Below are 239,816 nucleotides of genomic sequence, written 5' to 3'. Positions count from 1 at the left end.
CTATTTTTTATGACTTTTACCTCAGAACTGGATGTACCGATTTAAATGCTTCCCATGTGGTTCCATTGCTATTTGGTCCAGGTCCTGACAATAGCATCCATGAGAAAACTAAAAAAGTCTTAAAATTTGCTATAAGTATGTGCACTATGACATGGTGGGGATGATATACTAATTCGTGGCGTGTCGTGCGAAGTGAGAATTTTGCGGTAGGAATCAGGTGAAACAGCTTTTCGGAACACTCCCGTGATAAATGCGGTAGAAAACATACAATGAAGCGACGTCTCTACGCAACGCCAAGTGATCTAGCCGTTCACACAGCACTCGGTCCCCGAAACGATTTGACCGAATACTGGGGTGCGCCTGACCAGAGATGACAGCAATACTCCAAATGTGGCCGGACCTGCGCTTTGTAGAGCGCTAGTATGTGTTCCGACATGAAGTATTACCGAGCTCAATTTATGACGCCCAGCTTCATCGAAGCCAATTTGCCTTTGCCTTCCAGATGACCGCGGAATCGGCCTCGAGATTTCGAGACTCTGTATTATATCGCGTCAGTGATTCTTTTATTCATAATCTGCTCAATCTATTCAACTCATCCCGCAAAAAATGTTAAGAATAACCTAACAGAACTAATTCTTGAAATGGAAGTAAAAAACTATGACTTACATGTTGAATACGCTGTCTGTACATCTGAACGATTAGGGCGAGGCATTAATGAGACGAATTGGCCAGATAAATCTTGATACGTTACGTTTTATCGAACTGTGCAATGAATTGAATGGTGTGGAATTGTGGTAATACTAGCGGCTTCACCCGACTTGGAACTGGATCAAAAGCTAAAAATTTATCACAATTATTACAGGGGAGTGTTCCGAAGAGCTGTTTCATCTGATTCCGGCCGCCAAATTCCATCTTCGCACGACACGCCACAAATTAGAATATCATCCCCACCATCTGGATGTGTGGCGGTCCTCAACAGTGCGGTTTTCAAGGAGCTTTCTTCCATGTACTACAAAGCTGTGGAATGAGCTTCCTTGGCGGTGTTTCCGGGACGATACGACATGGGTACTTTCAAAAAAAGCGCGTACACCTCCCTTAAAGGCCGGCAACGCTTCTGTGATTGGTGTTGCAAGAGAACGTGGGTGGCGGTGATCAATTAACACCAGTTGACCTGTATGCTCGTTTGTCAACTTTTTCTATAAAAAAAAAACAAGAAAAAAAAAAATAAACAACGTGAGAAATCAGCCCTCAAATATAGCAAAATTTTGACATAGTTTCTTCAATTCACAATTTTATTAATAAATCACATGTTCCGCGCCCCGCGTTCCCTCCTAACTGTCACCAGTATAATTCCTACACTGATACACTATCGTAAATAAGTATTGCATCCATAATTTTAAGCAGGATTTGTAAAAAGTTTAATGTGTAACAATTATACAAAATTAATTTGTACCAAAATTCATGGACGATGCGGGATTCAAACACGCGTCTCTCGGGTTCCCTCTTGCTGAGCCAAATGTTCGAGTGACGCATCAACTGAAATTTTGGTATGTGTTGTTCAACTCTCAGGTTGTGGCTCCATCTACAGGATATACAGTTACAGTTAATAACCTGCTGAACCCCAATTATTGCATACTAGCTGACCCGGTAAACGTTGTTTTGCCATATAAAGTATAATTCACGCGATAGTTTTATAAGTAATAAAATATTGCCTATATTATAGCCTGTACATCATTTTGTTCTATTGTCAATAGTTTTTGTAGCGCACGCAAAAATAGGTTTTCGATTTTACACCTTGTGTTACAAAATAGCAATTTTATTACGGATCCCTAATTTTGAAAAAAAAACATATAGCCTTCCTCAATAAATGGACTACCCAACACTGAAAGAATCATTCAAATCGGACCAGTAGTACCAGAGATTAGCGCGTTCAAACAAACAAACAAACACTGCAGCTTTATATATTAGTATAGATTAGCAAATTAACTTGAGATGTCGCTCTTTCAAATCTAAACAATGTTGGTACATTCTAAACAAAAAACAAAATTATTTTTAGTACAAAAAAGCAGACGACACTTGTTGTACATAGTTTGACCTTTTTTGTTAGTTTTGTTAACTGCTTGAATTACTATATTTACATATATAGCTTATATATATCCTTTGAGACGTAAGTAGAAATTCGGTTGCGTCACTTTTCAAAATATAATGCTGTACCTAATTATGTTGATTAATAGGGTCTTGTTTGACGTGAATAAATGAAATTTTATTAAATTGCGATCAAGTTGATTGATCTTTATTTTAGGGCTAACAAATTAAATAACTTCTGTTCAAAAAATGTTATTATTTATATTTTTCTGGGAACTGGGAACAAAGCAAACGAATTTTAATACAAATAAAGGATGACAAAGGATTTATTTACATTCTCTTTAAATTTGACGGTAATAAAGCTTAACAAGGACAAAGAAAAAACAAACGAATTAAGTCAATTTAATTTAATTTTGTGATAAAAATCAGGCAACTTGTAGAAAACGGTCCTAATTGGTCACTGCTCGCATACTCATGCAATGTAACTCCGCACGGTTTGGAAGTAATATATTGAGGTCTACTTATGTGTTGCAACTGTCTATTGTTAGCTAATTCTGTAAGAATAAACAACAATAAAAAACTTAAAATTTGTAATAAAGATTAATAAAAGTACGGCGCCTTTTTCTACCGTTAAGCAGTAAATTGTAAGCATTATAGTGTTTCGTGTGAGACTTAACATATTATGTCTCAAGGCGAAGAGTGCAATTGTACCGCTCAGAATTTTTGGGGTTTTTCAAGAATCCTGAGCGGCACTGCATTGTAATGGGCAGGGCGTATCAATTACCATCAGCTGAAAGTCCTGCTCGTCTCGCCCCTTATTTTCATAAAAAAATATTTAATACTGCTACTAATAATAAAGGTAATAGATTAGATTTTTTTTTTATTAAATTGTCATTTAAATAATTAATTATTTTGTAATGTGTAATGTATTTGTATAATTTGCACATCATAAATAAAGCAAACATGTACTTCATAAAATATATGTAACATAAATCTTACATGTTTATGCAAATTAAAACTTTGACTTTGAATAAAATGTCTGTTTTAGACAGACTACAATCCTATCCAACCACTGACCTGTATAAATACCACTGGACAGGCTGTTCCTTATGTTTGACAGCAAATTTTTTGTGCCTATTTGAAGCGCCACTTGCGAGCGTCCAGAGAACTAATTTTGACGTATAATACAAATAACTACGAAGATTAAGAAAAATATATTTCACTACCGAAGCTACTTGTAATGAAGTCTCATTATAATAAATGTTTCTAAATATCAAACATACTGAGGTTAACATATCCAATTCCTCGACACGAGAATAATGAAAGATTTTTGAGTAAACATGCTTTCGAGGATTAATGAGTTAAGGGCGGGTTGCAAAAAATAATTTTCTTTTTTCAGATTTTGCTATGAGGCAGCTCTTTTGAAGACTAAAAAGGTAACAGCGAGCGATTACACTATAATTTATCTCTTGCGTTTGTTATGATAGGGTTGTCACAAACAGTTTAGATAAATTAAACAAAACTTTTTTTATTAGCTATTTTACCGGGTTTGATCATCGATATTAAACAACCTTAGATACAAGATATCATACAAAAGTAATAGTTAAAAGTGTCCGCAATAACAATAAAAAAACACCCATTGATAAAAATGATATCTTACCGTCTTATCCGGTTTACTTTTAATATATTAAATTACTATTAATTAAATAATTACTTTTTCAATTGAAAAAGCACACTCAAAATCAAAATTAGCAAAATTAATAGAAGTCTCGTTCTAGCTTATGTCGAGTCAACAGCTCCTGAAGATGCCTCGTGTAGAGGCGAAACAAGTATCGAAGTGATTTTTTTTGTGAATATTGGTAACGAAATCATTATTTAATAAACTAACACACTATGTTTCTCTTCCTAGATCATTAACAAATAAATTACGCATGACACGACTAAGATAGGAATTAAGAGCATAAATTATATATGTATATAAATTATATTTCAAGTAAAATGTAAATATAAAATATGTATACTGTTTCAGATCCGTAAGATCTAGATAAATAAATCAAATCAAATCAAAATCAGTTTATTCACGTAGGTCACGGAAATGACACTTATGAATGTCAAAAAAAAAAAACTTATTTAATCTACCGCTACTTCGTAAAGGGTTGAGCTAATGAGAAGAAGTAGCAAGAAACTCATTGCCACTCTTTTATATCAAGATTTACATTTACATCGATTTACAGATCATTTCAATTACAATATAATATGTAAAATGATGCAAACAAACACACTCAAACATCAAATAGTCAATGTCTTGCACGAGTAAGTCAAAAAAGTAAATGTAAATTAATACAAAAGTTATTGAGTACAGGAGCTGCATTATCCACATACACCATAAATAAATAAATAAAGGTATTCTGTGAGCATTCTATAAGCGATTATAAATAAATAAATATGTATATATCCATACATATATATATAATTAATAATTACCCCCTTATTAATAATGGTCCGCTAACTTAAAACAGCTGCTAAAGAGTGTTATTTCTCATTTTGACTTAGGTCCATAGAAGAAGACAGAGTGAGAATTAGCAATGCTTTAAGCTAGCAGACTATTATGAATAAGGGGGTTAAATTCGTAGAGTCCTGGGGGGTAACTTAGGCCAATAATTGAAACGGTAAAATATTTATTTATTTATTTTTATTTATTTTTTTTGGAATTCCAGGACAAACAAGCGTACGGGTCACCTGTTGTTAGGTGATCACCGCCGCCCACAATCTCTTGCAACACCAGAGGAATCAGAGGAGCGTTGCCGGCCTTTAAGGAAGGTGTACGCGCTTTTTTTGAAGGTCGTATCGTCCCGAAAACACCTCACAAGGAAGCTCATTCCCCAGCTTTATAGTACGTAGAAGAAAGCTCCTTGAAAACCGGACTGTGGAGGACCGCCACACATCCAGATGGTGGGGATGATATCCTAACTTGTGGCGTGTCGTGCGAAGTTGGAATTCGGCGGCAGGAATCAGGTTAAACAGCTTTTCGGAACACTCCCCGTGATAAATTCGTATTTACTGCCCCGACTGCAACCAACACATATTAAGTATACAGTTGTCTATTCTAACTAATTCTTTACTTTTTTAATTGTTTAATTATTATGCTAACACGGCTTTCATGAATACGGCTCCAATAAACACAAAAAATAAGGACAAACCGATTACTTAATGATGGAATCTCACCATCGCTTTAAGACCAAACTGCTTGCATTATTTGTAAAGTAGCTTCTGGCAAAGAAAGGCGGTTAGATTTTAAACTAATCATTACAAACAAACATAGTCTGATCAAAGATGATCTTACTAATAGGTATTATAAACGCTATAGTTTGTAAGAATAGATAGGTACGGCTGTATATGATGATTGATGGTACTGCAAAAGTTATAGTATCATCATTATCATCAGCCGAAAGACGTCCACTGCTGGACAAGCGCCTCCCCCAAAGATCTCCACTAAAATCGGCCCTGCGCTGCCCTCATTCAACGTATTCAGACGATCCTGATCAGATCGTCGGTCCATCTTGTGGGGGCTACCAACACTGCGTCTTCCGGTTCGTGGTCGCCATTCGAGGACTTTACTGCCCCAACGGCCATCTGTCCGTTGATCTATATGCCCTGCCCAATGCCACTTCAATTTCGCAATCATATGGGCTGTGTCGGTGACTTTGGTTCTCCTACGGATCTTCTCATTTCTGATTCGATCTCGCAGAGAAACTCCAAGCTTAGCCCTTTCCACTGCCCTCTGAGCTACCACGAGCTTTCTCATTAGGCCCATAGTTAGCGACAACACATACTGGTTGAAAACCTTCGCCTTCAGATATTATAAATTTATTAAACAAACATAATATTTGCATTTAATTTCACTGTATATAATTTGGTTGGTAATTCGTAAATCAATCAACCACAGATAAGCAAACGAATCAATTTCATACCCACAATGAGATGAAATTATTAATTTAACATGCATTGAATTAATTAACACGCCCCGTGTGTTATAACTGCTCGGCAGCACAGCTCTTATTGCTTCTTCAATGTCCGACTTTCATGTATAATTGCAGTAAATATTTAAAATATATCACAGCTTTTATTTGACTTAAAAACAAATGGATGGTTTTCGGAAAGAAAACATTTTAAATAATTTACATAGCAGCTGTTTATTTTTTGGAAGGGGAGGACAAACGAGTAACACCAGAGGAATTACAGGAGCTTTGCGGCCTTTTTGTGCTCTTGACACCTGTTGTTACGGATGTTCATGGGCGGTTGCCTAACCATTTCCCATCCCCATGAGCCTCTTGCCCGTTTGCTCTTATATAAAAAAAGTGTACGTGATTTTTTTAAGGTACTTAGTGATGTATACAATATGACAGCAATACTCCATTTGTAGCCACACCTGCGCTTTGTAGAACGCTAGAATGTGAGCCGGCTTGAAGTATTGCCGTGCTCTATTTATGACGGCCAGCTTCTTCGAAGCCAATTTGGCATTTCCCTCCAGATGAACGCGGAATTGGCAATCGCTTGAGATTTCAAGTCCCAGTATTCTGATACTAGGCGAGCCTTTAAGGGGAGGTGTTGTCGAAGAGCGGTGATACGACAAAATATGTTTTTTTCGTGGTAAACGCGTATACATATATTCAAATTCTTCGCTGGTTAAAGTTATTGTTAATTTTAAACATAATCCATCTTTTTTTTTTAAAGTTAAAAAAACAACACCAAGAATGTATTTAAACAAAAATATCAATTTAAATGTAATTTTTTATTCTGATTTATAAAAACGTTACTACTTTGGTTATTTATCGATATTAAAATAATTTTTCTAATTTTAATTTTTTTTGAGATTTTTTGCACTGAAATGCATTAAAAACAAAAAAAAATAGTGTGTATGTACTTATGTACGCACGCAAAAAATGATTCTTCTGTGGCGTAATAAAACAAAAATTTTTAAAAGTATATTCCTTGTGCTATTTCACGTTTGTAGATAAAACAATATTGTAAAATAACCATTGCAAACTGTTTTTACCGCTTGAAACTTCTCTACCGTATAAGAAACTACATCAACACTCAATTACGTTTAAGACTTTGTGAAACACTAGTGCTTAGTAAATTTCGGTTATACCTAGCTACTCTTCTCTTTGGATTTGTGACGACCAAGACTCCAATATATCTATTTAATAAGCTGACTTGGATAGACAATTCATCATGTTAAGACTTCCAAAGCACTACACGGCGGTTTTTAGAGGTAGTTTTAAATACAATGCGACTAAGTGTTGGAACAATATGTGGTATATTGGGAACAATATACCTATTTTAATTAATTATGGGTTTCCACCTATAACAAACTCGAAAACAAGAACCGAGTACAAGAACCAACCTAAGTCGCATATACACTGTACAAAGGAAGTTGAAGGAAGTTTTATATATATATAAAACAGAATGTATATATATATATTCTGTTCTACCACATTCATTACATTTATAGTTTTGTATGTATATAATATGTTTATAAAAATATTTTTATATTAAAGTTCGCAGACTGATTTTCTTTTTTAAATTTTATTGTTAACTGGCACTCCGCCAGTTAACCAGGTAGTGCTGAAAATCAGCGCTGCAGCCAATATTGGCTTTCAGCATAAGCTGAGCATCGGCCTTTTCTTTTGCCACACAGCATATTTAGTTAAGTTAGGACTAGGACTATATATTTAGTATTAAGATTGTATTTTTATGTGTGTGGCAAGGAATAAATTTTTCTTTCTTACTATAATATCGAAATTTATTTAATTCTCCTCCATTGGTTGTGGTTCAGTAGAAATATTATGACTAAGAGTTACAAGAGGCTAGAGCTACTAAAGCTGAAGCATTATACAAATGGTCTGAAATGAGTTGACCAGCTAACGCCAGGGTGTCGAATTTGCGTGCCGCTTAAAAAACAGTTGTGAAACTTAGCTGGATTTGGTATTGTTATATAGAACACACAATATTCAAAGTACAGTTTTTATATTTTTACGAATATATCAATAGAATAATACTAGCTTTTACCCGTGACTTCGTCCGCGTCGAATAGTTACTTTGGACAATTTTTTTACGATACTCTTCAAATAATACACTTACAAACTGCTCTTTCCGCTACTGGCAGCGCTCCTCTACGATACAGCGAATATCCCTTGTCATTGTGGACAGTATCTTTTATAGTATTTCCCTGTGAACTTTAATCTCTTATTTCATCCCCATGTAGGTCAAAGTTTCAAAAATGTTCGAACAAATGTTTATAAATTATTTGTTATCAAATGCCTAAATACAAAGCTTCATGGTTTTATTTTCGAAAATGACGAATTTCCATACAAACTGCCATCCCCTATTTCTACTACTCCATGTATTTTTTTTGCAATAAAAGGTAGCCTTATGAACTTTTTGAAGCTCTAGTCTATCTCTGTACTAAATTTCATCAAAATCGATTCGGTGCTTTAGGCGTGAAAGCGTCATAAGCAAACTTACATTCACATTTATAATATTAAGTAGGATGTATAGCTGATATCAAGCTGTCAAACTTTCTTATTTCAACCATATATTTCAACAGTCTGTTAATAGTACAAAGAAGGTTCTATATAGAAGTATACCTATTAAATAGATCACATTCTTACAGTGTAGGTATATTGTAGGACTCGACGAAGTGTTGCTTCCCTGACGTGCACTTGTGTAGAGGAAATTAAACGGCTACGATGTCTTTTATACCTCACGACAAAATTTTATTTTAATTTTTTGATACGAATAATTTAGATTATGATTATGTTATAGCAATAGCAATGACATTACAATATTGTATATTTCATTAAAAGGAGCGCAAAAAAAATGCTGGGAGAGTTTATGGAGGCGCTTCTTCTCTCTCAGAGCGCTAATTATTTCCAAAGTGGAAGTGGTATCTAATATATTATAAATGACATCAAAAAGAATTCAATTTTGAGAAATTAAATACCCTTTATAAAATTTTATGAGGTGTAAACCAAGCGTTGCTGAAAAGTGGCGTGTGAGTAACTTATCAGTTTGAGATTATGACCTATGTGTATACGATTTAAAGTCCAAAATGGTCAACACGCTGAAATAACATTGAAACAATATGGATACCTTTTTACAGATAAGGCGCGAGTTGAATGCAGAGTTAAGGAATGCGAAAATGGCGACCACGTACCGGAAGACGTAGTGCGATCTAGTCAAGATCGCCGGTATACGTTGGATGAGGGCAGCGCAAGACCAATGCTCATGGCGATCTTTGGGGGAGGCCTTTGTCCAGCAGCGGACGGCTTCCGGCTGAAATGATGATGATGAATTATGAGTGTGTTGATAAATTTAAACAATGCTTCAAGTTTATCATTTTACACTAGGTAAAAATGATGAATAAATTATTATATCATTCTAACCTAATAATCAAATCTCAAATATTTATTCTTGAATCTTCAACAAGCATGTCTAAAATATTTTTAACCATCTCTTGTGCTTGGCGATAAATAACTCCCGCCCGGCTTCGCTGAAAAAGTCTTTAAGGCTATCAACACAGAGGAGGTTTTTAGTGGGTAGGAGGTATTTACACCCGAGCCCGACATATGGGCCCCGTTTCGGGATCTTCAATACGTAAATGTATTTTCATCCTCGCAAAAAAAAGGCGATGAATAAACACTCGTTTCTTTTGGAACGGAACCTGATGGACTCGGATCAGTCATTATTAAAAAAAAAAATTGCACGAGATTGCAACTTCAGTATTACCGCGATAACACGGTAAGAGTACGATAACTAACAAGAACAGCACAACTGCAGACGTGCGAGGCGAGGCGTGCGGACAGCGGGGGGAGATGCTCCCGATCTTTACCTCAGGCCCAGACTACATTCAACTTGTGCGATATCTGTAGTGAGGATTTTTTTTCAAAATCAAAGATTTTCTAGATGGTACAGAACGGATTTGGAATAATTATTAAAATCCTAAATGATCAACGTGCAAAATGTATATAAAAATGAATTGCTGTTCGTTAGTCTCGCTAAAACTCGAGAACGACTGGACTGATTTGGCTAATTTTGGTCTTGAATTATTTGTAGAGAGTGTAAGTAGAGGTGTAAAAGGTGAATAAATATGGAAATGCTTGGAATTAAATAAAAACAACAATGTTTTTCCTTTGCTATGTCCCCCGTCGTTCAGAAATCAAATTGAAAGAATAGTTTAAAATGAATTACTAATTAGAATCTTTATTCTTTCTAACTTTCTTAGGAGGTATAAAGTAAACTTAATTTTAGCTAACCATAGTTGATAGGTTAAATACAGCTGTTAACTATCAATCAGATTATTTTTATGTATATTGATAAGTCTTTGGTTTTGTCACAAATTAAATTTCTGCGCAACCATAATATTTGACATTAGATAACCAACTTATAAGTTTTGTCACAAATTTAATTCCGAACCGAACATTTTGTATCATTCTGTTGCATCCACAGAATTAGGTTTGCAAAATGGCAATCGAAAATAATAATTATTGTAGTACGATACATTTATGTATGATTTAATATTTAGTAACGAATCGGTCGTCATCTTTTTTTTATGCCCCGAAAATTTTAATTATTGATTCTTTTCTTATTACTTTATATGGCAATACAACGTTTGCTGGGTCAGCTAGTTATAATAATATAATTACCTTTCCTAATAGCCAACAACTGTTTGTAAGAAGTTAACTCTCGCAAAAAGTAGTCAGCTTTGACGTTTTTATTATAATCGTATCGTATGAATCGTATGAACGACTGTTACCAATATTTTTCGTAAAGTTAACATTGTTTTTGTGCCTTACATATTTCATTATATTGCTACATTCATTGTGTGCAACTTTTAGATATATTATATATGTTTTCTCATGAACAGTGAGCTCTTAAAATAATAATAAGAACAACAATTTGAAATATAAACAATCAATTCATAATATACATTAAGTTAATTTACTCAACTACACCAAAATAAGTATCCGTTTAATCGTATCATATGTCGTACGGTGTAAAGAATCCTCGCCAGATCTCATCTATTCGGTCGACTATCAGTAATCAACACGGAATGACGTCACAGACACACGGTCAGGGCGTGGAAACGAAATAATAAAATAAATTTTCCACAACTAGCGACACCATTTTTGTATTGAACAGTTAAGTTACGATAATAATGCGAGTTGTACCACAATGTAGGGTAATCAACCATCAGGTACGGTAGCTATTCTATAATAAAAAATGTGATTTAGATCAATATAATACAATAAATCTTATTATTCAATAGCCTTCGAGCAGTCGATCCATTCCCAATCTATGTTAGCATTAAGAAAGTCATTCATGTTAATAATATTAGATATTTATATATCTAGATAAAGCCTCTTACTGCAAGACAACAGATGAAAACAGTACAGGTTATTATTTAGTGTGCGTGATAAGCTACGTCTTACACTCGCTATTTATATGTGTGATACACTTTGTGTTAGTGTGCGTTGCTCAAAATAGAGATCTGTCAACCTCAATTTTTTTTCACAGCTGTAACAGTGACCACGCATACGTTTTTTATTATATCAATATTTTTATCGGAATTTCCACTAAATGGCGTAACAATAAGAATGTTTTCGAAAGCCTTAAAATAAACAATGCTTCATTATGCGCAAGGGTTGAATAAATATGAATCCATTGTTGCTTCAATTAATTATAAATAAACAGATTATGTATGTTTGAACGAGAAGATGAAGTTTATTTAAGCTTCCGAAGGCTTTATTTGGGAAAATATTTGATTTGGTTGAGGAGGGAGGTAAGTTCTTGTCAAGCGAAATTTATTTCTATTGATGGCGTTTCTTATAACGTTTTCAAAATGAGATAGGAAACAATGTTAGCTACACTTAATGTATTTCTTGTTTTATTAGAAAAATAACGAAAAAGAAGAGGAATAATCATTTATACATTTTGGTCAAACTGACATTTATGAATGTCAAAGATTTTACTACCACTTCGGATAAGTTGAGATTTAATTGGAAGAAGTGGCAAGAAACTTATTGTTACTCTTTTTAATCAATATTTCTGTAATAAACTGTGGCAAACTCGCAACTTAGTGGCCTGTACCATATTGGGAATATAGACCGGGTCTAACAATGACGATGGTAGCACTTTGAAATAGGCAATAATAATACAATGCACATCCATTGCCACTCCTGCCATTGCCCTCGTGGATACGCTCTCTCACCAACAACCAATTAAATACCAATTCCCCAGTCCCACGGTTATGTTAAAATTGAATTTCTTATAGCGTAGCTGATATTGACATATTTGCTGATTCCTTAGTTAAATTCCCCAAAACCATTTGCACCAACATTGGTAATGTTTAATAATGTTATGATTGAAAAATTAATGTAACTGTATATATAACTATGTAACGTTCTAATTAATTAATTTAAAAAAAAAACTTTTAATTCTTAACTTATTCTATATAATACTTAAAATTAATTATTTATGTGCATGCTGTGTTTATTTGTAAGTAATCACTACATTTAGTTCCTAGTTTTTAGTTCCACTTTTTATATTTGGGTGCATTATTGTTAGTGATTGTAAAAAAAATAAAAAAAAAACAACATGACACCCGATAATAATAATATTGACATACTTATTACACAAATTACCTTGCCCCAAGTTAAGCATATATAACCTGTGTTATGGGTTACAAGACAATGATATATTTAATACAATATACTTACTTAAACATACATAAATTTATATAAACAAACATAAATAAATTTAAACATCCATGACTCGAAAACAAACATCCATATTCATCATATAAATGCTTGCACCTACCAGGATTAGAACCCGGGACGTCTAACTTAGTAGGTAGGATCGCTAACCACTCGGCTATACAGGTCATCAAAATGGATGAATGTCTCAAGCTGTAGACAGTCAAAAGAAGCGATACCTGCACTATCGCCCAGACTGAAACGTAGACTTATCAGTCTTAACAGACATGATTATACGTATAATGATGGGCACCCTAACAAGTCACACATCACTAAACAAGCACCTTTTCACATCCAGCGTAACGGACAGTCCTAAGTGCAGAGGCTGTCTAGCGGAGGACGAAACGGTCACTCACGTAATCCTGGAATGTGCGGGGGTGGCCAACCAACGGACAAAAAACTTGATTAATACGAGGTCGCTTCAAAAAATCTGTGAACATTCCCGGAGTGTTATTAACTTCTGAAAGGAGCTGGGCTGGTTGGAGTGACTGGCCAGTGGCCAACACTACACGCAAAATGGACCCAACCTAGTGGTTTTTTCAAATTCAAATATTTTTATTCAAAATAGGATTTAAAATCACTTATTGAACGTCAAAAACTACCACCCATTCAAAAGAGACTGCCTCAGACCTGAGAAGAATGGGCGCAAGAAATTCGGGGGCGCTTTTTTTTTAAATAAAATATAGATTACGATGTGATATCGTACAATAAACATAAATAATTAAAGAGCCTGAGGGTGTTCGCTTTATTCCCAGTCCGTGGTGTCATTAAGAAAATCGATTATGCTATAATAACCTTTCCCACACAAACGTTTTTTAACAATTCTTTTAAATTTCGTAACACATTTGTTTTGTACATTTTCGGGGATCATATTGTAGAAGCATATACATCGCCCAACAAAATACTTACTAACTCGACCCAACCGAGTAGTAGGCATAACAAGTTTATGTTTGTTCCTCGTGTTAACATTATGAATGTCACAGTTTCTAGAGAATTCCTCAATGTGCTTATGAAAATACAAAACATTATCAAAAATGTATTGAGAATCAACAGTCAAAATGTTTATTACTTTAAATTTTTCTCTTAATGATTCTTTAGGACCTAGGTTATAAATTGCGCGAATAGCCCTCTTCTGCAGCACAAAGATGGTATTAATATCGGCCGCACTGCCCCATAACAATATACCATAGGACATAATACTATGAAAATAACTAAAGTATACTAATCTGGCCGTATCTATGTCAGTTAACCGTCTAATTTTCTTAACCGCATATGCTGCAGAACTAAGCCTATTCGCCAATCCTTCAATATGGGGGCCCCACTGCAATTTAGAATCAAGAGTAATGCCAAGAAATACAGCAGATTCCACTGGTTTTACCACCTCTCCATTTAATAAAATATTCGCATCTACATTTTTGACATTTGGCGCGGTGTATTTAATATATTTGGTTTTATGACTATTTAACACTAAGTTATTGGCGCTAAACCAGTACACGATGTCAGATAGAGCATTGTTTACTTCGTCATATAAAACTTGGCTTCGTTTCTGATGAGTTCAACTCCTGCATCCGTAGTCGAGCGTCCCCTAGTAAAGCCAAATTGTTAAATATGAAGTAACTTATAAGTGCTATAGTGAGTAAGCATTTGGCTTAAAATATTTTTTTCAAAAATTTTACTTAGGGTCGGCAATACTGAAACACATGATAGTTATGCGGGTCAGAAGTGAGTCCCGATTTAAATATTGGTGTAATTTTACTGTACTTCAGACGGTCAGGAAACACGCCATGTTCCATACAGCTATTAAAAACTAGTGCTAGATATGGTGCTATGACGTCAATAACAGAACTTATTATTTTTACAGATATGCCCCATATATCAGCAGTTTTTTTCATTTCTAAGGATCTGAAAGTTTTAATTATTTCTGCTGGGCTTGAAACTGAATTTGAAATTTTGTTTACATTCCTTAACATTTTCCAAAAGAAGTGACTCGGCAACACTGGTGGAGGAGACTAAACGTTATACCACTTTGGAAGTGTCTCTCGCACAACCTGTTCAGTTTAGAAAAAATAATATTAAAACCTTCGTATCATTTTTGAAGACCTATCCATTGATATATATACGCATACTTATAGTTTATTACGTATAGTACGATATTCAACAGTAAAGTTCTTATAGTTTTGAGAAAAAAGTAGCTGTGACGTACGGACGGACAGACAGAAAGACATGACAAATCTATAAGGGTTCCGTTTCTAGCCATTTGGCTACGGTACCCTAAAGACGAGAAGTACCCAAATTTTTTATATTAAACATTCCCATACATTTCGATTTATAAGATTCGAGTCCCGCGTCGTTCATAAATATTGGTACAAATTAATTTTGTATAATTTCTTTACGGTTTCGAAAGGTGTTCACAGAAAAACCATATTTACTGACGAAAAATTTTAAGAAGGAAGACCGAGTTTATTCTTAAAGCCCTATGACATCTGAATTATGATATAATATATATATACATATGATTTAATTGTGAAATAGTCAGCAAAGAGGATGTAAATACTACGTAATAACAGACTGGACTGCCTAAGTTTAAATTTAAATTTAGTTTAGTATAAAACGTGCAGTCATTTGACATAAGTTTAAGTTTTAATAGTAGTAATTACAGTATCGCGATTGACCACGAAGTATAATCCGGCTCAGTTGGAAAGCGAACAGTTGTTCAAAACGTAGTGGATCTCCTTTGTTTACAAGATTAAAGCCGTCATCTGTCAATCTGTCAATGACTGCACGTTTCATAAAATCGAGTGAATCGCTTTTTTCTTAGAGAGTTTCACTAGGCTGATAGTCAGCAGAGAATAACACGGGTATTATCCAATATCAATGATGGTTTGGTGGGCAATAGGGGTGAAACAACTTCTTATTTTTAAATAAAATATCGATCAATTTAATATTAAATAGTCTGAGGGTCGCTCCCTTCCCAATCTTCGATATCATTTATAAAGTCATTTATGTTATAAGTAACCTTTACCACATAAACATTATTAACAATTCTTTTGAATTTTGTACATATAACATTTCTCTTATACATTTTGTGGGATCATGCAAAAGCATAAAATATGTCCCCCAAAATTTCGCCAGGGGTTAGAATTTCGCGTATTGACGTAATTTCCTATGTTGGAGTTTTTTTTTAATTAATTTTTTTTCATAGGGTGGCTAACAGCCGTCAATATAAATACATATATCAACATGTTTACATATGGGCCAGTTAAAAGCCTCCACAAATTGGTATTAAATAGTTTTTAACGTTTTTACAAATGCTTAAACTACTAAAAGGCATTACTATGTTAGGTTGCTGATATTATCAATCAAAATGATAATTTCAAATCATTATTATTGTGTATATTAATTTTATACGTAAGCCCCAGATTAGTGGTTAATTTAGTGGTATTGAAGTACAATTCGTGTAAATCCGAGCCTAAGATAATATAAAGGAAAACAAAAACTCTTTCCAAATAAAATTATTTATAACCCTGTCACGTAAACCCGTCTATCATTGCTTGTTGTTTTATTGCAAATTGCCGCATTTATTGTCAAAATTCCCCATTTTGTAAATTTCCCCATTTCCCGTCCGCTTACGTAGCATCAAATAACCCCGGGCTTCTATTTGTTACTTCTGGAAGTGACAACTTTATTATAACCTATTTCCGGCGTCAGTTGACATGATCTAATGACGCTGCATGTTGTTTCTGTGTTAAAACAAAGTGATTTGTTTCAATATTTGAAATAAATAAGTGTTTGTAAATTAAAACCTATTTAATCAAACAAAAATCAAATTTAAAAATGAGGTAAACATGACTTGGTTAAAACTGTACTCCGATAAAATACCGTTCTACCACAAATCTTAATTATGAACAAGTAACCTTAAAACTATACAATTTTCATTAAAGATGAAAGCAAATAAAAAAAAAGATCTTTCAGAATCAGATTTTTTTTTTATAGATTCAGGTGATAAATACAGCAAAAGACTGATTGAATTATTTGTAAATAATAACTCAAGTATTAGTATAAATAAATTAATATTCGTTGAAGTAGTGGAACTGATGAAGAAAACTTCAATCACGCTTTTTGGAATTATGCTGAAATTCAAACTATCTATTTCCGTTTTTTATTTTAATAGTAGGTCATATTTGAGTGGTTGTCATATTATACTTGATTTTCATAAATCAATTATTGTCCTATCAATAGCCATACTATCTTTGAAATTAATGTATTGTCATCGGTCGTCGATAAATCTACCAAGTTTAAACGAAATCTGGGCGTTTAAAGTGGGTCAAAATCGCCCACAAATGAGTCCCTTACAAACAAACATACATACAGGTGAAGCCAATAAAAAGCGTGTAAAAAATAAAAAAGACCGCTTTACTCTATAATATTTTGAAGTGAGAAATAATTATCAGCTTCAATAACCCCATTATACATTATATTATATAATAAGTATCGAATGACCAAGTCCATTAAAAAATATTCGACACCCTTACTATTTATAATTGGGTCAGCTAGAAATATTCTGTGTCCCAAATTTCTTGCCTTGTACAGCCACTTTGTGGAATTGATTACCGGCTGCTGTTTTCCCGAACCGATAAGACCTTCAAGAAAAGAGCTCGCAATGCACTTATTGACTCCTGGTATTGCAGATATCCATGTGCGGCTGCCTGACCACTCTTCATCACGTGGTACACTTGCTAATTTGCCCATTCTTATAAACAAAAAATGATGCAACACTGAGCGTATAGACAGACAGAGCACGCAATAGAGAAGAACATTTGTAAAAGAGATACAGCAATAGAGATGAGTAAAGCAAATCTGTAGTTACTGTAACAGATTTTCATTGACAAGTCATAAGCAGTCAGCTACATGTGGAATAAGCTCTTTAGTGTTTTCAATACTTAACGAAAGATCAAGAAAAGCAGCGAGAAAAAAGCAGGAAATAAGAGAAACACCACGAGGCTTAGCGAAGAGAAACAAAATTATAGCAAAATTAAATAAAGTGACTACGATAACAAAGAGAACTCTAATGAAAATTAGAAAGGAAAACGATATACAGCCTTTATTTGTTGTCTACGAGAAAATATATAGTACGATATAACTCAGATTGCGCCACAGATAAACATCTTGCGGTGTCCGTCAAGGATCAATCCTTGGTCCTTTACTATTTTTAATATAACTAAAAAGTAGATGCCGATAGCGTGCAAAAAATCTTTTCTGATAATAACTGATGAGCAAGAAGTTGAGAGAAAGTATCCTAAATTAATCCAGAGACAGGGTATCAAGACAGCGTTAGATCATAAAAATCCTTAGCCGCTCAGCAAAATTAGGTAATTTTGGCTGGGAGGTACTAAAGAATCCGCCAATATGGCCTGACCTTGCACATTTAGCTTTCCAACTGTTTCGGCTTCGAATTCTTTATGCAGTGTCTTGGTGCATAATATGTTAGTCACCGGAACAAAGAATATCAAAACTTTGTTAGTTTCAAATGGGGACAAACTAAAGTTGATTCAAAACTATTAGATTTTGAAGTACTCACGTGTGAAATACTCACAACACTTTTGCTAATTCAAATGTCACTAAAAGTTAATGTTCCAGAAAACATATATATATCTTCAGGCAGGTTAATTTTTCACGAGTGACGATACGGTTTCGCACGAGGCCATTTAGAGAGTTCTTTCTTTGCCACATAGATGGCGCACATAATGTTTGAGGAAACACACATGCACATGGGGGAAAGTTTTAAAATAAATCTTTTAGGACAATCACAAAGGATTGTTCTGAAGTTGCAACAGTTGTATTATCAGGGTAATACCAAGAAAGGCCTATCAAAGATACTCGTCGAGCTTGATCAGATATCCCAAACATGAATACGTCACTACTTATAACATGGTAAAAAACCATCGGGAAAAATAGCATATAAAATAAATTTTGTAAAATAATAAATAAATAAATAATAAAGCAACTGTTAATAAATGTAAATAATCTTTGTAAAAAAAATTGATAGTCTGTCAAGTCAAAACATCACTAAAATGACAATTCTTTATCGAAACATCTCACTCTTTATATAAGTCATAATAATTTTTTAGTCAAAATTGTAAATTATAACAGTGTCACTCAATGTCAAACGTTAAAAAAGTTATTAGTGCAAATGTGTGACGTAATTTATGGATAGCCTCCTAAAACAGCCCCTAATATCACGTCAAAAAAAGGAGTCTTGAGTTTTCACATAAATGGGAAAAAACTTTTCCCCAACTTATTACTTGGCCATACAAAAGAAGCAATACAAAATACCTTCACAGAGTTTCTTGATTACAGGTCCCAAGAGGTGACCTTCACGTGATCTGGCGGAAATGTGTAGATAATGAAGGTAAATACTTCGATGAAATAATCAAGTTTTATCTTACTACAAATACTTGTACAAATTAAATTTGTAACCAAAGTTTATGAACGATGCGGGACAAATTGTTTTTTAAAGTGTCGCTTTTTCAGATCTAAGAAAAATATTATTTTTACAGACCAAGAATAGATTTGAAACAGCGACATCTCAAGTCAATTTCCTATTATGTTATAAGTGTAGAGTAGGTCCTGTAGATGGAGCCACAACGTAAGCGTTGAACCAAAATTTAATAATAATAATATTTAAAAGGTTTATTTGGTTTAAAATTTTACAGAAATCTTATAACTAACAACAATATGAACATTAAAGAACCAAAATGGTGTCTAGTCAGCATTATGTTGGGAATTTTACTTCTCAACTAGTACTAGTAGGTATTCTCTATACACCATAGAAGTCAGACTTCGAGAATTATTTTTTTTAAATTTAAATAGATACACAACTCCCCAAGCCTACTGCTACCATAAATATTGGCAATAAAAATAATAATAATATATTTAAAAAAAATAAACCTGTTAGTAATACACTTATCTATTTAATGAACATAATATCATACAAATAAAATAACAATAGGTTTGAATAAATAATAGGTAAGTCATTTCCCTAACTTTGATCCTTAAAAAAAAAAAATATATTTATATGACATCAATAAATCAACCATAAAATCAAATAACAACAAATTCCGAAAGTGCTTATCAATAACAACTTATAGATATTTAAAGTAGGTAAATAAAATCTTATCTGAACTTCTAGCAAGTGCCTGTGTAAAGCAGTGATAGGTGACTGTTAGATCACTGTTAGCTCAGTTGGAAATAGTGCTCTGACGGAACCCCAGAGGCGCGGTTTCGAGTCCCGCGTCGTCCATAAGTTTTAGTACAAAGTAGTGTAGTTTTTTTACGGTTACCAAAATATGGTCACAGGAAAATCATATTTAGTGACGAGAAATTTGATCTAGGAAGACCGAGTTTATGCTCAAAGACCTATGACATCTGTTAAATTAGTTAGCAAAGTATATATACCTATAATCAAAATACTACGTAATAAGAGGTGGGAGTTGAGTAAAATTTTAAATTTAGTTAAGTATAAAACGTGCAGTCATTTGACATAAGTTTGAAATAGTAGCGATAGGCCACGAAGTATAATCCGACTAAGTTTAAAGCGAACAGTCTCTTAAAACGTAGTGGATTTCAGATCTCCTTTATTTGCAAGGTTATAGCCGTCATCTGTCAATGACTGCACGTTTCATACAATGATGAATCGCTTTTTTCTTAGAGAGTTTAGTTTAGAAGTTTTTTCTAAGATTTAAAAAAATTAAGATTTATATAACAAATCGTTTGAAGTTACTTGTATTTTTCAAGGCAGAATGGCTGTTTCAGACTTTTACCCCTAAAACTAGGCCAACTAAATACAATAGTGTAGATATACTCGTAATGGCCTGTCACTTTAGGCGGGAAACGTTAAGATTAGTGTTCCGTTTACCGTTAGAACCGTTTTATGTTTCCTTAATATTATCGGGTTAAATGTGTTTATAAATTGTTGTTATAACGAGTAAGTTGTTGCCATTATCTGATCTAGAAGTTCATACTGTTTGCCCTTTGCATAAAAAAATAGGGAAGTACCAGGCCCATGGGTGTCGTAAGAGGCGACAAGGGCATTTACCAGTGGTAGACTCCATAGCACAGGATGCCGGCTAAATCGTGGGTAATACAACGGCGCCTTTTTCTGCCGTGAAGCAGTAATGTGTAATCATTATTGTGTTTCGGTCTGAAGGGCGCCGTAGCAAGTGAAATTTACTGGGCAAATGAGACATTTTATGTCTCAAGGTAACGGGTACAATTGTTGCGCTACTCAAAATTTTGGGTTTTTTAAGAATCCTGACCGGCACTGTAGTGTAATGGGCAGGGCGTATCAATTACCATCAGCTGAACGTCCAGCTCGTTTCGTCACAAAAAAAAGACTTTCTGACCCAATTTAACCAACATTACATTAAAGGCTTATAGTTAGGTACTTAATCTAGAGTATGATCTAGGATCCAAGGATATCTTTGCAAGTTAGCTGGGGCAATCCAAGAATCCACATTTTTAAATAAATTCAAGATACTCCATATACTACATACAAAAATGTGAAAGAAATTGTTACTCTTTCTTTATTATATATTATGTTATCCTTCGTTACAGACTTGACTTTTTAATCCACAAATTATCAAAGAGGTTCAACGCACTCATTCATGTGGCTTTGTCTCAAAAATGTATTTACACTACCACACATCAAGCCAAAATAGTTCTTATACTACCGAGTTAAGTTACAGTATAGATTGTAAATGGAAAACTGAAAAAATTCCCCAGACCAGGCATGCTATGCACAACCTGAACTCAATTCAGTCTGTTTTCATCCGCCGGGGACACCGCGCGTTTCGTGCCGCGAAATTTACGTTTAAACAGTTAATTTAGTGTAGTGATGTGAATTTGTGATTTTATATTGGTTTTATAAGGTGAGCTAATTACTTGAGGTTAGTTTTAGTATATATTATATCTTATCAAAATATTATAGGAGTACTAAAGTTGCTTCTACAAAATCTTACTTCAATTTTCAGGGCCTTAATAGTTGATTTTTGGGTAAATAAATCACATCTTTATATGCCTTAAAATTATGCGTAGGGCTATCCCTTGAATATATTTTTTTTATGGATAACGACAAGTCCATAGTATTTTCTTAGATTAACGCGAGTATTACACATTTAAATTAAAAACTTTTCAAAGAATTCAAACTCCTTTAATTGTCACCCTGAAAATGTGCTCTGAAAAGGTCAAGAAACATTGGGTTGGGTAAAATAATAATAAAAATATAACTTTTTCGCAAAATTTAATGTAAAAACACAGTTACAATTACACGCGTTTTTATCCTTTCAAAAGTGTTATATTTAAAATAAAAGTCCGTCCGTTTATTAAATAACTAGCTGACCCAGCAAACGTTGTATTGCCGATATTAAAATCGCGATAGAAAAGTAACTGTTGATCGTACATGAGTGAGAATTTGAAGCTGTATGTATTTTTTAATGCCGACTCATAATCAAACTTAAAAAAAAATGACAAAAAAATAAAAAATAAAATTTGCCGTGGTGGTCCACTTAACATTTAGGGGGATGAAAAATAGATGTTGTCCGATTCTCAGACCTACCCAATATGCACTCAAAATTTATCTATGAGTCGTAAATAATAATAATAATAATATTGATACACTTTTTATAAAAATTATCTTGCCTCAAGTTAAGCATATATAGCCTGTGTTATGGGTTACAAGACAATGATATATTTAATACAATATACTTACTTAAACATAGATAAATTCATATAAACATACATATAATCATACATAAATACATTTAAACATCCATGACTCGGAATCAAAAACATCCATATTCATCATATAAATGCGGGACCTCTAGCTTAGTAGGTAGGATCGCTAACCACTCTGCTATACAGGTCGGCAAATGAAGTCTTTATTCGATAGATAAGTATCACCTATTCGCAACTTTACTTGTACAGGTGAAACAGGGCCTAGTGGCTAGTATCTTATATCTCAATGTGTATGTTATAATAGGTATGGCGTTTCACAGACGTGAAGGTATTGCTCTCTTGTCACTTTTCCTCGCCCTTTATTTGATTTTCTTATTTCCTTTTGCATGATAGGCTTGCAAGTATTTGAAATCACATTACAATCAGAAAATTTATAGGTTTATATTTTGGTTCAAATAAATTTTCCACCTTTCCCTTACTCTACTTATATGTAGGATTTTATTTACAGTGATTTTGTTACTTAAACTAAAATTGGCATCTTAGTCAAAAACATAATTTGTAAAAAAATAACGGGTGCCGGCAGAAGTGAAAACTTGAACATTAACGTTGTGCATTTATTAATATTTTGGAATGGTTAAGGAATAGTTTCGTACGAATTGCTTTATTTATCAGTATATAAGTGCTAGCATTTATGTCGTTCAAAACAATATTCATTTATACTCTATCGTACACAAAAATGAAAATTTATATTGCATAAAAAATTAACCACTACAAAACTACTACAAATATTACATTAAAAAGTTTAATCTCTGAGAAAAATTAACCTTCATTCATAATTACAGCGACTGTCTAACGAATTTTCGATCAGGCTACGTGTCCTGACGCGAGTTTATCTAATTATACTGATCCCAAGAAAAGATTTCCCACATACATATTTCTGTACTGTGAAATTTATAAAGATTCGTACAGTTCATAATTATCTTCGTGTACTTTTCCACGTGTGTCAGTTGTGACATTACAAAATTAAATTATTTTATTAAATTTGTGTATTAAAAACCTTAATAAATTAGTAAAACTAGGCAAATAATTGGGAATACTTGTTAGGAAATGTGATCAATTATTATTTTATTACGATGTCGTAAAAACGCGTTATATAGCATATCTCTATAACACTTTCTCCTATAACGCGAAAGTTCCTCGATAGGCCGGCAACGCTCTTGTGATTCCTCTGGTGTTGCAAGAGAATGTGGGCGGCAGTGATCACTTAACACCAGGTGACCCGTACGCTCGTTTGTCCTCCTATTCCATAAAAAAAAGTACTCTACTGCGGTATAGGGATATATCCTGTATACATCCTTTTGAATTATTTTTAGTGATATTTTTTAAATTATGTTTTATTATTTGTTCCAACCTCTCTAACCTTTTTTACTTGTATTATGCAATGTGATTTGTTTTTGTTATTAATAACGTTTTCAGTAATTCATTCAAACCATCTTCCTCATAATATCATACTTCAAATTCCTATTCACTCGATTGTGTAGTTCAACTATCTTTTCCTTTCAGGAAGAGAGAGGGATAAAACTATTTCCTCGTACAATGCTTATTAGAATATAGTCCATGCGGTAATTTGCAATGATTGCAAATGTTTTATTCAATGCGAAAAAGGAAAACAATAACATTAGGTGAACGCAACGTAACAATTTTTTTAATGAAAATTGTAATTGTAATGACAATGCAGTGCCGCTCAGGATTCTTGAAATATCCAAAAATTCTTAGCGGCACTACAACTACAGAATACAATAATGCTTAAACATTACTGCTTCACGGTAGAAAAAGACGCCGTTGTACCTTCTCCCACTGGTAAATGTCCTTAGTCGCCTCTTATGACACCCTCGGGCAGGCCCTTCCCCATGGTGTCCCAGGGGACACCTTGGGGAAGCACAGGGCAAAGTAGGTTTTCGCTACATTTTTCCATCAAATGCTAATTCGTATTTGCGGAGAATTTGATTCGGCCTTCATCTTAAAATCTATGTCTTTTCCAATTTTCGGTAACAGAAGACATTCATAATGGGCTCAGAACAACATGAACATGTTTAGAGTTAAAATTGATTTAACGATCATATTTTATATATCTAGATAGAGCCTCTAGCTGCTAGACAACCGATAAAAACAGGCCAGGTTTATTACCTTAGTGTGCTTATTTATTTATTTTTTATTTATTAAGGACAATCAACGGGTTACAATTAATCATTATTAAACTAAACAAAATGAGGTACTTACATATTATTGTTAAATTGTAGACCCACTTAGAGATTGCCACAGCTTGCAAAAGAGATACTAGTTAGAAGCAGAAGAAACGAAATAGAAGAGGGACAAGATATTATAAGATCCAACAAGCTGTAACAGTCAACTAGCTGGTTCTAGTACAATGAACAAATAACACACAATTAGAGCTTACTAAGAAATAAAATTAAAAAAACACCTAATAATAAAATTTTCAAAATCTAGTACAATGAACAGATAATAAACAATTAGAGCTAACTTAAAAATAAAATAAAAAAAAACCTAATAATAATATTTTCAAAAACGTAAATACGAATAAAATGAAATAATATGAAATACTCAAAGTGTCTAACAAGCTACAACTTACATTCACGACTTGTATGTCATTTTGTTTTTTGCTTGAATTTCGTGGAACAACTTTTCAGACCATAGAACTACAATATATTAGCGTATAGACGAATAAAGCATGCGAGAGAATATCTCTAACGGAATTACATAAAGATAATAATATAATAATAATATTGACACACTTTTTACACAAATTATCTTGCCCCAAGTTAAGCATATATAGCCTGTGTTATGGGTTACAAGACAATGATATATTTAATACAATATACTTACTTTAACATACATAAATTCATATAAACATACACAAATACATTTAAACATCCATGACTCGGAAACAAACATCCATATTCATCATATAAATGCTTGCACCTACCGGGATTCGAACCCGGGACCTCTAGCTTAGTAGGTAGGATCGCTAACCACTCGGCTATACAGGTCGTCAAGATAGAAAAGGATAACGAATCCATAATTACTGTAACCGATTTACAATTCGTAAGCAGCCACGCTAGGCATTAGCTACATAGTATTTTTAACAATAAATCCTTGTAATATAATATTCAAAGACTTTACTTTTATAAAAAAAAATAACAAAAAAAAACAACCGACTTCAAGGACACTATTCCAAAACAACATATAAAAAATGGTGACGGAAATGACAATTAAGAATGTCAAAAAAAAAATAATGCTAATGCCGCTAGTGAAGGAATAATAAAGGAATGATTTTCCTATGGAACGTTATTAAACGCTGTGTTAAATACAGTAGAAAATCTATTGTTCCCGGATTCTTAAACTCTAGTTCCAATCGTGCCGCTTTTCTCTAGGGACTGTGTATTTCCACATTGTATGAGCTTCCATGAAAATGTTTAAAAGTAAAGGCGTGAAGCATAATATATTTCAAACAAAACGACTTGAATTACGTTAGAAGAATATTTAACTAAGGACACCTGTTCTTCCTTTACCACTTTTATATCTTTAATACACATGAATCCATTATGAAATGACTACATTTTAAGTTTGAATATTAACAATTTGTTATGTTTTTTAAAGTGATAACCCTCACTTCTAGGATTAATACACAAATATTTTTTTTTATGAACCATGTTCCCGCATAATTTTCAAGATTCAAGGGGACTTGAACCCACGAACTCTCGCGTTCCGTGCGAGTGCTCTTTCCAACAACCTGAGAGTTGAACAGAGCATACAAGATTTTATGAGGATACGTCACTCGAACAGTTAGCTCAGTTGGTTAGAGCACTGGCACGGAACGCGAGAGGTCGTGGCTTCAAGTCCCACATCGTTCATTAAATTTTGTTTTGAAATTTTATTTGTGTGAGAATATCTAGTAGGCCGTCTCTGATTGGTTTGTTTCTTGTATTTATTGTATAGTCATTATATTTGAGTTATATATTTGTGTATACAATTAATTTTTATCTAAGTGAATTGGCCTTTGTGCACTAATAAGCCCCAAAAACAAAGTAGGACTGTCAACTGTCAGCAACACACGAGCCGAGTGTAGCGTGCCGCGGCAGCGGCCGGCGAGTACCAATACCGAATCGGCCCTTGTTCACTACTATTTCAACAATAATTTCAGATGGAAAATGTCATACACACTCCAATGTTTATTATTATTGTTATGCAAATTGAGTATGAAGAAAAATTGGCCAATCAGAACGCTCAATGTCTCACACTGCTAACTTCATTCGTGATATACCTAGATTTATGGGAACGAAGTTCCTTACGGCTTGGAGGGGATAGGGATTTTGCTTCGCGACCGAACTGAAAAAAATGTGATAGTAAAACCGTAAGAAAAAATCCGTGGAAAAAAGTGCGTGGAATAAAACCGTTAAATGAGACGTCCGCAGGCGCAACAGTCGCATACACAAGCGAGTAGTGTATAATACCTCTCTCTTTCTCCCTCTTTTTGTCGATTCTACATTAGCCGAAGGAACTTCGTTCCTACCTGGTGTCCCACGACACCACAACATTTTTTATAATATCACTTATTATATTACAATGTCACTAACGGCCGTTCCCAATATATAGTCTATCTCTTACTTGAGATAAAAATCGTAACTATCGTTGTCTTTTCTGTCCCAATTAAACTTATCGACGGTAACTCACCTTATCCGTACACACTGTTTGTCAATGGGACGACGTATAGCTTACCAGCGATAGAAGTTTGTATGGAAATTGCAATTCACGCATCCCAATATAAGGCGATAAGAATGACTTATCGGGTGTATTGGGACAGCTTCAGATTATTGACAGCTGATTACTGACTGTAGAAGGTAGTAATTTATGTCTATCTGAAGATAGTATATTGGGAACGCAGGCCGTTAAATTGTAAGAAATGAAGTTGATTGACAAACTACTGGGTAATTATAATATCACTAATGAAATTGTAATATCACGGCTTTCACAATATAACTACGACATATATTTCTCTGATTCAACTCTTCAAGTTTGAAACTTTTCCATATACGTTCCAAAACTTTAGAACTCTCACAGACACGTACAATCTCATGGGAATAAGATGTTAAAGTTTTCCTAAAAGCTCCGTCTGTGAGGAACCGGCTCCATTAGCACTGCTTAGATATGCAAATACATCTTGTGTGCTAGAAATGATAATTCCTTGGAAGCTAAGATCGGAGGTTCTCAATTCTTCGTTATGTTTTTTTATGTTTGTTACCTCAGAACTTTCGACTGGGTGAACTGATTTTGATTATTCTTTATTTATTTGAAATCTGGTGCTTCCCGTGTGGTCACTTGGCTATTTGGTCCAAATCTGACGATGGCATCCATGAGAAAACCATAAGTATTAATTTTTCTACAAGTAGGTGCACAAATAGACGAATAACTCAATATCGCACCAACCGATTTCGATGTTTCTTTTTGAGGTAATTAAAATCATAAATCGTGCCACGGATGCTTAAATAAATAAAAATATTTTTATTCAAAATAGGATGTGACATCACTTATTGAAAGTCAAAAAATACCACCCATTCCAAAATGAATGCCTCAGACCTGAGAAGAATGGGCGCAACAAACTGAGCGGGTTTTTTTTTCATCGAAACAATATGTTTACAAAAGAATATTGTACAATTAAACTTATTATTTAATAGCCTGAGGGCGGTCACTGTAATCTTGTGCTTTCGTGTATCACGTTTAATCTAAATATTCCAAGATCAATTTATGATTTTTCAATTACAATATGAGATTTGATAAAAAAAAGTACAACACCCATCCGACGCATTATATCATACATTACTAAAGGTGTAGTATTAATATTGTATGAGTAGAGAATTGTGATCAATATCAGGACAATAAAGTTCCCTCGCTGCAAACCGCACCGCCCATAGAGACTGCTTTTAATGACTACAACACATGTTACTGTCGTCATAATTTGTTGCGGTGTGGTTACTACTGTGGCCAGGAGTGTATAAAATAAAAGGTGTACGATTTCATATTATTATTTAGATTTTAGTTTACTTAGTTTGGTTACTAAAACAGAAAATAAATCCTTTTCAAATTCTAATCAAATACATTTATTTGTGTTAAGAAAACAATACTCACTGTAATAACATCATCGTCATCATGACGTCCACTGCTGGACAAAGGTCTCCAGGACGATCAGTCCTGCGCTGCCCTCATCCAATGTACTCCAGCGATCCTGAACAGATCGTCAGTCCATCTTGTGGCCTACCAACACTTCGTTTTCCGGTATGTGGTCCATTCAAGGACTTTACTACCCCACCGGCCATCTGTCCGTCGAATATCTATGTGCCCTGCCAACTGCCACTTCAGTTTCGCAATCATTTGGGCTATGTCGGTAACTTTGCTTCTCCTACGGATCTCCTCATTTCTGATTCGTTTTCACGGGGAAACTCCAAGCATAGCCCTCTCCATTGCCCTCTGAGTGACCATGAGCTTTCTTATAAGGATAAGGTACCAAGAATACTGACAGCATTTCTGATTTGGATATCATGGCTGATCCATTGACCGAAATAGCTGCCGGTGCTTGGATTTCTAGTAGCCCTACAGTACCAGTACATTTTTCACGCCTCTGGGCTCCACGGGCCAAGTGTCTCGACACCAAACGGCACAAAGATGTAAGACTCACTGAGACCCACATATTTGCAATGTTTGCTGTCTGCGGTAGTCGAAGCAGCAGCCCCAGCACCAACCGTAGTAACTTGGACATGAGAAGAAGTATCGACGCAAGTTGCGTTCCACACAAGTTATTAGTAGTTTCTTAACTCATTTGTTTTTAAAGTCCTCCAAATACTTTCTTGCGGCTTACAATATCCGATCACTAAGTTAAGTGATTTTAGAATCTACATTTTTATCATCTTTCTTTCTATCCTGTAACTTCATTCAAATTCATTCTTTTCTACCCTTCTATTCTATTCTATTATTTTATTTTTGTATTCTATTTATATATATTTCTATTCTTCCTACTCTTGCTACTGTAGAACAATACACCATAATACGGCCAATGTCGAGTTTAAGTAGCATAGAGTAACTATGTGTTTTCTCATTTTAATGGTCGGTGCTAAGACTTCTTTTAATACCTGAAAGAAATGTACATACTTTTAGACTATAAATCGAATACACAGATAAAATTACTTAAATAATAAAATATATTATGTATTTGGTGATATTAACATCGTAATCTTTAATTTTCTTAAACATAGTTACACAAACTAGGAAGAGGAGACATTTAAAGCAAGTTGGACGGGGAATTTCAGGAGATATCTAAATCTTCATTTAAAGAAGCTTTTCTGACACATTCATCCAAAAATCAATCTATAAATATCAATACGTTATCAGATAGATGGTTTGAAAAAGAGTTCAATTAAACTTAACAAAGATCGGTTTTTGAATTGCCAAAAGCCAGTTAACCAGGTAGATGCTGAAAACCAGCGCTGCAGCCAGTATTGGTTTACAGCACAAGCTGAGCGTCGGCCTTTTATTTTGCCACACAGCATATTTAGTTAAGTTAGGATTAGCATATTAAGCATTTAGATTGTATTTTTATGTGTGTGGCATGGAATACATTTTTCTCTCTTTCTTCAAAAGCAGGATTGATTGAATTTAAATATAACGTGAACGGCTGGATCACTTGGCGTTGCGTAGAGATTCCTGCGGCCGAATTCCACCTTCGCACAACACGCCACAAATTAGGATATCATCCCCGCCATCTGGATGTGTGGCGGTCCTCCACAGTGCGGTTTTCAAGGACCTTTCTTCTTCGTACTACAAAGCTGTGGAATGAGCTTCCTTGTGCGGTGTTTCCGGGACGATACGACATGGGTACCTTCAAAAAAAGCGCGTACACCTTCCTTAAAAGCCGACAACGCTCTTGTGATTCCTCTGGTGTTGCAAAAGAATGTGGGCGGCGGTGATCACTTAACAGCAGGTGACCCGTACGCTCGTTTGTCCTCCTATTCCATAAAAAAAATCTAAATATAAATTCTGGAATATAAGAATGCGATTTAATAAAGTATTCAGCAAAAAATGGGCATAATTCATTGGCTCTGTCGATCAAAATGAAAACATGACGCCTGCCTGATCATTAAAAAAAGGATGTGTTTACTTACGTACGCACGCAAGATGGTATTCTTCTTTGGCGTAATAAATGGCGGTTTTTGTAAAACCTTAAAAATTTAATTTATTGCTATTTTACGTTTGTAGAAAAAAACAATATTGAAATAAAGAAGGTATTAAATACAACCAATCAAAATATTATTATACCGCATAATTTAGTTATATAACGTGTAATCAAATATCGTTAAATTTTTAATTTATTTTAAAACTGTATACAAATTTATTTATTTTATCAAAATACGCACTATCATTACAGAATATTCCAATGCGATAGAGGTACATACATTTTTTCATTTCACATTTCTATATTTAAATGTTATAACATATTATAAATAATGCTACTTTCGTGAATTCACCCTGAGTGCAACAAAATAGATCTGTCTGTGAGGCTATTTCGTTAACTGTACGAAGAGCACGCGTCACCGCTGCCTGGCTTAACAAGTTGGTGCGCGCGGACGGCACCATCAGCAACGGCGGCCGACGTCGGCGCCATACGTACCTATCCGGAACAGCAAAATGCAGTCTGCCCAATATATCCGCATTATGCACCTTCCCATTGACATTATATATTGAAATTTATTTAATTCTCGTCCATTGGTTGTGGTTCAGTAGACATAATATGAATTACAAGAGGTTTGATCCTCTAACCGGGAAGTTTGCGACATGTTTTTTTTTCATTTCTTTTATTTTCTTAATTATTTTTAATTAAAGTTATTATATATGTTTTATATATAATAGCTTATAAATATGCTCGTATAATGCCTTTATTTTATTTGCGGTATGTGTGGATTGATGCACCTACTGCATTATACTATATGTATGTACTTACTCAATAACTATAACTATGTTTTTACTTATTAATTTACGTATTTTTGACTTACTCGTGTAAGGCAAGGTGTACGTTTGAGTATTTTTGTTGCATCACTTTGCATATATTGTAATTGAAATGATTTGTAAATTGATTGAAAATAAGAACTTGTAATACCATTCTGCTTTGAAAAGAGCAACCATAGAGCTTCTTGCTCGTTCTTCTCTAAGGAAATCTGCCTTACGAATGAGCTGTATGAAAAAATTACATATTTCAAGTGTAATGCAGTTTACTAACAAAATAAAACATTATTGATTTGATTTAAATTGATTTTCAGTATCACACAAACGGTCTAGTTGTCCAGCTAACGTCAGGTTGTAGAATTTGCGCCCGTATCGTAAAAATTCACTCTAATAATTTTGCCTTGACGCGCCAAAATAAATATAACTTCAAAAAAACAATCTGACAATCTTTTAGAGGTTTTTTACAAGCCGAAAATTTAAGACAGCTCTGCTCCTAATGACTGAAACATAGATCATTAAAACGTCAAGATAGACTATGACTGCTGTCAAAAAGTTAATAATATTTAGGTGCACAGTTCACCTCTATTTTGACCAATGCATGCACACTAACACAAAGTGGCAAACAAATCGCGAGTGTAAGATGTAGCTTGTCATGCACACTAAAGTTATAAACCTGGTCTGTTTACATCGGTTGTCTAACGGCAAGAGGCTCTATCTAGACGTATAAATTATCTAAGGACTGAAAAATATAATTACTGCTATAATTTTAAATCAAAATTAGAAAGCAAGATGTGCCAAATGAATGTGCTCGTTTTCAGAGTGCTTGCGGTATCCGAGGAGTTTCAAGGAAACTTTTAATCTTCATACTTTTAGGGGATTTGAAGTTTCAAAAACTTTTAAATACTTGCTTCTTTATGTCTCGTATTTCATATCACTGGAAGTTTAGCGGTCGTTTATACGGGCTATTTTCGAAGTGAACGCTTCGTTAGCATTGTTGTGATTTGAGTCGATGAAACGAAAAAGAGACAGTAAAAAGAGAATGACACATACATTCATAAGATAATTTAACGTGTGAAACAGTGAGATAGGAACAATTATACCGGGGTGTGGTACCAGGCGATCATAGTTGAAGAAGAGCTTGTCTTATGTATGACGCGAGGATACTTTAATATATTCTAACGTCATACACTCGACGTATTACTACATAGACACCAGGAGAACATAAATATGGTAGCGGTGATAGTAATGTCTTTCATAGCGGTTGAAATCATGTGTCGTCCTAGCAACAAGTACCAGGACTTCATATTCAGTTTAGAGGTTTACACAATGCAGGTTTCACTTGAAATTTTGAACCTACTTTGAACACATGCAATATTTTTTTATAGTGTGTGTGTAGTATCATCTTATTTTCGAAAAAACTTTCAACTTTAATTTCTAGCTTTTACAGAGTCGAATTTTTGTGATAAAAGCAGGTCATAATATGCCATGAAGAGTAAAAACACTATTGGGCAAGATATAACACTACGTACTATTCTAATTCATTAAAACATTACAATTCTCTCATTATCATCTCAACAACCATTTTTGAAAACTGATACCATAGACTTATTGTGGTAACTAAAACAGGAAATAAATTATTTTGTTTTATTTTTCAAATTCTAATCAAATGCATAACGGCAAATATATTCTTAGTGAATTAAACAATACTCACAGTAATGGCCGAATTTATTCAACTCTTAACAAAACCAATACATACTTTATAAAATATATATTATAAAGATAAGATAAGATACTATTTAAATAATTTCAAGAGAACCTTTCAGTTCAAGTGCTTGATAAAAACTGCCTAAAAACTGCACCTGTGCCTATATAATGTCGAAACTTCAACGGATTTGGCCGGAAATTACCGAATTTCAAATCTTCCCTCACGTTCCGTATTCATGCAAGTCAAATGAGATACTCTTATTTTAATTGAATGAAAATACATTCAGTTAATCAATGTCATTAAATATTAACGTTTATTATTTTAAGTCTAATATACGATACTATTTAAGATTTAATTTTGCATTAAAAAAATTATGTTCCCCACTCTATGTCATATTATTTATATTTAAGTCTCTTTTGTGTAATTAGTGCTTTTCCCCCAAACCAAAAGCACAATACAAGTATAGAACAGTAGCGTAACTCAGTGGTCTTCTTATAATTTATACCTACGTCTGGGCGGTGTGCTACATACAAAAGATTGACGACGCGGACGGCACGGCGCTGCTAATTTAACTCGGATGATTTTAGCTTGGATGGATTTGTCTTCCAAAAATTGCTTATCGGCCGAGTAAATCATGTATATGTGTGCGTGCGTCAATTCGGGCGCTCTAGTTAGAAGTTAAAGCACTGTTCTATTACTCTATTATGCCAAAAGTACGCAATTTGCACATAGAAGCTGTTATTAGAGGTGGCCGCTTCGCATCTTGTTTCTGTATGTCCTTAATATTTCACACTCAATTTCATCACGTAACACCCACATTGGGAAAGTTCTCTAGAAATCAATCATAACTAAGCCACGCTATAACAAGAGTTAGATTAAGTTCACGGTTAAGTTCTGACAAGATTGTCGCCGAGTAAAGTTTTGCAACAGTGAAATTGGCGAGCGATAGAGTATAGATACGAGTACACAATATACTTGGTCTTGTCATAAATATTATCTCAAGAATAGTATATTACGTACCTAGGGAGAAAAGAAGGTCATTCTCACCCGCGGAATATATATATAGTGACAGTCGCGGGTGATAATGTCCTACTTATCTCACGTGGTGCGTATACGATTTTTTTTCCCACCTAGATGAAAAAGCTCGCTTGTAGTTCCTGGGACAGAAGTCATCTTGCCAGGAGGGAATCGGCCACTTTTCTCTCTCGTACCAGGGACTAAAAGCGAGATTTTAGTCGAGGTGGGAAAGAAAGATGTTCTTTTCAGTTAAATACATTTGAGGACAGTTTCTGCATTGGAAAATTCTTCACCATGTATCCTATGGATAAGAGTTATTCAGTCTTTTGTGTAGCGATGTATATGCTTTTACAACATGATCCCTGGAAATTTAAAAAACTATGTATTACGAAATTCAAAAGAATTGTTTAAGGACGTTTATGTCGTAAAGGTTAAATTCCACCTTTGATATGCCAAAATTTAGCATATCATCCCAACCATCTGGATGTGTGGCGGTCCTCCACAGTGCGGTTTTCAAGGAGCTTTCTACCACGTATTACAAAGCTGTGGAATGAGCTTCCTTGTGTTTCCGGGTCGATACGACATGGATGCCTTCAAAAAAAGGCCTCCTTAAAGGCCGGCAAATCTTCCTGTGATTCCTCTGGTGTTGCCCACATTGGGCGGCGGTGATCACTTAACACCAGGTGACCCGTACGCTCGTTGGTCCTCCTTTTCCATAAAAAAAGGTTGCTATAACTCAAATTACCACACCACACCGTGATACCACATTTAGGAATGGAGTGACCGCTGTTAGGCTCTCTAAATTATAATTTTAATTGTATTGAAAAAACGGAAGCCCGCTGAGTTTCTTTCGCCTTTTTTCCTCAGGTCTGAGGTATTAATTTCCGAACGGTTGATAATTTTGGACTTTCAACAAGTTTTTTCATAGCCTATTTTAAATTAAAATTCGTGAATTTGATTTTTGACGGGACTCTATTTTATGACAGCATTTAGAGCATGCATTACAAGTATACCTATAATTATATTTTTTTAGATTGAAAAAGTGGCCGTTGAGTTTCTTGTATGTTCTTCTCACGAGCTCTACTTTCTCCGAACATATTATGGTAGATTCAGTAATTTAAAAGGAATATTTAAAATGACGATTCAAAAGTGCTTAGTTTAAGCCTTTAATAAGTTTTATTTGACTTTGACTTTTTTACTTGTGTTTATTGTCACAAGCTTGGCAATGGCTGACTATTTACGACTTGTCAATCAAAATTGGTTTCAGTAAAAATGTTGTTGTAAGTCTAAGTCGACAACATGTAAATAAAGTAGCATTTATAAAATCATAACGTCGTTTAATAGATCTATAGAGTTAAATAAATTTAATAAACTTAAACACATTTTTTACATTATTTATAAATTCCGAACAGCAGTCTTATATGTAATATTATAGCATATATGAGAGCATTAGATGTTTGCCATAATTAGCGAGAACAGACAGACAAACATAAAAGAGCAGTTAACATTGTCTTTAGGGTAACCTGAAAGTTCGTATTTTTGTATTCAATTTTGTAAAGTAAGATAAAACTTTCATGAACAACAAAGTAATACAAAAGAACGTGCAAGCATAAGGTGAATAATTCAACGGTTTAGGAGTATTATTGTAACGGCCCCTTTACATTATACTGTTTATCTTTATAATATAATAATAATAATAATAATAATATTGACACATACAAATGATTTAAGTTTTCTTTAGTGTTAATTCCGCCAACATTTATTCTCATTTGGCATCCTCAGGGACAACACGTCCTGAGGATGCCTGCTCGTGCCAGATTTTGGCAGGACAACACGTTTTGAGGATGCCTCGAGTAGAGGCGAAACACGTGTCGAATTGTTTTAAAAACAAATATTGGCGGAATTAACACGAAAGAAAACTTAAATCATTTGTATAATTATGGATTTCCGCAAAGTAACGCCTAATTCAATAAATATTGACACATTTTTTACACAAATTATCTTGCCCCAAGTTAAGCATCTATAGCCTGTGTTATGGGTTACAAGATAATGATATATTTAATACAATATACTTACTTAAACATAGATAAATTCATATAAACATACATAAATACATTTAAACATCCATGACTCGGAAACAAACATCCATATTCATCATATAAATGCTTGCACCTACCGGGATTCGAACCGTAGGCACCTCTAGCTTAGTAGGTAGGATCGCTAACCACTCGGCTATACAGGACGTCTTATATAGCTGGTGATCGGTGCGCTTTGCTTCAACTAAACAAATGCATTTATGCAACACATCAAAATTAAAAAATAATAATAACTACGCTAAAACTTAAATCTTTACAATAATTATTTCGTTTTTTCTGTTCTTAAAATTACATAATGTCACAGCAGAACTGTCAAACTGTGCGTCAAAAATTTATCTCAAAGATTTATTCATACACAAATAAAATTTGAATTTCCGTTTCTTTCTTCACTCATTCGCTCCACGTGTCCAAACCATTTAAGCATTCCTTTTTCAGTCCTTGTCACAACATCCTCTTTCAAACCACAGCGCGCTCGTATTACCGCATTCGGAATTCTATTCGGTAGTTGTTTTATAATTAGAGTATTCGCACCATAATTAACCTTTTGCTCTTCTTCTATACCCATTCGTTTCTTGTCTTATACCTCTTCCTATAAAACAATCTCTATCACTCTAGTCAGGGGTGGGACAGACGCCTTATAGTGACGTTTCCAGAAGACTGTAGTGCCATCTGTTAGTTGGCCCGAAAATGAAAGCTTTGTCAGCTGTCACTCGCTTTGAAACCTTTCAACTTTTCTTTATTTGTGTCACTGCCCACTGGTCATAAAATGGCGGCTACTTCTAGCGTTTGCGCATGTATGAAGCTTTCCTGTTCCATTTTGCATATTTACACTACTAAATCTATCCTTTATGTTCTATGTTGTGACAAAATTAAATAACTAACTCTACGCGCAATTTCAACATGGTAAAAAATTGCAATGCCTACATTAAAAATTAGAGTTAGTTATTTAATTGCGTCACAACATGATCACTATGAATTTTATAATTTCAAGGTTATATATAGTTATTTTCGGGGCCAATCTCCAGATGGCGCTAGTTTTCAAATAGACAGCTCATAATGCGCAGAGAGGGCGCTCTTTTACCTATATATTATTATACTCTTTGACTCTAGTGGAGGCCTGTACAGAGCACCACCCCAGTAAGACCACTTCCGCCATCTCATCATTAAGTAACTTTAATTGCCCCACCTAAAGTATTCATACGTTTCTTGTCAACTCAAGCACCGGATTTTTATGAGCATTTTTTAAGGTAAAGTTAATTTCAGTAAGAGTACTGGTAACCAATAACGATCCTTACAAACCACCGTAGTGTGAAAGCCCTCTTATATTTCATGCCTTATAAATAATAATGAATTAGGAAAAAAACCCTCAGAAGTTTTGACTCACGTTAGCATATAATTATATTTTCTTTGTCTTTGTGAAATCCGGCTAAGCTAGTGATGGGTAAATTTTCGCGGTTGCATGGTTTTACGATAACAATAAGGAAATAGTTTAATATTTATTTATATAGATTTTCAAGAGAGAACGAGATTCAAATTCAAATATTTTTATTCAAAATAGGATGTAAAATCACTTATTGGAAGTCAAAAAACTACCACCCATTCCAAAATGAATGCCTCAGGCCTGAGAAGAATGGGCGCAACAAACTCAGCGGGCTTTTTTTTCATCAAAAATATGTTTTACAATTAAAGTAACATTAACAAAGTAACATTGTACAATTAAACTTATTATTTAATAGCCTGAGTGCGGTCGCTCCATTCCCAATCTGTGTCATTGTCAAAAAGTCATTTATGTTATAGTAACCGTTTTTTAACAATTCTTTTGAATAACTTAATACTTTTGTTTTACATTTTCTGGGATCTTGTTGTAAAAGCATATACATCGCCCCACAAAGGACTTACTAACTCGACTTAGCCGAGTAGTAGGCATCATCAGTTTATGTCTGTTCCTGGTGTTAACATTATGGTTATGACAGTTTCTGGCAAATTCACTTATGTGCCTATGAACATACGTTATATTATCAAGAATATATTGAGAAGCAACAGTCAAGATGTTAATTTCTTTGAATTTTGCTCTCAATGATTCTCTAGGACCTAGGTTATAAATGTATATGAATTAGATATTACCTTGTGTAGATAAATAACTATTAGGGTACAACACTTAATACGCTAAGATAAGTTTCGTATAATCAATTTGAATTTAATTTCGTACATTTCAATCAATATTAAATCATAAAATGAAGCCCAAGAGAAATAATGACTTTTAACTCAAACAGGTCGAGTTCGTTCGTATTCCAGTGAATGGTTTATTTACACGAACATGACTGTCGACTGAAATGCGTGTTGAACATAATAATAATAATAATATGTCGATCGTACACGACGTGTGTACTGACGTGATTTTAATATCTGGAAAAGCGAACTATGCGGTAGCTATTGATTTCCCGGTAGCGATCGTTGATGGAAATAGATATTAATATATTTATGCCTTGTGTAATGTCTACAGTTGCTTGCCAGGTTCTTTTTATGTCTTTCAACAATGACTGAATATGACTGTATTTTGGTGTTGTGTTGAGGCTTTCCCAGCACTCCTTGCCCATGAATATTGCTGCTAGGCCCTGAATACTATGGCGCTTCAGCCTAGATAAATTCTCTAGGCTCCTAGGACCCTAAAGTTGAGTAGCAAGTTCGTTTCTGTGACTATTAAGTCTGGTAGCTTCTACTGAATTGTTCTATTTCTTGCTTAATTGTTCCCAATTTTATACCTGCCTACATCAGTTTGTTGCTTACATGCCAAGCAATACTTCGTATGTAGTTGTTTCTGATTGTTTTGCTTTGGAACCTCTCCAGTATCTATATGTTACTTGTGTTTGCTGGTCCCCAGATTTGAATCCCATATGTCCAAATAGATTTAAGAATGGCTTTGTAAACAGCCATTCTTCCTTCATATGTGAGTTTGGATTTTCGACCTTACTGCCAGTATAGATTGCAGACTTTCGTATCTAGCTGCGTTTGGTCCAGATATGTTTCTGCCACGTAAGTCGTCTATCCAGGTTCATCCCTAGATATTTAGCATCATCCGCTTGAGGCACTGGCTCAAGTCTACTCGCCTGGTATATTTCTATATTTTTTACAAATACAATAGGTTATATGCTATGTTACTACTATGTACTACTACTATGTGTTATTTTTTCTAATCTTTATTAATATTTATTTTATCTTAAATAGGTTTTTTTAAAAAAATTATGCCGAGTAATAAATATTAAATATACAAAAGTGCAATAAATACGCGCGAAATATAAAACATCGAAACGCAATGCTATTGGTTGAAGCGCAGTGTGACGTCAGAATCTATCCCAAGAATCTATATTGTACTAATAAATGTATGGCCGGTTTTTTCCTTCGGTTATACTGCAAAACCTACTAAGCCGATCAGAATAACTCTTGTACCATTAGATGCAACGTGTTTTGGAGAAGATTTTAGTATATAATATGTTGGTGATTACTTATTTAGAACCGATTTTTTACCTAGAAATAGAGATTTTCCGGTTTGTGAGATAGAGTTATAAAAATGGTCGGGTATAATGCCACTCCCAAAGTATATCGAGATAAATTTGAAATATAAATATAATATTGTTCCGAGCTCGGCGTATGTAAAGGATTATTTGGATGGCTGCTAAATAAAAAAGATTGAACCAAAACAGAGAACTAGCTGAAGCTTCAAGTATAAAATAGAAAATTATTTAATCCAAAAATCTTTTTGATTTGAATTAAATAAATAGGTTAGCTGGGGTTAAGGGATCCTTCATAGGTCTTGGTATTCATTTTACAATAAAATACCAGGCAGAATACTAGGATTGAAAACAAATTTAAGAAAGATTGTAAAGCTTCTCTAACAAACAAGGTTTAATATATAGAGGACAATGATGCATGGATCTTGACTGGTTCTGCGCAGGCCACCTAATATTTTAGCTAAGTAATTGTGTTAATATGATAAAAAAGATAGCCTAGGAGTTTCTTATCTGTTCTTCTGCCTATGTCGAAGCCCCTTTACGATCGCTTATATATTAATGACGAATACCAAGAGGTGTTGCAAGATGTTATGTTATTGTGACTCCCTTTGTTAAATAAATACATTTCTTTTACGTGGGTAACACTGAAAATGTTTAGAACTGGCCGGTTAGAAACATTTCTAATGAAAAAATTTTTTGAATTTTAATTTTAGAACTCTTTGGTAACCTGATGTAGTATATTGCATTCATTTGTCATTTGTTTTTGTGAATGGGCGGTAAATCTAAAACTCTTGTTACACGTGAAAATGACACTAACGCGAGAAAATTTTCCGTCAATGATTTATTATGACTTTCGTTGTGGGCTTACTCAACAACGAAGATATGATAGGCTGCGATTAGCATTTCTTAATGAAGCCCCATCTCGTGCCACTATTTACCATTGGTTTAACGAGTTTAAGCACGGACGTAGCAATCTCAATGATGATCCGTGTGAGGGACGTACTTTAACAGCGACTACTGAAGATAACATCAGTGCTGTGCGACGCATGATAGAGGAAGATTAGAGAGTGTCCTATCAGCAGATACGGGTAAGCCTAGGCATTGGTATGAGTCAAGTTCAAAAAATATATCACGTACATTTAGGCGTCAGAAAACCTTGTTCCAGATGGATTCCCCATACTTTAACTGACGACCAGAAATACCTTAGCATGGACTGGTGTCGCCAAATTTTAGATAAGTTCAACAGTGACTCAAATACTGTATTTGACATCGTCACAGGTGATGAAAAATGGATATATTGCTACGAACCCGAAACCAAAAGACAATCAGCTCAGTGGGTGTTTCCTTTCGAGGATTGGCCAACTAAGGTAAAGAAAGGAAGAAGTCAAGGAAAAAAGATGATTGCCTCAATCTTGGGTCGAAAAGGTCATTTCGCGACAATTGTGCGAGCTGTTTGCCTGATGTCTTGGAAAAAATTCGACAGCAGTGCCCTCGAAGCAGGATCCTCCTTCATCACGACAATGCTTCAGCGCCCTCCGCAAAACGGACTGTTGAATATTTAACTAAGGCAGGTGTCGAGATAATGAGTCATCCGTCATACAGTCTTGACCTAGCGCCCTGCGACTCTTATTTATTCCCAAGAACTAAAGATAAAATTCGAGGTATTCGCTTTACGAGCCCTGAAGATGCGGTGAAAGCATACGAAAATGCCATAGGACCCCTAAGGAAGAATGGGCCCACTGCTTTTCTCAGTGGTTCCATCGAATGCGCCGATGTGTAGTGTGAACGGAAAATACTTCTAAAAACAATAAAATTATTGGGAACTTTCTATATTAAGCCGTTTTTCATTGTCTAAGCATTTTCAATGTTACTTCAGTATATTTACCTGATGTATTGTTTAGATTTAATCCAATCCGCGGCGCATCGGTTCAAAATATATTTGCCACGACTGTTCCAATTTACTATTAACAATGGACACTGTGAAACCCGACACGTGACAGACAGATGCCCTGATTTTCCGACGGCGACTCGGTAAAAAACATTTACCAATTTATACGGGGTTTCCCGGAAGCGCTCCGGTACGGAAATTACAACTAAATATAAGCCTTTGTACGTCAAACATCCCTTATTTGTTTTGGCTATGTGAAATTTAGATTTTGACTGCTTTTATCTCTGATCATTGTGGCGAATACACTTTTTTTTATGAAAATAAGGGATGAGTTGAGCAGGACGTGCAGCTGTTGGTAATTGATTGAAACCCTAAAATTCAGAGCGGTACTACAACTGCGCTCGTCACCTTGAGGCATATAAGTTGTCAAGTCTTATTTGCCCAGTAATTTCACTAGCTTCGGCGCCCTTCAGACCGAAACACAGTAATGCTTACACATTACTGCTTCACGGCAGAAATAGAATACCCATAATCTAGCCGGCATCCGGTGCAAAGGAGCCTCCCACACTTATTAGATGTGTAGAATCTTAAGATTAATAAGAGTGAAGATTTAATGTTTTTACTCAGTCGATCTTGCATGGAATTGCATGATGGAATTTCACCTTCGCACGTCATAAATTAGAATCCCCACCACTTGGATGCTTGGCGTTACTTCAAAAGTACTGTTATCAAGGAACTTTCTTCCATGTACAACCAAGATGTAGAATCAGTTTCTTAGTGCGATGTTTTGGGGTCGAAAAGCAAAGCAGTTCAATAAGACACCTTACTTAAAGGCCGGCATCGTTCCTGTAATACTCTGGTGTTGCAAGAGAATGTGGGAGATCGTATCACTTAACACCACTTTTCCATAGAAGAAAACTCAAAGTCAAACAGGGGTTCGACCTCTACACTCTGCGTTGTACTTCTAAATTCAAATTCAAATATTTTTATTCAAAATAGTATGTGACAGCGCTTATTGAAAATCAAAAACTACCACCCAATCCTCCAAAAAAAAATGCCTCAGACCTGAGAAGAATGGGCGCAACAAACTCAGCGGACTTTTTCATAAAAAAATATATTTATACAAGTAATATTGTACAATTTGTTATGTTTTTAAAGTGATAACCCTCACTTTTAGGATTAATACGCACGAACAAAGCATACAAGATTTTATGACGATACGTCACTGGAACGGTTAGCTCAGTTGGCAGAGCACTGGCACGGAACGCCAGAGATCGTAGGTTTGATTCCCGCATCGTTCATAAAATTTTGTTTTTAAATTTTATTTATTTATTAATCCTAGAAGCGAGGGTTATCACTTTAAAAACATAACAAATTGTTTAGATTTACAAGAGCGACATCTCAAGCCAATTTACTAATTGATAAATATTGGGGTTGAGCAGGTTATCAACTGTAAATTAGATCCTGTAGATAAAGCCACATCCTGAGAGTTGAACAAAGTATACAAGATTTTATGACGATACTTCACTTGAACGGTTAGCTCAGTTAGCAGAGCACTGGCACGGAACGACCCCTGGGGTCGTGGGCTCGAGTCCCGCATCGTTCATAAAATTTTGTTTTGAAATTTTATTTGTTATATTGTACAACTGAACTTGTTATTTAATAACCTGAGGGCGGTTGCTCCATTCCCAATCTGTGGAATCATTAAGAAAGTCATTTATGTTATAGAAAACCTTTACCTCACAAACGTTTTTTAACAATTCTTTTGAGTATCGTAATACTTTTAATACTTTTGTTTTGAACATATTCTGGAATCTTGTTGTAAAAGCTATATGCTTTCGCCCTTTTCATTGCCCCACAAAAGACTTACTAACTCGACTTAGCTGAGTAGTAGGCGTAACAAGTTTATGTTTGTCATGTTAACATTATGATTGTCACAGTTTCTAGCAAATTCCTAAATGTGCTTATAAATATGAATATAATATAGAACATTATCAACAATATATTGAGAAGCAGCAGTCAAAATTTTTATTTCTTAAAATTTTTCTCTTAAATAAACATCTTAAGACCTAGGTTATAAATACCGCGAATAGCGCTCTTCTGCAGCACAAAGATGGTATTAATATCGGCTTCACTGCCCCATAACAAAATCTCTAAAGCTAAGGCGGCAGATTCAACCCTTCTGTAGCTTAGGCGTTATGGCGACCACTAAGAGTAAAGCCTGATACACAGAAACCCATTAATATTAAATCAAGTCAAAATTACTTTATTCATGTAGATCACGGAAGCTTATGATTGTTTTACATATATTTAGTATCACTTATTGATATTGCGTTAGTTTATAAATAAAATGAAAGCGAAATCTCGCCTTAACTGTTCAACCGACCATCATGAAATTTTTCACAAACGGGATCAGGAATATCGTAGGAATTAGGATATGGAAAGAATCTCCCAAATGTATAACATATTAACCAACGCGTACAAAGTCGAGGTCAAAAGCTGGTAACACGATAAATAAACAAATGTTAAAGATGTCATAACCTCTAGCAATAAACACAAATCGACCTTCATAGTTGTACGTGACCTTTAATTTAAAAATATAATTTATTTACATTTCCAGCAGTGAAAAACGCCAGACGCAGAATTTGGCGTCGTAAAATTATTAAACGATTCTATTTTCGACTTTCGTAGTCAGAGATGAGAGTTAAGGAAAAAATACTCGTCTGAGGTTGAAGAAATAACTGCGGATAGATAGATATTTATTTACGACTATCTAATAAATGAACTTTGACATTTTTCGACAAGGACTCGACGAACGAGAGTCAGGTCCGCGTGATGATAGAAATTCACTTAATATCGACTTCTTCTTCTTCGCGTGCCTCTCCGACTAGCGAAGGTTGGCGGTCAGCTTGGTAGTTTTAATTGTTTGTCCTTCGCGAGGCGAAATAGTTCTGCCGAACTTGCAATGCCAGTCCACTTTCGGATGTTGCGCAGCCAAGACTTTTTTCTGCGACCTACGCCTCTTCTTCCGGCAACTTTTCCCATCAAGATGAGTAGTAGGAGTTTGTACCTCGCGTGCCTAAGCACGTGCCCCAAATATGCGACTTTCCTCATCTTAATAGTTTGCATGAGTTCGCGTTTTTGACTGACGCGGCGCAGAACTTCCACATTTGTGACCTTGTGGGTCCAACTTATGGCCAACATACGTCTATATGCCCACATTTCAAAAGCTTCTATACGTTTTCTGAGGTCTTCTTTTATAGTCCACGCCTCACATCCGTATAGAAGAATGGGCCAGATGTAACAGTGCAGTAAACCAGTGCGCAAGGAAATGTTAAGACCACGGTTGCACAGTACTTTTTTCATTTTACTAAAGGTGCTTCGAGCCACTTCAATTAATATCGGCTAAACACACAAAATTTTACAATTTTATTGAATTCTCTTATTGAATGTTAAACCCAGGGACAAACATTAACTGTGTTATTATAAAAAGAAAGTGTTGAACACTTGTTGAAAATAAGTTATATTGTGTGTTTTGTAATAGAAAAAGATTAACTTAGACGTCGTTATTGTTAGGTCTCTGACGTTGTTATAGATAGGTGACTATCTAAGAAAACGCGTATCTAAGTCATGTTTAAATTATTTTTTCCTATTATTGTGCGCAAAGTTCGATTTTACGCATGCATTTGCGTTCGCAAAGTACCACTTTCCCACACGTTGACAAGAGCGTACGGGAATGTGTTGAGTCGAACTTTGCGCAACTTAATAGGAAAATAGTATACGATACTCGTGCGCACGTAGGTCATCCTAAACTCGCTTCGCTTGTGCGGGAACGACCTTCTTTGCGCACTTGTATCTTAATGTACTATTTTGTCATAACCCCGTAATTTTCTATGCATAAGTAAGTAAGTATTTTGTGGGGTGATGTATATATATATGCTTTTACAACAAGATCTCAGAAAATTTTCAAAATAAATGCATTACGAAATTCAAAAGAATTGGTAAAAACATTTATATACTAAAGGTTACTATACAGTAAAAGATCTTTATTCGCGGGGTATATGTTCCGTATATATGACGCAAATACAAAAACCGTGAATACGAATTGGTAATTTATATGGGGTTATAGGGGATATGTTCCTAGGTGACAAAATAAAAAACAATCATATAAAAAAAACAATTTAATTGAAGCTTTTGACCATACTTATTAATTATTATCTTCAGGCTTAGGCAACGGTTTAAAGAATTTTGTAATTTTTTCTTGCTTGGCAATTTTTAGAAGGTCCTTCAGTTCAAACTGATATTCAGCACTGGCATTAGCAATTTGCCTCTTAAAAATAGGACTTCGTTCCATAGACGGATCAATTTTCGTAAAGAAATCATAAAGCTCATTTGCCATTTTTAAGCCTTCACTAGGACTTTCACAATTAAATGTCACATTTCCAGTGCTTGTTGAAGCCTCTTCTTCAATGGGCTGTGAATTTCACATTTCCTTCAAGTCGATTTCAGTCAAATCTTCATCTTGCATTTCAAGCAACTCTTGAATGTCACTTGATTCTATCTGTTCGTACCCATCTGTTCCTATTCCATTCGCAATTTCGGCTATGTTGGAATTCTTTTTATTAATATGCATGTACTATATACCAATTACATCCGCGAATATATGAATTGGGTCACAATTTCTTAATACGCCAATAGTGAAAACGCGAATGAAGGAAGCGCGAATAAGGAGCTTTTACTGTAACATAAATTACTTTCTTAATGACACCACAGATTGGGAATATAGCGACTGCCCTCAGGCTATTAAATAATAAATTTTATTGTTCGATATGACACTGTAACCATATTTTTTAACCGACTTCAAAAAAGGAGGAGGTTCTCAATTCGTCGGTTTTTTTTTTAATGTTTGTCAACTCAACACTTTCGACTGGGTGAACCGATTTTGATAATTCTTTTTTTATTTGAAAGCTGGTGCTTCCCGTGTGGTCTCATTGTCCATTGTCAATTTGGTCCAGATCTGACAATGGCATCCATGAGAAAAATCTATCAAAATAAAATAGCAAATTGGATGATAAATTTACGAATAACTCAATATCGCGCTAATCGATTTCAATAATTCTTTTTTTATTGGAAAGGATATACTTCAAACATAGTTTGTTGCGAGTTTGGTTAGGTTCTGATTACGGAATCCATGGCAAAGTATCGGAACTCTTCAATTAAGCGCTAACGTTCATTGCTGCATTGAAAATTTTTGTATATCTGCACATATCTAGACAAATTGTTAGTTGGAGTCGGTGTCATCCAAGATAGGCTTGTAACTACATTCATAGGTATAGGTTGAGTCGTGAGGAGGTGAGAGGCGGCCACTTGATATGCTATAGCCACTTGTGTTTACATTAGCCGAGGTATCATGATGCGGTTTATGTAACGGGTAACTAGATAAACAAGCTTGGTTATTGTAAACAAAAATTGTTATTTGTGATAGATTCATGCTGTGATATCGCCCCTCTTTCAGAGATGTACGAGAAATTGTGACAATTGCACTAAACGCGTCAAAAAAAATATTGCAATTAAATTATTTGTATTATATTTACTATAGTGGACACGTTATAATATGATCTTATGATTTCTTTCAAAACTATATTATTTTTCTAAAAAAAAAATACAAAATACTGTTGCTATGAAACTTCTGTTACTATTAAGCTTAATTCTGTGGTATCAAAATTTGTCTATAAAAGGCATTAATTAGGCGTGTGCTGTTAAACAACTTAATGCTTTTTTTCTCTTTTTTTTTCGAGAGGAGGAAAATACATTTATGTATTGAATAATGTCGGGCTCGGGTGTAAACACCCCCTACCGACTAAAAACCTGCTCTGTGCTGATAGCCCTAAAGGCTTTTACAGCGAATCCGGGCGGGGGCCTTGGAGGCCGAAAATGTAGCTCACAGGCGCGGGGCTTCTCGGAAGGAGGCTTGAACCACGGACCGCGTGCTAAATAGGCTGGATGGAGAGAAGATCACTAACGATCTTATATATCTGTTAGTCCAATGGACTCTAGGTTTGAAGAGACTTCGCACTCGCCGGCGAGTGCAGTGATATATGTACAACTTAAAGCACTGAACTTAATATCGCTGTACGAATTCTGCAAATTTAAAAATGATTTTCTACTTATTACAGCGTGTTTTTTTTAGTTTTCGTTTATTACCATATACCAGTGGGAGACTTCTTTACACAGGATGCCGGCTAGAGTATGGGTATTACAATGGTATATTTCTGCCGTGAAGCAGCAATGTGTGAGAATCAATTACCTTCTATACATAACGTCTTTGGTGAGAATTATTGTGTTTCGGTCTGAAGGGCGCGTAGCTAGTGAAATTACTGGGCAAATGAGACTTAATATCTTATATCTCAAGGTGGCGTGCGTAATATCTTATGTCTCATGTGCGTAATATCGTATGGAATATTTTGGTTGCTCAAGAATACTGAGCGGTATTGCGTATCAATTACCATTAGCTCAACGTCCTGCTCGTCTCGTCCCTTACTGTCATATTTTTTTTTCAGATTTAGGAATAACAGCAAAAGTACTTAAACTCTATTTGAATTATAATCATAGTAATATTGATACACTATTATACAAATTATTTACCCCAAACCAGGCATAGCCTGTACTGTGGATGCAAGACAACTATATATATAATACGAATAAAATACATACATAAAAACTTATAGACATCCATTACTTGAAAACAAATATCTATATCATAAATGTTTGCAGCCACCGGCATTCGAACCCGGGACCTCTGGTACAGTAGGCAGGATCACTAACCACTAAACTATATGTTGTCGTGCTCGGTCCCGATGCGTATGCAAATTCAAGTAAATCGGATGTCTTCAGGAGGGTGGAATTTTGACGTTTAATAATCTTGTTGACCCTGCTTGGAATACAAAGCTAAGGTAATGAAAATAATTTATTTTCATCGTTCCTTCATTCGTGAAAGAATTTTCAAATAAACCGGACGTCTTAAACAATAAAAATCATCTTAAATAATCTTATTTTCAGTGTAATTTATTCATCTTCTGCACTCATTACTCTTTTGAGTTTTATCGTAAGATTAAACACGTCTTTTTCTTTTTTTAATAAGGTATACTTTATTTATCCGGCCGCGGCCGTTTGCTGACATATGAAAGAAAGAAACAATATTACATATTTTATGAATGCTTTTACCATTTTACCACGCTTTGGGAAAGATGATCTTTAATGAGAAGAAGTAACAAGACACTCATTGCCACTCTTTTGAATGTATATTTACAGTTTCATCATTTTACATAAAGTAAGTCAAAACGTTTGAATAATTTTGGTGCGTCACTTTACATACAATGTATAAGATATAATAATTAAAATTTTGTATTTTTTTATTTGTAAATATTGTGTGTAGTTTTTTTTTTAAATATAATTTAATAAAATTTCTTAAAACTGGCAACAATCCTGTGATTCCTCTGGTATTGCAAGAGAATGTGGGCGGCGGTGATCACTTTACACCAGACCCGTACGCTCTTTTGTCCTCCTTTTCCATAGTAAATAAAAAAATCTGATAAATGAGACAAACTTTATAAATTATTGAATTGTCATTTGAGCTTGATATCAAAGTGATTTTCAACCATTTCTATTACACGTTTTAAAATGGGTCAAAATCACGTTTTAACATCCCCTTATATTAATGTTTACCAAGCTAATAAAATAATATTAAACGTGATTTATTTTAAGACTTAATTTGATAACTGAAGCGAAACGTAGGTGGGTCATTATTATCTATAAAATATATGAAGATCTCAATCGCTTCACGTTTGACCCTTTTGCGTATTTAACCGAAATAATTTAATTGGTGTATTCACCAGGGTTTAATTCGGATTAGTGAAATTCGCTCAATAACAATTTCAAGATTTTGTGCACTTATCTGATATGAAATGTTGAATATGAAATATTGTGTAAATAGAAATGTTTTAAGCCTTACGTATATTGTTAAGCACCAAATTAAAGTAATTACTGAAGGTGACTAGTATGTTAGGGCTGTCACATGATTGATGTTACGGTATAATTAATACGTAGATATACCGTGACTGTTGTGACCAGGTCGAAAAAATAGAGGTGAACAGATAGTCTATATTATCAGCTACGCACGCACATCGCACACAAAAGTAAAGTGACTGACGGATCGCGATTTCAGGACGTAGCTATCATGCATCATCATCATAAGCCGGAAGACGTCCACTGCTGGACAAAGGCCTCCCCAAAGACTTCCATGACGATCGGTCCTGCGCTGCCCTCATCTAACGTATTCCGGCGATCTTGATCAGATCTTCAGTCCATCTTTTGGGGGGCTTACCAACACTGCGCAACGGTCACCTGTCCGTCGAACTATGTGCCCTGCCCACCGCCACTTCAACGTTTCGCAATCATTTGGACTATGTCATTAACTTTGGTTCTCCTACGCATTTCCTCATTTCTGGTTAGATCTCGCAGGGAAACTCTGAGCATAGCCTTCTTCATTTCCTTCTGTGCGACCATGGGCTTTCTCATAAGGCCCATAGTTAGCGACCACGTCTTCGTGCCATTAGTCATCACTGGCAACACACACTGCTTGAAAATCTTCGTCTTCAGACACTGGGGTATTTGGATGAGAATATTTTACGGAGCTTCCCGAACGCATGTTTGTCACGCAAGCTGTCATGCATACTGAAGTAATAAAAACTAAAAGTACTTAATAAACTTGGCCTGTTTTCCTGCGTTGCTTAACAGCACAGCTTCACACGGAGTCTAAAAATTATACAGCGAGATTTTGACAGGTAACAGCACTGTAGACAGCTTTATAATCATTTATCTTTTATTTTTAAACGTTTACCCACATTTTGCGTGATTCTGTGTTATGCAGTAATCATTAAAAAAATAAGGACAACGTTTTATGTTGCAGATATTGATTTGAGTTTCAGTTGCTTTTCGTGCTCTTATACATATATTGCAAAAATAAATTACATGCCTTAATCTTGAAAATTTAATATTTGCAGCTTCACCCACATAGGACATTATTGATTACAATGTGCCCAATTAACATACCCTAAAAAAATTGTGTTAATTGTTATACTAACGGAAAAAAAAATCCGGCTTGAAGGACCAAAAAGAAGTACGGTTTTGTTAGTGAATGAATGAATTAATGAAATGATTATATATATATATATATTTTATTTATAATCGCCTATAAAATGCTCACAGAATACCCTTATTTATTTACGGTGTGTGTAGATGATGCAGCTACTGTACTCAATAACTTTTGTATTAATTTACATTTACTTTCTTGGCTTACTCTTTGACGCGTTGACTATTTGACGTTTGAGTATGTTTGTTGCATCACTTTACATAGTATATTATATTGTAATTGAAATGATTTGTAAATCGATGTAAATGTAAATCTTGATATAAAAGAGTGGCAATGAGTTTCTTGCTACTTCTTCTCAATAGCTCAACCCTTTACGAATGTAGTGGTAGATTGAATAAGAAAAAATATTTTTTTGTCATTCATAAGTGTAATTTCCGTGACCTACATGAATAAAGTGATTTTGATTTGATTGATTGGTCGATACGCAGCGCAACACTGTGCGATAGATCACGCAGTATTGCACACACAGAATGAATTATTGTAGAACACATTTGATTAGCATAAAAAAGGTTATAGTGAATCAACTTTGAAAGATAGACGACATAATACGCTTTTACGGTCTTTTTTTAGAACTTTGAAGGGGAACAATTCTGTCATACATGATTTTTGCGAAACTTTAACCGTTTTCGCAGCGCACGCAGCGCAAAACAAAAAACAAACCCCGACTTTGAAATATACTTCATTGGTTTGGTTGGCACCGCTCCTATGTCTTAGCGTGATGAAATAGCCTATAGCTTGGCTCGATAATTGGGCTAACTAACACTGAAATATTTTTTTTAAATAGGACCAGTAGTTCCTGAGAATAGCGCGTTCATTTTTTTTTATGGAATAACAAACGAGCGTACGGGTCACCTGCTGTTAAGTGATCACCGCCGCCCACATTCTCTTGCAACACCAGAGAAATCACAAGAGCGTTGCCGACCTTTAAGGAAAGTGTACGCGCTTTTTTGAAGGTACCCATGTCGTATAGTCCCGGAAACACCGCACAAGGAAACTCATTCCACAGCTTCGTAGTACGAGGAAGAAAGCTCCTTGAAAACCGCACTGTGGAGGACCGCCACACATCCAGATGGTGGGGATGATATCCTAACTTGTGGAGTGTCGTGCGAAAGTGGTTCATACAAACAAACTCTTCAGATTTATATATTAATATAGATATATTGTGTTTAGTTTAAAACTTAAGCTATCGGTTTGTACGGGTTTACTCGTATAGACATGTTGCGTTTTTTCTTATAAAATTCCGAGATGGATTGAGGTCCACGCTGATGAAGTAGGGGGCACTGCTAGAATATATTATATACAGATTGTATGTAATAATAACTAGCTGGTGCTAATTGAAAGTCAAAGTCAAATAAACTTTATGTAATAACGCTTTAATAAAACGCTTTTGAATCGTCAATATAAATATTTTTTTATTTGCCATATGTTCGGAAAAAGTAGAGTTCGTTAGAAAATCAAACAAGAAACTCAATGGCAATTTTCAATAAAATAGAGTATTTTACAGTGACTGTAATATATATAATAAATTAGTTTGTAAAGTGTTGAATCCAATATATGAATCGTGCTTAAATAATATAATTTATTTAATTAAAAGTAATAAATAATAAACTGTATGCGTATAAATTATCGGATATTGGATACATCAACCTGTAGAGCTTGAACATTGTTTGTGTAAGGATGTTTCGTGAACATGATGATCGTTATTACTGTCACTACAATGATTTACCAAAGGGAGGCTCCTTTGCACAGGATGCCGGCTAGATTAAGGGAACCACAATGGCACCTATTTCTGCCGTGAAGCAGTAATGTGTAGGCATTATTGGGTTTCGGTCTGAAGGGCGCCGTAGCCAGTAAAATTACGCATACGATCAACGTTCTGCTCGTCTCGTCCCTTATTTTCATAAAAAAAATATTAACTATAACGCAGTACCCGTTTACAAGTTGACTCATGGACCAGCCAGCGTTCCCTTCGCATATATTTGAGAAATGTCTAACATTTTTAAGACTCCGCTAACATAAGTCGTAGCTGGGACACTACTATAATAAAACCAGATAATTTTCATGAAACAATTACGCTACGAAATACGAAATAAATAATTCATTATCCCAAACCATTCTATTCTCATGAATTTTAATCTATTTCGAGTATATATAAAACACAACGGTTTATGATAATCAAGGATGGAATCGAAGAATGCTTTAAATACGATTTTGAAGTGGAACGGGCTGGGAATGAAATCAGGCCTATGATAATTGAACGGCCTGTGAGGAAAAAACAAGTGACGTCAATTAGGGATGTACCCTGTGAAAGCTGAAGCGTTTTATTTATTCAAGGGTAACGATATTGTGTCAAAATGAAAAAATATATGAAAAAGGTATTTGGTGTCATGGTTAGAATGAATAGAAGTTGATAAGAAATATTTGTATGAACAAAGTATTTGAAAATATCCAGGTTTTCGCAGTTTCCTGAAAAAAAAAACAGCTTTTACACACAATATTTCTGAAACCTAAATATAAGGTTGAACTGTGAACTTGTTTAATTACACCAGATTTATTGTAAATATTAACTAATCTTTTTGTAATTTAGGAAATTAAAAAAACGAGCCAAGCAGGACGTTTAGCTGATGGTAATTCATACGGTCGCTCAGGATTGTTGAAAAACCCAAAAATTCTAAGCGGCACTACAACTGCACTCGTCTATAAGATGTTAAGTCTTATTTGCCCAGTAATTTCACTAGCTACGGCGCCCATCAGACGGAAATACAATAATGCTTACACATTACTGCTTCACGGCTGAAAATGGCGCGGTTGTGATACCCATAATCTAGCCGGCATAGGCAAAGGAGCCTCCCACTGGTATAGTGCGGACGTTCCAAATTTTTGGTATTCATTTCATTGTCCAGCACTATACGTAATGATTACTGAAAAAAATGTGTGCATCTATCTTTAACACCACCAACCTTCTTATAGTACCGACACGGTATCTGAACAATGAAAAAGAATTTTAAGTGAGGAATGTTTTTTATTCGTTCACTTTTTTTTATGGAATAGGAGGACAAACGAGCGTACGGGTCACCTGTTGTTAAGTGATCACCGCCACCAGCAATCTCTTGCAACACCAGAGGAATCACAGGAGCGTTGCCGGCCTTTAAGGAAGGTGTACACGCTTTTTTTGAAGGTACCCATATCGTATCGTCCCGGAAACACCACACAAGGAAGCTCATTCCACAGCTTTGTAGTACGTTGAAGAAAGCTCCTTGAAAACCGCACTGTGGAGGACCGCCACACATCCAGATGGTGAGGATGATATCCTAACTGTGAATAGCAGCCGAAAACTGACGAGGAATAGTTTTGAGCGATTTTAATTTTATTACTTGGGCATTTAAAATTATGACTTAATTTTAAATAGCATAATTTAATGACATTAAAATAGTCACTATAATGCAATAGATAAAAAATAATATCACCGACTCTTAAACTTTGTTTTAAAACGCTTATTGCTCCGCTGTACGCTACGCTCATCGCAGCGTTAGCCTTATTGAGATTAAGCCAATAAAAACTGGAATTGACAGGCGTCAAACTCCTGATTTTCGTAATCTTCCCTGTTGATTAAATTACTTTATTTTTGAGATAATATTAAAGCGAACGGAACATTTTACAAGACTTTTTATAGAGTTGAGTTAATGTTGCAATATTTTTGCTAACGTTGTAAATTCTGTGTTATATTTTGATGAGATTTTTACGAGTGACTCCGTCATTGTTGTATATTTTTACATTTTTGCTTTGAACTGCGAATCTATAAAAATACTGAGTGCTTTTCTTAGTCTAAACCATTGTTTTTTTTTTAATTGAGAAACCCGTTGGTCGAATAGTATGGCAGAGGTTTTATCTCGGCTGCCATTTATTTCTTAATATTTTTGGAATGATACTTTTTATGGGAGGGTTTTGAAATTCTGACCCGAAACATTTTTATGCGATGCTCGTTTGAATAAAGTTGGCTCATCTTAGGCAACATTTTCCCAAATTATTTATACACACCTATAATTATACAAATAATATGAAAAGCATTTGTTGCTGTCCAAGTTTTCAAATGTTTTAAATATCAAAATAAAAAGTGCCTTTTATAGTGACCAATTCAAAGGCCGGCTACGCACATGTGATTCCTCTGGTGTGGCAGAAGTATTTGGGCGGCAGTGATCATTTAACAGATGATGCTCGTTTTTCATCCTTAAAATGTTGATAATTCTCATTTTTGCTATTGAAACATATTATTTTATGCTCCCTTTTTGACCAAAGGCTGAAAATATTTAGCTAGGTGTACTAGATTGGAACTCCTATCGACGCGAACGCGCACGATTAACGCCGTTCCCTATATACTATCTACAGATAGAGATAAATTACTACCTTCTACTGTTAGTAGTTAGCTGACAATAATCTGAAGCTGTCCCAATATACCCGATAAGTCATTCTTATCGCCTTATATTGGGACACGTGATTTGCAATTTCCATACAAACTTATATCGCTGGTAAGCCGTCGTCCAATTGACGGGCAGCGTGTACGGATAAGGTGAGTTACCGTTGATAAGCTTATTGGGACAGAAAAGTCAACGATGGTTACGAGTTTTAACTCAAGTAAGAGATAGACTGAATATTGGGAACGGCCGTAAGTTGGCGTTGGCTGAACCGCTCAATATAATTACTAAGTAGTAATCTAACGGCCGTTCCCAATATAATATCTACAGATAGAGATAAATTAGTACCTTCTTCTGTCAGTAATTAGCTGTCAATAATCTGAAGCTGTCCCAATATACCCGATAGGTCATTCTTATCGCCTTATATTTTATTTGTGTATTAATCCTAGAAGTGAGGGTTATCACTTTAAAAAACATACCAAATTGTTTAGTAATCTAAGTGTTGTGTTACGACTATTTTATACCCCGGGGTTTGGTGTGCGAACTAGTGAAACATTTTGGAGCACTACGAGCAGAGTAAGTCCCCTAGTGGTATGGTCACGTTTTATAGGCATAAAGAGAAGACGCCCCCGCCTTCATATCTTTTAAATTTTTATTCAAAATAAGTACCAGAAAGGCAGTTTAATACGAGCCACTGCTTATTCATTAGGGATCCTCGGCATACCATTTTCATTAGCAAACCTGTATAATAATCTAATATATAAAATTCAACAAAAAACCCGTACGTCATTGTTTGACATTTCGAATTTCTTAATATAGTTCATTTACGTTGTGAACGATTTGAATATGACAGCTGTCGGTTCGGAATTTTAACCTCAAATTGGCGAAACAAAAAATTTATAATGTTATTACATTATAATTACATTATAATTATAATAAGAGAAAACAGTTTTCAAATGTAATAAACTTCATTTTAGTAACAATAACAATGTTTGCGTGACGTGCTACTTACTACACTACTACACATATATTTTCTTTCAAATCAAATCAAATCAAATAAAAATCACTTTGTTCATGTAGGTCACGGAAATGACACTTATGAATGTCAAAAAAATATTTTTCTTATTGAATCTACCGCTACTTCGTAAAGGGTTGAGCTAATGAGAAGAAGTAGCAAGAAACTCATTGCCACTCTTTTATATCATCATTTACATTTCCATCGACTTACAAATCATTTCAATTACAATATAATATGTAAAATGATGCAACAAACATACTTTTGCATCAGTTGGACTGTTTGACAGCAACTGATGTTCTGTCATGTCCATTTAAATCTAATGGAACATGAACACAAAATCTCCATGCTTGTCCATCTAATAAAATAAATCCGTTAATAATGATATATCGTGGACGGAATTCCGAACCAATGAGTCCATTCTTCGGGAGCTCGGCATCAAACAGAGACTGTCTACCACTGTATAAGCTCGCATTCTCACTTTCTTCGAGCATGTATCGCGACGTGGAAGCGACTCCATAGAACGCTTAATAGTGCAGGGTAAAGTCGAGGGTACTAGACCAAGAGGCAGGTCCCCGGTGAGGTGGACGGACCAAGTGAGGCAAGCTGTCGGCGGTACTCTGCATGAATGCACGAAAAGAGCGGCAGTTCGCGACGAGTGGCGTCGCCATTGTGAAACAGGCCACTAACCTCCACGTGACGACCACGACCACTCTGACAAGAGTGTAACGCCGAAGGAGAAGAAGAATAATGATTGAGAATAAACAAACAGAAATATTGTAAAATACGCGGGATTTATTTATATCCTAGCATTCCCGCCGTTTAAATATTTTAATTATTTATAAAGGAGATTTGCCAACCCTATTCATGAATTAAGCTTTACAGGTTAATAGGATTCATTACCTGTATCCCCACGTTTTGTTGTTCAATTAAAAGTTACTGCTAAATAGAATTATTCTGGAGACTATTCAGACGTCGCCGGTAGGATTTGAAAGTATCTCCATAGGGCCCCAGTGGGGCTTTTCTGCCTGTCGAATAATTGAAATTTTTATTGTTGATTAGTTTTTCTACTTCTCAGTATATCATATTATGTTATTCAAGTATTTTATGGATTGTAGGAAAGCTCAATAAAAACTCATAATTACAAAATATATAGAACTTTCTCTATGTAGATGTCTACTAATAAGATTCATTTGAAACCCTACTCGTTTTCTGCGTTATTTGTATATTAAATAAAATGTACTATCTACTCGTGCTTACTTACTTATTGGGTAACTTACTTTAGTTTCTAATTGAGTTACTTACTTAAATGAATTGGCCTACGGCACCTATTTCTGCCGTGAAGCAGTAATGTGTAAACATTAGGGCGCCGTAGCATGGAAATTACTGGGCAAATGAGACTTAACATGTTATGTCTCAGGGTGACGAGCGCAGTTATAATGCTGCTCTGAATTTTTGGGGTTTTTCAAGAATCCTGAGTGGCACTGCAGTGTAATGGACAGGGTGTATCAATTACCATCAGCTGAACGTCCTGCCCGTCTCGTCCCTTTTTTTCATAAAAAAAAGTTAATCATTAAAAATATTATATCACTTGGTCAAAATAGCTATATAAAAGTTTTGTAGTATAAATTTTATATTAAATATAAAATTTATTTCAAATAAAAATAAAATTTTTATAGATAATAATATAGTAAGTAGATAGTAAATTAAAATAAATATAGTAAGTATTGTTTCAACTTACATCAAAAAGACCAAAGGAAATTAATTTTGAGATAATATATATATATATATAATATATATATATAATATAATACCTTTTATGCCTGTCATAAAATTTCAATATTAATCTTCTTATGGACGCAGAAACGTGAATTAATGTGCATTTTATGGCGTGGAATTCCTTATTATATTTTATCATCGCTCGTTTATATCAGTAATTTCAATTTCTTGCTGAACATGGTGAAGAATCTTCTGTGCGTCCATCCGTCATATATCCGTAGTGTATAGATGAACAAAACAGAGAACAAAAAGAGATACAGCAAGATAAAAAGTAAAACGATCTACAGTAAAAAGCTCTATAGTTAATATAACCGATTTTGATGGATAAGTCGTAAACAGTCAGCCACCCTTTGAATTAGCTACTCAGTATCTTGAGTCAACATTGACAAATTAAAATTAGTCAGGTATTATTGGACTGTCAGTTCGTCTATACGATAATACATTCTAAGTATATGCGACCTACTGTCTATACGTCAGCGGATTATATTGACAGTGTATCTTACTGGCTATTGCCGTAATAAACATAAAACGCGAAAAAACACAGCAAATTCTAATATTCTGAGTTCGTTGTTTCGTTTCCTGTATACTTTCTATTAAATATTTGACTATATTTTTATATATAAAACATATAAATTTAGTTAGGTATAATGATAAGTTGTATTTCCTCAATAGAATAAAAATCCAATGTTATGTCTAATAAAAAAAAACTACGTTTAAAAAAACCGACTTCAAAAACTCAAAACTATAAAATAATTTATACACCTCTTATGCAAATCTTAAACCTTTAATATTAATAAAATATTATTACTTGTATGTGTTACCGATTGATAGAGTTTAAGTTGGTGCTTGCCCGCTTGGGTTGTTTGGTTCTAGAGCAAGCTATCCCGCTCAAAGTCACGCGTGGCGAGTGTAGGTACCTGCTATTATATTAGGCTTGGTTTTTCTCAGTAGGACAAACGCTGAATCATGTAAATCGGATCATAAATCTCGGTGTAAACGGTGTACATACATAAAAAATTACAATCGAATTGAAAACCTCCTTTTCTAAGTCGGTTAAAAACAAAATAAACCCTTAGTACGTCGTAAGTACCTACTTAACGAATGGTCATAATTAACTGTATGTTTTAATAGAAACAATTTTTTTTTGTTACAGAATTTTGGGGCCTCTATCAAGTCGAGTCCGGCCCTGTATCACAAGGTAATTATTCTAATTTAATTTACGCTTGCAAATATTTGTATTATAATTGTCTTGTTTACTCAGACAATGATCATTATAAGTATTTCATTAAATTGAAACGAGAAAAGCGTTACTTGGGATTCAAGTTCAAGTTCAACTTATGTTATCGTTAATTAAACGCTCGATGCTTTGATCAAGTCAGTCAACTCAGATTGCGTGTGTTTTAGGTTCCGCACCTCAGTACAGAAACGGAAACCATATAGAATCACTTTGGTGTCTGTCCATCTATCTGTGTGTCTGTCAAGACCCTTTATTTCGGGAACACGTGGAGGTATCGAGTTGAAATTAATACGATATACTAATGACTACTGTCTCTTGGAGGTGTGAAAAAATACAAACTTTTATGTTTACGTAAAAAAAGATACGACCGCTTATGCCGCAATAAGCGTAAATTTCGACACTCTAACGGCCATTCCCAATATACTATGTACAGATAGAGATAAATTGCTACCTTCTACTGTCAGTAATTAGTTGTCAATAATCTGAAGCTGTCCCAATATACCCGATAAGTCATTCTTATCGCGTGAATTGCAATTTCCATACAAACTTCTATCGCTGGTAAGCTATACGTTGTCCCAATGACAGATAGCGTGTACGTGTAATATATAATATAATAATATAAATATGTATAAGGTCCATTGACAGCCAGCGTGTACGGATAAGGTGAGTTACCGTCGATAAGTTTATTGAGACAGAAAAGTCAACGATAGTTGATAGTAGATCAAGTAACAGATAGACTGAATATTGGGAACGGCCGTAAGGGAATCAAAATTTTTAAGGTATTTTCGGTTGACTTAGAACTATGAAATTTGGCAAGTAGGAACGTCTTATACTGAATATATAGCATAAAATCTGAAAACTATACATTTGGTGATTAAATCATAAAAAACAGGGTCTTTACGGTAGGAACGGCGCGGACAGTCCAAATTTTGAATTCGGACTGCGCGGGACACGAACCCGCGCCTAACTGATTCCGTCCGAGCGCTCTTACCAACTGAGCTAATCGTCCGAGTGACGAATCTATCATAAATCTTATTATGTCTCGTTCAACACTCATTCATATTTATTTTCATATATAGTTTCAGTGCATTTAACTCTGCTGTAAGACAGTACAGCTAGCCATATTTTTACTTCGTTTTTAAGGAATTTACTCTACAAGTATACCCTTATTTGTATCACCGTTTATATCGTTTTTTTCTTAATGAAAATAAGAGACGAGCAGGACGTTCAGCTGATGGTAATTGATACGCCCTGCCCATTATAATGCAGTGCCGATCAGGATTCTTGAAAAACCCAAAAATACTGCGCTCGTCACCTTGAGACATGAGATGACAAATTTGCCCAGTAATTTCACTAGCTACGGCGCCTTTCAGACTGAAACACAGTAATGTTTACACATTACTGCTTCACGGCAGAAATAGATGCCGTTGTGGTACCCATAATCTAGCCGACATCCTGTGCTAGTAAAATTAAAATTACAACAGCAATAATATTACATATTTCGTCTTTATACATGAAACTCATGATTATTATTAACAATTTCATCGACATCATAGTTTCTCAACCTTTTTTTGCTCACCGCCCACTTTGAGAATATGTTTTTTTCTAGAGTATGTTCGTGTATTTTTTTTCCTTTTTAGACTATATTTTCTTGTCTACCCACGCCCCATCTGCACCATCTCAATGCCCCCTAATTTTCTCTGGGTCTTCTACTGCCCCACCCGAAAGTCTCAAACGCCCACAAGGGGTCGTTATCGCCCACGTTGAGCACCTATTATTTACATCATAATCATCAGCGGAAGACGTCTAATACTAAACATACGCCTACTCCAAAACTGATATGTTACAGTCTGCATCTAATAGTTCCTCGCTACCCTTTTCAGGTCATCAATCTATCTTGAGAACGCCGTCCCCTACTTTCTTTTCCTACCCTTGTCCTCTCGAGAAGCTTCTATACCCTACGATTATAAGTTGCTAAAATAATATAATATTGAATAGGTAATTTGAAACAAAATCTCATTGGCTTGTACTATTTATATCTGGCTGCTTTTGATATTAAAAAGACAACATTTCAAATAATTCAGTAAAATTTTGTCTGCCGCACTTTTTTCTCATTTGTTTTTATTTCTGTCAAAATGGGTGAATCAAGTGGAAAATTTAATACATTTAATTTAAAATAGGACGAATGCAACGCAAGCCACGATAATTGTGACAATCGTCACAGAATTGGCTTAAGCGTTTTCAATTCGGGAATTTTGATATCAAATGATGCACCTGTTATGGAGCAAAAGGATACCATTTTTGAGAAAGTGGAGCAAGAATCGGCATATATAGAACTTCCGAAAAAGATTGTGATCAAAGGTCGGTCTGCACAGCAGTCTGTGCTGAACGGCAAAACCCGGAAAAGCTCGCAATAAGAGGACGCTGTATATATGGTGGGATAGGAAGGACATTGCCTATTATGAGATTTTATTCCTAGGCAAAAGATCGTTTCAGTTACTTACTGTCAACAATAGATCAATAGAAAGAGTGTGGTCTCTCATCACGATAAGGCTACACCACACACATGCTAAGCTACTTAGACCATTTATACGTTGAGCTTGACAGTTAATCTCTATTTTGAGCAATGCACGCACACTAACACAATTTGACATACCATCGCAAGTGTACAGCGTAGCTTGTCACGCACACTAAAGTAATAAAGCTGGCCACTACAATGCAGTGCGACGCATGATTCTTGAGAAACCCAAAAATTCTGAGCGGCACTTCAATTACGCTCGTCACCTTGAGACATAAGATGTTAAGTCTCATTTGCCCAGTAATTTCACTGGCTACGGCGCCCTTCAGACCGAAATGCAGTAATGCTTACATATTACTGCTTCATGGCAGAAAAAGGCGCTGTTCTGGTACCCATAATCTAGCCGGCATCCTGTGCAAAGAAGCTTCCCACTGGTAATTGCCCTTAGTTACCTCTTACAACACCCTTGGACCGGGGACTTCCCTATTCTTTTTATGCCCGGGGAAGCACAGGTCATTGTCGCTCTAATCTCTTCAAATGTTTTATAATTAATTTTTTTAGATTTGAGGATGCGTAAAAAATTTAAGAGCACGGTTTCGCAAGCAGAATACAGTATTCATATATCCATGAGGCAGTCAAAAGATCTAACTACACATAAATTTACATCAGGATCCTGCGGCCATTCAGACAGATATTAAAATTTAAAACATTTAAGAATTGGTGTCAATAAAACATAATATATTTACCAGAAACACAAATAAATGTAACTACAGACTTCTGTCTGTAGACTAGATATTTTCTAGTTTAGATCTATCTAAATAATTGAACCTTAATATAAATGGTGATAAAAACGCAGAATATTGTAAAATTGTTTTCAGTATCGCATCTGTTTTGTATCAAACAGAAAACAATAAACAAGAAATTGTTGGGAGCGTCTGAAGATAAGTTTATTGGACGTTAATTTGAGATACGACAGAAAACAGCGCAACTGAAATTAGTTAACAATTTGTGAGGCAACATGAGACAGTGTAATATAATATTGATAGTGTTAACTATTCATTCACCCCGAACTTGCTCAAGTTTAAATTGATATAGAGGAAAATGAGGTAAGTTTGAGCAAAAATGTTTCTTTAACGTTACATTTTTTATGAAGTCATAGTGTACCCTTACCCAACTATATATTAACGGCCGGTTTTAATAGCCTATCTATCCTTAGTTTAACTTACTAGACGTTGATAAATCTATCCTTGTACGCATACTTACATTTCAATAACCCATTGACAGATAGCATTGGACTAAAACTATATTGGACATAAATATGGATAGATATGATCTTGTCATTAAACGGTGACAGCAATGTCCGTAAGTTTAACTAAGGATAGATAGGTTATTGAAAACGGCCATAAGTCGATTGACAATCTACCGTTTTATTATAACTTAATTAATAATTCGTGACATTACTATGTTACTAAAACCAGGCTGTTAGATTGTAAGAAATGAAGTCGATTGACAATCTAGAGTTTTTTATTAAAATATCAGTAGTTAAATTGTAATATCACAGCTTTCACAATATGCCGTTTTTAAATGATAATAAGGGATGAGACGAGCAGGACGTTCAGCTGATAGTAATTGATACGTCCTGTCCATTACAATGCAGTGCCGTTCAGGATTCTTGAAAAACCCAAAAAACTCTGACACCTTGCGGCGCCTCTCACATTAGATGCCAAGTCTCATTTGCCCAGTAATTTCACTAGCTGCCTTCAGACCGAAACACAGTAATGTTTACACATTACTGTTGTACCCATAATCTAATCGGCTTCCTGAGCAAAGGAGCCTCCCACTGATGAATAAGTATATACTATTATTATTATTATTCAGAACTCTATTTCCATATAATCACACCTGCTTTTGTCTGCAAATTAAAAGCTTCATTCTCTCTAAATACTGCAAATATTAAAAATATTCGCTGTTATTTATTAAAATTGTGTGTAAATTGATGCATCTTCTGCTCTGAATGACTGACTATCTGCGGTTTTTTCTGATTTACTCACATATTTGTTTTTTATCAAAATAAGGGACGAGAGAAGCAGGGCGTTCAGCTGATGGTAATTGATACGCCCTGCCTATAACAATGCAGTGTTGCTCAGGATTCTTGAAAAACCCAAATATTCTGAGCGGCACTGAGATGTTACGTCTCATTTGCCCAGTAATTTCGAAACACAGTAATGTTTGCACATTACTGCTTCACGGCGGAAATAGGTGCCGTTGTGGTACCCATAATCTAGGATTCCTTCTTAAGAGGAAATACAACCGTGCCTCCAGATTTTTTAAGCGGCAAATCGCCCGTGCAAAGTCAAAACACGTCGTCAAAATCGGCGAGCAGCTTTCCAGTTACCCGACCGGAACACGCAAGTTCTGGTCGTTGTCGAAAGCTGCTCTTGGTAACTTCAGTCAGCCGTCCATGCCGCCGTTGCACATGAGGAATGACACCCTGGCCCATACGGCAAAAGAGAAAGCCGATCTCTTGTGCACTCTTTTCGCCTCCAACTCGACTCTTGACGACAACGGAAAAACACCGCCGACCATCCCGCGGTGTCAGAGATCTATGCCTGAAGTACAGTTCAGACAGAAAACTGTTAGGCGAGCTCTGTTTTCGTTGGACGTCGGGAAGTCGAGCGGGCCGGATGGCATTTCTCCAATCGTGCTTAGAACGTGTGCCCCTGAGTTGACGCCGGTGCTAACGCGTTTATTCCGGCACTCTTATTCTAAAGACGTAGTCCCTGACTCATGGAAGTCAGCCCTTGTCCATCCAATCCAAAAAAAAGGAGACAGTTCGGATCCGGCAAACTACAGGCCTATTGCTATTACCTCCCTGCTCTCCAAAATCATGGAGAGCATAATTAGCCGTCAGCTCTTAGTATATCTAGAGGGTCACCAGTTGATCAACGATCGACAATACGGGTTTCGCCATGGTCGGTCGACTGGCGATCTTCTGGTATACCTAACACATAGATGGGCAGCGGCTATTGAAAGCAAGGGGGAAGGCCTGGCAGTTAGCCTGGATATAGCGAAGGCCTTTGATCGTGTATGGCACAAGGCGCTCCTCTCCAAACTTCGATCATTTGGGCTTCCCGAGAGCTTGTGCAAGTGGACCTCCAGCTTCCTCACTGGGCGCAGCATACAGGTCGTTGTCGACGGATATTGCTCGAACCCGAAGCCCGTGAATGCTGGAGTGCCCCAAGGCTGTGTGCTGTCTCCCACGCTGTTTCTTCTGCATATCAATGATATATTGGACACCTCCAACATTCATTGCTATGCAGACGACAGCACTGGTGATGCCATATACACGGGCCATGCAGGTCTCTCTCGGGAAATCGTTGACCAGTGCCGGGAGAAACTTGTGTCTTCTATCGAGTCCTCTCTTGAGAAGGTCGCGGAATGGGGTAAATTGAACCTTGTCCAATTTAACCCCCTGAAGACTCAAGTTTGCGCGTTTACCACTAAAAACCCCCATTTGTCGTATCACCGCTCTTCGACAACACTTCCCTCAAAGCCTCGCCTAGTATCGGAATACTGGGTCTCGAAATCTCGAGCGATTGCAAATTTCGTGGTCATCTGGAAGGCAAAGCCAAATTGGCTTCAAAGAAACTGGGCGTCATTAATAGAGCACGGCAATACTTCAAGCCGGCCCACATACTAGCGCTCTACAAAACGCAGGTCCGGCCACACATGGAGTATTGCTGTCATCTCTGGTCTGGCGCACCCCAGTATCAGCTCGATCCATTTGACCGCGTGCAACGCAGAGCAGCTCGAATTATCGGGGACACAGAAAAAAAAATCCTGAGCAAAGGAGCCTCCCACTGGTAATATATTTTTAAATCCCACATATATTTTTTAAACAGTCATGCGAATCTTGAATGCATTAATAACTTGTAAATATGATTGAGGTGGGTTTCGGGTCACGGATTATGCGTTCAATTTATAAAGGTTGCATATTTCTTTTTATATTTTGCTTGACGTTGAGGAATATTATATTCATTTTATAATTAAATTAGAGTGCATCCAATAATTTTCGATGTGATAATTGCTGTAGGCAAGCTGAGTATTGAATAAAATTACCTGTGACGCGTAACTATGTAATGTTAATCAGAGTAAGATTTACCAGATGAGAAATACACTATTATAGTTATAAACGAAATAAATGTTAGTACTTACTTTGTGACTTGAGCACAATAAAAATAGCTGTATTTTGAAATATCAATCTCGCCTTAATGAAATTTTCACTCCTGTAGTGTGTCGGTTTATTTTTCAGTGTCAAAGAACAATGATGTTTAGTTGATAACCTCTGCTAACTATATAATTAACTACTTAAAACGGAGCACTCTTCAGGGGCATTGTCCTTCAGAATTGATGTAAAAATTGCTATTATAAACTTTCAACCCCTAATTCGCGTGTAACCGCCGATTCCAATAATAAATCGAGTCAATAATTCGTAAGTTTTTTGTGGGGCGTTTCATATGCTTTTACAGCATGATCTCAGATTTTTTTCGAAACGTGTATTAGGAAATTCAAAATAATTATTAAAAGACCTTTATGTGGTAAATAAACGATTACTATAACATTAACGACATTCATAATGATACCACTGATTAGGAATGGAGAGATTTGTTTGAAGAAGCAAAGTTGAATTTTAAATTAAATAGCAATTCTAAATTAGCCATCCGAGATTAATAATAAAATGCATTTCCTGCTTTTGGCATTCCAATAATCGATCAATTGAAGGTTTTGTAATTTTTTAAAATACATCTTAATCAAATTAAAACAAAATCACTTTATTCATGTAGGTCACGGGAATGATACTTATATATTTTTTTTTCTCTTTGAATCTACCGCTACTTCATAAAGGGTTGAGCTAACGAGAAGAAGTAGCAAGAAACTCATTGCCTCTCTTTTAAATCAAAATTACCACTCTTTTAAAAGAGCCCGTATTGTTATTTTTAACCTACTTCAAAAAAGAAGGAAGTTCTCAATTCGTCGATTTTTTTTTTATGGAATAGGAGGTCAAACTAGCGTACGGGTCACCTGTTGTTAAGTGAACAACGCCGCCCACAATCTCTTGCAAGACCAGAGGAATCACAGGAGCGTTGCCGGCCCTTAAGGAAGGTGTACGCGCTTTTTTTGAAGGTACCTATGTCGTATCGTCCCGGAAACACCGCACAAGGAAGTTCATTCCACAGCTTTGTAGTATGTGGAAGAAAGCACCTTGAAAACCGCACTGTGGAGGACCGCCACACATCCAGATGGTGAGGATGATAACCTAACTTGTGGCGTGTCGTGCGAAGGTGGAATTCGGCGGCAGGAAACCATTCTTTAATCTAAGTGACAACCCTTATTCGCTAATGATGACGTCATAATAAGTCGACATTTACGAAATTTATTGACATACCCACAACTATTATCGTAAGAATGCTATAAATAGTTTTTATGATGCACAGGATCGGTGAAGCAGGAAAAAATAAATACAACCTCTCTGCAAACTTTGGAACTATGATTGGTATTCCGTTCCGAATTAGGTATTCTATCCACGAAGAATCCGGAGAGACTTTGAAGTCCAAATTACCATTTGAAATTTCGTATCATTTGGACGATTGTGGTGAAAACGTCTCCCTTACCTATAGTCTAAGATCCTACCGCTCGATTCTGTAGGTACGTGTTTCTTTCATGAATGTATTAGTGATAGGTTGCCTATAAATATTGGCCGCTATTGCATGTAATTTATGTTTTTTAATAAATTGTACGTCACATTAAAGTGAATTATGTCAAAAATTTAACATAATATGGTTGCCAGCTCTCAGTCTGTCGCAACATTAAGGTTGCCAGATGTAAACAGCTACATTTTTGTTGATAATTTGTAGTCATCTGTTTTTTAACTGACTTCAAAAAAGGAGGAGGTTCTCAATTCGTCGGTACGTTATTTTTTTATATTTGTTACCTCAAAACTGGGTGAACTGATTTAGATAATTCTTTTTTTTACTTGAAAGCTGGTGCTTCCCGTGTGGAGTCGGTGTCATCCATGATGATAGGTGAGATGTGCTTGAGTAGTGAGAAGGCGAGAGGCGAGAGCGGGTCGCGTCGAAAGGACACCGATTCAAAAAATAACAATAATCGTTACTAGAATTACGTTATTTAACTTGATGGTATAAAAATACGCAATTTTTTTTATACTTTTTTAGTGCATATTATATATTTTGTTTTGGATTAGTGTTTTTGAAGTCGGCTATTTTTTGTTATTTTTTTTTATAATTTTAATACAAAATTGAAGTTTTATATTTATTATTTACGATAAACCATGATTACCAGTAAAAAAATGGCCACAAGCAGAGTTTGCTGCAGAATCGAGCGGTGGGATCTTTTACCTACAAGAAAATTTATTAGTTCTGCTACTGACACACCTCAACTACTTCTTTGGAAGTTGTATATAGAAATCTTAATAAGAATGTAGTAGATTTATTATAAGTGCTCATACCTTGCGAGACGACGATCTGTACATACATAAATTACATTGCCCCATACGCTTGCAACGCTTCGGATATAGAGGGACTTGTGCAGCATTCTATGGTAAGAATACTGAACAAAAAGAAAACAGACATATTAAAAAAGGTAATAATAAACTTATTAATAAAGGTTAGACAGCTCAGATGTACGGGAGACATACAATAAGTGGTAAAGAGAATTATAGAATAGAATTCTATTCTATTCTAAAGAGAATTAATAAAATCATGAATTGGTATCCCTCTTATAGAACTAGAAAAATAAGTAGGCAATATAAAGGACGGGACGAAGAAATTAAAAATATTAGAAGAAATGGATTAGACTCGTAAATAAAATAAATTAATGGAGATGATTTTAGGAGGCTTTTGACAAACTCGGGCAAAGAGATGAGGATGTCGATGTCGTCTGACTCCAAAACGATTCTGCAAAAATGAATAATTTTTATATTAAAATAATATATATATTATAAATAAATCCAACTAATTTTGTCCTAACTGAAATCTTAGGTCTTGTTGCTCGAGTTGACTTTACACCAATTACAGCATTACATAAATAAATATAAGTCATCGTTAAAAAGTACTTTTTACAAAATCCTTCATTAATATAATTGTATCTGCGGTAAGCTAAGTAGACAACTAATTTGTAATTACTAACATTTAGTTGATAATTATTTTTGTTTTGCATTTTATTGATTTCTATACTACTTTGTTTAAAATTGTAAGTTAACATCTTGTAATAACTGTATTATAATACCCACAAAATAAGTTTTCAGTTCAAAAATAAGAGACTAATTGTTCGTCTAATATAAAATATATGTATTTGTATCATTCGTGGCTGAAAATCTCAGAATGTTGTAACAGATAGCGTTAGAAAAAATAAACATTCAACACTAAAGTAGCATTTAACTCGAAGTTATACAAATTATTAACTCTGGAACGTGCAGACGGCACTTAGCAAATTAGTCTTTAATAGACTGTCAGCAGGGCGCACTATTAAGATGTAATTATTGGGTGGGTAAGCTATCTTATGATCGTATTCCAGAAGAAAATATTGAGATAAAGTTATCTTCGTAATTCGTGTTTCTTGTAACAGTATTTACTTTACACATAACTGCGTATCATACTTAAGGTTGCATTTAGTGCTCGACCGACGGTCAGCGCTGACGTCGGTCAAGCGTAGCTATGACTATGAAAACATAATATGATCGCGTTCAATCCAGCACTGATGAATTGAACTACGTCGCACTGACGAGAATCGTTGGTCGAGCTCGTCAGTCCGACGTACGTCGGTTAACTGACGCGCTATAGCGATAAATTAGTGTGTTCAATGCGATGATGACCGAGCGACCGACCGTACGCGTTCGTAATCATCTTCACCAAAATAGTAAACAAAAATTCGTATTCTAGCATCGAATATATTGTTTGAATTTCTTCTTCTATTTGAGGCTCTATAATAATTGGTTAAACATGATAATATCTTCTCCGTCTTTTACTCCGTAATTTTTTGCGTAAGCAGTACGCACATATTAAAAAGATTAAGAATAGAATCATTTTTCTTCTTAATTGTACACGCACAATAAAGTTTGCTGTCTTTAGCTGTATTTAGTGCTTGACCGACGTTAGCGCTGACCGTCGGTCGAGTACTAAATGCAGCCATCTAGCCTAATATAGACAATATATCTACTACTTGAGTATCGATTACATTGGGTCCCAAACATAAATATTACCGTCAACTTTCAGTAAGCAACATTACCTACACCAAATGTTCCAACACTAGGTTGAGTGCTAATCACTTATATTTTATATGAACATTCAAATTATTCAAACTGCAAAATGCAAACACAACGCCATAGGAAATTCCGATGATGTGAAAATAATCTTCTTCTTCTTCTTAGTCGGACACTCTTGTCAGAGTGGTCGTGGTTGCGCTGACGAGGTACATGGTGGAGTGTTCGGTGGGTCAACATTCTTTCTGAGGGTAGATCTCCTGGCGATGTGCTTCCATTTCTGACGGTTAGAGGCGTTGCGAGTACACTGGACTATGGTGGACTCTGTAGCCTTTGTGATGGCGTCTATCCAGCGGGTTGGCGATCGACCGCGTGCTCTCTTGCCTTCCACCTGGCCCTGAACTACCAGTCTCTCCATCGAGTTCTCATTTCTAGAGACGTGACCAAAGAACTTCAGTATTCTTAGTTGCACAATTGACGATAGTCTGGCTTTAATACGAAAAAAAGTGAAAATAATAGAAATTCACTAATCTGGCCGAAATAAAATTAATGTACTTTCTAATTTTTCTATATCTTTTATTCAATAGCTTTAGAGTAATTGCGTTTTCTTCTCGTAATGAAAAAATAACGACGTAAAAACGTGGCACATTAAATTTTGAAGAGAAAACTTCGTTAGACGCTTTTGCAGTTTCGGGATTTTGCATAATTTTATCAATTAGTCCTAAGCTCTTTGGTCACATCGCTCGGAGGAAACCAGAAAATTTGGAGAAACATGTAATAGAGGGAAAGATTGAGGACAAACGACTTTAGCCGCTGGTCTGAGTAATGTGAACTATGATGAGATTGAATATCCCGTAGTCCACCTGACCAGCAGAGGATCAAGTGAAGTGAATGTAGTTTGTTGCAAAGTCAGCAAAGGCCTTTCCGAACAAGCATTAATGAAGTGACTGAGAAGGAAGGCAGAAAGCTGTTGCATAGTTTATAATCATCAGCCAAAGATTTCCACTATGATCGGTCCTGCGCTGCGTATTCCGGCGATCTTGACCAGATCGTCGGCCCATCTTGTTGCTACCAACACTGCTAGTTTTAATTAAAGGAATGAATACATTCAAAATAAAGATATACTTACTATCAATAATCTCTTGCTCTTTTGCCCTCTCTTATATAAAAAAAATCATAGGACGGAATTCTCTGGCTTATTAAATATTCAGGCTACTCACAATGTTGTTGTAAGAAGTGATAAATGAAAACCGTAAAATTCATATTCGTAAACTGCATTTGACACATAATTTTTCAAAGCTAAAGTAAAGAGCTCCTCGAACAAAACAACGATTTACCAGCATTCAAGGGACACAATATTGCCAGCCATAAAACATACAGTAAACAGTTTTATTGTTTATCCCGGGCTCAATTCGCGAAGTATTATAACCTGCAATTCCTTAGTACCGGTGTACACTTGCGTGTAAACTGGCCAATTTTTCTGGATTTACCTGAAATAGTTGGAGAGAAAAATAGTTATTTGTTCTACATGACAGCAAAGTTAAAGCGAGAGCCGAGATTGAATCCCGAGCTAGCGAATAATTCTGTAATCGAATCAAGAGGTTAGTGAGTGATTCTAAATTATAATCCTGAGCATAGTGAAGGATTCAAAGGCACAAATAATTTGCTCTCGTGTGAGAGATACAACTTTTCACCATGCTACCAAATACTTACAAGATGTAAGATTTATATTTATTTATATATAAATTATACCTTATTTTTTTTTTAAATTAAACGTTATATTTTTATTCGGCTTTGTTATTGTTGTGTCCGTTACAGTTTGTGAATTACTTATCTTTTCTTTTCTTGAGGATTTTGGCGGAGACGATGTAGATGTAGGTGATAAAATTAATTTTCTTTGCTTAAATTGTTAAATGTGTACTTAATAAGGAATTAACAAATGTACCTGTACAGAAATAATAAAATAATTAAATACATTACGCACCTAGTGGTAAGTATACGCAAAGTATCCGAATATTTCATAAAATAATTACATTCAGAAATGCTTACTCCCCCAGCCTTCTAAATTCAAAATAATCGATATGTAATCTACCCGAACTATCAAATTATTACTGCTTACGTTTTCTGTTTTGATTTTGGGATTCCAGAAACTGGGATTATCTCCTTCGTACCTCCTACAAACAACTCTATTGGCAATGTGCATAGAGCTAGTTTAGTACTGCGAAAGGCAAAAGGGTGAAAATTTTTTTTCTCATTAAGTTTCTTCTTAGCTGAGTCGCGATGATGAAGATATAGTAAATTTAACATTAAAGCCTGATCATTCAAAGTAATAACATTAATCCAATTGAGTAAATAAATTTAGAATTTGAACAGAATTTGAAATATATTTATTTACCATAGGAATTGATAGTAACATAACATATTGAAACTACACTTGGTAAATGTCATGAAGCTACATCAGTTCGTAAAGGGGTTTTGGCATGAGGAGAAGAGGAAGAAGATGTATAAGATATACAATGAGCAGATGGACATAAGCGTTGTCTGTATAACAGAAAAGCTTTAAAAGAAGTTGAAAGACAAAAACAGCTGTACTCACCAAGCGAGTCTCGCTTAGTAGAATTGTGTCAATTTTGCCGGAATGAGCGTTATATTACATAACAGACCGAGACTACTGCCTTAGGCATTAATTGCAAGGATACAAGATATAAACAATGTGTTATGTTTTAAAAGTCATAACCCTCACTTCTAGGATTAATACACAAATAAAATTTGAAAAACAAAATTTTATGAACGATGCGGGACCGAATCCACGACCTCCGGCGTTCTGTGTTGGGCTCTAACCAACTGAACTAAATCTAAAAAAAATATTGTTTAGATTCACAGGAGTGACATCTCAAGTCAATTTCCTAATATGCAAATATTAGGGTTGAGCAGGTTATCAACTGTAAAGTGTATCCATTAGATGAAGCCACAACCTGAGAGTTGAACAAAGCAAACAAGATTTTATAACGATACGTTACCCGAACTGTTGGCTCAGTTGGTTAGAGCACCAGCACGGAACGCCGGAGGTCGTGGGTTCGAGTCCCGTATCGTTCATAAAATTTTGTTTTTTCAAATTTTATTTGTGATACAAGATATCACAATAGAAGTATTAGAACAGTAGCGTAACTCAGTGGGGACGGTAACTAAAGGGGACGCCGCGGTGTAAATTTATACCTATGTCTGGGTGGAGCGCTAGGGTTGGTACATACAAAAAGATTCACAACGCGGGCAACGCGGCGCAGTTAATTTAACTCGGAATTCGACTAGTCTCTGCGGCGTACGGCGTGGCACTCAATAGTTTTATCCCCTCAAGATTGCTTAGCGGCCATGTAAATCACGTGTATGTGTGCGTGCGTCGATTCGGGCGCTCTAATATGAAGTTTAAGTACTGTTATATTACTGTATTGTGACAGGGACTGATTTAGAATACTGTTTGATAACATTACCGTACCTATGTGAATCAACAAGTACTATACCTAACGAACGATCAAGTATTCCCGCTACCCATAATACTGCGAGTGTACAAATTTGTTAAGAATTTGCTTCCCTTCCATTCCACGGTAATATAAATAGAGTTTTATAATTGACAAGGGCCCACCAACTTCACCAGAGTTGACTTCATTTACCTACACGGATTACATAATTGAAATATTCGTAGGGATTTTTGATGTTTAAAACTTTGTAAAAGGTGAGGTTCGTACCTGTAAAGTCGGCTTGAATCGACTTAGTCAGCGTTATTAGTATATAATAATTATAAGTAACGAAAGTGTTGTTATTACTTTACGAATATCGAACAAAAAAAAATAGTCACATTTCGTATTTGTAACCTCGTCCTGATGAAATACACACTATTTATTTAGAAATTGGATCTTTTCTCAAAATATTTTTTTGATATTCATTTGCTTTTTTTTTAATTCTAATTTTACAAAATTATTATTAAAGACAAAAAAATAAAACGATTTATAATCTAATAAAAAAAAGCCTAATCTTAAATTGTAACTATAATTAATGTAGGCAGGTAAAGAGTCCATTAAGTTGGCAACGTAACCTCTCTGTATAGGTTAACTTATCCTGTGACAGAGGTACGTGCTAAACACAAGGTTATTTGTCAAATCTGTAAGGCATCTGAACAAGACTTTTATGAGTTTTTGTGCTGATGAAACCCATGGAGCTATCGTCTCCACCCTACGGAAATTTATTTGTATGTATAACCCAATAATGTATGTTTCCGCTTCTATTGCGGCACGTTAAGTTTTAGACAAGTTTTGAATATGAGAGGGCGCACGGTGTTTGTACACTTCGCGCACCACACCGTGGCCTCATACCACTGCAAGGAATCAACGTCATGCCATCACGTCTCTTGCCATCGTCACGAGAAATACAAATTTTTGAAGTGAAACCTTCTGTAGCCGTGTTGCACACATTTTGATAGGGGAAAATCTTATCGGTTTGCGTCACAGCCATACTCATGACTGGCGTGAAATGTCGTGAGTTCACGTCACCGAAATGCTTACAGCAGTATATCTGTAGCTATACAGCTGACGTATTGTGCAACATTAGTGCTATGTATATCGTTTAAGTGAAATTTAATGGATTTAGTGAATAATTCTTATTATATTATACTGTGCATTTTTAAAAAAGTGTTTTTGCTTGATTAATATATTATTTAAAATAAGTTTTAAAATAATTGAAATTGATAATTTAACTGTTCTTAAACATTCTGAAATATCAAATTTTAATAAAAGTTCTAAGTTTTTACTTCTATCTGAAGTCTCCTGCTATTTTTTTGTCTTCTAAATAATTTATAACAATATTTATAACCATAACATTGTTTTGAATGGTTAAAAATACTGTTATTCATATTAAGGCATATAAATTGTAAGATTATACAGAAAATTCTTGGTGGGAGCATTATTTCGAGTAAATTCTAAAGTGATTTAAATGGACTGAAAACATTATTTTAAATAAGCATCGCGGGTGTAGACTCGGATTTAGAGTAAATGTTCAGATAGGCTTCACGCGGTTATATGGGTCCCGGAAAGGTTAAAGGGTTGGGATTAGTTTTGGCTGAGTTTGGAATGTATTCAGATCCCTTGGATTTTCTTCATATGATGTAACTGGATAGCGGAGGAAGTTGTTACCTGAAACATTTGAATTGAAATTCCGTGATTTTATTTATTCAAAATAGTGTTTTGGAGAGGAACTTTCTTCGATAAGATCATGGCTTTGATGAAATTCTTTTTTATATTAGTTGGGCAAACGAGTAATACGCTCACGTGATAGAAAATAAAAAAAAAACCACGCACAAATAGAAATTATTATGTCAACTACTCAGTTAAATCAAGATAGTAGGTCTTTTGTGGAGTGATGTATATGCTTTCAAAACATGATCCCAGAAAATGTTTAGAACAAATGTATTACGAAATTCAAAAGAATTGTTAAACTACATTTATGTCGTAAATGTTACTATTTAACGTAAATTACTTTCTTAATGATATTACAGATTAAGAAGGAAGCGACCGCCTTCAGCCTATTTTTATTTAAAACATAAATTTGATTGTTAAGAAAGTTTATTGCGATCGTTCTTCTCAGCTCTGAGACATAAAATTTCGAATGGGTGGGAGTTTATGATGTTCAATAAGTGATTTCATATCCTATTTTCAATATAAATATCTGAATTTGAATTGACTGCTTTTGTGGTATACGTTTGTTCTTGAATTGAAGGGGACTTTAGGTGAAAACATAGCAGCCTTGCTTGCTTGCAAAGTGGCTGTGCGAAGGAAATTTTTTCTAGTAAAGTGCGCAGTTGACGGATTGCAGACAAAAGCCTGATTCAAGAGAAATGTTTATTTGACGTAATGTTCGGCGGTAAGAATCAGCTGTTGTTCTTATCGGGTGATTCTTACCGTCGAACAGTAATACAATACTTTAACAACTGTTTTTTTATGGAAGAGGAGGACAAACGAGCGTACGGGTCACCTGGTGATCACGGCCGCCCACATTCTCTTGCAACACCAGAGGAATCTCAGGAGCGGTGCCGGTTTAAGGAAGGTGTACGCGCTTTTTTTAAGGTACCCATGTCGTATCGTCCCGGAAACACCGCACAAGGAATTGTATTACGTTGAATTTGTAGTACTAGGAAGAAAACTCCTTGAAAACCGCACTGTGGAGGAACGCCAGATATCCTAATTTATGGAACTTAATATAGTATCCTATCTTTTAAGCACTCCCTTAATATATGGGTAACAAAATGTAGAGAGATAGAGATAGAATCCAGCCGAATGGAGTTGATCTGAGCCTCTAATAATGCGGTTAAATGGATGGAGTTAAAACTGCGGAGGTACGAACAGTACACCATGAGTGGCCAAAAATGCAGATGGTGGCTTGAGTTATTATAGGGCAACTCAAACCACCACTCAGATATATTTTGATTATTAGTGAAATTAGCACTTAAATCTGTACATATATTGTGCCCCCTACCTGTGTTCGGACGCACGCCCTAGCGATGACTATGCTCATTGTGATGATGTAGTTGGGCAACGTTTACAAATTTTTCCCTTACATAACCGGGGTTCTTAGTTGCATGTAAATCACATCCTTCAGGCTTATGACCTTAAAAAGGCGCAGTATCCTCAGTGGACACAAGTGGGGAATGTCCCCTGCCTTCATATTGAGGGATGTGTGGATCTTCGTAGGCCTCTTGGCAAAATACATATAGCCCGGATTCAATGAGGTCTAAGGAGGTGATATTTTTGCCAAGTGATCTTTGAATTTGCAGTGCCCAGTGAGGAAGACTGTGAGGGTTCGTAACTCACTCCTGAATAAGTTAATGCAAAGCTTTGCCCGCTTCCGATTCATTATAAACGATCAGATACATATATACGTTAAACATATTAAGCCTCTGTGTGCAAAGGGGATTAAAATTTAGCATTTTAGGCTGAAAGAATTTTTGAAATAAGAATCATCACTAATAGTTGAGGTTCTATGGAGCGAAGTGCGAAACAGATGAATAGCGGCTCGAATCATCAACGATCAAGTCCGATCTCTTTGTATCTTCTACCGCATTTATGACGGTGACTCCTAAGAAGAATTGTTTGAGTTCATTCCAGCAGTCGAATTCTATCACCGAACATGGCGTCGAAATGCAAAATTCCACTTGCATCATATTGACGTCTGGCATTCTACAAGCGCGCGATAAATTTCTATCCCCGCACAGCCACTTTGTCGAATCAAATACCGGCTCAAGTTTTGCCGAACCGATATGAGTTACGGCCGTTCCCAATATTCAGTCTATCTCCGGTTGTGGCCTACTTGAGATAAAAATCGTAACTATCGTTGACTTTTCTGTCCTAATAAACTTATCGACGGTAACTCACCTTATCCGTACACGCTGTCTGTCAATGGGAGGACGTATAGCTTACCAGCGATAGAAGATGTATAAAAATTGCAATTGACGCGTCCCAATATAAGGCGATAAGAATGACTTATCCGGTATATTGGGACAGCTTCAGATTATTGACAGCTAATTCTTCATCTGTAGATAGAATATTGGAACGGCCGTTATGGGACTTTCAAGCTTAGAGCATGCTCCCAACTTAAAAGTAACGGATGTCTTTACCCCTAGTGTTGCGGATGTACATGGGCGGTTGCCCCCTCCTGTATAAAAGTAGATATCAAAGAAGAAAGGACAAAACAGTCAACTCATTTTATCACTTAAGTAAGCCTTTAAAATGATTTTACGCTAAAACAAAAGTGCCAGCCATAACAGTATTAAGTATTAACTCGCTTACAAATTGTATCCCTTAAATGTTGCGACATCCACCAACATCTTCTGAATAGCTATGACGCAGTTATTTCAACGAATTTGATAATATTTTAGCTAAAACACTCTTATCATAAAACTGATAACGGTCTATTTGAGCTAAATGGGGATAAGCCATGTACAGTCGTCTACAGCTGCTTGTGAAATTCTTTATTTTTGTATATGTTTTTGGAACGAACTTTCTTATGGCACCTTATTATTATTTATTATTATCAGTAATTGTCTCTCTCTTAAAGGGAGAGACCCTTTGCTGAAAGAGAAAGAGAGAGAAAGTAATACGTTTAATCGCACAGCGCACTTTATTATTGGTACCAGGAGAAGATTAGCAAAGTAGAGATAGTTTAATCTATTTGTAGACACACTTTCATTAAATAAAGACATATAGCTAAAAGTATGTCAACAAAAACGTCACAGTATTCAAGATGTTATCACGTAAAATAGTGTTAACTTCAAAAATTTTAATAATAAAGGAATTTTGTATCTACCGGTTGTCTCATGACACTACACGAACTTTTTAACATGAAAATCGTATGCTGTTTAAACGACAAGACGTTCTCATAGGATGTCACCACCCACTTCCATTCTCAGGGGCATAATAAGTTTGCCGATAGTTTTTCAAAAAGCCAAGCTTGTGTTTGTTCCATGATCAGACTGGTATATACTGACATGGTTCTAAGACTCTTGTCTTGAAGTAGTGGACAAGGCAGCAAATAGGCTAGAAAGCTAGGAATTATTTTTTGATGATAAAAATAAAATTTAACAAAAAAAAACAACTGACTTCAAAATAAATATATTTCGCGTTAAAAAGTAAAAAAAAATATTGCGTATTTTTATACAATCTCATTCTAATTACAATAATTGTTATTTTTGAAATCGGTGTCCTCCCGCTGCAGCCCTACCCTCGCCTCACGCCTTATCACGTTGCGCGTACGACGCAAGCGCATCTCACCTTCCTACAACTCTGTATATACTTACTGTGTTTGAGAAAAATCGTTCACCCAGTGGAAAGTTCTGAGGTAACGTGAGGTATGTTTGTATTTGTTGTTTGTGTTTTTTTTTTGTATATAATAATGAGAACCTCCTCCTTTTTTGAAGTCGGTTAAAAAGAAAATAATATGCATGCATACATATAATCACACCTGTCTCCCAGATGGGTAGGCAGAGATTACAAAATTCTATTTACCTCTGTAACGACCACGTTCTACAGAATCTTACAAGATGTAGTGTTGCTAGGCGCCAAATCAGATGGACCGATGAACTGGTCAAGATCGCCCGAATTAGTTGGATGTGGTCAACGCAGAGTGGATTGTCGTGGAGATCTTTGACTTGTGGCTGAAGTGATGATTGATGATTTGCCTCTGTCATGATAATATTATACTGTCTTAATTCTTTCACAAAAATCAAATTATTCTTCCAAGCTCATTTATTTCGGTAATTTTGACCTGGCACCTTTTAAATACATCTAGGTCGACCTTTTTCATCATTAACATCTACATTATTTATAAAATATATTTCGTTTTTCGACCTTTGTCGGAAGCCAAAAATCAACGGTGAGATCTTGGTTGCTGGCAAGAACACTCATTAGAACAATAATGCATCATTAATTAATATCGTTGAAATAATGTGCTGCGAAAAGTATTGATTTTAGAATAGAATAATGTACTTCGACTTTACAGAACACATCATTATTAACAAAAAATGTTGCGACAGAATATGTTATAAGTGTTCTTTTATTTAAAAAAATAATTAATTAAAATGTCATGTAACTACGTTTTTCTTTTTTTTTTCGAGAGGAGTAAAATACATTTACGTTTTGAAGACCCCGAAACGGGGCCCATATGTCGGGCTCGGGTGTAAACACCCCCTACCGACTAAAAACCTCCTGTGTGCTGATAGCCCTGAAGGCTTTTACAGCGAAGCCGGGCGGGGGCCTTGGAGGAAAATGAAAATGTAGCTGACAAGCGCGGGGCGTCTCGGAAGGAGACTCGAACCTCGGACCGCCTGCTCGCTAGGCTGGAGTGTAACTACGTATTCAGTCCTTTGTGTACGCAGACGACGTCGCGGAGTATCAGCTAGTCAAAAATAAAGGGCTTATTAAAAGCGCTTTTTATTAAATTACACAGGTTTTACACGACATTTTCATATTCATAAAGTTTACACAATTCAATTTACATGTTAATTATTTCGTCGCGATTGTACCCGGCTTATCTTGATGATGAAATACAGGACTTTTACTTCCCTACCGAATATTGTTAGTGCCTTGTTACAGCTGATGTGTTATTAAATACTAGTAATATTTTCTGGTTTTGCTTTTCATTTCATTAAAATCATGTGAATCGTGTTTTTTTTTTTAAATTTGCACCACCAGAGCCAGGTTATAATATTGACACGAGAGTGGGTCAGGGATTGGAATAATACTCTGATTATAGGAACGAATCTTTATTTGGGTTCACTTTTCAGAACTGTCTGCCGCCGTTCCTCTTGTGGGCGGCGGCACCTTCAACGCGTCACACCGCACCGAAAACTATGTCTCTTCTATCTTCTTCACCTGGATCACTTTTCACTACTTCTTCTTTTCTTCCTCTTCTACCTTTACACTTTCGAGTCAGAATTAGAACTGCCGTAGGCCACGCTTAGTACGGCTTATATACCCCCGGATCTGTTCGATTTTCAAATGATTCTCCCATTCCATCTTTAAATTTAAATTGTACTAGAAATTTCTTTTAACTATTGGTATCCTGCTTACACGTTTTCTATCCTCTTTACTCTGTTCGATTTGATCTTAACTTTACAAAACCCAAAAAATTCTAAGAAAGACAGTAATAGAACAGTATTTTCTTTCAATAAAGGAGTAATTATTGTACTACTAAAAATTGTGTGTCGCAAGCAAGTGTGCTTCATGTCTACTTGTCTTCCCAGGTCTCTCTTTATTTTTATGACAGTAAGGGTCGAAACGAACAGGACGTTCAGCTGTTGGCAATTGATGCGCCCTACCCATTACAATGCAGTGCCGCTCAGGATTCTTGAAATACCCAAAAATTCTGAGCAGCACTACAACTACGCTCTTCATCTTGAGACATTAGATGTTAAGTCTCATTTGCCCAGTAATTTCACTAGCTATCGCGCCCTTCAGACCAAAAACAGTAATGTTTTTACATTACTGCTTCACACCTGAGCCCACTGGTCAACGGGAAGAGACATTTCAAGGATTTTCAAGTCTGCCATATCCACAACCCTAAATGAGCTATAATCCATACATTATGTATAAATTTCTATCATCACATAGAAAGGTCTTCATGGGTGGGAATGTGTAATTATATAAGTAAGGCGATGGTGTAATTCCTCAGACCCAAGAGATGATCCATCAAGTGCTGATGTTGCTGCGTTTGACCTGGAGTCAGTTATTGCGATGCTCGCTTGCTATTATCGTATAGAATCCGTTATTCATCATACGTCACTATTCGTCCCAAAATACCTCCATTTCTGTGTTGAAAATAACATTACACGTACTGTTGTCTGTGGGTCTGTCCCATCATCGGGTACCCATTTTTCTAAAATATTGAAATTTTTTGATGCATATGGGTCAATATTGTGGGTATGATAACACCAGACCACCCCTAACTCTTTGGTCATTTGATGCTAATAGGCTTCTACGATCACATTAGATTCATATAAGAGTATTTAAATCGTAAACACTTGTACAATAGCCACGACCCAAAATGCGCTATAATTTAAACATTTTCAACCCATTTACGTGAGAACGTCGTTATCAAGATTATTTTAATATGAAAAAGCTGTCAAATAATAAAGCTGCCGACTCGACGTGACCCAATTTAAGTTGAAGTCCATTTGAATAATCAACGTTCACGTTGTTAAAAATGCAGCGAAGCCTATTTAACTCACCGATACTCTAGTTTTAAGTCGCGAAATCAATATTCGTTGGGCACGCTTATTTCAATTTACACGTAAAAGTTGCAAATCTTTACTAATATGATAGGGATTTACGGCGCCTATTTCTGCCGTGAAGCAGTATTGTGTAAGCATTACTGTGTTTCGGTTTGAAGGGCGCCGTAGTTAGTGGGAATTACTGGGCAAATGAGACTTAACATCTTAAGTCTCATGGTGATGAGCCGATTGAATTTTTGGGTTTTTCAAGAATCCTGAGCGGCACTGCATTGTAATGGGCAGGGCGTATCAGGTACCATCAGCTGAACTTTCTGCTCGTCTCGTCCCTTATTTTTATAAAAAAAGGGATGAAGATTGTGTCATTGCTTGTGTGTATGTTAGTTTTGAACGAGAAGGCTAAGCATTGCACTCATTAAAGCACGCCGATACTTCAAGCAGGCCCACACTCTAGCGCTTTACATAGCACAGGTCCGGCCACATTTGGAATATTGGTGTCATCTCTGGTCTGGCGCACCCCAGTATCAGCTCGAACTATTGAACCCCGTGAGACGCAGAGCAAGCTAAGGCAAAACAACGCCTTTCGGTGTTTGTACGGAATGCAAACGCGCCGAACAAATCATAACTTTGGACAGGAGACAACTGAGAGCCCTCACGGGGTGCCTCTCAGGCCACTGCAATCTGAATGGGCCTCAGTGAATCGAATCTGTGCAAATTCTGCTAAGAAGCCGCTGAAGACCTACACATCCTACTAGAATGCGAAGGCATTGCAAGAATCAGGGTGTTTTTAGACAACCCAGTATAAAAACAACTTTACTCAAAGCAGAGGACGTGTCGTGCCTGAATAGTGTGTAGTTTAATTATTTAATTTACCTATTTTTATGAAATATCGCTTAAAATCCAGCTAATTGATTGTAGCAGTAATGCACTTTTCACAAAAACTATGTTCTTAATAAACAAAAAAAAATCTATTGAACTTAAAAGTTATAAATAAATAAAGAATATTTAAGTTTGATTTAATTACTAGTGTCTTAACATGAAATTCACTAAACACTTCTTTGGTTGTATTATTGCACATATTTAAGTATTATTCAAATCATGGAGTATTTAACCAACTGCGGACGGGATGATATTGACAGCGAAAAGGTTTCGTTGTATATGTAAATAGTCTAGTTTGAATTTTCACTCATTGAGCTTATTTTGTTGTGATTAAGTATTTGCGTGAATTACCTCATGTCAAAATTGAGAGTATGTTGTCACATACCGCGTCAGTAAGTGTAAGTTTGCACATAAATTGGGCGATTTGACGAGGTATTATTATGTTCATAGTAGGTATATAATATATTAATACTATTAAGATTCAATATCATAGAAGAATAAATCTAGATTTATTATGCTGTTAGCATGTATGCTGCTAACGCATTGAAAAACCCATTGTTCACAAATTATCGGCCTGTCAGGTCTTCTTGATGCTTTCAGCTATAAAACTGTTCTGCCAAAATGGAAATGACAATTGAGTTAGTTCTTAAAAGTATGTTATTATGAATAAGACGGTAATAATATTACTCTGAGCCTTGACCTCAAATCTCACCCCTCAAAAGTCCTTTAAAATCGCATCAATACTCCGTATACCAGTCTAAGGGAGCAATTATCTATAATTGCCTCCCCGGGTATCAATTTAGAGTTACCGCAAATTGAGGCAGTTCTATTCATTCCTATTCATCCATTCATCGGATCTAATTTAGCAACATTCGGTTCTCAATGAGCTCTATCATTCAAGTAATAACTATTTGGTATTTGAAGCGAGACAATTTGATGGATACACGAAATTTTGTGTATATTTTAGAAGTAAAGTTGCAGATGGACATGCTTATGTCTAGCACGAAGGATGTCACTATAATTGAGCAATTGCTATGTATACATGGGTGTTGAAACATTGCTAATAATGAGCAAGCTTATTTCGAATTCGCTCGAAAATCGAGGGTCATGCGATTATTATGCATGTTACTTGCGCAGCAGTGGAAGGGCTTTTGGCGCGTGCGAACAAGATTGCTCATTGACTTTTTGCTTTTGGATTCCCTTGAGAGTGGTAAAATATGCGTTTTGCCGTTTGTTTTTTTTACGTTAACGGAACACCAATAATTTTAAGTAAAATCAATTGTTATAATTCTACATAATCTAGTAAATCTATTAATTAAATGCGGTTACAGCATTTCACAATAGATATTTTCAATGGGCAAAGAGTAGTACTTAGAAATTAAAAACTAGTAAATTATATGAAACATTTATAAATACGATTGAAATTTCCAATTTTTACACGAATATTCAGCAATATTGCAATATGTATATAAAACAGTTTTAGTAAATGGTTACCAAAGATCCTGGGTTCATAAACATTTGATTGATCTCTGCGGATGATCATTGCGGATATTTAGGATCGTTGTTTTTGACTGCGCTAATGAGTTCCTTAATGCGTTGAGAAATAGCTCTTTTTGTTTGTCAAGGGAGCTTCCGCACCTGGTTAAAGATAAAACTATTGAAACCATTTGTTATTTTAAAGTGATATCCTTCACTTCAGAGATTTCAACTTTACAACAGGATACAAACTAATTTTGTAACCAAAATTTATGAACAATGGGACTCGAACCCGCGACCTTTCGGGTTCCGTACGAGCGCTCTTGCCAACTGAGTCAATCGTTCAAGTGACGCAAGGATCGTAAATTTTCGTATGTGTTTTTCAACTCTCAGGTTGTGGCTCCATCTACAGGATCTACTTTATAGTTGATAACCTGCTCAACCCTAATAATTGCATATTAGGAAATTGACATGAGATGTCGCTCTTTCAAATCTAAACAATTTGTTATTTAAAAAGTGATATCCTTTACTTCTGGGATTAATAATACAAATCAAATTTGTAACCAAAATTTATGACCGATGTGGGACTCTAACCATACTAGGACTATATCTTGTTTGAGTCGCATGTTGTGGCTCGTTAAAATAGATAAAACTAAGATAAAAAAATCTATACTATTAGTTATTCTATCACATTTTATAAAAACAACGCCCTTGTAAATTTACGAAGGTTTAATCCCGAAATATAGACATACTGCTAGATCTAAGCTCGTCTACATTTAATTAATGGTAACATAACCATCAAATGGCTAATGTCACAAGAATTCGGAGCTTCAACGACAGTTGACAATAATTGGCGTCTCTTATTACACACACTCGCTTCGATACGCTGCCAAATATTCAAATTAACTGGGATGTACGTTTCAATAAATCACCGAGGATTTGGTTTTCAGCTCAGTTACTACAGGTCATACTTGTTAATGTTTAACTATTTGGCCTTTAATAATATATTTATTATTAGGTTAGTACGTCATAAAAAATTATGTCTCTGTTATACGCTATTAATATTTTTACATGTTTGTATAGGATATTTGGATTATATCGATTCTAATAAATCAGCTTTCGAGGAACCTTTGTGTTTTAAGTTTTAACTAGGGATCCAGACGAGTTTGGGGACCGTAAAATATTAAATATTTGATAAAAAAAAACTTTATAAAATCCGGCAATATACCAACCAATAGTCACACTAAGAGTGCGAGAAAGAAGAATCTCTTACAGAGATACAGTAAGATAGGAAAAGTAAGCGAATTGATTATTAGGTATTTTATTACTGTAGTCTGTGATTTTGATTGCCAAGCCTAAAACAGTCAACTACTGACCTTAACACCTTAGTAATTTAAAAAATAAGAGAAGCTAACGCGCACTTGTCACATTGACATATTATAAATGTTGGTCTAGCATTCTTCAAACTAATTAAAAATATGGATTTAAAACGTTCAAATTCACTCTCCATTTGCAAATGGTGTCAGCAGTACTGATTCAGATATTATATCTAATTAATTAAAAATAGCAATTGCTAAATGAAAGCTTATAGGCAATTTCAACAAATTTTGAATAAGCAATTGGATTCAGAAGGGACATCAAAATTTAAACTATAAAGTGTTAAACTGTGTCGTGGTCAACATAAAATCTTAATTAGGGACGGTATTCCACACGTATAACCTCAACACAATCACTAGGAAATGTTGCCTCGCATTCACTTTTCGGTATCGTCTGCCGACTGCTGTTTTATTTTTATTTTTTTAATGAAAATAAGGGACAAGACGAGCAGGACGTCCACCTGATGGTAATTGATACACTCTGCCCATTACAATGCAGTGCCGCTCAGGATTATTGAAAAACCCAAAATTACCTACAATTGCGCTCGTCACCTTGAGACATAAGATGTCAAGTCTCATTTGCCCAGTCATTTCACTAGCTACGGCGCCCTTCAGAAAACACAGTTATGTTTACAAATTACTGCTTCACGGCAAAAATAGGCGCCGTTGTGGTACCCATAATCTAGCCGGCATCCTGTGCAAGGAAGCCTCCCGATGGTAGAGCCTCCCACTGGTACGACCTCTCGACACGATACGACTAGAATTGAAGGTCTCTTCAATTCTTAACCATCTCTAAGTCTACCAGCACATCTCTTGTCCATGAACGGCTTGCCCGTTTACCCCCTCTTTATAAAATAGAAGTACACACGCACATACATACGTGTCGCCGTGATGGGATGTGTTCGCGCAATAGATTCAGAACAATCTATATAATCGATGCAACAAAAATACTCAAACGTAATTACTAATGGCTAAATTTCACTGGGACACTACGTTGGCGCAAGCAGTCGCCGCTACCACCAAAGTATAACATATCATGACTGTTGTGTCTGTATGGTGTCTAGTTTGGTAGCTTACGGACACCACCGCGATGCCGCGACTGTTTGTTCCACCGTCGTTTCCCAGTGAAAGCCCTTGCAGTAAAATAAGATATTAATAAAATTTAATTTAGAAAAACCACGAGTAATCATGTACCGAAAACGCTTGTTTTAAACCATTAAGCAGAGTTTCTACCTTTTAAAGAAGGGAACGACCTGTCCCACGTTGCCGCCACAAGTAGTGACATTTAAGCGAGCATTCTATTCTAGAACATTCATTATTCTGGAATATTCTGGAGCTTAATTTTCTAGAACAATTCCTTTAAAATTACATAAGCCGCTCGCACAGCTATTTCAAACTATATCTCGGTTCCCGCGCACTCAATAATAATTGAACAATTATTTTTATTTGTATAGATCTTAACGGCGAATTGCGTTCCTGACATTTGATAACAGCTAACCTGCTGTTGACAGCTCAATACTGCGGAATTTCTGTGGAATTTACTATTAAGTATTTGCAGTTCTCAACTACAAACTACTTTATATTGATAATTGAATTTGTTGCATTATTTTACATATTATATTGTAATTGAAATGATTTGTAAATCGATGGAAATGTAAATCGTGATATAAAAGAGTGGCAATGAGTTTCTTGCTACTTCTTCTCATTAGCTCAACCCTTTACGAAGTAGCGGTAGATTCCATAAGAAAAATTTTTTTTTTGACATTCATAAGTGTCACTTCCGTGACCTACACGAATAAAGTGATAATGATTTGATTTGATTTGAATTTGTTGACCAATGAATGATATCTTTGTATCTCGAGATACAGATGTGCTTCGTTTTCTTGAATAAGTGGAAGATATATCCAAACAGGCTTTCGCAATTGGTGAACCCTTATTTTTTTATAGAAGAGGAGGACTAAGGAGCGTACGGGTCACAGGAGGCTTTTTTTTATCCGAGAATGTTTCCGAAAAAGTAGTTTCTTTGGTATATTTTAAATGTCAATTATTAATCCAATTATGACTTGATGTGTCTTGATGAAGTGAAAACTGAGCACTTTAATTTGTGAGTATTAAATGCATCACTTTTTTTTAGTCGTTCCCTTTCTGCTGAGGGTCGTGACTCATATTCATTTGGTCTTCGAGCTGTCTCCATCTGTCTCGCTCCGTCGCCTGGTGGAGTGTGGACCTTATAGGGATCATCTTCAGATTTTCGGCGATTCGATTCCGATATTTCCGACCACCGCTTAGGGCTACGGCCTCTAGGTCATTTTCCCTCTATTGTTCCTATAACCATAAAACGCTCAAGGATGTTGGCTTCTCTGCGTGCAACATGGACAAAGTATCACATTATGCGCTATAAGCAGACCGTGAACAGACGCTGGCATCCTCTATCTTGAGCTTTTAATATTTTTTTTCTTTTATTTGGGAAACAATGTCTTAAACAAATATGACAGTAAATATATGAAAACAAATAAAGCTAGAGTTCCACATTTTGTAACAGAAATTATAAATTGTGTAGTGCTCAAAACAGCTAGCAACTAAAATACTTATACTAGACCGATTTACATAAACCGAAAAATGAGCATATCAAGTTTACATAATTTGCCGATACAATCGATTAACTTGTGAAGGGTATTATTACACGAATGGATATAAATTGTTTTATGTACAAAAAAGATAGCAATAGATCATATTTTTATATAAAATTTACATTGCGGCAGCTTAATACAAAGAATACTGAAAACAAAGATTACAATCATTTGCCGTAATGAATTAGTTATCTATATAGGATTTACAAATATGCTATAATATAAAATACAATACAAAATGATTAATGTTAGAAAATGGTAGCAACAAAAATACTTACACCTTTTGATACATATAAAAAACGAAACATAATATAAAAGAAAGATTATTTATTTTAATGCTTAGAGCTTCACCAATACTTAATACATTTATAGATAAATGAAATGTATCAACATCACAAAATAAAGAGTTATAAATGTCTAAGGCACGTCGACAGAAACTGTTTTTAGTATAATTTGTTAATGACAAATTAGAGGTAAAACTGCGTTGAGATCGAAGAGCAATACGCGAGGGTACTCGGATGTTAATTTTAGAAAGGAGACAAGAAGAGTCGATGTGTCCATTTATTACTTTGTAAAGATATATCATATCAAAATAAACCCTTCTCTCTTTAAGTGGGGCAATACTGAAGCGAAATATTGTTTATTTTGTGTTCTATTTCTTCTATTTTAGCTTTTACAACATGTACAAGCGTAAAAAACTTTTCTATAGAAAAAAAAAATCACTTGTTAATAAACTTGTAACATTTTTTACTTTTGTCGAACACACAATTGTGACATTTGTCGAACGTATGTCACTTACAGCGTGGTGAAATATGGGCTCAAACTCAATTCACGAGTCTTTTATTAAACGATTTATGTAACTTCACGATACAAGCCCAAACTCTTATTAGCGTTGTAAATTTTGCAGTAAATATTTGGATTTCATTGACCATGTGTCAGTTATATTAATATTAGGCTGAGCGTGGATGTGTTGATTAAACATTGAATAATTTAAATCAATTATTACTTAATACATACTCGAAGTGATACTCTCGCCTGATTGAATTCATGATTACATATAAATTGTTTATACACGAGACGTAGAACGGATGCAGTCCTTATAATACCTAAATATAAGACATCTTTTGCACAAAGATGTCATGGTTTTTAATATAATTAATTAAAATATTTAATAACAAACCATGCAAAACTGACAAAAAAGAAAATTTACTGAAAATATTATTTGAATTAATAAATAAATGTTTGTCTGTATGCTCCTTATAGAATCGTAAACTATTCATTTGATCATGTGATGATATTCAGCAAGTGTTGCGCATGAGCCCATGAAGGTTTCTGAGTTGCAAAGATTTTTTTTTCACATTTTTTTCGAAATGAATAAAATCAATAAAATGGCTCAAAATAAATTGAATATTTGTGTAATGTCTTCTCCTTTATGTTCATCGTAGTTACCTGCGTAGCAACGCTCGCAGGGTACATCAAGTTTTAAATAAAACTCTAGTAAATTTTGGTGTGATTCAAACTTACTTTCAGCGCAGAGAAGTTTTCCCTTCGAAACTTTCAGCCTTATAATATTTACGAACAATAATTGTTTTTAAAATTTTTTTTAAATAAAAATACAGTGAAACTTGGTTAAGTGGGACCTGGATAAGTGAGAAACCTCCATAACTGGAACTCATGCTGAGGTCCCAACACTTTGGCACTGAATTACCTCTGTTAGTGGGACGAGGTAAACCTCTATATCTGGGATTTGTTCTTTCAATTTATCATCATAGATAACATTGTTTGTTTACTCATTCTTATTCTACCCACAAATTCCACACGTAATTCCAAGTACGTAAGTACAAATTTTGAGCTTCAATTACCTTCAGTTTTAGTTTCGCTTTACTATCATACAGATGTTTATTTGAAAAATGTCAAAACGAAAGCTACAATCGTTATCATTACGTGAAAAACTGAAGTTAATATCCGTTTATGAAAGTGGGAAGACACGCGAAGAAGTTTGTGCCGAATTTAATGTGCCAAAATCTACTCTTTGTAGAATAATTCATACATACATACATACATCATCATACATAACACGTTATTTTATTTAATGATCGCACCTGTATAACTGAAATAACCTGTATTCTCACCTCTATTAATGGAACACTCTGTAAATGAGACAGATATTTATTTATACCTGTATATCTGAGACACTGGGTAAGTGGAATACCTCTATAAGTGAAACGACATTGCAGGTCCCTTGATGTCTCACTTAACCAGGTTTCACTGTATTTGAATTTAGTTTCAAATGCCACATGTGAACATGGCCTACGTATACTGCCTACTTATTTGAGTGACACTCGTTCCAATATCGTGTTAATTGAAAATGTCTACTTGTTACAGATCACCGTGAAGCTAATTAACAGGTATGAAAATATACTTTTATTATACATATTTATATATGAATAAGCGGATGCCCGCGACTTTACGTGCGTAGACTTCAATCCCTTTTTGTTGTTGAACTGGAATGGAGCAAATATTAAACAGGGAATTTGCCACAACTCATCAGTTGGAATCGCATTAAACACAGTTAAGATAAATAATAATGTTTACACGAGGAACAAACATACACTTGTTATGCCTACTACTCGGTTAAGTTGAGTTAGTAAGTCTTTTATTGGGTGATATGCTATATGCTTTTAATACATGATCCCAGAAAATGTACAATACAAATGATGTACCAAATTTAAAAGAATTGTAAAAAATGTTTGTGTGGTAAAGGTTATTATAACATAAATGATTTTCTCAGTGATATCACAGACTGGGAATAGAGCGAACGCCCTCAGGCTATTTAATTATAAATTTTATTGTACGAAAGAAAATCCCGCTGAGTTTCTTGCACACGCAGATTTCTTAGGTCTGAGGCATACCATTTCGAATGGGTGGTAGTTTTTGACGTTCCTTAAGTGATATTAAATTCTATTTTGAATAATTTTTTTTTAATATCAGTTATAGTGCACATAAACAAACAACATGTATAACATTGAAGATGCGGCGTCTACAGAGAGGCTATCCACGAGCGATCAGTAACGTACGCGCGAGCTATGTTCGTCACCGAATTCGGTCCGACCGATCATTTAAATATGGAGAAACATAAAAAAAGAAAGGCATACTATAAGTCATTGCAATTCAGAATAATTTTTTAAGCTTCATAAATACGCTGAAATAATCGTATTTATAATGATTATTACCTATAATAATAAAACTAGCTGACCCGGCAAACGTTGTTTTGCCATATAAAGTATAATTCACGCGATAGTTTTATAAGTAATAAAATATTGCCTATATTATAGCCTGTACATCATTTTGTTCTATTGTCAATAGTTTTTGCAGCGCACGCAAAAATAGGTTTTCGATTTTACACCTTGTGTTACAAAATAGCAATTTTATTACGGATCCCTAATTTTGAAAAAAAAACATAGCTTATAGCCTTCCTCGATAAATGGACTACCCAACACTGAAAGAATCATTCAAATCGGACCAGTAGTACCAGAGATCAGCGCGTTCAAACAAACAAACAAACAAACAAACACTGCAGCTTTATAATATTAGTATAGATTACCGTTCATGATAGCTACCTATTTATTTCATATATAAAGTAGGTTTGACAACGAAAGAATATTGATTTAAAATTACGATTTCATACCTATTTATATGGATAATAACACAGCTATTTAAATAAGTTGACCTTATACTAGGTAGGTACAGCTTTATTTTAAGAAGACAACCCTAATGTCATTAGAAGAGGTAAGAATCAGGCGATAGAAAGAGAGGTAACTTCTAGATGAATAAATTAATGTAGATTAATAGCGCTGTGCTATCTGAATTACATCTTATTGTATGGCAGCAAGAGTGACTATTTCTTTAATTTATTTTGTGAAGGGAGACTTTTGTACTTGAACAATTATTTCCCTTCGGATGATCCTAGTGCCTGAGCCGTTGCAGTAGCCGATGTGATACTACAGGGCATGGATATTTTTATACCAAGCTCTGTAGTACCGATCGGTGGCAGATCACAGCCCTGGTTCGATGCGTCAGTTAAAGCAGCATCTGACTGCAAAAAACAGGCGTATCGAGCTTGGGTTGCGGCGCTGGGTACAACACTCTCCGAATTCCACCTTCGCACGACACGCCACAAGTTAGAATATCATCCTCACCATCTGGATGTGTGGCGGTCCATCACAGTGCGGATTTCAAGGAGCTTTCTTCCACGTACCACTTCCATACCAGCTGTGGAATGAACTTCCTTGTGCGGTGTTTCCGGGACGTTACGACATTGGTACCTTAAAAAAAAGCGCGTACACCTTCCTTAAAGGCCGGCAACGCTCCTGTGATTCCTCTGGTGTTGCAAGAGATTGTGGGCGGCGGTGATCACCTAACAACAGGTGACCCGTACGCTCATTTGTCCTCCTATTCCATAAAAAAAATATTACATATTCTTTGCAAATAGGCAATTCTCTTGTGATTCCCCTGAAGCTGAAAGTGTGGGTGGAGGTGATCACTTGGCATCAGATGGCCCCTACGTTTGTTTGTCCTCGTCATAATATAAAAATATTTAAAAAAAAAATTTTTTTCAAAAATTATTTGCAAGCAAGGTGTACTTATAAATTTAATAGTAGAATATGTACCGCCGATTACTTGCTTTTGGAAGATTATTAATACGTTTATATCACAGGTATATTGTTAAAGCCGTGCGTGATATTACAATTTCACAAGTGATATTATAATTTACCGGTAGATTGTGAATCGACTTCATGCCTGGTTATAGTGAAATTGCAATTTTTTTATTTATTTTTTATTTAGGGAGCTTACAGCAACATTTACAATATAAACAATAGTAAACATAATTCTAAAAGCCAATTACAAGCTTCCACATATAGAAAGAAATTTGCTTAGTCTAACTATAACTATAGATTTAGAATAGTAACACTTATACATACACAGATATAAAAATACACTTATGATACATTTTTTGACATCGTAGAATCATTTGCGAACGCACTTTTTATGCTTTTTATACTACCACTAAAAGATCAAATCGGCTATCACAATTATACATATTGAACAGTTTGGTGACGCGTGGTATGTAACTGTTTATTCTATATTGAGAATGACTGGTAGGTACGTAAAGTAAATCATGCTTTCTTAATGTTCGATTTGGAGTTCGTAAAGCAATCATGCTGAGGAGTTCAGGACAATCCACCACACTTTGGGCTATTTTTACAAGAAACCTAATATCAGTCGAGTCTCTACTAAGCTGGAGTGGTAACAGATGAAATTTCTGACAGCGCTGAGGGTATTCAACTCTAGGTACTCTAAATTTATAGCAGAGAAAACGAGTGAATTTCTTCTGAATCTTTTCTATATTCTTAATATATGTGGCATAACAAGGGTTCCATATTACAGACGCGTATTCTAAGTGGGTAACATTAGCACAGTAAAGAACTTTCAACGTTTTCATCTGCTTGAAGTCTTGAGATGACCGGGCAACAAATCCTAATGCTTTGAATGCTTTCTCAGCTATATCATTAATATGTTCACTAAATGATAACTTGGTGTCAAAGTTCAAAAAACCTCAATCTCTGATCATATTTACACGAGATACATTTTGGGTTTTAATCTCATAGTGAAACTGAATGGGTTCCTGTTTGCGAGTAAAAGTTAATAAAAAGCATTTCACAACATTAAGGTCCAATCTATTGAGAGCACAATGTCACGGATTTGACAATAACCTACCTACGGCATATACATTACGAGAATTAAGTAACAAGACAGTTTTGAGTAACTTAAAAAATACAGTTACCCACTATAATACGTTACTCAGTGTCTAAATGAATTAGAACCATCAAACGTAAAAGTTAACAAGTGTCACGAAATATTATGTGAAACAAATTCGTGTGTAACCGAATAAGTGTTGCCCGTGACCTCCGTCACGACTATCATAATATATTATTATCACCTTAAGCAGTTGGAATGTCGTCTCGTCACGTCGTCACTACGTCATTTTTGGTTTTATAACCGACTTCGAAAAAGGAGGAGGTTCTCAATTCGTCTGTATTCTTTTTATGATTGTTACCTCAGAACTTTCGACTGGGTGAACCAATTTTGATGTTTTTTTTATTAGCTAGTGTTTCCCGTGTCCCATTTCAATTTCTGATTGGTCCAGTTCTGTCAATGGTATCCATGAGAAAATAATGGTGTAAATAAAAAAATGGACGAATTACTCAATATCACAATTTTTTTTATTTCTTAAAGTGATAACCCTTCTGGTATTAATTAACAAATTAAATTTAAAAACAAAATTCTCTCTCGCGTTCCGTGCAATTGTTTAGATTTAAAAGAGCGACATCCCAAGTCAATTTTCTAATATTATATTGATATATATCAGGTTATCAAAGTTAAAGTAGATCCTGTAGCTCAAGCCACAGCCTGAGAGTTGAACAAAGCAATATCAAGATTTATGAACATTACGTCACTCGAACGGTTGGCTCAGTTGATAGAGCACTCGCACGGCACGCGAGAAGTAGCGTTCGATGGTTCGAGTCCCACATCGTTCATGAATTTTGTATATCACGCCTAATGATTTCGATGATTCTTTTGTTATTTGAAAGGATATACATCAAGTGTAGTTTTATCAGAGTTTGGTTAGGTTCTGATTATGGGATACAAGACAAAGTAACGGAACTCTTCAATTCTTTGGAACAAATTAACGAAACGCGGCCGAATTTTTATATGCTATCCGGATGTTTAAGTCATCTAGAGTAACGCCGTTATAGTCAAGTAGTTCATACTCGAATATGATGATCAATAGAACTTCTTAACGGCTTACAGTAAGGGTGCAATCTGTGCCAGAATTTTTAACTGTATGTAATCAAATTGCAATGCGCTTAAGTTCGTTGCTGCATTCCAACATGACGCATGGCGCATCTATTTTTGTGATCTTCGTAAGACTCTTTTGAAATTGTCCTCGAGGTAGATTTCCTCTGTGGAAATAGGCGTTCCTCCCTTACTTCGTTTTTTAATTTAATAAGGGTTTTGTTTCAGTTACTTATTTGAAATTGCTAGAACCACTATAGGATAACTTCCTTGCCAGTTTGGTCTGTCTGCCGAAAATTTATTTTTATTTTCGTTACCCAGAGTAACTAATTCAATTATTAGACCTAACTAGCGTACAAGTCTACAAGTGTCTCGCAATATTATGTGGAACAAATTCGTGAGTAACCGAATAAGTCTCGACGGTGACCTCCGTCACGACTTATATATCACCTTCACCAGTTGGAATATCTTCAGCCACGTCATTTTTGGTTTTCATTATATAAGATTGACTGACTAATACGGGTTTTGTTTTAGAATCCTAGAACCATTATATGATAATTTCATGTCTGTTTGACATAAATAAATAATATAAGCCCTGCTTGTTTTGCCTGCGTGACATTGCCGGTTGCTAACGGTACTTTTCATTGGTTATTTTTGGTTGGTCGCTTTGACGGCATGAAAATGGTGGCCTATCCCTATATTGTCGCGCGCGGATTATTTTGATGTTGCTGATGAAATAGTTTATACTTTTGTAATCGTTATATTTTGAATCTTGACCAATTAATTAGATTCACTGATCGTACAAGTTAACAAATGTCACGAAATATTTTCTGGAACGAAATCGTGAGTAACCGAAAAAGTGTCGCCCTTGGTCTCTCTCACGACTTATTTATTATCACCTTATGCAGTTTGAATATCGTCATGCCACGTTGCCACTACGTCATTACTGGGTTTTATTATATATGACTGACATATAAGGGTTTTCTTTTCATTAATCGTTTTAGACCAATATAGGTCCTTTATAGGTGATTTATTTACCTGCTTACTGACTGTTTCAAAGCACTTTAAAAAAATTTAGATTAAATGACTTGTCGCTATCGCTACGTCTGCTTGACCTTAACAGTTGTCAGCTTTTGTTTGTTGCTTGGTCGCTATGACGTAACGAAAATGGCGTTTTGTCCCTATATCATCGCGCAGGGATAATTTTGATGCTTTCGATCAAACAGTTTGTAAATTTGTAATAATCTTATTTTGAATCTGCTGTCATGAGACATTTTAAAACTAATTGTTCTTGTTTTATAACTTTATTGCTATATAGAAAATCAGAAATATAAAATGCATAATTTGGCTAGGTGATGAAACAACAGTCAAAAGGAGAAGGTTCATCTACACTTAATGTGGGATCATGAGTTCATGTTTCCATGCAACGCTGTTTTTCAGCCATCCCCTCCTCATGTCGAGTAATACATCTTTCTTATTTAATGTAATAATAAAAAATAAAAATTGCTTACTACCTGCTTATTGTGTCTGAGTGTATACATTGACAATTGAGATTAAAAATTCCTTATCAACGATATTATTAACTGCTTAGCAGTGGAAATTATTTTATCAAAGAGCGCAAAATATCTACAATCGCCGCTAGCAGTTCTTTTTCCGTTTCGGATATCAAGCGATAGCCTTTGAAAAGTAAGTAAATTATGTTTCTATCTACATTTAACCTCAGAACTAAGGGGTATCACTTAAGAGCAGTAAATTGTTAACATCCTATATTTTCTCTATTAAATTATTTCACGCTAATATTAAGTTATGTATGTGATTTTTGTTTTGAGATTTCAGCGAATTCTGCCTTAACAGCCTTTTCAATTAAATAATTTATCTATGGCTTCTTATATATCGTTCGTGCTATATATCAGCTTGGTTATAGACAGTCTCTCAGAGAAAAATTTAAAGAAATAAATATTATGACTGTTCATTGTCAGTACATTTATGAAAATTTAATGTAAGTTCACAAAAATCGTCACCTTTTTGCTCTTAATAATGATTTTCATTATTATGACACTAGAAATAAGGGATTGATTTTAACTAATTCTAGTAGGCTTCATAAAATACATAATAGCTTTAAGGATATGTACATGTATACACTTTTATAATAAAGTCCCAGCTACTGTTCAGGCATTATCTATTATATTAGTATTATAAATAAATTTAAATGTTTTATAAAAAAATGCCTCTGTCGTAAATCCCATTACTCAACAGCTGAATATCTAAATGATCAGACAGCCTGGGACTAGATTGTGATTATTTTATAGCGATAGAAATTACTGTACAATATTGTATATTTTTATTGAAAAGAGCGCAAAAAAAGAATGCTGGGAGAGTTTCTTGCGCCGCTTCTTCTCTCTCAGAGCGCCATTTGTTTTCGAAGCGGGAGTAGAATTTAGTATATTAGAAATGATATCAAAAAGAATTCTAAAGGAATCAATTTTGAGAAAATAAATGCCTTTTATGCCTTTTAACATTACCTTCTTATTTAGGTTTCTATGCTAGGAACACACAACGTACTACAGCTGAATATCTAAGTGATCCGACAGCCTGGGACTAGATTATGATTATTTTACAGCAATAGCAATAACATTACAAAATTGTAAAGAACGCAAAAAAAGAATGCTGGGATAGGTTCTTGCACCGCATCTTCTCTCTCTGAGCGCCATTTGTCTCCGAAAGAAGAATTCTAAAGGAATCAATTGTGAGAAAATAAATGCCTTTTATGCCTTTATGAATGCTTTGAACAATAACCGTAAATATAAATAAATGACATTTTCATTCGTGTTCGACAGGAACCATAATATTGTCGACACCGACCCTGTTGTAATGGAGGCTATCCCGAGCTCCGCTAATAAATTGTTGTGACACACAACACAGACTAATGACTGAACACAATCGATAAATTCATATAAATGTCACTGACAGTGACATTTGGCGAGCTATTTATTCATGATTCAGTTTTGTATCTCGTTAACTCGGTTTTCATATCTACCGTCAATTTTTGACGTAACTTTAAAGGAGAATGACTAGTATTGTATGGAGCTCGGGCCACTCACAAATATTTTTTGTGTTATTTAAATGAAGCGTTTTATTTCTATTTTGATTCAATTTTTTTTTAATAACAGAAAGGGACGAGACGAGCAGGAGGTTAAGCTGATGGTGATTTTTACGCCCTGCCCATTACAATGCAGTACCGCTCAAGATTCGTGAGAAACCCAAAAATTCTGGGTGGCACTACAATTGTGCACGTCACCTTGACACATACGATGTTAAGTCTCATTTGCGCAGTAATTTCACTAGCTACGGCGCCCTTCTGACCGAAACACAATAACGCTTACACATGCTTCACGGCAGAATAAGGCGCCGTTGTGGTACCCATAGTCGACATCTTGGCAAAGGAGCCTCCTACTGGTTCATTTTTCTGGTTGTATTCCAGATTCGGATTAAAACAATTTAAAATAATGCTAGGTAGGTTAGGTTGGCAGGAAGGTAGCGCTGGTTTACATCAACCTTACTGACTATGGTCGGTACCTGTCTACAGACTTATTCTGAACCATTAACCAATCATGATTAAAAAAATGGTGTAAAAGGCACGTTTACCTTTTGATAGGTAAATAATCGTAAAAAAAAGTAAGTACAATATTTCGTATTACATAGATAATTCATAATAAATGACACACACTATAATAGATGTATCATATACGGATAGTATTTCAACTCGACATAAAAACGAACACAAAAAAACGGCATGGGATTGAAATTAAAGTCAAATATTCTTTGCTGTTTCGAATTAGGTGTAAGTATTAAGTGGGTAAAAATTACACTGATTGAAACCACAGAACCACCACATGTCAAGTTGTTTCGATTCGATTTTAATTGGATATAACGAGATATTTTCTATAAAAATCGATCTTATTAAATGCACTATGAAGATGCCAAACATAATCGATTATGATTCGATTACCAGCGACCAATTTTACTATATATCAATAATAAAAAGTACCTTAAAATAAATACTCGGGGTAGGAATCCCAGAGTGAGGGTTATCACTTTAAAATATAACAAATTGCTTAGATTTGAAGGAGCGACATTTCAAGTTTTACCTTATATGTAAATATTGGGGTTGAGCAGGCTATCAACTGTAAAGTAGATCCTGTAGATGGAGCCACAATGTAAGAGTTGAACAAGACATACAAGATTTATCAACCATACGTCACTCGAACGGTAGGCGCAGTTGGAAGAGCGCTTGCACGGAACGCGAGAGGTCGCACTTTGGAGTCCCGCAATGTTCATAAATTTTGTTTTCATATTTAATTTTTATAAATATGTATTTTTAATGAACGCTATATTAATTTTATATGTCATGCTAAAAAAGCTATTTTCCACAAATTTATGTTTATAGATACCCATATTTCAATGGTGCCTTAGCGCGGAAATGTTGGTATTGCATTTTATGTTTTTTTTAATTTAATAATAATATTGACACACTTTTCACACAAATGATCTTGCCCCAAGTTAAGCATATAATATAGCCTGTGTTATGGGTTACAAGACAATGATATTTTTAATACTATCGTATTATATATGTATATCTACTTACTTAAACATACATAAATTCATATAAGCATACATAAATACATATAAACATCCATGACTCGGAAACAAACATCCATATTCATCATATAATTGCTTGCACCTACCGGGATTCGAACCCGGGACCACTAGCTTAGTAGGTAGGATCGCTAACCACTCGGCTATACAGGTCGTCAGAATGATGAATTGAAAGGGTTGGTCATTAATTTTCTTTAACTTACCATTACTTCATAATTTACTTAACGTAACTCGTAACAGTTGAGTAAATTTGTTGCATCACTTTGAATATTTAAAAGAGAGGAGTTTCCTGCCACTTGTAGCTCAACTTTTCCTAACTAATGATAAAAGTTTGACATTCATTTGTGTCTTTATTCACCTTTAATGAATAAATGAGTGTATAATATATTTTTTTTATTTAAGTTTCTGACTTCACATTATGTTTCATTGTAATAGACCATTTGTCTCTATCTTTGGCAACTGTCTTCCAGTTTGAGCCAGTTAATTTTATTATATCCCTGTCCCAACGAGTTACTGGTCTACCTTTCTTTCTAACACCAGCAGGGCCCTGCCATAACGTCAGTCTAGAAGTCCATCGGTCATCGTCCATCACAAAATCTTAGTAAAGTGTTCATACAATATTATAAATCAACTCAGTGATTCGATTGTTTTTCTGGCAATCATTTTTAAGCTAAGATACTGCAAAATCGTACACATTGTCCGTAAGATTTTGCTTTTAAAGGATTTCTGGAACCACACCCTAAACCTAATCGGATTATCTTCGACTACAGTATATTTTCGGCAGTTTCCCGAACTGATATTTGGATTTCATCAAGGAACTATAGGCTGGATCCAAAAATCAGGGGCCCCAGAAATACGAGCAAATTGTTTTCGTGTTTGTTACCGAAAAATAATGATCCATCTTACATATTATAACGACTTATATATGTATGTGCACCTCCACAGTGGCGGTTTTCAAGGAGCTTTCTTCCACGTGCTACAAAGCTGTGGAATGAGCTTCCTTGTGCGGTGTTTCCTGGACGATACAACATGGGTACCTTGAAAAAAAAGCACATACACCTTCCTTAAAGGCCGGCAACGCTCCTATGATTCCTCTGGTGTTGCAAGAGAATGTGGGCGGCGGTGATCACTTAACACCAGGTGACCCGTACGCTCATTTGTCCTCCTGTTCCATAATAAATAATGTATATGAATTGTTATCTTATATTTCTTCTTAACAAATATCCAATCTCTTGAGCCTTCGGATTTTTTTATGGAAGAAGTAAACGAAGGAGTGTACAGATCACTTCAAGAGTATCATATTCATTCAAATTGAACCAGAAAGCGACGTTTTGTTGTTATTGTTTAATTTTGTTCCTTAAAATTTTATGTGAGCATCATAGAATTTCAGAACATATTACGTACTTTCACAAATATTTCATCTTCATTTCTCGTTTTATGTTTGTTACTATTATTGAAGCAATATTCCAGCAAGACTACGGCATTCAATATCGGTATAAATTGCTTGAGGGACAGGCCCCTATATTAGTTTATAATAAGTGATTTAAATCTGATCTTAACGTATGCAAAACTGTTGGTTGTATTTTACTTACTTGGTTTGTGTATTTGTTATTCACACATTTCAATCTTGGCACTGTTCTGTTTTGTGATATCTCGAAAAGAAAGATAATTCAATAATTTCACCACTCAATCAATGTAATATAGATACATGTGATTAAAATACCAATAAACGTAATGTAAATTAAAATGACCGCCAATAATCTTAATAAGTCTTATATTACAAATTTACTTTTTTTAAATTTTGGGGCCCCGTGCCGAGTACGTCCCTGTAGATTATAAGAACATATTGTACAAATATTGGAGGTAGAAGATTATGGCACACGTCAGGTTGATCTGTTTGATATCTACTCTGGTGTATATCGAATAAGTTTGTGGATATAGGATTGACGGTTCACTTGGCACGAATATGTTCTCATATTGAGAGGAATTTCGTTTGCTTTCAATTTTTACGTGTTTCGGAACACCTGTTTGGTTTCGCAGAGTAAATATTAGTTAGAGGCCTCAGGGTTAAGTAGTTTGTAAGATTCAATCAACATGTCTGATTTGGACTTTCTGATTGTTTTCTGTTCTCCGTCTGGTTCAAATCCAAATTTAAAATCAAATGTTACACATTTTGTACTACAGCGTCGAAAATCATAACTTTTAAATTCATTCTTTGGTACAAGCTTTATGTTAAAGCCTTTTAATTTAGAGAACACCTGGAAGTATTACGTGCTTTTTGGCAGGACTTGAAGGTGAATAACAGTATCCAGTTCTATCATAAAGAACTACTTGTATTGGATGTTAATTATCATTACTTTTCTATAACGACAAGAAATAAACAGTAGCTACCAATAGACCAAGTAACATAAATGAAAACTACATCAAAGCATTATAAATAGTATGAAATAAAACTATTTTCTTTATTCTATGTTCTATACATAGGATAGCCATAAATTAGGATATCATCCCCATCATCTGGATGTGTGGCTTCCAACCACAGTGCAATTTTCAAGAAACTTTCTTCCACGTACTACAAATTGTACTGTGGAATGAGCTTCCTTGTGCGGTGTTGCCGGGACGATACGACATGGGTACCTTCAAAAAAAGCGCGTAAACCTTCCTTAAAGGCCCTCAACGCTCCTGTGGTTCCTCTGGTCTTGCAGGAGCATGTGGGTGGTGGTGATCACTTAACACCAGGTGACCCGTACGCTCGATTGTCCTCCTTTGCCACAAAAAAAAAATTGATTTCGAAACGTGCAAACCGTTCTTCACGTGCTATTAATAATATTCAAATTCATTTCGGAACTTACACGATGATAACGAGTACTTAATTACATTTTAACGGATGATTAGATATTCTATTGTACCAGGTCTTTGCTAAACTCTGTCGCCTACAACTTCGTAAACTTGTAGCAAGAGTTACAAACTTATAGAATATTTGGATGATTCTCGGGACTAGGAATGACTTGCTTTAATACGCAAATTTGCTATGATGGTAATATTACGCTTACAAGCAGTTCGCACCAACTTTTTCTGTTTAGTCTCGTGTTGCGCGATCTGTGTCTGAATGCCGACTGAACACACAACAAAGTTGATTTGTTAATAGTGGTCAATTGACCGCTGCGGGGTTCAAGGGGAACGCTTAGTGGCTTAGTTATTGCTTATTCTCTTTAAATGCCTTTGACCCACAATTACACCTCTCAGCGCATTTTAGCGAAGTGGTTAAATGAGTCTTCAGCTAACAAAGTTCTTCATGCAGATAAATCAAATCAAATCAAAATCACTTTATTCATGTAGGTCACGGAAATGTCACTTATGAATGTCAAAAAAATATTTTTTCTTATTGAATCTACCGCTACTTCGTAAAGGGTTGAGCTAATCAGAAGATGTAGCAAGAAACTCATTGCCACTCTTTTATATCATCACAAGTGGACCCAACAGACGTTGTCCTGTACACACGTCTTAAATTTGAAAAATCGGTCCAGCCGTTAGGAGTAGTTCACTAACATACACATGAGCAGGAGAATTATATTATATGGACGGAATTGAGAGTCTAAACCAATCTCAAATTCACTGAAAAAAACAAAAAAATCATAAAAATCAGTCCAGCCGTTTAGGAGGTAGTTTAATTGTGAATCTAAACCATTCTCAAATCTACCTGAAGACACACACCAATCTCAAATTCACTGGAACACACAAAAATATCATCAAAATCGGTCCAGCCGTTTAGGAGGTAGTTCAATTGTGAATCTAAACCATCCTCGAATCCCCTTGAACTTACACAATAAATTTCATCAAAATCGGTTCAGCCGTCTAGGAGGAGTTTAGTGACATACACACGCACACAAGAAATATATATATAAAGATTTACATTTTATTCGATATACAAATCATTTCAATTACAATATAATATGTAAAGTGATGCAACAAACATACTCAAATAGTCAATGCCTTTCTAGTGTAAGTCACTCGCGGACTCTAAAATATCCATTTGGGCTGACACACCCCAGTACCAGCTCGATCCATTTGACCGCGTGCAACGGCAGAGCTGCGTGAATTATCGAGGATCCCGGATTCAGTGCTCTGTGAATGCCTCGATCACCTAGCGTTACGTACAGACGTCGGTTCATTGTGTGACTTCTACCGCATGTATCACAGTTGACTTGATTCCTACCACCGCATTCTACCTTCGCACGACACGTCATAAATTAGGATATCATCCCCACCATCTGGATGTGTGGCGTTCCTCCACAGTGCGGTATGCAAGGAACTTTGTGCTGTGGAATGAGCTTCCATGTGCGATGTTTCCGAGACACGAGTAACTTCAAATAAAGCGCGTACACCTTCGTTATAGGCCGGCAACGCTCCTGACATTCCTCTGGTGTTGCAAGAGAATGAAACACTTAACAACAGAGGACCCGTACACTGATTTGTCCTCCTCTTCCATACAAAAAATGTTAATTTCATGAGTAGAAAATATTAAGCGTTATAATAATTTAATATTGAAGCAAGCACAGCCATGGAAATTACTATCATATATTACAAGGCAGGTGACAAATTACATGATTTATCACTGTCTGTACAACGTGTAGGTAATGTTTATTTAGTTCGCATATGATAGATTAATTCTAGCTCTTAACCTAATGCCGTTGTATACGACGAGCTGTCATATAATAATAATAATAATATTGACACACTTTTCACACAAATTATCTTGCCCCAAGTTAAGCATATATAACCTGTGTTATGGGTTACAAGACGTGATATATTAAAACAATATACTTACTTAAACATACATAAATTCATATGAACATACATAAATACATTTAAACTTCCATGACTCGGAAACAAACATCCATATTCATCATATAAATGCTTGCACCTACCGGGATTCGAACCCGGGACCTCTAGCTTAGTAGGTAGGATCGCTAACCACTCGGCTGTACAGGTCGTCAAATAAATATATAAATACTCATTACAAAAAAAGTGTGTGTGAGCATATGTTTGTACAAAAAACAATATTGTAATAAAGAAGGTATTAAACACAACCAATGAAAATGTAATACTTCCCATAATTAAGTTGAGTAACGTGTAATTAACAACCATTAAAATATTTTTATACAATTAGAGAGAAATTATTTATTTAATTTTAAAACTTGTATTTAAAATGAAATTTATTTAAATCTCGTCCATTGCTTGTGGTTCAGCAGACATATGAGTTAAAAGAGGCTTGGTAGCTGAAGGTATGATACTAATGGTATATATAGTTGACCAGCTAATGTAAGGGTGTCAAAATGATTTGATAATTTTTCCTCAAGAGCGCGTTGAAGAAAAATAGCTTCAAAAATTAAATAATAAGAGTTATTGAGTCAAGTAGATGCATCAATAAATGCATACTGCACATATTATAATATAAGTTGTTATTGCATATAAAGTGGTTTTGCTTATTTACCGAATTCAAAAAGGGAGGAGGTTCTTAGTTCAGATACATAATAGCTTTAATGGTGAATGTATACACTTTTAATAAAGTCCCAGCCATGTTCAGGCATTATCTATAAATAAATTTAAATGTTTTATAAAAAAAATGGCTCTGTCGTAAATCCTACTACTGCACAGCTGAATATCTAAGTGATCGGACAGCCTGGGACTAGATTATGATTATTTTATAGCAAAAGCAATGACAGTGCATTATTGTATGTTTTATTATAAAGAGCGCAAAAAAAGAATGCTGGGAGAGGAAGGAAAAAGGATTATTATAAATGACATCAAAAAGAATTCTAAAGGAATACATTTTGAGAAAATAAATGCCTTTTATGCCTTTTAACCGACTTCAAAAAGAGAGGAGGTTCTCAATTCGTCGGTATGTTATTTTTTACTTAAATTTTTAGCAAAGCTTAGCAAAACGGTTTGTGTGATGTGTAAGTTTGTGACTAAAATACAGCTGACCAACAACTTACAATTATGTTAATTGAGTAACCTGATAACGCCTGCAGAAATATAAACTATAGTTTTATAATAAGTTCAAGCGTAAGCGAAAATTAGTATAATTAATCTAAAAATAACTGGTTTTTTACTATCATTAACAGTAAGGGTTACTTTACATACTTAGTATTCAATTTTGTGTTATCTTCTAAAATTTAAAATTGTTCCGATGAATCAACAGTACTATTAAAAAAAGGGTGGGTTGCACACAAACATATTATTAAAGTACATTATTTTGACAATATTTGTTGACGTCATAACTTTAACTGTTGACGCTATTCTTGTTGTTAAATAGCTAAATAGAGACCTGTTCAATGTTTCAAATAAATATTCGATATTGACTTAATATTTCACTTTTTAACTTTAACTATGCCAAGAAAAACGATGGTGTACACATTCCGTAGTCTATGTTAGTCAAACGTGCGCACGGGTCACCTGTTGTTAGGTGATCACCGCCGCCCACATTCTCTAGCAACACCAGAGGAATCACAGAATCGTTGCCGGCCTTTAAGGAAGGTGTACGAGCTTTTTTTGAAGGTACCCATCTCGTATCGTCCCGAAAATATCAAGGAAGCTCATTCCACAGCTTTGAAGTACTTGGAAGAAAGTTCCTTGAAAACCGCACTGTGAAGGACATCATGGACCACACATCTATACGGTGCGGATGATGTCCTAACTTGTGGCGTGTTGTGCGATGGTGGAATTCGGCGGCAGGAATCAGGTGAAACAGCTCTTCAGAACACTCACCGTGATAAATGCAGTAGAAGACACACAACGAAGCGACGTCTCTACGCAACGCCAAGTGATTCAGCTGTTCATATTTTTCAAATTCAAATTCAAATATTTTTATTCAAAATAGGATGTGAAATCACTTATTGAAAGTCAAAAAAACTACCACCCATTCCAAAGTGAATGCCTCAGGCCTGAGAAGAATGGGCGCAACAAACTCAGCGGGCTTTTTTTTTTCATCAAAAATATGTTTTAAAATTAAAGTAACATTTACAAAGTAACATTGTACAATTAAACTTATTATTTAATAGCCTGAGGGCGGTCGCTCCATTCCCAATCTGTGGTATCATTAAGAAAGTCATTTATGTTATAGTAGCCTTTACCACAAAAACGTTTTTTAACAATTCTTTTGAATAACGTAACACCTTTGTTTTGAACATTTTCTGGGATCTTGTTGTAAAAGCATATACATCGCCCCACAAAAGACTTACTAACTCGACTTAGCCGAGTAGTAGGCATCATCAGTTTATTTCTGGTCCTGGTGTTAATATTATGGTTATGACAGTTTCTGGCAAATTCGCTTATGAACATACATTACATTATCAAGAATATATTGAGAAGCAACAGTCAAGATGTTAATTTCTTTGAATTTTGCTCTCAATGATTCTCTAGGATCTAGGTTATAAATAGCGCGAATAGCCCTCATCTGCAGCACAAATATTGTATTAATATCGGCAGCGTTGCCCCATAGCAATATACCATAGGACATAATACTATGGAAATAACTTAAGTATACTAGTCACGCCGTATCTATGTCAGTTAATTGTCTAATTTTTTTAACCGCGTATGCTGCAGACCTAAGTCTGTTCGCCAATCCTTCAATACTTCAGTATTCATAACTTCTGTAACTTTAAATTTGACTAAAACCTTAGCTTAACAGAAGCAGTAGTATGGTCAATATATTATTTGTTAACCTAGATTTAAAATATGTATCTATTGTTTTCTCAATAAATAATTTGTTTTCGTATTTAACAACATGAAAGAAGAGTTTTCTATGACACAAGCATCAATCCACCTTGTATTTTAGAGAAGGGAACGACCCGCCCCGAGACACAGCCACAAGCAATGACATTTAAGCATGACAAATAAGCTACAAGCTACAAGAATTCATTTCATTGTGAATGTACTTGTATTTCCAATGTTCAAAGATTATACTCTACCACATTTTATTCGCAAGATTGTGGTCAAAATTTACATAACATATTTTGTTCTTTCAATGTATTTCAATGAATTTTCAGAAATAAGCTTTGAATTTGCGAAATCCTTACGGAGTATTGATTTATTTGTCGGACAAATTTCTCTCTTTATTCGTGTTATATATTTATTTTTTAATGTAAATATATTTGTGCGGACCTAGGAGGTAATATTAAACTCCAATAACTTCTTTCTCGGCGGTGTAACAGGTGGGGTACTAGGTAAAATGTTTGTTAATTAATACAATATAAACAAATATTAGAAAGAGGAAACATTTTTGTATTGGTATGTATGTTTGTAATGTTTTCACACAAAAACTGCTGGACCGATTTCAAAAATTCTTTCATCATAAAGTCGTAAAAAAATTAGTCATAAAAAATCTTTCATCGCGTACGCTGCGGTTACCGCAGATTATTGATGATAGAACAAAAACTATTCTACAGTAAGAACTTATCAATATCTACAAAAAAATCCGCGTATGAACCACTATAACTACTTTTTTATATTTTTAAAGTTGATAAAAGTGCCGACAGTAATTAAACCATATTATTTACATTATATTATTACATTAATAGCCCTTTATTAATCCTTATCCTATTAAATGTAAATTACTTTTGAAATTATTAAAATCGGACATTCGATTCAAAAGATATAAGGAATTTGAAAATTTCAATCTAAATAAAACAATGGGTATAAACACCAGTGGGAGGCTCCTTTGCACAGGATGCCGGCTAGATTATGGGTACCACAACGGCGCCTATTTCCGTCGTGAAGCAGTAATGTGCAAGCATTATTGTGTTTCGGTCTGAAAGGCGCCGTAGCTAGTGAACTTATTGGGCAAATGAGACAAAACATCTTATGTCTCGAGGTGACGAGCGCAATTGTATTGCCGCTCAGAATTTTTGTTTTATTTATTTATTTATATATTTGGGCAATTAACAAATTACACTCTTTACATGCTTAACCTTAAAATATAATAATAATATGGATAAGAGTTAATTCACTTATAAGCTACCACAGCATTCATAATTTTTACTACGCTTATAGGACAGTAATTTTAATAATTTATAAACTAAAATCTAAAAATATTGTAATATGTAATTTAAAATTAAAATGAAAATATGAAAACAAGGTTTCTAAGTCACGTGTGTAAATTAAGTATTATCTTTTTATATTGAGCAAGCGGAATGAATAAATCAATGTTCTGCGATTTGGCCAGTGAGTTATATGACCTACAGAGCTTTTTGACCCAGATTAGTCGTAGATTGTGGTACTACAAACAACGAATAGGCCATTTTTTCTTATTAATTTTGGAGGAACGTGTTTTTTGAATTTGGATAGCAAGTATGGAGAATCTATTTTACCGCTAAAAATATTGTGTAAAAACAAAAGATCTAACAATATCCTTCTATCCGCCAGTGGGATCACACCGTAATTTTTCTAGAATCCTGAGCGGCACTGCATTGTAATGGGCAGGGCGTATCAAATACCACCAACTGAACGTCCTGCTTGTCTCGTCCCTTAATTTCATAAAATAAATGGTATCCTACCCTAGTGCATTTAGCCGTCCATCTAGAAAATGTTCAGATGGTCTATTTTACATCAGGAACTGCTCAATAAGTAGCCGAAAACGCACATAAAACGAATTTGCTGGCGTTTTTTGTTCTGTATATTCAAGATGAATTCGCCAAAACCATGCTTTACCACGAAGTCCTGCAATCTTGGGTTACTAAAAAATTCACAAGAAGGATGCGTTGTGAAATCGTAGTTGGTAACCCGGTGATAAAAAGAGAAGGTCAATATTATATTATTATTATTTATTTATTTCATATAATTCATTGAAAATTATTTTATTTAGTTTCTTTTGTTCTATGTTTGTCATCTGAACAGAAAGCGTTGACTCGGAAAAACCCCTCGCAAAGCCTCTATAAAGAGCGCGTAAACCTTTCAAGAGACCCGAGCATTTTACTTGCAGATTTCATTCCTTATTATTCTTGTCACCTTCAGTCACTATGAATTGATACTCTCAAGTGTCGGGATGAAATGTTACTTAATTGTATTGCCGACTAAGTTCTGAGTAGCTTTTGTGATAACTTCAGTAATCTTATTATGCCAGCTTTTGGGTATGTTTTTTATAGAGACGTTGGCAACTCATAATAAGTTTGACTTATATACTGGCTCTACTTACGACTTATATACTCCACTTCTCGGCCACCTTGTATATAGTCAGTGGTATCTACTTCGTGAACATTGTATAGCTAGTCAGGTCATCAAGTCTTATGGTAGTAGCCTGAATATGTTGGGTAGAGTACGCCTCCAGCACGGTATGTTTAAGGTTTGATCTTATCACTATTGCGGTGCCCGCATGAGCTTTGCCTATGTCAGGATGAGGCGTAAAGTAGATGTTGAAATCCTTCATTCGGTAGAGACTATTTTTTGGGGAATATGACTCGGAGATAAGAACTATGTCAAGATTATTATTTTTAACTACTTCTTCAAGTTCAAGTATGCTCGATGACAGCCCATTGATGTTCCACGTTGCAACTTATAAATATGGAAATTAATTTATTCTCGACGTATTATATCGATCTATAATAGTTTTTTGAGAACTGCAAGCTAAATTTACTAAGAGAAAAACGGTTACAACAAAAGTAAATGTTCGGTATTCAAAGTCCATTGAGGCCTATTATATCCTAAGTCTTAACATCCTAGGTCACGAGCGCAATATATGCAGGAACGCCACACGGGTGTGTGGTGTTCTGTATATATATGGTGGCCATGATACCCTAATTGTGGCGTGTCGTGTGAAGGTGGAATTCAGCGGAAGAAATTAAGTCAAACAGATCTTCGGAACACTTCCCGTGATAAATGGGGTAAAAAATACACAATGAAGCGACGTCCCTATGCAACGCCAAGTTGTCGTTCACAGAGCACTGGGTCCCCGACAATTCGAGCAGCTCTCCGTTGCACGCGGTCAAAAAGTTACTGTTTAAAACACTTTGCTTAGATATTTAAGTCTTTTGGAACTAGAAATATCCTTTCTCTAGTGCACTAACTACTATAACTTACTGTAATTAAATTTAATGCGTTTCACCATAATGATTACAAATTTGATTATACACGATAAGTGTTCATTGTATGCATTATCATATTATGTATTGAAATCTCATGGACTGAATTAGTTGTATTGCAAGTTTATAAGTATTTCTAAGTCAAAAAAATAAACTTTCCGGCTAAGTAATCACCAAAATATCTTAAACTTAAACCTTCTCTGAAACACTCTGCATCTTATGGTACAAGTATTATTCCGATCGGTTCAGTAGTTTTCGCAGTATAACCGAAAGAGAAAACCGGTCATACATTTATTAGTACACTGAAATTGTTGATATAGACTCTTATGTCACAGAATCCCCGCGCAAAATGGCGCATTCGAATAACGAATAATAAAATTGGTATAACAGTCGTGTTTAGACAATTTTGTAACATATTTTACATGTCAATTGACGAAACATATTGGATTATCAATAATATTATGTTAGCATCTAAAGTACAATGTTTCTTGCAAATAAATTTCATTTCATTTCATTTAACCGAAATATATTTCCCAAAACAACAACAACATTAAGTCAAGAAGCAGCCACAACCTAGTTGAACAAGACATATTCAAGATTTATTAAGGATACGTCACTCGATAGGTTGGCTCAGTGGACAGGTCGCGGGTTCGAGTTCCGCATCGTTTATAAATTTTGTTTGTAAATTTAATTTGAATAATTAATCCCAGATATGAGTGTAATCACCTTGAAAAATAGCTAATTGTTTAGATTTTCAAGAGCGACATCTCAAGTCAATTTCCTAACATGCGAATATTGGGGTTGAGCAGGTCATCAACTGTAAATTAGATCCTGTAGATGAAGCCACAACCTCAGAGATGATTAAGACATATACAAGATTTATCAACGATACGTCAATCCAACGATTAGCTCAGTGAAAGATCACGCAACGTGAGAGGTCGCTGATTCGAGTTCCGCATCGTTCATAATTTTATAAATTTTGTTTGTATGATGAAAAGAAAAGGTGGCAATGAACTAACCGTTAGGTGAAATAATAAAAAAAAACGCAATCTTCTAAACGTTTCTGAAGATCACATACGGAATCTTCTCCGTCTTTGATTTTAACAAAATAAAATGCAAATTTTTATCTCAAGAAATATATTTTGTACAAATGTAGTTGTACTTGCTTTGCATTTAAATCGAAACTTAACTTAAGCTCATTTGTAAGCATTATCAAGTTTGTTCTGTTTCATTGGCTTTGTTCTTAATTATGTTAATTTCAGTTCAACTTAAATTGACGAGTAAAAACATAAAACACAGTGATATAAAGACAGCATAATTTTTTGAGCGAAAAAGTTATCTTTTATTAAAGGTACTTGCAATTCAGCCAGAAGACTCCACGTCCACTGCTGGACAAAGACCTCCCCCAAAGATCACCATGACGATCGGTCCTGCGCTGCCCTCATCCAACCGACTCCGGCTATCTTGACCAGATCGTCGGTCCATCTTGTGGGGGGCCTACCAACACTACGTCTTCCGGTATGTGAACGCCATTTGAGGACTTTACTGCCCCAACGGCCATCTTTTCGTCGAGCTATGTGCCCTGCCCACTGCCACTTCAGTTTCGCAACTAGTTGAGCTATGTCGTTTGGTTCTCCTACGGATCTCCTCATTTCTGAATCGATTTCGCACGGAAACTTCGAGCTTAGCCCGTTGCTCTCTGAGCGACAGTGAGCTATCTTTCAGGCCCTTACAAATGTACAAAGGCAACTTTGTATGAAATCTATACCCACGGTCTACAGAAAAACATTGAATGGGATGTTTAGATAAATATTTCTAGTTCTAGTTCATGAATATATATGTCGCATTCATGTGGATAGTGGGATTCTAAAAACTAATAAAGAAACATTTTATATTACGAAATATTGACGGCATTACAAATAAAATTATAACTAAGGCATAAAGTTATAACTAAGCATAATCAAGAATATGTAAAATGTTTACAAATAATCATTTTCCTTACGAATGATTTGTTCAGACGTATACCGTTTTCTGACTGAGCGCACGAGGGGAACCTCGCGCGAAATAAAATTTTTAGTGAAATAATCTATTACAATTTAGAACAAATTACCTATTTTCGTAGAATCAACTATTCAAAGGGCACTCCTGTTCAATTATTGCAAGCCTCATAAACGAAGCGTTAAGCATTCGTTGATATGTCAAAAAAGCAGTTTTCTCGAAACTGAAATAGGTTTTATTATTTATATCGCACTTATAGGTCAATATGGGTGTACTTATATCAAGTCATATAATCTGTGAGGTAAATAATAGTTCATTACGATACAAGTTCGCAAAGTAGGTCGTTCCCGCACGAGCTAAGCGAGTGCAGGATGACCTATGTGCGTACGAGTATCGTATACTATTTTTCCTATTAATTTGCGCAAAGTTCGACCACTATAATTATTTTCAAACATTCCCGCACCACACTCTGCAGGCTCACCACATTCCTGCACGCTCAGCTACATTCCCGCACGCTCTTGCCAACGTGTGGGAAAGTAGTACTTTGCGAACGAAAATGCATGCGCAAAATTGAACTTTGCGCACGATAATAGGATAAATATATTTTAATAACAATTATTCTGTTTAACATAGAAAATAATAACATTAAATTCATACCAGAATAATTTGTTTATAATATCTTAAGTAACACACTGCGTACTTTCTCAATTAATATAAGCGTTCAATTCACTATCGTTTAATTATTATTTATATAAAACTAAGATACTACTGGCCATCTATTACACTCGATACAATATTGTTCTAATACAAACTTCACAATCATTACAGTCATTTAAGATGATGGACTTTGCAATTTAAGATTTGGTTTTTTTGTCAAAATACAGTACTGGTAAGTTGGATCTCCTTAACTCTATTCAAATTTTCAATCTAAAATACCACCCACTTCGATGGTTGTGACACTTTCTAAGGCCTTCAGGAAATACGAGAGATTTGGCACATGAGAACGAATGAAAATGTCAAGATATCAAAAAAATAATTATATTTTTGCTTAGTTTGGGAGTTCGTGAGTATTTACGTCGTACTAAGGGTTTATATAATTACATAGGACTTTGTAAGTTTTTTTTTTATTTATTTATTTATTAAGGACAATCAATGGGTTACAACTAATTATTATTTAACTAAACAAAATGAGGTACTTACATATTATTGTTAAGTTGTAGACCCACTTAGAGATTGCCGCAGCTTGCAAAAGAGATACTAGTTAGAAGCAGAATAAAAAGAAGAGTGACAAGATATTATAAGATCCAACAAGCTGTAACGGTCAACTAGCTGGTTCTAGTACAATGAACAAATAACACACAATAAGAGCTAATTTAAAAAATAAAATCAAAAAAACCTAATAATAAAATTTTCAAAAACCCAAATACGAATAAATTGAAATAATATTAATACACAAAAGATACTAAACTATTTCGTCACTATATTGTGATAGAAAGTGCTCCGTAAGCTTCTTTTTAAATTTAGGAAAATTATTACCTACTATATCAATGTCGAGAACTTTATTTATACTATTATATAAAGTTAACATTCTATTTATAGGTGCTGAGAGCCCTAGGTTTGTTTTTGAGACGCCAGCTTGGAAAGGCATATTTTTTTACACGACTACACGGCCTTGGAATTCTTACAGATATTTTATAAAGTAAGTCAGACGCATCTAAGGCTTCATTGAAAAGTTTATGTAAAAAACATAGGTCTAATTGTTTTCTACGATCCGACAGAGTTAATAAGTTATAGAGTCTGGAATAGTAACTAGAATTTATAATACATAACTTATCGCCAAAACTTACATGGTGCAGGAAGCACTTTTGGATTCGTTCAATTCTCATAGAATGTGCATTATAGTGAGGATTCCAGGCAACTGAAGCATACTCAATGAATAAGAATACTCCTGGTAAGAGCGTTAAATAACAATAATTTTGTGTTCGAATTCCGAAAGCGATGATGCTTTCTTACATATATTATCAATATGAGCAATAAAGCTTAGTTTATGATCTATAACGATACCTCGGTTTCTAATATAATTTACATTTTGAACATCATGGCCATACTATACCATACACAAATTGACTCTGATGAACTTTTCTATGATACGAAATACAATAGCATTTATTATGATTCATTACCATTTTATTAGCAATACACCAGTGACTTAAACAATTTAGATCATCCTGCAACAAGTAGGAGTCCTTTAAAGAGTTGATCATACTAAACGCTTTCAGGTCATCGGCGTAAAGCAAAACTTCTGAATCGACAAAACAATTTACTATGTCATTGATAAATATGTTAAAAAGCACCGGACCAAGAAAGGATCCCTGGGGCACCCCAGAGCGCGCTGTATAAGAAATAGAAGATTTGAAACCACACAAAACTACTGTCATATGTCTGTCTCTTAAGTAAGAGGCAAATCACTTAACAATATTTCCGATGAAACCGTAATACTTTAGCTTGTCAATAAGAATGTTGTGGTCGAAAAGTTTGATTATTGTAAACCATAGATGCAGGAAATTCACACTTATTATTACGTCGTTGCTTCAGGTAGGTCCAGAAATATTTAGTGTTTGACTTTATACTAGCTTCTACTCTGTCGATATTACTTTTATAGTAAGAATTTATAAGTATTTCACACTTAAATCTCAGCAACTTGAACTCGATTTCATCAAGCTGATTACCAAATTTCTTAAATCGAATTCTACAATTCTCCTTTTCCTTGACTCGTTTGATTAGGTTTCTAGTGTACCATTGTGGAAATTGATTACTTTTGATAGGTTTTTATGGTAGACGTGTTTTAATAATATCCTTAATATAAATAATAATAATAATAACCTTAATCCTCGGACATGCAATCTATGAGACATGTACCTATAGAAGAGTTATAGTTCTCAGGCAATAGATTGCCCTGGAATGGTTGCCAGTTTAGCGCAGGTATATTAAAATCACCAAGAATTAAAGTATGCTCTTGTTCTAGCATTGCAGCAGATGCTTGATCAGTGAATCTCTCTAGTACATCAAATTGGAGACGGCAAATACACGGTACACAGTGATAAGGTTTGAGTTACAGATCCAGATTTATGTACTATATTAATTCAAAGACATTCAGAAGTACCTTCGCACTCAATTCTATAACATTTATATTTTTTCCGCACAGCAATCATTACACCGCCTCCGTCATGTTTATAGTTCGACTCAGTGGTTTCTCGAACCCGACGGAATAGGTGATACCTTTTGTCAATAGTTTCACTATCATATATTTTTTTAGTTTCACTATATATATAGAATTTAACCAGGTCTCTGTAAAAGGTATTACATCATAATCTGAGTTTAAAATTGATAATTAAACATTATCGTGTTGGTAATAAATTCTTAACGACGACATTTTAAAAGTTAAATACCTATGTAAACAAGCAATAAAAAAACTATATTACCGAATATGACTAAACTATACTAATTTACGGAACCTGTCTGATTTTTTTATATATACAAGATAACTTAATATATTTTTCTTCGTGAAGATATATCTATTCCGCGACCATACAAATTGCCACTGTTTTTCCTTTTTAAACTTTCTGGCCTGAGCATGCAGAGCTTTTGCCTCAAGGCTTAGATGTTCTATGATAAAAACTCCCTGCTTTTCGCCTGCAGGTCAAAGCTGCGATGTATTAAGTCTATCATTCTTAGTTTTATTTTTGTTAAACTTTATTATGCTAGCGTAAAACTGGTCTCTAATGATTGGACTGAAAAATTTCACCAAAACAGTTCTAGGACGAGGAGAATCTTCATTGTGCCTTGCTATCCGCGTACATTTCAAAATAAGACCTACTTTAATTGGTTTCCCTGCTGTTTTGCCGATCTGTTCGACCATATTTAACAAGTTTTGACTCCTATGTTCAGGTACACAGTTTATCTCCAGATTGCACGCTCTAGACTCTCTTTCGAAAAGGTACAGCCTACCTTTAAGATTCCTCACATCAGTACGCAGTTCATCGTTTACCTTTTTCAGAAGATGCACGTCGTTCTTAGCTTCATCCAATTAAAGTTTTATCTAGTCGTATTTTAATGAGAAAAAGTCGAGTGAATCCTGTGTCGAGTGAGTAAGTTTTTTCTAACGCAGAAACTATGACTAATTATGTTTCCAAATTGTATGATCTATAGAGTAAATCTTTAAATATCTTTTATGTAAATTACCTAAGCAAAGCCTTTATAATAACTTTACTGTAAGGGAACCAACGAAAACATTTATTTCACAATTGCGTATTACTGCCTCGACATAGGCTTAACTCAATTTATGCGGCACCTATTTTTCAAGCCTTCTCACTGATATTCTAATCAGTTTCAGGTGTGGTTAAAGTATCTGACATAGATGGTGGGGATTCTATTAAATTTTTAATTTTTCCTGCCGCTGTCGTTTCTATTACTAACTAATTATTTACTTGACGGGGCAACGCCCATGACGCTCATATAGTCAGGAACTTCGTGGTCGTCCATTTTTAAAAGGCATAAAAGGCATTTATTTTCTCAAAATTGATTCCTTTAGAATTCTTTTTGATATCATTTCTAATAACTATTAGATACTACTACCGCTTCGGAAACAAATGGCGCTCTGAGAGAGAAGAAGCGGCGCAAGAAACTCTCCCAGCATTCTTTTTTTGCGCTCTTTTCAATAAAAATATACAATATTGTATATTTTTTAACATTTCTATTGCTATAAAATAATCACAATCTAGTCCCAGGCTGTCAGATCATTTAGATACTCAGCAGTGGAGTAATAGGATTTACGACAGAGCCATTTTTTTATAAAACATTTAAATAATAATTTACATAATAATTCCTGAACAGTAGCTGGGACTTTATTATAGAAGTGTATACATTTACCCTTAAAGCTATTATGTATTTTAATTATTTTAAGTTTTGTGGGCGTTGATCACGACAGCAAGTAAAATACAGTCTTACAAACACACGGTATAATTATTAGCAACAAACGTTACAATTGTAATGGTAGACACAGTCCACAAAGCCTAATGATTATGTTAATACAACGTGGTGTTCCCGGCATGCGCGTACGACACAACTGCCTCACTCAATAGTTCTTCCCCGACTGCCTGCTCGGCGCTCGCTCTCGTCCGCACTCGCACCGCACGCTGCTCACACCCGAGCTAAGACGAATAACGAATCATTTTCGTACTCGTTTTTAGCTCGACGTTCTAGATATTGACAAACTTATATTTTATAAACCATCTCACTGCTGGGCAAAGGCCTCTCTTTCTTTTGTTCTTATTATTTGCTGTGCTCCATAGCACTCTTTCGTCATTAACAAGGTTGTCACTTCATCTCGTTCCAGGTCTTCGTTTTCTTTTGGCATCTAAAGGGTACCAGTTTGTATTTTTACTGATCCATCTTTCGTTACTCGTCCTTGATATGTGGCCTCCCCAATTCCTTTTAACTGTTTTTGATTAGGTTATTTTGTCTTTTAACCTAATACTTTTAATAATAATTTTCCATATTAATGTGTAATTAATTTTACGTTTCTTAATTACCGTTGATACTAGTTTTTGACGTTAAAGAAGTGATATTAAATCCTATCTTAAATAAAATTATTTGAATTTAAAATCCTAATTTCGAAACGGTATTTAATGGTATTTTACCATTGATTTGCGAAAGACATACCCTTATGAGAACAACGACGGAACTTAATGACTATATTAGCAAATTTATTGAAGTAGGCGTTACTTTGCGGAAATCCATAATTATACAAATGATTTGAGTTTTCTTTACTGTTTATTCCGCCAATATTTGTCTTTAAACAATTCAACACGTGTTTCGCCTTTACACGAGGCATCCTCAGGACGTGTTGTCTCGCCAAAATCTGGCACGAGACTGAATCTCTCTCTCTCACTCGTCCCATGAAATGACGCGCTGTGATTGGTCGGCTTTTGTGACGTTTACCCCCGAAAGAGATACGTAACAAAGGTGATGGGACTAAATTTTTTTGTTCATTCAGCAATGTAAACATGTTATTTTTGTGTTTTTAAACACAGAATGGCGGAATTTACACTAAAGAAAACTCAAATCATTTGTATGACTATATTAGCGCTAACGAAAGATTGATAGAAAGTTGAAGATGAAAAGGCACAGGGTGGACTTACTAATTTTCACTGTCATTTTTCATGGAGAAGTATTCGGGTGCAAAGTACCGATAACATACAGTCACAGACATAAGGAATATTCAAGTATTTTTGTCTCAATTGGGCGTCCTCAGAGTAACGATGTCTACACTACACTGCAATGTTGCTAAAGAATCATAATATCTGTTACAACTATATTTCCTTATAATTATGTAGTTAAGTATTGTAACAATTTACGAAGCTGAGAATTAGTCTCATGATAATTTGTGTAAAATGTAAAATAATGAATGTTTTTATTTAAAGATTTCATTAATATTTTGTATCAATGATTGTGATTTTATTTTTCCTGAAACTTTTTTTATGTATTTCTAGGAACATAAGCACACTCACGCTAAAAAGTATACATAATTACTTCAAAGTCAAATAAAATTTATTTAATTATACTTAAACTAAGCCCGATTTAATCAGTATTTTTTTTTGAATTACCGACTCTACCATATGTTCGGAAAAAGTAGAGCTCGTGTGAAGAACATACAGGAAACTCAACGACCCCTCTTCTAAATCAAAAAGAGCGTTTTACAATGGCTGTAATATACATAAAAAAATAGTTTCTAAGGTGTTGAATCCAATATATGAATCGAGTTCAAATTCGAAAGCATTTTCAATATAAATTATGAAAAGTAAAATCCAAACCAGGTTTGTATTAAACTGAGCGCCATCTACAAAATCGGAATTGTTCACAGCACCTCTACTATTTACCACTGGGCTGGCGGCTATCAAACTGCTTTTGTGCCTCTTTGATATTCGCCATTTTGGCGCTGTTAGCCATGTAGTGCGATTCTGCAGTACTAAACTTTGTGATGAAAACCTCAGCTAAAGAAACATTGATAGGAAAACTAACTTACGTTGATTCCTGAAGTATAAATAACACGGAAAACGACCGAAATTAATTCAAAATGCAATAATACTTCAGAGTATGTTTCTCTCGCAGCCATTTCTATAATACGTCAAAATTAGTTCCCTGGACGCTCGCGAGTGGCGTTTCCAATAGGCACAAAAATTTGGCTGCCAAACATATGGAACGTGTATGAATACCTGTCCAGTGGTATTTATACAGGTCAGTGATAGCAACACGATCTAAGCATACACCCTTATGAGGGATTGATAGATTTTATACTAGCTGATCCGACAGTGGCTGTTCTGTCAGTCATAAAAAAATGATATAAGTATTCGGGAATAATGTCATCGGAAATGTGTAATCAACGGAGTTATAAATTAAACAAAAACTCATTTTTGAATGATTTTATAATATGTACTAAACCTTAGAAATTTTGACCATGCGTCATGATGAGTACCAGCTCTGGAAATCACCCTACAGAAAAGATCAAAAGACAACGGATACTGGGAAGCGGTTAGCATGGACAATAAACCTGAGAGAATAGGTTGGCTTTCGTACTGGATCCTAGTTTTTTTATGGTAAAGAAGGACAAAGGAGCGTACCGGTCACCTCGTGTTAATTGATTACCGTTCGCCCACATAATCTTGCAAAACCAGAGGAAACAGGAGCGTTGCAGGCCTTTAAGGAAGGTGTACGCGCCTTATTTGAAGGTGTCCATGTCGTATCGTCACGGAAACACCACACAAGGAAGCCCATTCCACAGCTTTGTAGTACGTCGAAGAAAGCTCATTGGAAACTGCACTGTGGAGAACCGCAACACATGGTGGGATAATTATGTGTTGCTGCGTCCAAAGTCAAAATAGGAATAGTTTAGCGATCAAACCTGCTCGCAAAATGTGTACTGCAATATTATAAACGTAAACTTCGTGAGTAAAATCAGAAAAAAATCTCTTTGACATCAAAATCGAGACATTTAAAAAATGTTGAATTCATAGTCCGGCAAAAGTGTCATTTCTTAGAAAATTGGGGGCAACTGTGTTATTATATTTATGTCATCAAAGACAATATCTTAACATATTATGTTATGTGAGGTTATGGTGACACATTTCAAATGGACGAAAATAAGCAACATTTACCACAATTACTCAAAAAATGGATATAAAATGGAGAAAAAAAGCTTTTTTTGTTTAATTCCCAAAATTTGTAAAACACATAGTATTGATTTTATTTCTGATTTTTCTTATGATGTTTACCATCTATTCTCTCGTCCCATTATGGCTTGACGTTGAATTTTATTACACCTTGTTTGTATATAATAGATATATTTGATTCCATCAGGTATTTCCAATATCGTTTCGATTATTTTCAAACCAAAGTAATAAATTACAAGGGTTTCGATATTCGACAGTAAAAACCACATCCTCTTTATCCTCCTGGACCTCCACAAAATATATTAAATTCTAAATGGCTATTTTTCTATTTGAATGCTACGTTTATTGGATTCTATGTATTACTCGCAATGAAGGTCCTACTGATATTACATATATTTCACTTTTATCTTTTCGCTTGGTACCGCATTCATAACTAAATTACCTGGCCACGTTTCGGTCCACTTATATATGTCTGCTAACAATATTCGAAAACTTTCTCGGCTAGACTACTCAATGTTCTATGTTGACACGTAAGTCTATAATGTTCAGTCTTCCATCTCTTTCCAGACATCATTCCATCCTTGTCGCACAATTCTAGAACGTTCGCTTTAGCTTCCAGCAGGTTCTTATTCTTCTTCTCTCTCACAGTTTGCACATCATGACGTCCTCGTCGCACAGTTCTAGAACGTTGACTGGAGCTTCTAGAAGATTCTTATCTTTCTTCTCTCTCGCAGTTTGCAAATCATTCCGTCCTTGTCGCACAATTATTCTAGAACGTTCGCTGGAGCTTCTAGAAGATTTTTATCTTTCTTCTCTCTCGCAGTTCGCACATCATACCGTCCTTATCACACAATTATTATAGAACGTTCGCTGGAGCTTCTAGAAGATTCTTATCTTTCTTCTCTCGCAGTTTGCACATCATTCCGTCCTTGTCGCACAATTATTATAGAACGTTCGCTGGAGGTTCTAGAAGGTTCTTATCTTTCTTCTCTCGCAGTTTGCACATCATTCCGTCCTTGTCGCACAATTCTAGAACGTTCACTGGAGCATTAAGAAGGTTCTTATCTCTCTTTTCTCTCGCAGTTTGGACATTATTCCGTCCTTGTCGCACAATTCTTGAACGTTCGCTGGAGCTTCTAGAAGGTTCTTATCTTTCTTCTCTCTCGCAATTTGCACATCATTCTATCCTTGTCGCAAAGTTATTGTAGAACGTTCTTCGTTGGACCTTCCACGGATTTAACTACTTCAACTGCACACATATAATGTTATAAATATCAGTACATACTCGATTAGAAATAGATCTAACAATTGCACATGAAACATATCCCTTCTACGTTTCAAATAATAATTCAAGATAGAAATTGCCATGTTTAACCATGCAGCAATTATCTGCAAATGGAATATTAATCCCGCATGAAACACTTATTTGACTTTGATATTGCAATATACCTAACATTTATAATGTTAATCAATTTTCAATGATGTAGGTCAATTTGTACGTGCTTTTACCAGCCTAGGCAGATTTAATTGTGAAAATTGTTATCGTTTTAACCAATATCCACAAATAAATGGTTTACTTTGCGAGGTTAACGCGATATAATATCTATGCTTATTATATAAAAAGCAAAGTTTTGTTAGTAATGAATAAACAGTTGTCATAGAATGGTATATTATCAATGATTAGGAGTGGTCTATTTTTTATTATTAGCGAGTAAATTGCAACAATATTATACACAATGGTAAAATATGAGTTTGGAACACTTTGTTGGCAAAATGAGCAAGCCGTTATATTTTTACTTCTAATACTTTCAAATTCAGCCAGAAAAGAGTGACGACTAGAAAGACAGAGCTGCACGACGTACCACAAATAATGTTATCATCCCCACCATCTGCATGTGTAGAGTTCCTATATAGTGGGGTTTTCAAGGAAATTTCTTCCATGTATAACCAAGGTGTGGAAAATGAGGAATGTGCTGTGTTTCCAGGGCGATTCGAAAAAGCACGTACACTTCAAAGGACTTAAAGAATTTACCTAATATAAATCTTCTCTGTTTTTGCAGGTAAACGTATTGCTGATTTCTTTGAAATATAACACTAGGTAAGTAAATCAATATGGATAGCAATCTTAATTTAACTATTTTGTTCATCAAAAGCTAAATTGAAATCTTAATAGGAACAATTCGTAAACGATTTGTGTATTGCCCCTTTAAGGATTAAATACAGAAATTTGGTAGAAATGTTGGGAAAGGTTGATGACATGAACAAGAGAGCTTATATTAGAAGACAGATATTATTAGAAGACATACGTCAAGATTGTTGCAAATTTAATTCAATTCAAATTTCAATTCAATATATATACATATTAAATAGAGGTTTTTGGAGAGAAAATTTCTTAGCGGCGCTGAGCACTTTTCTTGGGATGGGTATAAAATGTTAAACTTGCGTCAGGACGCGTAGCCTGATCGAAAATTCATAAGACAGTCGTTGAAATTATAATAATAATAATAAATTCTTTATTTCGACCAACAAAGGATCATAATGTGTTAGTAACAAAATACCTTAAAACCTAGTGTTAGTACAAGATATCTTAAAATCTAAACCTTCCTAATCTAGGACAGGACCGACTTGTCAGCACATGTATCATACAGCAGTGGTTCAGGTACTGACAATCGAACCTGTGAGAAAATGCCCTCAGAATACCATTGGGGCTAGCCCGGATCCTACTCAACAGGGACGTACACCGCTTACGCATAGTCGCGTAAAAACAATCTACGCGTGCCTCAGCAAACATCCCCGACGCGCTGCAGTATAGTGGCAGCCCCAATAACAGTCTGAACACATTATTATACTGAAAACGCAGGGCATTGTACTGCTTCTGCGCATAGTCGACCCACAGACTGCTCGTGTAAAATGAGGTGCAGTATGCTTTGAAGAGTGTAATTTTTACTGGCACGGTACAGCGAGCAAATCTGCGGATTATCATATTCGCCCTAACAGACAACGCCCTGCGCTCTCTCTCGATATCTGCATCATCCTTTAAGTCGAAGGTATCCACATGCCCTAGGTATTTAAATTGATCCACTCTCTTCAGTGGTGTCCCATACAATTTGATTGAATTTGTCGGAATAAGGGATGGGAGTGGTTTCCCCTTCGCCTGAAAGACCATGCACTCGCTCTTTTTTACATCATTATAGATCAGACCATGACTGCGGGCTTAGTTTTCACATATCCCCAAGAGTTTCCTCAAGCCACAGACAGACGCACTCAACAGCACCATGTCATCTGCGTAACTAATATTATTTAAACAGACTCCGTCAATATGACAACCGACACGTGTGCTGCTGAGATCGCCTATCAGTCCATTGATGTAAAGGTTGAAGAGTTTAGGCGAGGTTAGACCGCCCTGCCTCACCCCACACTCCAACCTATACGGTCTAGAAAAGCCTTCCGACCATCGCACGACATTGATCTGGTTCCGATACCAAAACGTGAAGGTTTTTATGAGCTCGTCAGGCATACCCGTGTTCCTTAGTTTTTGCCACATGATATCATAATTAACCAGTTCAAATGCCTTGGACAAATCGAGAAAGCAAGCATATACCGGCGTTTGTCGCTCTGAGTAATACCTGACAGTTTGCTTCAAACACAAAATGGCAGACTCCGTGGACAGGCCGGGTCTAAAACCAAACTGATTGTCGTGTAAGTTGAGGTATCTGTCAAGTTGCGCACAAAGCAAACCGTCAAGTACTTTAGCAATAATGGTAGCAAGAGAAATCGGCCTGTAGTTGGATTTATCGCTAATATCCCCGGTTGTGTTTTTAACAATTGGTACCACCACAGTTTTCATGAGTGCCGCAGGTAGGTATAAATGTCTGACACATATGTTAAATAAATTTGCAAGCACGCTAGGGAGATGGGGACCCGCATATTTCAAATGTTCAATGCTTAGTCCATCTTGGCCAGGAGAATTTCCCCGCGACATAGAACAGATTACCTTAGTAACGTCACTCGCTTTAAATCGGATACCACCACCCTGACCACACATTTCCCCATCTCCCCTCGAATATGATGGCCCCAATGGCGATTTCACTGTAAAGTGATCTTTGAAAACATCAGCTATGAGGCTGTGATCACTAACTCCTTCAACGCTTACCGGAAGGCCCGGCCTACTATTAGACTTATTTGTAGCCTTCCAGAATTCTCTAAAATCATGGTGTGAGTGATGTGAAGCCAGAATGTCCATTCTGATCTGCTCGCTATTATTTTGGCACCACTTTAAGCGCGACTTAAAGACACTCCGGCTTCTCTGCATGTCTTCATACATATGACCCGCTGTTGGTTTACCAGACCATATCCACATCAAAAAAGCAGACCTGGCCTCCCGATGAGCGTCTTGAACATACCTATTCCATCCTACCACAGGCCGCTTCCTCCTACACCTAACAATGTTACTGGGTTGAGAGGCAGACTCCGTTAAAGTAGTAACAATAGTATCATACACTTGGTCGATAATATTTAAATTATGCATAATTTTACAACCGCTATCACAGAGATTTTCATTTACTGGTTGTAATGTACTCAATTTCTCTTCACATAATTCACTATATAATCCCGTCTATTCCGGGTTTCTATTTCCCCACAGTACGTTATTAAATTTAATGTTGCACGATATTTTCGGTTTTATATAATCTAAATTAGTTTCTATAATTAATGGATAGTGGTCTGACCATAACACATCATATGGTACATAAACATTAACAATAGTCTTTAAAGCAGATTTGGTAGTAATACAGTGGTCTAGCCAGCGTCTCGACCCTTGAGCCTCGCTAACAAAGCTGTACGTGTCCGACGCTATACCCAAAAGCTGAACGTCCGCACAGGTCCATTCTAACTCATTACAAAAGGATGTTAAATCATTATAAAACGGTTCGTTCGGATGCGCGTTAAAGTCCCTGAGTATATAAACCGACTCAATGTTTTCGTTATTAATGATAGCACTCACCGAGCTAAGGCAACCCGTAAATTCCGGGAGGTTTATACGCACTGTATCCGTTGGCATATAAACACTAAACACTAGCACTGACTTTTGGACCTTACATGATTTTTATAGCACATACACGCGGGCTATCACACTGCACTACGGACACATTTTGAAAGACACTTTTCCTCCAAAGCAAAGCAACGCCACCGTAGGGCCGGCCACGCAGCAATCCCGCCGCCGTATCCACAGCGGTTGTACCGGTACAACAAAACTCCCGATTAATATTGTTGAGGGACGGTATATCGTGAGGAAGAATCCACGTTTCTTGCAATGCCAAAATGTCCGAGGTCATACACAACTGTGTGTCACTTTCTAATGAGCGCTTTAGCCCCTTACAATTAAAACTGGCTCATTTTATGTTATGAAATGATGAAAGTTGATTTTTCTGAGAGATTAACTTTTTAATGTAAATTAATAATTGTAATAGTTCTGAAGTGTTTATTTTTTTATGTAGTATATATGTATTTATCCACATAAATGCTAGTACTTCTATGCTAAAGCAATTTGTGCGAAATTATTCCCTAACCATTCCAAAATATTCAAAAATGCACAACGTTAATGTTCAAGTTTTACTTCTGGCGGCATTACTGGAGTGCAACCCGTTATTTTGTTTAAGTGGTAAACGCGCAGTTAATAGTTAAGTTGCTGTTGTAGCATGACTTTAACAATTATTTAATTTTAATCATTAAAATTCGAGCAAACTAAACATGTATTCAGGTCAGTCTAATAACCTTATATCCACTAAAACAAGAGGTAAAATTACTTTGAAAACAATTACTAGAATTAAGGGGACACTAACTAATGAGGGTAGATGAAAATTTAAGTGTTGGGACGGAATAATAGATAATTATAAAGTAGAAGGTTGGCTTGGAGCACAGATGTCACATTGTGACTTGGTTTGCGGAAAGTTTGCGATGTAATTTACAGAGTTTGACTCGGTAATGTTTTAGGAAGTTTTGTTTACGATTTTTGGTCGAGAGATATTTCTGCTTGATGACCTACGAATTTATGGGTTATATTAAAATTAAATAAAATTGTTTATTACTTTAACAAAAAGTACTTAAAAACTAGGGACAGGTGTCTCCGCGTGTTGAGAGGCACCGCTCTTTTACATTTATTTTGGACAGGCAAAATAACAAAAATGATGTAGGTGTAAGGGTAATTAATAAAAGTGTACTGACAAAAAAACGTTATGATAAATTTATCGCTGTTACTTATATACAATCTACGATATCAGATGAATCATAATAGCGTTACCTATCTTTTTCAGAAGTACTTTGAAAGGCCCTTAAGGGATTACATTCCAAATAGATTGATACGGTATGAGTGTGTTAGAGTGGCTTCGAGAAATAAGAGCATAAGGGTATGGAAATAACAAGTAAAGCGAATATGAAATCTAATAAACTTTATATTCAAATAAACTACTTTATTCTTTGAAATATATTTATTACTTTATAAAGTTACATCGGTTCGTAAAGGAGCTTTGAGACGGGGTGAAGAACCGACAAGAAACTCCCAGCTGATCTTTTAAATATTACAAAATATACAGTATAATCTTTGTACAATATACATCAACCAAGTTAATACTAAAATAGCACTTACTAGCCTCATTTAATATTCATAAGGGGTGACGCTATAAGATTATTAATAGGAATTACAATGGTAATATTATCAGAACAGAAAATATAATAATATAATGAATAATAATAAGTACTTAACTCTGAAGTGTCCGTTCGGTGCGGCAGCTACGAGCCAACTGTGTCTAAGCACCACTGCGCCGAACCAACGAAACCTTAGTAGACTTAGGTTGGCAGTTCTAGCTGCTTGATCGCTGATTGGCTGCTCAACAGCCTATCAGGAACAAGCTCTTATTGGCTGTGTTGATTTTTAAATACAATTGAGCTACTTTTTAGTTTTAAGATGTCTAAACATATTATATATATATATTTATTCAGAGTTATTTACGTCTTTATTATTATTAAATAATTACGTAAAAGCTTAATAATCTATCAAGTGCATGCCTCACACATATCGTACAGAAAAAACTAAAATCTGAAAATCGTAATTATCAGTTATACGTATAAAACTGTATACGTGATAGTTAATGAATCTTCTCAAAAATAATAAATAAATGAATAAAAATATTTAAAATCCTATTCTAAATAATCTTATTACAGTTTTGAATAAATAAATGGTTATAATTCCAAAAACGAAGAGGCATACAATTCACTATAATATTATGCTATTATATTATTTTAAATTTGTACTACAGCTGAACAACCGCTTGATATAATATTTTGGGACAGCCTGTATAATTCCCGGAAATGCGAATGAAATTACAGTGCGATTGAAGGATGCTTGAACAAAGGGGCAATAAGCTTTGATCCCGATCTGTGCAGACCACTCCACATACAAGTAGGCCTTTGTACAGCGAAATCGTATCCGAAATCATGAACGAAAGCGTATAACACAATAATCTTCTATTGCATTCTAAAGGTAAAGTATACCTTATGGGATAAAATTATACAAAAGTGACGATATCGATCCGGACCACGGAAACACGGACGTCTTTTCGATGAAGATCAAGATATTAAATTTACTATGCTAAAATATGCTGTAATATTGAAATTAAAAAACAGGGTGTGTAAAAACTGCGTCATTAGAATGGGGAGTTGCGATCGCACCATGATATGGAATATAATAATAATAAAACAATAATTTGAACCAGATCACCTCTATGTTAATAATGTTTTACTTAAAAACTAATATTGGTGTAAAGCCACATCCACGCGCTGGACATATATCGGTAGAGGCAGATCATTCGCTCCAGGTGCAGCAGATGATGACGCTCAGACATGAGGGACCGACCTCAGATAGATGATGTTGGCGACATTCTTTGATTCCTCTGGTGTTACAAGATATATAATATTGAATAAGAATATATTGGCACTGAAAATTATTGAAATGTGTTTTCGGATACGTATTCACTACATGCTTTATAAGGTTGGCCTCCAACAACACATCTCGAATGCATTAATCCTTTTTTTCTATTTCACCTTGGATCAAGATTGTTTTCGATTTCATATTATTATAAAAGGAGGACAAACGAGCGTACCGGTCACCTGGTGTTAAGTGATCACCGCTGCCCACAATCTCTTACAACACCAGAGGAAGCACGGGAGCGTTGCCGGCCTTTGAGGAAGATTTACGCGCTTTTTTTGAAGGTACCCATGTCGTATCGTCCCGGAAACACCGCATAAGGAAGCTTATTCCACATCTTTGTAGTACGAGGAAGAAAACTCCTTGAAAACGGCACTGGTGACTTGAAAACCCCACAGATGGTGGGGATGATATCTTAATTTGTGGCGTGTAGTGCGAAGGTGGAATTCGGCGGCAGGAATCAAGTGAAACAGCTCTTCGGAACTCATCCCGTGAAATTGTCATACAAGTCACATAATCAAGCGACGTCTCTAACGATTCCGATACTAGGCGAGGCTTTAAGGGAAGTGTTTTTTTATCATGTTCGTTTATGCGACTCTTTATAAGGTCTTCAACGATCGTAAGATTCCTCTGGTGCTCGAATTCGCGGTGACCACATACCATCAAGTGACCAAAAAAAAAAATTATGACTTTTTGTATAAAAAATCAACCAGAACGAAATAAGGGCAAGCGACTGATGTACTGTAGTTCCACAATAATTAACGCCATCCGCTGGCTTCGATATTACAAAAATAATTAAGTTTCCGTCGCACTGCGCAGCCTTTGTGAATCCTTCATAAACATTTTCATTTAATTAAAACAGTGAGTAATAAGGGAAGATGTTGTGATTAACAAAAATACTGATTTGAAAGTATAAACCGGACATCCTGTATACTTTGGTAGAAAAGAAAACCTTTAAATTTTTGCGTGTGGATCAGTTAATCCTGATGCAGCAAAATAGGACAGACTTCGTACGCGGAGATGAAATGAATTCATCTGACGATGATGTACCTTTTTTTGAACTTTTATCGAACAGTGCATACAGAGAGGTTTATCAGTTCAAAAATAAGGACAAGATGGGTACGATCGTAAGAAATAAGAAATCCATTATACTGCTGTCAGGAATAAGGCTGTCATGAATTTAAGCAACTTCATGGATTGGAAACGGAACTGGTTTGCGTCACGTTTTTTTCACAAATCCAATAAATACATTATTAATAATACGTTGGCAAAGTAGCCCCTGTGTGGCATTAATGTTTTGATCATCCATCAACTGAATAAATGTGGTCGTAATAGCCTACTTGACTTGCTATTTGAACTGGCCAAACCACTCATTATGTGAAGATTGACATTAAATAACCTTTCTCGAAAGTTGAAAAGTAAAACAAAAACCCTTTTAGTGATTACTAGATGTAATAAATCTAAGCTGGGAAGAGCTGGCAAATGTATCATGTGCTCTCGCGTCTGACATCACTCCAGATTTTTACTATATCAATATCGGATAAAGGTATAGGTAGTGAATAGCACCACGCAGAGAACACCAAACAGTTACCATTACCTTTTTATTGGTAAACTTTGCTTTAGGACACTGTTGCAGCATTAGACCTGCCGTCAGCCATTGCATTTTTCGCTTGAGGTTATCGTAAAGAATCCACTTTTCATCGCATGTCATAATTTGATCCAATATTCCTTTATTTCTCTATCGATTCAACAAGGTAACACAAGTTTTTCATCACGTGTTTCTTTCTGCAGATCAATCACATCGTGAGGCTATTTTTATATTTTATTGATTTGACGAGTGAGTGATGTGAAATGAGTCAATATTGTTGGTAGGGTAACGTTAGATCATGCCGGATATTCCTGGGTAGTTTGGCTCGGATCGCACCATCTCAGCTTGATGCGCCTGTTCTTCTCAGGCCTGAGGCATTCATTTTGGAATGGATTTGACTTTCAATAAGTGATGTCAAATCCTATTTTGAATAAGAATATTTGAATTTGAATTCTTTCAATTCATTGCTATTCACCAGTGTGGGCGGTCCTCCAAGTGGTTCGTTCTTCACATAAAAGTTTCCATCACGAAAGCGTTTAAACCAAAATCGCACGGTGCATTCATTAGCAGTCCGCACTCCAAACGCAACATTGATATTGCGAGCAGTTTCTGCCGCGTTAGTTTTACGTCGGAACTCGTATTCAAAAATCACTCGAATTTTCGAAGTACCCTTTACGAGGTAGTGGTAGATTCAATAAGAAAAAATACTTTTTTTTAACATTCATTTCCGTGACCTACATGAATAAAGTGATATGATTTTGATTTTTCCACCTTTCTTGTCTAAGCTGAGTAAAACAAAAACTGAAAGTCGATAATCTAATGTTGAAAATTTTTTAAGAGAAAAACTACATAGGGTACCTATGAAAAAGTTTCACTCAAAATTCTCAAACCATGAAGGTTCTATATCAAATCGAAGTACCTATTACAATAAAACGGCAATTTCATACTTTAACCCCTATTATTATTAGTCATATTATTGCATCGAGTGTTTCATTTGATTTACTTTTACCTTTATCATTCAAAGTTATAATCAGGTAGACTTAAATGAAGGTTATATTGTTATATTTCACTTTATTTCACCTCAATTTATAACACGGTCGTTTGATTGTAGGGTGCAATTTCCATGAACTGCGTCCTGTCAAGCGTAGTTTTAAATCACGGTTGCTCGATCAAAAGTTCAGGTTTTACACAAAACCTACGTCATGCAGCAAAATGTTAAAAGTGAAAATGAATGTAGCACCGGTTTATTCCTTTAGTTATAACACAGAGTTGTATACTTATCTATTAAGTTATATTCTACTGAATCTCAAACCTCAACAACACTTCTCTTAAAGCCTCGCCTAGTATCCGAATACTGGGTCTTGAAATCTCCAGCGATTGCCAATTTCGTGGACATCTGGATATAAAGTAGAAATGGGTACCTTCAAAAAAAGCGCGCACACCTTCCTTAAGGACGCGTTTACAAATCCGACAAAAATAAGATATTTTTCGGTAGAGTTTGTGATGAAATGATACTAAATCTAACAAAACTAAAAATTGCCACAAATAGATTTCTTTTTTATCTCCAATTAGCGGGAAATAGTTGCTTTAAAATTTTGATATTTTATGTCGTAAAAACGATTATCCGTTGCCTCTTCACACGAAATTGACGAAATGGGGCTTCATTCAGGATCAGTTTTCTGCTACTACTTACATAATTTTGTCTCTTAAAAATTACGTAAGAAAAGCAGATATAATATTTTCAAAAAGACGGGAAATAAATTAATGAATATCTTATAAATAATCTCAGAAAAAAATAAAAATGAATCGTCTAAAATTCACATATTTTTCTGATAAGCATGAGCTTTAAAGTGTGGTGAGCTTTTAAGGGTTATTTTATTTTGTCCCTCCGTACGCATTGCACAGAGAGATCTATCGAAACAACGTCAGTCCGCGCACGGCAACGCTCCTGATGTTGCAAGAGAATTCGGGCGGTGATGATTACTTAACACTAGGTGACTCTTACGCTCGTTTGTCCTCCTTTTCCATAAAAAAAACTACTGAACTGATTGAAATAATATTTAAATCATAAGATGCAGCGTGTTTCGGAGGTGGTTCTAGTATATGGTGATTACTTATCCGAAATCTAAATTTTATTATCTCAGAAACACTTGTTTATTTACAGTACAAATAATTGAGCAATGCAAATACCAAGACATAATAAAACAATTCATATAATACTTGTGAAATATATTTGCATGAAATTAAATTACTTTTTTGTTCATTTTTCGTACATGTGTTTTAAGCTTCGAATTCATAAGATAATTGTCTGAATATGTTTAACTGTGAAATAATAAAAGAGACATTTTTATTAAATTGACAAGTAATATAAGAATTATCTTTGTTATAAATGTAATTTATTAAAATATTCCTCGAAGTTAGTATTTATATTTTAAATAGAAATATAAGTATTTAGCCTTTTACTTAATTTTTAATTACATATTTGCCTGCGTTTAGATAAAAAAATGGTTGCACTCCGGAAGTGCCGGCAGAAGTGATAAACTTAAACATTACCGTTGTGCATTTTTGAATATTTTGGAATGGTAAATGAATAATTTTGCTCGAACTGCTTTATTTATCAGTAAAAACGTACTTGTATTTATGTGGTTAAATACAATATTCGTTTATTACGCTATCATACCCCAAAATGACAATTTATCTATATCTATATATATAAAAATAAATTGCTGTTCGTTAGTCTCGCTAAAACTCGAGAACGGCTGGACTGCTTTGGAAAATTTAGGTCTTGAATTATTTGTGGAAGTCCAGAGAAGGTTTAAAAGGTGAATAATAAGGATAATGCTCGGAATTAAATAAAAACAACAAATTTGTTTTTCCTTTTATGTGTCCATACATAATTTCTATGAGAGAATTTATTGACGCACGGTTTGACAGTTCTGCTGTGAAACAATTTCAATACGACAGCAGGGTGCATATTTTACGAAGTAATTCTTGATGTTATGATATATTATTGAAAAATTCATAAAAAACATTATTTTATTTATTATATACAGAACAACGTCTGTCGGGTCAGCTAGTATTACATGAAAAAGTTTATTTCTCAGAAAAATCAACTTTCATCTATAATTTCAACGACTGTCTTACGAATTTTCGATCAGGTCACGAGGCCTGACGCGAGTTTAATATTTTATACCTATCAGAAGAAAAGTGCTCAACGCCGCTAATGAAGTTTTCTCTTCAATAATTTAACCGTAAAAATATTTCACGGCTAAGATTCGATCACTCGACTTCGCAGTCACAATGATTCAACCACTGACCGTATGATCATTAAGTTGAAATAGACGAACTATAAGTAATTACAAGTTTAAACCATTAATTCATAATTTCAACGACTATCTTACGAATTTTCGATCAGGTCACGTGTCCTGACGCGTGTTTAACATTTAAGACCCATCCCAAGAAAAGTGCACAACGTCGCTAAAGAAGTATTCACTTGAATAAACAAAATTGAAAATAAATACAGGTTCATAAATAAATGACATAAATCTACCATTAATGTAAACCTTACAAAGAGAACACATAATTATGTGTTCTCTCGACTTTCATTTTAAGACAGTTCTCTTCGTTATTTAAAACTGTGCTGTTGTATTTATTTTTCAAACTTGGAATAACAGTATACCTTCTCGTAGTTATCTGTCTTGTTATAATAATGGACTAGAATTGTAGTTCTTGTTCTATTGTAATATGGCTTTGAATAGCTTGCTATTTATTCCCGTCATGGCTTTACCTACGTTCCACAAACTTTCATTGCATTATCAACTGTTAATACGCTTTTCGTGCAACCTGGAGAATAACAAAATGAGCTTAATACTTATGAAAGATACTTAGTTGTTTACTTGTGGCTAAATTACTTATAATGAAAAGGTTCTTATTTTGTTTTTAAAACAACAATATAATAATAAATATTTAACTAAGAAGGTATTTTTTACATTAAATTAAAACGAACGACATACAACTTAAATGCAAGATAGCAATTTGTAAAACGATATAACTATAAGTGTTGATTGAAAAGAGTGACAAATAATTTCTTGCCGCTGTTTCTGAAAATGAAAAAATCAAGAAATCACCGTTCACGTAGCATTCGATCGTAACGCTCTCGTCATTGCTCGCATTCACCAGCTTACTCGCCAAGTCAACCGTGCGTAAATAAGTTTTAATTCAATAATTAAGATATCACCGTTCATGTAACGCAAGCAAACTCTCAAGTGAACCACTCTCACAATCACTCTTTTCGTAACGCTCTCGTCACACTTTCACCAACTTACTCCCAAGTCAAGCGTGCGTAAAGATGTTTTACATCAATAATCAAGAAATCACCGTTCGCGTAACGCTCGCAAACTCTCAAACAAACTACTAGTCCGATCACTCTTTTCGTAAAGCTCTCGTCACACATTCACCAGCTTAATTTTCAAATCAAGCGGGCGTAAAGAAGTTTTACATCAATAATTAAGAAATCACCGTTCACGTTACTCAACACCGTTCAAGCAAACTCGCAAGCGACCCACTCGCCCAATTACATTTTTCGTAACGCTCCCGTCACGCATTCACCACTTCACTCTCCAAGTCAAGAAGTTTTACTTCCAAAACTACTTTTGACATTCAAATGTAATTTCCTTGACCCAAATAAAGTGATTTTAATTTGATTTGACTCTTTCCATTGCAGGTATTGAGTGTGGATACATTTGTTGCTCTACATACAGCTAAATATTATTTATCTAATATCTTACGTTTGTTGGAACATCATGTATTGACATACTTGTTAAACATATTATCTAGTCCTACAATCAAATATTTTTATTCAAAATAAGAAATAAATCTCATACCAGCTGTTTGCAAGTCTCGTTACTTCTTTACATAAAAAACCCCAGTCAAATGATATTTTATCATACTCCCAGATTGATCGCTAATAAAATAAGAGACCATATTTTAAGTAGGTATTTATAATTTACTGCAAACCTACAGATACGGAACAAGTTATTACTGTTTATTATCAATATGTTCCCATAGAACCCTTTTCTAACCCTTAAGTTTATAATGAGAAAATAAGTATCTTTATACCTAAGTCAAACCTTTAAAACTTATTTAACACCGTTAAACACACTAGTACATACACGAACCCACGACCTCCGACGTTCCGTGCCGGTGCTCTAACCGACTGAGCTAACCGTTGGAGTACCGCCTCGTTATAAAATTCTGTTTGCTTTGTTCAACTCTCAGGTTGTGGCTTCATCTACAGGATCTACTTTACAGTTGATAACCTGCTCAATCCCAATATTTGCATATTAGGAAATTGACTTATAAATCTAAACAGTCGGTTAGAGCACCGGCACGGAACGCCGGAGGTCGTGGGTTCGAATCCGGCATCGTTCATAAAATTTTGTTTTTCAAATTTTATTTGTGTATTAATCCTAGAAGTGAGGGTTATCACTTTGAAAACATAACATATTACACTAGGTACATTACAAAATTGCACTATCTAAAACTTTTATACTACTTAAATAATAATGCGCATTTTTTTAAATTAATCAAAATGTACTATCAAAATATTAGCACTACATTGCACCAGTTTTATATTTTAAAGTTTACTTAACATATTAGTTTAAGCGTTGGCTTTGTAATAACTAATTTAACATCCCTAATGACTTTCGTTTGATTTACAACTCGGCTTAAGTTTTCATTAGAGAGCCATTTCTTTTTAACTTCACCGCAAGGGGTCCTTAATTAGACTAAAGCTGTGTTCACATGCTACTTATTTTTGACGATATTGCAGAAAAGTCGTAAGCTTGTTTGCGCGAAAATTAAGATTATGTTATATAAGGGGCCATCCATAAATTACGTCACACAAATTTTATGGCTTTTCCTTCCCTCTACCTGTGCTTGTCGCAGATGGTAGATTTGTGAAATCCGTACCCTGCTGTAAAGTTAGATAGCACTTTTCTTGGGATGGGCATAAATGGTAAAAGTCGAAGCGTGTGTTAAAAAAATTGAAAGATGCCATTGAGTGTCAAGATGCAACGCACATAAGTATCTAATAGTTGCCGTAATGAAAAAGCTTGTTGTTCTTAGGTAGTGCGGTATCTAGTTGGAGCACAGCGGAGACCAATCCTTAATCTAAGAGAAGGTACTATAAATAGAACAGAAGCGTTTTAAATGCCAATTAATTCAATTAATACTTGAGCAGTGCCTTAGCATTCATGACAATAATTTATTACTAAATAACGCGTAAATGTATTTAATAATAATTATAATTGTTACTAAGGCAACTCTTCCACAACCTCTAACCTATACCAGCGGTTATACCAATCAATAAATGACATTTCATCTGTATGTCTTTTACTAAACTGCCGTTTTTTTTAAATATATGGCGATCATTTTCACTATAATATTCTTAATTTATTCATATTGCCGTCATTTTGCATACAGTTGCTGAACATGACACTAAATATCCGGAGCGTTGCAAGCGTACGAAGCAATTCCGAAATCGGCGAGTGTATAAATTTACCCTTAAAGCTATTATGTATCTTATGTATGTATTATATATAAATGACTATTATGTATTATTTTTATTTGACAGTCATACCGCATCAATTGAGCACATATAAAATTTCTATTACCTCCTTAAGATTTCTATCATTAATTACTGTCTTGCTATCGCTGTAGCAATATGGACGCAGCCTTACTTTACGTATATTTGGCATCATAATATTTATTCTGTCTGGCTCAAGATCCCGGCTTCATTGGCGTAATGAAACGGAATGGTAATTAATATTTCACGTTACACTTAGAATTTTTGTAGTCTATGGTCTTATCCATAATGACTCATGACATCGTTAATGCACGATTGTTAAAAAAAAAGGTATTGCTAATTGTATATTAGTGATAAAACACTCTAATGATAATTCTCTCCGATAAAGTGATGTGAATTGGACGTAATTCCAGAAAAACGTTCCAACCCACAATCATGTCGAAATTGAGTTAAGAACACAAAACTGGTCACGTGATTCATATTAACGGTCTCACAAAAAATGGCAGCCCTACTGTCACTCTATTAATGACATCATGACTTACACACTAATATTTATTAAATTTTAAACACGAATTCCTTAAAATGTAATGTTTGTGGCTTGGAACGTTTTACAGGAACTACATCCAATTGTTAGCTCTAGAAGGACCCTTCTATAGACCTATTTATAAAACTCGATAGCAAAAATTGGCCGAAGTTCTGATTCCTGTCGCCGAATTCCACCTTCGTACGACACGCCACAAATTAGAATATCATCCCCACCATCTGGATGTGTGGCGGTCCTCCACAGTGAGGTTTTCAAGAAACTATCTTCCACGTTCTACAAACCTATGGAATGAGCTTACTTGTACGGTGTTTCTGGGACAATACGACATGGGTGCCTTCAAACTCACCTTCTCCTTAAAACGCTCTTGTGATTCTTCTGGTGTTACAAGAGTATGTGGGTGGCGGTGATCACTTAACAATTCTTAATCCTTTTCCATAAAAACAAGTCGTTCAGCTGTTTCGCATGTGACTATTGAAGTACTATTATAAAAAACTAAACTTAAAATCGCCTGATAAAATGTTGTCAAAAATCTCCGAGTCGCGTTGTATATATGTATACATTAACAACATTCATTCAAATTAACACTTAACTTGGTGGCAGTTATGTTCAAATTCTATTGGTTAAGCTTATTAGAAGCTCATTGATTATGGCGCGAAATGTGCGAAAGAGACAGATATTTTTCGTCAGCGATGTATTTTGTCTAGGCAATTGGAATGTAATTATTTAATAAAATGATCAAAAACGTTAGGTTAGTTACATAATTAATTTGGTAATTTAAAGGGGCATTTACCTGAAATACAACACTCCATGCATTTTAAGTTTGGATATTCTGTTATATGGAGTTTTTCACTGAACACATATCATTGCGTGGCGTTGTATTCAAAGCGCGGTCGAAACACAACTGACCGAAAACTGTGCGTAATAGACGCGTAGGCAGAGTTTTGCTTCAGACAATCAGACAATTTTTGAACTTGATTGTGAGTCTAGTTGTATATAGTACGTCAATGTACGTCAACGATTCAATCTATTTGTACATACATTAACATACATTTTTACCGACTTCAAAAACGAGGATGTTCTCAATTCGATTAGTACTTTTTGAAGTAAAAATTCTTTAGGCGCGACTTGAGGGTAACTCAGATTTTTTTTTCAGTACAAAAGTCAATTGAAATAATTTTTTAAACCATTATAATTTAATGGTTTTAATAAATATTTTAAATAGCTCAGTAATATTTTTTTTAAAATCTCCAAGGGTTTTTATTGTTTATTTATTAACTATTGCAATAAATACGAACACGAGAACACTTCTCTTAAAGCCGCGCCTAGTATCGGAATACTGGGTCTCTCACGAGCGGTTGCCAATTTCGTGGTCATCTGGAAGGCAAAGCCAAATTGGCTTCAAAGAAACTGGGCGTCATTAATAGAGCACGGCAATACTTCAAGCCGGCCCACATTCTAGCGCTGTACAAAGCGCAGGTCCGGCCACACATGGAGTATTGCTGTCATCTCTGGTCTGGCGCACCCCAGTATCAGCTCGATCCATTTGACCGCGTGCAACGCAGAGCAGCTCGAATTGTTGGGGACCCAGTGCTCTGTGAACGGCTGGATCACTTGGCGTTGCGTAGAGACGTCGCTTCATTGTGTGTCTTCTACCGCATTTATCACGGGGAGTGTTCCGAAGAGCTGTTTAACCTGATTCCTGCCGCCGAATTCCACCTTCGCACGACACGCCACAAGTTAGGATATCATCCCCACCATCTGGATGTGTGGCGGTCCTCCACAGTGCGGTTTTCTAGGAGCCGTACCCGACCCGTACGCTCGTTTGTCCTCCTATTCCATAAAAAAAAAAAATAATACATAAATTTTCTGTCAGTTAAATAAAATCGCGGAATCCCAGGAATATTTTATTTATTACTTACTTACATCATATTTTTTTATTACCATATTTTTTTTATTATCATATTTTTTTTATATACTGTATAAGTCTCTGTGTTATATATAAGTGCCCAATAGAAATGATTCTCATTTATGTTGTGTGCACCTGTAATTGACTCATACACTGGAACTATTTTTGTGCAATATTTAATATATAAGTTTAAGAGTGTATTGTTTATGTGTTGTTGGAGCACCTTTAAATAAATAAATAAATATTTTAGTCTTTCTAGGCTAGATTCGATCTGACCTGTAAAATTTATATTCTGATGAATAATAATATCAAAATACAACATTATATCATTCTTTGTAAAATATATAAAATCTCACTTGATAAAATAATATTAATTATATTATATATCAATAAAGGTTTTTTTTTTATTTTAGGTAGAAAACATGCCAACTTTGCTCAAAAGATGAAGTTATAACGTCAGCTTTTCCGAGAAAAAAAATAGCGAAAAATCTAACAATGCTCCTAGCTCTTCAGTAATACTTAGTTGAGTGCTTATTTGGTAATACGGCTTTATTTAATGTAATATATTAATGCGTCTGTTAATTATTCCTAAAGTTAATTATTATTAAGTTTTACTTCAATCGCGTAAAGATTACACGCACACACTTTTTTTGTATGTATGTACACCGATTACCCTGAGATTTATGAACCGATTTACGTGATTCTTCAAAGTTGACGCGTAATGTTTGCCATTCGGTCCCATAAAATGTTGACAAAGTTTGGCATACTGGGCCAAAGCAAGCTAAATGTAATAGCAGGTACCTACACTCGCCATCCGTGGCTTTAAGCGGGAAAGCTTGCTCTAGAACCAAATAACCCAAGCGAGCAGGAACCGACTTAAACCCTATCAATAGGTAACACATACAAGTAACAGTATTTTATTAATATAAAAGGTATAAGATTTGCATAAGAGGTGTATTGAAATTAATTCTTTTTTAGTTATTTTATACTTTTCAGTTTTTGAAGTCGGATTTTTTAAACGAAGTTTTTGGAACGAAGTTCCTTATGGGACGAGGCGGAGGGGTACCCTAACCGGGAAAAAACGTCCGGAACGTAAGACGTGAAGTTTGACAACTCTCTTCATGTACGTCGAAGCGTTGCTATGCATATATATATCTTGCTGATTATCTAATATATAAAATTCTCGTGTCATGGTGTTAAACATTGAACTCCTCCGAAACGGCTTGACCGCTTCTCATGAAATTTTCAGTGCATATTGGGTAGGTCTGAGAATCAGACAACATCTATTTTTCATCCCCCTAAATTTTAAGGGTGGTCAACGCCAATTTTTTTTTAAATTTGTTGGATTATGAGTCAGCATTACAAAATACATACAACTTCAAATTTTCACCCATCCAGGATCAACAGTTACTTTTGTATCGCGATTTTAATATTGGCAATACAACGTTTGCTGGGTCAGCTAGTTATTATATATTTTTTTAAACCATTGTTAATAAAATAAAGTTTTTATTTGTGTATGTATTTAAACTTTATACCTCGAATAGAACTTCAAACTAATATTTATAATAAGGAACTTCGTTCCTATCCGGTGTCCCACGACACCACACTGTTTTTTTACTATTCATGCAACTCAAACACTTTGACTGTACGGTGGTTTGGTTCCGTACAGAGTAAAACACAAGTTAGGCTCAAATGGTATATTGAAACCTTAACTTATGCTATATGGTAAAATGGTAAAATGTTGGTATGGTAATGAGCACGCGAATCGATCGGCGGCTTGTCGCGAACTGGTTACAATATTACTTAGGAAATAACGCGAGGCGACGTAAACGCTGACACGCGAAACGTGATGTACAGTCGACATGCTGTTGACCGTACATGCTGCCACCGCGAGAGAAGAAAGAGTGGTGGTGAAGATGGTACAAAAAAGAAATGGTTATGGTTAGCGAGTGACGTGAGACAAGGTGATAAACAAATTTGCATTATCTAATGGTAACCTTAATGTCTCTAGCCACAGTAATCACTAAAATTATGCCTATGCACTACAGGAGAAGTGGATTGGTCTTTCACTTCATCACTACACTTATCACTATTTTTACTAGCACTAGATTGCCCGTGGTTAACTACACTTACACACTGGTCACTAACACTATACACAAACGCTGCGTTCGTCAGACCCCGCGGCTCAGGGCGCGGCGGGTGCGACGCGGCTGGCCCTGCGCCAGCGGCTGCCGGCGCGGGCGGCGCGCTGGAGTCCTGGCGTCGGCTGCGGCGCGGGCACCACCGCCGCACGGCGTACGCGGCGGCCCCGGCCACCAGCACACCCGCCACCACGTATATCGCGACGTAGTGGTGAACGTCGTGATAAGATATACCACCCTTTAGACCACTCTCTGAATTCATTTGTTTTATTTTTGCGCCTATATCATCTAGCTCCTGATCGTAACCACCCATCACTGATGCTGGCTCCGAAATCAGCGACACGAACGTCTTATTCTGGTTAAAGATGTGGTTGATGGGGTGAATGTCTATCGCTGGTATATCCGTCTGTATGGTTAATGTATTGTTCTGAAGCCTCCGAGCATAAATGGTAATGTCTTGTCCTTTCAGAACACAATCTGGACCCAACCTAATAATGCCGCTATTATTAAGATGATTGGAAAACATTTGCTCTCCACAGATGATACGTACTGGATACGAGTCGCAGCAAAAGAAAAAGTATGTATTGACCTCGCTTAGCTGAGACCACCAATCTAGACATTTGGCAGTTTTGGTTCTGCACTGCTTCGTCTCCTGGTCTTTGGAGCACATGACGTCATCATGACTCATATGAGAAATTGGTTTTTCCAAAGGACAAAGTTGTGTCTCAGTATCTAAATGAAGACAATTATTTAATTCTAAGTGTGATATGGTCATAAATGAGTCTCTTCGTAAGTTGATCGCAATGTAATCCGAAACTGGAACTAGGGTGACCATGGTTTTGCCGTTCCGTCTTGGTACAGGATAAATTTTATATACTTGGTAATGGTCTCTACTCACTAATGGTATTCTAATTTCAAAAATAAAATAGTCATTTAGCATTTTCGCTCTGACCTTGAGTAAATGGTACATTTTGGTTAATTCTGTATGCGTGTTCTCTATTGGTAAACTTAAATCGTTGGACAATCTTCCGGAAATAATATTTAATTCTTCTAGAAGCTGGTCGGGTTTCAAAAGATGTATGTTGAACTTCCCAAAGTACACCTCCGAAACAGTATCTAAAAGAACATCCTGCACATTCTTCAAATTCGACTCCAAGCTGTTAGCTGCCATAGCGCATAATAAAAATTCATTATTGTTTTCCACGTCTTTCAATTGACTCTTGACATCATTGGTAGCGTTCTTTAACTGGTTAAGGTAATGAGTAAATATTTTATATTGTTTGTCAATTGAGCCTTGCATCCTCTTCAATACATTATATTCTGCTTCTATTACGGAAGTCTGGTTTTTCCATAGAGCAGCAAGATGGTTTTGGTTTTCCCTAATTAAATCGATGTCCTGAATATACTGCTTAGCGAATTGGTCATCGAGTACACCGAACAGCGCGTGTGCAACATTACCCACAGCGTTGATAAGGCCGCGCCTGCGCCGCGCGTGCCCGCGTGGGAACTGCTGCGTCGACAGAATGTTATTGTAATGCGATAACTCTGTATAACTGTGCTGTAATTGTATTAAAATAGATTCACAATGGTTTCTGACTGACGATTCCTTGCAAATATATTCCATATGATCAATATATTTGGATAACAATTTACTGCCTTGCCAATATGGTTTTAAATCGTAGTATACAACTAGTTTCCATTCGTCCTGAACTAGTCGCATGGTTGATATTTTATCTAAATATAAACTTTGACTGTCGTTGAAGTTTATAGCGTTGTATGCACACGTGGCTGGTGAAAATAAAAAGGTAAACAACATAAGTGCCATGGTAAATAAATTAACAATTCCTCTTCTAGCTCGTCGCTTTGGTTTTGGTAAATCGTCGTTCGACTGGTGTTTCGGCTGGTTATGGTCAGTGGTTTCATGAATTTGGTTACTGTCTTCGTCGTTGGAGTGGTTAATAGGTAAAAGAGATAGTTTGACTACTGGTCGCTTCATAATGCCATTTTTGGTTTTAACAGAGACTACTCGAACTAGCCCATCTTGCCCCGGATGTAGCTGCACGATTCGACCGAGAGCCCATTTACCCGGTGGCAGGTTAGCATCGTGTATAATTACAATGCCGCCAACATTTAAATTTGGTTGTGAACGTCGCCACTTGGACCTAGCGTTCAACTGTGTGAGGTACTCCGCTCTCCATCTCTTCCACACATCTTGGTAAATCTTCTGCACTAACTGCCATCTGGTTCGTAAGTCGTGTTCTGACTCAACAATGGTCAATGTTGGTCCACTGGACAGAAAATGAGAAGGGGTCAAACAATCTAAGTCTTCGACGTCTTCACTCAGCGGGCACAGAGGTCTGGAGTTAAGGCATCCTTCTAGCTGAGCTAGAAGAGTAGAGAACTCCTCGTAGGTGAGTTTTTGTTCTCCTATTACTCGCTTCAGGTGGTATTTCAAGCTCTTCACTGCAGCCTCCCAGAGACCGCCTGCGCTTGGCCAAGATGGTGCGTTGAAGTGCCATTCTATCGACATTTCAGCTATTTCTGCATAAAACTGGTCATTCAATATGGTTTTCAAGTTAACAATCTCCTCTTGCAAAACTCTATTTGCTTTTATAAAGTTCGTCCCGTTGTCACTGTAAATGTGACCGGGCGATCCTCTCCTGGCCGCAAGTCTTCTGAGGGCTGCCAAAAATGCTGAGGCGGTGAGATCAGAGACCAACTCCAAATGTACAGCCTTGGTCGCCATACACACGAAGACGGCGACATATCCTTTGGTACATCTCACTGATCTACCCTTCGCAGACTTGACGTCAACAAAACCAGTAAAATCAACCCCCAAATGGTAAAAGGGGCGGGTCCTGTTGATTCTTGCAGGTGGTAAGTCTCCCATCAACTGGTCGTGTTTCAGGGGGTCGTGCCTTCTACATAGCACACATCTCCGTAGCCTCTTCTTTACAGCATTGTTTCCTCCCAGGATCCAATATTCTTGACGCAGCCAAGCAAGGGTTAACCGGGGACCCCCATGAAAGGTCATCTTATGCGCGTGGTCAATAATCATGTCAGTAAGCAAATGGTTATGTGGTAAAATACACGGATGTTTCATACTATCTTCTATTTTGGCGTTGGTCAATCGCCCCCCAACCCTCAAGAGCCCCTGGTTATCAATAAATGGTTTCAATTTTAATAATTTACTCTTAGGGTTAGGTTGGTTATGGTTTTTAATATATTGTATATCTTCTAAAAATTCTACTTGTTGTATATGCCTTATAATTAAGTTTTTAGCTTTTCTTATTTCTAATATAGTTAAGTAGTTTGTTTTATTAGTATTAAATGACTTAGGTGTAAAACGTAACACCCACGCAAGCACTCTTGAAGCTCGCGTAAAATCGCTGTATCTGCTAACTATACTATCTATAACCTTGTTTTGATATTTAATTGTGTTTACATTTATATTTAATAATGGTTTTTTAAGCTCTTCGCAGGTTGTATATAATTTATTGGTTAATTTGGACTCTTCAAACGATCGTAGCCAGTGGGGACCTATCCACCACATGGAATGGTTAATCAGCTGTTCGGTGGTAATGCCTCTACTTGCGCAGTCAGCTGGGTTGTCCTTTGTTGACACATAATGCCAGCTACTCGATGGTATAATGTCAATGACCTGCTTCACCCTATTCGCGACGAATGGTTTCCATTTACATGGGTCGCCGTTGAGCCAGCCTAACACAGCTGTCGAATCAGACCAACCGTAGATTTTGATGTTGTAATCTGATAGGCATTTACAGGTGATCTTCATGACCTTGGTAAGTAGAACCGCTGCACATAACTCTAATCTAGGTAACGATACATTTTTCTTTACAGGTACGAGACGAGACTTCGAAGCTACTAATACTACAGAAGACTGGTTGCTGGTAATATTGTTGACTCTGCAGTATACAACACAAGCGTAGGCATTTTGTGATGAATCACAAAACCCATGTAATTCAATGGTGTCGTTCTTAGAAGACTGCAACCACCTTGGTATGGTAATATGGCTAATTTTCGTGATGTCAGCCTCTATGGTTTTCCATTTTGTGTTGATGTCAGCTGGTAATTCGTCGTCCCACAGAAGATTTAAGAGCCATACTTCCTGGAAGAGTAGTTTCAACTTGGTGGTAACTGGTGAAAGCCATCCAAGCGGATCAAATATCTTCGATATATTCGAGAGTAAACTTCTTTTGGTGAGTTTACTGACTGGTTCGGAATTCAATTGAAAAGTGAAATAATCTTCGTCGGGATGCCACTTAAGTCCTAATGCCTTGGTTGATTCCTGGTATTTAAAAACATATGCTTGGTCTTCGCATGGTAACTGGTTATCTGGTAGTACATCTGGTTGATTTGACGACCACTTCCTTAGATTGAATCCACCTAACTTAAGGAGATTTATGAGGTCGGAAATCAGCCTCTTTGCAGACTGGAGGTCATGATGTCCATGGAGGAGGTCATCCATGTAGAGCCTGGTAGCCAGAACTTCTGCTGCTTCTGGGTAACGGTGACCTTCATCCTTAGCCAGACGTTTCAATGTCATCATGGCTAGGAATGGTGCGGCCTTGGTGCCGTATGTGACAGTGGTAAGTTGGTATTCTTCTAATGGTTGCTTTTCAGAGTCCCTCCACACGATCTTCTGGAGCGGCTGGTCATCATCATGGACATCTATAAATCTGAACATCTTCTCTATATCGGCTGTGAAGGCTATTTGGTACTGCCTCCACTTTAATATGAGAGTAAACAAATCCTCTTGTAAATTTGGTCCAGAGTACATAAGGTCATTCAACGAAAGTCCAGTCGAAGTTTTCGCTGAGGCATTAAAAACAACTCGCGTGGCAGTCGTCGTGGAATCCGTTCTGATTACACAATGGTGAGGTAAATAGCACTGAAGTATCGGATTACTATTACATTTCTTCATATGGTTTAAATTAATATATTCATGGATAAATTGTTTGTAGTTCTGTTCGATAATTTTATTTTTACAAAATCTGCGTTCTAATTGCCGAAATTGGGCTACGGCTTTGGTTTTAGACTCACCCAATTTTTCGGTAATCTCTGGTTTTAATGGTAACCGTACAACATAACGTCCGTCTGGTTTGCGCGTAGTATGCTGTTGATAATGATGAAGGCAATGGTTATCTTCATCCGTAATATTTACAGAGTTGTCTGAGATATCTTCAATCTCCCAGAACCGCTGTATATCCTGCAAGTCGACCATGACGACGTTGCAATATGTTTGGTTTGGTTTTATGGTACCACTAAGAATCCAACCGAGCTTGGTATTTTGCGCGATTGGTAGTGATGTGCCATTACGAATTAAACCTGGTAAAATAATTAATTCGTAAACTTCAACGCTTAAAATTAAATCTATTGGTCTACTTTTATAAAACTCTGGATCTGCGAGTGGTAAATTTTGTAAATACGGCCAAGCTGGTTTTTCTAATGTTTCGTGTGGTAAATTCCCGACGACATGCTTCATCACATAGGCTTCCGTTTTAAATGTGAAATTATTATGAAGAGATGACACTGAAAGCTGTGCGACTCCCTTACTATTGTTGGCTTTTGCGCCTACTCCGACCACCACACAGTGGCGCTTAATCCTGGGTAGGCCTAAAAGTTGAGCGGCATTCTCTGTAATGAGAGATGACTCCGCGCACGGGTCTATGAGGGCTCGCATGGTATGGTGACAGCCATCCATAGACATAATATTAACTTTAGCTGTTGCTAATAATTTGGGCATGGTTTCTTGTGGGGCATTGGTAACGCATATATTGGATTTTCTAGGAGAATTTTCGATCTCGGTATTTCTAGAAGTAGATGGTGCAAAAGTGACAAGAGCATTATGCAGAAGAGTATTATGCTGCTGGTTACAAAAACGGCAAGTTTTTTCCGAAGAACATTCCTTGTCATAATGGTTAATTAAACAGTTTTTACATAATTTGTTGGATTCAATGACCTTAAGTCGATTCAGCGGTGCGGATTCTAGAAATTGTTTGCATTTAAACAATTCATGGCAACACGTTTTACAGAGTATGCATTTCCGTTGTGGCGCAATATGTACTGGTTTCGTATTGACGTGGTTTATTACAGCTGGTCTTGGTTTAAAATTTCTGTTCATAAAATTATGTAAATGGTTATTGGTATGCTTTTCAGCCCATGGTTTTTGGTATTGGTTTTGGTGTACCTGGGATGAATTTGATTTGTTGAAGTCCTGCTTACGACGAGAGCTTTCTAACGAAGTAAATTTAATTTCTAAAAATTTCAAAAAATCTAACAAAGTAGGCAATTCTTTTGGATTCTTAAGCGACACAATGTAATCATTATGGGTTTCAGTATCTAACTTTTGGCACAAAATATAGACGATCAATGGGTCCCAGTTGGAAATGTCGATGCCCATTGCTTTTATAGAGTTAAGACACTCGTTGGTGGTGTCATGTAACTTTTTGATGACCGCTGCAGATTGATGTTGAATCGTAGGCATGGTTAGTAACAATTGTATGTGAGAATTAAATATTAACCTAGTATTATGGTAACGTTGGTTTAATATGTCCCAGCATACTTCGTAGTTTTCAGAATTGATGCGTAAATGGTGAACTAATTTTTCAGCCTCGCCACGGAGCTTACTTTTCAAGAATTGCATTTTCTGCGCATTTGGTAAAGATTTATTATGGTGAATTGTTTCGGAGAATAAATCTTTAAAACATATCCAATCTTGGTAGTTTCCGCTGAAGGTGGGAATGTCCATTTGTGGGGTTGAACGTTCCCTGTAAGATGACGACCACATCTGTCTGTTCACTGCCTTCTTCATGGTGTTGTATTTCTTCTCCATCTCAGCGAATGCTGTCTCATACTCTTCGTTGTCGAGCAGCCCTTCGCTGTCGATGTCCCAGTGAAGAGAATCGATGACCGACCATCTTGATTGGATAGTTCGTAAAATATCTTCGAACTCCCAGCGATCGGAGCAGCTTTCAAGGTCGACAGCCTCTATGGTACGGGATAGCGCCTTGAAGTTGCTCTTCTGCTTTCGCAGCATTTCTTCGACCCTACTGGAGTTGCCCTGGTTCGATAGCTTTGGTGCAGGGAAGCTAAAAGAGGGACCCTCCTGAGCGGGAGAGAAAATATCGCGCCTATCTGAGCCCTGCGATAATGGTGTAGCAGGTCTCAGTAATGGTTTGCTGGGATCGCTGGTTACGTAATTAGAAATCATATTCCTAACTTCCTGGTAAAAATCTTTCGTCCGCTGGTAATGGTTTTCCGCGAAGTAGCGATGGTTAGGGTCTTCAAACTCAGCACAAAGCCTAGTATGGTTGGTCTGGAATTCACTCCAGTACGAGTCTAAAGCGTTGAGACGTTTTTCAATATAGGCGGGTGTCTTTCGTTCTGGCCCGTCCTTCTTGAAATTAACACACTGCGTGTTAATCGCGGACATAATCTGGTTTTGGGTGGTTAATAGAGCCTCCATGGTTACGGGGCAAAAGAGAGTGGTAAAGAGTGGTGAGTGATAAAAAGGAAAGATCTTACTTGAAGACTGGTACGTGGTGACCTGGTGTGTCCTCAGCAGTCTCCCCGTTGGTAGTCGCTGGTAGTATCGCCGATCTGGTGAACTGGTTACACTCCACACACAAGCACTTTGGTCAACACTAATTTGGTTCACTACACACGCGACGAATTTTGGTTAAAATGGTTAACTAATGGTACTGGTTAATAGAACGATGGATCACAATGTTTTTGTGTCCTCGAAATGGTTAAAAAATACACTGATTAACAAAAGGCCGAAGGACCACAATGTCCTTGGAATGGTTAAAAAAAATTCTGGTCACTGGTTAACAAAAGGCCGAAGGACCACAATGTCCTTGGAATGGTTAAAAAAAATTCTGGTCACTGGTTACTACTCAAATGGTATATTGAAACCTTAACTTATGCTATATGGTAAAATGGTAAAATGTTGGTATGGTAATGAGCACGCGAATCGATCGGCGGCTTGTCGCGAACTGGTTACAATATTACTTAGGAAATAACGCGAGGCGACGTAAACGCTGACACGCGAAACGTGATGTACAGTCGACATGCTGTTGACCGTACATTGACATTGTGAGTTGTCTATTTTCAGAGACTAAGCCTTGTTATTCATTATTGATGATAGCTTAAATAATTAATACGTCTAGATAGGCAACGCATGACAACAGGCCAGGTTTATTACTTTAGTGTGCATGACAGCTACGTCATACACTCGCGATACGTCACTTTGTTTTAGTATGCGTGTGAAAAAAGAGGCTCAAAATTCGTACCTTATATATTTAAATAAACATATGCTGCTTAGATTAAGGATTGGTCTCCGCTGCGCGCCGAAAATGAACATTCTCGAGCCAGTCTCGAACAATGTGTGACGTTGACTTTCCACATGTTCTGTTAAACTTCGCTAATAATTTAAACTAAAATGCCAGGTTGCGTAGTAAGACATTTTGTAAAAATAACACTGGGATCATACCATCAGTAAGTATTTTGTATTTAATTGATTTCAATGTAAAATAACTCGGAAGTGTATGTTACAAAATTTGAAAGATGCCATTGAGTGTCAAGTTGCCACGCACACAAGTATCTAATAGTTGCCTTAATAAAGACGCTACTACTCTTAGGTAGTGTGGTATCTAGTTGGAGCGCAGCGGAGACCAATCTCTACTACTTCCTCGCATTACGCAATACAACTTTGCAGTTAGAAAGTAATTTTATTTCTGGCTACCCGCCGTTCTATATGTATACACGAATTTTTATTACATTTTACTATTAACACACGCCCACGCAGATCGTAAAACAGTTATTTTAATACAAACTTATAAAAATCTTTCCATTTCGGTTTTCAACAGTAACACGTGGAGATCATTGTCGATGATTGATTTATACCCTGCGATTGATATATGTTATTAACGGCCGTTCCCAATATACTATCTACAGATAGAGATAAATTACTACCTTCTAGTGTCAGTAATTAGCTGTCAATAATCTGAAGCTCTCCCAATATACCCGATAAGTCATTCGTATCGCCTTATATTGGGACGCGTGAGTGGCAAATTCCATACAAATTTCTATCGCTGGTAAGCTATACGTCGTCCCTATGACAGACAGCGTGTACGGATAAGACTTTCTTGTACGGATCTCCTCATTTTTGATTCGATCTCGCAGGGAAACTCCGAGTGGAGTCCTCTCCATTGCCCTCTGAGCGATCCTGAGCTTCCCCATAAGGCCTATAGTTAGCGACCAGGTCTGCCTTCTGTATGTCGTATATATATTTATTATTTTTATATAAAATTAAATTCGGGTTTAATTATTTGATAAATCCAACAAAAACCTATAAGTTCACTTATGTTATGTAAATTTGATTTTAATTACTTTTGTCTTCTCTCCTTTGTAATAATATTAACACAACCAACAACGAAGCTCGTTATAAAAGTTTTGTTTTGTGGAAACCGTGGTCGGAACTTTAGAAAGCTTTCTCAAAGATTAAATGATGGTACAGAATAATAATTGTACCGAATATGAAGACTTTTAATACACACAATTGTCTTTTTACAATGGGTAGAATAGTCGTGCTGTTTGGACAAGTAGAGGCATTGTAAAAGTGTTGCCAATCTGGTTGAATTTTTTTTTCTTTATAACTGGCTCCGTCGACTGAATGTCGACGATTCGGTCAACGTCAAGGTGGAGAGATTTTTTATTTTAATTTAGCTGATTGAAGTATATAAAGAGTTGATTTAAAAGGAAATGATCGGTTGATATAGCTGTGGTTTTTTTGTGAACTGAAGAATAGGCAACAAGAGTTAGTACGGTTAGTAATAAACACCCATAACACAACAATAATAACTACCTTGTTAGTATCTAATATAAGTTTAAGGGAGAAATGTGTGAATGTAAGCGGGAATATGTGCCTAATAGAAGCGTAGAAAGTATGGAGGATAGAAATTACAATTTAATATTATTGTGGGAAATAAATTTGTAAAAAATCTTTATGAAAGGGGAATGGCATAAAGTAAGAAGAAAAGGGATGTTGATGGTGCGAGGGATATCCTTCGGTAGAAGGTCATATAAAGGAATTGACAATTAAGGGCAATAGAAAAATATATGTTCAAGAGTACCTTCCTCAAGGCCACATTCACATATAGAATGGTCCCTTAGCCGGATCTTGGCCAAAAATACTGGGGAACAGACAAATCCCAAGAGAAGTCGTATGATGACAGAAGTGAAAAGTTTATTTTGTTTTTTTTTTTGAGGAAAGAACCAGGGCTTGGAGGCGATAAAGGGTTGGATAGAACCATAGAATTTACCTTTAGTTTGTTTTGTGATTTGCCATAACGCATTCCATGAATCAACCAGAAAGTGTTTAGACATAGCGCGTAGATCTCGAGGAAAATAGTAATTAAATTTTAATGTTCCAGACTGAATCGCGTCTTTAGCGCACGAGTCTGCAATTTCATTGCCAGTTATCCCTAGATGACTAGGAATCCAAGCTAATGCAACTTCTATTCCCATTATGTGACATCTGTACAGGGATGCCTTTGTTCTTAAATTAATTGTGAAGTTGTTTGAAGATTTGAAAGGATTTTTTGTTAGGTTCAACAAGCAGCTTAATGAGTCAGACAAGATTAAATCCTTGTTGATCTTATGTGATTCAACATATGACACCGCCTCTGACAGGGCAATTGATTCACCAGTAAAGATAGAATTCTGTGGGGGACTTTTGTAATTTAAAATTATACGGAACTTAGGGATCCAAACTGCAGACCCGACCCAGCTATTGTTGGATAATTTGGATGCGTCCGTGTACAACGTCACTCAATCAGACCAATCAGAAGATAGAATAGAATTAAATTTTCTATTAGCTTCAGGGCAGTGTTTAGTAATTCCAAAGTCAAAGAAAATTTTAGGTTGGAAAATGAGAGACTGATATTCTACTTCAAAGACTGGACATAAGGCTGATTGGTAAATGGGAACTGGAAAGGTTTTAAATTTAGTATAAGAATTAATTAACGGAGGCGGATCTTTATGAGACCAATATAAAGAAGTTTGAATAGTTAGAGACAAAGAGTGCAGAATATCAAGAAGGAAATGTGCGCTTAATTGGATTACGTTAGTTAGGAATCTATCGGCTAGCTACTGACGGCGAAGGTGAAGAGGTGGATCTACACACTCCACTTGGAGAGCGCTGACGGGAGAACATTTCATAGCACCAGTTATGATTCGTAAGCATTTGGACTGGATTTTCTCTAATTTGGATAGGGCTATTTTGCTACCGTAATCAAAATGACTACGAACGCTAGCATTGTATAAAAGTTTTTGACAAAATGGGTGGGCACCCCAGCGTACCCCCGAAAGGGCCCTCATAACGTTTACACCCTTCCCACATTTCTTAACAATGTACTTCAAGTGGTGAATACCGGTGAGCTTAGAGTCAAGAAAAAGACCTAGGAATTTAACATTATCCTTAAACGGGACTGATTCATCACCTACTGAGAGATTTATGACCGGTATAGTGCGTTTTCGGGAAAAAATTACCGCAGTACATTTGGGAACAGAAAGAATGAGGTTGTGGTCTAAGAGCAAACAAATGGCGCTCTAAGAGCGAATAAGCGGCACAGGAACTCTTCTAGCATTCTTTTTTTGCGCTATTTTGAATAATTTGTACATTTTTGAATCATCATTGAAAATATTTAAGTAATTGGAATTAATGAATTATTTCGGAAAAAGTAGAGCTCGAGAGTAGAACATAGAACGACCACTCTTTTCAATCAAATAGAGTATATTAAATGGCTGTAATACATACATTACAAAAAAGTTTGTTAGGTGCTGCATCCAATATATGAATCGTGTGTAAATAATATCAAATGTTTCTTAAAAACTATTAAAGATAAATTCTTTATTAAAATCTTCAGAAATTATTGAGAGAAGCCCTAGCCTTAGGTCGTCGATAAAAAATAAGTTTAAAAGTAACCTCTATTTTGAGCAATTCACGCACACTAACACAAAGTGTCATACATATAGCGATTGTAAGACGTAGCTTGTCTTGTACACAAAACCTTATAACCCTGAATAACCTTCCAAGACAGTTTAAATTTATCATTTTGTTGAAGTGAAAACTTCTAAAAAGAGACACACATATTATATTCATAAGATTTAACGTGGAAGAAAATAAGATAGGAAGCATTATACAATGTTTTGGAACCAGGCGATCATAGTTGAAGAAGAGATAGTCATATTCTTATCATTTCTTGCGCCGCTTCTTCTCTCCTCGAGCGCCATTTGTTTACCGAAGTGGTAGTTGTATAAAGTATATTAGAAATAACACCAAAAAGAATTCAAAAAGTATCAATTTTGAGAAAATAAATGCCTTTTATGCCTTTTTTATGCCTTTTCATATGCATGACGCAAGCATACCTTGTCCTTTTCATTTGCACGACGAATTACTACATAGACACCAGGAGAAAATAAGTATGGTAGCGGTGATAGTAATGTCTTTCAAAGCGGTTGAAATAATATTGTGTCATGCTAGCATCACGTACCAGGACTTCATATGCAGTTAGAGGTTTATGCACAATGCAGGTTTCACTTTTGACATGTGTACAACACACAACTGAAAATAAAAAGAAGTATCGATAAAAATTCCACTCCAGCTTACAAGATAGCATTAACTATTGCCTTTTATTGACTTTATTAAGAGCTACTCCGAAGTAATCAACGCGACCTCGACACGGCGCGCCTTTAACCTTCCCCTGGGAATCAATATTATGTAGGACTTTAATGAATTTCGCACGTTTTTAGAAATGTTCTTAGAACGAAAGTTCTTAGAAATTTAAAAGAAAATGAAACTTGCTAATGCTTTACCTACCATTGGGAGTGACGCCTCTTTGCACAGGATGCCACAGTGGCTCCTATTTCTGCTGTCCAGCAAAAGTGTGCTAGTATTATTGTGTTTCACTTACAAGAGCCATAACTTTTGAAATGACTGAGCGAATAAGGCTAGGGTTACTATGGATGCGATTTCTGACGAAAATTTGTTCTGACGAGTTCTGACGGATTCGTCAGAAGAAACAAACGCCTGGTATCCAATGACAGTGTTTACACTGGCAACGACGAACGCGTCAGAACATGCACGACGTCGTCAGAACCACTCGAGCGTTCGAACGAGTTTGATTGTTTAGCACGACCTGCGTCTGTGAATTTCGAGTTATTTGGTTTCCACCATGGATAACGATAAATTGATCAGTCTCGTGCACGAGAACAGGTGTTTGTGGGATATGAGAGATAAAAATTATCACAACAGATATATTTCTCGGCAAAAGTAGGAGAAAGTTGCTACCGAACTCAACACTCTACATTTGGAACTCTCCTTTGTCATCTCATATAGAAAATAACTCGTTGACATGCTCTGTCTTTCCACCATTTAACAATAATAATATAAATAATGGACTTTCAAGAAAATCATATTCATCAAATTTGTCCATCTTCGCTGGACGGCAGAAACGAACTGACTATCAGAATAACAGAAAACGCGAGTATTTCGGACGTACTAGTCAAGGAATAACTGAATGGTTACTTTATAAAAAAATAACTTTATTCAATAAACCCGATTTACAATGTTTACGGAGCTAAGACTAAACACAGAATACTTAATTTTACGGAAACTTACATTATATAGCTTATTCTAACAAAGAGAATCATATTTCTGTGGGATAGTAATTTGGTACATCAGCAATAATTTCTGTGGGAAAGTAATTTGGTACATCAGCAATATTGTTTCCAGAAGGTTCTACACGTGTAAAGTAAATGTACCTACGACTTGTTGCTATGCTCTACTTTGGCTGACAAAGCATAAATCTATAGGGTTAGCACCCTTAACTTACTCGTCAGAACAAATTTTCGTCAGAACTCGCATCCATAGTAACCCTAGCCTAAGACAACATCTTATATCCCAAAAAGACGAATCCAATGGCGATACTGCGTTGTGTGGGCAAGGCGTTCTTTCGACTTTCCATTTGGTAAACGTTTCGAAAATTTTAATGATTTAACTTTTTTTTATGAAAATTAGGGACGAGACGAGCATGACGTTCAGCTGATGGTTATTGATACGCCTTGCCCATTACAATGCAGTGCCGTTCAGGATTCTTGAAAATTACAAAAATTCTGAGTGGCACTACAATTGCGCTCGTCACCTTGAGACATAACTGGTTTTTTAATTATTCAACATTGCTTTTTTAACATTGACGACTGAGATAACTCGGTGAGTCCATCACTACTTATGCAGTGTGAACACTATTGTTTAGGAGTATCTTCAGGATTCCTGAAGTGGATACCTCGATGTTTATCATAGATTTTTGGAAATAAATTTCCAGAGTCCGATCCTGGACAGCCAGGTACACAAATGCATCGATTCTTTCGCAGTTTCTGTTCGAATCTGCCTCTCTACAATATTTCAGCATAGAATTCTCAGATATTTCTGTCACATAATAAGGAGAAGGGATGTGGGAAAAATCTGATCGTAGTTGGGAACACTGAAGACAAACGAGCCCGCGGACGGTCCCCTATCAGATGGAGCGATCAAGCGAAAGATGCAATGAACAGGTACCAATGGAGGCAGATCATAACATGTACCACAGCCCCAGCATCCTCAGCCGACGATGTCTACGATCCTCAGTTATGAATGAACGACCGCAGAGAGAAATAGGTGCCAGATGGGGGCTGTGTGGTAGATACCTATTTATTTAACACTCACCATAGTTATTGTATATAAATAAAATAAGTATTGGACTGTCAGTCTGGTGGCATGCGATAAAACGTTTACAAAGTTGGCACATGTAGTATAGGAGATTGTATTGAAGATAGTGAGACATGGTTCTTGTATAGTTCTGCGCAGGCCACCTTAAATTGTATAATAATAAATTAAGTAGGCTAAATTGTTATAATATGAATTAAAAGATGTGATGGCAGTTTCTTATCAGTTCTCATCTCCATGTCAAAGCCCCTTTACGAACTGATGAAGCTTGATGACATTCACCAAGTTTTGTTACAATTTCTTATGTTATTGTCACACCCTATGGTTAGTAAATATATTTATGTACACCCATGCTTTAAATCCTCTATTAAAGATTCTGAAACAGTGAGCTTATTGCCAACATTAAAACACTCAATGTTCTAATAACCATTACATCATCCAAACGAGTGTTGTAATGTTGTACTGAATTTCATAACAACATTCCTATGTTTTTTTTTCGATGCCTTCATGCGCAAAGAGTTTCAACAGACAGCCACGTTCTTATTGCTCGATGCGTGGTATCTGTATGAATTTCAATAAAAGAATATTTTAGTTTACGCGCGTTCCACAGAACCAGAACGTCGCGCGCCGTAAAAAAAGAAGTATGTTATTCGAATCCCCGCCATTTTTCTACGATATTTTTATTTTTTTGTTTACAAAAAATGAGCGATTCATTTTAAACGCTGCAAAAGAACATTATATTCGAGTGAATTTAATTATTGAACTAAACAAAATGTAAATTACTACTAAAATAAATAATTGTTTCATTAATACTTAGTTTATTTGTATATAATCAGTAATGGATGATATTAGGTTACTACTAGGACTGGCGTTTTAATGTTAGCAGTAAGCTAACTGTTTCAGAATCTTTTAGAGGATTCATATTCTGGGTGTAGATAAAGTCTTGTATGCAACTGTTGATAATTAGGTATTAAAACACTCATGTGATACTATTATCACATGAGTGTTTTAATACCCCTTATTACACAACAGTTGCATAAATAACTATTTATATATTTGTTGTCGTCGTGAAGTAGAATGTAATAGTAATTGTGTTTTGTTGCTCCAATGATTTGCATTATTTATTGCCTTTGGCAAGTACCCTCGCGTCTACATTGTGTCGAGGATGATACAATATATCCACCTCAACATAATTATATTTGATCAGTTTCGGGACCGATGTTACGTAGTTTTGGCAGCAAATGAAATGCGTGTGGAGTAAAAGATGTACTGATATTTTCAACAATTATAATGGAATGCGTATGTTATGAGATGGGTATGACTTGGAGTGGTAACTTGAATAAAAGTGATGGTAGGTGGACTGCATTGTTGATTGGTACAACTCATGTGGCTGAATGTTGGGAAAGGTAATCCTAGATGGATAACCTTAAGATGATGATCTAGACGACTAATACAGGGCAAATACCACGTTTGGAAATTAGATTTTATATAAATTGCGGATTAAATAGCATTTTCTTACGATATGTTGCAATTACAACTTGATCAATGAGCATTCAGTGCCACTACTGCACCCTCATACCTAGGTAGGTTAATTTTTCGCATTGCAAATATATAGTCTAGTAAATAAGATCAAAAGGATTTTTTATAACAAAATTTAATACCACCTACTATAAATTCACTAACAAGCTTACATCTAAATAATTAACTATTATATTAATTTGTTAAGCTTCTAAGAATGAATTACGAATATTGATACAATGAATTGAACAATATTCGAACAGAAGTCAGGCAGAGTAACGCCTTAACTCGTCAACGGTTGCAGCGGAAGTGTGTCGACGCTAGAGAGCCAATCCTTTTACAGATATCTTCACTTTGTCCACCTGTTACTGTCAACAATAGATATTGTTACATATCGGAGGGCCTACCATCAACTTTTAATATGCGATGCGATTTCTATGCAGTTCGGTTTAGGTACCTAAACTGAATCACTAAAATTCGTACCATGAAGTGCCTTTTAATGAATAGCGTTTGGATCGCTTATGAAGAATGAACGAAATAAATTTGTCTGTGGTCCGCGGTGTGAGGAAGATGACGCTCTACAGTCGCTGCATAAGTTTGACTCTCTTACTCGAACCATATGCGATGCGTTTCGAAACCTAAAATGATATGATTTTAGCGGTTTTTTTGCGTAGAAAATACTAAAACTACATTTTATAATTGCGCTTTATAACGTCAAATTATAAAGCATTAAGCTCTTTTTTGTACTCATTAAATAATAGTAATATAAATTATTATATATCTTTGAATAACAAATTAAATGTTTGCTTAGGTGTTTTCGTAAAAATAACGAGTTTTGAACGCACCTCCATTGATGTTTGATTTGACAGGATCACAGAATATATTTTTTTTAATTCGTTCCTGCGAACAGGCTATAGACCGGGCCCTTACTGCGTCGTCCTTTGTATTTTCATTTTTGGTATTTATTTTCAGTATTTTGTTTTACAAAAAAGTCCAATAAAGAATTCTCATCTCATCTTTCTGTCCATAAAATTTACCTTTTCTGTATGTTTTTACTATTTTTTTAAAGTTTTTAACAACACTATTCACTTTCCTCTAAGGAAGTAGCAACTGGTTTCGAATCGCTCACTTTTACACATAAGCTATCCAGCTTAGGTTGAAATATTACCTCATCCTACGAATGAACGCACGAACTAATTCAGTTTGCGATTCAGTTGATATCATTTTTGCCATTCAATTGCCATCATTGCGATTTAATCAGTTGATTTGACGTCAACCTAAATTAGATAGCTCTAATCGCGTCGTGGTACGGAATAGCAAAGCAGTTCATTTTAGGTTGTGAATTGTAACGCAATAAGAAGTTTACGGTAGGCCCGCAGGACTATAATAATACTCGTTACTGGGTACCATAACACTAATACCACAGACTAGGGATGGATACTTACGTATTAATAATACTAATACTGATCACATATCTAGTATCGCTTGTTATTATAGATTTTGCCTTGAATTGTCACGAATGAATAAATGATCGAAGTAAGGGTGCTTCTATTTACAAAAGTAAGGAAACGTCTCGAATGTTCTGGAACGAAATTAGTAAAATGAAAAACGACATGTTTTTGAAGTTAAACTTTTTTAGGATCGTTGTGATTTGAAACTCGCTGAAAGGAAAAAGCGAGACGATAGAGACACAAACAGGTAAATGTATAGGATTCAGTCAGAATGAGATAGGAAAGAAGGGATAGGAAGCATTATACAGTCTTTTAGTACCAGGCGATCATAGTTGAAGAAGAGATAGTCTTATGTATTACGTAAGTATACCTTAATATATTCTGACGTCATGCTCACGACGTTACTACATAGGCACCAGGAGAACATAAATATGGGAGCAGTGATAGTAATGTCTTTCACAGCGGTTGTAATCAAGTGTCATCCTAGTAACATGTACCAGGACTTCATATGCAGCTTAGCTTAGTTCATGCACAATGCACATCATAAAATTATTTTATAGGTGCAGACCATCTTGAATCCAAAATTTTTGAAGGTTTCACTTCTACCACGTGTGAATTGCATTGCACACAGATTTTTTATATAAACAACTCTGTTAACAAAAGTACCTAAGTATGTTAAGTTTAAGGTTTCTTTACGCTGGTAAGTACCTATCGAATAGATTCGTAACAATGTTACGGGTCAACCAAGAAAAATACAACTATCATGGAAGGTAAGATATATGTAGATCATGGTTCCATCATAATAAGCCGATGGGACTGTTTGTAATAATAAAATATTTAATTTACGAATATATCAGAAATACTCAACATAATCACAAATAAGAAACAGTAATACCACAGAGTAGGAATAGACACTTACATATAAAGTTTTACTAATTTAGTACAGTGAATTGGCACTTTCATTTAGATTTCCAGTAGCTCTACCGAGAAGCAGTAGATTTACACCATACCCGTACCTTGTTTTTTTTTTTAATGAAAATAAGGGACGAGACAAGCAGGATGTTCAGCTGATGGTAATTGATGCGCACTGCCCATTATAAAATGCAGTGCCGCTCAGGATACTTGTAAACCCCAAAAATTCTGAGCGGCACTACAATTGCGCTCGTCACCTTGAGACATAAGATGTTACGTATCATTGGCACAGTAATTTCACTAGCTACGGCGCCCTTCAGACCGAAACACAGTAATCCTTACACATTACTGCTTCACGGCAGAAATAGGCGCCGTTGTAGTTAGTACCCATAATCTAGCCGGCATCCTGTGCAAAGGAGCCTCCCACTGGTACTTCTGGGCCCAACAGAATAAACGTGGACAGGAAATTAAAATTGAAATAATGTGTTTAAATATTTGAGCAACAACAGCTCCTAAAGTATATTCCACCAACATACATTCCATTCAAGAAATATACAAGCTCTTACTCTATAGACTAAATCACGCTTACAAATATCTTCGCCGATCCAAATACCAGATTTATTCGAGTGTAAAGATAGGCAACCCGAGCCCATTGAATGCCAGTTGAACAATTGTTTACACCAAATGATTTCACCAGATGTTTATTGCAGCATAAACATTGTTTCTTTTATCAATTGCTTTTTCTTTGAAACTGTTTAGTTTGCAAGATCTGTAATAGATCCATTAATGTTTCTGTAGAGCATCATCTTTTTTGTACATTACCACTTCAATAGAATTCCACTATGTTATAACGAGACAAAAACAATAAACTTATTATCAATATTTTTTTTTCAGATGTACGTTTAGCTGATGGAAATTTGGTAGGTAGGAATCTTGAAAAACCTAAAAATTCTGACCGGCACTACAATAACTGCGCACATCACCTTGAGACAAAAGATGTTAAGTCTCACTTACCCAGTAATTTCACTAGCTACGGCACCCTTCAGACTAGAACACAATAATACTTTCACATATCACGGTAGAAAAAGGCGCCGTTGCGGTACCCATAATCTAGACAACATCCTGTGCAAAGGAGCTGGTAAAGAATTAATGAAGAACTTAGAAGTTTTCACTGCCATGACATAAGGCGACCGAATACCGGGCTCGGCAGGCTATTGCTTCACCACGACATCGGCCCCGCTCCCTCAGCGCTCATAACAAGGGACTTCCTGGACCCTACATTGGTCAAAGTCACAAGTCACCCTCGTTACAGTCCTGTTCTAGCAATGTATGCCTTTTTTTATTCCCTAAAACAAAAAATTAACTGAAAGGGATCCAGTTTTCGTCTCCGGAAGATGCGCTAAAAGTGTTTCAATAACTGTTTTAGACGCATGAGACGTACTAAAGAGGCTGGTGGACACTACTCTGAAAAGACTTAAATAAAATTGTTTTATCCATATAGGGTGATTTTTTAGTTTGTCAAAACTTTCTGAGAGCCCCACGTATACCAACGACGCAAATTCTCGACCAATCCGGGACGAAACTGGTATCTTCTTTCAAGACCAGATGGGCACTGAATGGGGTCAAAAGTACCTTAAGTTCACAATAACTTCATTAATATTATAGTGTCTCAAGTTAAGCTTTAAGTACTAAAAATCCTCATTACTCGTGTTACCGCTCTTGGACAAATATGATTCTTTTAGAGTCTTGCCTAGTATCAGCATACTGGTTCTCGAAATTTCAATTGTCTTTACATAGAAGGGAAAGACAATTTGGTTTAGAAACTATACTACATCAGTTTTGAAAAATTCAATAGAGCTAGCGGGCATTTTACACGGCGCAGCTACATGTGGAGTATTGCTCTCATGTCTCGTCTTAAACCATGACCTGAATCTTCCAACTGTCAAACAGGAGATGAAAAAGTACAGAAGAGACTCGTAAAACATAGAAATAATTCCTTCCGACTGAGTGGAGACAAGTCTGCGTTATGGGCGATTGAAAAGACAAAGTGTTCCAACACTACTTAAAGATTGATTCGACATGGGATGGGAGAACATACTTAATAATAACTGAGAAGTTTCTCGCCACGTTAAATCACTCAATCAGATAAAATTTCATCAGACTGAATAGTGGTTCATTGTTGTCTATAACAGATTGCGATGAAGCAAAATAAGAAAAAAAGTCTGGTCTACTCGGTCGAGTCGGGCCCGAACCATTTGATCGTGTCCAATTTTACCAAATTGTCAGGGATCCAAAAGGTTCTTTGAGTCTAATAAACATCTATTCGAGGCATTACTGTGTTTACATATTCTTATGAACCATGCTTAACTAATGTTTTGTAGTTTCAAATTTTTACGAAATACCATTTTTATCAAAAACAATAATAAAACATTTTGATATTTACCTACACCCATGCATTAAATCCTCTATTACAGATTCTATAACAGTTAGCTTATTGCCAACATTATAACACCCAATGTCCTAACAACCATTACATCATCCAAACGAGTGTTGTAATGAAAACGGATGATATAATGTTGTACTGGTTTTCAAACACTGAAATTCAGTACATATATTTTAGGTGTAAATAAACTCTCGTATGCAACTGTTGATAATTAGGTCTTAAGACACTCATGTGATAATATTATCATGAACCCACATTCGTGTTTTAATACCCCTTTTAACACAACAGTTGTATAAATAACTATTACATAATAAATGAAACACATTAATGAACGCTCTGTCTATAGTTTGCAGATCTACGATAGCTAGATATATTGGCTCACCTCATCAGCCGAGTTGTTGACGTACTGAAGTCAACATTATAAGTAGTAACGTGTTTATTAGCTGATGGAAATAGATCTAAGAGTAGGATAGCGAGTACATCATTACATACACATATCTTTTGAAGATTGATTTTTTAAGAACTGACATTATTCAGAAGTTAGCATTTATATATTCTGACGTAATTCACGGAGAATGGCTCAGTTCATGTAACCATTTTTTCCGATCGGAAAGAAAGGTCATTATTCTTCATTGTTTTTGTGAGTTGATACCTTTTTTATGACTTTTATATTAGCTTCTCTGTCGGTTTGTTTTTCTATTGATGGCAGTTATTTATTAGTACCTGCGTTACGAATCTCGAATCTAGAATCTTTATTTTTTCTTATTACAAATGGGATGTAGGATTGGAGGAGACAAGCGTGATTGACATTTTTTGCTTATACGAACTTTTAAGTTAAAACATGTACTTTATACAGATATTGCATCCATAAAGCGTCAGTAACAATAGACCTTATTAACTATGTTAGTAATAATATTATTAATATTATTGCATTTTATTCTTACGACATAACTAACTTCGCTTCTTTCGTCTGCGTTTGACATTTTTGAGTTTTCATATTCACGTGTAGAGTTGAGCATTTATACACCTGATCGTAAAAGCGCGTTGGGCATATATTTTTGTTACAGTTTACTTCTCAAAGAAACTATAACCTCAAAACGAAATGATTTTTTTTGGCTATAAGGGACGCGACGAGCAGGACGTTCAGCTGATGGTGATTGATACGCCGTGCCCTAATGGGCATACATTGCAATCAATGTAGTGCCGCTCAGGATTTTTGAAAAACCCAAAAATTCTGAGCGGCACTACAACTGCGCTCGTCGCCATGAGAAATAATATGTTATGTTTAATTTGTCCGGTAAATTCACTAGCTACGGCGCCCTTCAGACTGAAACAAATTACTGCTTCACAGTAGAAATAAGCGCCGTTGTGGTACCCATAATCTAGCTGGCATCCTGTGCAAAGGAGCCTCCCACTGATAAAATAGCTTAAACATGATACTGACGCGTTTATAATCAGCTGGAACTGGTGTCGAAGGCTATTGGCGGTATTGAGAATATTCGGTATTCTTATTTCCCACATTATTTATTTATTTTTAATTCAGTAACAGTAAGGGCACTTGTAAAGTAAATAATATATTTTCAGATAACTGCTGTTTCGTACAGATTTTTCCTGTCATCCCTTTGATAAGAATAATTAACGATAGGGAACAAACTGCGCCGCGTCACAGCCTATAAATTATTAATATATTCGTGTTACATAAACAACAGTCCATTTGTCCTACACAGATCTCTATCTTAGCTTATCGAGGGTCCAATACGCTTTATGTCCACTGAATGCTACGCTATCACTTTAAATATTATTTTTTTAAAGTAAGCCTTATCTTTGTATGTATTTGGACGTGGATATAATATGTAGTTAGCAACAGAAATGGACATATAATATTGGCATTAAAGTACGTATTTATAATAATTTTATGGTATAATTTATTAATGAATTAACGAAATACCACAGTGTCTGCAGACGAAGGTTTTCAACCAGTGTGTGTTGCCAGTGATGACTTACGGTACCCAGACGTGGTCGCTAACTATGGGCCTTATGAGGAAGCTCAAGGTCGCTCAGAGGGCAATGGAGAGGGCTATGCTGGGAGTTTCCCTGCGAGATCGAATCAGAAATGAGGAGATCCGTAGGAGAACCAAAGTTACCGACATAGCCCAAATGATTACGAAACTGAAGTGGGCAGGGCACATAGTTCGACGGACAGAGGGCCGTTGGGGCAGTAAAGTCCTCGAATGGCGACCACGTACTGAAAGACGCAGTGTTGGTAGGCCCCACACAAGATGGACAGACGATCTGGTCAAGATCGCCGGACGCTGGATGAGGGCAGCGCAGGACCGATCATCGTGGAAATCTTTAAGGGAGGCTTTTGTCCAGCAGTGGACGTCTTCCGGCTGATGATGATGATGATAAATTAACGAACCGTGTAAATCGTCGTAAGTTGACTATAATTCATAATTCGATGATTTTCTTATTTTACTCTATATTTTACGCTCCCATCCAAGTTTAAAATTATAAATACCATCCAAACGACACTCTCCGACTTAAATGTCTTAGTAGAATAATCACCTAAAGCTATTTGCTTCTTGCCAAATTCTGCTACTAAGGGAGAGTTACTAAAGCAATAAACACGAGTGCTAATGTATATTGTAAACAGGTTCCTAAGCCAATTTAGCTTACAGATCACAACGACCAGGCACTTCGTAGTCGTGTCGAGTACGTAGACCAAGCATTCATTCCATATGGAATGCTAACAAGTTTATCTCTAAATACTCTTATAGCCACACTTTAGTGTGGACGCAAATCCTTAACCGGGTCCCATTGAGCTTAATAGCTTCTCTATTGCGCAATTGACTTCATAAGGCTTTGCGCTCTGATGATCATTTTGTGAGTGTGTGTCTAGAATAATGTCATGGTTTAAATGTTGTCTTTATATTCACAAACAAAAAATAGCTTAGGTATTCAAATATTTTGAGTTTTCTTTATTGTTAATTCCGCCAATATTTGTCTTTAAACAATTCAACACGTGTTTCGTCTTTGTTTGGCGAGTCAACATCTCCTGAGGATGCCTGAGGATGCCGAATGCGATGATAATTATGGATTTTCGCAACGTAACGCCTACTTCAATAAAAATTAACTTAGGTACCATTGGCATTGGCAGATTTTTTAAAAAAGTGTATGCGATTGTTTTGAAGGTGCACCTGTCGGATACACATAGGTCAATAGTCCTGGAAACACCGCACAAGGAAGCTCATTTCACAGCTTGGTTGTACGTTGAAGAAAGTTCGTTGAAAACTGCACCGAACCGGTTTTGATGGGATAAGGAAAATCATCATCATAATTTCAGACGGAAGACGACCACTGCTGGATAAAAGCCTTCCCCATAGATCGCCATGACGATGGGTGCTGCGCTGACCTCATCCAACTTATTGCGGCGACCTTGACCAGATCGTTGGTCCATCTTGTGGGGATTCGGGACTCTTACCTCTCGCGTTCCATGCGAGTGCTCTTCCAACTAAGCTAACCGTTCGAGTAATCACTTTAAAAACATAACAAATTGTTTATAAAGTTGGTAAAACATTTGTGATTCCTCTGATGTTATTAGAGAGTATGAATCGCCGATATCACATACTATTCAATGACCCGTATATATGTTCTTTCCTTCTTCCATTACCATAAAAAGATGATATTGTATCTTTAAATAGTAATAAAACAAATTAAATCATTACCCAGTTATAAAAATGTTAATATCGCAAAACATTGCCTTTAAAATAGTGTTTGAATAAGACTTATGGAAGTTATGGCGTTCTGTTATGGGATTATAAAATTTACGTTTATATTATCATTTTCTTTACCTTATTTGATCTTATAATTAGGTGAAGATAATATTGCATCTATAATAATGATAGAAACGTTTACTTCAACTTCGTTATTACATGTCAGAACGTAGTTGTAGTAGGAGATGATCTCCGTACGACTCCAAGATATTTTTAATATAAGTAAAATTTTTGTACTCTTTTACGATAATATTACGTGGCATGGATTTCAATAAATCATTAGAACTTCAACTTTCAACACATTAGAAAAGCAAGTAAACGTTTTGCATCTAATTTTCAAAGTAAATTGGCTCGGTTCCAACAAAGCGAACCTTTTGGCTCAAGCAGTGATTTGTCAATTATGCTACTGAAGGCAAGTAATGAAATATCTAAATGAAATTCGTCTTTAAGAGTACAGATTGTTGGCTGTAATTTAAATATAGGCTGCACGTATAAAAATTTATAGAGCAATTCGTTCGCTTATTTCAAGAAAGCACAAGGGGGTTCTAAGTTATTTATTGTAATTCGTATTACCTTATTTACGCATCTAACACTCGTGAGTTTCCCTTGAAAATTATCCAAAAAGATGGCCAAACGTTTTATATCTTATATACCTACTCATAGACTACTGCAGTTTAATAAAAACCTGAACATTTTGTTTTATATTATTACTGGCTATTATTTTGAATATAAGTTTCGGTTCCTAGCTGTGATTTTCCGATACAAATCCTATTAATATTATAAATGTGAAAGTTTGTATGTCTGGATATATGTTTGAGCTTCTTTAACGCAAAATCTACTGAATAGATTTTGATGAAACTTTACAATAATATAGCTTACATACCAGATTAACATATAGGCTATAATTTATAAAACTATAGTGTGAATTACACAAAATATAAAAGAAGTGTGATTGTTACTAATGAATACAACTAGCGCCATCTCTTATCAACTAGCAAGCAAAAGATCAATACAATTTATATGGCAAAACAACGTTTGCTGGGTCAGCTAGTATTCCATATTTGTATATTGATATTTTTCATCGCACGGCAGATTTGCAAATCGTTGCAGGAAATATTTAAAATATTACATCACAGTCCGGTCAATTTACGCACGAGGGTGCAAAAGGTTGCACCCAGCTGAAAATTAGTATGGTTGTTAATAATACCATCATAAATGAAATTTAAAAATCCTCATCCATGTGATACCTGGGAAAACCATTTACTCGGCAAAGGCGTTTTAGATTAAATTTATAATGGTGATTTGAAGAATCCTGCCAATTTGTTATGTTTTGAAAGTGTTAACCCTCACTTCTAAGCTTAACAAATAAAATTTGAAAACGTAATTTTATGAACGATGCGGGACACCTTGAGAGTTGAACAAAGCATACAAGATTTTATGACGATACGTCAGTCAAACGGTTAGCTCAGTTGGAAGAGCACTCGCACGGAACGCGAGACGCCGTGGGTTCGAGACCCGCATTGTTCATAAAATTTTACTTGATTCCTACCAATCACCAGCTGGGTGCGAATTTTTGTAACTTCACTCCTATTTTTTTGTTAATTTTACCGGACTATCAGATGTTGAATACATATTATAGACTTATGTTTATTACTAAACCTAGCTTGCTTATATAATTATTGTCCAGACTCGGACGTCATCCAATCTAGCTGTTTGGTGTTTGCCAAATCTTGATCCCATTTATGTAAATATGGCTTATCGACTTACATTGCTGTTTATTTGTTGAGATCATTCATAGTTTTAGTTCTATTTACGTGAAGTTATATTATCTAAATGGATATCTGGATCAAGATAATATTTGGGTCATAGTATTGTTATTTGGATTACATCACAACTAAGCGCGTATACCTTCCTTAAAGGCCAGCAACGCTCCTGTGATTCCTCTGGTGTTACAAGAGATTGTGGGCGGCGGTGATCACTTAACACCAGGTGACCCGTACGCTCGTTTGTCCTGCTATTCCATAAAAAAAAAACTAACCTGGTTCTTCCTAAGGCGACCTTATATATGTTTTGCCCTTACTCTCGTACCATATCATTGAAAACGAAAAGTTAAAATTTCAAGTTAGTTCCACTATTTTTTGTGAAATACAATCTTTTGTAGGTCCCTTCAATTACACCTTGGAATAATTTTATTTATTTATACAGGCTTAACTCGCGATTTATGGTGAGTTTCGGACTATTCGGAGGTTCTTCGTGAACGCAGTAAATTCGCAATAACGCCCTGTCTCGCACTGCACTTGCAGGCTATTCCAACAAGTTTGTATTATCTCACGAAAGTTTAAATAATTTAACTGCCTTAGAATAATGGAAGTTACTACCAAAAAATGCAAAAGAAGATTTAATATTTTATTCTTTGTGTCTGTGAATTCAATTATCATATTATTATCTTAACATATAAATAAAATTGGAGTGTCTATTTTTAATATGTAAATAACCGTTTTTTACAACATGTATATGAATATATATACACCAAAATAACATTTTTTACAATCTGTTTGTTCCGGCTAACCTCTGAAATGGCTGGACCGATTTTGACGGGACTTTTATTGGCAGGTAGCTGATATAATAAGGAGTAACTTAGGCTACGTTTATTTTAGAAAAAATATTTTATTTTAGAAAAAAATTGTTGCAATGTCCAAGAAACCGTCTAACTCTAAAAATAATTCATATGGTTTGCCGGGTCAGCTAGTTAATAAATATAGTTATCCTCACTAGGTTGTATTTCTTACTTGAATTATTTATAGAAAGTGTTCAAAGTGAGATATCGAATACCCATAAATATTTTAACATATTGTAATGAAATTAATGTACCTAATGTAAAAATTAATACAAATTTTTTCCTTACTATCTTGTGGTAAGAGATTGATTATTTAAATTTCTTTTTTTTTTTGTGGAACAGGATATACAAGCTATCACCTGAAGGTAGAGCTGATCAACGCAACGCTAGAGCCATCATAACATCGATACTGTTATAAGGTAAGTTTATTTTATAAAAAAGGTATAATCATTTTTAACTATTACGGTTTTATTTTACAATTTAAAAGTTAAGGCTAGAAAGCTGATTAATTTATATTTTTAATGTTATTTTTTTCTTCTTATGATTGACAAGAATCTATCCTCCACTATGTTAATTTCTCATGAGTCATGCTGCATAGCAAGATCATTTATTATAAGATTATCGGTCGGTATTGGTGTTTCCTACCCTACAGTTGGTTAATTTCTCACCTTACTCACGCTGCGTTGAAATATAAAAGCATAAATATTTTAACTCTTACGGTGTTATTTTACAATACCAAAGTGATTAAGTTAAGGCTGGAAAGCTTATTAATATTTGTCTTTAATGTTATTTTTTTCTTCTTATATGATCGACAAAAAGCTTTTCTCCATTATTGTTAGTTTGTCGTGCTGCATAGCATAATAATTTAGCGTAAAAGTATCGGCCGGTATTGGTATCTCTTACCCTACAGCTGGTGTTACAATTTCTCACCTATCTCACGCTGGGTTGAAATATAAAAGTATAAATATTTTAACTCTTACGGTTTTATTTTACAATATAATAGTGATTAAGTTAAGGCTAAAAAGCTACTTAATATTTATCTTTAATGTTATTTTTTTCTTATATGATTGACAAAAAGCTTTTCTCCACTATTATTAGTTTCTCATCTGTTATGCTGCATAGCATAATAATTTAGCGTAAAAGTATCGGCCGGTATTGGTATCTCTTACCCTACAGCTGGTGTTACAATTTCTCTCCTATCTCACGCTGGGTTGAAATATAAAAGTGTAAATATTTTAACTCTTACGGTTTTATTTTACAATATAATAGTGATTAAGTTAAGGCTAAAAAGCTACTTAATATTTATCTTTAATGTTATTTTTTTCTTCTTATATGATTGACAAAAAGCTTTTCGCCACTATTATTAGTTTCTCATCTGTTATGCTGCATAGCATAATAATTTAGCGTAAAAGTATCGGCCGGTATTGGTAGCTCTTACCCTACAGCTGGTGTTACAATTACTCACCTCACTCACGCCGGGTTGAAATATGATATGCAATTTAAACATTGAATAATTTTAAATTTAAAATTCTACGAAAGCATGTTAGATGGACGTAAATGAGTCATTCGGGTTTGATCATACATACGTTTTATCAATTTCTTGATTTATTATAAATAAACATTAAAAATTTGTTTATGTAATGTTGAGTTCGTTTATATAATTGCTGGTAATGTATTTAAAGTATACTTTAACCATACTATTTATCATATTTTATATTAGCTTGACTTCAACATTTGCTTTATATTCTGACTGACAATGAATGCACGTCAATGAATTTACGTGCGAAAATAATACCGAGTCTTGCCGTAAATACTGAAACCAAGATATTAAAAAAAATCTAATGCAAATATTTATTACTTTTACAGTGTGTACACTAATATTAATAATAAAAAATATTAATACATAAGTATAAAACAATTTAAAGTATGAAAAGCTTATTCGAAGTGGTCTCAATTTGCTGCAATATAGTCCTTTCAACGTTGAGGCCAGTTATCAATAGAACACGCACTCTTTCCATGGGAAAATTCTTCACTGCCAATCGTACGGATTGTTTTAGGGACTCCAAATTATAATGACGTTAAGAGCGAGCCGTGCTCTCTAAAACTAACCATAAATCATAATCCAGCGAATTAAGATCGGGACTAGACGCAGGCGAGTCTTCAGCTCTGATGAAATCGGAAACTTTCGTTTCCAACCAAGACTGCGCAGTCCGATCTTTATGACCCAGCGCCGAGTCTTGGTTATTGAACATGGTGTTGTGAAGGGGCTTCACTACCTTCTCATGAATGGTATCTTAATATTCTTGTGCCGATGTGTTGATACCATTTTCACAAAAGTATAGCTTATATAGTCACTCCTTCATACTCCTCCAAACCATCACTGAAGTCGGATAGTGCCCACGTTGCACTCTGTCGACTAATTGGAAAGCTTCCTTAGGGCTTTTAGCATACCGTCATTTTGATTATTAAAATGTTGCTCAATTGTTAGAATTTTCTCATCAGTCATAAAAAAAATCTGTGACCTCCCTTTGCATATTGTTTCAGTAGTTGTTGCGATTTTACCACCCTAGTCTTTTTTAAATTATCAGTTAAGAAATGACCAATACGTCTCCTATGGGCTGCAAGTCCTAAGTCATCTTTTAAAATACGCGACATGGGTCTAGATGCATATTCATCTCCTGAGACAAAATCTTTGCTTTCGGACAGGATTTCTTCGGATTCTTTCCCTTACTGCTTTGAACACCTTTTTCGTGCGAACACTACGTGGATGGCCAGATCTTTTTCTGTCATAAACAGAGGAGGTCTCATTGTACCTGTTAATAGCCCGGTACACAAACATTTTACTAATACCAAACATATATGAAGTTTTAAAAATTGTATTTGCCTGCATACCTGCTTTGTGTAATACAATCACAGCGATTCGGTTCTCTTTATCACCCCACTCCGTTTTAATATCGCAAAATATTGTGCAATGTATTGGCGCCAAAATGAGAAAACTCAATGAAGATTGAACAATCATAAAAATGATAGATTCCAAATTGAAATGTAATATTTTGTTAATTTTTAATTGTAACAGTATATTTTATGGCCAGACTTAGTAATAGGCTAACGATATATCGATGGAAATAATAGTTACATAAGATCTAGTACGAAAGTAAGTAAAAAATTATAAAACATATTAAAATGTTGTTTTACATTCAATTAAAAGCTATCAAATTGTTTCAAATCAATTCAAATATTAAAATGTTATATTTTGTGCGTTTCTTAAAAACATTTTGTGGGTTCTATTATAGAAAGTAAATAAGAAATCGCTCCCTGATTGCTCTTTCAATATTGAGAGGGTTCGTGCATACCCGAGTCCCAAATCAAAATTCCATTATTGACGTCGAGAACTCTTTATCAAAACTTTTGGCAACCGAATAATAAGGAGAATGTGCGTGATTTAATAATTTTGGTTTGTACTTAGAAATCTAAATAAATCGTTCTATTGGCAGTGACGCCATAGTTGCCATAGTTACCAGCGAGGTAGTAGTGATTTAGTATTAGTAAGAACTACTTTCAGTAAATCTTGCTGCGAAAACTCTTCCACACCTGAAAGTATGCCAATAAGAGCTGTTTTAATTTAATAAACATTTGTATATGTTCAGAGAGAACTGGATCCCTGACAATTCGAGTAGTTCTGCGTTGCACGTGGTCAACTGATCCGAACTGATACTGGGGTGAACCAGACCAATGATGAGCGCAATAATAGTACAAGAATGTGGGCTAGCTTGAAGTAGCTGACTCTTTTTATGAGGTCCAGTGTCTTTGGAGCCAGTTTGGCTTTGCCTTCCAGAACACCGTGGAATTGGCAATCACTCGAGACTTCGAAACCCAGTATTCTGATACGAAGTGATGCATTTTCTTTCTTCTGGGGGTTAAATCGAATAAACTTCATTCTCCCATTCCGAATGTCTAAAAAAAATTATGAAAAGATAAAAGTTTCTTCCAACAACAGTACTGTCATCTGCACATCAATGCATGTAGAAGGCGTCTAAGATATCATTTATATGCAGAAGAAACAGTGTAGGATATATATAGCCCATATTATATAGCATACCGCCTTGGGGAACTCCAGTGTTCATGGGCTACGGGGTAATATCCGTTGACTGTGTCATGTATGCTGCTCCCAGCGGGCAAACTGGTAGTCCACTTCCATAAATCCTCGGGAAACCCAAATGATGGAAGTTTTGAAAGAAGCGCCTTGTGTCATACACGATAGAGAGTCTTCGCTATATCCAGACTAATTGCCAGGTCTTCTCCCTTGCTTTGGAAAGGCACTGCCGAGCTATATCAGAAGATCACCCGCCGACCAACCATGGCGAAAACCTTACTATTTGTCATTTATCGTAGCTGAACAGTTTTCTGTCTGAACAGTATTTGTGGTGTAGAGTTGTTTTTTTTTTCTATTATCGCTAAGACTCGAGTTGAAGACAAAGAACGAGCCCAGGAGATCGGGTTTTCGTATTGCCTTATTAGCCAAGGAGGCCCCATTCCACATATTGTGTAGTGGCGACAAGGATTTCTGGCTATAACAGGTTTCAACAATGCCCAGAACTTGTGTGTTCCAGTTGGCTCGATTGAAAACTGCTCGCCGTTTGACGACATCTTTAGCCTCCACACGGGCGAAATGCCGCTTAAATAATCTGGAGGTACGGTTGTATTTCCTCTTAATTATTTTGCAGATCATTTAAGCCCACCGTTGCAAGTTGGGTTAAAATGAATTAATATATCTAAATATCCAAAAGAAAATCCAATAAGGACGGCATGTGGCTATGCCAGGCTAGGCCAGGTCTGGAAGCTTAGATAATTGATACGTGTAGATATAATATATTCTTGGTAATGTAATTTATGTTCATAGGCACATGAATGAATTTGCTAGAAACTGTCATAACCATAATGTTAGCACCAGGAACAGACATAAATTTATAATGCCTACTACTTGGTTATGTCGAGTTAGTAAGTCTTTTGTGGGGCGATGTATGTACTTTTATGTATGTAACAAAAGTATTGCGTTATTCAAACGAATTGTTAAAAAACGTTTGTGTGTTAATGGTTACTATAAAATACAGGCCAGTAATATTAGATCAGTGTGTGTGCGAGACAAGCTACGTCTTACACTCCCGATTTGTATGACACTTTGTGTTAGTGTGCGTGAATTGCTCAAAATAGAGTTTTTAATTCAATTTTTTTCGACGTTTTCACAACTGTCAAAGTCTATCTAGAGGTATAATTAATCTAAGTCTGGAAGCCGTGCTGGCGACTCAACCAGTTGGGACAGATCATATAAAATCTATATCGTCATTACCCGGAGGATAATAGAGATCCCTATATAGCCATTTTGCATTGCCCAATAGAATACCCAACATAATTAGTTATTAATGTTCACAAATCTTAGAATGAATATTCCTTTAATGCAAAGAAAGTTTACAATCAATAATTGTTAAGTGTTCTGAATACAAAAATGTTATGAAAAGTGTAACGAGAAAATTGCCGCTTAATATAATAGAAATATGTAATTATTACCTTTATTGTAACCTCGTCTTTGACCTCATCAATCATCTCTATTATAAGAAAAATCTAACACTAATTGGTCTCCCACTGTTGTCAAAGAAACCTGTAAAAGATCCTGCCCCAGGCAAAAAATGACTCGGAAAATGTAATTTGTGAGCCTTTCAAGAAATATTGCTGCTGTCGTTCACAACAGCAAAAATCTTGATTACGGCATGTATCTTATGTCAGAAACTGTAAACTATGATGTAAAAACTAGCTGTTAAACAACTGAGGCTGGTCAATCGCTCCTGGCCGCTGCTGTTCCAGGCAACGACATCCACCGGATTTAACTCCAACAGATGACAATATTTTCCGGAATTTAATAACTGGATACAGGCAAAAGGCATAAAAGGGCATTATATTCAAAATTGATTCCTATACAATTCTTTTCGATGTCATTTCTTATATACTAGATACTACTACCGCTTCGGAAACATATGGCGCTCTGAGAGAAGATGCGGCGCAAGAAACTCTGAAAAAAATTCAACTTCGATGAGGGAGTCCAAAGTTAGGCATTTCGTTTTATTAGAAAGGGACCAATTAACTACCAATGAGATACCAAAAAAGTATAGATAGCAATGGCTTATACTTTTATTTAATTAAATATAGTTTACAATGAAAAATCGACTTTATATTATTATTTCGATACAAAACTCCAAGTTCATATTATGTAATATGAATACTATCTATTCTGTTGACGTGCCTAATACAAACGAGAAATTTAAAAATCCGTGATGAATCGCTGTTCTTAGATAATTTACCTTAGATCAGATGGTAATAAATAACCATAAATACTTCAACAGAAAAGAATCTATAGAATTTATAATCTGATGTTCTTTAATTCGACCTTATGACCTTTTTTGCTGCGTAACAACAAAACATTAAAAGCTAAAGAAATCTAGCTTTAATAATCTCAGAACCACTTTATATCAACAGTTGAACAAAACAAAAGAAGATTTACTGTTATTTTACAGCTACGAAGTGTTGTTTACGAGTTAACAATTATTGAGATTTGTTTTCGCTTGAATTAGTCTAGACAAGTTTATGAACAAACTGAACACTGAATATAAATCGAGTTTTTAAACTTTAAAACGTGGTTTTGATTTATCGCTTAGCCCCGCTTTCACAAATGACACTACAAAATGGGTTCAATAAAACTTAGTTTTACGAAAACGAGTTCAAATTCCAGTCTTGATCTCGATTAAACACAAAGCGATTTCACCAATACCTTTTGAGCGTGTTGACGTAAGCTGAGTTTACATATATGTAAGTATGAATGTATCAAATACCTGTCAAAACTGTCATCGAAAAGCATGAACAAAATTAAAATTTATTGAAATACTTTGCGGACATCCAGAATTTTAAGTTTTCCTCAGTGTTACAGTGTTACTCAGTGTTCCGCCAATACTTGTCTTAAAACAATTCGGCACGTGTTTCGCCTGTACACGAGACATCCTCAGGACATGTTGCTCGCCAAATTCTGGCACGAGACTGAGTCTCACTCGTGCCAGAGTTTGGAAAATCAACATTGTTAAATCTGACTGTTTCTTCTACGAAACGACATTGATCTCGCAATCAAAAATGTTGAACGTCTAAAATACGGCGGTCAGCATTTAAACCCGTTTAAGCATTTAGTTTGTGTTGGGGAAATCAGACTTGTTTCTATGAACTCATTTATAGGCGTAAGCTTACTTCAAAGTGTTTTAATCGCATTCTTCTTCAATATTGAAATAGGGGTAATGGGAGGATTCTTTGTACAGGAAGGCGTCAGATGGGGAAAACGGCGCCATATTCTGTGGTGAAGTAGTATGCAAGCACAAGAAATAATACAATTAATACTTAAATCTTACGGGGCAATGATACCGATATTAAAACCATATTTGTGCTGCAGAAGAGGGCTCTTCGTGCTATTTATAACGTTGGTCCTAAATAATCACTGAGAGCAAAATTTAAAATAACAAATATTTTAACATTCTCTCAATACATTCTTGATAATAATAAGATAATAAGTATGTACATAAGTACATATATGAATTTGGCAGTAACTGTCATATTTATAATTTTTTTTGAAATAATGTTTTTCATATAGAATCTGGATTACATGCACGAGGATTTATTTGCAATGTTTACTTTAATTTTACATTTTATGAGTAAACGAAGGAAGCGTATAAGGCCAGTGTGAATGAAAGTGTTGGAAGGGGTAGACCTAGGCGGACGTTTCAAGATCAAATCAGGGACGTCTTGAAAAAAGGCCAAGTCAAGAGTACCCTAAACCGGAGTATGTATGAAAGGAATAATGAAAGTGGACGAAGCGATAAAAGTGTGTGTGTGTGTGTATTATGAACGACCAAGGTTCTGGTAAAATTTGTGCAAAAAACAGATATTTGGAGGGTTATACTTAATTTGGTTCTCGGAATATGTATGTAATATGTTAGATGATAGTGGAGTAAATAACGCACAACTTGATTTATCTAAAAAAAGAAATATTTATTGTTATTATACAATTAAAACACTCAAAAATATTTAAACATTGTGAATCTACTAACCTAAAAATAGAAAAATCGACAATTAAAGGTTTTTTACTTCCAATATCTTAGTAGATCGACACTGAATTACTTTACTTAACTTACACTAGTTATTTTGTGAAAATTATTTCTCTTCATTACTTTTATACGATTTGAAAAATATATCACTCCACATGCAGGCTTAAATTCTCCCTCTCCGGTGTTCTCCTGTCAATGTCTTTCTTCATGTGTAACGTCATACTTGTAAGGCGGCGTACACATACTTGTATATTAGGCTATGTACACAACATACAGTGTACAAAGCTTACATGTATTTTCTACTTCGGTAGATACCTAGATCTATGCGCAAGATACCTATTAGTACTTTAATTTAAGAGCGATGCCTTAAAACGTCAGTACGAACGTTTGTATGAAAAATAAGACAACGTGGCCGCTCTTAAATACAAAAGCTATGAACTGATTATAACTATTTAGTTAAGTATCTCATTTGAGCACGTTGTGTATAACATGATAATTTTACATCATTAATACTCATACATAGACTATGATAGCTGTGAAAACGTCCAAAAACAATGACGTTGACAGTTAACCTCAATTTTGAGGAATGTACACATAACACAAAGTGACATACAAATCGTTAGTGTAAAACGTGGCTTGTCACGCAGACTAAAGCAATAAACCTGGCCTGTTTTCTTCCGTTGTCTAACAGCAAGAGGCCAAGTATCAATATTCAATATTAGATCTCTATCTATTTTACACAAATGATCTAGCCCCAAACTAGGCATAGCCTGTACTATGGGTACAAGACAACGATATATTTATATACAATATACTTACTTAAACATACATATAAACATCCATGACTCGGAAACAAACATCCATATTCATCATATAAATGATTGCACCTACCGGGATTCGAACCCGGGACCTCTAGCTTAGTAGTCAGGGTCACTAACCATTCGGCTATATGCGTGTCAAATAGATGTATAAATTATTAAAGATGATAATGATAAGTTTACTGTATCAACATTTCCAGGTGGCAAAACACACCCAACAAGCAAAAGTCATAACGAGATCTGCGAGCTTGCTTGACCTACAATAAAGTTTTTAATTGAGTTTCAAGTTTTTCTATATAAAACTGATGTTAATGAATTTTTTTTTTCATAAATTACTGCGGATTTTGTCGACGTGTTTTGTAGTTCTTTGAATAAATAAAATACTTTTCAAAGGATAACTGTACGTGAATATCAGGTTATTGTGTATTTCACCATCATCATTTCAGCCGGAAGACGTCCACTGCTGGACAAATGCCTCCCCCAAAAATATAAACAGATATAGTTCTTAAATTTAAAACTTAATATTCAATTACTAACATTTATTTAATCTTGTGCACAGTTTGACATACTGACAAAGATTTAATATAAATAAAAAGTCAAACACACACACTTACACACACACGTACACATACACACACGCACACACACATACCTCTTTTTAGTGAACTTGTTAATTATGTTTTATTATAGCCTTTCGGAAGGACCTAGCCTCTGCAACTCAGGGTATCCAATCGCAGAGGGTAGGGCACAAAACATTTTGTACCACATATTATTAGTTGAATAAATGATTATTATTAAAGATAACTATGACGATCGGTCCTGCGCTGCCCTTATCCAATCTACTCTGGTGATCTTGCTCATATCATCAGTCCATCTTGTGGGAGACCAACACTGCGTCTTCCGATAGTGGTCGCCACTCGTGGACCTTACTGCCCCAACGATTATAAAGAGTATCATAATTAAATTATTAACACTGCGATTCTTGACCTTTGCAGGACCATGATTTCGTTGGGATGAGGTTTTTTTTAGGTCAAATGAGCGCATGGGTCACGTTGTGTTATGTAATCACCACTGCTCACGTTCTCTTGCAACACAAGAAGAATCACAGAAGTGTCGCCGGCCTTAAAGGAAGGCGTTCGCACTTTTATGTGTTATCGTCTGGAAACACCACAAGGAAGTTCATTCCACAGCATTGTAGTACGTGGAAGAAAGTTCCAAGAAAACTGCACCGTGGAGGATACCACACATCCAGATGGTGGGGATGATATTCCAACTTGTGGCGTGTCGTGCGAAGGTGGAATTTGGCGGCAGGAATCAGGTGAAACACCTCTTCGGAAAACTTCGGAAACTATGTCTGTACGCAACGCCAAGTGATCCAGCGATTCAAAGAGCACTGGGTCACTGGACCCGACAATTCGAGGTGCTCTGCATTGCACGCGATCTAATGGATCGAGTTGATACTGGGGTGCGCCAGACCAGGGATGACTGCAATAGTCATTAGTAATTTACACCAATTTTAAAAAGTTACTTGATCTGAATGATGCTATAGTAAAAAGAAATACGATGATAGAAAAAAACATAATAGAAATATCTTATCTTTCTTGGATGTTAATAATAATTAACAGGACCTCAGTTAAAACCTTTACAATTAGTTTATAATATCACAGTAAACTTAGTTATTCAGAAAGCAGTCCTTTGAATAAAATATTCTCAGAGAGTTCTCTTCAGAATGATAAATTATGTACAGAACGTAACACGAACTTAGATACAGTGTAATCTATTACAGGAAGTATTGCGGATGAGTTCATGTAGTTTTTTTTATGGAATAGGAGGATAAACGAGAAAACGTGTCACCTGGTGTTAAGTGATCACCACAGCCCACATTATCTTGCAAGACCAGAGGAATAACAGAAGCGTTGCCGGCCTTAAAGGAAGGTTTGAGCGCTTTTATTGAAGATATCCAAGTCGTCTAGACCCGGTAAACACCGCACAAGGAGGTCATGCCACAGCTTGGATGTAAGTGGCAGAAAGCTTGAAAACCGCACTATGGATGAACGCCATACATCCAGATGGTTTTTGATATTCTAATATGCTTAATAGCTTTACTGACGTTGCCTGCTTTACCAGTGTAAGGCACAGGACGATGGTAAAATGTGATTTTTCAACATTATCCCAGAAAATGTAAAAAACAACGTGTTACTATTTCAAAAGAATTGTAAAAAAATTATTTTGTAGTAAAGCTTACTAAAACATTAATAAACAACATTCTTAATGATACTACAAATTGCGAATAGAGCGACCACCTTTAGGCTATTTAATAATAAGTTTTACTTTTACGATTTTACATTTATTATAATGAAACCAAAACCCGCTGAGTTTCTTGGTCTCAGGTCTCGGTCGGTTTCGACGTTCAATAACTGGTTATAAATACTATCATCACTACATGATATTATAAAACACGCTCCTCCGCTCCGTCGGTCTGGCTCTTCGCGATAAACTTAAAAACTACTGCACCAATTTTCATGCTGTTTTCACAAATGGATAGCGTGGATCTCGAGGAAGGTTTTAGTAATATTATAATTTGTTAATTTTATATACATATTTGTATACATTAACGATATTTGTTGGTGTTTTCGGACAAAAATAAGCCGCCTGGGAGCTTTCAAGGAAAACGCTGACTAAACCCGGTCCCACTAGTGGAATCGTGTATCTTGAAAAGGTTTACAGAAAAATCTGTATTTCTTAAGGATAACATACCTTATCCATTTTAATATACACATTAAAAGATTGGCAATTACTTGGACTCGACCTCTCGGTTTCCGTCCGAGCGCTCTTACCAACTGAGTTAATTGGTGAACGATGCGGGACGGTTGAAATGGTGCGAAATGTGCAAAAGACACGGACATCTAATTACTTAGCAAAATTACTAAAACGTCAATTTCGTTACAAAGTGTTATCCAAATGCTTGAGCCCTCTTGAGTGTAAATTCCGCTAAGATTCGTCTTCAATCAATTCGACACGTGTTTCGCCTCTACACGAGGCATCCTCAGGAGATTTTGACTCGCTAAATGAGCCGGTAACCTCTCTTTCATACCCTCGTCCCATGATTTGGTGCGCTGTGATTGGTCAGTTGTAGTGGCGTATTACCCCCGGAAGTGATACGTAACAATGGTACAGCGACCAAATTTGTTTGTATAATCAACAATGTAACATGTTATTTTTGTGTTTCATTATTTCTCATTGATCCAACACATTTAAGCGGAGACCTGTTTCAGAGAAATGTAAAATATTAAATCTTTTTTTGTTTCCGAATGAGTGACCGATGTCAACTAAATGTTTCGCGAAATGTGATTTGTCGGGATGATTATTTCATAATGCGGCAATATGTTCTTTTAAATCTAATTTCAAAATTTCGACCCGTTTGACCTCTATAAGGCCCGTTACACATGTCACGACTTAATTTATAACTGCCGCACTCAGAAAGCTTCATTAAATTAACCCTAATGAGTATTTAATAAAATTATCATTAACTTCGTAAATGGGTGGTCCCTCTCAGAGGCAATATTTAATGATTCATTACTAAACTACTGACTTAAGGAAACATTAGGATGTGCTGATCATTATCGATACATATCGATGAAAAATAGAGTTGCCGTTTAAAAAAAATATTTTACAGAAATAATGGTTTTAGGAGTTTGTTTACATACATACTTATTAATATTAACTGAGAAATATTAATTATGACCATCGTTAACTGTAGACATACAAAAACATTAAATATCTTACACAGGACCTGCTATGGGACCAATAAATAAAATAAATAAATGTTGACACACTTTAACGCAAATTATCTTGCCCCAAACAAGGCCTGTACTATGGCTACAAGACAAAGATATATTTAATACAATAAACTTACTTAAACATATATAAATACATACAAACATCCATGACTCGGAAACAAACATCCATATAAATGTTTGCACCTACTGGGATTCAAACCCGGGACCTCTAGGTCAGTAGGCAGGGTTATTAACCACGGGGCTCTATGAGTCGTCAAAATATCAAACTACCTACATATTTGGTGCTCAAAGCGCGGTTAAAACACAACTGAACGAAAACTCTGCCTAATAGACGCGTAGGCAGTGTTTTGCTTCAGACAATTTTTGAGTTTTTTTGATTATTTTACGTTAATGTGGTTTTCTTTTATTATAAGTTCTAGAAACATTCACTTTGACCTCGTTTACTAAGTAGGTTTGTTTTCCACGCGTGAGCTTTCGCCTGGAATTTTGCAGCAATTCCGAAAGCTAATGTAGTAATGCAGTGGTAATTAAGTTTTGTTTTCTTTCTTTTGTTTCTTTTTTGCGTTTCACAACGTAATGGATTCCCATTTGGATATAACATGACGTAGAAACTTACCAGGTATGTTCTCAACACTTTAAATTGCCATTTATTGCTTTGGATTAAATTAATAAATTTAATCTTGTGTATAATATAATAATAGGAACGACGTTTTTGACAACATAATACTTGTTGCTATTCGTGAAAAATATAATTAAACTAACTCATCCGACAGATGTTGTTCTGTACATATAATAAAATACTGTTATTTAAAAGTTTGTCAATAATATTTCATAACATCAAGGATTATTTCATTATATATGCTCCTTGTTGTTATAGAATGAAATTGTTTCACAGCAGAACTGTCAAACTGTGACAATAAATTCTCCCATAGAAAATATTGGAAATAAAAGCAATTATGGGTCCCAAATCGAAATAAAAACTATCTTTTCTCTCAAGTTGGACTAAGTGCACTTTATGAAGTAATCCCCATTAAAATCCGTTCATTACTTTAAGAGTTTTCTAGAAACAAACATCAGAACACTGGATTTATATATATTAAAATAAAGATATTGACACACTGTTTTCTAAAAATTATGTTCCCTCAAATTAGGCATGTATTTTGGATATATATACTTAAACATACATAAATACATATAAACATAAATGATCATCTTATTAATGTATGCTCTTACTGTGAATCAAACCCGAGATCTCTAGTTCAGTAGGAAGGATCACTAACTACTAAGCTATGCGACCATTACAAAAACAATGTGCATACATTCAAAGTCAAAGTCAAATAAACTTTATTCAATATTATTATTCCTCTTTAAATAATATAAACTATTTCATAAAAAGTATCAAAGAATTAACTCTATAAATATAAATTATCGTATATTTGATGTAGTCTGTAGACTGCTTGCAAAGGTAAAGCCATAAACTTGCATGTTTAGCGGGCACACGTGTACACGTTTCTTTTAAAGATATTGAGTTTTTAAACCAATTTGAATAAGTAAAATTTGAATTAGTTAAAAGGCTCCTGTTTCCATTAATTGATTTCTGGTATTGAATACTAACTTGTTGAGTTCATTAATAATATTTATCGTCAAAAATATGATTTTTAAAATATTTTGTATGCTGTCCGTACAAAACATGTTGTAAAACACATAAATTACTACCCGGGGCGAATAAGGAACAAAAAGTGGGGCGAAACAAGAATAAATAATAAATTATTCATTTGGGGCGAAACTTTGCGGGACGAAACAGGAACAAATCGTTAGAGTCTTTAGAGCTTGGATTCATTGTTTGTGTAAGGATGCTTCGTGAACATGATGGTCGTGATTACTGTCACAATTAGTAATTCCATCGAACAAATACAATGATTTATTTACTATAACAGGTCGACCTGACACCACAAGCAGCACCTGCTCACAAGTTGACGCATGGACCAGCCATCGTTCGAGTCACAATTTTCTAGGAGGATTCGTAACTACGCTCTTTTATAATTTCTATGTTACTAATTACAACTTTAGATTGGTATAATTTTGCTGAAAAATATTATTCTTTTCTTAATTCTTCAATTCACGTTTTAATATAATTCCTTATTTGAGCAGATTATCACAGAATTCCCTTTGTGAGTCTTTTTAAGTAGATACATAGCTTGAGGGGTAATTTGTATTTTTTTGCTACAAAGCCGGCTTAGATATAATTCAATTATACCTAATTATTCTCTGAATTAATAATTAAAGAACAGGTTTTATACCAATGAAATAGGAATGACAAAGACTTTTAGTAAAGCGATATACCTATTTTATTGAATTTATTAATTTTTGGCGCGTTAGGGAAAAATTATCAAAATGAATGTTTACGATGTGCGCACACAAAGACACCCAAATTCAACCGTAACGTTAGCTGGTCAACTAAACCGTTCAGCGACCATAAGCTCTTAACTCATATATATATTACAATATTAAATTCTTGCAACACCCAAGGAAACACAGGAGCAATGCCGGCACTTAAGTGTACGCGCTTTTTTGAAGGCACCCATGTCGTATCACCCTGGAAACAGCCCAGTTGTACGTGAAAGAAAGTTTCTGGAAATCTACACCGTTCAAGATAGCTATAGGCATCCAGATGGTGGGGATGACATTTTAATTTGTGGCGTGTCGTGCGAAGGTAGAAATCGGCCGCAGGAAACAGATCAAACAGATCATTTAAAAAAATTCCCCGTGGCAAATGCGGTAGACGACACACAATGATGTGACGCAAAGCCAAGTGATCTAGTTGTTCACAGAACACCGGATACTCGACAATTCTAATTGCTCTGCATTGCAAGCGGTCAAATATCCATTTGAGCTGATACTGGGGTGCGCCAGACCAGAGATGACAGCAATACTCCATATGTGGCTGGACCTCAGCTTTACCAGCTGATTGCCGTGATCTATTTATGACGCCCAGACTCATCAAAGCCAATTTGGCTTTGCCTTCCAGATTTACTATAACAACTATCACTACTTATCATTTAGATTTAAACTTTTTTTATAACAGACACTTACCCTTCTAAAATCTAAATTGCCTACCGAAGTCGACTAAGTACTAAGATTAAATCACAAGGAAACTGGTCGTGGTTGCTCAGCGTATTTGAAACGTAATGAAATAAAGTTTACAGAACACGTTTCATGTACACGAGTTGACGGAGTAACTTCCTTATTGGATGTTCATCCGACGTACATTGGCCCCAGCTGTTGATATACAACGTAATCCCAGTAAACTGACATACTTCGTAGGTGTGATATTTTATATGAGAGGAGTTCGTTTTAATTCGGTTTAACAACATTTCCTAAATCTACAATTTTATTAATATTGTTATCATTATTTTGTTTTACTTATTAGCAGCGTGTCTCATGCCTTTCAAACAAATCTATCTTATATTGCGCTTAGAAAGATTCATTTTTCGAATTATGTACCTTCACACATTTAACTGTCAAAAGTATTTAAAATTCGTGTCGATTTCTTCATATAACATATAGTTGATGTCATTTCTTATTAATCCTGGTACGATAAGGGTTAAAGTAAGGAGAATATTGTATTGCCTTCAATCTTTTATATGCGAACAAATTGTGAAGTATATGAGACGTCTTCGAAATCTTATAACTATATTTACAATACTATAACTACACAATATTAAAACTATCATTACGGGGACGCGTACAAAGAATATGGCAGCATTTGCGCGTTGGATAGCTAGGCTAATCCGCTGACCGAAATACCTGCCAGCGCTTGGGTTTCCAGTAGCCTTATTGACGTGCGAAGATAGTATAATGTTAAAAATACTCCGCGCCTTTGGGCCCCACGGGCCTAGAGTCTCGACACCAAACGGCACAAAGTTGTTATGACTCATTGATACCAACATATTATGTGAGACGTCTTTAAGTGAAAAATCAGGTTCACGGATACCTCTCTTTATGATGACGGGTACGTCTAATAATCCAGTTTTGCAGATCCAATTTCAAGAAAGACTCGTCGAATCCAACTGGGATGGGCAACGTTCGGGAGGCTCCGTAAAATCTTCTCGTCCCAAATACCACAGTGTCTGAAGACGAAGGGTTTTTAACCAGTGATGATATAAGGAACGAGGTAGCTAACTATGAGCCTTATGAGGAAGCTCATTGTCGCTCAGAGGGCAATCGAGAATGCTATACTCGGAGTTTCCGTAGGAGAACCAAATTCACTTACACCGCCCAGATTGTTGCGAAGCTGAAGCGGCAGTGGGCAGGGCCTATAGCTCGACAGACAGATGGCCGTTGGGGCAGTAAAGTCCTCGAATGGCGACCACGTACCGGAAGACGTAGTGTTGGTAGGCACAAGATGGACCGACCATCTGGTGAAGATCGCCGAAACAGGTTGGATGAGGGCAGTGCAAGACCGATCGTCGTGGCAATCTTTGGGGGAGGCCTTTCTCCAGCAGTGGACGTCTTCCGGTTGAAATGATGATGATGATGATGATGAAAAGGCATCAACGTAATATCTTCTAAATATGTTTTTTTGCTCAGACTCTAGAATTTAGTTATTTTGTTAACTTTTACTTTTAAAAGCTTGAAAACATTGACGCTACTCTATGGTCGTTCCCCAGCGCTGTGAATTTACAAATACAACAATTTCAACACGTTTATACAAAGAATAATAATATTTCTTAACTCAGACTTGGAATGTACAAAATTGCAAAACTTTGTGCAAAGTGCTTACGAGCAAAAGTTGTAATTTAAGTAGGTTTAACTCTATCCGTTTATGAATATAAAATATGTTAATATGATGCTAGCAAGATACGGAGATTGTGTAGCTTGTGTTGTTCTTTGCATATTTTAATAAGATGCAAAGAGCAAGAAACTGAATATATAATAAGTTCAAAGACTACTTTTATAACGTCATAACAAAGTTTAGTATGAACTATAGACATAGAATACATTGCCTTGTACTTAGTCTGGCCATAATAACTATAACCTTAAGATAAATTATACAAATACCCCAATAGAAGAAGCTCTGCATGTTAAATTTTTAGGAGTTCTTCTAGATAAAAATCTAAAACGGAAAAAGCATGTAAACATGGTATGCCAAAAAATTGATAGATATGTTTATGTGTTACATAGATTGCGTAAAACGGCTTTACCAAGTAAAGTCCTGGCAGCTTATCATGGTTATGTCGCATCAGTACTTCGATATGGACTCATTTTGTGGGGAAACTCTAGCGAAGCTAATAGGGCTTTCATAGCCCAAAAGAGATGCTTAAGAGCTATGACAGGAGCTTTTTACTTAGATTCGTGTGAACCACTGTTTAAAGAATTACGTATTCTTCCATTTCCCTGTATGTATGTATACGAAATATGTATCTTTGTCAAACAATATGACCATTTATTTACAAAAGCAAGAGATATTTATCCGAAAAATAGAAGAAACGGTGACAGACTAGTGATTGCACACAAATTTCATAATGCATCCTACAGAAAATGTAGCTATGTCATGTGTATAAAAATATTTAATAAACTCCCTCCAAGCTTACGTGTATTACCCGTCCAATGATTTAAAAAGGATCTTTTTACATGGCTTATAGATAAATGTTTTTATTCCATAAATGAAATGTTGACACATTAGGTTAAATTAAATTGACTTTAAAATATATATTAAATCTAGTCTTTAAATAATGACATTTAAAAATAATAATTATAATTTAAATTGACCTTAGTGCTTAAAATATAGAGTTTGTTAATGTTAATTATAATAATAACTAGAATTTTGTTAATAATAATTTTGCATGCCAGAAATGGCCGATAACATTGATAAATTAAAACTATTTACACCCATTGTTACATGTTTTCAGGCAAAATAAAGGATTTATTTATTTATAAATATTGTAACAATTAAAAATAAACAAAATACATACATTTGAATTTGGAATCCGTCATTTTTATATGGTTGAATTTGTTGACTTTTCTCATTGGCGCCAATACATTTTACAATATTTTGCTAAATTAAAATGGAGTGGGGTGATAAAGAGAACCGAATCGCTGTGATTGCGACTCTCCATATGGTTGATATCAGTAAAAAGTTTGTGCACTGGGCTATTAATAGGTACAATGAGACCTTCGCTGTATGTGACAGAAAAAGATCTGGCCCTCCACGTAGTGTTCGTACGAAAAAGGTGTTCAAAGCAGTAAGGGAAAGAATTCGAAAAAATCCTGTCCGAAAGCAAAAGATTTTAGAAAGAGATGAAGATAGCACCTAGAACGATGTCACGTATTTTAAAAGATGACTTTGGACTTGCAGTCTATAAGAGACGTACTGATAATTTCTTTGCCGATAATTAAACAAAGAAGGTAAAATTGAAACAACTTCTGAAGCGGTACGCAAAGGGAGGTCAAAGAAAAAAAATTGTTTACGGATTTACGGATGATACATTGTTTACAATATAGCAACACTTAAACAAACAAAATAACCGTAGTTATGCTCTAAGAAAGCTTCCTAATTAGTCGACTTTAGTGATGGTTTGATGGCGTATTAGCAATGAAGGAGTGACTGAGCCATACTTTTGTGAAAAAGATATCAAAACATCGGCACAAGTGTATCAAGATACCATTCTTAAGAAGGTAGTGAAGCCCCTGTACAACATCATGTTCAATAACCAAGAATGGTCGTTCCAGCAAGACGGCGCCGTGTCATAAAGCTCGGTCTACGCAGTCTTCTCTTGGTAGACGATCTGAAAGGCCGATAATGCGTGGACAATGTCACAATACAGTAATAGAACCAGTATGTACTTTTATTTCATACTAGAGCCCCCGAATCGATGCACGCACACATACGCACAATTAGCACGGCCTCAAAGCAATTTTGGGAAGACAAAACTATTATTGAATGTCGTACGCCGCCGAGACTGGTAGCTATCCGAGTCAAATTAGCTACGCCGCGCCGTCCGCATTATTAATCTTTTTGTATGTACCAAACTGCGATTGCTAAGTTACGCTACTGTTCCATTACTTGTATTTTGACAATTTTGATTTGTCAATGTGTGCGTTAGCTAGCAGTTTAATATTCAAAATACTCTAAGGATCTAATTATGCCAAGCGAACAGTAATAATAGATTCTCTTTCCTTTTCTATCTTGATGTAACTATATGTTCTTCTCTCTTTCAGGCTTTGTTAGTCTAGCAAATGAATTTAAATTAAATTAATTTATTTGTATGAATCGTAGCAACACAGTTCGTACCGATTGGTAGATGCACAGCCCAATAATAACTTTTGAATATCATTATGTTTAGCTAAAGAATTCTTTTAAACTACATATAAAAGCATTTATCTTTAAGCCATAAATTTAATTTATTATGCATCATTGTTTAAGGCATCTCTCTAATATTTTTTTGTAGGTTAGAAAAATTACAGTATGACATCAAAAGGCGAGTTGATCAAAAGCGATCTCTTAATCCTAATAAGGAATTGTCCTTTGCTGGTTTAAAGCACCATAATATCGAAGGGGCTTATTTTTGTGAGATTAACAAGACACCAATCAGAGGGATAATTATTATTATTATTTGGAGAGAGTGGTTATTATTCTAGTCCTAATGAGTCCTAGTAACACTACGTCCAGAATTGAACTATTTTATTCGCCACTCATAGCTCGTCGTCAAGCTCTGCCGCATTTATGACGCGAGTTTTACAAACAGCATCTGGGAGCAGGGTGAAGTCACCAAGGATGGTCTTACGCTTATTCTTTAGTGGGCGGCAATCGCAGAGGAGATGAAGTGGCATTTCATCAGCTTCAAGGCAAAATCTATAGGTTTTTTCGTTTCCGATTCTGACAACTATGAGGTGCCTGTTTATTCGACAGTGCCATCAGAGGACAAACGAGCGTATGGGTCACCCGTTCCTAAGTGATCACCGCCGCCCACATTCTCTTGAAACACCAGAGAAATCACGGAAACGTTACCGGCATTTAAGGAAGGTTTATGCGCTTTTAGTGAAGGTACCGGAAAAACCGCACAAGGAAGCTCATTCCAAAGCTTTGTGGTATGTGGAGAAAAGTTTCTTGAAAACCGCACTGTGGCAGAACCTTACAGTGGGGAGAATATTCTAATTTGTGGCGTGTCCTGCATAAATTGAATTCGGCGGCAGCATATTAGCTCAAACAGCTAACTAAGTTTATATTTCCGGTCTTGCAGAAGTCTACTTTGAAAAGTTATATCAATGATACACTTGTAACGGACATAAACAGCTGAGAATCTAACATTGGGACCTCTTTGGGATACTTCATTCGATACCTACCAAAATAAAATGAATATAAAGCTATTTCCTTCATTAGCTTCATAATACGAACAGCTAAGTAATGAAATAATCTTAACACATCTGTTTTTCCGAACATAATCTGGGCGACGTGAAAGTATGTACGTGTGGCTAGACTTCTTTTCCCTGTTTCATATTAAGCGAAACGGAATTCCTAGTCTCTATCTAAATAAAATAGTAAAATAAATAAGAGTTACTTAGTAATATAGTAAAAATCCCGCTTTATGGAACGGAAATTGACGGTTTAAAATAAAATCATATCTTTATTGATATTGTGTTTGAAAATATCATATTTTGACTGAAATATCAGCTAGGAACACTTTGTAAAGGAATATCTTTATGTTTTTTACTTCCATTTCTCCCAGACGATATCCTTTTGGGAACTAAAAATAATATTATAAAACCAAAATTGGTTCGAAAGCGAAAGTTACGGTCAAAAGTAAAGTCAGATACAAATTATCTAAATATAAAATTAAGATTGGATGAACACTGGTTCAAAGCCGATATTAATTCAGTTAATACGGAGTATAACAGCGTATTGGATATAAAACTTAATTTAATATTATACCAAGCCTTACATTTAATAAAACGTCAGCTTCTCATCATAAAGTCTATAATAAAATTGTGGATGTGACGACGCAATATTTAATATTTTCATTTTAGGAAATGATCCACAGATAGCCAAGCTTTGGCGTGATTTGAAATTGATTGATTTATAGGACAACCAGTAATTGTTACATTCTAATACGCTTAAAATATTTCAAATATTAACAAATAATGAGTTGAACATACAACAAATTAAGGAGTCACAACATGCACAGTCTTTACTTCCGTGACACCAACATCACAATATTATAAAATTAAATTAAAATTACAAAATCAAGATACATGTGAATTTGTAAAGAAGAAAAAAAAGAAGAAGAACATCAATCATTTGGCGATTAACAATCTCATATATTTTTTTTTTATTTTAGAATTTTTTTTAATTTCGTAAATTGATCGCATTGTTATGCAACCTTTTTTTAATAAAATTATAATTCTACTAGAGAAGATCATCTCAAACGGAGATACAGCAAGATAGTAATTATGAAGTATGTAAAGGAGTATTATTGTTGCATCACTTTACATAATATTATATTGTAATTAAAATCGTATAACAATGAAATGTGGATATAAAATGTGCCAATGAGGCTTGAGATTTTTTTTCATTTCTTCTCAATAAACCTTTTGTCAAGTGGTAAATGGTAATTAATGTAAGGTAAATGGTGAAAAGAAAACATTTGACATTTTTAACACAAACAATGATATTATTATAAGTTTCATTTCTATGCCCTAAATGAATAAAGTGATTTTGATTTGATTTGAACAGCTTGTATAAAACATATTGTTGCAAGGAATAAACATTAGACTACAGTATGGATTATAGATGACCAAAAATGTATAAATAGGATTTATCGTTCAGGGCATTGTGGAAGACAATTGACTGCCCAGAATGCGCAGGTCAAACAGGTCACCTATACCGACCAGGTCCCCTATACCGGCCAGATCAAATATAATACTGTGCACCATAGCAGAGAGCGCCGGTTCGCTTAGGATATACTAAGTCTATGGCGAAGAGTATCACCCAATGGTTATTTAGAGTATATCTTGTAGTACAACAGCAGCCTTAATACATTTTACCTTCAGCCTACATTTTCTTCTCAGTGCGTGTGATATTGAATCAGAAATGTTTATATATTTACTGGGTGTGTTAGCAAACATCTGTATGGAGAATGCACTTGAATACAGATTGTAACTAATTGATATAAAAAATTTAAATATATAAATTATAAGCTTATTTATTTATACCAGTCTTCAAGCCTTAAGATTTTTTTAAAATTTAAACATACTTCATGTTGCCGAAATTTATGTACTAGAAGCTTAGTTTACATTTATTACACAAATAAAATTTGAAAACAAGATTTTATGAACGATGCGGGACTCGAACCCACGATCTCTCGCGTTCCGTGCCAGTGCTCTGCCAACTGAGCCAACCGTTCGAGTGACATATCGTTGATAAAATCTTGCATGCTTCGTTCATCTCTCAGGTTGTGGTTTCATCTACAGGATCTACTTTACAGTTGATAACCTGCTCAACCCCAATATTTGCACATTACCAAATTGACTTGAGATGTCGCTCTTGCAAATCTAAACAATTTTTTATGTTTCAAAGTGATACCCTCACTTCTGGGATTAAATTTATAAATTTATTACCAGAATCCACTTATCTTATTAGCCGGTACCCGATTTCTTTGCAAAAGAGCAACTTACTTAAGATTAACTTACTCGAGATAACGATTTACATGTATCAAATTCAAAATGGATTTAGTAACAGGGTGGTATACTAATAATAAATTATTTATTATATTATTTTTAATATAAGTAAAAAAAATCAGTGTGAATGGTGCTTTATAATATTAATTACTTAGTCGTACTTGAACAATGCACTATGAAAATGCAGATGATATTGTTTTTAAAAGATGACTGATAGTAATATATATCAACGTGTGGGGAAAATATTTCAGTGTGAAGCTTCTTTTAGTTAATTAGCCTGTGTGCTGCATTGTTTGTCAGGGTTGTCACACTACGCGTATATGTCTCCATTTCAGCAATTAGAGTTTTATTTACACTGTCCACGTTAGATCAAAAGTAAATATGATGCGAATTAATTGAAATTTAAAATAGCTTGCTTGTTATTTGTTTAATAGGTAGACACAACAAAATTACAACAAATACATAATTAACAAAAAAACTATCAGCAAAATACAATATAGGTAGGAACACCACGAGGGTGTGTACACACCATGTTTAGCAGAAATTAATGAATAACTATTAAAATATGATAATAATAGTGATCTTACAACTAGCTTTAGGTAAAGTAATATTATAAAACAAAAAAGACGGAAAAAATATATGTTTGGACATTTAAGATTTTTTTAATTATCTAAACTAATTAAGGAAGTTATACAAACTAGATTCCCATTTATATTTAATAATTTTCGATAAATTATCAGCCACTTAAGTTAGATAATATACTCTTAGAATCCCAGAGAACTATACAAATGATTTAAGTTTTCTTTAGTGTTAATTCCGCCAATATTTCTTTTTAAAACAATTCGACACGTGACACGACATTGAGACTCGTGCCAGATTTTGGCGAGACGTCCTGAGGATGCCTCGTGTAGAGACGAAACACGTGTCGAATTGTTTTAAAAACAAATATTGGCGGAATTAACACTAAAGAAAACTTAAATTATTAGTATAATTATGGATTTCCGCAAAGTAACGCCTAATTCAATATTTTTTTTTCCCAGAGAACTTATTAAAAAGCGCAAAACCAGTATGTACTTTTACTGGATTATTGAAGGACAAGCGATTTTAGGGTATACAATGGTAAAGCATCACATCAAAGTGGTTCTGTTGTTTTGGATCTGAAGAACGTGGCCATAGAGAAATTTTTGAAAGGAGTATAGCTAAATTGTACCTAATAGGGTACCAATATGACATATTATTGCATTTTATCAAAAATCATTTTTATAGATATTTGTGGTAAAAATATTTAAACTGGATATAAAGGCATTTATTTTTTCTCAAAATTGATTCCTTTAGAATTCTTTTTGATGTCATTTCTTATACTTATACTAGATACTACTACCGCTTCAAAAACAAATGGGGCTCTGAGAGAGAAGAAGCGGCGCAAGAAACTCTCCCAGCATTCTTTTTTTTTGCGCTCTTTTCAATAAAAATATACAATATTGTACAGTCATTTCTGTCGCTATAAAATAATCACAATCTAGTCCCAGGCTGTCCGATCATTTAGATATTCAGCAGTGGAGTAATAGGATTTACGACAGAGCCATTTTTTATAAAACATTTAAATTTATTTATAGATAATGCCTGAACAGTTGCTGGAACTTTATTGTAGAAGTGTATACATTTACCCTTAAAGCTATTATGTATATTATGAAGCCTACTAGAATTAGTTACAAGCAATCCCTTATTTCTAGTGTTATAATAATGAAAATCACTATTAAGAGCAAAAAGGTGACGATTTTTGTGAACATATATTACATTTTCATAAATGTACTGACAATGAACATTCATAATATTTATTTCTTTAAATTTTTCTTTGAGAGACTGTCTATAACCAAGCTGATATATAGCACGAACAGCTCTCTTTTGCAGTGCAAACACTATTTCAATGTCTGCAGCATGACCCCATAGTAATATACCGTACGTCATGATGCTGTGAAAGTAACTAAAGTACACTAATCTAGCGGTCGCAACATTCGTGTACTCTCTAATCTTTCTAACTGCATATGCCGAAGATCTGATTCTATCTGCTAGATGGGTCATATGTGGACCCCACTGAAGCTTTTTATCTAACGTGATACCCAAGAAGACCGTAGTGTCCACAAGTTCCAATCTCTGGTCATTTATAAGTACGTTGGTTTGTACCTCCGCTGTGTTTGGTGTAATGAACCGTAAACACTTTGTTTTTTTACTGTTTAAGTGCAGATTATTCGTCTCAAACCAACGCACTATCTTTGAGAGTGCATTGCTTAGCTCGTCATCAATATCCACACGTCGCTTCACTTTAAAAATAAGTGAAGTACCATCAGCAAACAATACAATCTCATGGCTATCATCTACCACAAACGGTAGATCGTTAATATATATAAGAAACAAGAAAGGACCGATAATAGAACCCTGTGGAACACCTATTCCCACAGGTTTACCCGAAGACCGTTTGCCATTTACATCGACTATCTGAACTCTTTCGACTAAATATTTTAACAGATTTAGGGCTCTATTTTTCACTCCATAATGTTTTAGGAGTAAAGTTTCATGGTGGACGCAGTCAAATGCTTTTGACAAATCACAAAAAATGCCCAAGCATCCTGTGACTCTTCCCAGGCGTCAAAGATGTGCTCAATGAGTCTAGTACCCGCATTAATTGTTGATGAGCCCCTAGTGAAACCAAACTGATTTTTGTCCATTAATTTGCATTTGTAGCTGTTGAAGCAAAAGTTTTTCAAAAATTTTACTAAAAACAGGCAGCACTGAAATAGGTCTGAAATTAGCAGGGTCAAAAGAACTGCCCGATTTAAACAAAGGTATAACTTTGCTGTGTTTCATGAGGTCAGGGAAGACACCCTCATCTATATATAACGATTAAAATAACAATGTTGAAAGTACTTTAGGATGATAATAATTATTCAAGGCAATACTAATTTCATTGTTTTAAAATTTTTGTTAAACTTTAATGTTTTTCTTAGGAATATCATTATTTTTCCAAAAAAAAAAGAGTGTATATTTTCAATGTTAATATGAATAGCAAAAATTTTAGCGTTATGTCATTGATTGCCATACGTTCTCATTCATAGTTTTTATTTACAAGGATGTATGGTATGGTATACACCTTGCTTTTACTTAGTTAAGTATCTTAATTTAAAAAAAACAGGGCGGGTTCTAAAGACAACACGACAAAAGTGAAAAAATCATCAGGGTGAGGTTCATAAAATGAGAATTAAAATATGTATACAAATGATTTAAGTTTTCTTTAGTGTTAATTCCGCTAATATTTGTTTTTAAAACAATTCGACACGTGTTTCGCCTCTACACGTCCTGAGGATGCCTCGTGTCGAATTGTTCAAAAACAAATATTGGCGGAATTAACACTAAAGAAAACTTAAATCATTTGTATAATAATGGTTTTCCGCAAAGTAACGCCTAATTCAATAAATTTTCTTAAAATATGTACACAATATTACATAATGTACACCGGTACACCGGTGTATTTCACTACACAAATGCATACATACAAAAATACATATCAAAATTGAAATAACTTTTTTGTTACGAAAATTGTAGAAGTTAAATCATTACAATAATCTGTTAGGTTTTTCCTGTTTCTGTAATGTAAGAATGTCACAGCAGAACTGTCAAACTGTGTGTCAAAAAGTTTTTTTTAGTATTACTAGCCGTTCCCGCCCACTTCGCTGTGCGAATTTTAAAAGGAAAGATCGTTGGAATTCGCAAAATACCATAAACCATCTAGGATAAATTTCGCATCAAATGGTGGTAGTTTCATGTCGATACGATCAATGGTTTAGGCGTGAAAGATTCTCAAACAAAGACTATTTTCATTATATATACGAGTAGGTTTATACGGAAATAAAGTTCGAAATAAAAAATATTAAGGGCCACGTATCGAAATAAAATAAAAGATATCTCAAGTTGGATCAAACTGCACATAGTGTGCAGTAGTTTAGAAGTTTCATTTAGTTTCCCGAACCGATACGACTTAGGTACCATCAAGAAAAGGGCATACTCCCTTATACCCATACCTTAAGCCCCGACATATCTTGTTTGTATTTTTATGTAATATAAAGATATTATATCCTACTAATATTATAAATGTGAAAGTTTGTATGTCTGGATGTATGTTTGAACTTCTTTAACGAAAAATCTTATGAATAGATTTTGATGAAACTTTACAATAATAAAGCTTACACACAAGAATAACAAATAGTCTATAATTTATAAAACTATAGTGTGAATTATACAAAATATAAAAGAAGTGTGATTGTTACTAATGAATACAACTAGCGCCATATCTTATCAACTAGCAAGCAAAATATCAATACAATTTATATGGCAAAACAACGTTTGCCGGGTCAGCTAGTAAATTAGTGTATACAATACTCTAGTAAATTTTACCCTGACTTATTTCGCTGCGTTGATCGACTCGAGCCGTCCTTACCCGAACGTTACAAACCTACACGTGACATTTTTATTCGTAATTAAGTATCTTCTCTATTAAGTATACTTAGTGAAACTCAATATTATTTCCTTTATAACGTTGCGCCCGTTTTTTATTTTTTTATGATAGTAAGGGACGAGATGAGCAGGACGTTCAGCTTATGGTAATTGATACACCCTGTCCATTACAATGCAGTGCCATTCAGGATTCTTTAAGAACCAAAATAAATCTGAGCGGCTCTACAATTACGTTCGTCACCTTGAGACCTAAGATATTTAGTCTCATTTGCCCAGAATATCACTAGCTACGGCGCAGTTCTGACCGAAACAAAGTAATGCTTACACATTACTGCTTCACGGCAGAAATAGGCACAGTTTTTTTCCAAATAATCAAGAGTTATTGTCGTAAAAGAATAATACATTCAACATCTTAGAGCTAGTGATCACCGTCGGCCACATTCTCTTGCAACACCATAGGAATCACAAGAGCGTTGCCGGCCTTTATGGAAGGTGTACGCGCTTTTTCTTGAAGGTATCCATGTCGTTTCGTCCCGGACACACCTTACAAGGAAGCTCATTCCACAGCTTTGTAGTACGTGGAAGAAAGCTCCTTGAAAATCGCAAATTGTTTTTTTTTTGTGGTAAACGCGCAAACGGGGTTAAATATAACAAGGTTCAATGTACCCCATTCCGTGATCTTCTCGAGAGAGGACTCGATAGAAGACACAAGTTTCTCCCGGCACTGGTCGCCGATACTGCATCACCAGTGCTGTCGTCTGCATTGCAATGTATGTTGCAGGTGTCCAACATATCATTGATATGCAGAAGAAACAGCGTGGGAGATAGCACACAGCCTTGGGGCACTCCTGCGTTCACGGGCTTCGGGTTCGAGCAATAACCGTCGACAATGACCTATATGCTTCGCCCTGTGAGGAAACTGGAGGTCAACTTGCATAAGCTTCCGGGAGGCCCAAATTATGGAAGTTTTAAGAGCAGTGCCTTGTGCCAAACACGATCAAAGGCCTTCCCTATACCCAGGCTAACTGCCAGGCCTTCCCCCTTACTTTCGATAGCTGCCGCACATCTATGCGTTAGGTATACCAGAAGATCGCCTGCCGACTGACCATGGCGAAAGCCGTACTGTCACTCGTTGATCAACTAGTGACCTTCTAAATATACCAAGAGCTGGTGGTTAATTACGCTCGCCATGATTTTGTAGAGCAGGGATGTAATAGTACTAGGCCTGTAGTTTGCCGGATCCGAACTGTCTTGTCCCTACCCTCTCACGGCAACAGCAAATACCCTCCCTAATGTACACACATACCCCGGCGACAAAAACTTATGCTCAATTTTGTACCCAGGGTACGTTAAATATGACGTATTGCTAGGTTGGTATATCTGCGTCTCCGTAAGGAAACACAAGGCCGGCTGCGCCGTCTCAATATGGTGGTGGACGGCGTTTAAATTGAGTGTGGATTGCCCTGATATTGCAAAAGTCCACGTTGAGCACAGAACGAGGTGCCATGGTGTTACTGCCTCGTATGTCCTCCCCAAGTCCCCAGAATACGACGGGCAGCCCGAGCGAGAATGCTCGGGGAGGGATTCTCCGGCTCTGGTAGAGCCGGTACCCTCCTGGGGTTATATCTCTTTTAGGACCGCTTACTTTCAAATTCTGGTTGAAGAGGGTGAGGGGGGGGATGGCGTCCGGTCTTCGACACTAACCTATGCAAAACATAGTGACTATTCTGTGCGGGTGTGGTAATTAACCCGGACAAGTCTGACCCGATCGTGCTGACGTCATAAGACAACAGCGTGACTCTCCCACTTCTTCAAGTCCCTTAGACGCCTCTTACGACCATCCTTGGGCCTGGGACTCCCCTATTCTTTTTACGCCCCGGGGACGAACAGGGCAATTATTCGATTGTAATTTTTTTTTTGTTGTAAATTCACGGCTAAATTCAAGTAGAAGACACATAACAATGAGTCATAATATAATTTACACAAAGCCACCGTTCCTAATTACGTTCTCTAGATAACTAATGGTTCTATTTTCTTATATCTCTGAAAGTGACAGCCCTAAATTAGTGAGTAGGTGAGTGACGTCACAGCCGTGTTTGCTAAGGGCTCAGCAACGTAACACATAGCACCGGACGTTTTATATGGAGTAATTTGGACTCGGGGATATAAGACATTGCGATAAATGACATACTAGGCCTTTTCGATGTATTGGCAATAATTAATCGCGTCAAATACGGTACAGTACGTTTTATTAAATAATACTTAGATCATTTATATGTGTAGATAGGCTGTGACAGCTCATGTCGAAAAAATAGCGGCCAACGTTAACCTCTATTTGCAGCAAGGCAACAACAGAATAATTTGACATACGCATCGCGAGTGTAAAACGTAGCTGATATGCACACTAGAGTAATAAACCTGCCCTGTTGTCATGGTATGCCTTACAACTAGAGGCTCTATCTAGACGTATAAATTATCTAAGACATAATAATATATAATTAGGAAAAAATATTTTATAGCAGCACTTTCGCTGAAAGTTCTCTAAATTACCCGGTTTTTTTTATTATAAATATAAAAGTATTATATTCCCGGTTTCTGAATTTATTGACGTATGGTTATCACATGCGTCAATAAAATACAAATATAGGATAAATACAAACAGTTTAAAAAAACTAAAAAACACGATTTGGTTTAATACTATATAATGGTTGAAATTTAAAATGAACATCAATTCCTGCCTTTATAGATAAAAAAATTATATAAATTATCAAAAATCTTATTTAAAAATTTTATCAAATTAAGTTATTGTCATCGGTCCTCGATAAATCTACGAAGCCTGAACGAAATCTTAAAGTGGAACAAAATCGCGCCCAAATGAGTCGGTTACAAACAAACATACATACAGGTGAAGCTTATAAAAAGCGTGTGAAAAAGGTAACTATCCCTTACAAGTGTGGTAAAAAATCGTATACGCAACAAGGAAGGGAGAAAGGCCATCTCAAACCTAGCTTACTTCCATAATATGCTATAGATATAACGTACCTATTGTTTTACTAAGCGCTGTATTACCTGACCGCTGTGAAGTCATTCCATTGACTCCGCGCGACTCTCACTCAACTTATATCATGCTAACTTACATCTTCAATTAGCCTGTTATCAAAAATGCAGTGCTGAACGCATATACATTCAGTCCATTTAGTATTTTCTTTGATTGATGTGCTTACATGATATTTAAATAAAACACTTTTTAATGAATTAAAACGCGTGTAATTATAACGATGTTTGATTACATTTTGCGTAAAAGTTACATTTTTATTATTATTTTAGTTAACCAAAACCGAAACGAGTCCCTCATCTGTAAAAGTTACAATAACACGCGTCTTAATGCATTAAAAACTGTTTTATTTAAATCATTGAATTTATCTACAAATGTATTAGTTGCCATTAGAGAGGACAATTAAAACATATTTCTTAATATTGCTGTAATGTAAATAAATGTGTGACTCAATATAATAAACGTTTTCATGTATTTTATTAAAAAAAAACTAGCTGACCCAGCAAACGTTGTATTGCCGATATTAAAATCGTGATACAAAAGTAACTGTTGATCGTAGATGGGTGAAAATTTGAAGTTGTATGTATTTTTGACTCATAATCAAACAAATTTAAAAAAAAACAGGTCATTAAAATTAAAAAAAAAAATTGGCGTGGACCATTTAGGGGGATGAAAAATAGATGTTGTCCGATTCTCAGACCTACCCAATATGCACTCAAAATTTCATGAGAATCGGTCAAGCCGTTTCGAAGGAGTTTAACTACAAACACCGCGACATGAGAATTTTATATATTAGATATGTTTCAATTGTACTTAATAAGAATATAAAACATTATTACACATGTCTGATATGACAAAAGTATTTTTTTTTTATCACAGAATGTAATACTTAATACACACACACACGCCCTGTTGTCGTCGGTGTAGGCAGAGACAATAGAATGCCACTTGTTTTTATCCTTACAAACCTCACGCGCTTCCTCTTCATTCATTTCTCTTTTCATACAAGCTCGCCGGCTGCGGTTAATTCAATTAGAAAATTCATGCTCTTAAATAACGCTAGCCGTTAGTAAATATCGAAAAATGTGTTACCGATGACCATAACTAGTTGTAACAGACTAATATTCAATCCTTATTAGAATCAACTTCTAAAACAGTATATAAATATTATTTCAACACTATTCTAAGTCGAAAAATATCCTGTCAAGTGAACTGAATTGTGTGGAATAAAATCTTTTAAATATGTCTCCAGGGCCCGGTGAAGTTGTTTAGAATATTTACGGTTTCAACGGTTCATTTGCTCGGAATTGTACGCACGCATGAGAGAATAATAGTTTACAATATTATCTGGGTGTCCTTTTTAGATGTAACTTGTTGAAGTGAAAACTTTTTCAGCATCGATGTGATTTGAAACTCGATGAAACGAAAAAGCGATACAACAGTAAAAAGAGACAGACACATCAATTTATAAGATTTAACGTGGGAGAAAATGAGATAGGCAGCATTATACCGTCTTTTGATACCAGGCGATCATAGGTGAAGAAGAGATTGTGTTCTGTATGACGCGAGTATACTTTAATATATTATGACGTCATGCGCACGACGTATTACTACATAGACACCAGGAGAACATAAATATGGTAGGGATGATAGTAATGTTTTTATAGCGGTTGAAATCATGTGTCATCCTAGCAATATCTACCAGGACTTCATAATATGCACTTTAGTGGTTCATGTACAATGCAGGTTTCGCTTCAGAAATGTGTACTTTATACCCAAGCAATTTTTTTGGTAAAATATTTAATACGTAAAAAATACAAGCTACTGCCCGCGACATCGTCCGCGTGGACGCTGTGAAGCAGCAATAGTAGATAACCTAGGGTCGAAAGAATGAATTCCCGAGGTATTTCGACGCCCGAGCGCAGCAAGGGCGGCTATAGTCCGAGTAGGAATTGATTCTTTTACCAGTGTTTAAAAAAAGTTTAAACACTTTACTTTTCATTTCGAATATGAGGAAAATAAAACTAGTTATTTATCTAAACTACTTATTGATAATATATTATAATATTAGTAGTACCTATTTAAACTTAATTGTCAAATTAGGATAATTTATGTCGACCTTTTAAATTTTAATTAAGGAACTCACCGCGTAGTTGTTGCGGCTTATTCCGCTTAGAAAGACACATGGCATTTCTTTAAATTAGTTTTTTTTTTACATAAAACTCTTCATAGCTGAAATCAGTTTTATTTTTACAGTTCATTCCGGCCCTTAGGTGGGAAGTAATTTGTATGAGTTTTTCCCTCTCTATGGAGGGAAGCAGCATTTTCCACCCAATAATCAGATCAAAACAACATTACTTTCCGAGTATGAGAAATGAAAAATACTATGCCTTGATATAGCATGAGATTATGTAGCCTCCTATATAATGTTTGGACCCCTCCTATATAATATTTATGAAAAAATAAATCAAATTAATCTATTCCGTAGTTTGTGCGTTTAGCCTGGAGAGCGTTTTTTTTTGAAGTTATAGTTCTTTAGGCGCGTTATGAAAAAATAAGTGTGAAATTTTAAAATGCGCGCTTATCACTGTAACATAAAAGTAACAGGGTGAAGTTGGTGCCTAAAATTTTCTAACGTTTGCGACATTCGTTATTTTTTTCACAGTAATGCTTACACATTACTGTGTTTCGGTCTAAAGGGCGCCGTATCTAGTGAAATTACTGGGCAAATGAGACTTAACTTCCTATGTCTCAAGCTAACGAGCGCAATTGTATTGCCACTCAGAATTTTTGTGTTTTTCAAGAATTCTGAGTAATGGGCAGAGCGTATCAATTACCATCAACTGAAAGTCCTGCTTGTCTCGTCCCTTATTTAAAAAAAAATACTATGTAACTAAAAACTATACTGTGTACCTAAAAACCATACTGAGTAACTAAAAACAATACTGTGTAACTAATAGCTGCAATTAGAAGAAAAATCACAACTCTTTTTTTTTAATAGTGGTTAGTAGCTTACTAGTGGTTTACATTTTAAAATACTAAGCTGTTAATTTCAAGTGTGGCTGACTGTTTACGATTTGTCAATCAAAATCGGTTACCTTAAAAATAGACTTGCTTTCCTTGTCTATCTTGCTTGTTTCTCCGTTAAATATGGTTTTCTCTCTCACACGCTCTGTTAGTATACTTATATATAATTGAAAACGAGAACTTCTCTAACATAGACCGATAAAATTATCAGAAATATCGCTCCAACTAGATAACGTACTTCCTAAGAATAATAACTGTTTTATTGCGGCAACTGTTATATGCTTGTGTGCGTGGCATCTTGACTCTCAATGGCACCTTTTAAGTTTTGTAACATACGCTTTGTGTAAAAGGCCGTTTGTTAAAGGCCGGCAACGCTCTTGTGATTCCTCTGGTGTTGCAAGAGAATGTGGGCGGCGGTGATCACTTAACCCCAGGTGACCCGTACGCTCGTTTGTCCTCCTATTCAATAAAAAAAATATATAAAATACTTACTTATGATATATTGTGATCCCAGTGTCTTTCTTATTTCTTGCACTATTATTTTAACAAAGTCTTACTATACAACCCGGCATTTAAGTTTCAATTATTAGCAAAGTTTAACAGAACATGTGGCACGTCAACGTCACACATAATTGTTCATTAGCATTAATTGCCGCACTTTGCGACTACGCCTGCGGTATCTAGTTGAAGCGCAGCGGACACCAATCCATAATTTTAGTAGTCAGTATTGTCACAAATTAATCATAATTGAATTAGGTTGACAAGTGCTGTTTGCAGTACGCTTGATGAGGGAGCGACTTGACAATTTCGAATAGTGTTAAGTTTGTGGATATAATTGATATAACTTTCCAAAGTAAACCACTGCAAGACCGGAAATACAAACTTATTTAGCTGTTTGACCTAATATGCTGCCACCGAATTCAATCTATGCAGGCCACGCCGCAAATTAGAATATCCTCCCCACCATCTGAATGTGCGGCGTTCCTCCACAGTGTGGATTCAAGGATCTTTCTTATACGTGCAACCAAGCTGTGGAATGAGTTTGTGTCGAGTAGCAACATAAGTTATAAGCAATGACTTTGACGTTTTAAAATTACTGTTCCCCTCACCCCCTTTCCTCTATAAAATGTCAAATTCAATTTGAATTTTAATATATTACTCTTGCTGAGATTTTTCACGAAGAGACACCATCTTGTCGTTTTAATATACGCAACACTGCATTCAAAGTTAACGCATTTCTAAAATCATCAAAAGTTAATAACCATAGTTCGTCCAAAGCATATAAAATCAGTCTTCCTCACCGCTACTGAACAGTTTGATTACCATGGATTTATATGGACCACCAAGATTTTATATTATAAATACAAACACGAAGATACCTATTACAAGCTTAATTTAATGCAAGTTTCATTGATTTTTTTTATTTAGTTACAGCCCTGGACGCAAGTCCTTTAAGCCAAACAAGAAATAAATTTACATTTATTATTAAACAAATATGATAAAAATTCTAAATATTAACAGTTTCTCTACAGTGCTACAGATAAAATTATAAATAATAATATAAAAGTTTCAATTTTTTTATTTTGTCCACAGATAAATCACCGACTTTCGAGCACATGAGAAGCACACACAAAATTCAAACTCACAATGACATCGTCAATCGTAAGGTAGCCACAGACAACGAATAATATGGCGGATAACAAGGAATGGGCGGGATTCTACGGCGTCGAGAACCGTTCGAATTTCAAAATTGAAGATGACATTTATCAAGGCACGCTGGATTTTCCCGCCAAATCGAACTACAGCTTATACGAAAACCAAACATTTGATCCAGAATATTCAAATTTTACCACAGACGACTTTTGCACATCGAATTATTCACACGTATATTTGAACGTAACGTGCGAGTTCCCTGTTAATTATGCTGAGCCAATGTATGGGTACGTATGATTAGCATTACAATTCATTATTTTATATAACTAAGTCAGTTTTACATCTTAATGCTTACTATGCAATATATTATTATTTTTTGTCAATGGGGTAGCCTAATTTAAAACCTATGCATTTAAGAGTAATATAATTTATGTATTTAAGCTGTTTTTTTGTAGCGAAAATTCACAAGGTAAAGTAAATTTTGGCATCTATGTGTGAAATCCAACGCCTAAAATTAGGGTAAGTATGGGCCTAGAGGCCTTTTCTGAAGTCCTTGCCATTGTCAAATGTGCAGAGATTAATCTGGGAAAAACCCGCGAAGCTAAAAACACATTCAAGTCATACTTAGATGAGTATCAAAACATCTAGACATTGATGGAAACGATAGAGTGTATGGACTTGCTAGAAAAGGAACTAGAATGAATTGTGGTCAGCATTGTTCGCGAACGGTATGAGCAGTGTCCTCATACGAGCATTGCAATCTCTTTATAGAGATTCTAGTGCTTGTGTAAGGATAAACGGGGCATACACTAAATGGTTTAATATCGAAAAAGGTGTAAGACAGGGATGAGTAGCGTCACCGTGGCCGTTTAATCTGTTCATGAACAATTGCTTGACAGATTTAAAAGAGAATGAAAGTGGGTTAAGAATGAATGAGTTACTCGTCAAATGTTTTCTCTATGCTGATGACGAAGTATTACTTGCATCTTCGGCCGAGGAGTTGCAGGAGATGGTAACTGCTATGAATGGAGCTTTTGGTAGAAAGGGAATGAAGATGAATGTAAAGAAGACGAAAGTGATGGTGCTTGAAAGAGATGAGGTAGTGACAGACTGCAATATGGTGATTGGAAATGAAAAAAATTAACAGGTGAATGAGTTTGTGTATCTGGGTTCTATTTTTACAAGAGATGGAAAGTATGAGAGTGATAATGTAGCTTTTCACTCCTTTATGAGCAGGCAGAAGATGTCTAATAAGGCTCGTTTGGCTGTGCATGAGGGGTGTTGGTTCCAACACTCATTGGCAGAAGAAACATGAAAGCAGAATAAATGCTGTTGAGATGAGAGCGTTGAGAAGTATGATAGGAGTTAAACTGAGTGACAGGATAAGAAATAGTGAGATAAGGAAACGTTGTGGTCTGAAAGAATATGTTGTGACAAAAATTGAGAAAGGTATGCTGAGATGGTTTGGACATGTCGAGAGAATGAATGAAGAACGATTGACGAATAAAGTATAAGGCCAATGTGAATGAAAGTGTTGGAAGGGGTAGACCTAGGCGGACGTTTCAAGATCAAATCAGGGACGTCTTGAAAATAGGCCAGGTCAAGCTTACTTAATAACTTTGGAAATGCAGGGAAATTTGTAAATGGACAAACGTATAAACTTAAGATTTAAATACAAATCTGTCTAAAGAGTGATTATAATTTCATAGAATCTTTAGAGTAATAAGAATACTTTAGAGATAGTATTCTTAACACATATATAGAACGTAAAGAAACACTTAAAGAAAATGCGCATGCAATTTGCAACACGCAGTCTCTTCCAAGAAGCATAGGAAATAAACTAGTTACTGGTAATATTCTCTGCTTCTGCACAACACTAATACACAAAGGAAGTAACATCTAATCGCGGCAAGCAAAAAAAATTCAACTTTCTATGACCCATCCGAAAATCTGGAACATTCTGAAAGCAACGGGTCTGATAAGTGTTTAAAGAGCTAATGTATTGATCTCTGTAGTGCAGTAGGACGTAAATGGCAAATAATATTAGTAATTTACAATTTGTTCCAATAATAGCATGAATGAATACTTTAAATATATATGTACTAACAATTCTTAACCAAAGCAACGCTAATTTTTCTTCAAGAGTTTAACTTATCAACGACACTTTTTTTTTAAATATGATTATTAGGACTATCAAGTAATGCTAAATAATCTTAAATTATCGCAACTATGGTAAACCAATCTTATAATATTTATCTTAGTTCCTGTACTTAGAGTTTTGATTGGAGATAATTGTTTCAGCTACATCGCTCCGTTTCTTCTCGCCACAACAACAGTAGCCAACACATTGATAGTGGTGGTACTGTCCCGGCGCCACATGCGGACTCCCACGAACGTGGTGCTGATGGCGATGGCTCTTTGTGACATGTTCACCATGCTGTTCCCAGCGCCCTGGCTCTTCTATATGTACACGTTTGGAAACCATTATAAGCCGCTAAGTCCAGTCAGAGCCTGCCAAGCTTGGATGTATATGAATGATGTAAGTAATCAGAAATTGATTATTAGAAAAATAAATCTCTATAGCAGTTGTTTGGTTGTCGAGAACACAGTAATTTAATGAAAATGACGTCAATTCGAAAACTGTCGTGCGAAGTAACGAGCTAACAGCATTTTCGAAGATGAACTTCACTACCAGTGGGAAGCTCCTTTGCACAGGAAGCCGGATAGATGATGGGTACCAGAACGGTGCCGCAATCCGCCGAAGCAGTAATGTGTAAACATAAATGTGTTTCGGTCTGAAGGGGTCCGTTATAGTTATTGAAATTACCGGGCAAATGAGACTTATCATCTTGTCTCAAGGTGACGAGCGCAATTGTAGTGCCTCTCAGAATGTTTGGGTTTTTCAAGAATCCTGAGCGGCACTGCATTTAAGGGCGTAGCTATTACTATCAGCTGAACGTCCTGCTCATTTCGTCCCTTATTTTCATAAAAAATAATTAAATCTCGACTTGAAATGAACATCTCCAGGATGTAATGTGAATAGGGTGCTATAATTTTACTCCAAACTTCAGACACATAGTCCCCAACAAAAAATAACATTTTTCTCTTGATACGTATTTTATTTGCGTAATTACATTCCTTTAATAAATATTTTTCCAATAAAATGTTTTTTAATAGTTCGTTTTTTATTAAATCTGTATCAATGGATTAGCTCTTTCTAAGTGTTTTATAAGAGGAGGTCTACCAAGAATCAAATATTTAGTCTTATCTGCATTTAAGTCTAAAGCACTTCGTTCCGAACACTCAGCAATACGTCAGCGATCAACTGATTTATGGATACTTGAGTCTGCTTATTATTATTATTATTCAAAACCATATTATTATCATTATTCATAACCAAAAAAGTCGACAGTTTACTGTTAATATGCTGCTATCCCCAATTCCCCAAGATGCATTCGGCCGTTTCTAAAAGCGCTCACTAATGTCATTATGTCAATGTCATGCAAAAACAAAGTACCTTTTTAAAAATATAAAATACATGATACTCTTTTGTGGATGTCCGTACCTGCTCTTTATTTACCTCCTTTGAAATCAGATATACTCTATCTTGTATATTTAAACGAGCAATTCTTGTTTATGTATATATATATATAATCTGAATCTCGTAAACGACTCCAACGATTTTAAAGAAATTTACTATACTGGTAGTTAAGGGGGCGAGTAATCGATCTAGCTAGGTTTCAATTTTAAAAAATGTTGTTCTTTCCGTGTTTTAATGAGAAACTGCTACAATAACATTAGAATGTAAAGGTAAAATTCGCAACAATATACAAGACTGTAATAGCTCAGATGGGGCATTGGATGATCTGAAAAGCAGAAGACTCCGGTTCGAATCCAGATGTCCGATTCTTTTTTTTTTGTTCAAGTTTTGTACATTCTTAAAAATCCGAGCAAGTATCGGTTGGCCGGATATTTTGTTCTAATACAAGTTGGCAACCTAGCATTATCCTCCTATTCCGCAAAAAAGATAAAGTTATTAAAAATAAAACTACAAAACATCCTGTGTTTTAGGCCGATAAGCGAAGTAATGGAGCGTTGATGTTTCATAATATTAAGTTTATCAAAGTAAGCACACAGTAACCTAAACCCGTGGGGCGTGATTTTATATAAAAATATATAATATAAAAGATAAACTTGCCCATTATTAAACATATCGTAACTTGTTTTTCTCATAATACTTTTACTTTTCTTATTGAACATTCAAGGGAATTAGAATGTGTGGATGTATTGTAGTGAAAGTTTCTTACAAAGGAAGTGATGGAGCGATATTGAAATAATTTAATTTCGCTTTGAGGCATGGTGAGCTTCGTATTAAAAAAAAACTTATCAATCACAACATCATACGAGATAATAACAATATGTACTTTTGTAAATTAATATTTTTTGTATGGCGGCCTATTGAAGATCACCATCATGATTATTATTGGTTGTTCTAGCCGTAAAAAAACATATTTTTAGTGACAATAAGGGCCGATACAGGAATTGGAGAGCCTATTTTTCCTTAAGTGATACTGCGAAAACTACTGAACAGATCGGATAATAGTTATACCATAAGATGCAGCGTGTTTATGGAGAAGGTTTTAGTATATGTTTATTGGTGATTGCTTATCTGGAACCGGAAAATATTATAAATAACTATATTTTGGTATTTACAAACAATTCAGTCAATGATATTTCATTACGATTCGGTCAATTTATTTACTCCCTACTTAAGGGTCCTTCTGTACTAAGTTATTACGTAATTAACTAACGTAACGACGCTTTATGTTAATTAAATAGATTTACTTGGCCACAGCATGAAAACATAGTGTATTTTTTATACAAATGAAAATTGTAACTAAAATTTATGAACGATGCAGGACTCGCACCCGCGACCTCTCGGGTTCTCTCCGAGCGCTTACCAACTGAGACAACTATCGAAAATTGTTAAGATTTGAAATAGCGACATCTCAAGTCAATATATACCATATTAGGTATATGCAATTATTGGAGTTGAACAGGATACCAACTGTAAAGTAGATCCTGTAGATGAAGCCGCAACCTGAGAGTTGAACAAGACATATCAATATTTACGAATCATGCGTCACTCGAACTGTCGGCATCGGAGTCCCGCATTGTTCATAAATATGGTTACAAATTTAATTTGTATATTTAATTAACAGAAGAGAGGTCGCTCACTTTAAAAATAATAACTATATTTTTTACATTTAATACGTAATATTATTATATATTATGTTAAATTAGATTGTTTAGTGAAAGAAGGCCACGTCAACTTTTTTTTTATGGAATAGGAGGACAAACGAGCGTACGGGTCACCAGGTGTTAAGTGATCACCGCCCACATTCTCTTGCAACACGAGAGGAATCACAAGAGCGTTGCCAGCCTGTGAGGAAGGTGTCAACCTATGTATTAAATTCTATCTGTCTTTAGATGAATAATACCTCTGTCCAAGTATTTATACATAATAACCTCGTCAAATTTTCCAATTTCCATAATAATCTTATTATAATAATACTTAAAAAACAAAGGCTTAGTGATAATATTTCGTTTCACCATTTCAATCAGATTTTCAATGAATAACGAATGTCTTTGAAGCTATTCCCAGCATTTTGTGAAGCTATTCACTGAAATTTCGGGACCATTATTAGTATTCATCCCTACAGTTGAAAATGAAAAGGTAATTACTAATGACTGAAATTTCAAATTACAGCCTTAGGCTGAGCCTTCACTAATGAAATTTTAAAGTAAGGATACACAAAGTACTAACGATGATATTAATAAACAGTGGACGGAAATAAATAGCTGGCATAAAAGACATAAAAGGCATTTATTTTCACAAAATTGATTCCTTTACAATTTTTTTTGGTGTCATATCTAACATACTAGATACTGCTACCGCTTCGGAAACAAATGGCGTTCTGAGAGAGAAGAAGCGGCGCAAGAAAGTCTCCAAACATTATTTATCTTTAGCGTTTTCTTTTTTATGAAATATAAAATATTGTACTGTCATTGCTATTGCTATAAAAGAATCATAATCTTGTCCCAGGCCGTCGGATCACTTATATATTCAGCTGTGGAGTAGTAGAATTTACGACAGAGCCATTTTTAAATAAAATATTAAAATTTATTTAAAGATAATGCCTGAACAGCGATTGGTACTTTATTAAAGCTATTATGTATCTTATGAAGCCTACTAGAATTTGTTGCAAACAATCCCTTATTTCTAGTGTTATAATAATAAAGTCAAAAAATGAATATTAAAGTCAAAGAAAAAAAAACTAATGTTAGTAACATCTAGTGCTAGAGCTGCATTCAGTTTTGGCCAGGTGATAACAACCGTCATTAGAATAAATATGTATTATAAATATTCGGAAACTTTGATCATATTGCTAAAGTATACCAGTGGGAGGCTCCTTTGCACAGGATGCCGGCTAGATTATGGGTACCACAACGGCGCCTATTTCTGTCGTGAAGAAGTAATGTGTAAGGGCGCCGTAGCTAGTTAAATTACTGGACGAATGAGACTAAACTTGCTATGTCTCAAGGTGACTAGCGCAATTGTAGTGCCGCTCAGAATTTTTGGGTTTTTCAAGAATGCTGAGCGGCACTGCATTGTAATTGTCACGGCGTATCAATTACCATCAGCTGAACGTCTTGATCGTCTCGTCCCTTTTTTTCATAATAAAAAAAGAACCTGCCGTCGCACAACACACCATAAATTAGAATGTCATCCCCATGATTTTGATGTGTGGCGTTCCTATACAGTGTGGTTTTCAAGGAACGTTCATCCACGTACAACCAAGCTGTGTAATGAGTTTCCTTGTGCGGTGTTTCCGGGACTATACGACATCTTCAAAAAAAGCGCGTACACTTTGTTGCAAGTGAATGTGGGCGGTGGTGATCACTTAACACCAGGTGATCCGTACGCTTTTGTCCTCCTCTCCCAGAAACTATTGCAGCAATTCAAATTAATAGGCCGTATAAGAAACAGTGTAACTACCATAAAATATATATGTCCTTTGGTTAGCTATTTTACTACTTTTGGTTACGTTTATAAATATATCTCCATTGTTTCAGGTCATTCCCGCGATGTTCCACACGGCTAGCATATGGCTAACACTGGCTCTAGCCGTGCAGAGATACATATATGTATGCCACGCGCCCGTTGCGAGAACCTGGTAAATATTTTAAAAAATAGTAGATTTTACGACGAGGGCACGAAACGAAGCATTTTCATCCGAGACTTATAGCATGATAGTAATATCGAGGATAAGAAATTAATAAACGCACGAAAAAACAAGTCCTGTTTCCCGCCGCTTTTTTTTAAATCTTACGACATTGATTAGGCTTGGGCTCCAGACCTATACAGCCTACTATCAAATTAATTCTGAAATATATTTATATATATATTTTAATCAATTTAATAACCTACCGTATTTTAATTTTAATATCTTTTATGTCTTAAAAAACACACGAGGCAAATAAATTAAAGTAAATATTATGAAATAACAAATTCTATCTATCTTTTTATTGTGTTTGGCTGTATGGCTCATTTTCTTTGCCTTAATATAGATACATTTATGAGTAGATACGTTAATGCACTTGTGCACAAAAATCTATTTTGTGCAGCCTATATCGTGCACAAATAAGCGATTTCAGAGCACGAGAAGTGAAAAAAAAATTAAAAAAGGAAACAACCGACTTCAAAAACGCTATTCCAAAACAATAGATAAAATATGCATTAAAAAGTATGAAAATAATTGCGTATTTATATACAATCTAATTAATTAATCTAATTCTAGTTACGATTATTGTTATTTTTGGAATCGGTGTCCTTCCGCCGCCACCCGCTCTCGTTTCTCGCCTGCTCACGACTCACGACACGACGTATGTAGTTACAAACCTATCTTGGATGACACCGACTCCAAAAATTCCAATAATCGTAACTAGAATTAGATTAATTAATTTGATTGTATAAAAATACGCAATAATTTTTTTTATACTTTGTAGTGCACATTGTATCTATTGTTTTGGAATAGCATTTTTCAAGTCAGTTGTTTTTTTGTTAAATTTTTTGATTTTTGGTGAATCTGAAGTACGCTAACTAGCAATTTGTCTAAATATGTGTAGAGTTACTAAACGTAAGTGCTTTGCAACTTGATTGCAGACAGTTAGTAATTCTGACACAGATCGCACCCATACTGTCAGTACGTTAAGGAGCACGGGAAGCACCAACGTTCAAATAAAAAAAAGGTTATCAAAATCGCTTCACTCAGTCGAAAGTTTTGAGGTAACAAACATAAAATACCGACGAATTGAGAACCTCACCCTTTTTTGAAGTCAGTTAACAAAAAAAACTAACATCCCATCACGATATTCGTTTAAGTCAAAGTAACGAACGATTATGTATTTCATAAGTCACACTGTTACATATTATATATTAAACTAGTTACCACCACTTCGGAACCGGTTGAATTTTTTTCAGAAGAATTGGCAGTAAAGTCATTCTTTAAAGCCAGCTTTCAGCCACTCTTTAAATATTCATTATTTGACAAATTATTTAAATTACAACCTATGTAAAGTAATACAACAATATCCAAACATCATGACCAGGACATCTAGGATAGAAGACAGCTCCTGCGTCTCCCGCTTTCACCACACCACCAAGGCCGCCGACATTGTTCAGTACTTGGTGGAGAAGACAAGGTTCCGGTTGGGGGTCGAAAAGTTGGTGACGCGTCACGCAGTAGACTTTAACTCTTTTGTTGTTCGCGTCCCGACAGAACATATATCGACCTTCTTGGACTTAAAGCTGTGTTCCGCAAGTATCGCGGACGTCGCCGACCGCCGGAAGTTACCGAACCCGCGCCTCACATCGCCGCGAAAATGTGACGTAGATTTAAGTTTTAAATATACATATATTTTGTTAGATTATAAGGTATTTATTTTATGGGCCTTGTAGTCTGAAATAAAATGATTCTTTCTTCTTATTAAAATGATTTCTTATTAAAAACAAACACAAAAGTTATTGAATACAGTTTAGTTGCATCAACACAGACAGTTTATAAATAAGGTTATTATATTTCGACAATTATGAACGTTACTAAAAATATACAATATGCCTTAAATTTAACAACATGTTGCTCTCGATGACAGGATAAACAAGTCACCAACCGTACAACAACAATTCCAAATAACTTTTTAAAAATCAAATGAGAAGTATACAATATTTTGATATTAAACACTCGCATACATTTAGTATGAAATTATTTAGCTTAGTACTGATATTTTTTTTTATGGAATAGGAGGACAAACGAGCGTACGGGTCACCTGGTGTTAAGTGATCACCGCCGCCCACATTCTCTTGCAACACCAGAGGAATCACAAGAGCGTTGCCGGCCTTTAAGGAAGGTGTACGCGCTTTTTTTGAAGGTACCCATGTCGTATCGTCCCGGAAACACCGCACAAGGAAGCTCATTCCACAGCTTTGTAGTACGTGGAAAAAAGCTCCTTGAAAACCGCACTGTGGACTGCCACACATCTAGATGGTGGGGATGATATCCTAACTTGTAGCGTGTCGTGCGAACAGCTCTTCGGAATAATATTGATTATTAAGGAAACGGTTTATTAAGCTAACAAAGAAATTAAACTATCGATTAATTGAATAATATTTATTTCTTAGTCAGTCTGTAGAAAATTTTGTATTCAAAGCAGAGCGACTAGTGAGAGGCTCCTTTGCACAGGATGCCGGCTATATTATGGGTACTAATTTCTGCCGTGATGCAGTAATGTGTTAGCATTATTGTGTTTCAGTCTGAAGGGCGCCGTAGACAGTGAAATTACTGGACAAATGAGACTTAACATCTTATGTCTTAAGGTTACGAGCGCAATTGTAGTGCCGCTCAGAATTTTTGAGTTTTTCAAGAATGCTGAGCGGCTCTGCATTCACCATCAACTGAACGTCCTGCTCGTCTCGACCCTTATTTTCATAAAAAAAAGATGTTTGAAGTGAGGTCGTTGTTGTGCGATACAATGACCTTTCTACTAATCTCATGCTGTAATAGTTATGGAAAATTCGCCGGGTCACTTTTAACAATTACAACCTGTTTATAGTAGCGCCCATTCAGGGACATGATGCATGTTCAGTAATAATTTTTAAAAAAGACAACAATTGTCCCAGAGTGCCACCATTATTTGAATCACCCCTTTAGCAGTTTTCCCACCTATGAGATTAAATTTGCTAGTTACTATATCTGAACCAATGTTTTCAGTCTTTCGTACTCTCTTTTGAAATTGATTTTCTGAAGCGCTGTCTCTCCTACTCCTCACGTCAGTTTCCTCAGTGCTGAGGGTCGTGATCATCTCGACAGAGTACTTTGTTGCGTATTATTTGCCGCCATCTGCCCCTGTCGGAAGCAGAGTGTAAAGCGTGGTGGACAGTGGTTTCAAGGGCAGTGCGAATCTGATCGGTCCATCGCATGGGGCTCCTTCCTCTTGGTCTTCTTCCCTCCACCTTCCCTGTTACCATCAGTCTCTCCAGGTTGTCTTCATCCCTTCTGGCGATGTGGCCGAAGTATTCTAGGACCCTACGCTGTCTAATGGCGAATTAATCAAGCAGTTTTGCTTTTTATCATTTTCACATACACATTTAATTTTATTGTATTGATAATGAAAACCAACCGATGTAAAAACTTTAATAATCTTAATATATAAAAATAAATGTATAAATAATCCAGTGTCCTGATGTGTGTTCCCAGTGAACTCCTAAACTAATGATCGCATTTTAATGGGAATTACTTCATGCAGTGCAGCTTAGTCCAACATGAGAGATAGGATAGTTTTTATTTCGCTTTCGGACCCATAATTATTTTTATTTCTAATGTTTGATTTGTGTGGACATAACATTTTCTATAAAAGAATTTATTGACTTGTTTTGACAGTTCTGCTGTGATACAATTTCATTAAATAACAGGGAGCATATCTTACGAAATTATTCCTGATGTTCTGAAATATTATTGACAAATTCATAAATAACAGTATTTTATTTAATATGTACAGAACAAAGTCTGAAGTTGTCTGCTAGTTTTGATTATATAAACCATTCTGTTACACGTTACTTGTCTAGATATATTTTTTAAAAGATATCTATCTATCAAAACATCAAAAAGTAATTTATCCTTGCGAAAAGACATTAAAGTCTCAACGCACGCAAACGCACTAACCGCAGTTTTATTGGTATCATAAAATGTCTCCTAGTTTCGTCATCGACCACGTCGGCCCTTTTTGGAATTTTTGTTTTGAAGATAAATTAGATGAAACAGATTTAGAGGCTGTCGTAAAATTTACGCTCTAGCAGAGGCGAATTCTAGCTTTGATTTTGCTGTGAATGATGTCCAAACATACTAAAAAGTAAAACAGAATCGATTTTGGAATATTTATTACGCGTGAGCCATTATGATGGCTATGATGATTCTAGAATATGTTCTAGAAGCGATTTATTCTTCGTCATTTGAGTGCCATAATTCTATTGCGATCATTATGTCTAACTAGCTGACCCAGCAAACGTTGTATTGCCAAATAAAGTATTGGGATATAAAAAATAAATGACGACCGATGCTCAGACAGACCTACCAAATATATCGTTCATAAAATTTATCTCACTACAAAAATCATTATATTCAATTGCCATCTTGCAATTCTATTGCGTTTCTGTGGATAGAATAGAATAATATTAAAATCGCGTTACAAAATAAAGGTGTTGATCGTAGATGGGTGAAAATTTGAAGTTAAATGTATTTTTAATGCTGAATCATAATAAATAAAATATAAAAAATATTATTAAAAAAAAAATAAAAAAAACTATTTAGAGATGAGTGATCTTTATCATTTAGGGATATGAAAAATAGATGTTGGCTGATTCTCAGACCTACCCGATATGCACACAAATTTCAACCAAATTGGTTTAGCCGTTTCGGAGGAGTTTGGTAACAAACTTCCTTCCTTCCTCACTGGGCGCAGCATACAAGTCGTTGTCGACGGTTTTTGCTCGAATCCCAAGCCCGTGAACGCTGGAGTGCCCCAAGGCTGTGTGCTATCGCCCACGCTGTTTCTTCTGCATATCAATGATATGTTGGACACCTTTAACATACATTGCTATGCAGACGACAGCACTGGTGATACCGTATACACGGGCCATGCAGGTCTCTCTCGGGAAAACGTCGACCAGTGCCGTGAGAAACTTGTGTCTTCTATCAAGTCCTCTCTCGAGAAGGTCACGGAATGGGGTAAATTGAACCTTGTCCAATTTAATCCCCAGAAGACTCAAGTCTGCGCGTTTAAAAAAACCCCATTTGTCGTATCACCGCTCTTCGATAACACTTCCCTTAAAGCCTCGCCTAGTATCGGAATACTGGGTCTCGAAATCTCGAGCGATTGCCAATTCCATCTGGAGGGCAAAGCCAAATTGTCTCCGAAGAAGCTGGGCGTCATCAATAGAGCACAGCAATACTTTAAGCCGGCCCATATTCTAGCGCTCTACAAAGCGCAGGTCCAGCCACACATGGAGTATTGCTGTCATCTCTGGACTTCCGCACCCCAGTATCAGCTCGATCCATTTGACCGCGTGCAACGCAGAGCAGCTCGAATTGTCGGGGACCCAGTGCTCTGTGAACGGTTGGATCACTTGGCGTTACGTAGAGCCGTCGTTTCATTGTGTGTCTTCTACCGCATTTATCACGGGGCGTGTTTCGAAGAGCTGTTCAACCTGATTCCTGCCGCCGAATTCCACCTTCGCACTACACGCCACAAATTAGGATATCATCCCCACCATCTGGATGTGTGGCAGTCCTCCACAGTGCGGTTTTCAAGGAGCTTTCTTCCACGTACTACAAAGCTGTGGAATGAACTTCCTTGTGCGGTGTTTCCGGGACCATACGACATGGGTACCTTCCAAAAAAGCGCGTACACCTTCCTTAAAGGCCGGCAACGCTCTTGTGATTCCTCTGGTGTTGCAAGAGAATGTGGGCGGCGGTGATCACTTAACACCAGGTGACCCGTACGTTCATTTGTCCTCCTATTCCATAAAAAAAAAAACAAACACCGGTAGTAACACAATTTGTAGTATTTACCGTATTGGCTTATTTGTGTAAGTTTAAATCTCCAACGCAGCACAACTTTTATGAAATAAACTATACTTTTATTTTTATGAAGTCTCATTCAATATTTTTTTGCATTAACGTGGAAATAAATATTACTTTAATATTGATTATAAGGTACAAGTTTGGGTATTATATTAATGACATGCAAATGTTACATAGTAAAACATAATAAAATCTAACAATAGAATTTAAAATACTCTAAATCTTCAATTTAGGTCAGAAATCAATATAAAACCTCTCTTATGATTTATGAGAATTAATTGTAGATTTTCACGCAAATATATAAACAGTATCTCTATAATATTGCTCTACAGTAAGGTCCTTGTAGTTTTGTAGGGTCCTTGAATGGAAAAGTATTTTCATATTTACTAAATAGTCGACCGAGAATACAGAAGTAAAATATTCAATTCCCTTTAATGTGTTATCTTTTCAAATGCGGATATGCGGTTATTAAGTGATCCTTTTTCTGCCACAGCCCTCAAACATTTTTTTATAGAGAAAGGTAATAAAGTAACAATAAGTTTAAGATTATATTTATTCATAGACATATTATTAGTGTCCTTGAGACCTCTTGTTGCGTTTTGGAATAAATCTACAGGAGCAACTGTAATGAGAAAGAAAGAAGAAAGAAAAAAAAGTCTCACAGGATACACTTTATAACACACATACACACACACACACACATACTCACGCCATGTTTGGGTAGGCAGAGACAATAGAATGCCACTTGCTTCTTCGATCCTTACAAACCTCACGCGCTTCCTCTATATTTTTTACTCTTTTCATACATGCTCGCTGGTTGCGGGTGTTTCAGACCTTTCCTTTTTACAAAACGTCCCCAATTTAGTCGGCGAATGTTGTCTTATATATTTGATAAGTCACTCATTCGATCCACGTGTCCAAACCATTTCAGCATTCCTTTCTCAATCCTTGTCACAACATCTTCTTTCAGACCATAGCGCGCTCGTAACATAATAAAATAAAATAAAAGTACGAAACAAATCGAAAAATAATGAATTGAAATAATGATTGCTTTCATATTGGAGTGTTCCTGTTCAGTGCAGGAAATGGGTCACCGACTCAGGATTATCTGTGACATGGCCGTGGCTATGAAACAGCATTGATTTTCAGCAGTTCCCGTTTAACTCTGTAGATACAGTGCGCTCGAAATATAATAAATTATTCATAATAATTTACAGTAGAACCACCTTAATACGGTCGCACTTAATACAATTTCTCGTATAAAACGCCATTTTACGCCAGTCCTTGTAACTTAAGACATGTTTTCATAAGAAATTTTAACTATTAATACAACAACAAAAAACAAGTACCCCGGATACTGTAGGGTTTTCCTGGATATTCTTCCATTGATGACAATATGGCACCATGTGAGTGCTGTATTCTTGGTCGAATATTTAGTAAATATGAACTTAACAACAACACAACAACAACAAAATGGAGCCCTAAGTGAGAATGAAAGAGATGAAGAGGAGTCAACTCCGATTTTGTCAATCGCCCAGGAATTTTCAGCTGTGTTATTTAGGACGCTTTGCAGCTTCTTTAAATCAAAGCAAAGACGCACTGGAAAAGTTAGATTTTGTTGAAAATCTCATATAATGGTCTAATTGTTTTTTTTTATTTTGTTTTAAGGTGCACAATGCCACGAGTGAAGAAGTGTCTCATCTACATAGGCATTGCTGCCTTCCTGCACCAGTTCCCGAGGTTTTTCGAGAAGGAGTTCGTCCCCCACGTCACCGTGTGGCGCGGTAGGAGAGAAGAAGTGTGCAGGGTGAAGATCATTTTTTATTGCCATCCCACTTCCCCAATATAAATGAATTATTTAGATAAAAATTTTTACCTATAAGGAGAACAAAATTTATTCTTTGGCGTTGAATTAGCATGTGGATTCTTACTGCGTTTTCTAGTGCATATATCACGGGGAGCATTCAAAGAAGTAATCAGGTTGATATCAGCAGCTGAATCCCACCACCGGCAATACCTCAAATTGAGAAATTCCAACCGCATCATGTCTATGTCTATCTACCAGTCGGAGGCTTCTTTACACATGATACCGGCTAGATTTTGGGTACCACAACGGCGCCTATTTCTGCCGTGAAGCAGTAATGTATAAATATTACTGGTAAATTTGTACCTTTTTTTGACAATAAGGGACGAGGATGGTAATTGATACGCATTGCCCATTACAAACGCAGGCCTCTCCCTGCCCCTCAGGATTCTTGAAAACTCCAAAAATTTCTGAGCGGCACTACAATTGCGCTCGTCACCTTGAGAAATAAGATGTTAAGTCTCATTTCCCCAATAATTTGACTAGCTACGACGCCTTTCTGACCGAAAAACAATAATACTTACACATTACTGCTTCACGACAGAAAAAGGCGCCGTTGTTGTACCCATAATTTAGCCGGCATCCTGTGCAAAGCCGCCTCCCACTGGTAACTTCCTAGTTTATCGATCATCATTACCATGCAACATGACAACTATATACTCATCAATAAACCAGTATTTATTTTGTTTCAGAGCGAGATATCAGCTTGGGTTCACAAACTATCGGTCGACGCCTACTTCATTACGTATTTCACATTCAGAGTTCTCTTCGTCCATCTGATCCCATGCACATCTCTCGTAGTCCTCAACGTTCTCCTTTTCAGAGCCATGAGAACCGCACAGATCAACCGCCAGAAGTTATTTAAAGAAAATCGTAAATCCGAATGCAAAAGACTTCGCGACTCAAACTGTACAACACTAATGTTAATAGTGGTTGTCACTGTTTTCCTGCTTGTCGAGATACCTGTAGCCGTAGTTACAATACTTCATATTATATCAAGCACTTTAGTCGAGATTCTAGACTACAATATAGCAAATGTTTTAATACTAATTACAAATTTTTGTATCATCGTCTCCTATCCGATAAACTTCGCTATTTACTGCGGCATGTCGCGACAATTTCGAGAGACATTTAAGGAGTTATTTATACGAGGCTCGGTGACATCTAGAAATGGTGGTTCCAGTAGATATTCGTTAGTAAACGGCCCGAGGACTTGTACGAACGAAACTGTGCTATAATATGTATTATGCAAGTTGTAAATAGGTATTGTCTATTAATAGACATATCAGTTTTGTTGACGCTTTTTGTCGCCTTATCGATGTTTTGCGGATACCATGTTCTTGAACTAAAATTAATGAATTAGGTGTAATTGCTTTGTACAATTTCTTCATAACCCTTGTTTAATTAACTGAAAAACTTAAAGTTTTATGGTTTGTTTATTATTTTCTCGTATTTCTTAGTTTTTGTAATGCAAGTTGGTGTTAAATAATAGAAATTTAGAAAAACACAATCGCATTTTATAGAATTAAAAGCGAGAAAAAATAAGAAGCTAACTTATAATAAGTGATCACCCTGCCCATACTCTTATGCTGTTTGCAAAGAAATTACTTGAAAGTTGCCGGCCTAGTGGCGGTGCAGTAATAGTCAAAGAAGTCATTATTATTGATAGCATTTTTAAAGTTGGTAAGATAAAGGATATAAGACTAACCAGAACTTTTATTAAATAATCACTTTGTCTTCGTTGATGAAAATCAAATTTTTGTCAAGCTGCAAATGTCTCTCGGTTCGAGAATATGGTCCGCCCTTATGTAACGTGTAATTAAATTACAATAAACAAAACGGTTACGTTTTTAAAGATAAATTGTCTCGGACAGACATTTATCTTGTAAATGGTGAGCCCCCATTTGAAAACGTAACTATTCACTGCAATGTAAATATAATATCTAAATGAATGTACATTATACAGTATTTTGATGTGCTTTTCGTGTTTATAGATCTGAATTTGTAATATATCGACCATGGCGGAATGAATCATATGGTTATTAAATAAATACTTTGAAATTATTTGTTTTTTATTTATAGTTGTGGGTTTTGTGTAGTATTAAATATTCATCAGTTTATGAATGATTTTGACCTTACCTATAATAAATATATTATACATTTTTTAATTCTATTGAATTTTGAAATATAACTAACTCAATATAAAATAATCGCTATTATATGTAGATGAACATTATCTTTTGTTATTTGGCAGAGTTCTCGTGACTGGCATCGTCATGCTCGCGTATAGTCACTGCTTGTGGCGGCGACATGGGGCGGGTCGTTCCCTTCTCTAAAATATGGTCGAGGGAGGCGATGGCAGGTCCATGCGTCATGCTTGTGAACGGGCGCTGCTTGTAGTAGCTGGATGATCCTCTCAACGGGAAATCTGATTTATGAACATATTTTTGATGGAAAAAAAAGCCCGCTGAGTTTGTTGCGCCCATTCTTCTCAGGCCTGAGGCATTCATTTTGGAATGGGTGGTAGATTTTTTGACTTTCAATAAGTGATTTCACATCCTATTTTGAATAAAAATATTTGAATTTGAATATGATTTTTTTTATTTTCTTAAAGTTATTATATATTTTTCTATATAATAGCTAATAAAATACTCGTATAATGCCTTTAGTTCACTTATGATATGTGTGGATTGATGCATCTACTCTATTGTAGTATATGTATGTACTTACTCAATAACTATAACTATGTTTTTACTTATTAATTTACATTGTTTTGATTTATTCGTGTAAGGCATTTAGTAATTGACGTTTGTCTATTTTGATGCATCACTTTACATAATATGTTGTAATTGAAATGATTTCATTGAAAATAAGAACCTAAAATACCATTCTGTTAGAGTTTCTTACTCGTTCTTCTCTAAGTAAATCTGCCTTCCGAACGAGCTGTATGGAAAAAATTACATATTTCAAGTGTAATTCAATTTACCTGCGAAATAAAACTGAAACAGAAAAGATTATGTATTTTAGCTATAATATATGCTTTGTGTGATGATGAATGATGATTACAAACAACCATACATACGAATCACTTATGGTATGTGATGATGGCGTCCCATACTTTCTTGAAACACCAGAGAAATCACATGAGCGGTAACTTATAAAGCGTTGCATAAACGTACCTACGAAATTTTTAAGAACTGCGGCGGAGGACTGAACTGAGCTGTTTGGTGAGAGTCAACAATTCTACCTATTGGGCAGAAACTTTTAATGTTTCTATCTGTTTCGGTAAATACATAACATAGCACGTACTAGTAATAACCATTAATTAGGCCATTTTTATTAGCCAGTCGCGATGACTACCCAGATTGATTAATGTCTCATTCTCGCCTAACCCTAATGCGTATTTATCCTTCATTGTCCTGCGCACAGGAGTCCACAGGGGCTTTTAAAATTGCTTATACATTACGGCCGATAAATAAATTGCCATTAACGTAAAACTTATAATCTTGCTATGTAATCGACTCTGGTGACCTCGTGAATATGAGAAGATCCAGAAATAAGAGCGCTCTGAAGTGAAAAAGAGACCCCTACTCTTTCTTCTTATTCCTTATTTCTTGTTTTCTGCATATGAAACGGATGTTGTGACAAGGACTGAAAAAGGAATGCTGAAATGGTTTGGACACGTGGAGCGAATGAGTGAAGAAAGAATGACGCATCAATTATATAAGGCAAGTGTGTGTGGGCAAGTCGGTCGCGGGAGACCTCGTAGAACATTCGTCGACCAAATTAGAGATGATTTGAGAAAAGGAGTGGTCCGAAGCACCCGCAACCGGCGAGCATGTATGAAAAGAGTAATGAATGTAGAGGAAGCGCGTGAGGTTTGTAAGGATAGAAGCAAATGGCATTCTATTGTCTCTGCCTACCCCGACGGAAACAAGGCGTGAGTGTGTGTGTATGCATACGAAACGGCGGACAAACAAAATTTGGTATCCGAACATTGCATAGAACCATTTATATTAATAGCCTCATATGACATAAAACATATAAATTGATATAGATAATAATAGGGGGTTAAAATATGAAATTGCCGTTTTATTGTAATAGGTACTTCGAATTAACATAAAACCTTCATGGTGTGAGATTTTTGAGTTAAACTTTTTCAAATGGTATCTATATAGTTCTTCTTTTAAAAAATGTGCCACATTCGATTATCGACTTTGAGTTATTTTTTTATTCGGCTTCGACAAGAAAGATGCATACTTCGATCATTCGAGTAACTTTTGAATACGAGTTCCGACGCGGAACTAAACAGCTCGCAATATCAATGTTTGGCTTGAGAGGGGACTGCTAATAAACGCACCGTGCGATTTCGGTTTAAACACTTTCCTGATGGAAACTTTGATTTGAAGAACGAACCACGTGGAAGACCTCCCACACAGGTGCATAAAAATGGATTGAAAGAGGTGATGGAAGTTTAACGTTGCCTTATCAAACAATATTGACTCATTTGCCTCAAATCAATGTAGTAAAAAATATGAAAAATTAAAAGTTCTCAGTACAATCGGCAAATTAATACTTTAATCCCTAATGTTATTGTAATTGACTATTTGCAACACCTCCCTTAAAGCGACATTTGACAATCCTCCATTTAACCGCGTGCAACGCAGAGCAGCTCGAATTGTCGGGGACCCAGTGATCTGTGAACGGCTGGATCTCTCGGCGTTGCGTAGAGACGTCGCTTCATTGTGTGTCTTGTACCGCATTTATCACGGGGAGTGTTCCGAAGAGCTGTTTAACCTAATTCCTGCCGCCGAATTCCACCTTCGCACGACACGCCACAAGTTAGGTTATCATCCTCACCATCTGGATGTGTGGCGGTCCTCCACAGTGCGGTATTCGAGGAGATTTCTTCCACGTACTACAAAGCTGTGGAATGAACTTCCTTGTGCGGTGTTTCCGGACGATACGACATGGTTACCTTCAAAAAAAGCGCGTACACCTTCCTTAAAGGCCGTCAACGCTCCTGTGATTCCTCTGGTGTTCCACGATAATGTGGGCGGCGGTGATCACTTAACACCACGTGACCCGCACGCTCTATTGTCCTCCTTTTCCATAAAAAACAATATTATTTTAATATACCTACTATTTAATTGTTTTTTCAAATTCTCTTCAAAATTTTTATATCAAATGGTGTGTTGTTATATATACTTTTACAGACATATTCATATGAATTAAAGTGAAAAGTCTGGTAAAATTGTTGAATGACGAAGGTTTCATATTAGTAGCTATAAATCATCTGTGACGTAGTACAAGCTTCTGTTTTTACTCTACGTTAGGGTAAATGAGGTCTACAACAATTTTTGCCTGTATATTTGTGCCATGTAATTTCACTTAAGAATATGACAGCCTGATCAAACTCTCTAAGAAAAAAGCGATTCACTCGATTGTATGAAACGTGCAGTCATTGATAATATAATAATAATAATATTGACACACTTTACACAAATTATCTTGCCCCAAGATAAGCATATATAGCCTGTGTTATGGGTTACAAGACAATGATATATTTAATACAATATACTTACTTAAACATACATAAATTCATATAAACATACATAAATACATTTAAACATCCATGACTCGGAAACAAACATCCATATTCATCATATAAATGCTTGTACCTACCGGGATTCGAACCCGGGACCTCTAGCTTAGTAGGTAGGATTGAAAGAAAGAATGGAAAGAAAGGCTATAATCTTGCAAAAACGGAGATAGCCAAAATCACTACGTTTTAAGAAACTGTTACAAACTTAGCCGGATTATACTTCGCCGCCAATCGCCATACTGTAATTACTACTATTTCAAAGTTATGTCAAATGACTGCACGTTTCACTTGCACTAAACTAAATTTCAATTTTTACTTAGGCAGTCCCACATAATATCTCTTTAAACTGTTCTGTTGGCAGTGCCACCTCTTATTACGTAGTATTTACAGCCTCTATGTTTATATATTTATTTGAGCAAACTTTACAGCATTTCTATTCTACAAATTAATACTATTAACTATATACATGTATTGCCTTTAACACAGTTTGGCAGGTTAAATTATAATGAAATAATAACGCTGGTAAATAAATGGTAATTATATAAAAAAAGAAGAAGAAGTACTGAGTAATGTGTGCATGTGATACATAATTATTAAAGGCATAAAAGGTATTTATTTTCTATAAATTGATTCCTTTAGAATTGTTTTTGATGTCATTTCTAATAACTAGTCTATTCTAGATACTACTAGCACTTCGAGAAGAAGCGGCGCAAGAAACTCTCCCAGCATTCTTTTTTTGCGCTCTTTTCAATAAAAATATACAATATTGTACAGTCATTTCTATCGCTATAAAATAATCACAATCTAGTCCCAGGCTGTCCGATCATTTAGATATTCAGCAGTGGAGTAATAGGATTTACGACAGAGCCCTTTTTATTTTAAACATTTAAATTTATTTATAGATAATGCCTGAACAGTGGCTGGGGCTTTATTATAGAAGTGTATATATTTATCCTTAAAGCTATTATGTATCTTAGATTTAAATAGATATGCATGTAGTGTGTATGAAAATGTGTTCCAAATATGCGAGAGTGTTATGAGTTGAGAGTAGTGTGTAGTGTTCAGTCTAATGGGCATCGTTCTATATATAATGAGATCCAATAAGAAATATCCATAAAATGTTTATTCTTATTAATTGACCTTTCAATGTCACAGAATGGGTAAACAGCAGGGTATTTGATGGCCCGCCTAAATTAACGCCATAAAGATAAGCAATAAAGTAATATTGTTTATGATTTGACACCGAGTGGTGACTTCGGCATTGTCTGAGTAATTGGGTGAGTATTGTCTCGGGTACGGCCCGTAAATTGATTGCCCGCTGGGCAGTGCCTTATTAACTTTTATCCTTATATTGCATGGTATCAGCATGACCCTGTATTTATTTTAATAGAAGCTATAGTATATGTAAAAAGTAAATCATGATATAAGAGAGTGGCAATGAGTTTCTTGCTACTTCTTCTCAATAGCCCAACCCTTTACGGAGTAGTGGTAGATTCAATAAGAAAAAATATTTTTTGACATTCATAAGTGTCATTTCCGTGACCTACATGGATAAAGTGATTTTCAATAACCTCAGGCTTCGTATCAAGTCCACTAGGATAACTAAAAGAAAAAAGTGTGCGTGTACTTATTTAGACACTCAGTTATACTTCTTTAGCGTAATAAAAAAAAATTAATAAAAAACAACCGACTTCAAAAACACTATTCCAAAACAAAAGATATATTGTGCTCTAAAAAGAATAAATATAATTGCGTATTTTCATACAATCTAATTAATTAATTTAATTCTAGTTACGATTATTGTTATTATTGGAATCGGTGTCCTTCCGCCGCGACCCGCTCTCGCCTCTCACCTCCTCACGACTAAAGCACATCTCACCACTCACTGTCTATGTAGTAACAAACCTTGGATGACACCGACTCCAAAAATTACAATAATCGTAACTAGAATTAGATTGTATAAAAATAAGCAATTTTTTTATACTTTTTAGTGCACGTTATATCTATTGTTTTGGAATAGTGTTTTTTTGTCAATTGTTTTTATTTTACGGTTTTTTGTGAATTTGAAGTACACTAACTAACAATTTGTCTAAATATGTGTAGATATACTAAATTTTTCAATGCAGCAATGAACGTAAGTGCTTTGCAATTTCATTACAGACAGTAAGAAATTCTGCCACAGATCGCACCCTTACTGTAAGTCGTTAAGGAGTCCCATTGATCATCATATTCAACTACGACAATTTGACCATAACCGTGTTATCGTAGATGACTTAAATATCCAGATAGCATGAAAAAGATTCGGTTGAGTATCGTTAATTTTCTCCTAAGAATTGAAGAGCTCCGTTACTTTGTCATGGATTCCGTAATCAGACCTAACCAAACTCTCGCCAAACTATCTTTGAAGTAAATCCTTTACAACCAAAAAAGAACCATCGAAATCGGTTAGCGCGATATTGAATTATTCGTAAATTTATCATCCTTTTTACTATACGTATGTATAGCAATTTTAAGACTTTTATGGTTTTGTCATGGATGCCATTGCATTCATGGTGCCAAGCACCAGCTTTCAAATAAAGAAAGAATTATCAAAATCGGTTCGCCCAGTCGAAAGTTTTGAGGTTACAAACATAAAAAAGAACATACCGACGAATTGAGAACCTCCTCCTTTTTTGAAGTCGGTTAAAAATAAAAATCCATATTTTTTTTTACAATAATCCTTAAGAAATTTTATCTCTTGTGCTGTTTTACGTTTGTAAAAACCAATATTGTAATAAAGAAGGTATTCAATACAACCAATTAAACACCGCATAATTTAGTTAAATATCGTGTAATTAAATATCATTCAATTATTTTGTATACAAGAAGTGAGATTTTTTTTTATAATTTAATTATAATAGGTATAAACGGTACAAATATAAATTATATTATTTTAAAATTTATTTAATTCTCTTCCATTGGTTGTGGTTCATACATATGAGTTACAAGAATATTAGTAGCTGAAGTATGATACAAATGGTCTAATTAACCAGGTAACGTCTGGGTGTCGAACGGTGTGCGCGCGCATCCAATCCAATAATCCACTCTGAAAATTTTCCCCTTACGCACCAAAAAAACTATATCATCAATAATCTTGCACCTAATAATTGAACATGCCACAAAATCACGCTTTAACAACTCCGTGTTGCCAGTGATGACATACGGAACGCAGACGTGGTCAAAGCTCAAGGTTGCTTAGAGGGCAATGGTAAAGTCTATGCTTGGTGTTTCCCTGCGAGATGGAATCAGAAATGAGGAGATCCGAAGAAGAGCCAAAGTTACCAACATAGTCCAACGAATGCAAAACTGAAGTGGCAGGGCACATAGCTTGAAGGACAGATAGCCATTGGAGTTTAGTCTTCTAATAGCGACCACATACTAGAAGACTCAGTGTTGGTAAACCCAAAAAAGACCTTGATCTGGTCATGATCGCCGGAATAAGTTGACTGGGCGCATGAATGGTCGTCTTGGAGATCTTTGAACGAGGTCTTATTCTAGCAGTGAACGTCTTTCGGCTGTTAACTTAAGCTTAGCAACGCCGTAGAATCATTAAAAGTTTACCAATTCACACTCGCTAAATATCGGTAGCATTTTTTTATATCACAAACTATTAGTTATTTTTAGCTTGTAAAACAAGGAATGTTGAATCATAACATTTATCTTAAAAATAAGTTTTCAAAGCACCTTAATTGATATGGGTATGCCTCAAGGTTTATGTTTAGGTCCTATTTTGTTGTAATTTTATTTAATAAGACCATAAATTTTAATGATAATAAAAAAATTAATGTAAGTTGAAGTCCATTCTAATACACCCGAGTGCGCTATGAGTGTGTAATATTTATTTATTCAAGGTATTAAATTCAAATTCAAATATTTTTATTCAAAATAGGATGTGATGTCACTTATTGATAGTCAAAAAACTACCAACCATTCCAAAATGAATGCCTCAGACCTGAGAAGAATGGGCGCAACAAACTCAGCGGGCTTTTCTTTTTTTTTTCATCGAATTAATATGTTTACAAAGTAATATTGTACAATTAAACTTATTATTTAATAGCCTGAGGGCGGTCACTCCATTCCCAATCTGTGGTATTATTAAGAAAGTCATTTATATTATTACCTTTACCACACAAACGTTTTTTAACAATTCTTTTGAATAACGTAATACTTTTGTTTTGAACATTTTCTGGGATCTGGTTGTAAAAGATATCGCCCCACAAAAGACTTACTAACTCGACTTAGCCGAGTAGTAGGCATCATCAGTTTATGTCTGATCCTGGTGTTAACATTATGGTTATGACAGTTTCTGACAAATTCACTTATGTGCCTATGAACATACATTAAATTATCAAGAATATATTGAGAAGCAACAGTCAAGATGTTAATTTCTTTGAATTTTGCACGCATTGATTCTCTATCTGACAATACTGTAAAGAGAGGGAACAAGAATTATTTGATAATAAAATTTACTTGAGTATTCAATGCTGATAAGATTCCTGGCTGGCATTAAGCAAGCATCTCATGTCTCAAGGTGACGAGCGCAGTTGTAGTGCCGCTCAGAATTCTTGAGGTTTTTCAAGAATCCTGAGCGGAACTGTAATGGGCAGGGCGTATCAATTACCATCAGCTGAACATCCTGCTCGTCTCGTCCCTTATTTTAATAAAAAAGTACCTTAAAATTACAAGATAAGGTTCCAATGCAATCCAACCATTTCAGGAGTTATATAATTCTGACTAATGGATTATGTTTTATGAGTCAGCAATTACGTTCTATTCTATTCCATATTCTATTCCAGCTCCATGAATTAAAAAATAGATAAATGATATTCTAATGCATTTGTTCACCCACCTGAGAGAAAATGCTTCAGAAATATATAACGCATATTTCCTCTGTCTCTCTCTCTCTTTGCTCTTCTCTGTCTGGGTGTCAAAGTTATTCGAGTTTTTTATTTATTTGCTATAAACGGGCAACCACGATCCCTGCGTCCATTGGAAGAGATCCAAACACTAACAAGGCTATTCTCAGTACATAATAAATGTTGTACAAAAACTTTTTTAACATTTAGTTTCACTCTTCGTTCTGAAAACTAATATCCTTTCGTCGCTTTTGATCGAGCGAGCGTGTTCGAAATCTACGCTTCGCTAAATTCTGTTTGCGACAAACACGGTTCTATGTGAACTCTATTATCACATTCATTTTGGTGAGAGACTATATTCTGGTGCCGACTCATAATTATTAACTATAAACTGATCTAAGTTATACGACAGAGTACAAGGTAGACTTTCACTTAAGTTATACATTTTTAATCCATATTATTGTCAAAGCATACACAATGATAGCTCTCAACAGATAATTAACTTTTAACTTGATGAGCATATTATTATCTTGTTAAAAGATATACAAAATATCAAAAAAGCCTTGGCTAAATTTGGTTTATGCACCTGTCAAGCTATTAACTATCTTCAACCGACTCCAAACAATATTAGCAATAATTTCTCAAGACATGACGTGTGATTTTAATATTCGTTACCTCAAAGAAGACTCTCATTTGGTTATGCGTCACTGGAATTTCTTAATAATAGGCGTAAACATTATGTAACACTTCTAATATCGCCTTATTTAGCAACAAGAGACCACTCCCAGAGGAATCACAGGAGCGTTGCTCGTCTTTGGAAAACTTTTAGAAAAGGAAGCTTATTCGATAGCTTGGTTGTTCGTGGCTAGCTTCTTCGAAGCCAATTTGTCTTTGCCTTCCAGGTGACCGCGGAATTGGCAATCAATCATGATTTCGATACCCGATGCTTTAAGGGTGGTGTTTTCGAAGAGAGGTGATTCCACAAATGGGGATTTTTTAGTGGTAGAAGCGAGAAGACACAAGTTTCTAAAAATAGGGCACATATTAAAATTTTAAGATCAAACGTGAGGTTTATAGACGTGAACATGTCATAAAAACTGGTTCAGTAGTGAGAGGCATTCCAGATAAGTGATGAAAGCTAATCCCGCGGAGACCATTTTATACAGTACATATCTATCGTATACATCAATTATTTAATATTTCCATATTTGGGTAAGTGTGACTGTTAATTACTGTGCCTGCTAGGTAGGGTAAAGGACCCAAATTTCGCATTATTTTCACTGTAACATAATACAATTATTAGAATATTTTTTGACTTGGAGGGCAAGAAGCCTCGTTGAATAAGTCGGCAATCCGATTTTTTTTTCTTGCGGAGCGTGGTTTTTGTTAAATATGATTACGGAATAATACAAGATTTTTCAAAAGATATTTCGACGATTTTTAGATATTATATTAACCAGCTAGATGGTGCTGATGATGCCATAGGGATTGGTAAATACTCCTTTTCTCTGAACTATGTTTTTTTATGAAAATAAGGGACGAGACGAGTAGCACTTTCAGCTGATGTTAATTGATACGCCATGCCTATTACAATGCAGTGCCGCTCAATATTCTTGAAAAACCCATAAATTCTGAGCGGCACTACAATTGCGCTCGTCACCTTGAGACATAAGATGTCAAGTCTCATTTGCCCAGTAATTTCACTAGCTACGGCGCCCTTCAGCCGAAACACAGTAATGTTTACACTTGTTGTGGTATCCATAATCTAGCCGGCATCTTGGGCAAAGCCTCCCACTGGTGACTATGATTTATGCAAAAATAGCCTTTGATCTATAAGATTAGGAAAGCAATGACAATCTTTTGATATATTGTCGATACGTTGACAATATGTCGAAAGGTTGACAAGGTGACGATTCAAGAATGAGAAGAATTTTTGTGGGTATGTATTGAAATTGAATATCACTATAAAACAAAATATTTTCATGGTAAATTAAAAAAAATAAACATTTTACTATTACGACTGTATATACCTGACTCTATTCTGTACATCTCACTTCCCTTAATAGATTCACACTAATTAATTGCTTATAATATTATGTACCAATGGTTCTTACCTTCACCTTATACGTACATGTTATATACAAAATAGTAACAATATTTGTCACCGGTCGAGCGATTGGCATGAGTTTACATATTCTATATGTCCATGTGTTTTACGTGAATTATACGTGTACACTTCGATATTTAAAATATATTTAATAATAGGGTTATTAATTTTCGGTATAGATTTCTAGCCGCCAAGGAGTAGTTCGCACGCTATATTTGTGATTCGCTTCTTAAGGCGCCTTAGCTATTGAAATTACTAGAATACTGAGGGTTAACATATTTTGTCTCAAGATGAAGAGTGCAATAATTGTGTTGACTTTGAGAGTTTTGGGATTTTCAAGAATGCGGCAATGCATTATATGGGGTAGAGCGTATCATTACTATCAATTACCAGCAGTTGAACATCTTGACCGTGTCGTCTCTTTTCCTTATAAAAAAAGAGTATAATACTTTGCAGACTTAATAGTGATGATGTCGGAGATAAATTAAATATTGATGTTGTGTTTAACATTACGGTTTCATTCATAATGTCACCGCCATATATGCCTAATATTATACTCCTATGCCCTCGGATTAAGACATTTATATAACTATCATCAAGAATCATAAGTGGTTTATAATACTTTAAAAGTCTTATAAGATGCACTTTCTATCGCAATAGAATAAATTCTCCATATTTGAAAATTATCTACTACTTTTTTAATCGTACTTCTTATATTATAGACATTCTAAGTACGTCAAAACATTTTAACTAATAATTTTATATTAAATTGTAATTAAGGTCTACTATCTCAAACTAAGATTAAATTAAATAATTTTTTCTATATATTATCTAAACTACTTGTTGGGACCTTCCCACATTTCATTGATATGTAGAAGGAATAGTATAAGACCCAGCACACAACCTTGGGAAACACCACCGGGTGTCGAGTTTCGAATCTTCCTAATCAGGTAATCTGAAAACTGATTTTTGTCGCACACTAAATTCCTGATTGATTTGCACATTACCCTGCAGATAACGATGAGCATTCTGCTTTTAGTCTGTATCGAAATAAAATAAGATGTCAAGTAGCACCGTCCATGTCTCTATAGCTTGGTAACTATATCGGATTTATCTCATATTCCAATTCCATTAATATCTCGTACACTTATTTCATTTTGTTAAAATGTAATGACCAACGGCTTATAGTCAACCTTTCATTTCACAGTTTCAATAAGCTTTTCAATGAAAAGCGAGCCTCTGTAGCTATTCATAGCGCTACTTAAATTCTGTGTACATTATTTTTCTCTGCAGTTGAAAATGAAAACGATTTAACGAACACATATGCTAAATTAAAGACTTAAGCTGACAGAGCCTTATAAAATAATAAAACGAAACTAGACACAGAAAACATTAAAACGAGTGTGTTAATATAAATTTAAAAAAATGGCACAAGGCTGTACACTGACCATTGCCGTGTTTTACGTGAATACGTCAACCTAGTTGGGTCATAACTTATTCGGGGCCGGGTGTGTAGCAAGCGGTCTCAACTCATAAAATGTATAATATATATTATAATTATACTGAAACACACCATACGTAGTTACACGACCCGCGTTCGAATTGATCCTAAGTCACTACTTGTTCGGTAATCTATGAGGCAATATGTTTAGTGCGTAATTCTTTCTTATTTAGATTTCTGTGAGTGGAACACACAACTCATATTTTCTATTAAATCGATTCAATAGTTGCAAGATGTATCCATACCTTATGGTGATCACACAAACGGTGAAAAATTTACAGTACTAAAGAATAATTAAAAGTATTATTTTCTGTTTTCGTTGTGACTAAGGCTTCATGTCAGTATTTTGACTAGGAAATTTTTGTTTTAAGCTCTTTTACCTATTGTGCTTGTTTTCTGGTGGTTTTCTACAAGACCATTAATTTTGAATCATCAAGTCGAAGTGCCCTCGTACTAAGCTATTAAAGCCTACATCTGTAAACAGGACGTAAACGCCATTTATTTCACCACAACTTTATTAGGATCATAAAATGTTGTTTAGGTTAGACATCAATTATGTCAGCATTTTTTGAAAGTTTTATTCTGCCTTTATAGCGTGTGTCGGACCCTTTATACTGTTGTGTAAAGAAAACAGAAGCGTTGTTGTAATCATTAATTTCTTTCTGTAATAGTTACATGAGATATTTTATTGATCCACCAATGAGATCGAATAATTTTAATCAGGCATTTTCTTAGCTTCGTCCGTATGTAATTTATATGTGTTAAAATCAGTTATTTAAAAAGCACATGAATAGAATAGCAGAACACGGCGGTAGCCATTAAAGCTCGTGTTTGAGGACAATATACAAAATATTTGGAAAATTGTGTAAGTGTATAATAGTTATTTATGCAACTGTTGTGTAATAAGGGGATTAAAAGACGAATGTGGATTTATCACACGAGGCGAAGCCGAGTGTGATAATAGTATCACATGAGTGTTTTAATACCTAATTATCAACAGTTGCATACAAAACTTTATCTACACCCAGAATATGAATCCTCTAAAATATTCTGAAACAGTTAGCTTACTGCTAACATTAAAACACCAGTCCTAGTAGTAACCTGATATCATTCATTACTGATTATATACTCGTACAAATAAACTATGTATTCATGAAACAATTGTTTATTTAAAGTCACTCGAGTATAATGTTCTTTTGCAGCGTTTAAAATGAATCGCTCATTTTTTGTAAACAAACAATAAAAATATCGAAGAAAAATGGCGGGGATTCGAATAACCTACTTTTTTTTACGGTGCGCGACGTTCTGGTAGTGTGGAACGCGCGTAAACGAAAATGTTCCTTTTTTGAATTACATACAGATACGCGCATCGAGCAATAAGAATGTGGATGTCTGTTGAATCTCTTTGCGCATGAAGGGATCGAAAATAGAAACATAGGAGTGTTGTTATGAAATTCAGTACATCATTACAACACTCGTTTGGATGATGTCATGGTTATTAGAACATTGGGTGTTTTAATGTTTCAGAATCTTTAATAGAGGATTTAAAGCATGGGTGTCGATAAAAATAATTAACCAACTTCCTAATTATTCAAGGAATTTGGTGGCTATTTTTCTAGTTCTAATGAATGCTAGTAACACCGCGTCCAGAATTGAACAATTGTGTTCGCCACTCGTACTTATAGCTCGTCGTCAAGCCATGCAGCGCATTATCTTCTTAACACCAGTATTTCAAACAGCCCCTGTCACCAAGGATGGTGTTACGCTTATGCATTAGTGGGCCGAAATCACAAAGGAAATTGTAATGTTCCTCGTTTGCTCACGAGTGAAACAAATAATCTCTACTATGTAGCACTACAGTTGGACACGTCCGCACGCAACCTATAGCCGATTCAAACTGGCCTTCCGCTGTACTGTGCATTCGTTATATAGCACTCAACGTCACACGGTTAATGTCACAGTCGATGTCGTGACAGTGACAATGATAGTTAACACAAACTCTGTTAAGACTAGATGTCAGTACACTACAGAAATAATAATAATAATATTGACACACTCTTACACAAATTATCTTGACCCAAACCAGGCATAGCCTGCCAGCCATTTAATACAATATACTTACTTAGACATACATATAAACATCCATGATTCGGAAACCAACATTCATATTCATCATATAAACATTTAATGAAGAAGCGACTATTAACATTTCTAATGAAACTAGTTTCACAGTTGTACTGAAAGTAGTGTAATGAAATTAATTTTATCAAAAACAATTTGTTATGTTTTTAAAATAATAACCCTCACTTCTCGAATTAATTACACAAATAAAACTGAAAATAAACCCGTGATCTCTCGCGTTCCGTGCCGCTCGCACGGAGTTCTTTCCAACTAAGCCAACCGTTCGAGTGACGTATCGTTCATAAAATCTTGTATGCATTGTGGCTCCATCTACACGATCTACTTTACAGTTGATAATCTGCTCAACCCCAATATTTGCATATTAGGAAATTAACTTGAGATGTCGCTCTTGCAAATCTAAACAATTGTTTAAATTTGCAATTTTATATTTATAAAACAATTGTTTAGATGTGTAATTTTAGTATGCATGAAACTTATATTGTAATGTTAATTCGGCTTAAACAAAAACGTATCATATTAAAAAAAAAATTAAACTTTACATGAAAGTACCTACCCACATTAAATGTCTAGAAATAATACTTATTTAATCACGGACACAAAATGCGGACATAACTCTGTAATAATAATGAAGCATTCAATACGAATGAAATGTTTCTGGTTTACGATCAATAAAACGTTACTTAATAGCCCTTATATTATCTATGGCAGTGTCTTGTGTGGTTCTGTTTGTCTTATTAGAAGGGTAATATTATATCTTATTTACTTAGACCATTTCACATGTTGATAAATCCTCAAATAATACTATACTCGTTGCTCTTTTAGAGTTATTGTAATTTACTTAGTTTTAAGACTACCGTACCTCAAGGAAAAAACGGGACCGTCCCTCCATCTGTCTGTCAAGACCTCGGTGAGTGCGCTCAGAAAATTATGCTAAACATTAAAGTCTATGAGTCTTATGCGGGTCTACTCGGTCTTCTATACAATGCAAAGAAAAGTGAGGTCATGGTATTTAAGGCTGGTAACAAGTGTCCAAGAGTCGTACCACCGATAAAACTTAACGGTGAACCCCTGAAAAGAGTTTATTTTATTTAGATATCTTGGACACTTTGCAACCAAAAACTTAAAAGATGATGTAGATATGGAGAGGGAACGCAGAGCGCTGTGGGTTCGAGCGAATATGATAGCACACAGATTCGTGCGTTGCTCGACTGAAGTAAAAATAACTCTTTTTGAAGCGTACTGCACATCGCTCTACTCGAGTAGCCTATGGGCGTGCTACACTAATAAATCGTGTAGTGCCCTCCGAGTCCAGTATAACAACGCCTTCAGAACACTGTTGAAGCTGCCACGTTTTTGTAGCGCGTCGGCTTTGTTTGCACACGCAGAGGTCGATAGCTTTAGCGACGTCCTACGTAAAAAAGCGGCTCCTCTTCTCCGCCGAACTCATGGCAGCAGTTATCTGACGGCGATAGCCGACAGCGGGGACTGTCCGTATGTTGGCCATTTAATAAAAAAAATGTCCCTTCTTATTTATAATTACTAACACAATTAGATTATAAGTTTACTAACAATGGATTGTAGTTACCTGAAAATAAACGTTTTATTATTTTATTATTATCTCGAGAACCCGTGGAGGTTTCGTGTTGAAATTAGACGATATACTCAAGTCTCTGTCGACGTCCGTCTCGGAACGTCCGACCATTGCCTAGTTAAGAGTGCCTATCCAACGCTCACGTCGCAGAACACCAGCGACCCGCCGCGTCTAGCGCTACAAGTCAGCAGATTGGGGTAGGATGTGTTCCTTTTTAGCAGCTACCCAAGGTTTGTTTCCCTTCAGACGATCCCAGTGCCTGCGCCGTTGCAGTAGCCGATGTAATACTGGAGAGCATGGATATTTTTATACCAAGCTGTGTAGTACCGATCGGTGGGAAATCACGCCCTGGTTCGATGCGTCAGTTAAAGCAGTATCTGACTGTAAAAAACAGGCGTATCGAACTTTGCTTGCGGTGTGGGGCTCAAAGGATCCGCTGCAAAACTGCAAAGTTCTAAAAAGGAAATATAACCGTCTAAAAAGGAAATAAAATCGATGAGCAGCTTTCCAGTTACCAGACTGGAACACGCAAATTCTGGTCGTTGTCGAAAGCTGCTCTTGGTAACTTCAACCAGCCGTCCTTGCCGCATTGCACAAGAGGAATGACACCCTGGCCCAAACGGCAAAAGAGAAAGCCGATCTTCTGTGCGCTCTTTTTGCCTCCAATTCGACTTTTAACGATAACGGAAAATACACCGCCGACCATCCCACGGTGTCAGAGCTCTATGCCTGAAGTACAGTTCAGACAGAAAACTGTTTGGTGAGATCTGTTTTCGCTGGACGTCACGAGCTGGCCGGCTGGCATTTATCCAATCGAGCTTAGAACTAGTTTACGCCGGTGCTAACGTGTTTATTCCGGCACATATTATATTCAAAAGGCGCCCCTGTCACTGACTCATGGAAGTCATCCCTTGTGCATCCTATCCAAAAAATGAGACATTTCAAATCCTGCAAACTACAAGCCTATTTCTATTACCTCCCTGCTCTCCAAAATCATGGAGACCATGATTTACCGCCAGCTCTTGGTATAACTAGAAGGTCAGCAGTTGATTAACGACTGACAGTACGGCTTTCGCCATGGTGGGTCGGCAGGCGATCTTCTGGTATACTTAACACATAGATGGGCGGCGGCTATCGAAAGCAAGGGCTTGTCAGTTAGCCTGGATAAAGCAGAGGCCTTAGATCGTGTATGGCACAAGGTGCTCCTCTCAAAACTTCCATCATTTGGGCTTTCCGAGAGCTTATGCAATTGGACCTCCAGCTTCCTCACTGGGCGCAGCATACAGGTTGTTGTCACCCGAAGCCCGTGAACACTGGAGTGCCCCAAGGCTGTGTGCTATCTCCCACGCTGTTTCTTCTGCATATCAATGATACGTTGGACACCTCCAGCATGCATTGCTATGCAGACGACAGCACTGGTGATGCTGTAAACACGGGCCATGCAGGTCTCTCTCGGGAAATCGTCGACCAGTGCCGAGAGAAACTTGTGTCTTCTATCCATTTCTCTCTTGAGAAGGTTGCCTCCAGAAGACACAAGTTTGCGCATTTACCACTAAAAAACCCCATTTGTCATATCACCGGTCTTCGACAATACTTCCCTTAAAGCCTCGCCTAGTACGGAAATACTGGTTCTCGAATACAAATTGGATTCGAAGAAGCTGGGCGTCATTAATAGA

At 35.6% G+C, this 239,816-nt stretch overlaps 1 protein-coding gene across 10 annotated transcripts; it reads left to right on the top strand.

Moving 5' to 3' along the window:
* Window positions 1–21,723: 21,723 nt before the first annotated feature.
* On the top strand, window positions 21,724–222,363 carry LOC126976179 (sex peptide receptor). Of its 10 annotated transcripts, none has more exons than XM_050824418.1 (10): window positions 21,724–21,829; window positions 59,489–59,533; window positions 90,882–90,904; window positions 161,624–161,649; window positions 169,905–169,981; window positions 205,177–205,523; window positions 207,538–207,775; window positions 212,374–212,474; window positions 220,104–220,242; window positions 220,992–222,363. In XM_050824418.1, the coding sequence occupies exons 6-10, from the start codon at window positions 205,273–205,275 to the stop codon at window positions 221,535–221,537; spliced, it is 1,275 nt and encodes a 424-aa protein (XP_050680375.1). In that variant the 5' UTR covers window positions 21,724–21,829; window positions 59,489–59,533; window positions 90,882–90,904; window positions 161,624–161,649; window positions 169,905–169,981; window positions 205,177–205,272; the 3' UTR covers window positions 221,538–222,363. The 10 variants fall into 10 exon arrangements, with proteins under 10 accessions (XP_050680375.1, XP_050680377.1, XP_050680371.1 ...); XM_050824421.1 differs by having other exon boundaries at window positions 21,731–21,847; XM_050824420.1 differs by lacking the exon at window positions 90,882–90,904.
* Window positions 222,364–239,816: the final 17,453 nt, after the last annotated feature.

This window comes from Leptidea sinapis, chromosome 39 (genome assembly GCF_905404315.1).
Source record: "Leptidea sinapis chromosome 39, ilLepSina1.1, whole genome shotgun sequence".
NCBI classification, from domain to species: Eukaryota; Metazoa; Arthropoda; class Insecta; order Lepidoptera; family Pieridae; genus Leptidea; species Leptidea sinapis.
The sequence above is the reverse complement of the archived record's forward strand: the minus strand, read 5'-3'. Positions and strand labels throughout refer to the sequence as shown.

What these genes read in the sequence shown, in the direction of transcription:
- LOC126976179 (XM_050824415.1), top strand. Translation starts at nt 205,273, where the DNA reads ATGGCGGATAACAAGGAATGGGCGGGATTCTACGGCGTCGAGAACCGT. An exon ending in CTTGGATGTATATGAATGAT is followed by an intron (nt 207,776 to 212,373) that starts GTAAGTAATCAG and finishes CCATTGTTTCAG; the next exon opens with GTCATTCCCGCGATGTTCCA. An exon ending in GGAGAGAAGAAGTGTGCAGG is followed by an intron (nt 220,243 to 220,991) that starts GTGAAGATCATT and finishes ATTTTGTTTCAG; the next exon opens with AGCGAGATATCAGCTTGGGT.